General features: G+C 38.4%; 2 protein-coding genes across 2 annotated transcripts; one reads left to right on the top strand and one right to left on the bottom strand.

The window, feature by feature from the left end:
• Positions 1-86,454: 86,454 nt before the first annotated feature.
• METTL15 (methyltransferase 15, mitochondrial 12S rRNA N4-cytidine) lies at positions 86,455-183,999 on the bottom strand. Its single transcript, XM_082485343.1, has 5 exons — positions 183,718-183,999; positions 144,182-144,318; positions 98,372-98,563; positions 96,114-96,292; positions 86,455-87,483 (listed from the first exon to the last, which is right to left on the bottom strand). Exons 1-5 carry the CDS (start codon positions 183,979-183,981, stop codon positions 87,038-87,040), a joined length of 1,218 nt encoding a protein of 405 aa, XP_082341469.1. The 5' UTR covers positions 183,982-183,999; the 3' UTR covers positions 86,455-87,037.
• A 3,042-nt stretch (positions 184,000-187,041) lies between these two features.
• Positions 187,042-229,586, top strand: KIF18A (kinesin family member 18A; the record flags this gene model as incomplete). Its single annotated transcript, XM_082485157.1, has 16 exons — positions 187,042-187,369; positions 187,829-187,986; positions 189,077-189,181; positions 190,201-190,311; positions 195,644-195,841; positions 198,195-198,371; positions 199,294-199,368; positions 199,508-199,617; positions 203,634-203,796; positions 207,935-208,099; positions 209,230-209,351; positions 210,657-210,895; positions 224,110-224,593; positions 225,112-225,216; positions 227,667-227,767; positions 229,438-229,586. The coding sequence occupies 16 exons, from the start codon at positions 187,042-187,044 to the stop codon at positions 229,584-229,586; spliced, it is 2,790 nt and encodes a 929-aa protein (XP_082341283.1).
• Positions 229,587-288,358: the final 58,772 nt, after the last annotated feature.

Here is a 288,358-nt window from a genome sequence, read left to right as displayed (position 1 = left end):
TCAAGTAATATTAATACGAAGGTTATAAATACAACCTTAACTCTACCCTTTGAGATTACATATTCTAGTACAACATTACTACATAATCACAAACTACTTCAAAAATAATAAAAGACAATAATTTAGGTTTTTGTATATAGATTTCTTCAGAAAAAGGAAAGTAGTAATTTTCCACTGGTGTTTTTTTGTTTTTAATATTCAAAATGACTGCGCCCGATTTTTGCTAAGAACTGTTGACAAGACATCTTTAGGATCAAGACCTAGCCTAGAGAATTTCTCCAGCCCTCAGGAACCTCTCCCAGTCACCACAACCTTTCAAAGATAATTAAAGTGTCCTTGCAAGGACATCAGCCTCCCCCCTCAACACTCATGAGTGCACCCATCAGGTCCCATGGACTTGGGTACGTCCATTGTGTTCACGTGTCCCTTGATTTTACCCTTCTCTACCAAGGGTAAGTCCTCCTTGCTCAAGACTTTCCTGCTAGTCTCTGGGGGTCTGGCATTCCTGAGGGTAAAACTCTGGCAGTAAAGACCAAAGAGAGGGCGGCACTGAACACCTCAGCCTGTTCCATGTCTTTTGTCACCAGGTCTCCTACCCCGTTCCGCAGAGAGCCCACATCTTCCCTTGTCTTCCTTTCTCTGATAATACACCTAAAGAAGCCCTTCACACTCCTCACCAGATTAAATTCCGAGTGAGCTTTGGTCTTCCTAACCCTATTCCTGCACACTTAGGGGAATGAGGAAAAGAAAACCAACTCTTCATGTAACTAGATTAAACACTGGGTAATGCATTGGGTTGTTTTCATTTTATTTATTTTATATTTTCTTATAAACTTGTAACTTTGTTTATTCTGAATGTTATGAACAAATGCTTTTATGTGCATTTAATCCAAAACAGGCTCAATCTAATGTGATTTAAGATAACTATGTGACAGCATCCCTCACCTCAGGTCATGACAAAAGTCTATAAAGCAAGACCCTGGGGCACTTTACCAGTAGCCCCAGCTCCCCAGCCTATCCTCCACTGTTTTCAAAAGGTAGGTTCACAGCTGATCTGCTCAGGCCAAGGAGCAAACACTCACTGCAGGAGTCAGGAAAAACAAAAAGTTTCAATACGGTTTAGATTAAAGTCTCTGGCATGCAGGAAGTTGTAGGGACACTGAAGGAGTCGCAGTTATCAGGTGGATATTCCGCACTTGTGAGGTATACTCTTTGGCTTCACTGAAATTTCTGTTTTCTATATTTACACACTGCCTTGGTTCAGCACTTTTGATGCCTATATGCTATTGTTTTCTATTCTATTGATGCTATCTGTAACAGTGGTAGAACCAATACAGAGCCTGGTCCAGAAACAGGGACCAGGATGCTGACAAAATATTTGCTTACCAGAGTGGTGCTAAGTGATACTTCATAACATTGGAAGATGCAGATCAGAGTGTGCAGCTTCATGTCTACTTTTAAATGGTTTCTGTAGCTGAACCTGAGAGTTATAAAGCCATGGACTTCCAAAGACAAATTTCTTCCCAAGAAGCTCGGACAGCTTTTTGACCAAAGCTAAACTATCCTTTTCCCTGTACATATATATCTACTCCATATATATACACACACACATACTCACATCCCATATGCTTCATAGATATATTATTTAAATATGTATATGTATTAAAATATGTATGTGTATATTCAAATATGCTTACATAGACATATTTACATATATATATACACTCATATCCTGGTGCACAGGAGGAATCAAAGATCAGGAAATATATTTAAAATCCAAGAAAATGTCCTTTGCAGACAGTGGGGAAACACCTTTTGCATAAAGGAATAGCATGAAGCAGACCATTTCTCCTCAGCGTAGTATTTCCTGGTAGTTGTAAGTTCTTCTCTGCAGCTTTTCAACTAGACTGTTCCACAAATGAGAGCTTATCTCTAGGTGGTAACCAACAGACCCCAGCATTAGGTGTTAATTACTGGTAGCAGTCAAACTGTTACATGATTTCAGACAGAAAGTAGAATAGTCTCACAAAATATCTTTTATGTCTTTGTTTCTTTTGCTGTCACGTTTCTAGTTGTGTAGAAGCACCAAGCTTTGGGATGCCGTCTTTCACTGGTGTTTAATTAGCAGTTCTATGTACTCCACAAAACCATTCCCCATATGCTTTCACTGCATGCTTCCTTGCATGCTGCATGTATACATTCCCTTCCCTGTATGTATACATTCCCTTCTCTGTATATATACATTCCTTGTATGCTTTCTCTGCATACTTTCACACGCTTACTCCTTACTTACCCTATGTTGAAGTGTTCTTTTACATGTTACTTAAAACTTTTCAGCAAAGAGACTCTGAAGACGTGGCAACAGCATGGCTTTTCATGTGAAGAATGAGTCAGATTTGGTACCTTTGTGTTAGTCATTCAGGCTTAGTTTTTTTAAATGCCCTAATCACCATGACAGATTATTTTTTTAATACTTTCTTGATCTCCACTTACACAACTTCAAAATGAATTTAAGCTTCTGAGAAATGTCAATCTCTTTAACTAATTAAATTAAAGCCTATTTGAAATTGAACATTTTGGGGCCATAATTTTTTAAAAAATAATTATCATTATGAAAAAATAACACATGGCTGAGTTGTCATTGTTCTGTCTCTAATGTGCTGACCTCAAAGATTATGCCTATGCAAGCAAATTATTGTACAGTGAAACATGGCTTTTCACAACTGCATATCCATAGGCCAGTCCAGTTATGAGCAGCTCTGGGACATACATTTATGAGAAATAAAAATGTTAGAGTGTGTATAATTTTTTCCTTCTAATATGATGTTAAAACAAAAGCTGATTCACAGCTAATTAATGTAAAGGAAAAAGCAGATGTTACTTTATTTAATTACCTGGTTTAATCTTTACTGAGAAATACGTTATCTTATTAAAATCTTACTGGTGTACTAGATGATTCCCACCCTGTCTGTACTGATATCCCACAATAGCCTGAAGTTGTTTCAAGGGTTTGTTTTGATTTGATTGTATATTTTAATACTTAAGCAGCAGGTTCATTTATTAGTAGAAAAAAACATGTTTGGCGTTTCAACTTTAAAATTAAAATTCACTCTGATACAACTTGAATGCAGATTTTGCAGCACAAGAAGGCTGAAAATAATTTTTAAATATTCCTATAAAAGATAGAGTATGTGGGGAAGCCAAAACCTTAGTAACTTCAATCATTTGTATGCTAGGCTAACTGGGAACATGTGCAACACAAGGATGAGAGAGACTGTGAGGGAAAGCCAGTCTTTCTGTGCCTCTTTATAAAAATAAGAATCAATACAATCAAAAATGCTCCAAGAAAATTCACCCGTCCACTATATATCATGCCTACCATTAAAGAAAACATTTTGTTCTCTTCCAGAATGGAATACCTATCAGGATAGTTTGCTTCACATTTTGCATATTTACAAGGGCTGAAACTCCGTGTTCAAGAGTGATGAGATCTACTTGAAATAAATAGGTTCTTTACCATCTCTTGCTTTCCACAGTAGGACATACTTGACACATGTCAGAATGACATAATGGAAGCTATATTGTAATAGTGATCAATTAAGAGAGCTTGACTTATATCACAATGCATTGCTAAACTGACACCACAACAAAAGTTGTGATTTTTTGGCAATAAACCACTTTCCTGGTAGAGTTGTTGGACAGCACGGATGTAAGAGCATAAAAATTATCCTTATAAAATAGGTAAGACAGTTATTTGACCTTCTCAGTGCTGCTGGCCAAAGATAAAGTGTTTCAAAGGACTCCTGTGAAGAAGATACATTACAGTTTAGCAGGGCCCATTCATATATATCACACAGATTAACTACTTTCAATCAGGGGCTAAGTTGAACACTAAGTTGCTACAGAAGTTGAAGATGCTAATGAAGTGCCAAGTTATCGCAGTATCAAAACTCAGAGAACTCATTCATGTCTGTGTTGAAAATTATTCTGTTTGGATAACAATACACCATAGATTACATTTTCAAGGGTGTCCTTGTTGAAATCTTCCTTTATTTCAGTGCCCATCAGCTGTGTCTGAAATATCTCACTATACTAGTATTTACTAAGTTCTTGGGATAGATAACTGCTCCCTAAAATGGGGAATTGTGTTGTGGAAACAGAGAATAGCAGTATTTGTTTACACTTGCTACAAACCATTTTGTTAATCTTGAGCAAACATTGTCACTAACGTGATCACAGCCTGCCAAATGAAGCACTGCATCCAGCCTCATTAGGTAAAACCCAGTTTCTTCTTCAGGCAGTACAATGAACAACTTCATTTGTTGCCAGGTTACTCCATCTCTAATTTCTTTTGCCAAAGGAAGTTGGAATTGGCATACATCTGAAGATGCCACAATGAAAATGGGTTGGCACATTTTGTTGAGAAATTGCTCCTCTTTTATGATGATTTACAAGTCAACACAGTGAGTAGTGGCTTGAAATGGATATGTTTCTGCCTATAACTGATATGTGGCTTCTGAGGATACTCCAAAAAACAACCTAGCTCTACTGAAGTGTATGCCTTAAGAATGGAGGGGAATACAGACAATCTTCTGAGATTTCAATTAAATTCCTTCTACTGAATTGATAAGATTAATTAAGACCACTAATTCTGAATGGCCACAGTTCCCATCAGAACAGTATTCTGGTATATTCATAAAAGATCCAGTCCATTCCAGCGGTATCAGAAAAGAACCTTTGAAAACTTACTTTCAAAAAAACTTGTAATTCTAGAAAAGCATGTAAAACTTTGGATTGAGAGGCAATCTTTGGCAAAATGTTACATTTTATTCTGACTCTATTTTTCTACTGACATTATTTTTGGTACAAAGAATTATTTCTATTGCAGAAGATATATCTCAGACCCTTTGTCCTTGGCAGACAGTAGTAGAGAAAACAGCTTCCCCCTCCCCTCCGCCCTTTTTTTTTAAAAAAAAACCTTAACAAACTGGAACATACAGCAGGGATATGAGTAAGCAGGCAACAAAGGTATGTTTTCAACTTCCTAAAGATACAGCAACTAAATCTACTTCATTAAAAGCGAGATGTTCCTTTATATTCTTCCTCCCTATCCTGGCCACTGGCAAAGTTGCATTATTATCCTATGAGTCATTCTTCCTTCAAAATATCTCTCTGGGTAGTACTTGTTAATTAAACTTTCTCATCCTCTCTCTCTCTCTCTCTCTTGCAGTTGTTGGCAACAGTCTTGTATCCTCTCTTTTGAATAGACATCTATATGTAATCTCCCATTATTAGAGTAGTAGGAAGGAACTGACTATCTTTTCCATGTGTGCCTGTTGAGCATACAATTACTAATTATACCAAGTATGCCTTGTGAGTGCTATTGGTGATTTAAATAGTACATTTTCTTCATCTCTTTAGGACAATGTCATCTATTGTACAATGTTTCTGTCTGATTCTTTGGTGGCATTTTAGCTAGTGAACTTGAAAAGTTCTTCAGTTTCATAAAGAAAAATGTGGAACATCTGTCCCTTTTCTGTAGATGTGACTCCGCAGTAGCTAAAACAGCCTGCTGTTCAGAAATGCAGAGTAGGAAATAAACTGTCATTTGAATACGTCTGGTAATAATAGCCTGGTGGCAGTGCCCTAGCCAAAACCAATACTCATCAGAGTTGTATCTAGTAAAATCATATGTACCTATTTATTAATTTCATTTTCTGTGAAATGATAGGAAAACGTTTTTCACGAAAACTAGGATGTTTCACTCCCAACCATACAAACACATATATAGTTCATGATCAGTCTGTCCTGCAAAATACATAGAGAAGGAACAGCATGAATGGATCACCTGAGTACAAATGAAAGGATAATAGAGCTGTTATTTATGCTTAGGGAAACAAATTCACAGGGTGGCTCTGTAGATGTCCAGGAAGTTACAGCTTATGTCTTCATCCATAGTCATTTAGTGCATAGTTATGAACAGAGTAACAGCTCTAACTTTAAGCATACGGCAGGATAGCGACGGTAAAATAGGAGTGAAGACTAGCTGATGTATTGGAAGAGTAAGGTAAGCAGAAAGCCTGAACAGAGTAACACCTAAATATCTTCAAATGAAATCACACCTCCGCTGTGGAGGCTACCACAGAAATGAATAATTAGAGAGAATGAGAAGTCTACAATTAGGACTGAATGGAAAGGTATAAAAATTCAGCAACTGATTTAACCTAGGCCAAGGAAATCCTGAAGCAAAACCAGGAAAATCAATCCAGACCCCATCTAGAAAATGATCCCTTTTGTAAGCAGAGACATAGCAACACAGATTGCTGCACTCTAGGTAGCCATGACTGCCTTAAAGCTGTTCTGGTAAATCCCTCAAAGTCCCTTCGAGACCTATGTTTCTATGGATTCAACAGTAAGTTAAAGATAAGGAGAATGGGCCATTATATGTGTGATGTTTGATCTTTTTACTTCTGTCATGTATGAACATCAAAAGCGTTTGTTGGGACTGCAGTTGTCAAATTGTAAGCCAGCATGTGAAAACAGCTGTCTATCCTCAGCACCAACAAACATGAATAGATCTGTCATCATAATTACAGCTCAGAGCTGGATTGTCTTCAAATACCAACAACAGTCTGCACTGTGAGCGATGTCAAATAAGCCTGACTCAACTGGTTTAGGATCCATTTTGCTAGAGAGCATAATGACAGCCTTTCTCTTCTACGAAAGGTTGCAAAAGTTTCTGCGTAAGGAAGTCTGTTATCTCTCATGTTAAATATTTCATGACTTGCTAAAAGAAGTCATACTAGAAATCAAAAAATGATTTACACATTTAATAAAATAATTACACAGTTTATTTATGTGCATATATTTTAACTCGATTGCACTCTAACAGTCTTGTTTCCATATTACAGCAGTAACTGTCTTTTGATATTGCTTTATGGATCTCACAAATGTTTATTTAGATACACACAGTAGCTCAAAGGGGTTATAATGGTACACTGAGATTTTCATCCCAAAAGAGCTGTACATTGGCAAGAAGTGACAGAGAGATGTTTGAAAGTATTTCCTGATTTGGCAGTGGCCTAGAAAAGAAACTGATTTGGGAATCTTATTAAGAATAAAATTCTATAATGTAAATATCACACTGTCAGCATAGCTGGTCAGCAGATTTAGCAGGAATGTTACACTTCTCCATATCTCATTGACAATATGAAAAGGAAACAGGCTTCTTTGAGGAAAAGAGCTAGAGACAGTCATTTCCCTTGGGACACCGAAGAAGGAGGAACCAAAAATATGACTATTTGAATCAATTCCCAGTCTCTCTTCTGAACCAAACCCGTGCAACTGACCTGTGTACTAACTTTGGTCAGGATAACAGATTACAGTCTTCAGATGTATGGGTTATAACCTGCCATTTTGAAATGACAACTTCTAATATTTCTTCGCTAAGGATATAATTTCTCTTGAGTCTGGATATTGTTGAATAGTCAATGCTCAATAACAGGCAAGCCAAGATACTCTGCTTTCCCATGATGCGTTAATCCTACATTCCTGAGTTATATTAATTATCATAATAGTCTAGCATACAATCAAAGTATAAAAGCATTTCAGTAAAGTAAAACCATTAAGCAACTGGAATTTCAGGTTACCAATACTATTGTCCATATAAATCAAACTGGCTGTATGGAGGCAAAGACTTCTACCTCTCAGAATCTTCTAGCCTAAGAGTTTGCACATATTTGACATGAAGTTTTGTTGAATGTGCACTTTCATGGCAAACGGTGATATTTTTAACACGGAAAGTATACTACTTTTGAATTACTATATGGAGTCATAATCTAAAAGAAGTAGCCATACTTCTCAAATACGCAAGCAGGAGAGAAGGAGAAGAATGTAAGAAAGGGAAAGGGAGGGAGGCTATAGTTGGCTGGTAATTTAGTGAAAGAATAAACTAAAAGAGGAATTTCAAGTCCACCGTCACAGGACCCAGATACTAAACCCCTTGCTAGATTTGAGTTTATACTTGAGGTTAATGATATAAAAAATGTGCAGCCACAGAATCTTAGAATCATTCAGGTCTGCAGCTCTTCTGGCCTATCCTCCTGCTCAAAGTCCAAGGCATATCTCTTAGTTTGACCCTATTTTTATGCATGTGCATGCTCCTGAAAACATGAATTAAATATCTCTGTTGAAATATTTAATTAGAAAATACATTTTCATTATATTCTGAATATTTTTTCACTTAAAATCATTGAAAGAGCTCACTGAAAGAATTTGTAAAGGTCTTAAAAGTCAGACATTATGCAGTAACACAAATTGAAAAGAACTGGTAACAAACTGATAGTTACAAATGGAGTAAATGAGGGACACTGACTGAAATAAAATCTGGTGATGATTCCTCTCTTAGCTGCAGGGTGCAGAGTATGAGTTCGAGCCTAAATTCAATATTATTGTCATTTCCCTTTCTATCCTTCTCTCCCTGGCAAACCCAGCTGTATATGCACCCTTGGTCCTTGGATGTGGGAACCAAAGATAGACAGGAAAGCTGCTGGCCACTTCATTCCACCTGTGTGATACAGGTAGAAGGTTTCTCCCTCTGCTCCATGACTCTCAGATTAAGATGAGCATAGTTTGGTGTTTATAAATACAAATATAGCTGCACACACAGAGACACACATACACGTTATGTTGCATAATGCAACATAGTAAATGTGGCATAAGTCATTAGCTTAAATTCAGTTGAGCGTTAAAGATGCAAGTGAACATAAAGGGAAGATCTGAATCTATATATAGCACATTGGCGGTCTTCAGAAGTAATTTTCACAGATTTCTGTAGTCACAGTGGATATATACCTACCCTGTAGACTGTATCAAAGAATTAACTGGAGCTTCTAACTACTGAGAAAACAATGCAATACCAATATACAAAAAGGAATAGAAGCAGTGTGAGAATGCACACATTAGTTGACAATTTCAATCATGAAAGAATTGTTATTAATTTTTACTAATTCTTGTTTAAGTTGCCATCATTCCACTTCACACTAAAGATCAGTGAGATGACAGGAGTTAACTCACATCTCTAAAGGACATTCATTTTTTGTTCTGGGAAATCTGGGATCTCAGAAATATAAACCAAAATATAATCTCAGCATGGTTTGCAGACTTTCTTTTTCAAGGTTTCTTCATAATTTATAGGTTAGAAACAAAGAATCAACTTGTACCAGTTCAGGATCTACTTCCAACTGATGATGCAAATTGTGGGAAGGAAAGAATGACATTTTCTATGAAATATTAAGTCCCTGTGTACCTTTAGGGTGCCCTAGAGCCATGGTGATGGAGGGAAAGGGATCATTTTTTAGGTTCGTATTCCAAAATAGAGAACTTGCATTTCAAAGAGGCATTCTTGTATAACACAGTATTGTTCCCCATAACTAAGGTTTACAGAATCTCTTTCAAATTTCACACAGGTATATGTGAGGAATGTGCAATGAACAGAGAATAAAATAGGCTATCACAGATCTCCAGTGATGATCTCAAAGTCAAAAAGTATCATGTTATTTGTGGGCATGAAGCTTAGCTAAGGGAGAATCAAAAAAGCTATTATTTGAGATATACTAGGCCACAATCTCCACTCCTGACAATGCAACCCAGCAAGAACAGACAGATATCCTCAAGAAAGAACCTCAAAACCCACTCATCTTTCGTGTCAGCCTGTGGAGAGAAAGGAAGAGAGAGGATATGTTTCAATTCCATCCTGACTAGAGGGAGAATACATCTGTAACAGCTGCTAACACTTCTTAGACATTCTCTTTAATCACATGCACAGTAACGTAATTAAAGGTGCAAAACCACCAAAAAAATAAAGTCTTGTCTAAAGAACTGGTGATTCACAAAGAATTGAATACACAAAACCTGGTTTGAGTCTGAGTCATGTGGAGCTCAGTGTACTACTGATTTTTGCCAAAGGCAATTGTAATAATGTTGAAAAAGATTAAAATTTTAAATATGATTAAACTCATTAAGAACTTGTTTTGAAGCTTAAGTGGATGCGACAGTAGAGAAGAGGCTTGGATGCAACTGTGAATCATGCCAGTTTCACTTGGAAAAACTGCTCTCCAAAAACTTGAGTTGTACTCTGTGGTTAGGAAAATCACCTAAACTGGTTTCCCAATGCAGCATGCCTGTAAAAGTGAGAAAGTTCACTGACCCATAAATGCTATTTGCTATAGCGCCTTTGCAAGACCTACCTCCTGCCAACCCTGTAATAACCTGAGACTATATTTCAAACGGATGGGGAATGAAACCAAGAAGGAGGAATGGTTGGACAAATTAAATATGAAGCTTTTCGGTTTAAAAAGTTGTCAGAAGCTTGTCAATAGGAATTTAAATATGTGGGATGAGCCACATTCTGGAAACGTCATTTTCGCATCACTTTCTATACAGTTTATTTAGATTATACAACAACTTCTAGGTGTTTATATATAGATGTGAGGATTCCCACTTACATAAAATAGAACATAATTAGAAACAGAGAGAAATGGATGACTTCTTATTTGTAAGAAACACCATTGTGACTCCGTATTAGAGTTTCTACTTCCTCTGATAAAGCTCATGAGCCTGGTCTTCAACTAAACAATTCTAATTTTCCTAGGTTTTGATACAAAGCTTGTGAATTATTCAAAATTATTCTTCTCCCCACTGCTGCTGAAGGAGCAGAAGCTACAAGTTGTCCTTAGCTAAAATTGTCTGCACTTGCCTGTAATATTTACAACTGCATTTGAGGTTTCCACCAATAAAGTTGGTCGCTGTAATTTACTTTCAAAATGATTTAAAATAAGAAATATATTTCCTCACATGATTGACAAAGGAAACCTTTTTTTAAAGAAAGGTTAGAAATAATCAGTTACTTTCCTGAGCCAAACACAGTAAAAGAGGTAGTATTGTAAAACAACTCAATCGTTTTTTCCCCCAACATAAAGTCCATGAACACCTCTGTTAACAAGGAATCATTGTTTTTTGTAGGCCTTTGTTTTCTCAGGAAACTGAAATTTCAACAATTTCAAGAGTTTCTCTGGAATGCTCATTATTTTTTCATTACTTAAAAATGAAGGAAGATACACAGATCAGCAAACTTCACCAAACCATCAAAAACATGAGTTTGTTGTTTTGACATTAATATAATTTCCTCTAGAAACAAAATCAGAACATATGCAGTGTTCCTCACATTTATTACCTCGAATTCTCAATACACCTGCAAACTTGTTATTCTGTCCTTTGAAGCCTGACCTTAATAATTATTACTAGGCACTAGTCTTCATTTTCACTAAGTACTAGTGGATCTCTCAGCAGGTGAAGCACCCCTTTTGAGAAGCCCAGCCATAGTTACATGAACCATTTCGATACTACATACATTCACAGGGATGCTGGTTTTTTTAATGAACCCTAAATTAAAAGGGCGACAGTTCACAACACAGAATCATAGAATTGTTTTAGTTGGAAGAGACCTTTAAGATCATCAAGTCCAACTGTTAACCTGGCACTACCCAAGCTACCACTAAACCATGTCTCTCAGCACTACATCTACATATTTTTTAAATACCTCCAGGGATGGCAACTCAACCACTTTGCTCGGCAACCTGTTCCAATGCCTGACAACCCTTTCTGTGAGGAAATTTTTCCTAATATCCAATCTGAACCTCCCCTGGTGCAACTTGAGGCCATTTCCTCTTCTCCTATCGCCTGTTACTTGGGAGAAAAGACTGACCCCACCTCTCGACAACCTCCTTTCAGGTAGTTGTGGAGAACAATAAGGTCTCCCCTCAGCTTCCTTTTCTCCAGGCTAAACAACCCCAGCCAACAAACAACCTCAGCCTCTCCCCATAAGACTTGTGCTCTAGACCCCTTCACCAGCTTGTGCTCACCCCCTCACACATTTATAGAGACAAAACTTTGGGCTAGCATTGAATTGCAAAACACAAAATTCATACCACCCTTTTTTTCAAGGCAAACTTGATTTAAATTTCTAGCCCTGAGACTTCTCAAACTCTAAAGATTTGATACCTGTACATTGTTAGTTTAGGGATCATTATACCACTCCTAAAGAGTTCTGACCTAATGAAGCATGGTGAAAAAAGTGTCGTTAAGAATTAGCTGTTTTGTATAACACTAAGGAAACTTTTTGCATGAAACTGGGTAGGCTTTGATCTTATTAATGACTGTCCTTTCATGGTTTTCATTGGCAATCAAGTAAACACTAAGGCAAAAAAGCATAGCCAGCAATCATATATCCAGATGATTTTAAATGACAAGACCTAATCTATAGTCATTTTTTTCTAGCTCAGTTCAGCTTTAGCAGTAGTTAAAGTCTCCCATGTGTTTCAGTATGTTACATTGGACTTTCAGTGAAGGAATGAAATATGATTAACTTTAAGCATGTATTGCTGAATTGGGGCCTGAAAATACCAAGATAAATCAAAAATTAATAGTTCTGTCCAATTCCCTCTGGGATGGTACTTTCAAGGAAAATGCTCAAACTACTGTACTTTAACTAAATAACTATTTAACCTCTAATAAACTACAATTTATCATACAGAATAGACTTCAAAGCAGAATATCATACAAATGCCAAACAAGTTGTACAAACCTGCAAAGGAAATTTTCTACTTTCTACACAGTTCCATTCAGTGCTAATATCTTAAAATTGACCTGGTGCAAATAAACATCTTTTCCAAAGCTTCACCTAGCTCTGCAATAAGCCCCAGTTTTCCTAAATAACTTAAGGACAAAAAAACCCCACCATCTTGCCAATATATATTAAAAAGATAATGCTTTTTTTTTTTAATGGAAAAAATCAGTGCTAAGACAATTGATTGATTGTTTCTGAATCACAGAATATTATAGTAGCAACATGCTTATGAAGAATACACTATTTATTGTCCCCTCTGGAATTTTCCTCTGGTGACAGTAAACTTTGAAAAGAAAGTATTCTCTTCATCTTCCCAGATGCACTCCTACACTTACCTGCTCCTCTCCAATCAAAATTACTTAAGATAAATGCAATTACTCAATATTCTTCTGCATTTTACTGGTTAAGGGCTGGAAATAGAAGAAACTGCTCATAGTGAAATTATTTCTTAGCATTTCCATATAGTTATATAATAAATCCTGAACTATGCAGTTTGAGGAGTCATATGTGCATTGTCTGCCAAAATCCGATTTGTATGCAGAAACAAGACAATCCTGCACCCCAGACCTCTGAAGAGCGAGGGGCTGCTAGTTGGGGGTGGTTCTTCACTTTTGCTTTGTGTAAAAATATAATCAAAACAGTAATAATTAAAACCTAAAGACTTACGAGACACCATTGTACTAACATATAGTGTGCATACACAGGTTTTCTATTTGTTGCTCCCAGGACTGTTCTTGTATTTTATACAAATTCTCTGATTAATTCCAGTAAATAATTCATCCGGAAAGCAGATATGGCACCCAGTCTCTTTTCTCCAAGTGAATGTTATTAGTGCTGTACTAAGCAGTCTCCTTTTTGAATACTCTCTCATTTTCCCTCACAACAAAAACAGATCTTCAATTGTAAGTCATTACTACAATGTGGGAGAGTGCTATTGTCCAAAAGAAACAACAGCCAAGTTCTGGCTGCCTGCTTTCCAGAAGCTGGACATCTAAATCTGAAGTAAAAATTACACCCATGCAACTTTCTACCTGCATGAGTGTACCAAACAACAGACTTACTTATAGATGAGGATTGACAGTTAGAAAAAAGGAAAAGCTGTGAAAAGAGCTCGGTTCTTTAAAAGAAAAGGGCTAGCATTTTACTGTTTGTACATTTTTACACTGTATAATCCTCCTTGAAGCCCTAAAAGAAATGCCTCTAAGAGGAAGGAGATTTCATAGCCTACTCTGTCCTCCATTTTTCCTTTTCTAGCTGGAGCAGGTACCACACTGGGATTCTGCCTAATCTCCTTCTTGTCCTATGATGCAAAATACAGCATTCTGCATTTCATTTATACCTAAAGGTTAGGGGCTGCAGTCTTTAAATGCTTAAATACTTCTAGATTTTGGTTGCCATTCTGTAAATAATTCTGTCTTTCTTTTACTCTTTATCCTTCCTGATTCCACCCACATAATTTCTTTGGGTCAGGTATTGTCCATTCCTACATGTTCATAGCAATGCATTTATAGGCACTGCTACAACACAGATAATAAAATAACAAATAATAAACCGTTGTCAGTGAATGAATGATGTTCTGCAAGGATGCCAAAGCCTACCTAATCAGCCACAAAGCCTGAATCATCTTCATATTAAATCTGACATTCTCTTGCCCATTGTAGTGAAGGATTCGGGTTTTTTTACCTGCTCTCTGGTTCAACAGAGAGCTTAGGACGGGTATGCAGCACATGATACTGTGATAAAAATAAGAAGGTGGAATACATCAATGGAACCAGAAGCAAAAGTAACTCATGGCGCTGATTCCCATCACAGATGCCAACAACTCAAAAAGTTGCAGTTCATGAGTTTGTAAAAAAAAAGTTGTCTATTCCACAAGCTGTTTTGGCCCCTATCTCATGGCTGCATGACAGTAATTTAGTAATTCTTGATGTGAAAGTTTGTCAGATGCATATTCCAGGCAATACCTCCTCCCCCTCGTTGAATCATACAGGCTGTGTCCTAATCAAATTATATTTTTGAAGTGTTTCCTCACTGAATCCCACAAGATTGTTTCTCATATTTTCCCCCACACCTGCTTTTTAAACTATGCTGAGGCTGCCAGCAGAGCCTTCTTTCTTCTCTCTCTCCCCCCACCCCCTAACTTTCCTTTTTTTGGAGGGGGGGAGGCAGGGAGGAAGGGAGTCATGGAGTTATGTTCGTCATTTTTCAGTCCTTCACAATCTGCCCTGTCAGCTGATAACATCTAAAAATATCAGGAAGGCCAATGTTTTTTTCTGTCATTTCAGGCTTATACCAACATTTTTTTCTTATGGCTGAGAAGGAGGAGGTGTCATCTATTAATGGCAGGAAAACACTTGTGTTCAGATCTGTTGTGTCCTGTTAGTTGGACTGTCACTGACCTTCCCTAATATTTATGAGGAGGCTCATTGATTTCTTCCAGCAAAGACAATTGGGTGCTCCCCCTTACAGGCCAGGGACAGAAGGCTTGCTGGGAACAGCACAGTGGTGACATGGAATCTTTCACCCAAGCTGCTGTCATTTGCTTCCTCATCATTACTCAGTGATTATACACAATAATAAAACATTATGTCCTTGGCTGCCCACTGGTTACCCCTGCTTATCACAAGCCAGTTATATCATACCCTGTTTTTTATTTACAATGGACTTACTGTTGTCTTTTCAATTATTTCCAGTTTTATTCCAAGAGTTCTTCTCTGTGCCTTGTAATAACCATGTACCACCTGTTTCCTCACAAACTGACTTGCAAGGGGACATTTATTTCACTTGTGCTTGATCATTTGCTAAAACAGGTCTCATTGCTGGACTACAGCCTAATGCTTTTCAGAACTTTTTCTGATGTTCCAGCAATACAAAGCAGCTGATAACAGCTGGTTGCCCAGATCTGCATCCTCAGTCCTCCCGTAGTTCCTGGCACAAAAGTACAAGGGGAGACAGGGTCACAGGAAGAGATGATTAGGGAAGGCTGAAATGCAGCTGTAGGGGTAACAGCCTTGTGGGAATCAGTATGCAAACGCTTACTTATGTAATTTGAGTAGGACACTTCCGCCACATTGAACATAGTGGGGAGAAGGTATTGCCTGGCCTCCAGAACTGTGCAGCAGAGGGAACAGGCGACCCAAGTACAAGCTAAGGCAAAGTTAGGATTGCTTTTATTAATACTTGAGCTTGAACTATTTTCCAGCAGGTCTCATGCCCTGGGAAAATCAAAGACAGTCTCCATGGGCTGCCGCCCTACTGTAGCACTGATCACAACCAGTCTCCCAGTAAACGTGCCTAAAACCACGTATTACTACTGAGGGCTGCTTTGCAGGTGCCACTTCAGCTCAAGCTGGTTCTACCTCCTCCTCTTTCTCCTCACAAATTAGTATTGCTTAGTAAAGACATACCATACAAATGGCAGATCATATTGTACCAAGGAAGCATGAAGTCTTAGCTCTTGCACTTACACTTCTAGCAATCACTGTGTCATAGATGAGCTGAAAAACTTTTCTTTCCTAAGCACAAAACCCAACAAGCTATCTGAAAACCCTAGCTGTCATGGATCGCATGAAGATAACCCCGTACTATTGGCAGAAGTCAACTACCTCTCTGTGACAAAGACAATGCAAATAAAGGAAGGAAGACGTGCATTGCACAGAGGACACTGAAGAGAGACTGGCAGCTTCACTGAAAACTTTGCATATTCTTTATCAGTTACTTAAAAACAAGCTGTGCACAAACTGAAGCAGCCTGGGGATGTAATTGCCACATTTATTTTTAAAAGAATCTCCATCTACGATGACATATGAGACACAACACAATATCAATCATTATTTAAGTCAACGGAAGTAGATTTTAATAGGAATTGGTCGGGGGAAGATGGAAAGGGGTTTTGAACAGATTCTGAAGTGTTTCTGCAATATATACATGGCAAAAAGCCTATGATACCACTGAAATAATTAGGTATATTCATTCCTATTTGGCATATTGACTAGGAGTCAAAATCTGCAGTGGCCTTCGTTGGATGCACTCTGTGTCTCCAGTGCACTTCTCTTCCCTCATGTTCTACAGGTGTAGACTGTAGATTCTGGGTTTAGGCCTGAGTGATGCAGTTATACAGAGACTATAAAACCTGCTTCACCATGGGATGGGGAACATTTGGGGTGTAGCCTGATGGTGGACAGCTAGTTGCTTTGACTAAGAAGTCTTTAGTAAGACAGGTCCCTTGTAAGGATGATGCAAGTATCAGGAAGAAACAAAGCGTACATGTTTCATGTAAGTTTTTTTAGCCTTTGCACCCTCAGAGTTAAGCACATTTCTAGAGCTTATTTGGAAGCTGCACTTTTGAGAAAAGGACTTATAGGCTTCCTGAGGTTGAAGTTGAGCTGCTAGAACTTCTAGAGACTCTTTTTTCTGATCCAGCAGTCAGTACAGACCCTAGGTACGCTGTCTTGATTACTGATAAGAAACAAAGTAAACAGCCAATGAAAATTTGTCTAACCAAATGTTTGTCTGGACATGGTGGATGGTACTTGGGAAACCTCAGCTAGATTTGTGGGCTGCCATATAGCCTTGGCAAGAAATTTGGTCTATCCAGGGCACTATCCTGAATCTATCTGTGCAAGAGAATAGCAGCATCTTCCTGCTCAGGAGCTTTTTAGAGATAAAATCCAAGAGTGATACCAAGGTGTTGCTATAAGGCAACAGTTACCAAATACTACGTATATGACAGCAATTGATACATATCAACTGGACTTTTACCCTAGTTCAGCAGCCTAAACTGAGCTTAAATGACTGATTATTTTTCCATTTAATTTACCATATCCTCAGAATCCACCATGTATCTCAATTTGGTAGGCATTAAGAATTACAGTGCACAGCTTCATGGCCTTATCCTTATACCAGTAACAGCTCTTTGTCCTTTGATCTAGGTTCAGTGTTGTGCATCTCTCTCACAGGACATGTCTATATCGTGCCTAAGTCCTACCAGGGGCATCTGTATCACCAGTCAAACCTAGAGCAGGATGAGTCCTTCCAAAAATTCCAGACAGATTCTCAATTACCGTTACTAATACCAGGAAAACTGCAAATACCCATACATTCATCCTGATGCCACATCAAACTGAATGGGAAGAGAAGGGGAAGATACTGAGACTGATCAGTTTGCCAGCAAGATTAAATTAGAACTGCTGAAATAGGGACAGGCAAGAAAGTGGTGTCAGGCATATTAGGTGGATGATAAAAGAACTAGTTAGGCATAACCACCCTAGATATAGAGGGTCTATGAGAGAATCCAATAGCAGGGACAGAAGCAAAGAAGAGGGGAATACATATTAGGGAGGCTAGACAAAGATGGGAAACCGGCTGTTTAAGTTACTGTTCATTGTCAGTAACAGAAAACAAGTCAACCTGGTCTACTGAAACCGCACCACAACTAACAGCCAGTCAGATAATTTGGAGAGATATTGACAATACTTGGGCAGGTCAGCTTGGAGAAAAATCTGTGCATATCTTAAAAAGAAAATTTAAAAATCCTATGATGAAAAGATTCATAGGTCTAGCTTCATTAACAAACAGTGAGAAACAACAGGAGAGAGAATCTCTGAAGAATGTATGAGTATACTCAATAACAGAAATTACTAAGTGGAAAATCAACTTGAATAAGAAAATAGGAAAAAAGCTAAAATAAGGCAAATTGCATAAAAATCTTATACAGAGGTTTTCTTCCTCCACTGCTACTGCTCACCTCCCTATGTCACTAGTAACTACAGATGTCATCATTTTTTTTCTTAACTATGCCACACTAAGCCACAAGTATGCATGAAACATACTACATACCCTTCATCTGAACACGTATGTCCAGCCAAAGCTATTATAACATACATGGGGAAGAGCAAATACTGAGAAGATACTACTGTGTAGAAATCTGGATTAAAAAATGTGTGTTCTTGCCTCACAGTTGCCATGCTCAGTCCACTCTACTACGCTGCCTCACTCTGAGTTATTACATCATTCTATCTACCCTTGAGGCAAGTTATTGAATTAACATTTGCATATTTATCTCATCTAAAAATACCTGTAAACATATGTATATAAATACTGTATCCCACCTGCCCATCAGCCCCAGTCACCTCCCACCTCCTGCTCACTAATAGCATAGTCCTGCATCACCTCCCACTCAGCCAAGCAATCCTGTGCTAGCTGCTTTCGACATACTCACAGCTATATATATTTATGAGCATGATAAAACCCTTCTGCAAAGTAAAGATAACATCTTTTTTGCAAGAGTTACAATGCATTTTAGAGTCACTGTGATGCTCTGGGTTTTTTTTTTTTTACACTGTATTATGTGCTACATTTACATATACATGTATGTCCCTGGAATTCATCTAGTTTGAAAAAGTATATACCACTAAGGCTAAAAGAATACCTACAATCAGCCATGTTTATGTAGACAAAAGTATTTTTTCTAGCACAATAATTAAATCATGATAATTCTGAATTACTAATAGATCTTACAAAAAAAGTGAACACAATTATGTTTTATTACATAGGGGTAGATTTCTCAGAGCAACTATATTGTACTGTGGAAAGACAGTCTTTTGATTACTTGTATTCTAGACATTCTGTATCAGTGGCTAAACGCAACCACGGTTAGGAATTCCTAGTGTTACTATGCCATCTATCCATTCCTAGTACAGTGCAGATACATTCCAAATCTATCATAGAATGATTTTTCACATGATGCAAATTTTCAGTTTTCTCTTGCTTTTCCTGTGAGGCTTTTCAGTTGTGTAGTATTTGATCTCACTGTAAAGAGTATTTCATGATTCAAGCTGATTTTTGTTGCTTAATTTCATCCAACCATTCTGAAATAAAAATTCCCCTATCTTGCTATTTGCCCTTTTTCAAGTGCATGTCAACAAATATCCTAACCTTTTTGCACCGTACTTTTTATTTGGCCAAGTTATACATAGCAATTTCTTTTCAATGGTCAGTCAATTGCCTTAATCTCTAACTTGTCTCTAGTGGGTTGAATTAGGGCTTAATGCATTGAGGTCTAGGGTATTCCTTCAATTCAAAGAGTTATACATTCCTATTCTTGTGGATTTAAAAGATGCTCATGGTTCATGGCGTATAGCTGCAAATATGAAAAAAGTCTATAACTCTCAGTGTGAGTTAGACTTGAGATCCTCTTAGAAAAGTTTGCAAATGGATGTGTAATTTCTGTATTACATGGATTAACTTGGTGCAAAATTGTGCTGTTTATTTATGACTTTAATGAACTCCCTATGACTGATGGAACGGTAATTGCTACTTGCCCGACTGACTGTCACATAAACACTATGATCAAGAGATGGACTCACCCTCACTCAAGTCGTGAATACCTTTTTTTTATCCCACCAGTACACAAGGAGTACCCAGAATTATTCTGGACAGACAAAATTTAAGCTCTAGACTGAAATTTTCAGAGAATTAGGCATTTATACACACGTGCTAAGTGGTACTTTTGTTTTTTGGTGGGGGCAGGGAGGAACTTCTTCCTCCTCTGGCCATTCCTCTGCAGCAGTCTTAATGGCAGCTTATGATGTGACATACAGCATATTCTAGGCAGGAATGACTCCTTACAAGAACAACTTTTCTTGGCAAGCAAAAGAAAAATATACCTAAACTTTTAACACTCTATACCTAATAACTTTAAAATATTTAAATGATTTCTGATAACCAGACTGGGGTTATAGCAGTATCTCTCCACCCATGAAGAGTCAGCAATAGTGTTCAGCTGAACATTAGACAGCTAGATTTTAAAAACACCAATTAGTTGTGTTACCATATTACTCACCAAAAACTTGTTTCCAACCAGTGAGTCTCTAATAAAGGTTTTGTTTCATTGGTATTTTTAGGTGTCAAGCTTCTAGGTATCAGAAATTACCAAGAAAGCAAATAAAAATATAATGTGATTCCAAAAATACCATAACTATCCCCAGCAAAAGAAAAAATATCCATAGAGGTCCTTATTTTAATATTCTTCCCTGCTTCTCCCTAAAGCTCAATTAATATGTACACTTCCATGTGTAGGGGTCCAAGTACAGGCCTACAGGATACCAGACCTGGTAAAACCAATGTATTTTCTGAAGATCTGAGCCTGAACCTTAATACAGATTGTCTTTTGAAGTGGCACGAAAACAAAGTAGACATTCTGACGTAGGAGGCAAAAAAGTCTAGGAAAGCATTTTAATTATGTTTATGCTTTTCAGTGAGCATAATAATAAGTACAGACAAGCAAGTAGGCAGCAACAAAACCCATGGGGATTATTTGTAAACTGCTGTAAAGTTAAACTAATTAATTAAGTGCAATTGATATTCAGTTGCATTATCCTCAATAGGGTAGAAGCAGGATTTAGTTAACACGGGCATTTGCTTGAACTGTATTTCTGCATCAAAGGATCAAGACCTCTCTTAAAAATTGAAAGAAGTAGTTTCTCCAAACAAAGGAATTATTGCAACGGGAATAGTAAATAATGACACTTTGGTAATTTATAGGCAAAAAAATGTTCAGCTCTAGGCCAAGTGTTCACTTTAAACAAGATTCTGTATTTCAATGGCTATAATTGCCAAAGGTGGAAAAGGTTTCACAAATTATATGTGAAGACAAAACCAAGGAAGCCATTCTGTTAAAGGGGAGACTTACTTTTGCCACACTGCAAAACAGGCGATTTTCTGTTTAAAGCATTTTGCACTTTCTCTTGGCCCTACAAAGTTCTCATACGTCCCAGAACATTTCCACTGCTTAGAAAGAATCATAGCAAATGACCAGAAATGCTTATCGCATTGCACAGTGCCCCTTTTCCTAAAGTTATTACAGAATGTTGTAGAATACAGTGTACCAGACTACTATAAGAACATACATAACCCTTGAGTTCTTTCAACAGTTGATGTTAACATTAACTAATTCCCCTAGCTCAGGCAGAGAACCATAATCACCACTTTGCAAGAAACAATGGCGCCATACTCGTACTCAGAAGTTAGTCACTGGCAATTAATGGAAGCTTATGGATACCAACTGGCAAGAAAGTTGCCGTCATTCTCATTTCTTCTTTAAACCTTTTGTTCTGAACTACACACTATGCCCACTTTTGCATTTCTCAGTTGCCATCCTTTAAAAGATGCATTGAATGCCAAGTTTAAGCTTATACATATCAAGAAGTTCTGTCCATAAAGGATAGTGGGAGTTCCATCTGTAAGTCTTCGCAAACTACTGTGGTAATCATTGCTAATCACCCGTGTTTCCAATGTATTCAATATAAATAATTCCACAAACAACATTTGCGAAGTTCTGACATGTGGCAAATGTTCAGTAGCTATGTTTAGCACATGCTGGATAATCCAAGTTCTTCATACACATTAAATTAGCAATTTTGACTCATGATAATGAGAGAAAGAAAAAAGATTTTTAGAATCTATTTCAACTATAAGAGGAAAAATGTGTGTCATGCAAGAGTGATAAAAACTTATAGGAAGAGGTGATTCCTTAATATAACAAGCAAGGTACGTTTTCTAGTTTTGTACTACCAGTGTTATTACTAAAGTTTTTCTGTCGTTCAGCACAGAGGAAGCCTTGGGTAGTGTATAGCTGCTACAGTTGTTCCTACATCATCTTCTCCTCAGCCAATATTCTGAGTACTGAAGCTGTAGAAAGGAAACACAAGTTGATATCCAACTGTCAGAATAGTCCCTTAGGGAAAGAGCAGACCTGCTTAATGTTATTCCTTATGAAGACTTCCATACTTTCTTCAAACTTCTGCAGCTTTTATTAGCAGAAATTCTGGTATTCACTCCCTTTGGGGAGGAAATGCTTAGTTGTTTCTCTTAGAGAAAGTATCACGTTTATATTTATCTTCTTTGGAGAAAGTAGAGTGATTGGGAAATGGAATCTCTTCCTAGTAAAAACTCAGATTTTTCTTGCATAAATTTGAATATTTTATTTGCTAATGCTACTACAGTGGCTTCTATTTCCCAGCTCAGATGTTCTCTCCTCTTATGCAGCACATCCACTCATAAACATTAGAAGACCAGTGTATGAGAAGAATGGTCACCTGCCATGGGTCATAAGAATTGTAGTCCAAGAAAAACTTAGCTAAGGGCAGCAAATTTATCTCCTTGGAGGCAGTACAGCAGAAGACTCACATAAAAATTAGAACTGGCCACAACTAAAGTATTTGGCTGAAATGCTGTGGGTATTAATTTTTTTTTTTTTTTAAGAAAAGTAAAAACAGATGGAAGTCTGAAACTTTCTGTAAAAAACTACGAGGGGAAAAAGCTTTAGTATTTTAAGATCCAGGAGAATACTAGTTACTTTATTTCCATGATTACTAGCATGGCATTTGACAAAAGAAGAAACCAAGTCATTAAGGAGAGTACTTACTCAGGGTCAACCACTGAAGGGGTGACTAAATGGAAAACTGAACCAAGCAGTCAGAAGTATCAGTGAGGGACAGAAGGATGGGGAGAGGAAAGGACTGTACAAGCTGCGATTCTAATCAACCTTAACAGCTATGGAACCACATCATAAACTTTGCTTCTTGACACAGACACCTTCACTTTGCTCACTGTGGCAACTTTTGTTGCTGTGTTGTCACTTCCCCTCCGCCCCACCCCAAAGAATATATTTCTTCTGAATGACAAAGAAGCATTATCCCAAAAGGGTCTCTGCCCTTATTCCTCTGAAAAGCTTTTGGCTTGATCTTTCCTTTGTCCAGTTTCTAGGCAGCTATTTAGATGAACATGAATGCTCAGCAGAGATGCAAAATGCACAAAATTAGCATTCCTCATCAGTATACACATACATATTATCACAAGATTCTTACTGGATGACAACAAGCAAGCAGAAGCATAGCTGGGTAATACTACATCAAGGTAACTTTTTGTTCTCCAGTGTGGCAACTTAAATGTTCTAGAAAAGATTTGCTTTCATTTGTGTGTTTATTTGGACACCCTCTCAGTTCCTCATGTCTAATATAAAATGCAGATGCATTCCAGGGGTATTCAGCCGTGGTAGAAATTCCACAGATTCCCCTCTCTTGCAGGATCTCAGAGTGTTAGTAAACATAACAGACAACCAATCAGTCCAGCTACAGTAACACACAGATCTCCAGAAGGCAGTGAGAAAGCCTTAAATAAAACATAGTACCAGCCTTCAGTAGAGTGCATTGAGACAAACGCCAGGGATGTGAAAGGTGTCGCTGGGATTACCAATGACGTGCTAATGGTTGTTCAAGCAATCTCTGTGCCTCCTTCTCTCTGACTCACTGTCTCCCTTTGGAGGCTCCTCTCACGTCATTAAGGGACTGAGGGTTATTCACAGATCACTGACTAAACGCAAGCTTTAGCTTCCCGCCTGCATTCCCCTGGTCGTATGAACAGGACTGAGGTCACTGCCAAGCAGCCTTTGAGCTTTTTATCAATAGACCCAATGAAAAAACGAACAAAACAAACAACAACAAAACCTTGAGTACCTTCTGCTCTCCTGTTTCTGTCTCCCACCACCCACCCCCTCAAAATCAGGACTTGCCTTTCTGTTTTGTGCTGTTTTCCCCAAAGGGTTAAAAACTCCCCTGATCACAGCAGAAGTTGCTTTATGGTTTCTGACTCTTTCCAGAGGCTTCTGACTAATAATGCAAGATGAAATACATACATATATATAAAGCTTCCAAGTTTTACTTGACAATCCAGCTTCAGGATAATTACTAGAGAAACCTTTTGTTACTACTAGAAACAAATGAGCCACAAGTCAACCTAACCGTTTACTTATACACCTGTTTCTAATTACATTTTACAGTGTGCCGTGATGCTCTCTCACATGCTTTTTATTCCATCCCTTTAGTAGGAAGCGCAGCAGGTGCTGCCAGTGCACCGTCTTTGACTCAAGCCCCTTCCAAGTCTCTATTATCACTCACTCAAGTGCTATACTGTTGTTGATCTTTTAAATTGGATTCCATGAGTTAGTCATCATTTTCAGTGTAACTGTTAGGTTACGGCATTACATCCCCAAATGAAACAGGCACGACACAGTACAGCTCCAGTGCAGATACTGTTGTATTGCTTTAATGGTGCCTTCAACCGACCACAGTGGGATTTTTTCCCCTTTCCATGTGGAAGTAATCTGTACTACAAAAAGTTTATTTATACTAAGATAACTGCAAAAGAACTATGGGAATGTAATGGGTACAATTAGAATCTACACAGCAAAGTAGTATAATATTTGTGTGCAGAACAAAAGCTCGTAAGAGAAGATTATTTTATAAAGGATGACAAAAACAAAGGACTCAAATCCTATGTCTTCAATGAACACAACAAGCTATCAAACTGGCTTCAGTACATACAAGCAAATACATCATGGGTGCATGAGTGTAACCCGCTCATAGGTCTTTTACACATCACCTTCCTGACAACCTCATGCCTAGTTATCCCTATATTGCCTTATCCTAATTTTACTTATTCTCCTTCTGTTTCTTTTGTCCAGGTACCAGTTTTTCATCTGTAATCCTCACCAGATGCTGCAATATTCCAAGAGTCAAGATGGCACCTTTTTCCGCCTACAGTTCTCAAACAGAAGCGAAGCAGCAGATTCACTTCATCACCCTCTGGTATTCCCAGATTGCTCTGCTAATTCATCACAAAAGACTATTCCATCACACTTGATACCACAAAACAAGATTATTATGTTTCTCCAGAGGTAACAATTTCTGTTGCTTGCCAGAAACCTTTGTTTTAGTAGGCTCAAGCCTCTATTGTGCATAAGCACTTCACATGATAACAGTAAAAAGGGTTGGCATGAGGTTATACAGACTCAAAAATCAGGGAGAGCCTGGAAAATAGGAAGGGTAGGGACAGTAACAGACTTAATCTGCTTAAGCCTTTTTGTCTGCTGACACTGAAACAGAGATGGTAACTTAGAGTTGAGATAGTCAGCAGAAAAAACACTCTGGACTTTAACATGTTAAACCACTAGAGCAAAATTTTCCAGATTGTATTTCTTAGCACCCCAGCACAGCCCATTAAATGTAGCTGTGGCAATGAAGCAGACTGGGGAGGATTCTATTTTTTGTCTCCTCCCAAGCACTCCGCAGAAGGAAAATACCACGCCAAGTTCGCAGTTTACATTTTGTGACAGGGTGATGCTCTTAAAAATTAGTTGTACCCTCCACCAAAAGTATAGTTTTCGGCTGTCATGACTAAATCTCCTGAAATAACAAGTCAGTTTATTTTCACACCCTACAGTTCTCTGTGGTAAAGAAATTCCAATTTATTTTTGTCTCTCTTCTTCCTATTTTCAACATTTGTGACACTTCTGCTTTATAAGATAAACATTTGAAAAGGAAGACGTCTCTGCACTACAGAAATGCACTTTTATCATGCTGGCTTTTAAAAGAAAAGTTCAGTTCAGAAAGGGGGGAGAAATCACATCATCAGAAAATGACTTTGGATAGTCCTGTATATGAATTATTCATGTTCTGTTTTATAGTCCCCTTTATTCTCCAAGAAATATCAAATGATTCAGCAAGCCTATGATTTTCTGTGTTAATCAGATGTCTGACACTATACTCAGACCTGATGATGGGCCAAAAGAGAAAGAACTTCTTTATGTGAGCTAACTGCAAAGACTCTTGATGAATCCCACTCAGTTGCATGTCTTCATGTAATACGATGTTCAAATGCAACTTAATTATATTAGTGAGAATGGAAAATTCCATCTAATGATTTATAGCCTGACCGCTAAGACATTGAGAAAGTAGCCTGGCTGATACTTCCGCCAGAACTATTTTGTACAAAATGAACTATAGCTTTCAATTCTTTTGGGGGAAAAAAAAAAAAAAAAAAAGAAGATACTGTTTCCCTATTTTGTTTATTTCTTTCAAATCTATTAATACAGCTATCCTAGCCTATGGTTTCTTTTTCTAATACGTTTTACATATCATCACTATTTGTAGTAAAGGACAAGGGTACACACACATGCCTTATACAGACACGTATTTAAATATACAATGGTTAGGTTATCTGTCTAACCATTCAGAAAAACAATCTAGACAACTTTCTGTTTTGTTAGATTATTATTATCTCACCTGCTGAGGGTCACATTATGTGATGTTTTACAAAGCCAGCAGTAATACAGAAAGACAGAAAAATAGAGGATATTTGTCCAGAACAACACAGAAAATCTGTAGCGTGGCCTATATAGATCTGTATATGGTCTATATAGCCAACACTAAGTCAGGATCTTCCAAACCCCTCATCTTCAGAACATTCTTTCTTTCTCATTTTGGTGGTTACAAGAACCCTTATTACCACATCTGCCAGTACTTGGTACAAATTCTTTAGTTCTGTTAGTTACAAGTTATAAGTAATAGTAGGCCTTAATTATCTGAGGAAGAATTGTTATTCTTACCAACAGAGGCATAAAATCAGCTATAAACTATAATTCTTTCCACGGATTTTTTTTTCCTGTGCCACACAGGAAGGTTTTTGAATAACAAAAGCAAAATGAAAACAGCACCCCCATCTCAGAATAAGAAGAAAGTTCGAAGTTACAGCTCAACCAATCTAAAGCTCACCATGGGCAAGGAAGGATGTTCTACTCCAGCCCAGCTCATACTATATTCTTCTGTTTTCCTTACAGCTGATCAAGCAGCAGCCATCTGAACCCAAGCACCATTTTGATAACAGCATGATTTTGTATTAGCTCAGCTGTTACATGAATCTGTAACCTTAGTAAGCCTACACAGGAAGTTAGACTAGTAAACCTGCATCATCAGCTTAAAATTCATGGTCTAGGCTTTATGAAAATAAAAATACACTCCACTAAGCAGGGTGCTTTACTAATGCTGATGTTTAAATTAACATTTTTATATGGTGTAACTTCTGAGGTAGGTATGACAGATTTTGAAATTCCATTGAAAAAAAAGATATACCTCCCTTTGATCTGATTTTATGCGCCATGTTACAATATTTGTAATTTCCTATATCCTATGTAAGATGTAACAGTAATATAAGGACCAAGCTATATTTGAAAATAGTAAATAACTAACAAGCAATGAAAGGTTACTGCAAGGAAAACTGTCTTGTAAGATTATCAACTAGGGTTTCACTGTTGCTGCACTATTTGTTGCCTACTGAAAATAACTTGTGATTAAATAATTTTTTCACACTAGATTCAGAAGAATTAGGCTATAAAATACAAGATTTAAAAAAGAAATAAAACATTTTTGGCATTATTTTCACTAACACAGGCTAGTCAACTCTTCAAGGCTTCAATGAAGATTCAATTTGATTTCTTCATTATAGCCTTTATGCACCAGCAATGTGCTTAGGAAAATAAAAAGAGTTTACGTCGGTTAAGATTGAATTTCTAACTAACCCTTAAAATGTGACTAACCCATGAAGCAGGCATGATTGTGAGGGCAACATATGACAGATATATGGACTGACCGAACTAAGCAGATTATAAATACATACACCCAGACACAAAGGGTGGAAGAGGAAGACATGAATGCAACGTGGCAAGAGTAAGCCTTGATACGCTAGACTCGACTGTGCATCTCTCAACTGCAGCTTTCTTGTTTTGCATCTGAGGCACTACTCCAGGAATGAGAAGAGCAGGAAAACAAGGTACTCTAAGAATAAAAGCCAACCCATACACAAAATAAATATTGTATGTTCATTTTTGACTCTACACCTTTTTCCCGCTCAGTGGCTGAGCTGCACACAGCAGCTACTCTAGTAGCTACTCTAAATTGTACAAGCCTTTTACTGTAGAGAGAGGAAAGAGCATAAGGAACTGAAATACAGTCAAAAGCAATCACTTCCTTGCTTAACTTGCACAGTTGGTACAACAGTTGTGTTGCATTAGCTACTGATTCATTGTTGGCTGGAGGGCACCATGGTCTTGGATAAAGCTCACTGAACAACAAACAAGTATGCTGTAGAAAAAAAGTTTACATCAGTTAAGTGAGCCTGACAGCACTAATTGCCTTCCAGTAGTTTGTTATAGATTAAGAAGATGCACAGCATAGCATCATTATAGCACTATCGGTTCTGAGCAGAACAAACAAATGATTAAATAAGTTAGTAGTGGCAATTGTGAAGAAGAATGATGAAAACTTAGCAGCGTATGAGAAAGAACACAAAATACACATACAACACATATTTTCTTTAATCTTTTAAAACAATCACTTCAATACTAGCTATATTATGTTAATTAATGATACTAGAGCTCGCAGCTATGGCATTTCTTGGCAAATTGTATGAAACAGATGTCTGAGCCTGAAGACACTGGCTTCTATTTTTCCCCAAAATAGTGAGCTGTTAGCATTCTTTCTGCTGCTAACATATTGAAATCTGCTGCCATTTTCTCTCCTGTTGTCTCAATGTTAAGTCAGAAAATACATCACTGGTTGGGTGAGAGGGGGTAGATGTATTAGTCCAAGCTGAGAAAACAAAAAAAAAATTAACAGAGATGTGAACAGACTCCCTTTCACAGCACTGCCACCCCTCCAGGGTTATTATACTGGGGGAGAGGTTGCCGGAAGTATTTTCAGCAACTGATGAGGAAAAAAGGATAGTGTGTCGAAAACGTATATAACAGGGTTAGGAATACCTCAGAAGGGATGTTCTGTTCCATGTTTTTTTAGTTTCTTTTGTTACTGCTAAAATTACTTGGAAGTTGAAAGCTTGTATTCCAAAAATTTGAAATGGCAAAGATTTCACTTGGGAATATCCTAAAGAAATATTTTGAATTTCATTCCAAATAATTCGTATTTCCTCCTCACATTTTTATCTATGAAAATACTTAAGAAATTTGTATTTTCTAGAAATTGATTCTCTTCATTGAGACTTGGTACATGTGAAAAAGCAAAATAAGACAATTGTAATTTGCATATCAGATCTAATAATGGTAAGTCCTTGATTTTATTTGAAGTTTAGGAACTGTGAAGAAAGGATTGCAAAATGTTGCAAGAAAGGTAAGAGGAAGCATAGATGACGACTTCTGAAATGGTTAATTCTGTGACCGCTACACACAGCCTACTGGCAGTAACACCCTGTCCTGTATGGCTGCTACCACATCACGTCTGTAAATGGCAAGCTATCTGTCCTTGATGAAAAGCATGTTCAACAACTTCACACGCTAGTCAATTGAAGGGATCAATCACAACAGAAAACAACCATGAAATCACTGTAAAAGAACCGAATCTCAATGGACATTCCTCAACTGTTTCCTAGTTCAGATCTGGGAACAGTAAGCATACAAACTGTGCTCTCAGTATATATTCCCAATTCAATTTTTATCCTGCTTTTCCAGAAAGAATAAGGAGCATGAGGTTGGTAAGCCCTTACCTCCCTACCCATTACCACAGAAAGGGCATGCATAACACCGCCTTCTTGGTATTGAAATGATATTCTTAAATGTGTTTAAGGTATTTTCTTAGGTATGACTCAAAATCCACCATCAGACAAGCAATGATACAGATCACTATGTCCCAGAATTATGTCATCATCCCACTAGAAAAGCCTAATAAACAAAACATGTCAGCAAAACAAGACTTATCTGTAGTACTGAGGAAATGTTCTCAACTGTGTTGGCCAAAAAGAAACAAGTTCATGTGCTGCTTTTAGCTGGGATAGAGTTAATTTTCTTCATAGGAGCTAGTATGGTGCTATGTTTTGGATTTGTGCTCAAAACGGTGTTGATAATACAGGGATATTTTCATTATTGCTGAGCAGTGCTTACCCAGAGTCTAAGTCTTTTCTGCTTCTCATCCAACCCCACCAGCGAGTAGGCTGGGAGTACACAAGAGGTTGGGAAGGGACACAACGGGGAAAGCTGACCACAACTGACCAAAAGGAGATTCTGTTACATATGATGTCGTGCTCAGCAATAAAAACTGGGGGAAGAAGGTGACACGTTCAGAGTGATGGCATTTGTCTTCCCAAGTTACGATTGCAAGTGAGGGAGCTTTCCCAGAGATGGCTGAACACCTGCCTGCCAATGGGAAATAGTGAATGAATTCCTTATTTGGCTTTGCTTGTGTGCATGGCTTTTGCTCTACTTATTAAACTGTCTTTATCTCAACCCACAAGTTTTCTTACTTTTACCCTTCTGACTCTCTTCCCCATCCCACTGGGGCAGAGTGAGCAAGCCGCTGTGTGGTGCTTCACATGCCGTCTGGGGTTAAACCACGACAGCTTGTTTTTAAAAGTCTGCAAACTTGACATGCTAGTTTTATAACACTAAGCTGTTTAGAACCATGGTCTATTGTTTAACCTTAGATTTGCCCTACTGATCTTTACAAGGCAGATAAATATTTGCTAGGAGAAATATTTCCAGTTATAGAATATGCCAGGCAGTGATTACTTGGAAAAACTAAAAGCAGCTTCTCTGTTTTGTAGAACTTTGGCAAAACTGTTCAGTGATACTGATTTTGGAAATTCTGAATTTGGAAATTCTGAATTACAAAACTAAAGAAAAATATAATGAACTCAGAGGAGAGTGAGAAAGGAGCTGGCAGCGAAACAGGAAAAAAATAAAAGGAAAATATGCAACAAGCACATTTTGGTGAACAATAGGAGGAGATCTAAAAAAGTGGGTTACCTGGTAAGTTTTTTCAGATGTTTGAGCGGTATTGTTAATGAGCAGGACTATTTAACATTGGAAATTGCATAATACAGAGTAATTTGGTGAACTTTATAAATCCCAAAAGAGGCAAGAGATTAGAGAAGAAAAAAAAATCCAGTAGTCAAATCTTCCAAAGACAGCTGACTTCAATCGCAAAAACCTGTTTCTAGGTAATGCACAAGGCTGGAATGCAGCAGCTCTAGACTCACTTATCAGGTCTGTTATACATATTATCAGCAAGCCCAGAAGCAGCTCATCTCTCATTGCTTTAGTTGTGCTTTACTAAAATGGGGATATTGGTATGGCCACTTTCTCAATCTTTGTTTTATCTATTTAAACTGTAAACCCTTCAGGGGAAAAATTACTTCATGCTATGTGTTCATGAAGTACCTTGCACAGTGGGATCCTAATTTCAGTTGAGCTCTCCAATTGCTGCCACAATACAAATAATAAATGATAATATATTAGACCACCAAAGAACAGCCCTCCAGTTTAATAAATGTAAATCCTCACTTGAGATAGTTAAATCTACTCTGGACTTAGAAATAGAAAATATATTTCAGGGAATAATCCTGTACCAGTAGGGGCATAGCTGACCTATTTTTATCTCTAGCTCCATGAATCACAGAAGTTAAAATGGACGTATTACAGTATCAAATGTCTATTTTGAATGATATAATAGAAGAAGAAATCTTTTGAAGTTCCTTTTCTTTCAGGCACAGCACTCTACATATTAAGCACAATGTAAGGTGCTTATCTTTGAAATATGGAATAAAAGCTATTGACCTTTTAAACATAAAATCTTGGTGAGCTTTGGTATGGCTTGGTCTAATTATATTATAATGGATAGAAGGTAATCTCTTATGTATGCTGTCTAGACACATCATCTCTTATCAGAAATCTCAGGGAAAAAATTGGACCTATAGCAAAGCAGTGATGTAGCAATCTTTGTTGAAAGACCAGGATACCATGGCTTCATAACAGACAACAAGAGATGCATGACATTGCTAAGCAACGCTATGAGCTAGTGAGGTTTTCTCTGGCTTCATATGGTGTTGTAGTTAAGGAAGTAAGAGCAAGAAAAGAAAGACAAAAACAACCAAATGAACTGAGGAGTGTATGAAAGAAAGCAAAAGAACAAATGGAAAAGCAGGAGAAAAAAAGGTGTGAATTAATAAAGTAATTTTAGCGTATCAAAACTGTTATTCCAGAAAAGCTACAATATTATAATTTTCTAATTAAAAAGTCATAAAAATCAATATTTTTACCAATGGATTTCTCCAGCTAAACTTTCATCACCCTATTTTCCTTTAAAGTTTATAATCACATACGGATTGAAAAATGCTTCTTAAAGTAAACTATGCTTTAAAGGAAATCACCGTTTGTTAAAGCTCTTCTCCTGCAGGTAGGCTAGAGAATGTTTGGAAACTAAACAAGTGGGCTCAAAAGTGGTTGACAGAAGGTTTAAGCATTTCAAGGAATAGAACAATCTGATAAATGGTAAAAACGTTCTCTTCGACAGCTTGACAAGTTATTTGCACTCTAGAAAGCAGAGCTGTTCATTTGTCTCCATCGTTTCTCTTTGTAAGGTGAATTCTCAGATGATGATAACAGGTTTGCCTCTAGGATTAGACACTCCTATGTTTTCCTCTTTTTTAATAGAAATATTCACTACTGCTCATTTAATCTCCATGCAGCCAGTGCTGTTAAAAGTCTTCCCACCAAAAAAACCCAGCAGATAACTTTTGAAAGTATGGCTTGAATTGTTCCTGAATATAATCAAATCCATGCTCATGTACAAGAGAATCTAGTTTAGAACAAAGGTATCATACCAGCATGCTTTCAATCTAATTATAAAAGGGCGCAAGATACACTTTCTAAATGAAGTCTTCTGATTCTCTTCCCCTACTCAGATTATTCTTCAGTTCTTTCTAAGGTCTCTAACTCTCTTGTGCAAATTTTGTCTTCTGCCAAAGAAATGACATTTGGTAAAAGATTAATGAACAATCCTGATCCATCTCTCATTCAACAATGAGGAGGTGTATTGCCACCTTGTCTACATACACTTCCTTTCAGGGAAATACTTTCTCACCTTGTTTTTCCTGAATTACTTCCCAGATAAACTAAAGCTATCACATAGACGACAACAGAATTGCTATCTCTTAACTCCTTGAGGACAGTAGGAGGGATCCTTTGCAACTTCTTGATCATATGATGCAAAAGCCGATGTTCAGTATTTCTCATTGTGATCTAAAATAGTTAAAAGGACCATTTAAAATACACAATTTTAGATGTCATTATAACAACCATTAGGTGTCCGTAAGCACTGCACCAGTGAAAACAGAACAACATCCCACTTACCATTCGTCCCCCAGTTGACAAACATCTAAAAATAAACAACTTAGCTATTTAAAAATAAAAATTACAGATTAGAAAACACAGAATATGAGTCTGTAACTTTGCATGCTATTTTAATTCAAGTAAGTCTAAGTTTCTACTTTCCTACTGTTTCATAAACGCAGGGCAAGAACTGCATGACATTAACTCCCTCAAGAAAGAGCAACAGGTACAGATTAAATAAACCACAATTTTGGTGTCATTACACTGTTTTCTATCAGATTCATTAACAGGAGCAAAAGTAATCTTGGTAAACAAGCAACAATTATAAACAGGCTCTGGGCTGCAAACCTGTAAAATAGTACTACTGATGAAGTTGTCACTTCCTGACTATTATTTTTGTGTGGGAAGACTGTTTTTCTCCAGTTTTCTAAGAATTTTCAGTCTTTGAGTGCCTACAATGAGTAGATTATTTCACAGTGTCTGTCAGCCCAGAAGTTGTTTAATTATTCTTTCCATCTTAATGAAAACATGCTTCTTATCTCGATGTTAATGGCTAAAAAATATGTTCTGTTAGACTAAGAACTCTCTACTTGCATATCTGGCATGGTTATTCACGATTTTAAACACAATGTATTTAGAGAAGCTTTTACTTTCTGGGTAGAATGACCCCCAATCCTACCCTTTTTTGTGCCAGGCTTTTAAGTCTCTTCTCTCAATAATACTGAGGGACATCGGGGAACTATCGTTTAATGAAGTCCAGGAATTACATAAGAAACTTTTGAAATATTTTAGCCGCTTTGTTAAAGGTACTTAGATTCAGTTTGGGGAACGAGAAGTGTCTTTCGACCACAAGAGGGAGCTCATATTGTTCTGTTACGTGCAACAGCAATGTGTGGAGGCACACACGGTAATTTGCTTTAAATCCATTTGGCATAGGAATGAAAGGTCATCAGATATATTTTAAAAAGGAAGATAAGTACAGATGCAAGTTTGAATTCAAATCAATCTTAATTCAAGACTTTTTCAATGAAACCAGAATTGTTCCAGATTTTGTTCAACAAAATAAAATGCCACATTTTAAACTGGTTTTGATAGTAAGAAGATTTAAGATTTATGTCTGCTACTCTTCTATGAGTAACTACATAGTTTCAGTTCGACCATTTATCAGATGGCAGATCTCTACCATGATGAATGATGGCTGCAAAATTCATCCTAGCTCTATACATAATAACAATATACAAATGCTAACGTTCCTAGAACAAATCTCAGATTCTCCATCAAGCTCTACCACGTATAAACTGCAGTAGTAGAAACAGAGTCCTTTGAAAGCGTAGAATACTCTTGAGCCTCTTACCATCAAAATGGAATAATTACCAAAAGAGCAACACGGAGAAAGAAAATGAGCTTGGTCTGAAGGCAGCAAGCACCAGTTGCTGTGTCTGCAGACAGTGAAGGCCTACTCCAGCGCAGCCCAAAGAAGGATGCTCTAGAGAGCTGTGAAGGATGCTGGAAACACATGAGAAGTAAGTTACATTACCAACATGCGTCCTCCTCCATGGTTGGACTGTCTTCCTGAAGATTATTTTCTAATCTTAAGGCATGTTGACTTCTAAATGTCTTTAACTATGAGGCTTTCATCAGTTCCCATGTTCTCCAGCTCCATAGTTAAAAAATTTTGAGATATATTCTGGCACTCAGTATTCTCTATATTGTTTCTATTTTCATCTCATTACTTACAGGCCTGCGCATCTTGACAAACAATCCCACTCCCTTCTTATTGCTTACCTCTTTGAAATAGTTGGGTCTTTTTTGTCTACCCATAAACATCCATACAAAAATACACATACACACTTGAAAGGCCCTGGAGTTGAGGGTGATATAAACGGGGTATTATAACCATGAAGCATCAAGAAACTGATTCAAGCACAAAATTAAGTAGGGAGGGTTTGGGATTTTTTTTTTTTTTTTTTTTTTGTGAAAGAAAGTATTTAATGGATGGTTTGAGATAAAAACTTCAAAATTTTATCTGGGATCTCAAACATTGCTTATGCTTCACTAGCAATATTTCCCCATGCAATCTAACCAATTGCATATGTGTTCAGAACAAAAATGCAAATGTCCATCCTTTAGATCGGTGTATTTTAGATATTTGCCTGTAAGTGCTCCTTTTCATGGCCCTTTCAATTGTTATTAGAGTTTTCAACAGGTATTATTTATAAAGAGGAAAAAAATCTGAGAGGTATTGGGGTTTTTTTGCAGATCTGTTTCAATGTTATTTAAACATTTATATATTGGTGTATGCTTTACTTTGAAAAACAGAAAAATAACACAACTGTGGTCTACTGTTCTGACAGACTTAGCCACAAGTTGTTCCAATATCTCACTAAAACATAACAAAGTTGTAATTCCCAAAACATGTATGTAGATCATTAGTGGTTTAAACTAAGTGATGTTTATTGATTTTAAAAGACCACTCCTTTCTGCACATAGCACTTGGCATGTTCACCCACAATCCATTTTACCCCCAATAACTTCCCTGAAGAAAAATGTACCATCTCCAAATTCATACTATTATTATCACTAAATTAAAAAAAATATTAAAGGCTTGCAGATATATAATTCCATGCAGATGGCACTGAATGCATCTTATTTGTGCAGAACATTTAGCTACATTGCAAATTTATACATACTACTTGGTTTTATTGTGATATAAATGCCATTAAACTCCTCAGCAAATTTCTCAGTGTTGTGTGCTAAGTTAAGTTTAAATTCTGTTCACATGCCTTCTCAGTAAATTGCATAAAATAAGATTTGCCTTTGTTTTATTACAATGTAAAATACCATTTGTAGCTTAATAAAAGTGACGCATACATTTAAAAAAAAAAAAAAAGAAGAAAAATCCCAAAGAATAAAATAGCATATAAGTCTCCACTCTCTCCTCACTGCAAATTAAAACAGCAGTTAAGGAGAAAAAAGAAAAGAGAAAAATCTTATTAAGGGTAATGCTATACACATTTAGGTAATAAGAGTATGTCCGACCTTTTTGCAGTCCCCTAAATTACCAGCTACTGTAAGGCTTTCCATAAACTGCCTGCCAAATTGACAGAAAAACTGGCCACTTTCCTACAGTTCACATCTGTGTTCAGTTTGCACGCAGTAAGAAGAACATAAGACATCGAGAATATTTAATTTGCACCAATCTGTGACATTAATTCCAATGAGGAGTTAAAATACTTTATCATGGGAAAGGAATGAAACAGGTGACCAGTACATTTGATAAGGAGTATGTTATTAATAATATATCACTCGAGTACAGAGCTTACTTCTCGATTTTTAAGTCTGTTAAGTCATTTCATGATGTCTGACACAAACTTTTCCACTGCAGCGACATCAGAGAGAAAGTGCCATCTCTGTATTGTCCAGAGGCTTGAATCCCAGTCCAAATGTGGAAAACACTTGCAAGGCTTGGTTTCACTATTAACGAGCATTTAATGACACCAGCAAACCACAATATGAGCTGGCAAAAGAAGCAGCCTTTTCTAAAGAAAGCAACAGTACTACAGTAGTCTATTTTGGAGCCTGAACTTTGCAATTTGTGTATGTGTCAGATCTTCATTACAAGACACGATTTTCCAAAAATCCTAATTGTTTAATGAATGCATTTGTTTTAGCTCAGCAGACCTTTTTCTACAGCTACACAGCAGCAAAGAAGCAGCTCAACTCATCCTCTGAGGCTGCTATGATATTCCTTGTTTTCATTGGGACACAGCTGCTTGAAACAACTACTGCCACAGCCTTTTATGCCCTCTCAGAGTTCCCAATTCAAAACTAACTATTTGAGCAGTCTCATGACTCCCTAATCTTCTGCACATCTAGCATTAAATGTGAGCTTATGATCTTGTGCAATTAAAAATGCTTACTGAATTTAGGTAACTGCTGACTCAGAACTAAGAAGTCATGTCACAGGTGTTACAAAGACTTAAACTGTCTATACATGATTCAAAGACCTTCACATAGCCAAGAGAGACACGCAAAAATGTTTAAAACATTCCTTTAACCTCATGACCTTAACCATTGCTAACCCTACAAACACCACATTTACTCTAAAGCATTTTCCAAATTTAATGCAAAACTAGAATACATGTTGTTCTTGATACACATTCTTAAAAGATGTAACAGCAGCAAATGCAAAAGCAATGAATTACAATAAAAGAATTTCTTGAAAAACGTAGGGTTTGTTATTACATCAAAAATAAATTAAGGGTAGCTCTTTTCTATGGAAAGTAAAAAAGTATTTTTCAGTAATATTCACTGGAAAATAATTCAAATGTCTGTAAACACATCTGTAAATTCAAATGTCTATAAACAAGGGCTTTCATTAAATACTCTTTTAAAAATCCTAGTTCTGTCTTTAATAGTTTTAGTTTGAGTGTTCTCAAATATACTTTGGCAGACAACAAAGGGAATGCTCACATTTACCCTTAATTCAAACAATATCTGTATATTCTTTTTCCCATTATTTTAAGGCTATTCCAGGCTAGTGTTTAATTTAGGAGAGAGTACCTCATACATGAACATGGCCAGGATATCACTAAAAGATATGCAAGTTCTTCTGTGTGTCTTTAAGGGAGAAAATATAAGAAACATAGTTAGGATTTACAGTTTGAGGATTTTATGCTCAACATGAATGCTAGGCCACGAATCTTTTCACAGCAATTTAAATACTCCAAGGTAGGATTAATTTCCATACCTTGCTTATTTTCCATAAGGTTAGCCTCTAGTGTTATTATTTTGATGATGACTTTTTTCCTTCCCCTCCATAAAAGAAAAAAAAACAACCAATGTCTCCGAAAAAGAAGTGGGAATATCCATTTGCCTTTTGGGGACTTGTAATTAGTCAGAGGATAGAATCAAAGCATGTTAGTGACAGCAAACTTAATGCAGCACACCAAGAAGCCAGACATGAAGAGTCTGCCACACATCTAAAGAAAAAGAAGAGAACAACCACAGTTATTTTACCAGTTAAGCAAACACAGATATTTTCCAACTTATATTTCTCCAATAGAATGTGGTCCTGTTCCCATAATAAACCTAATTACCTATCTAGGAAATACAAATCAGCTCACATTTTCTGAGAGTCTCAAATAGATTGCAACACCAAACTGTTTGAATGTCAACTTTTTTCCTGTCGGTGGTGTACATCTCTACATATCCTTGTTCTGTTCCAGTGTTGAAGTGGCGTGGAAACAAACAAAATGAGTTCATTTCTGACTCAGTAGTTTTAGTCTGCATTTGGGAGAGGTTTGAGGCTTTTTGCTTTGTCTGGTTGGGAGAACTTACCCGCTATGAAGAAAAAGCTGCTGTCAATTAATAAGCAGGACAAAACTTCACAAAAGGAGACGGGTCAAAGAAAAACTTTTCATTTCATGGTAATTATTCTCATCTGAGAGCACTCCAGACTCAAATATTTGGCATGCAAAGACAAAGAAAGAATTGAATTTGACCTACCAGAATTTTCCAAACTCACTTCTGTCCTCACTCTTGACTTACTGCTCTCCCTATATTACAGTATTCTCATCTTGACTTACTGCTCTCCCCATATTACAGTATTCTCATCGAGTTTTCACATGAACTACTGCACATGGTTGCACCTGCAAGCTGGACAGTGAGGAATTTGGAAAGCCACAGAAAAGGAGACTACTGCCAACATTTGTGACAGTTTTTAAATACCGTAACGGTAAGAGACAAGAGGGGCAGATTGCCACGTTAGGCAGGAAAGCAAATAAGTCTCAGGGGAGTATTTGGCAAATATTAACCTTAGTGAATTGGACTACCGAAATGTACTTTTTAATGATACTATTGGTTGTTTCACTGGAGATTTGCATTTATAATATGGATACTATATTATACATAACTTAGTCCATATGTAAAACAGCTAAAAAGTAATTAGCAAGACTATAACCAATAAATAAAAATAGAAATTAAAACTAAAGTGACTCCTGGCATGTGAACAAACAATGTAAAAAAGTAGGCTTCTAGGCTGGTATAGCAGAAATATCAGCACTGGCTTCTCAACACAGCCAGCAAAGCCCTCTGGAGTTACTTATTCTTAGTACGGAGCAGGATCTGTCTCTGTGTTTGATCATGCTGTAGTCCTCTCTACTGACATAGCCTGCAAGGTGAATCTAGGGACAGTGTGGCCTCCAGATGTACAGACGCCCTTCATGGACTAAGGATAAAATGTGAATGTAGCAAAGAATAAAGATGTTTTTGAAAAGGTTTCGCTGCATGAATTTGGTTTGGTTGCATTCACTCAGACAGGACTGCTTCACAAAAGGATCATTTGCAAAAAGTGAATCTGAAATTCTATGATGCATGTCTTACATAGGGGGTGGCACATGCCAGCAAGTGACTGCTCACCTTTTTATCACTTTCAGATATATTGTTGATAGACTTGGCACTAAGTCTACGAAAATTCCTTTTGGAAGGCTAATTATCTGACTTTGCTGGACGTGTCTGAGAAAGTTTCCGAGCCTTTGGTAGTTCTAATCTGGGAATTCACTCCTGTCTATGTTCCACAAGCAGGTTCATCAGCAGGAGACCGCACTTGAAACAAGTCATGTTCTTACCATGACAGATCATGATCTTTATACATTTGCACCACATTTATCTTTTTAGCCTTACCCTAACATGCTCATTTTAAATCAGCTGCAATCTTTTCAAACATAATGTTATTTATGTGCATAATTATTTAGAGGATCAGGTCCCTGGAGTCCTCAATGTATTCATAATCTACTTCCACAAGGTTTGGGTTGCTGTTTTGTAAATGATTGTATTTTATATGTACTTAAAGGCATAGAGAACATTTTGGAAGAAATCAAGCTTTTAAAAATGAACATTCACTACTTTTATACTGAAAAGTCTGTCTTACTGGAGAAACTCTCACTTTGCCAAACTCATTGCATGCTAACTCATTATAAGAAAGTGAATTGTTCATTTTCTGTGTGTATTTACATACATATTGGTCAGAAAGCTCACAGAGAAATGAAAAATTGTCTATCTACAGGATGAATACTTAAGATATGATAAAATTGACTTATTTACTATGAATTACCATAGAAATATGCAAACACATTCAGATGGACTGAAATGCGTAGTGTCACCAAAATGGATAAATCAATGCTTAGGTAATTATTTTAACAGTGACACTCTAGTATCAACATTTATCAGAAAAAATGCAACACATCATAATTTCATTTTATGAAAGCTTAGTGTAATAGCTACTTAAAGAAGATAAATGGAAGGTGGCTTAAGGGAAGTCATGTTAGGTCCAAGACTAGACCTTGGACAAATGCCTTTGCAAAAGTTACTCTCTGTGACTAAATGTGAAGCGCTGTGAGGTTTCTAGGAAATTTCAGACTCTTTCAGTTTGTGGGAATCACCAGCAACTTCAAGCCAGCTGAAACTGGATGTTGCACAGATTTGGATTGTAACTATCTGCCTGCTTTACTTTTGCTCCGTGTGAACAGTGCACTGCCTGACTACTGATCCCTTGGGCACCTTGAAGCAATCAATTTCTTTTGTCACTCTTAAGTTTTAGAAACATTTTTGTCATAAATGTTAATGAGAGGTAGGGGAAGTATTTCTTAAGCGTAGTGCATTTCAGCAGGCCTGTTTGTAATTTCAAAAGGTATCTAAATAGTTTGCTATGTTAGGGCCTATATCAGAATCACCTGTCTAATTACTGTTGCTTCACAGACAGTTCTGTCACAAACCCAACAAACTAAGCATTGTCTCCTATTAATCCACCAGTTACCACAACATTTTTGTGCAATACACCGAGGTAGAATTAATATCTAGAGATGGAGCTAGCTCCCTCATAATTTTAAGGTTTAGCTTTTCAGATACCTGTCAGGAGAGACGTTTCATAGCCAGGGAAGTATACTTGTCCTGAAAAACTGAAATGCATTGCCCAGTGGGGTCTTTTCCAAGAGTTCTGTTCTTCTTTTTTCTCTTAATTCAAAGAGTTCTTATCACTAGACATGCAGGATGCACCCAAATGAGTACAAACAGAAGCCAGATATAGAAGATTATTTTCTTGATAAGCCACTGAATGCTTAGTTAGGTCCTTGGCTCTGTCTTACTCTCCTGTGTAACCCTAGATGCAGAGCTTGAGTAACTCGTGTAAAATAGAACAATACATCCCTGTCTCAGCACGTAGCGTATGCACATTCACTTCAAAGAAGAAACTGTCTTCCGCTCAAAGCCCTCTTCTCCCTCTATTCATCCTGAACTAACAGTCTTAAAGAAGGTATGTCAACAACATTCACTAGGCATATTGCATTACACAGCACCAAAGTGTGGTTCAAACGTCAGTCACTAACACATATATGACTTTAATGGGCTTTTCTTCAGGAGGTCAAAATTATTAGTCTCATGTCACAGATGGAAAACCAAGATGAGGAAAGGGAATATCATCTCCTTTAAAAGGTGACTCAATGTGTCACTGGCAAACTGGGTACAAAACTCAGGAGTTTTTTGGATAGCACTCACTACTCTGTAGGCAGCACTGATTCTGATGGCGTGAAGAATAGCCTTAGCCCCAAACTCCCCCAAATCAGGACTGGGTGCTTCCCTAACACAGCATTCTAGCAAGGGGCACTTACGTCACAGGATAAGAGTGACTAATAATGAAAACACTGAAATGACAAAAATAGACTCGTAGTAGTAAAGAAAGTCAATCTATATTTTAACATTTGTGCATTCTACTTGAGACATTTCTAAAAATAACCTCCTTCTTACTGTTGTCATTGCTTTTCTTGACTCATGGGATGCCAAGATGGAAATAAAGATAACTAACAAGCTTCAGCTGTGATGGTGCCCTTAATTATTGACGCATGTGTTCTTACTTCTCAAAGCTCACAGCCAAAATTAACTACGACAGAATGTATTTTTAACAATAGATAAAGTACAGGAATGGCACTAGCACATGAGGATTGATTTATATCCAGAAGAGTCAAACTCAAAATGCTTAAAATTAAGGACTTCACAGTCATAGTATTTGTTTGTTTCCTGGTATTCCTCTTACAAGTACACAAACAAATGAGAAATTTCATGATTTCCCAATTCTACCATCAAATGCTTTGCAGAGACCTTTGACTATAAGCTTGAGTGGGAGTAAACTGAAGAAGTACTTAAATAGCAATCCCAAACTTAACAGCTCAGCAACGTGTGAACATTCTTTACTCTTGATCCAATAGTCAAATCACGGCCAAGATAATAGAACCACAGGTTTATTTTGTATTCATTTAAGGTTTTACACCAGTACTGGAACAAAGCCACCTACAGTACTCTACCATAAACACATTCTTTCTCCCTTAATTTCAATGTTTGCCTCTCCCAGCTCTCTACATTTCCAGATAGAAAGGCAGAATTTTCATTAGATGCCAAAGATAAGGCCTCACGAATCTCCATCTTGTCCACCAGTTTCCTGTGAAAGACACAGGGATGCTGTGGTTGTAAATGAAAGAGCTGAAGCACAGAAAATAATGTATTGAGAAGGAAAGCAAGGAAAAAAGGAAAAAAAAAGGAAAGCAAACCCCTTGTCTTCACTCATGTTCCTGAGTGCCCACTAGCTTGGTATGCCAACAGTAAAGACAGCTTCCCTTTGAAGTCAAGCCTGCTGCTTCATGGTGGCTGTCCATGAATTGCCATTTCACACCAGGATTCCAGGCACATAACCACTAAGCATATGCCATGTGGTAAACTATAAACACATGTTTATATAGGGCACAAATAGGGATTTGGAGAACAGCATGATTAAATGTATTTAGCTGAACATTGATAGTCTACTTAAGAAAAAAAGAAGAGAAAAAGACATTTTTACAGAGGTCCTGAGGAAGATATTTGCCAAAAATCAGCCTTCGTGTGAATCAATTATCTTATGACACTAATATGATAGATAAAGCAAATTAATTTTTCTCATTCCATTACAAATTTGTTATATAGTAACAAGTTAATTACCTTTCTCAGGAGAAAATGGTGAAAACTACAGGCCATAAAAAATTCAAAATTGTGTCACATTTTTTGCATTCGTAACTCAGCACATTCGTGTATTATTCTACTACAATAGCTTCCTTTAATAGTATCAGTGTGTCCAGCCTCGTGAAAAAGAAAATACATTCCTTTATAGCACAATGGAATGCCAATGATTAATTCATACCAAAACCAAAAGACACTCTATTGGAAAAAAGCGTATTTTTGTATTGCATATACACAAGATTACAGTAGATTAAAAAAAAAAGAAAAAAAAGGGTTTCATTTGTTGAAAACGTACTACCCTAGCTCTACTTAATGAATTAGTAATTCAAAATTCATAGCAAAAGTGCAGTGTTATGTTTTACTGTTTCACACAGGATAATCAATATTTCAGAGTATGGACACGAAATGATGTAAGATTACAACACAAACATCTGGAATGTGTGTGAATATTAAATAGAAAATACACATTTATTATTACATTATTCACTTCCATTCCTTCACATGTTTTTCTCCACGTTATTGGAATAGTATCAGATCTATGTTTGAGTTTTTCCTCACACAGAGTATATTCATTTATGGGATCACAATTCTTTCCATGGCAACCAACCTTCATGTAAGAAATTCAGGATATGTGAGCTTAATGACAGGTGAATAGACACAGAAAATGTTATTGGTGTTGAGACGGAGAGGATAGCATAGATCTGTCTAGTCCTCTAACCAAAAAGTGCTGTGAAATTACTTAAAATAGTGGCTTTGGTAAACTGAGAAATAAAAGACACTTCTCTCATGTGCATTATTCGCATAATAATAAGTCAAAGCACGATGCATGAAAACAGAAAACATTGCCCAGTTTGTATAAAGAACATAAAGGAAGTTGACATCTTGTATACTTTCGTGTGGTGGTGTTTTAGTCAGCATTAAAAATCAGGTTGCCTGTAAAACTTCCACTTTACACACATGGAAGTCACAGGAGCGTTTCAGGTGAAGCTACCTTCAGCCAGCTTCGCACTCTCTCAGCGCACAGTGCCCCGGCCAGTGCACGACGACCACCCGCCTCTCACAGGCCACACCAAAAACGGGGAAAATTGGGGTATTCCAGCTACTTCTGAAAGCCACGCTTCTTCTTCGGTCAATTTTATTTACCTGGGGCCTGCCTGGGTGTGTCAGCACTAGAAGCCAAGGGCAAACCCTGGACAGCACTGACAACACTTGGAGCGCAAGGGAGGCCTTTCGGAAAGAGCAGTAATACTACAAACTAAAATAAACCTGGAGGAAAGTCTCTAAATCAGTACCACTGACGAGACAGATGTATAAAATGTTGAAATTAATAGTCAATAACTAGAAAGGAGGGTGCTAAACTGTTAAATATCTAGAGGAATTCATTTACCCTTAACACGCCTGTCACAGTGCGCGAGCACTGCTCCACACAGCAACAAGCCTTTCTGAGGAAAAAAAGACAAAAAAAAAAAAAAAAAAAGGAAGAAATTATAATAAAGTAATTGAAAAAGAGTACCTTAAATTATCCTGACACCGTTACCACTGAAGCACTGTAGCGGTTCCTCAGGGAGGAGCCCTCCCCAGTGGCACTGAACCTGGCTGCGTGCAGCCACTGCCCGGTGGTGGGGGCCCACAAAGATGGCGCCCAACCAGCTGCCCCTCAGCGCCGGGCCCTGCCCAAGCAACGGGCCTGGCGGCACCAGTGCTCCCTCATGGCCTCCCCCAGGCATCACCCACCATCTTGCAGCTCCCAGGTTGCCAGTTGGGTGGTTTTTGTTTTTTTTTGGGGGGAGGGGCTGCCCCTTTGGACCCCCCTGCCTAGCTGGGCCTAGCTCGGAGCAGGAGGGTAACAGGCAGGGCAGTCACGCTCCTTCACCCCTCATCACATCCTCTGCAACCACTGTGCTCGGGACCAGGTATTCCCCAGAATCACAGAAGATGAGCATAAGTAAGCAAATAAGGCGAAACAAATGATTTGTTCAAATCGGAAAGAGAAGGAGGAATAAAAAGGATGATACTTCAAAGGAATATATGCATTAAAAAAGGAGTAAAATATTTTGTGTATTTTAAAAATGTTGTTATAGGTGAAGACAATTGGCCAGCAGGTCGAGGGAGGTGATTCTGCCCCTCTACTCCACTCTCATGAGACCCCACCTGCATCCAGCACTGGGAACCCCAACATGAGAAGGACATGGACCTGTTGGAGCAGGTCCAGAGGAGGCCATGAAGATGATCAGAGGGCTGGAACACCTCTCCTATAAGGACAGGCTGAGAGAATTGGGGTTGTTCAGCCTGGAGAAGAGAAGGCTTTGGGGAGACCTTATAGACCCACCCAGTACCTAAAGGGGGCCTACAGGAAAGCTGGGGAGGGACTCTTTATCAGGGAGTGGAGTGATAGAACGAGGAGTAATGGTTTTAAAGTGAAAGAGGGTAGATTTAGATTAGATATTAGGAAGAAAGTCTTTATTCTGAGGGTGGTGAGACACTGGCACAGGCTGCCCAGAGAAGCTGTGGCTGCCCCATCCCTGGAGGTCTTCAAGGCCAGGTTGGATGGGGCTTTGAGTAACCTGGTCTGGTGGGAGGTGTCCCTGCCTATGGCAGGGGGTTGAAACTCGATGATCTTTAAGGTCCATTCCAACTCTGACCATTCTATGATTCTATGAAGAGCTTATTTACCCATAGGAGCATGCAGCTTTTGGAGAGAAATACTATTTTAATCATTTGGGTTTGTCTTCAGAACCTGAAGACTGGGATAAGCACCACAAAACAGGGAAACTGTTTCAAGAGCTAAATGTTGAACTGAATTATTATACTTTTGCAATTGTTCTTTTTCTTTTTAATGGACTGGAAACCAAATAAGCCCTGACACAAACAGTCCCAGTCTCAGTTCAGTAGCTAACAGTGCCCTGTTACAAGTCTAGGCCCCATATATTGAACCGTCTTACAAGAAGCTGGGAGAAGTTGACGTCAATTTATAGCACCTTGCCTTAATAAAGATTAAGTTTTCAAAAGCCTGGGTTGACCTAACCCTAGTCTCAAACTGGACAGTATCAACTGTTAGGGAGTGTTAAAGTTGTGCCACAAAGCTGTTGCCAAATATTTATGAAGTTTTCCCAAACATACAAACACCATTTTCATTCCGGTGGCACAAACCGAAAGCATTGTTTCCCTAATACATAAAAGGGAAAAAATCCTGATAATAATTCCCTTTAAATAAGCAATTAAACTCTAAAATGAAATCACTATTTTCCTTCAGGATTTTCCATCCAGCCATAGACACAGGTACCAACACATTTCATTAGACAGATGGCAAAGAGTATAAAAAGACAGATAAAATAAAATGAATAATTTTCAGTTTTTTAAAAAACTTTGCCTGTAGAAGGTGAAAATAAAAGATATGTAAAAAGAAAGAAGCTGTTTAGCATCCACCCCAACAATATGGGGAAATTACATGTTTCTTCAGGAAGAGGTATTTTAGCACAGTAGGATGTTCTTATATTGTGACAAGATAATGTGTGTGTAAAGCACTCCTATAATTTAGCTGTCACACAGATGCACCTACTCAAATGCATGTGTGTCAATGGAGAATTAGCTTTGATCTGTAAAATACATCAGATGGTTTCCATTCCTTACGCTGAATCAACTCAGTTTGATAAGAAATTAATCTGACCATCTTTCTTATAGCCATTGTCAGAGTGTTTAATCTCTGGAACTGATACTGTGACTGCATGGAGCTGTTTACAGGGTAAAAAACTAATGTCAACATCAATAAAAATCACATTTTAATGGTTTTTATTTTAGCACTTCCCCTTTAGAGCATCCTAGACATTTAAGGGCCATCAGGGTAACAAACTGTCCAGCAAATTTTTATGGGAAGAAAAAAAACCCCAGGTTTTAATCCTGAATGGACACTAAATTTTGGAACTGAGAAATACGTTCTCTGTAGCTTTTGTAATTTCAGCATTAGAGATCCAGATGTGAAAACAGAATTATTTTTACAGCTATGCTTGCCAACACTATAAAGACTGACTTAAACTTGCAGTAGTTTAAGCTGTTTAAGTTTAACACCATAGCTGTTTCTAAGTTTTTTCATTACAATCATTCTTCCAAATACAACTTAACTTCAGCCTGGACTCTAAGTTCTTCAGTATGTGCTTCTTCAGACAATACACAAACAGAGAGCAAAAGTGACTCCGATTTCCAGGAATCAGATCATGAAGAAAGGAAAATATTATGTGCACACTATAATTTAGGGTGAAAATTTTCATCTATTTTAAGGAGTCAGGATGCTTTGAAGCTGATGTTTGCTTTGAGGGACTGAGATCTGGGAGCTCTCTCCTACTTCCTTCATTTACCTCCTGCATATGCTCACTTGGACGCACAAAAGACTTCTAAGAAATTCCAATGTTCTTTGTACATTGAGCATGCTTCAGTCTCTAAAGTTTAGCTGCTGCTGCAATTCATCTGTAACTTTTCATTTGGCATGTGGGAAAAAAAGTTAAACATCAGATCAGGAAAGAAAAAATCACCTTAAATAAGGCCTTCATCTCAAGTATTCCTCTCTGCCATTGATACTGTAGTGCTCCAAAGCCTTACCTCTAGGCACGGACAAGTCCTTAATTAAGAATCCCGTGGCAGAGATTGCCTACAGTCATTTAATGCAGCACAAAAAAGAGGACCGAGCATGACAAATGAAAATCACGCCCATACTTGCTCATAAGTACATTACATGTTTGGCTCTTCCCATCTCTGACCATTTTACTGTTTCTAAAGATTACTTTTATAGAATGAAAACATCTATTTTGAGGAACCTAAAAGTCTTCACTGCCAGTACTCCACTTCTATAAATAAATATGTCTATACGCTAACATAATAGATACGGTAATACTAGTGAAGGGAAATAAACAAAAGAGAACACCTGCACATAGATACGCTATTTCGGCATCCAGTGAAACTCAAGTGATAGGGCAGAGAAAGATGAAGTGGTGGTAGTAATTTTTAAACCTCTCAACTGATGAAGTAGGAGTATAGAGAAGAACGGGAACTGTGGTGAACAACCAGAAGCAAGTCATTTGGACAGGAGACAGGGAAAAGAACGACCGAGTCTCCTCCATGTCTATCTGTGGCTGTACGTGTATGTGTGAGGCTATTAGTTGTACTACCAAACAACAGTTACATCTCTGAACATCAAAATAACTTTAATTCCCATATTTGCACTACCTTCCAAAAATTATTCTTAGATGTGAAGAGGACACAGTTAGTTACACACATCAGTTAGTTACGTCTGTAGATTCAGCCAGACCAGGGAAGGTAAAGCACTATTTCACAATCTGGCCCATAAGATTTTTTGCAAAGCCGCAGGAATCAACAGCTTTGCCACTAACCCTTCACTCAGAGAATCAGCTCTTCTCTGGTGTTCCCAAGGCAGCTCACCTCTCTTTTCCCACTGATACCAGCTTCTGTTAACTGCTTATCTGCTTTCCCTCAAGAACCTGTGTACTTTCTTCCTCACTTTGCAATAGGAACACCCTCCCTCCTGCAACCTCCTTGGCCTCTTTCAAGTCCCGCTTCACCGATACGTCCCACTTTAAAGCCAGTACTGTCAGCTAATGATGATCAGGCAGGTGGCAAACTGCAGAGGCCATTGGTGGTTGGTTGACCACGGTTCTCCCCCTCCTGGAAGGAAATACCCATTTCAATTTTCCTCTCTTCTCTTTGCCTATAACCTCCATCCCCTTTCCCTGCAAATATGAAGGAGGAAAGAACAAACCAAACCAGAATAAAAATCCTGACCTACTTTGTTCTTCCCCAAGGTCCAAAGAAACTATTTCTCTTTTGCTCAAACATTTGGGTTTTGGGGGTGGTTCTTTGTTGTTGTTTGTTTATTTTTTTAATATCATCATGCTTCAGTGGTCTGTCTTCACTGCCTTCTCAAATGATTCTTCCGAGATCTTGGACTTCAGACACACACTATCATTTTGTTTACGTAAAATACAGTAGATGGGATTTCATCTTCATCTGCATTCTTGGCTGCAATTGTTGGACTGCAAAAGGACTAGTAGTAACAGGTGTACACAGAACTCAACTCGAGTAGGATGAGATTTGTTGTGAGAAAGAAAGCACCAAAGTGGAATGCAAACCTGGTAAAGGCACCATTTTTTTGCTTAACCCTGAACAAAAAAAGAGATGGCCAAAAAAAGTGTCTATGCACTTTTGGGCCCATTGAAAATGTAGCATTTATATCTGCAAAGGTTTATTATAAACAAGATGTAGGTTTGTTTCTGGCTTGACAAATAGAAATTTGCAAAGCCAGAATGTGAGTAGGCAGAAAAACTTAATAGATCTGTCCTCAGAATACATTCAGAAAGAAACTTGTATACCTTGTCGTATAAAGAGTTTAATGGCTTCCAGATACACAGTGTTGTCCAACAATCAAACAGAATTAAAGTGCAATTAATTGCACAGTTTGAAATGAATATATTAGTTACTTGATGGTACCATTTCTATCCCTAATAGACTTCAAGCTTTATAACCAAATTAGAAATTGGAACCACAGCACAGCATGACTTGCTATATGCACAGATAAGAGACAGTGGCCATTAACTGCCTTTAATGGTTCGCACACCAAGAATCCACTGAAGAAACGTCTATAACAAGTATCCAAATAATATACTACAGTGAAGATGAAAACAGGCATTCCCTATTCCCTGATGGAAAGGTAACTGCAGTAGTTGAAGAAATAATAAATCATAGGGCAAGCAAAACTGGGCTAACTAGCGAAGTATAGAAAACATCAAATAAGCAGTGTTTATTTGATGTAGGTTTGAAGTGACCAGGTACAAAAGGAAGCATTATTTTGCTCCAGACTGTAAAATCTGTTGATTAATTTTAGTTGCGTTAAGTAAAATAACACACACACACAGCTGTTTTAGAGTCAGTAGTGAGTAAAGAATTGTGTTGAAATTTCCAAATGTTTCACAGCATCTGAAGTGCAGAGAAATGATATATTGTCTCCTTCCAGCTTCCTTAAAGTAACACATACAGACTACACAGAAAAGCTCTGCAGGACAAGGGAAAGGAATGAACTTCTGGCCACCATTTGAGAGCCTTTCAGCAGGCTGCCACTTCTTTTGTGCAACCAGGAAGCAACGTTCTGTTACTCATCACACGATTTATTTATTACGGTCATAAAACAGGCTTTGAAGGGTTTAGGATTTGATGGAGATACATACCACAAATCTTTTAAAAGCAGCAATGTGGTCTATAAATTTGCTTTACTTATACAGCTTTTCTAAAAATAACACAACACCACCACTTCAGTATAACTTTTTGAGCTTGCCACTTGTCTGCCTTCAAAACAAAAGTTTTGCAGACAGTAAGTGCATTAGAAATACTAATTTACTGTTTTAGAAGAAGGGTGGACCTGTATCAAATGAGCAAAAATGTGAATCAACTACATCAAAGTATATTTCTATATCACAGTACATACATTTCTATGACTACACTGTCATAGTACCACAAACTGTACGTAACTGAATGACAACACAACCATCCATTCCCAAAAGCTGATACAGGGAATTGCAAAAATGATCTTCAGTAATCTTCCAGGCAAATTATCGAGGAACCCGTTAGGCAGTCTGAAGCCAATCTTCATTAAGCATAATTAATTGGTAATTCTATGATACTCATAAGCAACATTAGCTAGTAAAATAAAACTGCTATGAAAGACACTTCTCTTTAGTGTCCAGCATTATGCTAGACATACCTGCAGTGCCGGCTACCTTAATAATCATAATCTGACCTTAATTCATCACACAGTAATAGAATTATAATAATATAATATACACATTAAAATAATATATATACACACATTAAAATAATAATAATATACACATTAAAAGCTGGAGGTTTCCTTCTGAGAATGACCTTAATAAAATTAGCTATGTGTTGGTTTTATCCACTATATACAACATATACAAACATTATATCATACACATGGCTTGTACTCATGGCTTTATGCCCTATCTTTGAGTAAATAAGCTTTACTTAAGTCAGTTATCACTAGATAAATCAGTTCTTAGCTTGAAAAAAAATTTAGAAATAAATCAATCAACAGAGTCAAGCTGATGGAAAAAACAAGATGAAGAAATAAGGACTGCCGCTCTTCCCCTTAAGCCTCTGCTTGGCAGCAGTGCACGTTGTCCTGTGGGAGCTACTGCTTGGATTTGATTATACAACCAAAAAAAATTGCAACCACTTTAGATTTAAAATTTATAGATGTTAAGACAGTGGCCCACCTTGGTAAGATATGCCATCGCTATGCATGCTTCTGTGCGGCAAATGCGTCTGGCTCGCCTCTCCCCCTCAGCAGGAAAATGCAGAATTGACTCATAGCAGTGTCGCTCTGTGAAGCACTGCTGGATGCTTCATTACGAAGGGATTTCCTAAATGACCTCTGTGACTACCTTGGTTTGAAGGCTGACCTGTGAAAAGTAAAATTTTGTAGAGCGCTCGAAGGCCTTCTGGTAATTCAACACAAAATACTCTCTATATGGACACAATGAGCTCTTGATACACAACTTTAGCTCTTCCCTATGAGCCTTATATAAAATTCAGTCATAAATTAAATACTGTAAATATTGTTAGCATTGTTTACACTTAGATTGTGTATTAGCTATAAAGTTAAGAGCTGAAACAACAAGGTATATTCCAATTTCACTGGAAAGCAAAAAAAAATAATCAGAGTGAAATGTAGTTGTACGCTCTGTATATGTGCATCTAGAGGACCGAGAGCTTTCCAGGCAAAAGAAAAACAAAAAAGAAACCCAAAACATTTCACCCACAAACCCGCTTCAAATTAACAGCATACTTTTCTTATACTGTGATAATACATTTAAAAACAGAGGATTGGCAATCCCTCATTCAGTCCCCATATGTACAGATGTACTTCTGTCACTCATTTCTCCAAAAAGTCAGAATAATGTCCACAGGCAATGCGTCTCTGCCACACCAAGGTAACATCAAGGCAGTCAGAATGCTCTTAGAAACACCTGAGAAGAAGAAAAGAGAACTTCAGTCTCACTCGCTGGACCCATGAAGTGGTCATAGTGGCCTCTAAGAAGACCACGTAGCCCAGAATTGATCTGTGGTCCCTTCTGAAGGAGGAAGGACAAATGCAAAGGCAAGTTTCCACTCTCCAAATCTTGCCTTGGACACACTACAAGATTAGAGCCTTTCCTTTCTTTCATCTAGTTCCATTAATCTTGCACCTTAAGTACCAGAGTTCAGGACACTTCTCAAACTGTAGAGCTGGTGTGGTGCAGCACAGGGGGACATGGAGGGGATGGAAAGTTGTTATAATTGTGCATCAAAAATGATTTATTGCTGCTTGTTTTCAGCAAGAATACTAAGAAGTAACAAAAATTTCTTCTCATTTTAAATATGTCTCAGGCTTAACATCCTGTCCAGCCTTTTGTTTCTGCATAAGGAATGTCCCAGTCCTATGGCTTTTGCGCCCAACTGCCTATGAATCTGTGTTCTTCAGTGCCTTGGACAAGTGCGCTATTAGATCTAGCATTTGTGAAGTTAAAACTATCTGTTTTGCAAGGTTTCTTTTGAACAGGGCTTTTGTCATGAAAAAGAAGCGCAACTATACCCTTATAGAGGATTATTAGAAGATCCTCTTATGTCATACCTTAGAACTAAAATTTGTGTACAAAATTATATGTTGCTGTAAAGCCCTAGTGAATCAACTAAGAAATTAATATAACCACTGCAGTTCCAATAGTTTGAATTTACCACAATTATTCTCTCCAAGTTCTAAAATCAGACTGAAAAAAAATGATTCAGTTCAGCCACGTGAAAATAGGACAGACCTGAAGTGATAAATACAGATTTCAAAATATCAGTAAAATATTGTTTTAGTAATTTAGAGCTGAATTACTTTTAAGCAAAACAGAGATGCCAGCAGTCGGTTTCTCTTAGGATTCAGTGTTTACTGAAGTCAGCAACAACTTGTCCTTGGATTTCAGTTGGCATCGATAGGTTCTTCGCAACTTCGTGACTTTGTTCCCAGCTGGCGACTGTATGTTAATTTTTAATAAAACAGTAAGATGTAACAAAATGAATCACACTGACAGTGAGATGCAAGAAATAAGTAGCTTCCCAGTTCAAATGTATGATGAAAGCAATGAAATACAAATTTACAGCAAATTCTATTACCAAACTTTCATTGTTATCTGCAACAGGCTTCAATATTTGGAAATATTTCTTTTACTCATTGTCTCATTTGAAATTGTTTTTACCTTCCCTGGAGTACCTGGACTTCAGAAGGTTCATATTTTATCAACGTCTTTATTGTGAGTCAGTGAATAGCAGGATTCCCAGCTGGACTCTTGCTTCTGCTCTTCAGCTGGATTTGATCTGACTCTCATGAGCTCACTCTTGCGTCATTCAGAAAAATTATTCAAATAACACCAGCCTCAAAGTTGTTCATTGAGAAGTTGGGTTTTTTCCCTCTTTACACAGAGAACGAGCTGTGTTCTTATTAGCACGCTGTTCAGCCAGCTTCCCAGCCTCCCTTTTAAATTCAGGGCCAAGGTCATTTTTACAGTATCTGCTACAGACAGATTTTAAACACACCAGCCAGATGTTACTTCTATTTTAAAAACATAGCTATGGAAAGTGTTTTAAGTCATAACAAAAGAAATCTGAGGATTTTGGAATAGTAACTCAAACTAGGAAGGGAGTCCACATGATGTTGTAAAGCAGCAGTTAACAACACATTCCGTTGAAAGTACAGAACATTAAAGAGAGCAGCAATCCTGAAAATTCTGTCAAAGCATATTAAATTCTTGGGAATAAAAGAAATATGATAAGTCATATATTAGCAATGATATTATTGACATTCTAAAAGGCCTGTCCGAACAACTTCAGAAGCGGCACCCACTCTTACTTGTGAGAAAAATTCTACCACAAGTTTGTAGTAAAATCTGTCTCAGCACAGTTAAAATCTTCTATTGCTCAACAGCGACAGCTTGATGTTCACTTGGGAGATCACTAATGTACACTACGTATTTACAGCTCACTTGAACTATCCTGGGAGATTCCGTGAAGCTAAGCACATATACCATCTCATACTTATTTAACCAACTACTTAAATAAGGAATTGAGTTCCCATTTTAATCTTCTGCCACAGGCAGCCCACGTCAGTGGTGCCCTGGTGAAACCATCCACGCAACAGTCTACCGAGTAGGAATGGTTTTTGCTTTCTTTGCACCATGCAGACGCAACCTCACATAAATCCTTGCTTAATCTCACATCTTTTGACCTTAAAAAGCCCACCCTTAAAGAATCATCAGGCTGTGGCTGCGATCTGGTTATCCAAATTACAAAGGATCAAAGAATTTTCAGTCCTTTTTCCTCTGCTTTTTTCAGAGGCTTTCAGAATGCTCAAACCAATGCCGCATGTTGAAACCTCGGCATCTTGGAAAGCTTTGTTTTTCTCTCCAAGCTAGGAGGACTGATTTTCTCAATTCTTCCTTCATATCACTTATCCTCCCTCCCTATTTTAGTATACTAATTTTTTAAAATCTATTTTAGTATCTTTTCCATGGTACAGACAGAAAAACTTTGCAACTCTGCCCTTCGTAAAAAGTACCAATTCTAGTACACTTGCATTCCCTATTTGACAAACTTGTCCAATCCTAGGAATCGCTGAGAGCGTTTAACTCCACTGAAAAAGGGGACTTACACAAGAGTTTTCCATAACTAAACTAAACATTACCGGGGCTTGTTCTCTGTCCCCATGGCCACTGAAAAAGTCTTTCTGCCTTTCTAAGAATAAATTATCTTTTTCTAAAAAATGGATTGCTTCCAGCTGTCGGTCGGGAGCGATCCCTAGCCTATGCCAGCTACTTTGTGTCCCAGAAACTATTGGGGAAAACACTGTCTGACCGGGCCAAACCAAAGAGTCAAGGAGTATTCTACCAGAAACAGCACAAGCAATCACGTTTCAGTGCTGGGAAATACTCCCTGTTACTGTTGGACAGGAATTACATCTTGGCACTGCCTATAAACCATAAAACCCTACTTTGTGCAATGCTAGCTGCACACTAAATATTTCAGGCCCAGATAAAAGCTCTTGTAAAAAGGCTACATGTAATGCTCTCTCCGTTCATTAACATGGCAATAAACAAACATGCAGGAAAAATATTATTACCTTCTTTTAAAAATGACTTTTCTCTTGAGTCTAGAACTCATGAAAGATCTGAAACAACTTCAGTCGTGCTGTTGGCAGCCTTATGTTATTCTCTAAGATCACACAGCAGGGCAGGTTGTCCCGGCTCATTCTTCAGTTCCAGGTTCTCCAAAAAGACCCACAATGTTGGGTTTCACGGCGGAGCCACTGAATGGCAACTCTACCAGCTCCTTCAGTATAGTAACAGTGTAAGTTCCTTTCACAAAAGAAATAAAAGATAGATATATATACATACATAAAAGACATAAATGTGTCATGCAAAGCTCTATCTTAGCACCAATGAGATTTTTTTAACACATCGAGCGGGCACGCACCTGGTTGTGAGGCCCACATTACACGGTCAACATTTGGGATCTCCATTATTCCAACATATAGCCTAACCACAATTACATTTATGAAAGCCCTAATAAAAAGTGAGGAGCTAGCTCCTCTTAATCAGCTTTTCTACCTTTTATCCTTTCATTTTCCTTTCAGTGTAATCCAAATAAAGAGCCATGATTTCATACGTGCCTGCCCCTGGTGGGTGACCACCTGTTTTGCAGCTGGTGGGTCTCATTCTTTGCATAAAGCAGTTTTCAAACCAGACCTTCATTCTGGCACCATGGGGCAAATTTTAGTCCCACTAAAACTTACTGGTCCAATTGTCTTCACATAATCATAGCCACGAGCCCAAGCACTGCTGTAATGATTCCAAAAAGACAAAAATCTGTACCAGTTTGAAAACATCCTTTATTCATCCAAGATTTAATGGTCTGTTTGCTTCTTCCGGAAGACTACATATTGTGACATTTTGCTCAGTCTAACAGATACTACCAACAACTCTTCTTAAAGCTGTGACCCTGGTTTTTATTTGCTGGTTTTGCATAATGTGAAAAGACTTATTGACAGTCTTTCCAGTAACAGTGAGAATTACTGCAATGGATTTATTCTTTGCCCAAGTATTTTTTCCACATACATCAATTTCCAATGAAACTCAGCTCTTTTGTAATCAAAACTCAGACTTATGCCCTTATATTCTTCCTGATTGGTGTTTGATTTCACTTTTATTTTTATTCCTGTCCTCTAATAGCAAATGTATTTTATTTAAGAACCTGAGAAGGAATTGCAGGTCTTTTGAGGACAAAAGAAAAAAGGCATTTCAGAGGTTATTCTTGTGGAGTAACCATTGTTACCATGGTTTAACTTTCATTTAACAATTAACTGGTATGCCGGCAGGCCAAGTTGATATACGATGACAATATATTGAGCCATTAGATTTCACTGTATTAAGGGAATGTATATAATACAGGTTTGCAGCTTTGTTGTCCAGGTAAGTCTGGAGGTCATTTATTTATGTTTTTAGACATGATTTCTAAAGTTTGCTGTTAAGCTTTTCTTCTTCAAAAAAACCCCACAAAGTTAGCACCTTTTGGATTTCCCCACCAAAGACATTTTTGCCTAGGATGGCAAATATTGATCTTTACACGAATGCAATATATTACGATGTGTGAGTTGTATATGTTAAAAATGCTTTGTAACAATTATATATTCTGCCATGTTGATCATATTTCGTACTTATTGCAACTTAAGTACTTTCACAAACGTCTTCAGAGTTTTGTTGCTACGGCGCACTGACAAATGAAGAGAGATGCTCGCAGAATCCCTGACTGAATGTAGCTGGTCATCTTCCCCTCCACTGCAATCTGCACACGCCATGCAGCAAGCACACTAGCTGCATGCTTTTTGATGTGACAAGAAGCCACAGTCTAGGTGATAGATCCAATGACGTGAAAGAAGCGTTCATTCTGCACTGAGAGAGCAGAGCAAACAGCAAAACCCGACACCAATGCTTTTCTTAAAGATATGTGTTCTCTCTACAGCTATAAATGTATCACTCCCCTTCTTTATCTTTCAGTTTCTTTCTTCTGACGCTGCTGTTTCTGAAACGCATTGTTTTGGAGCGCATTCTCTATGAAAAGTTGCATTGTGCTCAGATGAAAAGTTCACTGACCCACAAAAGCTTTTGTACAGATACCAATCTGCCTTTTGCGCACACGTAGGGATTCTCCAAAGTTATCTAGGCTGAAGAAATCTTATCAAAGTCTTTTGTATTATACCTCCTGCAGAAGCTTCAAGGGGAATTTTATGCTAATGATTCTCTTTAATCTCCATATAATTCAGGCCAACTAAAAATAGATCTTTTACAAACAATGAATCATCATGACTTTAAGTGGATGCAGTTCTGCCACAATAAAGTTGAAATTTCTGCTCCATAGCACCTTTCTTTCCTCTCTTCACGTAACAAGCACCCAAGAAGCCATCTGACAAAAACAAATATGATTGTTTTTTCTTCTCCCCACTTACTTCAGCTATCAGTCGTACGACCACAATCAAATAAAGAAATAATTCCGAGTACCATCTTCATTTGAAGGATAATTCCTGAAGACAGATAGAATTCACCATTTTTTTTTTAAATTAAGAAAATTACACACAAGATTGTAAAATCTCCTGGCAGTAGCAAAAGCCAAGGTAATTTCTTTTCTGAAAGAAAAAAAAAAAAGCACCTAGTCCCAGAGCAGCCTGTAGACCTACTTTTACTGCCGTTCCTCCCTCCTGGAATCTGTGAGAAATCAGAGACACATGCAGCGACTGAACCGATTTGTATGATTAATTAGCATCCATCTTACCTTGCAGATCAGATCTGTCTCACAAGATTTCACACGGTAGGATTCTACATGCAAAGATTTCTCTTGGTATGTCACTACTAGGAGACAAATAGCTTTGCAAATATATCTCTAAGATGAAGCAGGTCTGTGCAGTGAGGAGCTACTTCTGTACCTCTCTTTAGTCCATTTTACTCAAAACTACCATCGCTGAAGGGATGCACAAATAGTTGTGTTTAAATCCTAAACAGTCACTCATTTGGCAATTGAAAAACTACTCACCTCTCAGTGACAATATAATTGGTTTCCTAACACAATCCTTGTGGATTCCTTGAATTTTACCAGCACCCTTCTGAAATTCCCTTAAGACTCGTACAGAAGATAAAGGTTTGTATGCATTTTTCTTAGACAGCAGGTGGAATAAATGAACAACTAGAGAGCAAAGGCCAACTATTAATATCGTAGAGGTTTAGGGCTAAGGGAGATCCAGGTGTTGGCTGATGAAAAACAACCATAAGACAAGCTGAAAGATTGTTTCCTGGACTTTTAAAAGCCTTCATGCTTGAACTTCTCTGACATTTGCTTTTGGATCTCATTACATTTTATTTTATACTTTTTCAGTGGAAGTTAACAGTATGATCCCGGGGTTAAGTTATGTACGTTACTGACTGTGAGACATACCTCTCAGTTTACCCAAATTTCAAGCCGTGGAACTTCAGGGATCCGATGTGGTGGGGTCCTATAAATGCGGACATTAGTATTGGGTCGCATGATGGAAGCAAATCCCCATAAGGAGCAATGCCCCAGCTGCTGCGCAATGCTATGCCACCTCTCTGACTCAGCGCGCAATGAGGAATTACAGACATTTTTAAGACTACGCCAGTTTAAAAAGGGCTGTTTAAAATTACCGCAGTTTGTACATCAATAAAATCGATGGGTATGGATGCAAAACACCCATGTGGAGACAACAAAGAGCAATCGTGATGCCTGTAACTAAGCAGACAACCCAGGCAAAGAAGCAAATCCTGCAGGATACCTGGAAAAGTGCACCCCCCGGACAGTGCGCTTTGCTGAGCTCTCCATAATCCTTTCTGGGCAGCGGAAGAGGCCGTTACTTAAGAATATCCCATTTCCTGGTCTGCCACCTTTCCCAGTCCAGAGCACAAACTGTTCAATTAAAGTGTCTGAACTTTGAATCAGGATGATGATAAGTGTTTTTTTTTTTCTGAGAGCAGTATTTCTCCAGGACTCTGAATTATACCTGAGCAAAGCTTAAATTAAGCATTTTGTTATTTCCTTCCCAATTGAATGTCAAAATCTCCATGTCTTGCTAATTTTATAAAAATATGACTAAGAAAATTGCTTTCTCCTCTAAAAACATAGTTCTCAGTTTGCAGATACTCTGAATGTTTGAGGTGTAAGTTAAACTGGAATTGTACACTTAATAGGATTCAGATTTTTATATTTTTTGCAGGAAAGCGTTGGAAGCTTTTCGTTCTGGGCTAGTAATAGCAGATCCAGATACACTAAAATCAGTACAGTGCTTTTAGATCTGAAGGAATATTTTCTATAACAGCGTATGTATGGAGACACACATTTCCAGGAGAGAGATATTAAAACGTGAATAGTAATACACACAGATACAGTAATTAAATTCTGTGGTCACAGACCACAATGATGAAGGTGGGAGAGAATTCAGCTACTGGGAGACTGTTAAATTTGAAGTTTCCTGCCATCAGTAAAAGCAAAGGAAAAGATAACAAAGAGTTAAGCAAAGTCAGGACCCCGAGAAAGCATTAAACATAAACCAAAATAGTGTTAAGTGGTATTTGACAGATTTAAAAATAAGAGGTTGACAATGAAGCTGAGAGAAAGTATCACCTAAAATTCAAATACAAAAATCTTTTAAGAGGGAATAAGAGTACATGAGCAGAAGTATGTAAAGGCGTAATCCAGACCTAGGGCCATCTTTCCATGTGTTGAGTAGTACCTTATCCCACAAATAAGCATCTTAAGTTTTTCATCATTTTCACTGTACTCAGGGTAGAAGCGAACTCATGAGAAAGTATACTGGAATCTACTAATTCTGTGGGTCAAAAGACTTGTAACAAGATTTCCTTTAAGTATCTATGTTATTTTTCAGCTAGCTGCTGTTGTTTTAATCTCTTCCAGACTATAATCTATGCTTTGACCTGTACTAGGGATACACAGAGAGAAAAGGAGAAAATTTTTGAAAGTACTCGGTGTCGCTCAGTGTTGATATGTGGGTAAATTACTTGCGTAACTACTACATAATAGGCAAAAGAATCCAGATTCCACACAAAATATTTGAAAGCTCTTCTCCTTCTTTCCCCTTCATATTTATTTTGGCTTTTATTCTTGTTTTCTTCCTCTTTAAACTTCTTCTAGCTTCCCCTTTCTGCTTACAGTAGTCACCTTCTTACTGTGAAGCTTGCTCTCTCTCTCTCTCTCGCTGCTAATAACCATCAAATTGCTATATTCATAGAAGAATGAACATTAAAATTTGACTCCACTTTTTGAGTTACACCTAGAAATTACTGTAGAGGACATCCAAGGAAGTACAATTACATAACATACCCTAAAGGCAATTAATAGACACGAAGCAAGCTGGCCAAGACCCACTAAAGAATAGCCACTGGAGCTTACTAAGCCTTGGGACAGCCTGTCTAGAAAGGCTATTCCTGCATGAAGGGGTACGCACATGTACATATTCTTTAAGGTCCAATTGCAACTACAAGCAAAGAGGGGTGATAGCGAGTTCCTTCTGTGTTTCTGAAGGAGCCCTTAATGAGTGCAAACACATCTGGGGTTCACTCTGCTCTGCAGCAATTGAAATATTTTTTTTCACTTTTCATATAACACTTATGGGCCATTGTCCTGGTTTCAGCTGAGATAGAGTTAATTTTCTTTCCAGTTGTTGCTGTGTTTTCAGATTTGGTATGAAAAGAAGGTCAACAATGCATGTTGTTTTAGTTGTTGCTAAGTGATGTTTATACTAGTCAAGGACTTTTTTCAGCTTCCCATAGAAGCTGAGAAGGAGCATAGACAGACCAATGGAATGGCCCATGGAATATTCTGTACCATAGACATCATGCTCGGTATATAACTGGGGATTGGCCAGGAGGGAGGAATCCATGATCTCTGCTCGGACTGGGCTGAGCAACCCATTAACCAGGCAGTAAGTGACTCGTGTCTTGTATATTCTTTTACCATTATTGTTATTTTCCTTTTCCGTTATTGTTCTATTGAACTGCCTTTATCTCAACTCCCTTTCCCCTCCCTCTTCTCCCTACCCTTCTCGGGGGAAGAGGGGGTGAGCGAGAGGCTGTACGGTCCCAGTTGCTGGCTGGAGTTAAACCACGGCAGCCACCTAGCACGTTACGCCTCCCTGCTTACAACCTTCTTTGTCACTTCTGAGGATCAAGAAATCCTCAGAAGGGTGGAAATTTTGACAGCTTGTTGTTGTGTAAGAAATTAGAATAACAATTTACAGAGCGTGGCCGTATCAATTATTCTTTAGACACTCTTGGCTCAGAGTAAGCATGAGCGTTTTGAAACTTTCAGGCCTTATTGCCCAAATGAACCAGAAATACCCTACGTTAGGTGGGTTAAGTTACCTTACATGTGTTGCATATCAGCATGTGGAACTAGAATAGAAAATTCCAGTAAGCTGCCATGTTACTTCATGTTCCTCATGCATATGTATTATTACTCCGTGGAGTTTTCTGTCTCGGCAATAAAACATGCAAATTATCCCCTTAAATTACTTAAACTTCCTTACAAACTTCAACTTACGCCGGCAGAGTCTTTCATTAGAGTTTGCCAAAACTTTCCAGATTTATATATTTCATTATATTCATACCACGATGTCCATTTTGACTGCCCATGGAGCATGTTTGTAAAGACTACGATGGCAACACTTCAAAATTTTGTATTTACTGATCACTTTCTAGGAAAGCGAACACTATCTTCACCACAGCCCTTTAGTAAATGACGTTCCATATTATTTTCACGAGCACACCTACCCCAGCCGAACACTAGAACACAAAAGCTGTGTATTTCTTTCCTTGCTTCCTATGTTTTTCTTTCAGAGCATTTCTTCTGTGCTGTAGAAAATAGGATGTCTTTTCCAGATTTAAACCTGCTTTTCAAGTTCTGTCTTCACAGAATATCCAATTGTGCAATGAGATACGCACAATCTTATTGCTTTCCCAGGAGAGAAAGTGTGTGTGGGGGAAACCCTACAGTACCTTTGTCTCCTAACTAGATTGTTTATAACTGTGAAATCTGTGAATAAACTCCCTTAGGAAATATTAAAAATTGATCCACTTTGGGAAATTACTATTCATGCTTTCAACTAAATTAAAGAAAACAGTCATACTTGTACGTTGCTTGCCTGATGGGCGAGCAATAACAACAACATCCTTACTTTGTTGTCATCTTCATTTTTCAGTTGCTGAAACATCTCCACTCTAAATAGAAAGACATGCTGAAAAATCACAAGGAAAAGAATTAGCCTGCCCTGTAGTTCTTTGATTCTTCTCTGCTTTGTTCTCCATCGTTCCATATACTGGATAAACATTCTTAAACTGAAGGAAGAGCATCTCTCCCCCTTACAGAGGGACAGCACAATAACTGTGCTGAAGAAGTCACCATCTTAGATGTTCCAGCTTTGTCACACAGGTCGTCTGTAACTTTCTTTGAATCACCTGAAGTGCCTGTGGGAGTTTCTTGGGCTTTGTATTTTTAAGTAAAAGGCCCTAGCACTTGATATTTTGGAAATTATTTATCAATACATTTCCCAATTTATACCTTTCTTAGGCTAAAAATGTCACCAAAATGAAACCAGATCTCCCCATAGAGATTTTTGCCAGACATTGTCATTGATTCCATATTTTGTTGTCAAATTAAATCATATTGAATGTGCTAGGAAGGGATTTTCAGTGTGAATACTGTGAATCATGTCAGTCCATGGGTCGTAAAGAATGTACTCTAACACACATTTCCCAGGGCTCACCAGAAATGAGGGACGTAATAACTCTGTTGACAACACACAACACAGTAGACGCCTGAAGTTCCTGCTTCTAGTGATATCACTGGTGTGTGCCTGTATAGCTGCTATCTAATGGGAAGTTATCAAGTTTAGAGTTTTTTTTACTTTTTCCCTCAAAAGCAAATTCCCAATTTTTTTGTTCCTGAGGAATAACACATTTTTAAAAAATCAGACAGCGGTATTTAAAACTGTAGGTTTCGGAAATCTGTAGTAAAAAACCAACTCATAACATTAATGAAGTGTTTAAGCACCTGACCAAAAGTAATAACTCCATTCGCTTTTGCAGGTGTTCTGACTACGTCAACAAGGTGCACAAATTATCATCGCCGTTCTGATTAAAAAATCAGATTTTTTTTTTTTTTTCAGAGCATTTTGATCTTAGCAACCCAGGGTGTGCTGAGCAATATATTCCTTGAGAAGGCGGTCAAAAAGCCACCTTCTAAATACAACTTGTCCATTATGAGTTTATTCTAGTGATACAGTAACAAGTATACTGGAGTGGGGATCAGAGGCACACCAGTTACTGGTATTATTCCATATCAAGATACTACCGCTAGATGTTTCAGATGGTCCTGTAACAAAGAGCTCTATACACCAATGTATCTTTATCTCACTGGCCAGCTAGAACAATGCTTTTTTTGGGGGAAAAAAAAGCAATCTATTTTTCGAGTAACAGATGGATAAACAGATGGGTGGAAAAGTCCACTGAATAGTGTGTTGGCTGCCTGTCACTGCCTGCATGACAGCCAATAAATATCATATGGACTAAACCTGTAAACTAACATGTCCCTATTTAATGAATTCTTTCAGAACGGTAGATGTTTGCTTGCCAATACCCGTATAAATGAAATGCCACTTTGGATAAGGTAAATTTTTGCAAGGAGACCAAACACTTAAGCACAGCTTGTTTGAAGATTAATAAGCAAAAGCAAACAGGGAAAGAAGCCCCACGGTAAAGCGTGCACCTTCTTACACACTGTCTATGAGAAGGTACCTTTTGCACACCTGGAAGGAATCCCTGGAAAGAACTTAATCTTCAGTATGTTTAGACTTAGGATAACATTATCATACTGCTTACATCTCTTTTTGTGAGAATTTCATATTTTTGGTTTTCAGGCTTGTATAAAGCCAAGCGCTTAACTCAGTAGCCAGTCACGAGGTATCTACCCACGTCAGACCAACAGGAGACTACGTATTTTATCCTCTTTTCAGAAATTCTCTCTATTTTGGGCGAACATAAAATTAATGAAAAAAATACTGACATGAAATTCTGTAAATACTGGCACTTGGGTCTTTCCGTGTCACACGCATCTTGCTTTACAAATGACGGCAATTTGCCCGTCTGCCAAAGCCGGCATGGTAGTGAGGGATGGAAGGTTCCTGCTTACTTTAGGGTGTTCATCAGCACAGAGATTATTACGTGTAAAAGGGTAGTTCCTTTACTTTTCTTCCAGTCCGCTGTCTAATATTCACCGAGCAATTCCTAGCTCTCCTACTGAAACAGAGTAGACAATTTTTTCCTTATTCAACAAACCATTACTGGTTTTACAGACAGAAGTAATATTCTTACAGGTTTGGTTCCACAGGCTGCAAAATGAGATGGAGAGAGATTAAACAATTTCCCCCCGCTGCAGTGAAAAATCTGCCTTGAAAAGGAGTTCAGCTCTCCAGAGCAATGCTCCAACGCCTTCACCACCGGGGAACCTTATTCCTGAATTTTTGAAGAAAATACAAAAGCAAATATTCAGGCTGAATAATGACATGTGAATTTAATTATTAAAATTGTTTCACTTTGAATAATTTTTAACAGATAGTAGAAACAGATTTGCTGATTTTCAAAAAGTTCTTTGAACACGGTATTCTTGAAAAGAAAATGCAGCACTTGTTGATGTCAAAAATCCATCAGAAAATAATTAGGCATGCCAAGATGGAACATAATACAAAAAGAAACCATGAAGTAATTTCATTATGAAAATATATTCTATTAGCTCAATAACAATAGATGAGGTAAATTTCAGTAAAAGTTTCTGAAAAAATATAAACATTTACAAAACACTGAGAACAATATTTTGCAACACTATCAGACGTAGAAATATGGATGTGGAACGGTGTGTGACAACATTAAACTGATTATAATTTGAAAAGGAAATAAAAAATGAGTAGAAAAACCCTGAATTGGTTAGAAAAAAGATTTGACCTAAGGAAGACACAGTGAAGATTAACTTCAAAATTTAAAAATAACTGCTGCCGTATGAAGTATTAGTTTGAAGTGATTTTTGCCTTTGCATAACAGGTTTCCTGAGGAGATCCAAATCCTGTAAAGGAGTTAACAGCTTCATGATGTATTAATTACTTGAATATTATTTCATTTCTATGAAATGTGGCTAATGTTACGTAATGGGAAGGAAACCAGCAAACGCTTTAAGACGTTCGTCTTAAAAAAAAAAAAAAAAGAATAACAATAATAAAATAACCTGAATGGTTTAGTCCCCCAAAGCGTCTGGAGAACCGCTAAGTGCTCAGAGAGATGTCCAGGCTGCGGTGTTTGTCCTGTACGCTGCGCTGGAGAGCCTACTAGACAAAGCCAGGCTCTCAGGAGCACGGCAGCAGCCCGATGATACAAAGCACTCGGAGGACAGCACGTTCCTGTTATCTACAGAACAATGTCACAGAAGAAGACACAAAACACTGAAGTCATGTAATGAGCAAAACTCCTGCGAGAGGTTTCTGATTAGCAAGGCTCCCGCTCTGCTACAGGAGTTGGTCCTAAGAGAGATGGGAACGATACAACATCGGGCAATCCATTGGTGCAGGATTACACAAACATATGTGGTACCGAGTCCTTACTGTAATACAATTAGTCGGTGCCTTCTTCAAAAGCATCACAGAAGCCTGTGAATATTGTTTTTATCTTCAGAGTTTTCCTTACGAGGCTCTAGGACAGCCAGCAAGACCGAATGCTGAGCAGCCCTCAATCCATCCTGACACCGCTCCTCATCAGTCTACCCAGCAAGAGGTAACTTTAATTTTTTTAAAAACCAGCTATCATTTTTCCAGCCTCTTTGGGCACATGAGGCATGTGTTTGTGAAGACGTTACCTGGATTGAGTCTCGCCTAGGGCTGAAGAGTTCCTGAACGGTTGGTTCAATTTTCTTCAGCACTCCAGCAGCCTTTTGAGTGACTGCACAGCTCTAGATCCGGCTGAAGGGGTGAATTAAAAGTGGAAAATTCTCTTTTAGTGTAATATTACATGTCTATGCATCTTGCCGTACACTTAGTCATCCCTCCATGTGTGAATAAGCCCTCCTGTGAAAGAGTTTCTCTACTCTGGGCATATTACTATGATTGACAGAATCTGTCAGAAACCTTAGTGGGATTTTTGCCCTCTTTCTCTTAACTTACGTTTAGCTGAGAGTAAAATTTTTAAAGTAGCAGAAAAGTTAATAAAAACACTAGAAATATAATTGACATAAAGAAACCCAGGCATTTTATTTTTACCACTGAAAACTGGAGAGTTCCTAATTTTACCAAATGAATTTTTGTTCAACTCTTTTTTTTTTTTTTTTTTTGTTAAATAAAGAAGTCTTACACTTCAAAAATAACTAAATCATTCCATAGAAGATTAGATTAAAATTAAATGAAGCTTAGATGTGTATCTGAACTAATTTTTACACCTTGGCTGGGTAGTCTCTGGAGTCAGGAATGACTGTGTCCCACTTATTTAAGGCAATTCAAAGTCCCAAAGATCTGACGGGATCCAAGATTTCAAAATACCATCACAGAGTACAACTTTACTCTACTGAATACGAGGAACACAAATCGACCAAGCATTCTCAGCCTTCTGAGTACATACAGATTTAAAGCTACGGCTGGCTTGATGTTTTTGCACCCCAGCAGGGATGGGTTATCCCAGAGAATAAGAGCCAAAGCAATGCGTGAAGCAACTGTTCACGCAGAAGTACAAACAGCGCAGATTATTGCTAGCCTTTCCATACCTTTCTCCTCCTGCTCTCCTTTTTGACGGATTTGTTCTCAATAGCCACGTCATAATCAGCCTTTGTTTTCTCCATCGCCCAGAGGATTTTTGTCACTACATACTTGACTACTTCAGTCTTGCTTTCTCAAGGTAGTCACGTCCATTTCCTTCACCTCTTCAGCTTTCAGCCTTATGCACCTGCCTCCAGCAGATGAGACCGAGATGCCCAGCAGCTCCAGATACACTCCGCTGATAGGTGATATTACATTATTACACAGGTTGATGCCACCTTCAGCTGAGTTGACCTGTGAAGTGATTTAACCAGACACATAGGTAGTCCCTGGGAAACACAGCCATAGAAAAGACAGCTAAACCACAATTCCCCCCGCTAGTGCCAACAGAGGATCATCTCCAGGGGTTCCACGTACATCATTACTCCCCAGGTGGATCCTCTATTTATATACACTTCTCCCCACCAGACTACAGCCGACTGTTTCTGGAAGTAGTCTGGAAGGCACCCAGGATGATTGATGTCTCTATGGCCACACGGCTCTCCCAGACAGCTCCAACTTCAAACTGCCCACAGTGTCTAGGAAGGACTCTGGCTCATCTGGTCTGTGGAGACAAGCAGAGGCAGGTTAGGAGGCAGCAGCTAGATGATGTACAGCCTCATCACAGACACACTCTTGCTTCCAAAATATAACCTGCTCGTGTGTTTGACCCTGAAAGATCAAAGTTGAGTTGCTACACACATGGTCTTGACTGTAAGCAAACTTTGGCTTTTAAAGTCTACTTTAAATACAATATAGCGCTAGCTCTATCAGTTCCTTGCAAAGACGCAAGAGGCTTTTATGATTTGAACGATCATAACAAATCCTTATTACAAGTATGTGTTATCATTTGGAGAAAAAAAAAAGACAGACATGGAAGAATGTGCATTTTATTACTAAATTTGCAATATTTATGTTGGTTGTAGACCCTAAAGCTTTGACTCTCCTGACAGCAAGTCACACTGGACAAAATAAAAAACCTGATCAGTATCGTTCTTTGCAAACCCCTTTGCTAAAGGGTTCAGCATCTAAAGTGAGAGTAACTCCCAATATTGCTGGTTTTCTTTCCTTTACCTTTTTTTGTTTGTTTGTTTGTTTTCCTTGCATTAAGCATTAAAACTACCTTTCTAGGACAAGACAACAAAAACCTGCAGGAAAATAGTTTGTAACATATGAGCAATGTGGGCTGATACAAGTTTCATATCTTTTATCTAAAAGTCTTGGTGATTCACATTAAATTACTTTCTAAATTTATTCGTTGATAGAATAAAAACAAAAGCTAACAAAACTCCATAGAATAATCTGCTATTCAAACCCCTAAAAATGAAAATAAGAACATGTGGGGATTTCAGGGTGCTTAATTCCCACTTTTGTTTTTTTCAATTTCTGTAAATAAAAAAAAAAACAAACCAACAAACAACAAACTACTTCAAAAGACCAGCTCTTCCTTTATTTCACTTAAACTTACTGCTTCTAATTAGAAATGCTGCAAAATCATGAATGAAGACTTAATACATAGCGTTTCTGGACTCGTTGAAATGAAATAAAGAGGAAAAGGTCTCATACAACTGTTAAACTTATTTTGGGGTTCCAAGGGGTTCGACAGAAACTTTGAACTTAGGTGTGTTTGTTAAGCTGAATTCCTAAAACTTTCAAGATTAACCTTTCAACGTATTAATAACAAAGCTGTTGTTTAAACAAAACCGTCATTTTAAGAATGGAGCCTACTATTACGAGTACTGTGCAACTTGGTCTTCCCAAACATCTCCCCTGATAAATCCCTCCCAAGCCTCCAAGCTGTGATTCAGAAAGAGAAGAATAGTTCAGGGGTAAGAGCACGGTGAAGCCTTGAGTCACGCACACTTTGTGGAAAGACTTGGTGTATCATTAAGTAATACGGGAGGAAAGAATAATTGAGACAAGCCCAGCGAGCCAAGAGAGGACAAAGCCCGCATTTGTGATGTGTGACTCAACGCGCTCTCCAGCCGCAGCGTTAACAGACAAACAGCTCTCTGCGGGGCCAAAAGAAGTGGGGTCTTTTGAGAGGACAACGGGGAACTTTTCTTTGGCAATCTGCTACAGCCCAGAATGTCTCTCTGCAGCAGCACTCACATGTCAATGTGAGTTATGCACTATAGGAGAGAGTTCAAAACCAACTAGGGCCTCCTTGTTACTTCTGCTGTGCTATATATACTACAAATATAGAACTATACAAACCAAAACACCCTCACAAAGATAAAAGAAACACATTTCAAGCATCACAGATGAAGAAACTGGAGTTCGGTAACGTCATTTGCCATCTCAATTGTCAGTTTAGTTGCAGAAGTCCACCTGTTCCTCTCCATCCCTGTTCATGCATGACTCTCTCAGACAATGGCCACGTCACACAGCAATAGAAACACTGACATTAACCAATGTCGTTTTCAATCACACATGAACATAGATGGGAAATACTCCCTGGCTTTCTGGAAAGAAAATGAGTCTGGTGGTTATCCTAATTGCCAGGGAAAAACAGAACGGAGGAGGAAAAAAGTAGGTGACTCTACCAACATCTTCCACCTCCAGCTACTCATATATCAAACATAAGTACCACGGCTCCATTAAGTAGCACCCACACAATCGAGTGGCCTAAAATGAGAAATGGGCTTCTTTCAGTTCATTCCCTTGCCAGTACAGAGTAATTCCTTACATGATAGTTGTCATTTCTTCATCAAGTCTGATTTTAAATATTCTGGCAAAGCCACCTCCACATTTTCTTTGGAAAAATCTATGCATTGAGTTTTCCATTAAATTCACCCTTATTTTAAAACCTATTTATTCAATTTTTTCCCCAAATTCTCCTCCCTCTTGCTCTTTCCGTGTTCCAAGTATTTATATTCAAATATCGCAACTCTTTGCAACGGCGACTAGTGAGTCAAACACGTAGTCGTCCGATGCGTACCGATGGAAGGCAGTATTGCAACGAATGGATTAGCCAGTGCGGTCCGTTATCGTTGTTCGTATTTGAGAGGGCACAACCTGGCATCTGGCGACTGAACCTACAGAAGTGGCTCTCACACCAATACACTTCACCTTCGCACTAGCCTTTTCAGGTGCTTTTTGATCATCTTTCGGCTTACGTTTTCACCTGAGAATTTTGTATAATTTAGTAGCCTTAAGGCAGTAGGGTACAAAGATGGGATTTTGGTGAGATACAGAATGAGAAAACGTAACTGGAAAATGTGTGATAAATGTTAGGGATCAGACTGCGTTGTATTTACGTTAGCATCTTGATGACACACGTAGGAAATGTGTGATCTGTTCACCAGCAACGGAAGTTATCTACGTATGAACTTCCCTTCATTAGCCTCCCTTCTTCCTCTTGAAGTAACAGGCCTTATTTTCTCAAATTCCCTAAGGATGGCCATGCTAACTAATGAAGCGTGATTTCTTTACCTGTGTGCATACATATACACACACACACATGTGTCTGCATGTATGCACACCTTGATGTAGATGTAGACCTGCACACGTACAATTCATTTTGTTAAAACAGTGCAGCTATATAAACTTTGTGCTGAGGTAATCCACTAAGTGTAGAACTCATCCAGAATCCTACAGTAGAAGACCTCTGACGCAAACAAATTCCTAGCCTTCAGGAGTCATTTGCCACTGTAGGCACTGACTGTACTGTCATTAATACCTCTGTAAAATAGAAATTTGATCTAAATTCCAGAAGAGCTCATCCAAATTTTAAAGAAAAATAAAACCGAGATGAAAAAATGGCCAAAAACTCCTTCACTTTTTTTTTTCTGTATTTTCATTCTGGGGAAAAGAAAGAAAAGCAGAATTTTCTTTGCTCCTACTTAAAACCTGAAAAAGAGATGGTTGTTTTCAGGCACACAAGCCTTCAGCATTTTGACAGAAAATGCTTTGCATTTTCCAATGGTCGTCACTTTGAAGAGGTGTAATTTTCTCACGAGGAGTAAGGTAGTTTCCAACAGGCTGTACGTTATTTCAGCAACAGGAAGAGAAGAGAGGGATAGGATTTACCTAGGGGAAAGACAGGATTTGAGAAGAAATACTTTGGCTCTCCGTAAGCAGCAACTGAAAGATACAACCACGTGAAAGCTGATCTGTGTAACATGAGGTGTTTATCCCTTCAGTCTACATTTAAAGACTTCAGCATCAATAAAGACCTTACAGTGGTAATTAGCACCATTTCAAACAAATTACACGAGTTCGCCATTCATTGCTTAATTGATACTTCCCTCAACAGAAGGTATTTAATACTCACATAAACCAGAATTTTATTAGAAACGTGGCAAATGTTTTATTTTACAGACGACGTAGCGTGCTAATAAAGACCGAGGTAGCACTATGATCCTATTTCGAGACTCTGCTGGTGCAATGACAATTTTGCAGCAGGAGCTATATTGTAATTATACTAATAAAAGCTTTGTTGTCAGTCAGTTCTCTATACGCATGCCATTCAGATGATGTGAAGTATTTACATATTTATAAATAGCTACATAAATATGTAAATCCATACATGTTGATGATCCACTTTTTCCTGGTCAGAAATTACTAAAAACTACGACTGTCATTTAATTAAGAAGACAAAGTGCAACAGAAGCCTCCTCTTCCCACTAACAAACACTGGAAGGTGAGAGAATTCAAAAATACTACATTTGCTATTTCCGATAACTCGAGGCTTTGGTGTGCAGCATTTCCGCAAAGCCAAGCAACTTACGAAATACGGATTTAGGCATCTAACTTTTAGCATTGATACCAGAACATCCCAGTCTAATTGCCTTGCTGCCAGCCAGCCAGGGAGGCAGGCACCGAGCTGGGACCAGAACCCAGAGCCCTGCCCAGTTGTTGTCCTACCCTCTCTACCACTGCAGTCTGGGTAGCAATTAACTTGCTTTCATATTGTCCTGGTTTGGGCTGGGCTGACCATTAAAACGAACGACAGATGCTCTCTTTTACTTCTCTCCCCTTCAGAGAAGGAAGGGCATCTGCCTTCAGGGAGAAAAGGATGCGAGAGAAAAGAGACTGATGAGTTTAAAAAGAAACTAAACTACTTTAATGAAAATATTAATACTAAAAAGAAAATAATGAAATATATACAATAAATAAAAAACTTATCGAGCTCCCAGGAAGACGATCACGTCACCGGCTGGCACTGGGAAAGTCCCAGAATGGACTCAGTGAGGGACGGGAACTGGATTCCGGATCTGCATTCAGGATGGGGATCACAGGCAGACGAACAGAGTCCTCCTCAGACGTCGGCCACTGAAGGAAGGGGGCTGACCCTTTGATCCCTCAGCTTTGATCCCTCATGCCTCCCTCAGCATGAGGCAGACGGGATGGAATGCCCTGGGGGTCAGTTTTGGGTCACCTGTCCTGTCTGCTTCTCCCTGCAGGAGGGACCCCACTATGCTTTTCCGCTTCCGACCCTCCAATGGGGCACATGCCAAAGTTGGCTGCCCTTGGGGGTTATAGCACTGAGTACAAGCAGGAGCCTCTCTGCATACCGTGCCTGGGCATCAGCTATAGACATAGGGCTTATCACTCTGGGAGCAGACTACTATCTTAAAAATACATCATTAATTTCAGAGAGTTCAGTTAGTTAGAAGAGCCTTGGCTGAAAAGTAAAATCACCGAAAAGAGAGTTGGTTCTGTTTCAGCACAACCCAGGACACGTACTAATCGATACACAAGTTAATAGCAAGTGCATGATACTCTACAATCCCGTATTCCCAGTTTAGGTCTTTTGTAATGTCAAGTAACCCACGAACCGCGTAGCACAGCCATTTACATAACTTTTCGGCTAACTTCAGCTCTATAGAATACACTGTACCACTTTTAGCAACAGCTTGCCTTTCTACGGGGTTTTCCTCAGTTTGAGAACCGTACTTCCCTTTTGATACGAGAAAGAGCCTCACTACAGTGTAGTGGAAAGCTCTACGGCAGATGGATGCTTATTAATGGGAAGACAAGGATATGTTTATATAGGCAGGGGAACCACAACTCCATTTTTAAATACAGACTCATTCATTTAAATAAGAATACCTGGAACTTTGCAGAAAGCAGACTGCTGAAACAGGTGATAACACTGCAATTTTTAAGTCTTGGAAAAGCTTAAATAAAGAAAATAAGAGATAATTAATGAAACATTGTGTTTTGCTCTCTGCCAAGATCATAAAAGAAAGCAATAATATATTTCTGCAAGAACGTATTAAACCCACTCACGGCCTAATCTTCAAGGAAAGAAATCTTTCCCAAAACAGCCACTTGGGTTAAATGGAAGGAAATTATGAGACTGAATCACAAAGCTGTAGGGCTCATATTCATATTAAAAATAAAAATAATATGAACCAATCACCCACTCTTTGTCTTCTGTGGCTGCTAATGCTGCTTTTCTTAAAAAAACCCAACAAACCAAGCAGGCAAAACTCTTTATTGATGAGCATGTGTTGACTCTCAGGAAAACAACAGTGATGAGTTCTTCACAGCTGTTCACATTACTCATTTTTAATTTATTGCATAGGCTTAAACATCCTGCATTACCAACTGAATGTCTAAGAAAAACATTTAATCTGAAAAAATTTTGAGTGAGCTTAAGCTTTGGAGCATTTTTAATTCTTAGGTGAGTGAAGCTCCCTAAGAAATAACCGTTCTTCCCTTTTCTAATTTATCATTCACAAAATGCATTTTTGTGGTTTGCGAGAATGGCCGTAGCCAGCCCCACACCGACAGCAAAGTTTACTTCGTTAAAGCCACCCGCAGCGTTGGGCTGCAGCTGAATATGAGCGCCCACCTATCTACCCCTCCGGCTGTGAACTGCAAGCACCACAACAAAAACACACCAAGAGGTATCAGTGAAGTTAAATCTTCATTTATTAATTTGTGCAGAGACAGAGAAAAACGAGGACTTTGTCACAAGTCCCTTTCAAAGACTTACACTGATCGCAACAAAGTTTTCTGCTTGTTTCCCTGCAGATAACTCAAGAACAAAACGTCCACCAGAGTTTGACTCGCGTTTCACGAGCAAAACGGCAGAATGAGTTACTTCGAGAGGAATGCCGGTTTCTTCTCAAGGAACGCAAAGCTGTCCCTTGACTGAGCGAAGCTCTCCGCCTTCTCTTTCAGGCGAGGACACAGAGGGGGCCGGTGCCCCGCGTCACTCGGGCTGAGCCCTCCGCCGCTGCGGGCTCTGGAGAGCCGCAAGCGCCGGACATTGCTGAGCTTGAAGCCCGACTCAACCTTCTGCATTATTCAGCCCCTGGCGACTTACTCTCCAAACACAGAAGACAATCCGCGTCAACCTCATGGAAGGAGCGCTTAGCACCAAGACGCCTCTTTGCGGAGAAACTCGAACGGGCCCAGGAAGCTCAGCACAGCAGCTCCCCCGCAGCCACGGCAGCGCAGGACGCGGGTGGTGACAGATGAGAAGGAGGAGGGGACGCCTGGGTGAGCAGTGCAGCCGCAGGCAGCCTGCCCCGCAGGAAAGAGAGGTCACAAAAATAAAACCGCACACGGTAAAATGCACCAAATCATGTATTAAAGGATTAAATAATACGCTCATTTCTGCACGTGGACACACACTTACTCACACTTCATAAACTCCCGGTTGAACGTCAGAAAGAATTTGCTACGTGCATTGAATTAGAGTCTGAGTATTTTTTTTTTTAAACACACGTTTGGAACATTTCCAAAATATCAGGATTATGATTAAGCATATATATGAAATTTTGGACATTTCCAGAAACAGGATTTGCATCTTACCTTTCGTGCATAGCGGGCCTTTTCACGGCCCACTGGCCAAACAACTTCTGGCGGGGAGCCGTTGCGTTCGTTTATTACTGCAGCTTGTGCAGCTCATTATAACCATAAAAAACATCGGAGCTCAGGACTTTCATCCATCCGTAACCCTATGTATCTTTTTTTTTTTTAAGCCAGAGGCTAAATCCTTTACTGAGATTCTGATAGATCTTAAGGATCTGTACTTTGTCCCTTAGAAACAGCTTTTTAATTAACTTATTTATTTATTGATGAGTGCAGATGATAGTAAAGGAGAGAAGCCAGGGTAATAAGGAAAGCACATGCTCCCAGCCTATTAACCTCTGCTACTCAAAAATGCACCAGAAACCCCTCAACTTTCTTTTTTCTCTCTCTAGATAGATAAGGCAACATGTTTTACATTCAGCACGGAAAAGAAATAAACATCCTTGCCAGCTACATTTCTGCAGAAAATGAGCCCTAGATCAATAGATTTGTGTATTTACAGACATCTGCCACAGATGATGAATCCTCCAGTAGATTAAACTCAGAAAACATGACAAATAGTTGTTGGCACGCCGCTGGAGACTGGCTCCGCTGCCATTTCCCATGGAAGCGTACAGGCTTCTAACGCTCTTTAACCTCGCTGGACAAAGAAAACCCCACAACCCGAACGACACTATTTGCCAAAACTGTACTCGTCGACCTTTTTCTGAATTAGTTTAATACTGCTTTACTGGTGTGCTCTACTGGTGCTCATCACATACCGCTTTAAAGAATTCTAGAAAGAAGGATAGCGCAAAAAAGATTGCTATAAAAAGATCATTGCAGACATTGCAATGAAAACAGTTAACGATATAACACGAATCGGCATTTAATGACAGTTTAACGTGCTTGCAAGAAAGCTGTCACGCTATTAAGTAGAATATCACGGATAAAACCCCAAGCTGCCGAGGACTCGGGCTAGTACGTTCAAGAGAAGGGTGGCGTGACAGACGGGGTTGCTCTGTCCCAAATGCAACATACCCATTTTAACACACCGTCACGTTAATACCTTTTGCTCAGGAAGGGGTTAATAGCTCTGGCTTAACTAAACTGCTTTCCTTCCCAGCACTAACATGTCATCTGCACAGGTTTAACTTTATCAATTACTGAAATAAATTAATATAAAGTAATTATAGCTTGCGTGCATTTAGGTGGATTCTTTATTTTAAGTGAAATCCCGGCAAAGTCACAATTCCCTTCCCATGCAGATCACGTGCTCTTCACGCAACGTTCAGGCGCCTGACAACTCTCCGTGCCGGCACGCCTTGCCCGAGCATTTCGCTGGGATGCGGAAAAGGACATTTTTATGCCGTCTGTGCTGCAGTCAGCTACAAGTCCCTTCTCCCCGCACTTTGGAAGGGAAGCAGTGGCTGCGGTGAATGCAAACAGAGCTAATCATAATCATTAAAGGCAGCAACTGGCTACTAGTCACACATTCTAACGTTTCTCGACTTTTCTCACAATGACACTTCAAAGCCTTAGAGCACTGCAAGCTGCTGGATTTAACACTGGGTCAGACCCCATGCAATTGCCAACTGCCCACCGGCGTAGCATAATTTGGGGAAAAAATGGAAGCGTGACTCAGGTGATTTGAATTATATCTCGACCTTAATCACTGAAAGCGATATTCCCAAAGAACTATCTTTCAAATTAAACACTCCTCCCCGTCGCAGAAGAAATACCCCTCCAATTTAACCTGCCTAAGAAAAGTCACGTGCGGTATTCTTTTTGGGAAGGACAAAATGATTCTCCTTCTCCCATAACAACCCTCAGTCTTTATCATTACCCAAGGCAACTTTAAATTACACCATCACCCAATTATACTGTGTACCGCTAGAGGTATTCCTCAGTCTCTTAATATCACCGAACACCCCTCGCAGACTTCAGTCCGCAGCCAGACCCAGCCGCACTCGAACATCCCACCGCCTTCTCACACGGGATTGCTCCAGGGACAGGAGGAACAGCTAGTAACCCAGGGACCCCAAATCGCCCGCTCCCCGAAGCGTTGGCAGTCTCCTTCCGGCCAGGCGCCTCTCATCCCTCGGGAAGCTCTTTTGGAAACGTACTGACTCTGGCTACCAAGACTAAAGAAATTGCTCATTGGGAAAGACTGTGTTTACAAAGCTGTATTTATAAATATTTTCATTCATGAATTTAATTCAACAATCTGTCACCTTACTGGGATATAAAGCGTAAGAAATACTATTAAGGATCCGTCTGTAAAGGTTCAAGTTTAAGAGAGGCTTTTATGCTTCAGAGAGTGCAAAAATTTGCGTGTTGGAGATGACCCGATTAGCTGATAAAGCAGAAAGCGGCGAGAAGCCTCCTTTTCTTCCACTTCAAACCAGTGCCTCCGCATGTCCTTAACTGTGTCATGACTGGGATTCATAGATACTGAAGACATACGACAATTAATACAAACGCTTTGGCTCCGATTTCAGTTTGGAAGACGTTTAGGAGAAGCCCCAAATGTTATATTATGTTCTCGAATTCTATGCATTAATTTAAAAACAAAGATATCTGATTCCTGTCTATTGTACTCCTAAGACGGTAACTAGAACTGCAGCTTTTCAGCAGGCAGTGCTCTCAACAAAAGCCAGGTAATTGTGCAAACGAAGGAAAACCCAAGAGCATCTCAAGTGGAGTAGAGGCAGTAATCTACGCAGGGAACACACGTTTGCTCAGCGGCGAGGTGCCTAATGGCATACCCAGACGTGTTCTATGCATTTACTTAATTACATGGTTCCATAACAATTCCTTGTAAACTGATAATTAACGGTGTCCTCCAGTAATCGAACCTGTACGTGCTGGTACCACGGAAGAACGATGGCACGCAAGCAAGGTGACAAGGACAGAGCCAGTCCTGTACGCTCACACCTTCTAGAGTGGCAAACGGAGGGCAGAGGGAGTAGAGAAAGGGCTGAAAATGTTCAAAAATCAGAAGTAGGGCTCCAAAAATGACATGGCTATCAAAACCAAACCAAACCAAACCAAACCAAACCAAACCACACCAAACCAAACCACACCAAACCACACCACACCAAACCACACCACACCAAACCACACCACACCAAACCACACCACACCAAACCAAACCACACCAAACCAAACCACACCAAACCAAACCACACCAAACCAAACCACACCAAACCACACCACACCAAACCACACCAAACCACACCAAACCATTACATTTGGTTATCATACAGAAGAGAGAAGGGGCTCCAAGTCACGTGTTTTTCTCTGCAGCCACGAAGGCTGGAAATCGACTTTAATGTTTCAGGAAAGCTGAGACTCTCACGCCCATGGCAAAACTTGGAACATCCTTAATTACAAAGGTAATGAGTGTTGTCAACGCTCAATCTGATGCAGTGACTTGAACACAGAAACATTTTGCAATTTTTACATGCAAAAATAAGTAAAATTACAAGTGTGGATTTCACTTAGAGAAGAGTAAACCTAACTTAAGCAAAGTCATTACACAGCCTCGATAGTAAATTAAGAGGAAGAAAAGGTGAATGCATGCCTGTTATTCCGCAGGCTACAGGGGGCGACTGGGAGTCAGGGCAGTCCATGGGACACGCTGTGTAAGAGGGAACATGACAGTCAATAGCTCTGTTCAGTAGCCAACATTAATTCTCGACTCCTGATACAAACAACGAATTACTTCAAAGGAGAAATTATGGCAGAAGTGATTAGATCTGTATTTCCTCATCAAAGTTAAAAACTAAAAAAAAAAAAGGCAAAAAAGGCACTGTTTTCTTAGCAAGAAAACTTAGCAAGTCTTCAAGGCTACACTTGAAGAAAGGAATCAATTTCCTTTTCTCAGGGAAACGAAGTACTTTATAACATTTTTTTACAAAGGGCCTGCTCAAATGAAACAGAATCCTGAAAACCCAGCTACGACTTGGATAGGCTGAGTAAACTGTTTGCCAACAGTAACTACGGAAGCGGCTAAACGGCAAAAGAGTATTTTCGATATGCAGCCGAATTACTGAACTATTGGGAAATGTGGTATTTACGGAGGACTGCGTTCGACGTTGGGATATAACTGGATCTAGTGGTCACCGCAATTAAATTAATTCATTAATTATTTTTTGTCTCAAAGGAAAACGTTGACTACTTCTGGTTCCAGGAAAGTTTCGCTTAATTTTAAAAGAACAACAGTTAGATTGCCCCGAGAAAATACGTAAAGTTATCAAATTCAAGCAGCAGCCAGAAAATGCCCCCTACGCTCAGCTTGCAATCCATTGTTTTCCAAATAACGAGAGCTCTATTAATAAAGCATTAGCTAACGCGTCAGTGCTCTAAAAAGTAAGATATTGTAACATTTTCAGGGGAGGCTCAGATGTTAATCTCGGCGTCACTCATCGCACCACGGGCTGCAGCAGCGCTCCTGCCCAGGCGCGCAGGGCGCAGCCCAGCGCCGCTGTGTTTACTTAAGGCATACACAAGAGAAACTGGCAGGGTCCTGGTGGGAAGGCTAGCGCGACACGCCCCTAATTATCCCTTAATTACTTTAGTTGTAAAATACCACTAAGTGCAGTACAACTATACAGCAGGGTCTTTGCCAAGCTCATTTAATTAATCAGCTGGTTTATAATTTCACATCACCTGATAGTTTTTACCAGACCGATTAATAGTGATAACTACAGCACGAGTGCAGTTTATGTCTTGTTCGCATGTTTTTTAAACCAATGGAAGCTTTTTATTACCTTTAATAAGGGCAGCAACAGTAGAGACTAAACGCCCTTTACTCTCAAATACTTCTTCCATCACCCTTTTGCCCTCCCCCAAGAGATGCAGTAAAAAAATTATATACCGGTTCAATTCCAAGGACTTTTTTTTTATTATTATTTTTTTTCCTAACTTTAGGCTTCCGAAACCCACTGCCACCGTTACGAAGCCATTGTGAAATGCAGCGTAGTATACACCAGCGCACCTGCCTCCACACCAAGAACTTTGCTAATTCAGCGTTATGGCATTTTGGTAGCCCTGGTAGCCTTGCCTGCCCCGTAGCCAGCGGACCCGGTTTTGCAGAGCGTCAAGTGCTTTCGGCTCCCGGAGGCACCCACCTACCAGCTCACGGGAGTTACCGCCGCTCTATCAGCTTTCATTGCCTACCAAGATTTCAACCCCCATTTCCATCCCGACTTTGAGAAACGGGACATTTTAGAAATAAAGCGTGTGTCAAGCAAAGTTATACCCGTAAGTAAAGGTTGCAGGATTAGGCTCTCGGATCGCGCAGGTATCGACAGGCATGCATGCCTCGCTACTCTCCAGAATATAAGTTTTGCACCATATTACAAAACTGGGTTTATGATAACTTCTTTTTCAGATGCTTAGCAGCCGGGACTGTCAATACTTCTTATTTCAGTTCTTCGCAAAGTCTATGAGAGACGTTCTTAAGCGTGAAATTACTACTGATTAAAAAGAGAAAAATATACAAGTTACAGGAAAGGTGTGTAGAAATGAGCTTAAAATGCAGTTTGAAATAAAAAAAAAAAAGCTTTTCTAGCCTGAGTTGTTGATGACTAAGTTATTATTAAGCTTCCGCGCATTTTAGTGTACAAGTTTTATCACGATGCCTCAAGACTTTTTTTTTTTAGTTACTAACTTGTGAAATACTCTCGGTAATGTTATGTTACTATGTTAATGTTATTCGTATAATTACAGCTAATATAAAATGCTAACATCACAAGCTTAGCAGAAACTTATTCTGAGCTCTAGTGTATGTTCAGTGCAAATATAAACCACAGACAACCTAAAACTGAAAAGCAGATTACATTCTCTATGTCAGCATCCCATCCGCAGACTCAAACTAATGTGGCATGTGAAAAAAAAACCACAATGGAGTACACTAAACCTGAAGTTTTTACTCAGGTATTCTCTCACGTATGAATTCTAAGATGTGATTTATATAGTATGATTTATTTTCATTCCAGTATCTGTCGTATCCCCTAATGTTTTACTGTTTATGCAGATTTTTCCACCAGCACAGAAAATGTTTTCTTTAATGAATGAACGTGAAGTACGTTTGCCACCGATATGTCTGTAAAAATTGCACGGGCACTAAAGAATAACTAGAATTTTTATATGTATATATTTTATTCTAATAAGAAATTATATGTTTGAGATCCTTACTGTGCAAGTTTTGGGTTGGGGTTTGTGTTTTTTTTTTTTTTTTTCTGTCTTTTGAATTAGGTATCTTGAGTGAAGCCTTTTCAGGTAAGAAAATGACTCATCCTTTGTTCTTTTGAAATTCCAGTTAGCATAATTTAAAACAACTACTGACCTGTAAAAGGAGTTCTCCACCTGTTTTTATCTTGTATCATCATGTCGACAATACAGACGCTGTTACTATAATCATTTGCAGGTGCACTTCAAAAAGAACAAAGCATAGGTATTCCCAGGACAGATAGAGGGAGCTGTATCTTCAGTTTTACTCTTTAAAGAGACAGCTATAAACAAGGTGTCGAGTTTAAATTTGCAAACGTAAAAATAAATTAAAAAAAAAAAACAAACCTCCAGCTTGTTTTTAATTATTACAACCAACCAAATTAGGCTTTAAAAGCAATAGGAAAAATCTGATTTCCCTAAAGATGAAGGTACTCCGAGAAAGTTTTATTTTTTTATAAACACAGCGATGTCAGTACGGTAAGACATTCAGGCAACCGATCACTTGCTCTGTTTTTTTAGCTTAGATTTCCCATGAACAAATATTTGCCCCTTTTCCTGTCTTAGTGATGTAATAGCAAGATTGAAAAACATGGCATGGCATCCGTAAAATATGTCAGAAAGATAAGTATTAAATAGCATTAATTTTAATAAAGTTGGACGGACAGGTATTACAGTTTTCCGAAAAAGAAAAGCCCTTCCCTCCCAGTCACCCTGGGATAAGCTTACAGAGGATTCAGAAAGGTAAACATAATCCGAACTGCAAAGGAGACAGAGGGAAAAACATACAGAGCTGGATTTAGAAGCATATATACCTTCCCGCTATTACCTTTGATTATGCACGAGAAACCATGCTTTGCATCCAGGTACAGAGATTGAGCGCTCTCGCTGCTGCTGCTGCTGCTGCTTATCCCCAACCAGGTAAAATTAGGCAATGAATGGAAAAGTATCAGAATACTGCATATATGTACATGCAATTTTGTTAAAATTGGACGTCAGCTTCACCTCATCATAAATTGCATTTTTTTTCTAAGGTGCTCAACTTTCCTGCTTATTTCTTTTTAATTAAACATCTCTTCCACAGGGGACAGGAGAAGGGGAAGGGAAGAAGTTGTTCCACGTTAATTTAAATTATTTGCAAGATTCACTGTAGCACCGCAGTCTTAATTAATCCACAAAATCCTGCTTTAATTCCAGTATACCTCAGGTGTCAAAAGGCCTCCACAGTTCATTATACTTTTGAAAGACTTATAATTGCATGTTATTCTAAGTTACAGGTTAGTTTTAAGCGACTGCTCTATGAAAAAATAAATGTACGGGTATAAAGACCGGCTCCCGTGCTGCACTGAACCGCGCGTGTAATCCTGCTGCAAACGGTCCTAATCCTACTGAAGGTCCTAACCCTACTCTCCTCCTGGAGAGGTCGTGGGGCACCAGAAAAGCAGGGCTGAACCCCTTCGTTGCTCTCGCTGGAGGTACAGACGTTAAATAAGATGGGCAGCAATAAATTGGCTTACCAGTTCATTACTTCTCTGTTTATTCCAATTCATCTCATTTTTCAGCAGGACTTTTGTACAGTGATACTCCAAACGATGAGTCAAGACTGATATCGGAGTTATTTCAAAATTTAAATTAATCAAATAAAAATCACCAACAATCTGCGTCTAAGACTGCTTATTGCAGTCATCCCACCCCTGCACGTCCCCTTTCCTCAGGCCACGGATCCTCACGCCTCCTCCCTCGCTGTGCTGTTCCACCAGTTAGGAGCATAAACTCTCCAATTAATACCGTGTCTTCTCCAATACAAAGAGTAATATTAGACCAATTACATGAATCGTTAATAATCATGGAAAAGCTACTCTAGAAAGCAGCATTTCAAACTCTGATACTTGTTCCCAGAAGAGCCCCTCGCCAATAGTGTTTACCGACGTCAGTTTTTTCCCTGTCCGTACCCTGTTAGGAATCCTTTCCTTCCAACTTCCACCTATCAAATACCTCAACGGACCCGTCCAAAAGCCGACGTTTCAGACTGACTGGGATTTTTCCAGGTCAAGTGGCAATCTCAGCAGATGGGACTATCAAAGACTACGGAGAAATTACTCATCTGTAACAATTTAAAAAAAAACAACAAACCAACCAAACCTGAAGAAAGAGATATTAATTCCTTATATTACTTGAAAACAGTAGGTTTAAGCCTTTGCATTCTGAAACAATGAAACTGATTTTTCCTTTAGGAAGCAATAGGGAAGTAGTAATTGTTGGTGGGCCCTCATGGGCTATGCAGGCAACTAATTGTGCTTGTACTTTAAAAAGATATTTTTTAAAGTACTTCATTTTTACTATAAAAACCTTATTCACAGGATAAGTGTCTCGTTTTCAAATAATTATTCTATGCAAATCTCTTCAGCAGGTAGGTACTTTGGACAGCATATCAACTCTTTACGGTCACTTGGCTTAACTAAATCACATTTTCTAATAATTTCAATAGAAAATATGCTTATAATGCGTACGAATAGTCCCATAGCTGGTTTTTATCCCTTTTAAAGTTTTTCCACACCCTTCTGAAGTACTAACACGAAAAGATATACACTTTAGCAATATGCTCTGCACGCACATATTGTTTGGCAACACCACTGTCTCTCCACATCTACCACTTGACGTTCTCTACAAATACTCCACGTATTGGATGTTTCTACGCTTCCCATCATGTACAGCACTATGGCAATGCCATATTCCTTGTAAACATGGTCTACAATCTTTTTTCCTTCTTGACAGATAAACTTGCGTTTGACTATATTAAAATGTACATTGCTCAGGTGAAAGGGTACGTTTTTAGAAATGATATACGATTTGTATCTTGACAGCATGACTTGGTTTTCCACCAGATTTTCCACCAGATACTGTCTCCTTCATAAACACCGTTTTTTGATTATGGTAAAAATATGTTTAGTTTTACTAACACGTCACCTATACCCCGTTAGGGAAATTGAAGACATGCTGCGCAGACACGTGTCCTGCTAAGAACATAAAGACCCAATACCCTTCACATAACATAACTTCACCTACTAAATGAAAACTAAATGCTTAAAGATACAAGAATACTTTGACTAAATAGAACCAGAGGTTTTTCTGGGAAAACCAGAAAAATCCCTTTTCAGGCAAGCAGAGGTTAAAATCCCAGGGCTCTCCATACCACAAGTTTAAAGCTGGAAGTGAGAAGACCCTGAGAGGAGAGAAAGGGATCCTCTAAAGAGAAGAGCTCAATGACCGGCGCACTGCCGTGGCTCTGCAACTCCAACCTCAAGGTAAAGAAAAGTCTCTTACTTTCCTGAGCCGAGGGAGTGTATTTACAAAACCTGATATATGGTAGTTCAACTACTGTAAGAAACTGTGCCTTTGGAATTAGAGGTGAGAAATGTGGATTTTAACCATCGTTTTAAGCATAAGGAATTTTCATGCTTTCATATAATTTCTGGGATACTGATATTTAAAACTTCTGCTATAACTGGACGGTCTTTTCCTCAAGCGTGTTCCTGAACAACGCAGAACATGGCACTACAACTCTTCTAAGCCCATGTTGGAGGCACAATTTTTCCCACCTACAATTGGAGTACATTTCAGTATGGAATCTTAGCTAAAAATAACATTAGCTATTTATATTTAATGTTTCTATGAAAAAATGTCTATTTAAGGTACAGGCTGTTGTCTCTAAGATGTCAACAGTAAGTAATATTATTTGAAGTGGAATGTTGTATTTAATATTTAATAGCATGTATAATGAAACTCGTGGAAAATATTGAAATTGCAGAAAAGTATGAAATGTCCATCACCATTCAACTGTTATTTCAGATTAGTGATGGACGTTGAAGTGCATACCTAAGAATACGTTTCATGACTTAGCTTTACCAAGAAATTAACCAATATTCAGATATTTCAATAGACTGTATATTATAGACAGTGAACTTAAATTTCCACTTGTTTGTGTCAATACGACCCAAAAAACTCCCGTGAAGTAATCATTTACATCAACATAGAGCGGATGCTTGATGAAAATCAAGCCTGGAATGATGCAGTCAGTTCTCTTTCCGAAGCTACTGTAGTAATCATTTCGCTTAGAGCCAGAAATGGCATTTTTTATTTTACCAGCCAAGTTTCAGCTTCATCAAAAATGAAATCATGCTACCGATTTGACTATCCAAATAAGGACCTTTTTTTCCCCAAAGAGATGAGTCAGAGGTCAAAAGAAGTTGAAAAACTTACACTACTTTCTGATCATTTTTAATGTACAGTGACCACAAAACAATAGCCTTTTAAGATAAAATATAAACCCAAAGCCAAATCCAATTCGTATTAACTCACTAAAAAATAAATTGTTACGTGTTTTAATACCTAGTATAGCACCCCAATAGGTGGTGGGCCTTTTATAAAAATAATTCAATACCTATCTAAGTAGCACCTGTAAATAACAATAAAGGAGAATACTTCATAAGACCCACAACGCCCCTTTTTTGATTGGTTAATTATAATACCACCAACACATAAAAGTTGTACTGGATCCATGCACAGAAGTTAGGGCCACAAGAAGAAATCCAAACGACCAAGTAAAAATCTTCTGCCTGCTTGCTTGTGGTGTCCAAGGGCACACAGTGGGCTTTTAAGTATCTTTTTTTCCCATGACGCATTTATCATTTTGAATCCATAAACAGTAAATAACCAGGCGCTCACTCAGATGTAAATATTTATTTATTTTCAAAAAAAGGTAAGAGCCTCTTCACAAATTCCTGGATAGAACATTAGATACTGATACCAGTTTTTTAAGAACTAGTTCTTGTCCCACAGACATTCATGCAACAAATCAACTGAGATACAGAGACTTATATATCACGGATTCTTAGGTTAGTTTAAACTTACTCTAGACTAAACCAACTATTTGACTCAAGTGCGTACTGTCCACCCCATAAAAATGTGTCTGTCTCAGTCATCTACTGAACTGATAGTGTTAATGGCAGGGTTTTAAATTCAATCTAAAGGAAATACTGTAAATACCTCATACCTGTAATTTTTACAAACTTTGGGTTTGATGTTCTTTTATAAAAGATATCTTTTTTGTACAATTAGTGGCACCCACATATCTACATTTACTTTACCTTTTGATCTACGCTACATCCTAATAAAAAAGAAGCACAGAAGTAAGAAAGAAATAATTTCTAACAGCCTTCATTTTATTTTTTCAGTTTGATCCTATCTGTCCAATTAGCCTTCTGGAAAACAAAATTTAAGGAAATTATACAATTATATAACCATACGTTTCGTTTCAGCGTTTAATAGCAGCTCTTAGCTTGGCCGACCTTCCCCTTGGGTTTGTTTGAACATCCTTGGCCTGGGGTGTGAGAACTTTTTTCTGTATAAAGATCCACTTTGAGTTGGATTTTCCACGGGGAGATTCTCGTGTATCTTCCTCTTTGGAGCAATTTTTCTGAGCCTGTCTTATCTTCTGCCTTGAGCCAAGATTGTACTTTTCTGTCATGTCTATTCCATGAAGAAAACGTTTGATAATACGATCTTCTAGTGAATGAAAGGAGAGGGCTACCAGGCGACCCCCAGGTTTTAGAAACTTCTCAGCCGTCTTCAGCCCTAGAAGGAGTTCATGGAGCTCGTCATTTACAAATATCCGCAGCCCCTGGAAAGTTTTGGTAGCGACGTGCGTAGGTCTCTGAAGCAAGTCTCTTCGTGCATACAGTGCTGATGCGGGAAAAGCACCTGTCAAATTTTAAGAGGTGCGTGTTAATATCTTATTATTTCTACATCGCTATCCTGACATTAATCCACTCACGCACGGTGACTTTCCAGGAAAGCATACTTACAACTGAACCCCGAACGGTGAGCTTCCTTCTTTATAATATATCTTTATTTTCTGCTTTGACTTCCCATTTCTGAAAGTAAACCCTATGAAACTGACCTGGCTTGCAGTTGGCTGTTGGGTTTTTTTCCTAGAATCTTTCACAGAAATTCCTTCCTCAAATGCTTCGCAAAATTAAAACACAGACTGACGGCTGAAACCAAAATAGGGAAAAAACGCGGATGGGCGAGGTAAGCCCTACACCGTACAGCTCAGCGGAGTCGGTGTCAGTTCAGTATTTGTGGTGAATTGTTTTACGCTTTTAAGGAAAAAAAAAACGTTAATATATGACGGACACACAATTTTAACTGCTTCTAGATAATTAAGCATTTCTTCACAGCTAGAGATAAGAAGATGACAATGTCTACCTGGTGATAAGTATCTTTCAATGAATTATGTAAAGCTTAAAAGAGGCATCCATGTTTGGGGGTAAAAATTGTTTACTGCAACACCTGTATTTCCTCAAATACCTTGAGAAATCTAGAAAATGCAGCTGACACTGTTGCTTTTTCACGTGCCTAAACAGTAGAACGTGTCAGGGTATGAGTTTGCTGCACGAAGACTCACCAGATGAAGTCATTTTTACTAGATGCACAAAACTCCCTCCTCTTTTCTCCAAAATTCTTACGAGTTATACAAGTCTCTGTAGAGACTGAAATTTAAATCGAAACTTCAATATATCTTTATTTAATGTATTTTAGGCTTGAATCTTCATTATCCACGTATAGAGCAAAAAGCCAGAGAAGCCAGATTTGATGGATCAAAGGGACTAAAGTGCAATAGTCTTACAAGTTCTGTGAAACCTGAGTAAACTTATGATCTATTATGTAAGTGGGCGCAGGAGTCTGGCGAAGATAAATGGAATGAATAATGCTAGCGCATAACTGGAAAGAATTATTCTTCCAAACAAGAGGGCCCGTTAGAGATAAGGCAATACAGCTGGGATGTATGTATTAAAATGCCTTGATCCAACGCCAGGGCTAAACTACAACATAATAAAGCAACGGGTTCGAAGTAAATGCAGTTCATAATCAAGTAATTGATATTCTACGTAGTGGAGTAAAAGAAGGGAACATGGTACCTCTGAAAACAAGTTGACGAAATTCACGTTTACACAGGTGATTAAAGAAAATTTAATGGAGATATCATAATCCGGTACGTTGGCACAAAATAATTTACTAGTGGAATTCTTAGGAGTTTTAAAGGTATGGTTTTATTTATGTCAGAAACCGCAAGTGTTCACCATCACAAACACCCAAGTGATCATCAGCGTTCAGCAAAGGGAGAGGCCAATAATGGGATTTAAAAATTCAGTCACTATTAACAGAGTTGTTGTTATGCATGTGATGTGTCTAAGGTGCGTTTCTGCGTACTGAATTTTCCCAGCTACTTTCCCTGCCTCCTCCGACCGTGACGCTAACAGTGCCTGAATCAACTGAAGAAACCCACCGTAGCCATGGCTGCTTCCCGTTCCCGTGGTCCGAATCCTTCAAGACAGAAAGCGGCAACAAGATCAGCTTCTCCCCACACAAACTACTGCACAGGCATTCGTGGCTTTAGACTCTGTTTCACAAAACAGAGTAAATAGATATAACCTGTGGGAGCCAGGCTCTTCCATCACTTAAAAACTACAGAAAAAGTTATACTAGCAAGCTAATACAATTTCTGGCTTTGAAAACACCACGGTTTATACTTTCTATAAATCATAAAAAAAAAAAATATATATATACCCTCATTGTAGGAGTCACAAAGCCTGTTTTGATGAAAGAGCTGAACTAAAAGGAGAACTCAAAAGCTCAGAAGGTAAGATGTCCCGAGAAACCAACTGACACCGAGCTTGTACCGCCTGGCACAGTATCCGTTTCCATATTTCTTTACTGATCTGAAAATAGAATCTTTGAAAATGGACTCCTTAAACCAGCCATTGACTGCCATTTGTGTCAACTAACAGCTACAAACACTAGTAGTATGCTCAGAACCCTTGCATAGTTATTAAATGAAACAGCAGGGTTTAAAATCGGCTTGTAACGTATCCAAAAATATCACAGGGCATGCTCGTTCCCATAGCATGCGCACTAAGTGACTAAACATACATCGCTTTGTATTCTCCTTAAGACCTGACTTTGGTTTCCGTCATAACAGAATTTTTCTTCAATGGAATTTGAAGTTGACGCACCGATACCTGGGTATTTTTGAACTGTATTACAAAACCCACGGTCTCTTGAATAAGAAAATACTGTTTCTGTAAAAGATCTCCCACAACGAACCTATCTCTTTTTCTAAGTCTACATTTAAAACCATTGCAAACATACCTCACTCTTCCCTTTCCCCTTCCAAACCCAAGCCCACTGCTGCCACGTTCACTTTCCTGAAAATAGTTGTAACTGGAATGAAACCCCACTGCTCCCTTACAAACTAGTAGCTGCTAACAAGCTAGTGGGTTAGAAAACAGGGTGCATTTTTTCAGTTCTACCTGTATTGTTGTATTGCACCCTTCCTGCAGTACCTCCTTTCTCCTGCCACTTGCTGAAAAATTCACAGCTCTGACTTCAAGAGAATCAATTTCATACGTTCGGTTTTGGGCTGTTACTACCCAGAGCTGGTGTTCACCTCTCAAAGCAGATCCAGAATTTTTAACTATCATATTTTAGCAGCCCAAGTATTTTCTAAAAATACTGCTGGTTTTCTGGGGATGATCCATTTCTGATATTCTAAGAGTATTCCAGCTTCCAAAAGTATCACAGATAAAAATGAAGCCAATCCACAAGAGTACAGCGTGTAATTTAGGTACAAAACTGAGTCTGCTTCTTGACTGGGACCTAACCATAAAACCAGAAGCCTAGAATGAGATCCTTTGTTTAAATTTCCACAGTCAATCTCATTGGAATTTCGGTAAAATACTGGAAGATTTATCTTCTATGTCACCAAAATATCTTTTATGTTTCTGAACAAATAAGGATGATATAAAAATCTACTTCAAAACTGGTTTTAAAAAATCTAAATACAGTAGAAGAGTATAGTTTAGGTTGGAAGGGACCTTTAAAGGTCATCTAGTCCAAGCCCCCTGCAATCAGCATCAGGTTGCTCAGAGCCCTGGCCAACCTGACCTTGAATGTTTCCAGGGATGGGGCATCCACCACCTCTCTGGGCAACCCGGGCCAGTGCTTCACCACCCTCAGCATAAAAAATTTCTTCCTTATATCTAGTCTAAATCTATCCTCTCTTAGTGCAAAACCATTACCTCTTGTCCTACCACTCCAGGCCTTACTAAAAAGTCTGTCCCCATCTTTCTCATAGGACCCCTTTAAGTACTGAAAGGACACAATAAGGTCTCCCCAGAGCCTTCTCTTCTCCAGGCTGAACAACCCCAACTCTCTCAGCCTGTCCTCATAGGAGAGGGGCTCCAGCCCTCTGACCATTTTTGTGGTCCTCCTCTGGATCCACTCCACCAGGTCCACGTCTTTCCTATGCTGAGGGCTCCAGAGCTGGACGCACTACTCTGGGTGGGGTCTCACCAGAGCCGCATTGAGGGGCAGAATCACCTCCCACGACCTGCTGGCCACGCTTCTCTTGATGCAGCCCAGGATACAGTTGGCTTTGTGAGCTGCGAGCTCACATTGCTGGCTCATGTCCAGTGTTTCATCCACCAGTACCCCCAAGTCCTCCTCGGTAGGGCTGCTCTCAATCCCTTCATCCCCCAACCCTGTATTGATACCAGGGGTTGCCTCAACTCAGGTGCAGGACCTTGCAATCGGCCTCGTTGAACCTTAAGAGGTTCACAGGGGTCCACTTCTTGAGCTTGTCCAGGTCCCTCTGGATGGCATCCCACCCTTCAGGCGTGGCGATCACACCACTCAGCTTGGTGTCACCTGGGGTTCGATAGACATGACATGACATGCTGGTATCTGGTCACATTTTTAGTAGTCTGATCATGAACACTGATATTTTGCAATTGCAATACAGAATAGATAAACAAAAGAAATGAGACACTCAGGCTGCCAGCATGACCAGGACACTAACAGGTCTTTGGAAGGTTCTTCCATTTGTCCTGCCATGGTTGTTACGTGCAGTGTCTTCCTGCAATAATCTCCCATGACAATTAAATGTGACATTAATTTTATTACTGTGAATTAATTTATCACACACTGAATAAAAATAAATTAAAACCCAGATACATTCTGTAAGTATAATACCACCTTGCCTGCCTCAGTTGAACACGCGCAAACAGCGCTGCAGGTCAAATACAACGGTACAGAATACTACTATTCAGGAAACTGGTAAAGAAACGACATCACTTTGCAGCTTTATGCAACCAAACTCCTCCAAACCAAACCCAAAAGCAAACAAACCATTTGCAAGTTCAAGGATTTAACTGGTCTGTCTTCGGAGACTGGGATTGAGTAATTAATAAAACCTGGGGTAGTGATTTGTGCCACACTAACCTTTTTAGTAAAGGCAGTAGATTTTGATCGATGTTCCAGGAGTGAAAAGGTTTCTTACCCAACCCTTAGTCCTCGGGTACAGATAAATAAAAACCTATTTGCGCTTTCTGCTAAGGCACAAAATCTCTCACCCAGCCCCCTCCAACTACCCTGACACTAAAAGAAAATCCTTCCTGGTACCAGGCTGCACAACGTACAAAAACATAAAAAAAATCTGTATGGGAAGCTTGTAAAATGAATTTCATTCATAAAGACACCACACTTCTGGCTAGATGACTGGTTTGAAATCCCAGTGAGAGAAATTATCATTTTTAGTTTTGGGATGCCCTGATGCTACTTAGACTTTAGAAAAATCTAATAGATTCACATGTTGAAATGTATTGAAATTTTAAAGCTTGTGAATGGAATTAGCAACGTGTTGTGCCTGTCAATACGAACTATTAAAGTCCCCAGAGTGTATGAGAGTGGGAGAGTTTAAAAATTAATTCAGATAGTGCACCTGTTTGCAGGAATCCGTCTGTTGAATTAGCATTGCATTTAATAAGTTTCTGTGACGCAACTAATGTCCTTTTGTCTAGGCTCCCTCAGTACAGTTTTAATTCTCACCCATCTGAAATTCAGGCAATATTACAAATTCCAAACTGATAATTAAAGTCTGTAAATGTGAACCAATCTGAATGAGACTGGCTTTACCCAGTAAAGTTTTTTTAAACTTCAAATTTCTTTAATACCTCCTCATCAATTCCTTTCAAGTTAAATGTGAGTGATTACACGATCTCAAAATGATCTGGTAATAGACTATGTCTCTAAATAACACTGAGAAAAATTAAATTTTGAACAAAAACTAGTAGGTAACAAGGTATATTACCCACTGAAAAGAAGAAAATAGATCAGTTGTACAGAAAAGGCATATTAAAATTACATTCTAAAAATGTCACCATTTTTAACCAGCTTTCCTGAACATCGAGTTAAACCTATTGTTTCCAAACAACTCGATGAGATTCAGCAAAAGCCATCAGGAAGTGCTTCTTAAGAGACCTCCACACATCTATTCACAGTCCTTCAGTTCAGAACTACTGATCTTTAGTATTTACAGAGCGTTCATCGTTGCAGACAGCTGTGTGAAAGTGGAGTTTGATTTTGCTGCACAAATAGATGATGTTCACGTGACTCAATAGAAACCTCCTCCTTTTTCCCATGTAAACTGCAGTCTCCACAGCTCTCGGAGATCTCCTTATTTAAATGGATCAGAATCCTTTTACACAACATTTCGAAAAACAAAAAAACCACCCCATTTTTTTTTAGGGTTTTTTGTATGAAATTATTCATTGGCACAGTATGTAGAGAGATAACTTTCAGGCTCTATGCCAAGAAATAGAATTATTTTCTTGAATTGGAACAAAGGCGAGCAAGAAATCACTTGGATACCTGAGTTAGTCCCAAGCTCTTGTGGGCAATCTTGACATATAAATGTATGTATATATTTTTTTTCCAGCTATACCTTAAAATTTTAACTTTTGCTAATATGAATTTTAGAAATGTCTGATTGTTCTTTAACTATTGTGGAGCTGGGTGGGGTTTTTTTGTTTGTTCATTTTTTTTTTTTAAAAAAAAGTCTTCAGTCTTATGTCCCAATCAATTAGCAACAGCAACACATGCTCTAACCTTTTGGGGAGCGGTAGGCAAGACCAGAATTTTAGCATTCTATAAAAAAAAAGAAATTTTCCAATTTCAGGCTAGTTCTAAACTAGATTCACTGGGATTCTGGTTAGCAGCTGGACCTTAAGACAAAACTTTGGAGTTCGAGGAACCCTGAAGCCATAGTAATGTATAACATGTGAAAGAAATATGGCCTATATGTGAATTCTCAGCCACTGACACCAGCAGAGGAAGAGACATAAACACCCAGCCCCGTTGCCTAGATTTTTTGCTTATTTTCTGGCTTCTATACTAGGCAAAAAAATTGATCCTGTTCTGGAGAAATAATCATGCTCATAGAGAGTCTGCAAAATCTAAAATGCAAGAATGTATTATTCTAATTAATATTTATTTTTTAAAGGACTTGACATTTAACTAATAGGTCATAGATTTCACTCCGGTAAAATCCTGAACTAGAGGGGTTTTTGTGCTGTGCCACCAAGAGGATCCTGTAGCTGTGGTCTCTGGCACTTCAGCTCTGGCTTACCTCAATAGCTTCACGGATATCATTTTGCTTAAAAGTATATATTGACGATAGGTGATAAATTAAACAAAATATATTATAGTTACCAGAAATTTTATTAAGGTATAATAAGTTCCAAACCTAGTAGGATCCACCATAGTGCTCCTGTACTGGAGGAGTCAAATTAAAATTGGAAGAAGTTCTGCCCAAACAGGGATCAGTGTAATTGTCCTAAAATTGTTTTAACTTCTTGCATAGTTAAAGAAAAAACCCAACCCAACAACAACAACAAAAAAAAAAGCACACAAAACATACATATTTACTGTCTTGGCAGATATGTGCAGGATTCATCGTCTTTGGCATGTGTACTATCTGACGCATACCTGATTCACGTATCAAGCTGCTCTTCAAATATAGCAAAGAGTTGAAAGTGAGAACAAAAAATCCTTCTCATTGTCACAGAAAGTGACCATTAAGTGATGACTCACATGCAACACGCTAAACACGAAGGGATCTTTGATCACTGTCATCTATGCACTAGTATTTCTGTTTTCTTAGTTCAAGCTAGTGCACAAAATTAGTTCAGAAGCGAGTTGCTTGTTTACAGCCTCTAACAGAGTACATCTTTAGCAGAGCAATACGGTTCCTTCAATCTCAATAACGGCACACTCTTCTAATCAACGGGTTTTCAAAAAGCATGAGATACGTATGACAAAAAGTAAATTATTACTTTATGATATTGACGACAATGACTGTATTAAAAATGTAACTTCAAGTTTTGTAAAAGACTCAGTGTTTATTCTTCTTGGGTTTTTTAAGACTGCTTGCTCCTCACGTTCGCTATATTTACAGCAGGAGCTTACAACAGCCGTGTCTTCAGGTCCTTTAGTCACATCAGTTTTTAAACCTTGGGCTTCGGTTGACTGGACATTTTGCTCTGGTGTGCTGACTTATACAAATCCAAACCATTTAATTTGTTTGTTGGTCATTAAAAGTCAGTCCCTTAAACTTCCAGTCTAAGAAATACAAGTGTTTACGAATGCAGCATTTTTTAAAGAGTCTTCAGGATACAGTTAAAACTTTTAATTCTTTCTTCTTTAGCAAATGTTAAATTTGGATAGCCTTTTTAAAGATCTATATTCAAATGAGTCAGCAGTTTAGACTTATTGTGACCAGACCCAGTAATTTTCATTTCTCGGTTAAAAAAAAATAAATATATCCCAACATTACACGTTATAATGTTAATGAACAGGATTTGCGTCTTACATTTTTCCTTGAAAACTTTCACTTGAGAACACAAACATGAAGGTTCTTGATATGAGCACAGTTCCTGCCTAACTGCATTTTGTTCAAGTTGTTTACAGTGAAGAGCAAATAAGATGAAGTGTTTCAATAGTCGCTTCAGGCTGATCTAGTTGGCATTCACAAGGTGAAGCAAGCTACGTATTGCTTTACTTTTTGCTTCCTGGTTCTTTAAGCAGACAGAAACAACCCGATTTCATTCATAATTGGAAACTGCCATGGTACTTCCCCTCAAAAAATTAAAATGTAGAAATTTAAAACTGAGAGGTATATGACGTATCTGATATTTGAAGGCTTATCAATAGCTGGGATAAAGAATTCCCTAGGCTGCTGTCATTCTGTGTTTCAACTTGGCTGGCAAAATGATAAATCACTTCATGTAAAATCTATTATTAAACTAATCGTCACACTACGATATAAAAAGCGGGAGCTTAAAAAAAAAAAACCAAAAAAAAGCGCGAGCTGACATCAGAGCAGAATAGGCAGGATTAGATCCTGCATGATTTCAAGTACAAATAGATCCCTCTGGGACTTTGGGGATTAATATTTTTTCTCCTCAGCCACTGTGGAGAATTAATGAGGGTACCTGCAACAATGCTTGCAAGCTGCTGAGTTCTGGTGATGGGGTATACGCTGCGTGCCTGAACGATGGCTGAAGCGATTTTCTTGGCGTGCCTCTCCTCCCCGTATGTTCTCAGGATGGACGCAAGCGCCTGTTGATCTAAAGCATTCACAACATCAGCAGCAGTGGGCATGTCAGGGTACCTACGCACAAGAAGAGCCAATTAGTTCACTGACGTCAGTTTTCATTGACAAGAGGTGAAGCTTCATAGCATTGAGACATAAAGTCAAACACACACACTGCATACAAGTGCCTTTGAGGTTTGCAGATGAGAGACAGCAACCCTATGAAAACAGATAGAGCTTGCGCCTTTTAAATCCTTTTCCTTGCTACTTTAAATGGAGTTTGCTCCTTAACATCAATTAGAACGGCCGAAACTTCCAACTATTACCATAAACTACGCTTAATGAGTTGACAAGCATAAATATATTTCAGTATCATGTTAAAATGGAAATGCTGTCTGACTTTTTATTTAGACAGCTTTAGAATATAAACTTGCCCCTTATGGGTTCATTTTAGTCACCTTGCATTATATGTTGTTTTCTGCTCAGAACTGATCCCAAGGATCTTTGCTTTCACATCTCCTGCTATGAAAACAATTGCTCATGAAAATAATTTGACTTTGCTTTTCACTAAAAGGCATAAGAATTTATATCCAAGTCCTGTTTTGAGAGACCAGAAATGACATAATATTGCAAATGGCAGGAATTAGAATATAAACAGTATAAGCCAAACGTTAATTTTTTTTAAAACCTCCGTCACTTCACTATTGAAATAGTTCAAGGTATTTTATGAACATCATACATGGGTTTACTAATCGGAGAAAACATACAACCTACTTAATAAATTCTCTTCTATAAATACATGAATGCGCAGAATATTTTCCAGGCACTTATTACTCTCCTGCAGTATCTTACAAAAGATAACAAAACTTAGAAATCAGAGGCAAGTAGTATCATAGCAACAACTGTAGCGTAAGGCTTTTGTTATGCCACAGGTATCCTTTGTTCTTGTGCTCCTGTTCCATGTATGTATTCTCATGACACAAAAACAAGCCTGGAGTTCAGATTCTTGAAATCTGAGGGCTAAATCCCAGGAGGATCACGTGAGCTTTTTTACACAAAACTGGAAAAAGCAATTATCATGAAATTTCCCGTGTTAAGACTTAACATTAATGCGTTAAGGTAATTCCTTAGAAACTGAGGCTTCCCATTGCCTCTATGCGAGCAATGAAAGAGCAAACGACATTTCTGAAGACTACGGGTTCATCAAAACACACAGCAAAAATTTTCACTCTCCCAGTAATGCATTACACAATCACTGCCATTATCTATAAAGCAGACATCACGTTCATGTAAAAGGCACAACGCTACAGAAATGTATCCGGTTGTCTGAAGATGAAAACTGCTACATAAGTAGAAATTAATCGTCCCACCATTGCTTTTCATGCTCTTGAACGTACTAAACACCAATTCTAATAATTTAAATAGGGGCGATTTATTTAGTAATTGTTAGTTTGACAACGAAGTAAGCTTGATGTGCCTCCTACACAATGTGAAAGGAAGCTTGTAATATTGCTAAGGAAAGCTTAGAATAAATCTACGGGCGCGTAAGACAACATTATACTGGTGTGTTAAAAGCAATGCTGCTATCTGATTTCAATTGGAGCTATCACGGATGGGATTTTATTTCTTTATTTTATAGTACGTTTCTTTTTAGAGAGAAGTAACTGGGTCAGGTGGCCATTGCAGTAAAAGAGGGAGGTTGCTCCTTTCCTGAGGGAGCAACCGAAGGTTCCACACATAGTAAGCGTGGCAGCAAAGGAAAGGGGCTGCAGTAAAGGACTGTGAGGCTGTAGATCAAGTACCCTCTGAGAAACCACGGAAATGAAAGGGAGAAGACAGGCCTCTGAAAGCAAGATGCCCCTGTAACGCTATACTCCAAAACTGTAGAATTTTGGTGGTATAGTTAACAAAAACATTACTGGTTTAATTACTCATCACTGGAACCTTCCTCTTATTTCCAAGAAGGAAAAGACGATAACCAGAGTTCTAAGTTTGAAGATCGAAAAAGGCGTGGTGGCAAAAGAAAGACAGTATACTCGTGCAAACTTAGACGTGGTTTGATGATGAGAATTCTTCAACTTAAGGGAAAATGAAATGCACGGGGGTTGCTGAGCACACAGTCTTTGAGTTTCCAGGAGACATTTTATCAACAGGTACCTGTCACTATCCATCCTCATGTCCAAGGGTCCATCCTTCTGCAGGGAAAAACCTCTTTCGGGTGTATCAAACTGCATAGAAGAACAGCCAGCATCCAAGAGAACTCCATCTAGAGTCCCCGGCTCCACTCCAGACGAGACTAACAAAGCCTCTGACTGGCTGAATGGTCCTAGTAGAGCTTGAACCTGTTTCCTGCAAGAAAACAACAAATAAATGGCCTCGTTTTTAAGTATAACGGTGCAGTGCCTTCCCCTTGTATAGCAAGAATTCCACAGTAGTTCTCATTGTCTCATCAACAGCACTAGGGCTATTCCCAAAGTAATAGTTTAAGTACTTTCCGTATGGCAACATTGAGAACTAGTCCAACCCACCCATCAGCACTGACTTACGCTTCTTCAACTCTTCACTCCCTTCCTACTCGATCTCAAGGAAATGGAAACCTGACTAAAACTTCATTTTTTCAACACGCAGGAACTCAAAGGGACACCTTCCACGTTCAACGGGAACGGCCTGACCAGCAGGGTAGGCACGGCGCTGAGCAGGGCCCTTAGTCAAGGGAGACCAAAGTGCAGGAGAGAATGAACGGTTCTCGGACCCAGAGGAGAAGCAGACGAGATGGAACGCGACTGCACAGCCTCGTGGTTAACACTGACCTGCCAGGAAAAAAAATCCTGGGTTCCTGCCAGGGGACAAACACTTTTTTTCTCAGTGTTTTTTTTGGGGTTTTGGTTTTTGGTTTTTTTTTTTTTTTGGTAGTGGTATTTGTTGTTTCAAAAATAATTGGGTGAAATTAGGTGCGCTGGATCATAAACAGATCAAATACTTCAGTGTAGTTTCGATTTAAGGTGGTTCTTGCTCAATATTCCTGTAGTGGGAAGGGAAAGTGGCGTGGCACGGCAAGGGAGAAGGTGACATCTCTCTGAAGCGCCCAACTCTTTCTTGGGTGTCTAAACCAGGACTTTTGATTCTTGTTTACATATAAGGTGACCTACAATTAAGTATTTTATCTCTCTGTCAAAACGTCAACGAATTTCACAAAGATTTAAAAAGATTAACCAACGTGTTGCTGCATTTTTAAGCAGTACCTGCAAAACGCAATCCATTTCTGCCCCTAACAAGCAGCTACCGCCTCCCCATCTGAGTTTTGATGACGGTTGGGATAACTGCTCCTCAGCACCATGGATTAGCATTCAAATTACCACCAGGTCCACCAGCTTAACTCATGTAATTTTGTCTAAGTTACACGGGCAGCTGGGAATGGAGAGAGACAGTAACTCCTTTAACTGTTCCAGCTACAAAAGGACAGTTGCCCATATATCTTTTGACACTTCAGCGTTATAGTAATTTTGAAAAAACAAAAACAAAAACAAAAACCCCAAAGGCACACAACCTTTTTCAAAATATAATTTTAAGGCTAATCCTTCTTTCAGGTCAGTTTAACATCAAGACAACTGGCACTATGACGTAATTTAGTCAACTACGGTGGCGACAGTTTTAAAAAAAAGTTTTAAAAAAAGGGAATCAGAACCTTCTCTGCACCCGTCCAACTGGAGTGAGGAAATGCTACCGGGGAGGTCGGGGGGGCAAGAAAAAGCTCTGTTAAAAGGAAGAAGTTAAGAATGCAACCAGATGGAAGAACATTTAGTTACACAATGGTATACTCATTAGAGCAGAATGAATCAACCTATTTAACACAGCACAAAACCCGGGAAATACCTTGAACGGACAGATTTCACGTGGGATATCGTGATCACACATATGCATTTCTGAATTGAGTACTGTCCAGCATATAATTAAATTCAACTATGCAGCTTAATAAGAACTGACAGCTCCTGAAAAGCACAACGATCCACTTAACTTATTTAAACCAATTTAAGCTATACGGTTATAGCTTTGAGATTATATTTCCCCTCAATATAATGAGAGGAATTTCCTTAAAAATCTGTACCACTTTGTCCAACTGGGCAGTGTTTCTAACTGTACAACTCGTGCAAACAAATTGACTTTACAATTCTGTAATGCGGGAGACGAAAATAAATGAGATCTGGAAAAAAATTACCAATCGCCATCGCCTCTTTCCCCCAGCAGACCGTAATCCCCGCTATGAACCAGAGCTGTACTGTGCTACCAACCAATCTGAAAAAGTTATTTGGAACCGCATTTATAACTCGCTAGAAATACGATTACCTTTCTTTAAACAAGTCATAAGTATGGGGGATGGCGGAGATGTTTGGGACAGCGGCCCCGGATTTGTGGCCCGCCAACCCTCTGCGATTAGGAAAAGGTAGTTAAAAAAGAAGTATACTTGAAGTCAGTTGAAATTTACTCTTTAGCAGAGAGAGGCTTCAGCTGGAAAACGTATTGGAGCTTGCAAATAAAAAGAGATTGAAAAAGAATTAGATTGACATTTTGATGTCAGCCTTTCAGCTGCGCGAAATTATAGCCTCTGTATAGAACCTGTTTGTTCTACGCTGCGTTTTGGGTATCAACAGTGGATATAGGTGTCTCGGTGAATATAAATCTTGACTAAAAATGGATGCATTTCATGAGTTTATAATGACTATATTAAAATGTTTGGGCCAGTTCTCTGAATTCCTGTTTCTTTGTGGACTAGAAGAAATAATTTTAAGCATCTTGGGCATCTCGTACATTTCAGCTAATCACACCAAGTACACAGCTAGGAAGGATTTATTATCTTAGGAAACGAAATAAAAATATCAATGCTTTCTTTGATAGGATAGTTACAATGATGATAGTGATGACAAGGACTAATCTATTAGATTATAATCATGACACAGCCGTTTAAAGAAAAATATTTTATCAAGCATTCAGAAGCATTTATTAGAACATAATAAAAACCTTCCCTTGTCCATTATTCTTTGCACCTATGTTCAAATAATAACTGCCTATAACACATATGATTTTCACTAAAAATGCTTAATTTAGCCTCGGTTCCTTCTGCCTTCAGACGGTTGTTTATATCATCCGTAAATCTTGGTTCCAGAATAACCTCAAATAAATAACAAAAGCTGCGTACCCTACGCTAAAAATGTTTCTTTCCGACAGACACATGCCTTCTGCTTTCCCCAGGTATGCAGAAACTCTTTTTTGCTTTTTTTGCTTTCTTTTTCAGTGTTCCAATGTTTTCTTTGGGCATTAGAAGTTTTATGTTCATGACCATACTTGTGTAGCGTGAAAATCTGTCTATTACCCTTTCTGTCTTAACACATTGCAAAAACAGCGCTTAGCGGAAAAAGCAGGAAAGCTAAACCAGGGAACATCCCTAAATACCAAATAAAGCAGCCAAGCTTATAGTTCAAAAAAGCCTGAGAAGAGAGAGCATATCAACACATTACAGACCAAGACTGAATGAGGGTTTTAGGTGGGTCTTGGGGAAAACATCAAAAGCTGTTGAGACTACGAAGGGTCGCACAGAGAGCATTTTAATCATCTTAGGTGATCTTTGAAGGTTACAATCTAAGTAGATCCAATTGTCTTGCTTAAGAGAAAATATTTTAGAATATTAATTGAACAGCACTTTACATATTCGGAGTATTTTAGAAACATAAAACGACCATGAAGAGCTGAAATAACTTTATTATTTTTTAAATTGGCTAGATTGTCCGTGTTCCCAGTGCTCTTTTAAAATCTTGAATACTTTTTTCTTGGAGAATGTTGGGGACTTCATAGGTTTTATTGCGCAATAACCTCAAGAGCTTGCAGAATTCTTGTACTGTTTGCTACGGTGGGGAAATAACAGGGAACCTCGGGTTCAGAATCATGCGCTCCGGTCATAACACAGTATTTCATTATATCACGCTATGACACAGCGTAGTAATTCTGATAGACGGCACTGGATCCACATTTCTCAATTATACGAAAGAGCAGAATGAGAGAGAGTTCGAAGTTTCCTAATGTATTTCAGGCTCTTCTGCTTTCAGTTAACCTCTGGTATTCTACAACGCTTTATAAAAATATTTCCTTTTTATTTCACTCAGCTGAGAGGGATGCACACAGGAAAAAAGTAAAGCATGAATACAGCTTCTACAAAACAAACAGAGAAAAATCTTTTCCCTTATTTAGTTTCTCTCCATTGTCACAGAGGTTGCTGTGACATCAGTCATTCAAGTAATTTCACAGAAAAGTACGATTATGCTTTCATGGTGCTTCAGCATTTTTTACATGTCTATAACAATACTTGCTCTTGATCTTTCACCATTGCTCCCCTTACAAATTCTACGTATGAATACATAGAAAGTCAGGAAGCGATGAGCCCTTGTCAACAGCGAAAACTACCTTCTACTTAACCAGAATAAATGGTTTCTTTGAGAGAACTGGAAAACAAAAGTTTTCCAGCTAATTCTTGCCAATGCACATCAACCGAGGAGACCAACTGGAGCTTTGTTTGATTCAGTAACTCCACTGAGACTGCCAACAGGGGTGCCAATTAGCACCAGCTGTAATGAGGATATCGGTACAGACCTGGTTTGATGTCATTGACTCACTTCACCCAGGTCAGTCAGCAGCTGTCAGAGAGCTGCGACTTTCACTCACCGCTTCACCGGGCCACGCACACCTAGAAGCAAACCACAACGTACTCCAGTCATAAATGCCTGGAACTTCCGGCATCCTACCCATAAGCATTACTCTGCCTCAGTGCAACACCCCTCTCCAAAAACCATATCTGAATATGCCGCAAAAGATTTTAAATGACCTTTGACAAACGGGAAATTGGCATGGTTTTCATGTTTGCAAAGAAAAAATAACAAAAATTTTAAAACATAACATCTATCAACTTATAAACAAACCTTGTCATTACACTCCTAGCTTTATAACAAATTAATTGTAGCTCTGGAAAAAGCCCATATATCTATTTGAGAACTGACAGTTCAGTCGAGGCTGGGTTTTGTGCTACAAAATTATGAAACCAAATCTCAGCCACTGATTAACAAAGACCCGAAAACAGGAAGAAGCGTATGTGAAAAGCAATTTCCATAGAACCAAGTAAGTTCATATTTTCAAACTTGAGGGCTATAATAACGATTTTATTCTGAGTGTTAAGATCACAGAAATGTCATTTTAAGTATTTATGAATTGGTAAACATTTACATACTGCGTACTCCTGCTTCGGAGTAGGGAACGCTTGAAAGGTTTGCACACATTCTAAAAAGTTAAATACTTCTTTCCACGTAACTTGAAGACGTCACACCAAAAAAACCCCAACAGAAACCCCTTTTTGTATTAACCTGTAGAACACTGAATTTCTTACACTGTCAAAACTACTACCCCAAAGATGAAAACGCCTGCCTTTCTCTGTCTCCTCTTGTCAATCGCCTGGCTTCTCTCTCTCTCTCATACAAACCCTTATGAAAGTAGTTATTTCCTGCTTTAATTGTTCTCCTGCAATTTCCAGCAAGACTTCCTCTCCTTTTTTATTCCATAAAACGATGTTGTCCTTCGCTCCTCATGCCTTATTGACTCCAAGCACCAAAACCTGTTTCTCGCCACCTCTCAAGCACGCCTGTAAAAAATTTCAGGATGCCTCAAAACAGATTGCTCATTACTCTCATGTTCATTTTTACTTTTATCTCAAGTATGCATTCCGCTATTCTGTCCACTAACACGAACACAATTTTAGTAAAAACTACTGTTCTAAATTGAAGAACCTATTGTCATGGATGGAAATATTTGACATGGTTATGACTTAGCAGTGATTCAAAATTTATTAATGATTATTTGACATGGTTATGATTTAGCAGTGATTCAAAATTTAGTAATGATTTAAGGTAGATCAAGAGGTTGACTTTCAGCAGCACTTAACTGGTTTAGAGGTTTACAAAGTGAGTGAACAAAATAACTCAAGTGCGACTTAATTACAGATTCACAGATGGCAAGATTCACACTAACTTATTATAAGGTGTCCCAACCAAATACCTATACATATGGGAAAAAGCACAGATTTCAAATGAATACATATACACATAAGCAAAGCACATAAGCGCACGTGCGCAGACACAGAGGTCTGTGATTGCTAGAATCGGGAATTTCTTAACAGTCAGTGACTCTAAAGAGCCAAAAGGTACCGCTTTAAAGACCTGCACATGCACGGACAGACGGAAAAACATCCACTCCCATAAGGCCAATGTGTGTATCCCAACCATATAGGTGGAGAGGTGGGTGGAAGAGAGATTGGCCTATAGTCAAAATTTCCCTTTCTCAAATTTAGGGTAAGTACTCACAATGTATCAGCGTTCGTCAACAGGCGGTAGCTGTGGCTCCAGAAAGATTCTCTCGCCCTCTCCTCGAGGTGTCAGCCTGAGCAGCGTCTCAGCTCAGGGGAGATACTGGTCACAGCCCACTGCGATCCAGAAGAGCTCAAAGGATCTTTACTAGACTCGCTACCTATAGAATCTGAGATAATTGACTTTCATCAGGTACTTTTCCACTCCGACCCAGCTCGGACCACGGAATATTCCAGTACTTCCCACCAGTTACGCAAGGCCAGACCTTGCTAGATCTTGGGGTCCTGGTATCCACTCCCTCTGTGGCCATGATCCATACGTTGTCAGGAGTGATCAATTATGGTTATTGTCTTCAAACAGTAGGAGCCATAGGGACCAGGCACACACAAACGGTAGGAGCCACGGGCACCAGGCACACTATTGGGTTCTGCTCCGTTGCTCTCCACCTTTTCTTTATTTCACGTTAGACCATTATGTTACGTTCTGGTCCACTGTACTGTTAACGTCACCCGGGCTGGAAGGAAATCACGCCAAGTACTGAGTGGCCTTGAAGGGGGAAGGGGGAGGTGTTGCACCACCACAACTATCAACGCTGTTTCAATTAAAGAAAAAGATATAATTATTTAATCTAAACCACAAATATTAAAGATCATTTCCACAGACTACCTCAGAAATAGAAATGTTACCATATTAGACACCCTTCATAGCAGGTATGTTCAGTCCCGTCAAAAACAAATATGAAAATTTAAGGTCCTAACAAACAATGTTCCTCTCTGGCTAAATTACAGATTAAGGAAGTCATTTCTTTCTGGCCAAATGGAAGACTAATAGGATAAGACTAGTGATTATTGAGGCAATTTTCAAAATTATACGCCTCACCAAAATTTTAGAAAAATGTATTTTAAAGTTTTCTAAGTAACACAAAGCCTTGCTGAGTAATAAGAGCAAATTATATTATTTTATGCAATTTGCCGCTAGCCAGAGTTAAAATCTTTGTTATAAAATACATAATGTTGTTACGCATCCCACCTTTATGCCATAATATGTGCAAAATATGTAATACGCTGTCATCATTCAGATGTGCCGAAAGAACCAAGCCAGTAGAAATATTTGCTTTTCATTCATGAGACCTGACGGCTCAAAGGATAACACACTATCCATCAGAAGAATCATAAACATTTCTCGGACTTTACATTGCCCCATCTGGGGATTTTAGTTTGCGGTGTATGTTAGGTTAGCATTCCCAGCGATAGGACACCCTAGTTTTATAAAGTTTAATGGACGTAACGCAAGAGCAGTGGAATACCTGCATCATCATCTCAGGTCTACCAAACATTCTTGGTGAGCCTCAGCTCTATTGCCACTGGTTTTAACGTTAAAGCTGATCAGCTTCCTCCACACTTCCGGCTCTTTTTGTACTGGTTTGCCCTCCCTCCCCTGCTGTCCTCACACAGCCTCCAAGGAACGCAGTGCAGCGCAAATGAAGCCGACAGAGCAGAGAACGATTTGCTGGGCAAACCGGCATATCAGGGAGCAAAACCACTGGACGCGCTTTCAAAAATGCTCGTTTTCCAGGATCATAGAAATCAGAGTTGAGAGGAATAATTGAAAAAAAATGGAGATCGCAGAAGGTTTTGTGGTCTCTACGGGTGCAGGCGTGCCCCACTGCAGCATTTCTGGACGGTTTTGGTTTTACGAGCACAGCCATTGTGGTTCTCCATTCAGTCACGAGTGGAAGCAGACAGGCTACCGCATAGCTCTAAAGCAAGAAGAGACTTAAGCGGTAATTCCCACAGCCAATGAAACCACAGCACCCCGTCAGCTCCAGTATGTATATATGAGATACATTAAGGAATCAGCCTGTTATTTAAGTTCTCCTAATAACTACTATTACTTTAACAATTACTGCAAGAAGTTTTGATGGTGCTGTAGCACTTCTGGTGAGAGTTTGCACAATCACTTTTTAAGGGTGAATGTTCATCTCATTATTCAAGTTCTGTTTCTACAATTATTTTTCACTGTAAGAAGAGGTAGTAAAGCAACTTTCCTTAGAGTTGATAAATCTTATGCATTATTTCCTTATTCTTTCTATACTAGCATCTTAAAAGATATCTTTATAAAAATCTGCTCTCCACTCCCCAACAACCCACATATAAATTCATACTTTCATTAAAGACACAATGGTGCTTCATTGAACTTAAAAGAGATGTTGCTACCGGCCTTAGAAGGAAGAAAAGCGCCGCTTAATTCAGTCGCCAAAACCCTGTAGAATACAGAAAAAAATCTGGATATACATCAGCCAGTTGAAAAGTACAAATTGACATCAGAAACATAACAGCTGCGTATAAACATCTTTCAGCCCCTGAACATAAGAATACTCAAATCTGCAGACACGTTTTTTCAACATGCATGGAATGAGCAGATCATACCCTCTTTTTCCCCGGTGTCAACACCCAATCCCAGAGGAATCTGAAATTATATTCAGGGTTACAGACCAGGGGCAAGGCTCACAAACAGATCTATCATTCAATCAGATTTACTGATCAACTACTGATCAAGTGTGATCAGCTTTGCGTAACGACCAAAATACCATACATGAAACCACACAAGAACTTGTCTCTCCTGTCTGTTGAACGAACAAGAAAAGTGTACTTTGTCTGCTAACTGCTCTCCCCCCCTGCAACATTTTGGTTTCTTCTGTCTAGATATATTTTACCTTACCTAAATCAGTAATTAACGATTCTCTGCATATACGGATGTTAACGAAGAAGGAATATCTAACCGTAACAGAATCTCACATCAAGTAAATGATTTTCCTAGCAAAGAAAGTTAAATCATTGCAGTGCCCAGTGCTTTCTCCTCTAAACTCATAATTTCAGAAATACATAGTAACCTGTTCATAAACAAAGGATTATGAAGAAAGTGCAAAATAACCTTGTAGTCAAGTCTATTCCAAGATTAGAATATAGCTATCCAACTTCCAAGGGTATTCATTCATCAGCTGAATAAAAGGTCTATTTTATTGACATATTTATCTGCATATAAAACATGAACTTGAAGTTAACAGAATGTACGCTGATGATTTAAAAAGCAATATGCAATAAACTGTCAAAAGGCTACTCCTACCTACAACCCACACATCCAATTGGTTTAAAACGACTCCTATTACAATTTGATTTGCATTTTGTAAGACTTATAAAAACACAGACGCACAGCATATAAAAAGCATCTCTTTTTCCTCCCTGCAGAACCGAATAATAAATGAAACTATTGTTAAATTTTCTTTAGCTAACAAAGCAAATTTGCACAATGCTTTTCCACATCATAAATTCTGGCACTCTAAAGTGCTCTATTCATGGAGAGAGCTTGCTCAAGACTCCGCATAACTGTTGCTTTGACAGACCTGGTGCTACTGATACTTGGAATATATTTGCATAGCCTTTGCCTTGTTAACAAAATATGAGTCTAGACCTCGAGACTCAGTGGCAATACTATGACATAATAAACAGAAAAACAATCTGACCCACAGATGCTTTTTTTCTTTTCTTAATTATTCAGCAGTTGACAGTATTGGAGCGGCCTGATAAAGCCCTACAGGATTTTTATTTCCTTTGACAAACTATTTCTTTGTTTGACATGGTAGTTAAACCTTAGAACGCTACGGATGAATACATCTGGCATCAAGAATCTAGTATAGTACAAATGAAATAAGTAACTTTTTCTTCCCCCTTGTCGCTCTTATCTAAGCTATCTCATAGAAGAGCATGTCTGCGTTCCTAATTGACTCCACCTTAAGCATTAAACCGTCTGCCCTTCACTTGGACACTGTCACATCTCCCAGCTACATGCTCCTAATTGTGGGAAGAAGAAATATGAGAAGCAGAACGCAAGGGGAATACGAAGAAGGGCAGAAGTCAAGTAGGGGCATCACTCAGCTGGCAATTACAGAAGCCACAAAGCTTTGCTCTTCTGTGTCTTTGCTTGTACCAGGCCTCCTCCTTTTGGACATAAAGGAATGAGAACTGGGCATAAAATTAAAAATACAATCATATCATGGGTTTAAATGACGGGCTAACATTCACTATTCTGTTCTCTATTCCTTTCCTCGTAGTTTTTAGCATGCTCTTCTAACCACCAGTGAACACCAAGCACTAAGTTTTCATAGAACTACGTATTATAAGCCCGGTGTGTCATTGCTGACTGGTCAGCTCATAGCTCATCACTGTGTAAGTGCACCTAACGTGGTTTTTGCCACGTGTCCTGGTTTGAGGTAAAACAGAACCAATCACCTTTATACTTCACTTTATGCCTGTCATGGTTTGGGCAGAACTGGCCACCGGGTGACAGACAGATGCTCTCCCCTACCTCTCTGCAAAGAGAGAAGCAGGAGACAGAGAGACTTAGAAGTTTCGAAGGAACTAAAGTACTTTAATGAAATATTAATATTAAAGTAAAAAGAAAAATAATAAAATATATACAAAACTGTGTCAAGCTCCCCGGATGACAATCACTGATCGTGTCACCGGCGGGCACTGGGGCAGTCCCAGACTGGACTCAGTGACGGATGAGAACTCGATTCCAGAACTGCATTCAGGATTGGGATCTCAGGCAGACGAACAGAGTCCTCCTCAGACGTCGGCCACTGAAGGAAGAGAGCGAGAGCTGAGCCTCCAACGGGGCACATACCGAAGTTGGCTGCCCTTGGGGGTTACAGCAATAAGTACAAGCGAGAGCCTCTCTGCATTCTATATTAAATTCTAAGCCCGTTATCTCATTTAGGAAATATCTTGTAATAAAATCTAGCAAATTTATCTGCATTTCACCAGTGACCATCTTTTCTGGCAGTGTTTCATGCGTTGACATTTTTACTTCATATAAGTCATGAGATGCTGCACTCCAACGGACTTCCTTCCTGCACAATGAACATCCGGAAACTGTGCAAATTATCTTTTCACTTAATATAGCAAATAGGGATAACTGGTTTTGGTGAAATATCCTAATTGCAACGACCTATAATTTTTTGTGTACAGAGACTACACGCACAGTGTATAGCTACTCCCCCCTGCAGAAGGCAACAAAGTCTGAAGTTGTAAGGATTTGGAGAAATAAGAGAATATTCAATTGACTACAGTTTAGTCCTTAAAGTACACACACACAATTTTAAATTACTGCTCTGTTTCTCTCTACTGGGAAACTATATCCAATCGAGATTCTTTTTTAAAAAAAGAAAAAATAAAAATGCCCCGCTTGTGAAACAAGACGACATCCAGAGGTAAAACAAAACAGTGAGTCACCTGCACCAAGTGTAAAAGGTTACATCATCAACACAATCTGATTTTTTCAAGTGGTCAAAATGAACAGCTTAAGTTAAAAAGATACCACGTAGAAGAAAAAGTGGAAATATACAAATGTAACTGCAGGCTATCAGAATGGAAGCTCTTGCATAAGTCCACTATCATGAAACAGGATCCTCCGGAACCCATAAGCACAAAAGTATTGGTAGTCAAATTTCTATTAACCTAGAGGAGGCAATGTCATTCTAGTTCGATTTGTTGCAAGCACCCCAGTAAAGGACAACAAAGTTCATAACGAAACGACCAAAGAGAAATGTGATGAGCTGAACAGCATGACATGTGAAATCATGTACTCAAGTGCCAGAAAAAAAAAACCTCGCACGAGCCGGAAGGTCATCATCATCTGGGCATATCCATGAGGAAAAGGAATGTGAAGTTTTATTTGACCAGAAAATGAACAGTAAACAGTAGTGCGAACACAGCTATAAAAAGGGAAACAAAATCCTAGGATGTACAAGTCAGAAGTCTTTTCATTAAGAATAGAAAAGTATTAATGGTAAGACTTCATCCGGAGTATTGTATGCTATTATGGGAGCCTTACCTAAAAGAGAGCAGCTCCAAGTGGAACTGGCACAGAGAAGCTCTAATAGGATGACTCGAAGAAATGAGAGCTGTTATTATGAGATGAAAGTATAAAAAAAAAAAAAAAAAAGAGGCTTGTTTTGCATGCAAAAAAGAAGGCCAAGAATAGATGTTAATATTCTCCATCGAGTATTTTAAATGCCAGGAAAAGAAAAGAACCAATAGATATTAATCAACTGTTAGTTAATTTTATTCAACTAAAATTAAATTAGGTAACTACTTTAACCGGAAATTTAAAGAAAGTTTCATATAATGAAAAATTGGACTCTGGAATAGCTGGAGCACTGCACATAGAACTCCTAATTACTTTTAGGATAGAGCATAGTGAGGGAGATTAAATTATGCAGTGGCTTGTAATACCAGGCGATTGGACTCAATGATCCAGGAGTCTCTTACAGCATGTTTATATTTGAACAGCTATTGTAATTCTCCATTGTACAGTTCACCCCAAAAAAGTTTATTTAAACTTATCAAGACATATGCATATAACACATTTTTACATGTGTATAAACATACTCCAACCTATGAATAATGTACCCCTTCGGTATAAACGATTCGTTTTATTTTTAGAAAGACCTAATCTGAATGCATAAATGCAACTTTGGCTCTGAAAAAGCTTCTTTTTCTTAATTTTTCCCCCAAAGTGATTACCAAGGATTTTTGAACCAAATGTAAGACTGGTATTGACTGGGAACTGCTGTTTTCTGGCAGCAAACTCAAAAAAGACACTGCTCTCAGATAAAATGATTTTTAGCTTTTTTAAATTCAGAAGAAGAGGAAGCAACTCCCAAACCCTTTTGCTGTGACAAAAGGATGATTAGGATCCCAAGGTCAACATTACTGAAGGAAAAATTCAGTATCTATTTTCCCCATAGAGAACGATAAAATAGTCTACAGGCATTAACTTAATGTGATATAAAAGGAGACTTCTGCAATACTCAAAAACAAAAAACCAAACCCAAAGCACCCAAAACCCTCTTACTCCAGTGGGATTTTGACTACATTTCTTTCCAACCAGAATAAAGGAGAACCGGCTTATCTGAAAAGAACATTTTAACATTCTGCTCCATGGCTTGGTACTTTGGAGGCTGTGTCTCTCTGTGTTTACGAGCAGTTTTCCATCTGTTTCGCACAGTAGCTGATTCCCCAACTGGACCAGTACTTTCTTTTGTATTAATAGCTTTATTAGAGGCTAAGATCTTATAAGTAAAGGAATTACAGGTAATTTCCACATAAAGCTGAATGCCTTTTGAGATGCTAGAAAATATATAGCAACATGATCTTGACAGGCTTCAGAAGACTACAGCCTACTTAGGCATTTATTTAAACTGAAGTTTTCCAAAACTGGAATTATGCAAGAATCCATTTGATCTACAAATGTCCAGACTGTTATGGAGAACTTTTTCCTGGGGTGTCATCTTTTTACCTGGGAATCGCAGATCTGAGAATAATTTGGCAAAAGAGACCTCCGGAGGTCTTCTAGGCCAATGCCCCGCTCAACGCAGGACTAATTAGATGGGGTTGCTCAAGGCCACGTCCAGTTGAGCCTTGGACACCTCCAAAGACAGGGATTACACAAGCTCTTCAGGCAACCTGTTCCAGTACTACCACCCTTATGGTAATTTTTTCCCCCTAGTATCTAATTGGAATTTCCTGCCTTTTAACTCGTGTCCCAGAAACTCCAAAGGACTCCAGCTATATGGCAGCCCTTCCGGCGCTTGAGAGGCTTTAGTGCAAACTGTTCATAAAGTTGGTAAAGGGCTTTAAATTATTTAAGCCTTCAAGAACACTACAGATCACTGATCCTGCTTTTAATTTTTTTCCAGAATTATGAAGATAAACTTGAAATTAAGATAAAACAACCGTGTATTTAGTCCAATTATTAAAAAAAAAAAAAAAAAAGTAGTTTGACACACCTCTGGAACGTTAATCCTCGGTTCTGCTTTGTCCCATAGAAAGCTAAACAATTAGTCCTGAATCATATATCTATTTACTTCAAACAGGTTCATTTTCCATATCAGGGTACTAATATAAGACTCCGCTTTTGATGTTGGATTCTTGGCAGGATATGAATTAATTGCTCATCACTACCTGATGACATGAAAAATTTAAGAATCAAACTGTAAATACAAGCTGGTTTATAGTTCGGTATTTTTGCACATTCTCAAAATAACTGATTTTTCAGTCATGATGTGGTTTCTCTTTGGAAGTGTCAGTAAATGGAGTTTCATTGCTCTCCATTTGCTACAATGCTCTTTTAGCAGAAACAATTCATTACTGAGTAGAATAATCCCCACTGGAAGAAAGTTCCATTTTTATTACTATACAAATACATTTGTGTTCCCGTTCACAAGCTGGACTACTGACATCAATATAAATACAAACACCAGCACTCCCAGTGAAAAAAAATACCCTTTTATTTTGAATAAATTTCTCTTTGCCATGGCAAAACTGTGGGTAATCCGTTAAACTCGTCAAAAGACACTAGATGGCTCCACTGGTGTTCCTACAACCTGCTCTGATAACGTTTCAAATCTCCCATGGGAAATACTAAAGAAATATCCTACTATTTCATTTCAGCAGTATAACGTATTATCTAGAGTATACTCTTCCCTAAGGTGGCATACCATAACACTAAGTATAGCTCCATTGGAAAAACTTCTATAAGAGAAACTTTAAAAGACACAGTATTTCCAATAACGAAATATCAAATAAAATCGAAGAGAATTCAATAGAACCACCCAGCAGAACTCGTTAGCGTTAGGACAAGCATACCTCCGCTTTTACTCTGCAAAATGCTGCCATGAACTTGGCACAGTAAATTCCATCCCCACCACAAACCTCTTGCAATACCAATGACTTTTGTGTTATATTCACAGTATGGCTATTAGATTTGTTACAAAGCGTATAGCTCAATTTGATTTATAAAAGTAATCCTCAAGTGATCCCAGAACTATTGCTCTGTCTTACAAAAGAATCCAGAAACTATTGCCCAAAGAAGTTCCTCTGTGAGGCTGATGGCTCAACATTCATGCATTCGGACTGCCTTCTCCATGTAAAGCAGTTCTGTCGTCATACTGCTTTTGTCCATAAAACCCGTGAGGCATCTGATATACACAGATTCATGAATAAAACATCATGGAAGATGCTATCTGCTGAAATGATGATCAGAGAGTTCCGGTTCTATTAGATGGGGGGATAAAACACACGTTCATTACGTTAGAGTTATTTTGCATCATTCTTCTTACAAAGGAGGAGCTGAGCAAATCCATTCGGGCAAAGGCTTAACTCACGGCAAAAATATTTTGGGGTCTTCTCAAAATACTTGCCTCATCATTTATCTTTATTGCTTCTTTATCTGATACCGCTTATTTGTGGATCACACTGACAAACACGGAGGCCTTGTCTACAGTGAAGAAATGAGAACAGTAGAACGACATTCTGCACAAGAAGGGTCTGGCACTTCTTTTATAGATTGATCGATCGATCTTCTTCACACTGTATTAACTGAAGTGAGAAGATTTCCAGTGACGATCCGGAGGACCTGAATGGGATTTCTCTCATAGCTATGAAGCTGGGACTCCAAGACCCCCTGTCAGAAGCACGTGTGTATGGCAGCGATACACCAGCGTTGTAGACAGGATAGAAATGAGCCATCCGATCACTCTCATTTACTGCACTTTGGTTTGCATCAGAGGGGCTTTAGTGCACATAATCTGAATTCCCATCCAAAGAATCTAAACGTGAAGATGTTTAATGTGCTCTGAGCACTAAGGGGCATTCAGTCCTAGGGATAAGGGTATTCAACAGCAAAGATCACAAAACAAAGTATAGATGTCAGGTCAAAGGCACCACCACTCCTGTTGTATCACGCTACGTGCTAACGCAGGCATGGCTTATAACTGTGGATCTGGGAATTCAAATTCAAATTCCCAGATTCCAATCGTCATGTAGGCTCACGCTTCCAGGCAGTACCTGGCTCACTTTACAAAACACCTTGGAAACAAAAGATTGGAAAACTAGAATAGAATAATTTTCAGTTGGGAGGGACCTACAACAATCTTTTAAATCCAACTGCATGGCCACTTCAGGGCTGACAAAAAGCTAAAGCATGTTATTAAGGGCATTGTCCACATGCCTCTTAAACACTGACAGGCCTGGAGCACCAACTACCTCTCTTTGGAGGCTACTGAAGAACCAATATATAAAGACACCCCGCCCCTCCCCCCCCCCCAAAAAAAATCTACATGGGAATTTCACAAGAAAGTCACGTGAAGCCTGTATTTAGTTAAGAGACAAAATTTCTCCCCCCCTCAGAATTATGGATTGTGGGTAGTGAGTATAGAGCACAGTTAGTGGTAGACCTTGACTCTTCCACATAACGTTACAGCGAACTAGGGATTTCCACTATGGTGGAAACTTGAAACTTCTGTAGTTTAAAAAGCATCAAACCAGTAATTATAAACAGTCTGTAGCCAAACTGGATGGTAACCAAACAAGATTTTTTTTTAGGCACCACTCCTGGGCCTGGTACAAGTAATTCTTTTCTATCATGATGGAACAGTAAAACTTTTTATAAAGTTGAGATGGCTCTGAGCTGAAAAACCACAGATGGCAAAATTAGTATAATTCTGGAAAAAAAAAAAAAAAAACAAAAAAAAAACAAAAAAAAAAAACAAAAAACACCACAAACCCCAAATGATGCTATTAGGAAAAAAGGCAAATATTTTCACAGTATAATTAGCAAAAGTCTGATAAACAAAATTAAGAGTCAATTATTCCGTGCGACACAGAACTAATTAGGTCTCACCTGAAGTACTGGGCCAAGTTTTACAGATGGTGGGTTTTTTTAAAAAAAAAAAAAAAAAAAAAAAAAAAGTAGTCGACAAACTGAAAGAGATCCAGGGACCGACAAAAAGGTGGTTAGAAAACATGACTCATATGGAAACACTGAAACTTGTGCTTTGTTTTGTTTTGCTTTCTGGATAAAAGGAGGCTGAAGGGGATCAGGACGCGTATCTCTGTAAGAAGTTGTTAAGAAGACGTCAGTGTTCAGTCATTGTGCACGCTGAGTGAGAGCAAGTCCAGGAATACTTGGCTAAAGTGGCAGCAAAGCAGCTCTGAACTAGACATTAGGAAAAATTCTTTATGTATAAACCACACAAAATCACCAAGACAGATTATTTATGCAACTCCTGTTACTTAAGAAGACTTCCAAGAACAGGAAAGGAAAACAACGTTTAGGAATTCCAGAAGTATATTTGATTCTGGTTTCGATCAAGAAAAATCAACCAGGTAATTTCTTGACATTGTTTAAAATCCATGTTTCTAACAGCCATGATTTATTTTCTTTGCATTTCTTTTTGGAAATCATTCAGGGTTGAAGTTGTTTCGTTCTTATGTTTCATGAGGAAATCTGCAGTTAGATTTAAAGTTGGTCTTAGGAAAAGTGACATCAAATTTTTGCCTTTATCATTCCATTCTCTCTTCTGTCTTATTTCCTGATACTCTAAGACTGCATCGGGGGGTCCTTTCTTTTATCACAGATTTATTTCTCTGTGTTAGAAATATAGGCAGAATAGACCCCTTCAGGCCCTTATCGCCTCCTGTTCCTGCAGTCAACAGTTTCCCAAGTATGATTCCTGACAGGTAGAGATCAGAGTGCCTGCTCTTTTCCAGCTATTTATTTGTAAGGTGGCAGTCTGAATCGATAAACTAGATTTTGGATATAGAAAAAAGAGTCTGCTTGAGTCTGCAAAAGCCATCTTTGACTCTCCTTCCTTCTGCATCACGAACGTTGAAGTGTACTTGGCATATAAACTGCAGTTTATATAAAACATATATAAAAACCTCCTCAGAAAAATTACAAGAAGCATGTAGATCATTATTATTTGTTTTCTTTTTCAAAACAGTATAACATATACAACCAACGTTTCTTTTTCGTATGTTCATTTCTTTTTTGTGTGTTATAATCCATATTGCAAGACTGCTTCCTGAGAACCAAAAGTCGTTCCCCACAGGACTTCAATCATCCTTGTTTCCTTGTTTCCCCTTCTGTGTGCACAAAAAGAGCATAGGATTTTTTTCAGAAAATCTTGGCTGGCCAAATGTGACAGGAAATGTTACACAGCTTCCTGTAAATTAAAATAATGGTAAGAAAATCTCTAATGTAATCAGCCATAGGTAACTATTGCCCATTTCAAACGAGAAACTGAAAATTTTAGCTCAAAGCTGAACTCAGATGTTACCAAAGAAGAAAAAAAAAAAAAAAAAAAAAAAAAAGGTGGGTAATTTCCAGGAGGCTCTGGACTGCACAGAAGAGCTGAGTCTGAAGGGACCAGCGTATGCTTAGAAGCGTTTTCACTGATTGATTTCATGCTGAAGTGGACAGAGAGGTGTAAAGCCATGGCAACTGAAAGAGATGGCATATATACTTTTGCCGTAGAGCAAAAAATGAAGGAGACAGAAATGTAGAATCATGCCAACAGTTTGGGGTTTTTTGCATCTAAATAAAAAAAAAAAAAACGATAATCTGTCCTTCACTCTGTATTTCCATCTAGAACTAGATACCCTGAGGACATAACCTGAGGACTTCTCTAAAGCTTACTCTTGGCTATCCCCAACTTCCCCCAAAATTTTAACTACTGGTGTTGAATAGTCAATCAATATTTAACTTCTGTTCTTTTCCATTTTGCCTGTCACGTTCCACATTTACATCTTTTTCCATTAATTTCACCTCTGACTCATATTATTCCTCTTAAAAATGTCCTATCCCCTTCAATCATGAATTATTCAAGTCACTTGGCCTTTTGGTATTTTTACAACTCTCCATTTTTCTCAGCAAAACCTGCATATAGTCCCTGTCTTCTAAGACTTGCTTTCCATCCTTCCATTGCTCCATTTTTTCAATTGTCCTCATGTTCCTGGATTTCCTCCTCTCTTCCCTATTCTTCCCCACGAAGTATCAATGCAATCCTACAGGTACTCTCCAGACATTGTAATTCCCATGCTCCCTGAACAATGAATGCATGTTCACCTCAGAAAGTATCACTAAAAAGTGATATTTTCTAGGAGAAGAAGTCTTGCCTTTTCTTAGGACTCTTATTTCTTGCTATTATTTCTCATTTACCAATCTATAACCCAAATAGTTATGAGCCATGCTGCTTTTCCACTACATCAATACAGATAAAGATCAAATTAAATATATTCACGTTCATTACAAACAAATCCCATCTAAGTGATACGAAACCACCGAAATTTCAGAATTCTGCACAAATGAAGATCAATCTCTGAAGCTAAGTACATTTACACCACAGTATTCCCAAACTGCAGTTGAAGTTAGAGGGCTGAAACACTGAGTTGTAAATATGACTCAGTTCTTCACAAATAGCTTTCCACTACAATATCTCACCAATTGGGCTTTAAATAAATAATCACTTGTGTACCTTGCATCTCTGGTTTAATCTAGTTTCCGATGAAATGCTGAATGCTAAGAAAATAAAAGCGCCTGAAATTAATTTGTGGACCATCACTATTCTTCTGTTACACACTTTGTTCGTTCCTGTGATGATGAGAAGAATATACTGTGTCTGAATTACAGATACTCAGTAATAAAGGTTAATGTAGCATACAGAAAGAGACTAATATTCTCAAGCAGATTCATCTAAAAAACTAGCATTTGTGAGAAACTTACCTGATTTTTTGGGGGTAGGGAATGCGGGGAAAAAAAAAAAAAGGATTAAAACTACAGTGAAACTGTGTAGCTATTACCTGCATTATACCAACGTCTGAGCACAGAAATTACTGGTTTAGGCCTTTCACAAATACATACTGTACTTAAGGGCGGTTCCGGCACTGAAAACATCTTCATTCAAGAACCTTATCTCATGATCAACAAAAACCTGTATATTGGGGATATCCATGTTGCAGACAGATTTTGCAGGTCGGAACAGCCTAAATATTAATTCATTTTGGACAGTTACCTCAGAACTTTTCAAAACGTTACGCTCATTTCCTTTTTCACAGGAACTTCTCCAACAGATGATCTTTTCCCCAAATCTTGCATGCATCTTTTCCCTTTCTCTTGCATAGCAAGGGAAAATCTACAATCACCATTTGGATTTACTAAAATGACCGTTCCAAGTATCGTCTAAATATCTGCAAATTATTAGCACTCAGGAAAGGACAGGAAAAATATTTAGTTGTATCTTTAAAGCTGAATACACACTGAAGTGCAATTCTTAAATATGAGATTTAAATTAGTTTTCCATTTTTCAAAAGCAGTCAACCTTGTACTCACATTCAGTACAGAAACAACTGGCTAACAAATAGCTTCATCATGTGCATATTCCAACAAAGAGAAGATTGTTAATGATCTCCCTCATGAAGCACAAAAGCATAAAGAAGTGATCTGCCCTCTACAGGATTTCTTTAAAAAACGATCATACGGGAAACCCACGGGTTTTTTTGCTATTTCAGACTTCAAAGTGTGGGTTCTCTTACGTCATGGCAGCATGTACACAGTTCAGAGTGAACATTCAGACAAATTCAAATAAACCGTGCACACAGGAGTAACCAACAAGGCCACTCCAGCTTACTGGAAGACTTGATGTCTCCTTCATACAGTTGCTTAGGCAATAAAAACCCTTTCTCTCTCTCTAATTGCCTATCTGCTTTTCCCAAAGAAACTGGAACCATCTCACATAGTTTGCCTCCTCTTCCAGAATCAAGTGTAGCTTTTCTCCTTTTTTTTTTTTTTTTTTTTTAATGGCCTCCAAATCCCGTTCACCTCTTAAGCCATCTTTTGCTTCAGTCTCTTGGGCAAACAAACCCTTTCTTTGTCAGTCCTCACAACTGCTTTTTTCTACCCCAGGCGTTTCAACAATTTCCTCAGTCGCTACCCTGCAAGGAGAAAATGTTTGTCTCCGTGTACCTAGTAAGGTCACTAAATCGGAGGTTGGTAAAAGCCAGCAGAGCCTCTGACATGCTGTGTCTGTTGTCAGATTCTGTCGCACCCAGAACAAATGCCCAAATTAAGAGATAACAGTGAGGGCTGTCAAAGGCTCAACACAGGGCAAATATTAGAACTAGAAGCAGGATATCCAAAATTCTTCCCCCCTCATGGATGCTCAAGAGATGGTTGCTCACCTGGAACTACCTGAAAACCATATTATAACTATATTACACATAAATGCATATGCCTGATATGTTAAGATCAAACATCTTCTATTTACTTGGAAAATTAGGATGTAGCTGCCAAAGTTTAGGAACTTTAGTTTGCAAGCATGACCGTTTCTGTAATATATTACAGTTGGCCTATTATCATAAAGAGAAGCATTTCTGCAGGAAACAACCTATGACAAAAGCTGACAATACTTTATGCTACTGATCTAAAGAGCACAAGATCATTAATAAAGTGCAGGAATGGAAAAAAATCTTCTTATATAAAAGACTGTTCCCTTCAAAACAGATCTCCGGTACACTAATAACGCAGGCATGTACAAACAAGTGTTTTGTAACTTTTGGAGACGGGCGACTCCTACTTCATGCGCGAATACACGGCGCGTCCTACCAAGCCCCCAGGAGAAGATCACCAAAAACGACACAGAAGGAAAACAGCGTCTGTTGTAGGTTCTGTTTGTACATGATGGCATTTGTTATTGCCGGAAGTCACAGTGATCCTAAACCAACAACCAGGAATCTGATCCTATAGCACCCTCTCACGTGGCATCACACTCCGTATGTAGTGCAGGCAACATGCAAACGCTCTGAAGTCCGTGTTGCTGAAGTTTAAATTGGGGGGGGAAAAAAAACAACACACAAAACCAGAAACCGAATCCTCTAGTGAAATTTCTCTGCAAGCCATTTGTTTCTGCCAAGCCCACCCCCCCAATTTTCCTCCACGCTCCCTGCATCTCCCCACTTCTCTCTACCTTCAGCCTTCAGTCCCTTCCTCCAGCCTCCTGAAGCCACCAGGCTGACCTGCGAGCATGACTCAGCTGTAATTACATTAAATTCTAATAAAGGCTCATGCATTTGACAAGGCAGCCTAGCTTAACCCCTGCCTCTCAAATACCCGCATACGGCAGGCAGGCAATCTGAAGTGTGGCTCAACGGGATGCTTTGTGAATTCCGAGTGCAATAATTCATACTTCTATGCTGTTGTTTTTGGAAAGCTACATTTAGTAAGTTATAAAAAAGATCTCTCCCCTTATTTCTATCTTGAGAAAGAATCCTAATTGGCCAGAACCAGTCATAAAAATTTAACCGTGTTTCTGAAAACACGAGTGCCAAAGGGTAATGCATCGCTAATGGTCGCCAGTGGAATAAATAGCAGTTCTGACGTCAAAACTTTGTTACACTCCAATAACTGGCTCACTTGGGGTTTCAGGTACAGCAAGTTACATGTCAGTTTTAAATAAAGTTATAAAAATAGAATACATGGTGAACCATATTGTCACTATGCAACCCGAAACTATATGATTTATGTCTAATAAAATGTTAACAAAGGTGATAGATGGTATAAAAATAGTATTTTCTACCTCATAATATCCTCTTACTCGGATTTGAGAGGGCAAAACAAGGCAGATAGTATTTCTCTTTCGTTTTTCAAAATGTATGCCCCAAACCAGAGTAAGCAATTTTGAGTGAAAGCGACACTTTTCAAACATTTATAGTACCTTTCCCCAAAAGACGGGAGTCTGGTAAAATTCAAGTTGTAAAAATCTGCATTGCGATAGATCTTTGATTCCCTCTCTGATAAACACATTAAGTAGCAGGTGGCTTTCCCTTTCCTTTCAGCTCCTTCTAGAGAGCAACTACTTAACAAAATAACTCTTTACATTTAAATTTTGTAAAAGATGCAGATCGAGGGCCGTGCTCGTATAACTAACAGTTGACGGGTTCAGTGATGCAGCCTCCCAGATGATGGACAAAACCACGGTGCATGTGTGGACCTTAACGCTCGAATCCATGGAGCTACACCTATGCACTAACAGAGGTTTAGCTGGGCAAACTACGGCTCCGTCCACGGGGAAGGGAATGGACAACGCTCTTAACACACAAGGCTAGAGACAGAAGGACATCTGAGAGCACGTTCCCCAAACTCTTATCTGGGGTCCCGCGTGGATAAGACTAGATCATCCTGATCAAACACTGGCATAGAGAGTTGCTAATCTTTTCCTTTCTCAATATAACTCTATAATACAATCTTGCCAAAATATAAGCATAAACGATAACATTTTCCATTTCAGGATAGCTGAAGTGTTGAGGGACTCCCACAAAAGAGGTCCTATCATGTCCAAAAATGACGTTAGAAGAAATATGCTTTTTTGCCAAAAATGTATGATCATTTAACTGAGCACATCCAGCAGCTCACAGTCCTGGAGCCGGAACTTGAAGCGCGACAACAGCGTGAGATGCAGCTATGACAAGGATTTGGAAGAAAGCAAAAGCTGTCCAGCAATTAAACCCTCTACCCTGTCACTTGGGTACAAAACGTACGTTATCCTGAAGGAGGAGACAGTAGGCCCCCTAAGCCTCACCCCGAGATTTGCCTCTGGAGATGTGCTTTTCAAAAGCTGCCGCACAGGCTCATCCTCCTTTGGTCAGGTTACAAACTGACCTCTGCAAACTGCTGTCTCCTAATTGCATAGATGGTTCAGTTGCGGCGTATACAGGGCTTAAACTGGGGGAGGAGGTGGGAGGATTGATCTTCCCTGAGCATACTCTGAACTAGCACTGAAAAGGATTTTTCCTGCCATGACTCCTCACAGAGGTTGGGGGTCCGTGGTGCCACCCAAAGGGAGTAAGGAGGAGGCTGACCCTTTTAAGAAGAAATTCCCCCGAGACGGTGCTCCCCCCTCTTCCCTTGGGCAGCTTGGGCAGAGCCCGTCAGCTCTTCATGGAGTCACTCATACATCTCTTTCACTTGAAGAGCAACTCTTGTTCATCTCAAACCGGTTCTCTCTTGAGCACCTTTGTAAGTATTCCTGGGAGAAGAGGCATTATTTCCATTTCGGAGATCAGAATGTGAGCTAAGTAATTTAAATATTTGTACCGCGCTCTGCATGTCTGCAAATATACACAAAAACTTTTGTTCACAATTAAAAAAAAAAACAAATGCTCAAGATGTTCCTCCCAGCAAACATGCAGCCAAAATAAATCCAGTTCTTTTGTAGCCCCTGTAGAGTTTACCAATCTTTTGTTATAAAGTTTAAGAAACCGAGTTTTAAACTCAGCATATGTGATCACACACCACATATGTGATCACCCACTAATTCAGATGATACTAAATAATAATTAAAATTATGACAATATTAGTATTTAACACCTGTTCCTTTCAAAAAGAAAAAGCATTAGGACAGTTAGCATCGATCTGAGGAAAAAAAAAAAAATTAAAAGGGAAAGAAACCTGCCGAAAGAAATTCTTACATATCGATTACCATGAGTACCCAAGGTGTGGCAAAAAATAGCTGACTCCATATACTTCAGTGTTTTCATTGCTGAGTTGTCTACTCCATTTTTGTACTTGATCCTGAGTGGAAGAAAATCGTCTGCCAGTACCTTTTAAATAGTAAATTATACCCTGTTTATATAGTGCAAGCATGTTTTTTTCAGCTGCAAAACAGCCCTAATTTTCCAGTAGGTTTTTTCCTTCCCGTGAGTAGCAGCAAATGCTAAAAAGAAAAAAAAGAGCAAAAAGCAACAAGTAACAACTGCCCTTTCAAAATACAATGGACCATGAACGCTAAGTTTCTTTTATAAAGATAAGGCAGTTTTTAATCCTCTCAATAAAGGTGACTATTGCCGTATTCATTTAATTGCAGCGCACGTAACTTTCTAATGTTGTTTTAACTTTTCTGACACTGCAGAATAACCAGTACATTTTAAACACACCATTGTTCAAAACCACAGACCCGGTTTTGTTTGGTTTGTTTTGGCTTAGCCCCCTCCCCCCCCCCCCCCCCCCCCGATATCAGTCGGTGCCCTTGTCTAGGCTGGCAAAAGGAAATTCATCTCAAGAGGAAACAAGCGTTTGAGCCACAGGTTTTTATGAAGAACAAACAGCCGGAGCGGTGACAGGACCATCTAAGGCTGAGCTTGCCGGGGGCAATGGCGAAGCAGTGCTGCCTTGGCCGCGTCCCCGTTTTTATCGGGATCTCTAATCTTGTGCTTCACCGTGATTTCTACCTTTTGTCTTCCCACCGGGGAAATACAAGTTTAAACCCTTCCTTACATGCCAAAAGCGGCAAAATATCCCGTCACTATGAATTCTTAATTTGTTTACAAAGTCATTAAAACAATTACCATCGGAGAGGGCAGAGGAAGGAGCTCCAGAGCAGTACACGGCAGGAAAGAGGTTGGTCCCCGCAGCCATGGCAGCTCCCCTCCTTGTGAAGGACTGAGTGGGCAGCTCCACGCGGTACACGGCCTTCCTCTGCCCAATTACTTGCATCTTTTATGTCCTTGTGTGATGCCCTCTTGCCACCACCTGATGTAGCCCAGCAAGGAAGCTCTACTTGTACTTCTTGCAAATAACGCGTGACTCAAAAAAGTTGGGCAATTTCAATCGTTTCAGCTCTCCCCGAGTACTTTCCAAGAAAAGCCGCAGAAAGTGCGTAGCAACCTGGGACAACCCTTGATTCGTTAGTGCAAGGCAAACACTCCTCAGCCAAAAAATGCATCTTAAAACTCTAGGTGAGTCAATAAATCAGACTATAAACCAAAATAAACAATATAAAAGCTGACAGAACATCAACGTGCTGAACAAAGACATTCCCTCTCCAAGCTGCTCCACTTCAGTCCAAGTTCAAGCAAAGACCTTATGCAACAAGTCCATCTTCTGGTCAGTACATAAACTTCTCCAAAATAAGGCAGGTTTATTTTGAATTTATTAAATAAAAAAAAACGTTCTCAGTAGTGTCTGCAGGAGGTTACAAAATTCTGTGTACAAGTTGCAGACTTTTCCAACTTTTCCATGTGATACCTGCTTAGCCTTCTACCACAGAGTCCTTTCACTTAGGACAGTGGGTCATCCCACATGTATAACCACTTTTAACTATAATTAGCAACCATAGTGCTGTTTTTATGGATGGGAGGCATTCCTCCTATCATTTTCCTTCTCTTTAATGGAACTCAAAATTTAAGTGAACATCACAGGTGCCATATAATTTTCCAAAAGAAACAAAAAATGCCATTTATCAGTTTTGAGACCTTCACTTTACTTTCAATACTTAGGAAGAATTTTAATTTCTTTTTCTTTTTTCATTTTAAACCTAAGGGAATTCTCCCTAAACAGGGGAAAAAACCTATTAATTTTGTTAATAATAATAAGGCATTGACATTTTGGTATACTATTCTATCATCTTAGCTTTATGACAAAAGTTCTTATATTTTACAAAGTACATCCCACATCATGAATTCCCCTGATGTTTCTAATAATTTTTGACAGGTAAAAGAAAATACCCTTTGAAGAAAACATTCACCAAGTCTTCAATACATCGACATATTCTCTCTACCAATGTAGACATTTAATTACAAATGTATCTTAAAAGTGAAACAGAATGGAGATGTACAAATCTTTGTATGCATTTGAGAATCCCTACTTTTAGGATGAAACAGGAAAAAACACTATTACATACTCACAAATATCAGAGCTCTGACAATATATAAAGCTCTGAAGTATAGCTCACATCTCTATAATACCATGACCATCATGAGCCCACAGGAGTTCATATGCTCAATTCCAACACTTTGCTTAAGTTTTTTTCAAGGTCATAATCCAAAAAATTCTTTACATCTTTTATGTAACAGCTTCTAATGCTATATAAAGAGAGGGAGCAAGATGTCTGATCCAATTATAAGTAGATTATAGCCAAGACAGTACGAAATATAAAGTGTAATTCACCAATCTCTTGCTTCCTCATCACTGAGGAGAAAACAGATTTAAGGAGACAGGGGGCATAAAAAGATAATATGAAAAATATGAAGGATTGCTTCTAAAATTAACAATGAATCCATGTCTGTCCAGGCAATCTATTCCATGTTTCAATGTTTCAATGTTTCAGTTTTTATTTTGGTTGGTCTTTACGCGGTGCTCTGAGCAAAATAACATTACAATTTTAATTAAATGATTATCAGGTGATTCTTTTCCCAAGTACAGAATTTATAAAGTTTAAGCACTGCATCTTCAGAAGACTTTAAAGAGGAAAAAAAAAAAAAAAAAAAAAAGACAGTATCTACACCATGCAAAGTCCTTTTAAAAATCAAGAAACATTAGGAAAAACAGAGAAAGTTACTGTTTTCTGCTTTACCGCTCTGAATGCCAGGCCCCAGACACAAAGAATAATGAGCAATTCCTTACAGTGCAAACAAGAAGCGAGATCAGAATTTAGTGAAGAAATGAAGACTTAGTAGCACCCTCGCTCCTTGCACTGTTTTCATGGCTTATACAGAAAGGACAAAAACTTGGGAGAACAAAATGAAAGATCGAATTTAAAGAAAACTGAGAGAGGTTAACTCCAAATTCAGATGAAGGAATCAAGTTGCCCGATTCAAAAGACAGGTTAAGTACTCAGGCAATGAAGGATCATCTTGATTAATAAGTTTGACATAAAATTCGGTTTTCTGCATTGTGCTTTTCTTCTGTAATTGCTCGCGTTGTTGGAAATCTCTATTATACCCTAATTTTCTAAGATGCAATTTTCTTAGGTAGGTGAGGTCTAGCTGATCCATTTCTAAGCGGAACCCTAAGTCTCTTGCAATTATTTTCAAAGCAACACACTCCCACAGAAGTTCAGGCCCTCAAGGTCTGAAAGTCCGATTTGAGCCTGCACTGTGAGCGCCGGGTTTGTGGAAAGAACACTTGCTGAGCAGGAAGAGAAAAGTAGGGGAAGGTGCTCCTGATTTGTTGAACGTAAGAAGAGTCCTAAAACTCTTGAACAAAAGCCATGATTGGCAATATTGCTCTTCCGCAAATCATCCAATAAAAGTATGGTTTTGTTCGTGCTGAAGATCAGTGCCTGATTCTGGTGTAAATTCATCTAGCAACACGGAAAGCACATGCATACACATTAATAAGCCTATGTTTGATGCTCCTTTCCCAACCACCAATGAATGTAGAATAGAATACTCTACTACGCAAGTTTATCTGTGGGGGATAAAGACAACGCAACAATGAACACCCCCTGAGCAAACTGCTGGAAAGCATTCATTTGATAATTATGAGCCACAGCACAAGCAAAGAACGGACCAAACCCTGTGACCAAAGTTCCCGTTGACCTCTCAGATGGAAACAGGGTGAGCCAATCCAGCTAAGAGAAACCCCTTTGAGTCCCAGTTACATTCAGCATTGTCACATAACACCGGAAGAACATAGGTTTACTTTGCTACACGTTCACTTCATACAAAAATAAACCACTCAACATATTGAAAATATACTATTTGTAATGCACTGTTACTAGAGAATCACACCATGTATTATCATGATACATTCAAAAGATGGTGTGACACGGTCATATAAACTGCATACCCAAACTCTTTCAAGTACCAATTGTAGCACGCAAATTTTAATAGAAATTTTTGATTTATTTCATGTACTGCACAACATGCATCACATTAACAATTTATGTACCTTCTGCTTGAGCCACAAGAAAAATAACGATTGCAATCAGAGGACATTTAACTGCTATAGTTTTGGCTTCTTTCCTTCTTTTACCCAAAAATAAAACCAAAATACCTACTGGTTTAGCATTTAAATCATCCAGTCTTGGCAATAACTCTATAGCCTTCAAAGACCTTTAAAATTAATGCGAATTAGAATGCGTATTTCAAGAAAAAAGTGTGAAGAAATCGCATTAACTTCAGTCTGCTTCAAGAATAACTATAGTTGTCACTTTGACGCGTAGGTTCTCCAATGTTTAGTTCAAGAATATTAAGACGTTCGTACCACCACATGGATCTCCCAAAGCAAAGGAAATTCAAATAGCTTGCAGCACTGCGGATCAAAGCTCACATACATGAAATCCCATCCTTATAAAAGGCTGGTGATAGACTCACAAGTTACCTACACTGAGTTTAAACTTTCAGCAGAAAAGACGCAGGCATTATAAGAGCCTGTAGAAGCAGGGGAGTAAACTCAGCACCAATTGCAAAAATCAGTATTTGTCATCGAATTATGGAAGTACTACTGTTTGAAATCTGTGAGGAACCTTCTGCAGTGAGAAAGGGAAGTTTGTCAAAGTTTTGTTCCGAAAAACGGGAATTGCCTACGTATAAGTGAATGCAATCAAGTAACTTGGAGGGCAGCGTGGTTAAAAAAAATAGAAATAATATATCCCACCATTTCACATTCAACAAAGTTTTGTCTCTGTGGCAGGCACTACCTATCATTAGTTGAATGTTTATAAAAGACAGGACAACGACTTCATCTTATTTGAAAGGATCCAGAGTTTAAAAGGAACTTAAGAACAACACAAAAAACTATACTCTTTAGACAGAAACCTTCAACGTCGACATGGAAATGGCTTGGTTTGTTCCTCTTCTAGTTCTGAAATAGACAAAGATATGCTTTCCTGCTGTAATGCCAACCTCCAAAGAGACTTACGAATAACACAAAAAGAAAAAAAATGAAAAAATGATATATTAAGGCTGATATCCACTGAGTGAATGGCTTTGAGAAAAAGCCATACAGCAACATTGGATAAATTGAATAATCACTGCATTAAACAGAAAGAGGAAAGTTTAGGTTCTAACATAAAATTACAACAGAAAAATCACTATTTGAATTGGTTCTTTGTATTCCTTACAATAAAACAAATTTTTATAGTATCAAGTACAACCAATAAAATAATACTCATTTTGACTTCTATAATTTATTTTCTTTGTTCATCAGCATCAATTGCACCACAGGCTCCTGCTGTTTATTGTCTTGGTCGATTTTAAGCCCTTAGGTGACTTGTTAGCAAATGATTTGGAAATAAAAAGTGACGCAAAGAGCTGCGTAAATCCTTGTTAATCGTTAACTCACTCTACCTCCAAGCCACCTGCAGTACCTCTTAAAGTTGATTATGGGACAGAAAGACGTCAGAAAGCCAAAACACTGAGAACATTCTAGTTCCAGTTAAAGGGTGCACATTTTTTCATATAAAGTTCTATTGAAATTGTCATTCAAGCTTAAAATATTCAGAGTTTAACTAAAGCACTTTAGAGATGAGTTAAACCTATAACAGTTTGTGACTGGATTGAGCATTGCAGCAGACTAGAAATCCCGGGATTCAGGAAGACCTCAGCCTGTTTAGGGAATGGGTAAGGAGGGGGCCTTGGGAGGCTCTCCTGACTTGTGAAGAAACTCAGGACAATGGGTCAATTCCCATGAACAATCTCTGTAAAGCGCAAGGGAATCCATCCCTATCTGGGGGGAAAAAAAAGGGGAAGAAAAAAAAAAAAAAAAAAAGAGGCAGTCAGGGCAAGAGGCCAACTTGGCTAAATAGGGAAATCCTGGCAGTACCAAAAAACCAGAAGAGCCAAGAGAGAGAAGCAGAACAAGCTACCAGGGAGCATAAAAACAGAAATCTTGAGCTGGAGTGCATTGGGCTGGAATTAGGAACACCTAAATCTGTCTTAAGCTAAAACTGGGAAGGGTTATGTCATGAAGACATGGAAGACTGGAGCATGGCACAGGCGACCTAGTAATGAATTTCAGTGAACGGGCTGAGGTAGTTGAAGCCTTTGCCTAAATTTTTACTGACAAAATCTGCTCCAAGTGCCCACTGTCAAAGACTAGGGGGGAAACGTGCTAACACCACAGTACAGGAGGAACGCACAAGATGGTCACATACAGCAGCTGGACGTGAACAAGGCCGAAGGGAACAGATGACACGTCTCTGAAAGCATCAAGAGAGCTGGCTGATGTTATCGTGAAGCCACTCTGTCAGCTTTAAGAAATTGCGGTGATCCCTCACGACTAGAAAAAGGTCAGTGCCATGACAGCTTCAAAAAAAACTGTCAGGAAAGATTGTCCAGAGAACTACAGGCTGGCAGACCTCACCTTCATCACTGTGGAAATTACACAGTAAGTCCCCATGGAAGCTATTCCCCAGCACACGAAGAGCAGGATGAGAACAGCCAACACAGATTTTATTGAAGGCAAAACACTCCCGACAAACCTAATTGCTTTCTAAGACAAAGTAACTGGCTCTGTGGATACCAGGTAATCAGCGGGTTTAATTTGATTTTAATACGGCTTCTGATTTTTTTTTTCCTCTCTTACCTCGGTAGCCACCATGAAAGGCACAAAGTGAATGTATGGGCAAAAAGTGGGATTCAAAGGCGATTGGCACAATGGGTTAATGTGTGACTTGCACCTGAAGTCCAACAGGAGAGAAAAGCTTCCTTCCAGAGGGAAATCCCCATCAGACCTGCCAGGGCAATGTAATTTTGAGTTGAAAACTTAAATAAGGTTCAGTAATTAAAGTGTGTATGCTACATATATGGCTGCAGAATGATGGGATAGATGCATTTTTGTGAACCATAATTTTATTAGATAGTAATCTCTTCCTAATAAACTTGCAACACTGACTCATTGAGAAGCTTCCAGACTGGCAACCAGATACTGACTTTTCTTTATGTAGTTATGGTTAAAGAGAGGAGAGGACAAGACATTTTTAGTTCTGCACACTTCTACTTCTCAATGTTCAATATCTTATTAATTATGAGAATTAAAAATGGAAACACATCCCTTTGAAAACAAGAAATTCCCCTGATTATACAGTGTGATTCAGTTCTCGTTTCTAGCCTTAGTAAGATAAAGGTCTTTGAGCCATGACATCATTGCACATAAAAAGAAGTACAGAATTTTAAAGTTTTTAAAATTCTATAGAATTCTGTTTTATTCGCATTTCTTGCTGCATTATATCTGAATTTATAATAAACTAGTGTCTCAAGCAAACAGCTATGAAAAAGGACATCGAAACAATATCAAAAGCCTACAGCAGCTTCTTTTTCAGTTCATTTGTTTTCTGCAAAATATCCAAAGACACAGAATTCAAGGTTTTCTTCAGACATAGCTTTGATGCCTTGTCCATCAGGTACGGGACCGTGCAAAACAAAGGAACAGACAAGTCCAAGAATGCCAGCATCTCCCATACCCGCTGCTTATTGTGCTAAATTGCCCACAAACCTGCAGTATTCCAAATACCTGGGAACTGCAATATGGAAATTCTCTATCACAAGAATGATGTGAGAGGTCTCATCTACTTTGTACTGTAAAGAAATATTAAAAATAGCAAAAGACCGGTCAACAGTTTCATGATAGGTTATATAATTTCTCCTTATTACCAGACATTTTAGTTAATGCTATTTTTAATCTATCTGAATGTTGCTTTATTTTCAAAAGTCTAAATTTTTTTCCATGGTATAGTGCGCTTTCCAAACATGCAGAAATAAGATCATTCATACTACAGAAATCATAAACCACAATACCAAAATCCTACATTAAACATACTGTAAAAATAATCCTATTTGTGGGGTTCCCCTTATTACCACGATAAAGAATACCACCCTATCATTAACCTTCATCCTCAGTCTTTCCTTAACTTCGGGTTTTGACACATATAATAGATTCATATTGGAAACAATAACTCTCTGCATAAGAAGAAAATTTCATGAAACATACAAAATTTTTTGTTAGCTTTAATGAAGAAGTTGCCCTTTACACTCCTGGAGCCAGTATCCATGATGCTCTCCAAATTCCCTCTGGGCAAAATGAGCTTTCCCACAGCATAAAGTTTCACAAAGTGACAGCGCTGGTTATTCAAAATGGGCACACATTTTTGGTCCTGATAGGTGGAAAAGTAACAACTACACATTCAACTCTGTTGTGATACAGAATTTTGGGGTTTTTTTTTTTTTTTTTTTTTTTTTTTTTTTTTAAGACAAAAAGTTACTAGCCTAATTTCATATATTATTAGTTCTTAGATTAAATATTACTAGGTGCCAGCAGGTTGTATCTTAATATTGGCCTCACCAAGTGCTAGCATCCACTTTTTTTTGACCAAGGCAGACCGTGAGAAGGGTTGAATTCGGGTAAACATACTCTTCCACTCCATACTTGGACGGTCACACGTCACTCCACCTTAACCCAGACTGCATTGCAAGGAATGGAAACTCAGTCTGATGCTCAGTCAGCTGAGACTTTTGCCATGTCTTTTGCGGCAAATCGCTCTGTTCATTAGGAACAGCTAGCAGTCATGAATGAGATGAAGGAGGACGAGCTGCTACCTTAAACTGACGGAAAATATGATAACATGCAGCACGTGTCTTCGGAAAGGATGGGAAGAGACAATGCAAAAGCGGATTAAGCCTTCCCTTGGCTTTTTAACAGCTCTTCTCCCAGTTTCACAGGAATGGGCTCCTAGTTTCTTTCAAGGGGCAAAGGTGCAGGTTTTCAGGTCCCCATGTAATCATTGGAATAAAAAAATAATGGTACTTTGCCAGAGATACAGATGCAATGGCATGGGGGAAGGGAGTGCTTCTCACCCTCCTCTTTCCCTTCCCAGCCTAGCAGGGGGCACAGATCACCTTGAAGATGGACGGCAAGTCTGGGTGTCATTATCAGAAAGAATTTGGGTCTGTTTTCCCGTCTCATAATTAAAAGTTTAAGTTTCAGCAGCCTCTAACTTCTCTTGATCAATGTAAGACTGAACAGGAGATGATACCAACATTACGGATTGTTTCTGTTGTTGAGACATGGCATTTGTATTATTTCTTTGAAATCCGTGCGCTTCAAGAGTTATGGCCACTTACTAGTTAATACTGGTCTCAAACACTTGCACCATTCAGTGGTGACAAGGCCACCGGTAACTTCCATTCCAAGTTACATGTTTTCTCCACGGAGGTTTTGCACAGGAATTCTCTGAAATCTCCCTATTCAAACCTCTGGTGCTTGATCAAGCTAAGTTGCTGTATTTTTAAGGCATCCAAAGACAAAGCCAGCAATTGACTGCCTGATTTTACTTGCAGTCCTTGGAATATTCTGCACAACACTTGGCACAGCTGAGTCACAAAGGCCAAAATCAAATTAAAATGCAAATGATGTTTATTATTATGACAAGAAAAAAACAGAATTACGTAGTCAAACTCAAAGTAATTCATTTTTATGGTCTATGTCACTTACATGCATAATCCTAATGTATCTAAGATCAGAATAATACTATTTGAGGTACAATGACTCAATCAGAAAAACCTGAACTCCAGGTAACTTCTCTATATATCTGTATTTCATAATTAGCTAACTATGAAGCTCAATACTGATCCAAAAACGTGCCAACAAATGTTTTCATTTAGTTACCTGTTCTCCTTTTTATCAAATTGGAAGAAATGGAATTATGAATCAGAGACTATCAGGTTTTCTAGTTACTTAGTAAACAACATGTTTAGCTTAAATACTAATCAGCCTTAATCTTCGCTTAGGAAGTGACAAGCACCTTTTTGTCCATACATTTCTATCATCTCCAGCTTCATACCAAAATGCCAGAATCTTCTGCTCTCAAATATTATAATCTCTGTACTGATGAAATATATTTGTGCCTTTATTGTCACAAATACAGTTTATGTCCTCTTGTTTTGTGCAGAGCGCCTCAATGCTTCCTATTATAAATGTCAATAAAAATAAGCTACATATACAGCTCTTGACAAATAGCAAGCTAAAATACTGTTGCCGAGAAATATGACGATACCATCTTCTCAACAGGACAAAAAGTTCTGTAGACAACTAGCTACCAGGTGCAAAAACTTCAGATTACAACCTACGCTCTCTTCTCTTCCTCCCTCTCATTGAAAAAAGCAGAATCTTGAGTTTTGCTGTTACCAAAAAAAAAAAAAAAATTAAAAATATTGAAAGGAGTACTCTACCAGTATCCTTTACAAAATGCTATTTTTATAAAAACCAAGCTGGTTTGTCACTCTAACGAAAATATACCTGGAACTCAACTGTTCTACAAAACTGTTGCTACAAAAAAAACGCTTTACATGTTTACAAAAGATATTTCTAAATATATGTATTTGGCACGTACATTTTAAAATGGTTTTAATTAGAATTTAAGTTCAACAAACAGGAAATGTTTTACGTGTATTTTAGTAATTAAATGGTTACAAAAGTAATATAAAAGCACCTAAGTCATCTAAGCACCTGTCAGAAACTTTCTCGTCAAAACCAAGAAGACGGAAAACTGGCTGAAAGGAAAAGTCGCTGTCTCCTTTACAGATCATGCAAGTTCAAAGATTATTTCAGCATCATAATTATTTACTTCAAAAAAATAGAGACATCTGTTCCTTTTAGAAAAAAATCCTACAACCCAAATTAAGCTTCACAGAACTGTCCTCAGAAACACTCTGCGCGTAAGAGCTATAACATTAAACTTTCAAGATGTTCCGAGCACTTTTATAGCACACTGATACAGGCGAATTTTAAAAAAAACAATATAACGGACATGTCTGAAACTCCTGCTGGTTAAAGTAACACTGGGCACTGCATTCCATATGAAGTTGAGCTAGCAGCTATATAAAATGTCCTTAAAAAGAAACCAAGGATCTGGACATTTGTACTGAGAAGAACTTCAAATCACCCACATTCAGCTCCACGTCCTCGACCAATATCTACACGGGGTTTTTGTTTGTTTGTTTCAAATTATTTCAGAGGCTTCTCATCAACTTAAGCAATAAAGGTCCTCTCATTCTGTAAGAACAATTAGCGTTGTATCGTATTCCTAGAAAACACTCACAAAAAACTGCGATGGAAGAAAACCACCATTCAACAGAACGTTCCTTGGCTTCTTGCTCACTCTCTGGTCTAAAAGCTCTAGTTTCTCAGGCTGGAAAGTAATTAAGCTGCTTGGCCTATAGTTCTCTTGTCTAAAGACGTCCGAGATGATCGTATTGACTGCCCTGACCCAGCAAAATCTAGAACAGAGAGAATGAAAAGGAATAAAGGGAAGCAGGAATAACTCGCAGAAGCAGAATCGCTTCCTGTACGCTTTGGATGAGGATCCACTCGGCAGGAACTTTCAGGGAGGTGACAATATGATGCATCTCTCTTAATTTTAATTTAAATACTGTAAATAATATAAACCAATACAAAACACCGACACATGGGCCACCTTAGGATACTCACTACTGCTTGTTAGAGAATGGTGCTGCACACATTTACCATTTAATGCTATAGCGCAATAAGATCAGAAAGTGAATGCATTTTAGAATCCTACCGTGCCTTCAAAAAATTCAAGACCACCCGCTCACATCAGGTTACAATCTACAGTCTAAAGTTGTTCCTATTGAGCCTGCCTGAAGCATGAGGCTGGACTAGATGACATCCTAAGATCTCTTCCAACGGGAATGATTTTGATATTATGAGAGAAATTGCCTAAACCAAAAGTACCGTCCAAATTGATAAACATCAATTATTCACAAAACTCTGATTTTCACTTAATACTGAAATGTAAAATGACTTGTTAACGCTAACAGAAAAAAAACATGGAAATAAAACAGATCATCATTTTAAACCTAATGCTTGCAAACCTTCCTTCACAGCTTCAAACTGGCCAACATCTCTTCTAAGATTTTCCTACTAAACTAATATAACAATGCAGCTTCTTTCAAGACTACTCAGATCAAAATGGCAGCGTTTTTTTTCCTAAAATAGTAACACGTAAAAGGGCTGTCCTGACCCATTTGACTGGAACTTACATTAAATCTAGCACCGGCACAGGAGTTGTTACGTATGAAAACAAAGACAAACCCCCAAATTTACGCTACGACATTGAAAATAATTTTATTCGTTACTAGAAATATAATACAATTTTGCCAAAATAAAAGAAATAAATACATATAACATTAAAAGATTAATAGAGTCTTGTAAATAGAATGAGTCTTGATAGACTGATTAGTATTTAATCCTTCTCCAAATGTTCCTATTGCTAAATAAAAGCTTTAGTGAGAACGTCAACATAATCGCATGCCTTGAAACTAGTGCCGTAGTATATATAAATGCAGTATTTGGGCATAGCTATGTTCTTAAAAGAAATCTTACTCCTTTAAGATGTCAACAGTGCAAATAAGGACTTGTCTTTTATGTAACCGGTATATGAAATTTAAACTCGGCTGCTAATGTTGGAAATGGCCTGTAGCCATCCCACCTCAATGCGTGAGCCAGACAGATCTCGCAAGTTAAGTAAGAGTCAGGTCAGGACAGTATTTGGTTGCAACCGAGGCACAAAAAATTAGAGCTCTGAAGTGTTTTTGATAAATTTATAGTGTTTAAATGCGGCAGAGAGTGAGCTTTTTCTTGTCATTCAGTATTAAAATTCTGATATGATACAGTGCTAAAAGAATTATGTGATGGAGAGATATGAGATGTTGATACCACCTTCATCGATTCACCAATCCTTAACAGCCTATATACCTTGAGCATAAAAAGCTCTGCTCCAGCCTTCCAAACATACATATTAGCCTGCGTCACTCAATATAAAGTGCAATCTTTCCTGCCCTTACTGACTGTAATGTAAGTAAGAGCTGTTTTCCAGCTTCCCACACATACAATCGTTAACAATTCCCACCGTTGGCACTGAATACCAGTTTTAAGACCCACTGCATGGGCAATATTGGCATTGAGAAAAATTCTCAGTTTAGGACCCCACTCAGCCTTTCCCATATATTTGCATGCGGTGGCAACCCACGCTTTCACACACGTGCCCACTCTGCAAGGGGCAGCGTATGAGCTTCTTCACATCTACCTCTGTGGTAAAAAAAAGCATGCTGGAAGCTGAATCTGGCCAAAGAGCCACAGTAAAACACCCTCGTGTCAAAGGTATGCTTCGTACAGCCTGCTGGACAACTTACTTATTCTAGAAACAATTTTCCCATACTTCAGATAACTCACCAACTTGCTTTCCCCTAGGCTTGACAACTGAAGACTGGTTGACTGCTCAACCAGTATACTCAGATTTGTTAACTTTTTGTTACCATCTTCATGGCTTTCTGCTAGCTACATCTTCCCAAACTTACTTCTAATACTGAGCAACATATTGTATTGAAGAAACACTTGGATATGTGTCTCATTTCTCTTCCATCTCCTTTTCTAAGGAGGTTTTGTTTGCTTACCTGGTCTTAAATTATGCTACATTTTGCGGATGCTTAGGAGATGTCCGTATATCTATGACTATTTCCACATGTTCTGTTTAAGCTCTGTTTTTTGTGCTCTGTTTAAGCCAAACAAATGCATTCTGCTTATATGAACAGACAGATTGAATAGATGTAAGGTATTCTCCAGATTGTGCCCTGTGTTATTTTCCATGGGTGACAATCTCATTAATACTTACTTTTCAAATATCTTTTATAGAAAAACATCAATAAAACATATTATGCACACTGTCAAGGACAGTAGCTTTCCCTGTCCATAGAAAGCATCAAGAACACTTTTGATGCTCGCAGGATACCAGGAATTATGGGAAACCTTCCTGTTTTAAACCATGGCGCGTTACTGATCTCGATGATTAATTGTAAGAAGAGCTTATTAATTATAAAAACAATTTTTGTTTCTATCTTAGTTACAGCAGTTTCTCAAATGAACTTTCTTTGGAGCCAGTCAACAATGTGTAAATAGCCTACTGCGGCTGAGGATTACCCACCCAAGCCCACCTCTTCGCTCAACTCTCCGTGCTGCACAGTGCGATGAAGTCCATATATACTCCACATTGCACTTGCTCTTTACAAAATCATATTTAACAGATTTTTTCAAAAGTAAATATACTAAATCATATTTTTATATTGCAAAATCCTTGGTTTCTACTACGGATTTTCACACTATAATTTGGTTTTCCCATTTTTTTGCTTGTCTCCCAATTAAAATACATAGCGAGAGTTGATGGTAACTCTGGGGACGGTGGTGTGGGCACGCAGGCACCCGCAGTTGCTCAGCGCATATATACATGCATAGAAATTGGTTTTAGTATACAAATACATATATGAATTGTTAGAAGTTTTACAAACTATTCATATTCAAGGCAAATAAGAAAATATTCTGCTAAAAGACTAATTAAGAATACGGTCTTGATGAAGAGGCATCAGCATTTGTTCCCATTATCTCTTGACTTAGCCAGGAAATACCCAACAAAATATCAACAAACTGGTCTTAGCATAGCACTGCATGTTAGTCACTGCATTTCAGCTCCCTGATCTAAAATCCCTAATGAAAACAATAAACTTGTCTTTCAGATTCCTTGCCAGAGATGTATTATTGGTAACTATGGGTATATGACTGCAATAACAATACAGAGTATTACTACAGGAATGTTAAGTCAATAAAGAAAAGAATCCAGTAACGTTTTGTTTACCTAGTTAACATTGTCAGTCATGTAAGAACTTGATGCCGAGTGTAAAATACAGAAACACACATGTACATTGTGAAGAACGTTTAAAGAAAGACTGAATATTGTACTATGTGATTTTTACGGAAATGGTTGTAAAGATTTTTTTTCATGAGTTGATTTTTTCCTGGCAAAACTGCCAGGAAAAGAAGAGAGATCCCCAATTTTCTCTCTCAGTATCCTTTACTACTTTGTATTGTGTATCTCAAAATGAAGAGACATTGCCTTTTTAAAGCTTACAAGGTACAGGACTAAGGACACATTAACTAATGAGTTGCTTCAACCACAGAAAAAGAAAGACTTCCTTTCTCCGCCAAGAAATGTTCCTTTCAATCAGGCAAGCTGTTTCCTCCTTCACTTGAATTTAGGGAAGATTTACAGGAAGAGGGAAAACTTGCACTTCTCTTTAAGAAGTGGGATTACGCGATTCTGGCTGCTTCTACCAGTCTAGTTTCATTTTTGCCAAGGTACATCCCGATGTCACTGGCTAGTTTTGGACACAGGGTTGGTGATAATTAACTTCATATTGAGTTCTTGGAGGACCACTGAGAAGGAGTTTATCTGTCCCGGCAGATGTTTATGTAATAGAGACGCTTTCGGAACTTGAAGTTATTAGACTGCAGTCTGTGCGTGGTAATGACTTTGCAGCCCATAGAATGAACTAAAACACAATCATTATGTCCACAAAGAAAGGAAAATTAAAAAGTACACACCCGAAAGATTTAATTGCAGCTTCCAGTGATGCGATGTTGGTAGTGCAACATCTATATGCTATGTAAAAGACGACCGACACTCAAACTGACAAGGTTTTAAGGAAGCACTAAAGGACCAAGTTATAAAAGAATGGAAGAAGGGAAGAAAAACAACTGTTAAAAGTAGGCTGCCGCGTGTGCTGCCTACAGCAGGGTAACTTTGAATTGGGCCCAAATTTGAACCAGAAACTAAATGTACTGAAGGATCAGACTGTATGTTTGAGAGCAAGCAAAAGCTTTGCATCATTCTGAAACCTGCACAGCTGGAAATTCAGCAACGAGAGAAAGAATTTTTGTTCTCTTAAGTTTTTATAAGGAAACGCATTTGGGTTTGTTATCCAAATAAACCTTTTGGGGAACAAAATAAATGACAGAAGAGCACTATTTTAATATAATGGCATTTAAAGGTCTTTTTAGTGCTTTTAATTGCATTTTTCCATCTCATATTTAAGGCAACTCATTTATCTATGTTGCCTGCATTTGAGAGGCAACCAGATGTTGACATACATGGAGAATTCTTTAGAAAGAAAGAAAACTACAGGTAACTAATTAACTTATAATATATAGTCAAGGCGTCATTATAACAAATATGCCTTGATTGCACACTGTTAACGGTACCCCTTGCGCACTACAGTCAAAAGTTAAATAGTAGCCTATATAAATAACATATAGCAACAAAAGCATCAACATATTACGCACTCAGCTACAATTCACAAGCACTTAAAATAAGCTTATTGCAACTGAAAAAGAAGTTCTGTTTTCCCTAGAACTAAACCAAATACACTCTATTTTGCCCAAAACATACAAGGCACAGCTGATGGTTCTATCCCGCTTTTTCTCTAAACTTCATGTAACCCTGGCAGCAAAACCCACAAGCACCATCGCCTCAAAATTACTTTAGAACTACCATAAAATGGAAGTTCGATTGTATGAGGAATTTTATACTATTTATCCCTACTTTGGGGGCACAGTTTCTTATTCTGCTCAGAGAATTACAAAGAACATATTGTCTCCTCTGTGTAGGCTTTGCGTAGGTTTCTCATACTTAAAAGCTTGCCGTGATATTGGTTAATTGCCAGATTTCAGCCACCTCTCTCACCTCTCCCTTTCAGTGGGCGTGAAAGGGTTTACTTGCAATATATATTGCTACTGACTGAATTTTGTCTTGTTCTCCCGGATTCTCAGCAGCAATTCCCAAGTCAGAGGCTTCCCCAGAAAGCACGTCAAAGGATTCCCACCCACACACTGAATATCTAACAGGCCCTGACCCATTTTCTCCTTATTAAAGCAGCACTACATATTTTAAAAAATAAAAAATAATCAACAGAGAGGCTAAATGAATGCATGAATTGCAGTTGGAACTTTATCCTCTTCAGATTTTAGTTCTGACAAAATCACTATCAAGAAGCAAAGAGACGCATTTAAAATACAAACATCAGATGTATTTTTCCTCAGTGTTCTCATTCAGTGACTTATTACTCCAGCTGTCTTTCGGCTAAGTACAAGGAGGACTTCACTTATTAGTTCTGAATATAGAAAAATCCCCTAATTTAGCCATACTTATCTCCTCATCCAACCATATCTTTGGGCATATTTCTGCCACTTGAGCTTTAATAATCTTGTAACTCAGTGATTTAAGATATAGGATGCTTAAAAAATGAAGCCTCATAGCGAGTAACAGTTGGAATTACATGATTTTACTAAGATTATTAATGTTACCTAACCAGAATAAGCTATAGCGATTAACACTGAATATTTAGAACTGAATTTTTTTATGGTAGAATGGACTACTGCAAATACTACTGCAAGACCCAAGATCCGTCATAGAATCATAGAATGGTTTAGGTTGGAAGGGACCTTGAAGATCATCGAGTTCCAACCCCCCTGCCATAGGCAGGGACACCTCCCACTAGACCAGGTTGCCCAAGGCCGCGTCCAGCCTGGCCTTGAACACCTCCAGGGATGGGGCCTCAACAACCTCTCTGGGCAACCTGGGCCAGTGCCGCACCACCCTCACAGTGAAAAACTTCTTCCTAATGTTCAATCTGAACCTGCCCTCTTCCAGTTTAAAGCCATTCCCCCTCATCCTATCGCTACATGCCCGAGTAAAAAGTCTCCTGTAGGCCCCCTTTAGGTACTGGAAGGCCGCAATAAGACCTCCCTGGAGCCTTCTCATCTCCAGGCTGAACAGCCCCAACTCTTTCAGCCTCTCCTCATAGGGGAGGTGCTCCAGCCCTCAGATCATCCTTGTGGCCCTCCTCTGGACAAACTCCAGCAGGTCCATGTCCTTCTTATGTTGGGGACTCCAGAGCTGGATGCAGTACTCCAGGTGGGGTCTCACGAGTGTGGAGTACAGGGGCAGAATCACCTCCTTTGACCTGCTGGCCACACTTCTTCTAATGCAGCCCAGGATACGGTTGGCCATCTGGGCTGCGATCGCACATTGCCAGCTCATGTTGAGCTTCTCGTCGATAAGGACCTCCAGGTCTTTCTCCTCAGGGCTGCTCTCCAGCCATTCCCGTCCGAGCCTGTATTTGTGCTTGGGATTGCCCCGACCCAGATGTAGGACCTTGCACTTGGCCTTGTTGAACTGCATGAGGTTGGCTTGGGCCCACCTCTGCAGCCTGTCCAGGTCCCTCTGGATGGCATCCCTCCCCTCCAGCCTGTCTACCTCGCCTCGTCTTGTAGTTGATATGCTGCAATTTATTAACATCCCCAATTAAACAGGTACAATATTCTGGTTTAAGTAGAAACAAAATGGCAACAGAGAATTCAATTGATGTATGACTTCCAATGTGCCCACTGCATTCACAGTTTCAGACATAACGGGAATCTGATTTTACTGGTTACAGCCGCATAACAGCCTTTTCCCCTCCGTGTGCCGTCACCTCCAAAGGGAGCGAAGCGCTTCAGCAAGCCAAATGCCCTCTCCCAAAAGAACAACGTTGAACAGAAGCGGTGAAAAAAACCCTAGAACAGAAAAAGGCTGGAGAAGCATATTTGCGTGCTGCAGTTCTTCAGTCAGTTGTGTCTATGGTTGTGCTGCTTACAGAAGGGACAGCCCTACGTTCCTCTCAGCTTGCAACTGCGCGCTGCCATTGCCGTTTTTAAGCTAGCACAACTATTTCTGTGGCTGCTTGGTGAACTAGATGGGGGAATTGTTTCACTTGAGGTTAGACCTGACCAGATAAAGATGCCCGCCGGATGAATTTCCCGAGCTTTTGATGCCAACGCAGATTTGAATTAAACTGATAAAATTGTGCTAAAAGATTTATTTCTAAAACAGGGCAGAAAATAGACAATAAAACCCCATAATATTAGATCAACCACTTTTTAATGAATACTGAAAGAAAAAAATCCATTTAGGAAAGCTCCATATCTCATAATGTAAGTAAATCCTTTATACCTACAACTGATTCGTAAGCAAACACTAGCTTTACCTGTTATTTATAAATTATATACCTCCTCCTTCCCACTTTTAATTTAACAATGCTTTATGCAACTGACTTCTCAGGGAAAGCAGGTTAATAATGAGCATATATACCACATATGAACATTCTTTTACCTTCATTTTCAACATAAAATATTATGAAAAAAGATATATTTACCTTCTGAAAAAGGACCCACCTGTTCTTTCCAATAGGAAAGCCCGGAGATGAGGGAAAACACCAAAACAAATAAGAATACTGCTCTGTATCTTACAATGTACATTCAAGTGGCATGCAGTCATCTTTCAGTAATTAAGACTTTTCACTGACAACACTATGTTATTTAAGAATCCACTTCATTCTAATGATAACTTGTGTCTGTAAAGGTGTCTGGAGTGCAAGTTACCAAGTTTATATTATTTTATGAACAAAAATAGGAACTAGGAGACCTCTTTTGTTTATAAGGCCATCGTAAGTTACATCAACTTTAATACAATATTGATTAAAGCTTTATGGATAAACATATATTGAGTCAGAGGACTGTTCATCATTGTCTTATGTTGTGTGAATGTTTATGAAAATTTTTATTTGCTATAAGATTAGCTTAATTTGGACTACACTTATTTTTTTTCTATGGCACAAAGAACAGAAGACTTAAGAACTCCCGTGACATCTGGTGGAAGGTGTTTGCAGGTGAGGTTTGAAAGAAAATGGATTTTCCTTGCCAATATCCTCCACACCATTCTGTCAAAAAAAGCATTCTCTGGAGAAATAACAGTTGAGAGATGAATTCCACAAATTTATAAGCATACTCTGCATGTCACTTCAGCCCACAAAGAACTGAAAATTTAGAGGAATACATTTAAGTGGTCTCCTAGACTAGGATGACTAGAAACTGAGCTATGCTTTCTCGTCACGTGCTTGCATTTTTCCCACTGGGCCTCTGACAACGGCACTTGATGAAAGGAATGCACAGTTTAGCCTTTTCTTTTAAAAAAGGTGAGCGATACCTTCTGCATTGCTTGAATAGTACTGCTGTCTTAGAACTCCTTTTTACGTGGGGAAATACGACTGAACAACCAGGTGTTTCTTCATCCGCCTCTTCCAGTCTTCTTCTTATTGGAAAGATTTGCTTTTCCTCACGTAAAATCTCTTTTGAAATAAGTAACGTTTTCAACCTGACAGTAATTGTCCGCTCCTTCCTACTTACCATAAATTTCTTAAGTATTAATTATTTCATACTATTAAAATTTGTATCTACATATTTTTACTTCTTGGTCAAATTTAAACAGCAGCACTTTCTGAAAAGCTGATATTCACTCTACATATTGCACACTTTTGCAGGAATTGAGTCATGCTCGGACAGCGCAGTTACTTGAATAAAGGAACAAGAACTTTGTATAAACAAAAAAATACAGAAATTTGCATTTAGCAATTGTTCATTTAGCAAATTCAGCACTCTATTTAAAAAGAAAATTGAAACATGAGCTTTACACAGAAATAGTAGCTTATTAAATTGTTTAGTAGTTTTTGAAGCCAGTGGCAAAATATTTAGCAAACCTAATACTGAATTGCAATTATTTTTTTTTTTAAAAATTAATATATTCACAAATTACCTCATTATTTAATTTAAAAGTCTATTATTCCATCCTTTTTTGTGAAATATTTAGCACAATGTGTGTGTTTTGGTACAACTCTGCCATCAGAATTATCTCAAAGCAAGCTGTGCGCATGAATCTTTTTTAAATCAATTTTTAAATATAAAATTTGATACTTGATGCATACTCAAAATTAACGGAGTACAGAACATGCATTTAATTCCAAAACTCTCAGAAGAACTTGCATGCAAATACTCATAAATAAATTGAATTGCATCTCCTATTTAACGGGGTACATGCAGCCCATAACGCTATCCTACAATAAGCCATTAAAAACTATGTATTAAAACTATAACAAATATATTAAATTGGGTATATAGTACAACAGTATCAACCTTATCTCGACCGTATTTAGGACAGGAGAAGACAACTTACGGGTAGGATTCTGCAAGCTGCTGAGCTATTTTATAAGCCGTGGGGTCCCTGTCTAGCGCATATACCGTAATGTCGCTGGCTTTCTCTAGAAGAGCTGTAGTGTGACCACCGGCTCCAAACGTCATATCGAGGAAACGCTGTTGAGTAAGAAAGACAACACCGTTACCTTAGAGTAGACAAGTGATAAACCAGTTGTTGATTTCAAGCTTCTTTTGTTAATCTGTCTTACATGCTGGAGGAAAACGAACCGTTCAATATAGTCACGATGCCTTTTTGGAAATATTTTCCGATTTTGTGCAGAATTGCAATCACGTCAGAGTAATCTTTATAGGGGTTGTGACCTCCCCCTCCCAAAATCCTTCCAGAAGAAAAGGACAATGATTTGGTGCAACCAACTGCAGCTTCATACTCTTCCCATTTGTTGGCATTCTGAGATTAGAGGAAAGCCGCGTGTTTGACTGCTTTGTTTGGACTTGCTCAATTTAATGGATACAAAGATATATGGGACATGAGACTACAGCAAGTAATCAGCACCATCTGCTTTGTAAGAGTGTCTCTAAAAGGAAAGCTGACGTACTGTATATCAGTTAAAGAAATCACACTATCATACTTTCATACCGCAGATCAAAGTGTGATGGCAGCACAGGCACATATATATCCTGACTGGAACCAACCTCACGAGCACAGAAAACAGAAGTTTTCAAGACGCAGTACCATTGATTTCGGGTTCACTGTGCAAGGACAAAGCTACATATTTAGGTTACTACGATACGCTGAAGCCCAGTCCTGCTGTCTCTTCTCTACCGTCATTACATGTGTTAATTAGATGCAGAATAGCATAGGAACACCCACCTCAATAGCAACGCCATTTCAGTTGCTGGCGTGACATTCTCTATGGGCTTGAGTTACACCTTTTGATAAACAACATCTATTTCCTTGCTTCTGAGAAATTCTTACTGCCCACGAACATATACCAGGTCTAGTTTTTTGGATACACAGTAAGACTGGAAGACTTTTAGTAATATCGGGCAGACACAGCCATCCTCTCCAGTCTTCTGGACTAAAAATGATGACGTATTCATAGAGTCATAGAATTGCCTCGGTTGGAAGAGACCTTTAAGACCATCGAGTCTAACCATCAACGTAACACTGCCAAAGCCACCACTAAACCATGTCCCTAGGCACGATGTCTACCCATCTTTTAAATACCTCCAGGGATGGCAATTCCACCACTTCCCTGGGCAGCCTGTTCCAATGTTTGATAACCCTTTTGGTGAAGAAACTTTGAATGAAGTCTGACTAAAACATACATAGGTACAGATTCAGCACAAGTTGAGTAAAATTGGGTATTGAAATTCCTATAAGCAAGTCTCTGGGAACTCAGAGTTCCTGAAAATAAATGGAAATTTCACATTCCTGCCATAAAAAACTTCATAAAAAAAATCCAAAATATGCTTCCTTTCCCATACTTGAGAAAGGTGACAGGGTCATCAAACCGCACACAGGGAGAAGGAGACTTCGAAAGGCTGGTTAACTCCCAGCCACCTCATGGAGGAGAACGCCTGGAGCAAATGGTCCGCCCGCAAAGGGAGACTGAGCAACTGGTGTGCAGCAGGTCCCAACAGGAGCAAGGAAGGAAAGAGGAGAAGAGGAAAGAGATAGATTTTTATTGTTCTATGACAGTGTATTTAAATCCAAGTAGAAATGCAACCGAACAGCATCTTCTCTGCTTTCTGCATCTCTGAATTCCCATAACTCTCTGCTCTCAGTTGATATAACTGACCTCTATTGACTGGTGGGGGGGCAGAAATCAGACTCCATGCAAGCTACACTAGAAGAACAAATTCTCCATATCCTTCAATATGAATACCTGGGTAGGTTTTTTTCACTTCTCTAATTATTTTGTGTGTGTGAAACAGTTTTTGAAGACCACTTATCAAGCACAAATATATTAAAAAGAGATTCACGTGAACTAAACTTATTTACAAAACTATACATGCCAAAGGTAGGCAACCTTTTACGGGAAATTTTGTAACTTAATTCTTGAAAGAATTAAAATTCAATCACAAAATCCCTCTGGATAAAAAAAGAAATTCAAAGGCAATGAAGAAAGAGTCAAACAGTTTTCCAGAAACAGTTTTTAGAAACCATAAATAAAAACTTTTTAATGGAAATCCCATAAAACTGAGTATTTATGAGACTAATAATACAACTCTACTGTGGCTAAAAGTAAATGAAAATTACAATCCTTTAAGATCTTTAGGTTGTCATGTTTTAATTTTTGTGTTATACCATTATGCTTCCTAAGCCTAAGCTCTAGAAGCAGAACTCTCCTATAATATTTCACAAAGTTCACGCAGGAAAAAAAAAAATTAGTCGGCTCATTATCCAATATTAAATTGCACCATTCATACGAAGAAATAAAGAACTGACACTGAATTATATTTTTTTGTAAGCAATATGTATAAGACAAAGATATGTTACTGAGGATATAATATCCATACAATATAAATGCTCCCACAATCTATTTAAGCATTCTTATTTATCTTCCACCATAACAAAAACAAAAGCATATTCAATGACACCAATTTATAAGCACAAAAGTGAAACAGTCAGAAAAGGGTGGGTATTCTTTAAAACACAACTGACCACAAGAATTTAGCTAGGTTTTGACAATACATGAATGAATTAAATTAAATTGAATTAAAAATTCCAAGCTACTGAAAACATTTATTTTCTCTACAAGCTCTCACATTATCACTGTTGATCAGATTCAGAGAACCTCTCTTATGATACCAGGTCCATTCAGTATGGGGTTTTTTTTTTTTGCACTGTACTGTTACTTATACTATCCTTGTAAAAATCAAATACTGGCTATTAAGTGGGATATTAAACCAATCAGAAAAAAACTGTATTCTCTCTCTCAATAATGGAAATTATTAAGATAAATGCAGAGTTAACAATTATACTTTTATATTAGAAAACTGCAAACAATCCCAGGAATTCTAGAAAACATACAAATCCTCTTAAATTACTCTTAAAATTCCCAAGTATCTGATATTCTTGATTTCCACGCAAGTTATTTCCATTTAATCCTTACCAGAAGTAATGCACATAAGCAATAAACAGACCTTTCACTTTTATCTTCTATTTCTGTACAAAAATCCCTTTAGAAAAATGTGAAGGAAATGTGGGTTTGGTTGTTTTATTTTGTTTAAAAAAAACAAACAAACAAAAAAAAAAACCACCAAAGAAATGCTCTTATTTGATATCATAGGTAGAAATCAAGCACTAAAATTGCTGAAAACCTCAAAATTGCCTTTCCTGAAACCGGCCTACAATGTTGGCGGGAAGAGTCAAGGCAAGCATCAGATACTTATATCTTCTTTAAAATAAAAAAAGTTTGGAATAATAATTTTATTCCACTTAAACTCACTAGTAATGTGAAGTTCCAGAAAATAGTTTTTCTTCACCGATACATTCATCAATTTGCTTCTTTCTTGCACACCAGTTCGTTTTCTAAACATCCACTTCTTCTTTGGTGGCCTCTACAAAGTATTACAGAGATCTGATCCTTTGTGCCTTTCTCTTGCCAACACTTCTGTACTAGGGAGAAGGCCCTTTGTTTCAGCAAGTTTGAATAGCAGAAAACAAAAAGATGAGTTCACGACCTTTTGACCAAGCGCGTATCCAGAAATTTTGTTATTGAAGCAATATTTAATACTGGGAATTTTTTTTTCCCAAATGAATTTTTGATGATCTCAGGGCTACTTCAAGAATACTTTGTTATGTTGCTCACCAGTCTCACCTTTCCTCACACACATATGCCTCTGCTTTCAATAATTTTAAATTTGATAAACTTTAGGCTTGATAAACCCCTTATACGTGCCGAACGTTAATGAACCATACAGAATATCTTATAAATAAACCGAAAATTAATACTAGAGAAGAAAAGAAGGGATGAGGATCACTGTACCATGACATAGTGAGAAGCTCTCGATATTGTGACAGCATCTAAAAGCTTCAGTTAAGAATTCCTGCAAGCATTCACTGCGAATAAACACAAGCTCGCCAAACTATATTACCTTTTCTGAAAGGACCAACACAAACCAACCAAAGCTTTAAGCTGCAGCAGACAACTGTAACACGATCTTTAAACTGGGAGCGCTACATCAAAGAGGACACAGGTCTGCTTCAAGCAGAAGTGACTGCAGGATGGAATACACAGTGCTGGACACCAGCGTTAATGGAATAGGCTAAAGCTTTTTTCACACCCTAGCAAACCTAATTAAGGCTACATTAAGTACATTGTGGCATAACTTTTTAAGGTAAACAAAGACCTTCCACAGATCATCTTTGAACTGCACAGATCCATATGCCTAAACAAGCAAGTAAGAACTCATACAGGTGCCTCATCATCCAGCTGTTCCACTCAAAAGCAACATTTTGTATCTAGAACTTAAAAAAAAAAATCATCTTAAGTTATCAAATAAAATAATTTTATTATTAACACAACTATTTTGGAGCACTGATCAGATTTGACATTAATCACTATACTATATTGCTTCATAATATGTTTTTTATATAGTCCATTCATCTTTCATGCCTGAAATAAAGGAAAGATGCTTCATTTTTTCTTCTTTCTCTCCTGCCTAGTAGTTTTTAATCAAATAAAATTAAATGACATTTTATCCTCCTGGTCCTATAAATACCGGAAAAGATTATTACATGAATTCCTCCTGCAGTGACTCACCGTTCGCTTGTTAAGTTATGATAGCCCCATCAGAGTTCCCCTCGGGAATTTTATAATCAGTTTGTGACTGTACGTTTTAGAAACCATTTGGCTCTTTCATGACATACAGATAGCAACAAACAAACACTTTATAGCCTTCATTTTACAACTAGCTTTAAGGTAGTTATAGAGATACAGAGAGTTCATCTCCCTCATTTTTGTATACAAGACTTTGCACTGACAAGCCATCTCTTAACGGATACCTTTTAAGCACTTCGTTTTACTATGACTGAAGTCGCCTGTAATTCCGCTTATGATTATGTTCTGCATCTAATAACATTTATTCCACGATACCTTTGCAATTATTTTTTATTTACTGTGTAACAAAACGATATTGCAGAACTGATTCAAAACTGAAATTCAAATACGGCATACATAAATTGAAACTACCTGAGACTTATTTTTAAAATATGTAAAATACAAATTTTCCCACTAGTTCCAGTAATTTCTAGTCTTTGCTTGCTTTCTTTTTTAAAGGTAAGAACTTTGTCATGTTCTGAAAGTCCTCCTTTAGATGTACAACTTTATTTTCCACTACTAACCTGAATTCTTTCAATCACTCCATGGTGATGAGCCGATCTTTCACAAAACGCTTTTTCTTTCTCTTGCAACCCTGACATACTCTCAAAAAGGACTTTGACAAACTGTACTAAATATCCAAGGGTTGGAATATAGTACATGAAGTGCAATGCCAGTCTTCTATCCCAGATATCAGTACTTCATGAGCAAACTCTCTCTTTTCCATCGTTGACCACATGACAGACTTCTGCTGTTTACCATTTGGTCCAGACAAACTTGAGTCTCACCTTGTTCACGCTTAAACAATACCAAAAGCTCGTTATTATTCTATGATTAACTAGTACAGATAAGGCATTCTCCACTGCTCTTTCCAACAGATAACAGGAATTTCTTCTAAGAAACAGAGAGTCTTTTGCTCCCAAAAAACTGACCTTGCAATGCATAACTATTTTTTTCTTTGACCCCCAGTCCTGTTTATCTACTTTTTTCTATTAAAAAAAAAAAAACCACAACTATATTGCTAGCAACCACCCTCTCTGCCTTCAGCAAGCACTATCACCTGAACCATCTTAACACCAAGTTCACTGATTAAAAAAATAAACTAAATAATAACTAAAAAAAAAAATAATCAATCTCAAATCAACTTTCCTGGGAAAATACAGTTCCTTCCTCCAGCCCTCTGAAGGAGGGTAATTCCAAAGACTTACACCCACTCACAGAAGGGACAACCGTACAATTATACCCCTCTGATGCTCTTGCATCATATTTTTGGCATTTTTCCCTTCTTGTCTAAAGAATTTTTTCTTTAAGTGGCATTCATTCAAGTATAGCAGTATAATGTACTGAGCAGAACATTTTACAGTACCCTTCGGAGTACACTTGTTGGAGTATCCTCCTCAGAAATAAAATGCTTATAAGGTCCCTCAAACAGCAGGAGCAAATTACTTGGAAGATAATGAAGACCGCCATCACGTCGGTCAAGCAGAATGGTAGGCCAGCCACGGAAAGACAAACTGATATTACCTATATTACGATGCAGAAGTAATTCAACTGTGCCATTCGCAATATACTTATCAAAAACTGTTCAGATGTAGTTTTAAGAGGAAAACATTACTCACTAGGAACCCAAAAGAAGGGAAAAGAATCCTACTTAATTAGACACCTCTTCCAGCTAAGAGGAAGGACATACCTCCCGATGTGCAAACCGGCAAGCCAAGAGCAGTGCTGTTTGCAGAATAGAAAACAATATGAATGCAAAGTGTAAAATATGCGCAGGAGAAAAATTAACTTGGAAAAAACATGCACTTCGCCAGTAATATATCAATATTATATATGAATATAATATTTTAACAGTGATACATGCCCGCTGGAGGTCCTTCCACCCAAAACCAGCCGTCACAATCAATAAACTAGAATCACAGAACTTTCCTGCGGGAGGTAGAGAAAGGAAATATATCCACAAACCCCACTGCCACAGCCGAGAACACAGCCCCAGTCCCAACAGTCCCTCATCCTCTGTGTTCCATCTTCCAGAAGAATTATCAGGAATTAGAAAGAAAAACAATTATCTTTTCAGTGCTTGCATAACATTTTTTTGGAAAGTAAATGGCACTCCTACTTTTTACAGGCTTCAAACAAACAAACCCCACAGAATATTGATTTATTTGAAACAAACTTTGCAAAGAGAAAGGGAAGAACAACCACCCAGCACCCAAGCCATGCTACCTAACTTTTCAGCTCATTAAAAGGAAAAAAAAAAAAAAAAAAAAGCCTGGTATCTACTGCTGGAAGAAAAATAAAATGGAGAAAGACTCTTTCATGCAATTGAGAAATCAAATGTCAAAATAACAGTAGTTTTTCTTGACATATTGTTATGCTGGATATTCTAAGAAAAATAAGTTCACAAAAACAAATGGTTATGTGATAAGAGCAATGACATATTTGTACGATACTAAAGCCACCATCCACTGGTGCATTCCAAGCCAATCACGACTAGGTCACAGCACTTAGCTTGGCTTTCGCCAACCTTTCGTAGTGGGCTGACAAGCCAACGTTTGCCACAATAATACAGTTTCCATATTTGAGATGAGTGCTAGTGTTTTCTTGTAAATGCAAAGAAGGTAACCTACTAGCACGCTTGTATTTTGAACTGAGATGCTTGTTAAGGCTAACAATAAATATTTAATTTATTACTGCATTGGCAGGCACTGTTGGTAGGTATTTAAGTGCTCACTCTTATTTTATTTGGATCTATTCGATCGTTTTGTGGGAAAAAAAATCCTAGGAACAGAAAAGTAATATCATAAACAAAATAATCACCACATTGCAAGATGTTTTTGCCTCTTCATTCTCCTGGTGTTTCTCTGATGAGTCATGTTCTCTAAACTTGTTGTCTGAATTTCCTTGTAATTCACAACAGAAATTGTTCATTGTCACAACACAACTTGCTTTCTACTCTCCTTTATTTTTCAAATATCAACTCTAAGTGTATTAAAGTATAAATACAGCTGACCTCTTGTTCAAACATCTTGCATTGGCCACAGCTTACCATTTTAATACACTGAACTATTTCATATACACGTAAGGAGGATAACAAACTGAGTTGAAGTGGGGAGCAGTGACAGGGAATTCTGCAGGAATTGTTTTCTAGCAGTGCTTTTTCTTTTTCAAGGAATAGCTGATCTGCTGTATGCTTTTATTACTGCTTTTTTCGTAAATAATCACTGCAAAGGTATGAATTAATATAGATATTTTTAAAATAATTACTGGAGTAAATGCTTCTTGAATAAAGCATATAGATTACTGTTTGGGCACATATTTTAAGGTCCACAGTGGGAAATGGCAGAGTCTCTTTGCAGTTCTTTAGTCTTTTCCTTCCCTTCTGCAAAGTTCAAAATCCACCGGTTCAAAATTGAAAATTAATGCTCAGTGCCGGCCTTTGTTAACATCAACCTCACTGAACCTATAGTTTCAATTAAATAGACAGAAAATTCATCAGAATTAAAAATCTAAGAAGTGATGATGAGATGAGATGAGAAAGGAAAAACACACCGAAACTTTAACATATTTCCTTCCAAGCTTCTAAAAGTAGGGATTCTGTTAAACCTTTGTGACGGTGTGCTACCCCCCACCCCAGGCGTCAACCTGACCTTTATCTCCCCTAACCCTGCCCAAGCCATAACCACCCATGGTGGTCATAATGGATGCATCTAGTCACGATGGCTCCATCCATCTCAACGTGGTTTTGGGGAGAGAGATAACAACACAACAGCCAAGGGCTAACTTGAGCAATTCTGGTACTGTAGTTAATAAGCCAATATGACTACAGGTCAACCGTCTTACCCCCATAAATACTGAACAGCCCAAGAGCCCTTTGAGCTCTCCGGCACAGCAGCGGGCTGCACGCCAGGATCTCTCCTTGAGTGGGGACACCTCTCGAGGTTACTTTTCAAGATTCAGAGATTCCTTCCCGCAACAGATCCTCAGTAAGTGACTAATAGCATGCTAAACTTTGAAATCTTAGCTAAGTGATATAAAGGATTGATTTCACATATATAATCCTTTAGACATAAATCATTGACCAACTCTGGGACTAGGACTGGATCCAGCTGTACCTAGACTCCTCTCTGAGAAGTTTAGAAAGCAAGGGGGTCCTTTCTGAACCTCAACTCAACAGGAGGGTCTCCCTGACACTTCTGTCTGACCCTGTCCTCTATGCAGTAAATAACTAAGCGTACCTTACCATCGAATCTTGTTAAAACACTGTCGCATTTACAATCAAACTTTGTTAAATCCCTGTTTTAGAGCAATAAATGTATCGCTGCTTCTCTCTATGAGTGAAGTATATCGCTCCATCTGCGACAACCACAACGCAAAACAGAACTTATAGTATGGAAGAGGATGGCGATCCACCAAAGAGACTTCAAATCCTATTCCAGCCAAGAGGTTGGACTGAGAATGCCCAAGATCCTAAAGGGGCTTCTGTTAGGAGCTAGTGGCAAACGCTGTTTTAAGAAGGCAACCCTCCCAAAACCACAGCTCACTCCCCATCCACCCTCTACACAGAATTATAACAAACATTAAGATTGCTGTGCACGGAGGATGAGTGGGAACCTCTGGGTGTGAACATAGTGGTTCTGAGCCCCAGAGACTATCAATAAGAATACAGCTAGCACATGCATAAATATGCAGACATATACAAACTTCCAGTCGCAAGAAGAACTACCATTTGGAAAATTACAGTGTTTAAAAATATTAATCTTAGAACTGTTCTGATTTGCAGTCTCCGTCTTCACAGCTAGTAGTAGTAATTGATGAGAACAAATAAATATGGCTCATCCTATTCCAACTCATTTTCTCAATTTCAATAGAAGACCAATTACAACTTCAGTGTATGAGCAAGTATTTTTCATCCCAAAATACATCTGATCAATACAACAGAAGTTAGGAGAAAATGCTCTGTTGCTTTGAAATCTAGAATACTTTCATTCAGGCCTCTTAAACAGCTATCCTGATATCCTTTGGGCTACAATAAAAAAAGTCTGTTGAGGTTTTTCTTCGATTCCTCTTAATTTTTACTTCACCAAAATGATTTACAACGTGAGATTACCGCACACCTTAAAAAAAACAGGAATCTATGGGCATATTCAAGTGCCTTACTTTTAAGATAACTGTCCAAGTGGACTGAGAAACAAAAATGTCTTCAGAAAATACAAATAAATCTATCCTAATTGAAATAAACTTCCCATGTTGCAACATGGAGCAATATACTTACTACATGATAATTTTAGGAACAGAAAAATCTTACGATTTCCTTTTCTAATACTTTTTAATGTACAGGAGATAGATAGATAGATAGATATAAAGTTCCGAAGGCCTCTACAGATTACCTTTCTTTGAAACAGGCAGATGCATACCAATGAACAGTAAAAAAATGCCATTTGAAAATTTTATATAATACATAGTAATGATAAAACTAGCTTTCTAAGCAAAAAAAGAATAACTATACTAATCCATTTCGTCCAAATTAATTTAGTCATCTCCAAAACCTGATTTTTTTGGACAAACACTTTTGTTTCATAAACATTAAACTGTGTGTGTACACACATTCTGCACATTCTGTACAACCAAAATTAATTCAAGTAGCAGAAGCTGGAAAACCACGTACCATGGAGCTCTAAAAATTAAGTTTGCCTGAGTGCCTTAACATGGCAAAAAGTTAGTTCCGTATAAACCAGTCAAGCTCCTTCTGGGACCAATGTGATTTTAAGTATCCCCGCACTACCAAAACCACATACTTGTTATAGAACGTGACTTTTAATCCGCAGAAAAGATAATTCTTCTGAGATGACATTATGCTCTAATTGAGGTGTTTTCATAAGAAACTGAATGAATGGAAAAAGCACCTGGTTTGTGCAGCAAAGCATTTTAGAGGAACGCCAAAAAGCTTTGGGGTTTTTTCACTACTGAAATTGTTCACCAACAGGACATTAACAGTACATTTCTCCTCCCCTCTTTCTCCACGTCACTTCCTAAGCATACACAACCATAGACATCTACAAACTGTTGGTTTTGAATCACATTTTGGCAGTACAGATTATCACATACAGCTCTCAAAAGATGATCACATTAAAACCATTGTTTTGACATGTTGAATACAGTAATTGAAAAGGCAAGCTAACCATATTTTTCTATTCTTCTGTAATTTTTATTTTATGTTACAGAAAAAAAAAAAATCTCCCTAAAATTTGTCACATATTCAACATTCACACTTCTTACAGTGCGTGCCTTTAATCCACTTCATCTTCTTTCCCATGTGGACCGTGACCTTTCTCAAAGAAATTTTAAGATTAGTTTTTTGCAAAGTTCAGCAAAACTTCTAATATGAGCCTCAAAGATGTTATTTGAGGTACACGCATAAAATCTTTGTTCTGCAGCTCATCACTTTTGAAGCCACATGTCAACATCTGTTGGAATACTTTTGACGGATCATGTTTACGACTACATCTAAAGGAAAAGAAAAATGAAATTTAGGGCGGTCTTTTCTTAACACATATTCCGAACAACACAGTCCAGAAAGTGATAATAACCAGCAGGAAGCTAAACTTTAATTCTGCAATAATTTAAAAGGCACTGTTAAGGTATACCTTTGTCAGAGATGAAAAGGAAGTCATTTCAGGGATTATTTTGCATTTTAAGTTATTTGACAATTATTTCTGACAAATTATGATGGTCACTGTGTGCAGCAAATAAAAGAATATAGTTCAAAAGGAACTTTGAACTATTTCCCTTAGGTAACTGTGAGCATATTTATGTAAGAACAAAAATGAAAAGCATTACTTTAAAAACTTATTTAAATTGACATTTACAAACAAAAACCCCAAACCTATTAATTGCAGTGCCACTGCAAAGTCACACATGGGTAAAGTCACTTACACCAGCTCAGTTACACAGAACAATCCAAAATGTCGGTGTTGACTTTGGAACATCTTATTATGGTAACAAACAATCTATTTAAAAGAGACTAATGGAAGTAGGATCACTTTTCGTCTGAAAGACATATGGAGTCTTTTTCCTGTCAACTGAAGTTCATGGCTGGACTCAATTTACAACTCTGATCGGACTAACATGCTTAAAAATCTACAGCGTGTACAAATCTCACAAATGTTCTCCTATCATTAGATAATTACCTAATTTCGTAACATTATAAACAATGATTATTGGTAACGGTCTTTCTGCTAATTGCACCATTATATGAGAATAAGTTAATGCAAATATATGCTCAATTTGCTTTTGAGTATATACCACAGTAAAAAACAAAAAACAACATCAGAAAACCCCAACCAACCAAAAAAACCTAACCAAAACCCCTGGCAAAAAAAATCTCCTTGAAAAAGAATGTATTTTTATTGTTCACCTTTGGCTGAAGCATAAATACATGATCATATATTGTACGCAGCTACCAATTAAACCACATTACAAAAGTTCTTGTTAAGAGGAGTAACTTACCTTCAACACCAAAAAAAAATCTAATCGCCCGAACTCTTTTAATAGTTTTCTCTTAGTAGCATTATTTCATATAATATTCCCTACTGATTAAATAATGGGTATTTCAAAAAATTTACACATTTTCAAATACTTCTCAAATATATTATTCTTCTATAAGAGGAAGTCAAAAGGCAGTGATCTAAGAATAATCACCCATTTGTTTTTAACATTATTTATGCAATAAGTTCATAACATTTTTTCCAATAACCGATTCAGCAAGTTTTCGTCTCTGAGCTACTCCTTGATTTCAGTCCTCGTAACTCATATCTGAACATATTAAAAATAGGTTTCTGAAACTCACTATCTCAAGGTGAAATTTTTCATTATACTTGCAGAAACCCAAAAGAACATGGCATTTGGGCTCTTAGGAAAGGTGAGCCCCGAAACATCATGGAGCACTATGTTTTCTACTAAGTATATAGCAGAAGTTCCATTTTGTAAGAAAGGCTTAAGAAAAAAAAAAAAAAAAAAAAAAAAAACACGCCAACCATAACATTCCATATACTCCTTCCCCAGACAAATCTACACCACTGTGGTGTTGGATAAAACTGCAAACACATGACGCACATTTAAACACTCTGAACAATGTCACCGCGTAATTGAAGCCCTTGTATGCATTCAGAAAAAGAGCACAGCGTTTGTCCTACCACCTTCATCCTTTCATTTGTCATTTCCCATTATTTCAATTTTGCAAAGTTGAAGTGCTTTGGGGTGTTTTTATTTTTTAACACACACACACACTCACTCTCCACGGAGTTGGGCAGAAGGAAATCACTGTGATTAACAGAATTATTGCTGTTCTTTAGAATACTGGAACTCAACTGACTTGCAAATGAAACCTATTACATACACTCTATAGCTAGTTCTCGTCACTTTTTTAAAAACAAAAAATGTTTGTAAAGCAAAATCAGGCTATTCACATTTCTTACTGAACAGGCTTAATGCACAACATTGTCCTCCAGCTCCGCTATGTCACCTGTCTTTTGTCTCAAACGCAGCAGTGCTTAAGAACTGTGGGCTTGGGGCATGTCGGGGGAAACATGACATACTACCCGCTTTCCTTTCGATATTAGTGAACTCGGGCTACTTCACCTCAGCTCTAGGATCAGCATTTCTTTGAAAAGGTCACACCTGCCAACTATTTGCTTCCTGCTCAGGGTACGAACAGCTCACAGCAACGCTGTAACGGGAGGCGGTGCAGAGAGCTGCCGAGGGTAGCCGGTAATTTAGATGTTTTTCTCTTTGCAAAATGGTTGGGCTGACGAGTAGAATAGATCATTAGAAGCAGAGTTGGAGCAACTGTGCAACATTTATACCCTTATCACGCCAGTTAATGTTAACCTATCAAGTAGCATTTGCTTCCCTACCACAGACGTGTCAGACACCATGCTGATAATGCCTCCTTTAGATACTGGAAGAAGGTGGACTAAATGGTATAAAAAAGGGATGTTCTACTTAGAAGCACGGACCACTGCAGAGGATGTGCTGTTGAGGGACTGTCTGCAGCAACAAAAAATTGCGCTGTAGAATAGCATACCCTAAAAGCCAAATGAATTCTGGTATCTCCAGACCTTGGCTGATGCCCCGTATCTTCCACTGGATGCTAATTATGTCTACTAACACTGTGACTTATCAAAAGATTTGGCATGCCATGATATTACACTATTTTTGCATGTCATATTTTTGTACTGTGTTGATCAACCAGACCTTGTTCCAGTCATTTAAAGATTTACAAATACCCCCTCTCCACCACCGTGTCCCCCCCCCAAAAAAAAAAAAAAAAAAAAAAAAAAAAAAAATCACATAAATGGATACATGAATAGAGAACTAAGCTAAAATATCACCAGAAATCATGTTCCAGGATTAGACCATCAGCCTTGTTTACAATGCTTTTTAGAAAGCATCATGGTTTCACCTGGGATGGAGTTGACTTTCTTGCTAGCAGCTAGTGTAGTGCTATGTTTTGTATTTGGGATGAGAGAGTCTTGATAGCACACTAATGGTTTTGGTTGTTGCCAGGGGGTCAAGGGCTCTTCTTCTCCCCATACCGCCCTGCCAACGAGCAGGTTGGGAGGGCACAAGAAGTTGGGAGGGGACACAGCGACAGCTGACCCCAACTGACCAAAGGGACATTTCATGCCACGTCACATCATGCTCAGTATACAAAGCTGGGGGAAGAAGGGGGGCACCTTTGGAGTTATGGTGTTTGTCTTCCCAAGTTACCATTACGCGTGATGGAGCCCTCCTTTCCTGGAGAAGGCTGAACATCTGCCTGCCGACTGGAAGCAGTGAATGAATTCCTTCTTTTACTTTGCTTGTGCACATGGCTTTTGCTCTACCTATTAAACTGTCTTTATTTCAACCCATAAGTTTTTTCTTACTTCCACTTTTCCAATTCTCTTCCCCATCTCAACTGTGGGGGGTTGAGCGAGCGGCTGCATGGTCCTATCCGGCAGCTGGGGTTAAACCACGACAGAAAGAGAGGCAACCGTGCTGGCTCAAATTCCTATTTTATATCACAGCAATGTTTTCAGTAGAGCAATAACAGTAAAGCATATCCTTACAATTCATGAATGCAGTTATTGCTAAACAGCAGTAAGTTTTTGTACACCTAAGTCTTATAACCGACAACCTAAATCCAATAAAAATATTTTCTGCAAATCGCTTAGTCCCAACATATTTCAGCATTCTTTCTAGAAATTTTACATTACTTTTAGCAGAAATAATCGCTGCCTGAAGAGGGAAAAGGTCAAGTGTAATGTGGCAAGGGAAGAAGAGACACTGCTATTGAGAATGCAGATTACATTCCTCATCTTTTCATGAAATCAATACATTTTTGGACCACGGTAGAATTCGGCCATGTATTGATGAAATACTAAAAAATACTCTCAAATAATTGATAGAATTTTATTTTATATTAAAAAAATCTCAGAATTATAAATAATGGCAGATTTTTTTAAAAAATACTTTTGTCATTTTATAGTATGTTTTACAGCAATTGTTTTCCGTGTTGTCAAAAATCCCTATGGAGTTACGAAGTAAGCGATTGTCTTACTGTAGCTAAACACAGCCACTCGAAAACAAGCAAACACATAGTACATTTTTCAGTAATTAGAAATGCAGTGCTACTAAACTTCATGGAGCAGAGAAGATTTAATGACCTCCAATACACCGTAACTGGAGATGCTCATATTCTCATCTAGTATGCAGGTACAATACACTAATACATAATTAAAGAACAGGCAGTTACTGATTTATATTTATGTGAGATCAGCTTTACAAAAAGGAACATACTTCAGACTCACAGGCAATTAAAACCAGATTAATTTCCTACCACAAATATGAGTTCAAACTCCTAGTGAGAACAGTATGACTTACCATTTACTTTAATACTCTTTATTACATTAATATAGCAATCAAAACATGATACAGACTCTGAGAAAAATCCTGCCATTCACCACTGGCAAAAATAATGAGCATAAAAACCCTACTATCCTCTTTCCATGTAAGCCATTTATAACAGAAGGCACCTACTCTGCCCTTCAGAGTATATAATCGAACATCAGGAACTTCAAATCTCTTGTGGAAACTCTGCAGCTGGTTCGATAGCAGTATAAGAAGTCCTAATCAGCAACATGTAATTATAGTAATAAAGCATGGTTAAAGTGTCTACAGCGTTGACATAAGTCACTGAAAAAGAACATGTATCCACAGTCTGTAGTCTGAACAAATGCCCCTTCACTTCCTCTTTAAGGCAAAAAACATTTTCAATTGTATTACTTGTGTATTTTAATACAACATGCAGTGCTGGAAATCACAGAATACAATGGCATGACTAAGTTAAGCAAAATTCAAGGGGGGGGTATTATTTTTTTAAAAAAGATGTTAAGCTGTTAATTACAAAAAGAATAAACAAGTGCATTAAGAACATAATAAACTATAGTTTACACTGAAGTTGTTAAACTAATTGCTTCTATTTCAACATGACAGTATAGATACTATCATAAGCTGGAAAGAGGCAGCATACCAAACTCTTCACTTTCTGACAACACTCTTTGTTTACAAAGTAAGTACTACCTGTGGCAGCACGTTACAAAATGAGGAGCTGATTTGGCTCCCCTCTCTTAGTTCTTATTGGCCGAAACAAGAAGCATAGGGCAAATACATCTAACTTAATTACACAGATTAGATATACACAGTAGTTTGATTCAACCAGTTGTAACACAGCATTAGTTTAAAACACAACAACAGGAGCAACGCTACTTAACATGCTACTGTCTGTGTAAAAACTGTTTCTAAAATCATTACAAATTACAAATACACAGGAAATAAGACAGCTTTTATCAGGAGAATAAAGAGTGTAAATACAGAAAACTGCCTTCCTCCCCTTCGTCTGTTATTTAGCGCCTGCAAACAAATTGTTTTACTCAGTTTTGCTATGAAGATGCTTGTATGCCATGATCACTAGAGGCCAAAGGAATTACCATTAGCAAAACTAATTTGCTTTACAAACTGTACGAACATACAATACAGTTCTTTTCAAACGAACTTATTATCTAACTTAAGACAAAGATCAAAAAAAATGAGTGAGACCGAGCAGCAGCGACCATACAGATAACAGTAACAATTCCATGTAATTACACAGATTAGTAGTCATCTTCCTTGGAGCAAAGCAATTAAACACATGTTTATCTTCAGACATAGTTTCATTTACCTCCAAAAGACTATTCATGGGTTTAATGTTCTGAACACGCCTAGAGTGCTTAGCTGTCACAGAATCAGCACGCACAACAGATGGGTCTGTTAGTTTCATAGTTGTTAGCGTTATCCTGTATTTCCATCCAAAAGTTAGTTTGCGCAAGAGGAAAAATTAAAAACCAGTTATAATTTCAAATCCTCTCTTCCACAAGCAGAATCTGAGCCACCAAAACATCTTTTTGGATCTAGCTCTTGACACGTTCAGTACTGCTGATCTCCTCCAGACATGAACACGCAATTACCCTTTCGCACCGCCTGCTGTTGCACCCCCAAACTGGCACTGTCCTGTATGCAACCAACCTGACGTGCGCTTTGCTGCTACTGCGACACTCCACGCACGTGCTTGGATGTACAATTACCTGAACAGCGTTTCCCCAAACTGCATCTATCTGCAGGTATTTCATCACACCCTTCTTCCTTTCACTCCTCTGAGAAAAACTGGTTTGATGTTTTAAATTGATTGCATCAGATTTATCATCAGAAAACTAGTTCACACTTAACAGCTCCAGTTTGGAACTATTTAAAAGTAGTTGATTTTCTTTGTTCCCCTTATATCCTAAAGTACAGATTCATAAGGCTAAATAAATAAAATCATCACCAAGTACATGTTACTGACCCCTAAACCAGCTACATGTGTTCAGAGGGAATGGAAGGGTCAAATCCCTCTACTGCTTAAAGAAAACCACCTTTTACCACTAATGTATCATCAGAGAATATTTGTGTACGTTTCCCAAAACCCCACCTTAGCAGCAATTACACTTATTCCCTCATTATAGCACATATCAAGATAATACCACTTTGGAGAAGCCTAAATAAACGCAAGGAGAGCATGCCAAAGGAAGGGACTTATTCTTTAATAGCAAATATCCTGCTCAGCCTCACTTATTTGTTCTTCACCCAGAAAAGTCCCAAGCTTGTGTACATTCCTGATGTGAACACAACACCCTAGAAGGATGGAGCTCGTTCCAACACCATGGACCACACAGGTCACGGCAATGCAGATGGGACTGGACAGAAGCAGAAACCTCTAGAAATCTTAGCTGTTAAGTGAGAGAGGTTTTTCCAAGAGCAATGAAACACACGGCTCAGCATTCTGGCAGTGAATACAGCAACAATCAGTGAAGATACACCACCAGTTATTGAAACAATCGGATGATTTTCATAACTATTTTCCCCTTTGTATATCAACATTCCAATTTTCTTTATGTGACACTTGCACCGATTTGCTCAGTGTGATCTCATCCATGTCAGACATTCAACTGCTCAAACAGAACACAGAAGTAAAAACACAAGTTTATCTTACTGGTATAATATATTTTTTTCCAATTGTTGACTTAATGAAATCTTACATAAATTCTTGTGCTATTAAGCTTATTTTAAGCTGGAAGGATTCTTCTCTTTTGAATATATTTAGCCACACACCATTCTCATCCAGGCTGACATCCCCAGTTACTCTGCCTATACAAACGAGAGCACAGTAAGAAGTGTTGCCGGCTGATCCGAACTGTCTTCCCTTTTCTTCCAAAGAGTGGAATCATTCAAGAATAGTAATATCTACTCTAAATACCATAGGTGCGTCATCGCCCTAAAAATCACTATACGAAAGAGTTAAATACCTTAATGCAAACCATAGCCCCACTATTCCCTTTCTGTCCAAGTCCATGACAAATCATTCACTATCTTGCACGTGTTATTCAGCAGCAAGTAATAAGATGACAACACACCAGAGTTACAGGGGAGGGTGACAGCACAACTTGGAATTACCAACATCTCATAAATTGTACCAAAATTCATGCAAAAAATTACAAAGCCAAGCAGTACTGGTAAAATAGAGGAGGGGCGAGGAGATCACAAAAATCATGGAAGTGCAGTTGAAGAAGCGTAAAAGCAAATTAGAACTTTCATAAAGCTTCATTGACTAAAAAGCATCACACTCCTAATACCTCAGCTGTGTGAGCTTTTCTAAAAGCAATGCGAGACATTTGTCACTACCGTAGTCGTGACTGTCAATTTATACATGAAACCTATTTTCCATAAAAATAATGTATATGCCCACTTTTCCTAGCAGTATAACATTTCATACACTTTAGGTGTAGAAAGCTGGAAAATAATCAAGTTCTAAAACACTGAAGAGTGGTATTCTGTCCACAAGAATCTCACCTATATGCTTCATTGAGTCCATTTTGACAAACTCTTACATTTCTGAAACTTCAGATGACACTTATAATCAGCATTTTCTGTTATTTGGCAAAGCATTTGGCAAAAATGATTGTGCAAGATTTTAAAATTCCACTACAAATAACCTACTTCCAAAAAAGCAAGTTCTTTCTATTCTCCAATCCCATTCTGCTTCCTAAACAAGACTGAAGTATAAATTTAGCAACAGAAAATAGTTTGAAGTTTAATTTTAATACGATGCCTTCGCTATTGACATTTTTCTCCAGAAAGCAGTACATAACATTAAATTTAAAAGCTGTCATAAAGATTGGAGGACGTGTTTCCTGTTGCTATGTTAAACGGTCCTCAGGTTTAAAATTAAATGAACTAGAGAATATCAGGTAAGAAAACTGGATCAAGTCTCGCTATCAGCGTTCTTTACAGGACACAACATAGAAGGGAAGTAGCTTGTCAGTGCCTCATGTATGTCTACACTACAAAGAATTATAATTATATTGCTGGTAATTCTTCTTAAGAACTCATGTCACACTACCAAAAAGAAAAATCCATATCCCACATCACCCCAAATACTTTTGACAGCATTAGTAATCAGCAATTTTATTCTTAAGTACCTCCATGAAAGCAGCTCAGTGAGAACAGAACAGAGAGAAGATTTCACCCTACTCTATCCCCCGATATCGTACTTCTGCTAAAAAAGTAGCGTGTCACAATGCAGGATATGAAACTACAAAAATCTTCTAGGAAATCCAAGCAATTGGATACAGCTTCTGTTGAAGAAACCAGGGAAAATAACTAATTTTAAAACTTATGAAAGAACGAAGACTGCATATCTCCACACTACAGTAATACAGAAAGTGTGCCCCGCTTTGATGAAGAGACAGCACTTACAGACACTGCAAATTTAAGTATCCTGTGTGGGACAGACTAGTAAAGTCCCTTAACCAACAGGTAAGCACAATTACATTCTCAGAGTCTTCTGGTCAAGGTGTACAAGCATTTTACATTCTTTAAACTAAGAATATAAATAGTCAAAAAGGGACACCTCTAAACATAACAACAATGCAAGCCCATTGAATATCTAAAGCATCACAGCATACAGAATCCTTTCACAAAAAGGTTAACATACAAAAAGCCCCCCACGCCACACAACTGGCAACTACCAAAACGAAACAGGAATAAAATTCAAATATTGAAAGCACTGATCGCAATGGCTATTCACACCAAAACTTGTCAGAGGAATTTGTTGGATGTCATCAATAAAATTAAGAAACAAAAGACAGTAAAGACATTTACCAAGTAAATTTCTTTGAAAAGGAACACTATTTTTAGCCTTTCTGCTCTTTCACCACTAATTTAACCACAGCCACGAAAATCTAGTAGGTTCCAGAACTGATATTTAATGGTTGCTTCCAAAAGGAATCAAAAAGGACAACATGTTCCATGAATGCCACATAAGCCATCAGTATTGCAAAGGAGTCACGGAGACTCCTAAACTTGCGAAAGAAAAAAACTACTCCATTTTCATGTTCATTGATGTAAATAGAAGAATATGAACCCATGATTGGAGGTGACCAGCAATTTCCCGGAACACACACGACAAGAATCTAGTTTGCATTCAAGAACAAGGGTTACATTTGTCCCCAGCTGCTCCGATCGAAGTAAACGGATGAAAATGTATTTAGTAGGAAAGTCAATGCGCAGATGTAATCCAACTTGTCAAATCAACTGAGTGTATTCACTACTGTTATCTTTCACCCTACAACCTCCTCAACCAGGATACGACTGTATATGCAACCATCTCAAGAAGAAATAATTTTTGACGCACGATAGGTAGACACACATTCAGGGATGGCATGTTCTCATGGGTGTCTGCCGATAGGCATGGCTGGCCAGGATGTTCAAGTCTAAGATGCTTCACAGAACAGTAGTAATGGCATTACAATCATTTATAATTATTTACATCCTTTTACTCAAAATGTATTTCATCAAAATAATTTCGTCAAAATTATCATATAAACATTTTTAAACTTAGTTTGATATGGTAACTAGCAACGGTGAGCTCTGTCTCCTAAAATAATAGTATGGATATACACTTCTTGTGATAAGAATCACTGTTATGTTGACCGTTAATACTTGCTTAAAATAATTGCATGGTTGCTTTTGATAACTTGCCCCTCGTATTCCACTCCTTTGCTTTTAATATATATGTATTTTAATATTATACTCATACAGGAAAATCCTAATGCAAGCAATCTGACTTGCTGAGGAAAAAATAAAGTTCTGAATCACTTCAGGAAATTCTTTACAAAATCATAAAACACATGGGGCTAAGAATATGTTTTCAAGTGTACTTACTGGACTGTTTGTTACATTATTTTAACTATTATAGCCTCTGAAATTATTCTAAAATTGGTGCCTTAATTGTTTCATGCCTCAGCAGGTGTTAAAATTGATCTTCTGGATTTTCTAAATGCCAGCTCCATCAGGTTCTGAGCACTTATTCTTGCCCACTCAGAGTCAGGTCAACAAGACAGAATTTTTGCATAACATTTGCTGAAATGAAGTCTTAATTCTCTAATTATTCTCTCTACCAGCAGCCAAGAGACTAACAAATACTTCCAAGACTGGTGTTTCTGACACCATTTAATGATTTTTTTATTTCCCCCCTACCTACCTGGAAGAACGAACTAATCTGATAGAAATTTTGTGCAACATTTGTAAAAGTAATCCATCTACCACAAAGCCATTGACTGTAACATGCAATACGTCACTGAACACAGAAGACAGCCTCTGAATATTTCACTTAAATGTTCTTTTAAATTATAGAGGAAAAATAATAGATATTATCACCATTAGTTATTTGCCTGTTTTATGAAGAAAGCATCATCCCACACAATTAAAAAGGCATGACTTTATTAATTAATATATGTAAACTTTCCTGACCATTTCCTCTACCTGAAGCAAATGAAAATCCCACTAGTGGTGAGATGTTCCAGATTTATGTACTGAGATGCAGAAATCACATTAAGAGGTCAGAAAACTCGTTTCATTATCTTCAGTGCTCCAGAACAGAACTGATTCTGTCCAGCAATAACCTAACCCAAACAAGTCTGAAGTGCTAAAAAAAAAAAAAAAAATAAAAAAAAAAAAATAAAAACAGCGTATGTACAGGTTGGAAGGCAGAGCCACCCTGCAGGAAGACCTGGATAGACTGGAAGAGTGGGCTAACAAGATCCTTATGAAGTTCAACAAGGACAAGTGTAAGGTCTTGCACCTGGGAAACCATAATCCAGGAGCGCAGCACAGACTGGGACCTACCCGGCTGGGGAGCAGCTCTGTGGAAAGGGACCTGGGGGTCTTGGACAACAAGCTCAATATGAGTGAATTTGCTGCTGTGGCAAAGAAAGCCAACAGGATGCTGCGTTGCATCAACAAGGGCATCACCAGCAGAGATAAAGAAGTCATTCTCCCACTCTACTCAGTGCTCAGGCCACACCTGGAATACTCCGTTCAGTTTTGGTTCCCGCTATGCAAAAAAGCTGTGGACAGGCTGGAGAGGGTCCAGAGAGTGGCCACCAAGATGATCAACGGACTTGGAAGCCTGTAATATGAGAAAAGGCTGAAAGAATTGGGTTTGTTCAGCCTTGAGAAAAGAAGGCTTAGGGGAGACCTCATCACTGTGTTCCAGTATGTAAAGGGTGGCTACAAAGAAGATGGAGACTCCCTTTTTACAAGGAGTCACACGGAAAAGACGAGGGGTAATGGGTATAAGTTACTCCTGGGGAGATTCCGATTGGAAACAGGAAAATTTTTCACAATGAGAACAATCAGCCATTGGAATAATCTGCACAGGGAAGTGCTGGATTCCCCAGCACTGGACACTTTTAAGGTTCAGCTGGACAAGGTGCTGGATCGTCTTGTCTAGCCTGTGGTTTTGCCAAGAAAGGTCAGACCAGATGATCCCTGAGGTCCCTTCCAACCTGGTATTCTATGATTTGTATGTATAAACTGTGCGGGAAACAGGATGGGAATAAGTAGGAAACTATCACCACTTTTAACCAAGGTTATACGAGCAACAATGCACTTGTCCAAGAGCTATTAATACTTTACAAAGGAACCGCATCACACAACTTTATCATTGAAGATATTACTACTGCTGTTACTGTACAAACCAGACTGACAGTTCCCAAATTACTGACTTCAAAATCCAAGCTACAAGTGTCCACCACAGAAATCTTTTCCTAAATCTTCTGTATAGAGCAAAAAAAAGGTTAGCTGAAACGGAACATTTTTATCTGATTTTATTCTATCTAGAAATTGGATACCTCCAAGAGGAGGTTTATTCCCCTCAATGACTGTAAGGCGGGTAGAAGCTTTGCTTTAAATCTTTACTGCTTGTTTCAAATTGAAAAAGATGCTTTGAAATACGCTGCATTTTTCTCTTAAAGAATTAATTCTATTGCTAGTTTCTAGGATAAATATTATTTTGATGACCATATTCAAAACATCTAAACATCTTCACAAACTGATGAAATAGAACAAATACCTACATGAAAGAGTTACAGCCATAAACTTATTTAAAAATGTAGGTTTTTAAAATACTTTAAATTATACGCAAAACCAAATGAATAGATATTTTGATGGAGAATAAGAGTGCGCTTAGGGAAACAGGAAGTACTGCTAGAAAAGGAGAGGAACTGGATAGAATTAAGATAAAGACAAAGGAAAAACGCGTGAAGGAGGAAATCCTACAGAAAGGAAGAAGGCTGAGAATGAACTGCACCACTAAGCCTTGCATTCCTAGGAGAAAGTTGATGTGAGGGAAATCTACAATCCAGAAAAACAAGACAATCACATTCAAAGAACAAATTTCAGAGCTAACTGAACGATCATTTCAGTAGAGAACAGAACACCTTCCGTCACTGCTGCTTTATATGAAACTGGGCTTAGATGAGGACAAGATGTTAGGAAATGTGGAAAAGGAGTCCCTTAGGACACATCTCTCTGGTCCAATACAACATCCGAAGGCTCCAGCAATTTTCTGTGGAGGACTATTAATGTTGCTTTTATACAGCTGTAGCAGATGGTATGATTCACTTATCTCAAAATACAAGAGCTCAGGGAACCTGATGATATTATCAGGCATCAAGTTAGAACAAATAAAAAAGTGCCTTTCATGCAAATATTGAAACTATGGATATCATGTTGCGGGGAGAGGGCTAATATTTAACACATTTTTTTTTAGAGATATCAAACTTGAAAAGAAAAAGACTATGCTGGTGATATTACACAAATACAACCCTCAACTGTTGTTTTTCCTTCCCCCCTCAAGGATGTCCCTAAACTCCTGTTGGAGCGTTAAAGGTAACGCAAGGTAGGAAAATAACCTATTTCCCCCTTCTGTTAGGCTTCCGTCAGCACCTGCTGTTGGGCACCGCCAGAGATGGGATACCTGGTCAGGCATACTTCTATTGTGAATCACTACTGTACTACTGATGGCCTTGTGATTTAGCAAGCTCTTTAGATCTAAATTGCTTAGGAGAGAGGAAAAACTCTTCAAGAGAAAAAGAATATGTAATCGAAATGCCTTCTACCTCCTCAAGTGTCCAGAAAGACATTTCTTCACCATCCCAGCTTCTGTAGTTACCACATAAGGAAGTAGCATAAACAATTTCTGAAAGTTCAGAAGTATTGCCTCAAAGGTTTTAAAAATAAGAAACTCTGTTGCAAAGAGAGCCACCATCCATTCAAGTTTTCACTCCTCAATTCTCAGCTGGAGCAAGCAGGAGTCCTACACAAAGCCAGCAAGGGTTTTTTTAATCATGCAAATGATTAAAAAAAATAAAATCAAATCATGCTTTTCTGCCAAGACCCTGAGGTTGTTTTCTTTCCCCTTAATGAAAGACAGAGCTTCAAGACATGTCCTGTTCCCCTCTGCCCCCCATATAGCTCTTTGCCTCCCCGAGCTGCATCATGGAAAGAGACACACACCAAGGAACTAACGAACAGGAGCAAGAAAGGCTCCAACAATATTGGAAATCTCTGCCATCATCTGGGGATGATGGGCAGACACTGGGATAAAAAAAGCCATTTGTTATTATAAAACAGGGTACAACACAAGATGAAGATAGGAAAACTAGCAAAATTGAAAACGTAATCTGCAAGTCAACACAAAAAATGTATTTTTTTTTTAAGTTTAATTCTTTAGAAGTTTTGCATAATGCTTACAAAAGATTAGTAAAAGTGAAAAAATATTCATCAGTGCTAATAGGACAGTTCTTAATGAAGAAACTTTAAAAAAATCCTCAAAGGACTCCAAACATCTGTAAATCCACAGGCATGGTAAAGAGCATAATTACTGAATATGTGAACTAACAGGGGGGGAATCAAAGTGAGTACTATAAAAATCATAAAGAGGATAGTAAAAGATAATGGCAATGGCAGGTCTATTCAACAGAAACAAGATCTTAAAACACACGCATTTTAACAGCAAAGAACAATTAATGTAAGTAGCTAAAAACAAAATACTTCAGTGGGATGTCAATCAGTAACACAGAGCTGACAACTGTGCTTTAATTAAATTTGAGACTGTTACCAATTAGTTAGTCTAGAGCACTACAGGCTTCATGCTGCCTATGACTCAGTGCACTGACTCATCCAGTCAAACTTTTCTTACAGAACTATCCAGGCACCCACAAGGATGCAAGATCAAAAGGAAAGTAGTTTCATTGACCTTCTTAGCAAAAGTCTTGTTTTAAATTTAGATGACCGAAAGTATATACTGACATAACTGTTCAAATAGGTTTATGAGGAGAGAATTTCAGGAGCATTGTTTTAACTCCATTTCAGATAAACATCTCAAAAAAATCAAAAATACAAGTAATGTTTTGTACGGTTTGAAGCTGAAGCAGCAGATTTTAAATCTGCTTTTTTATAAGCTGCTTGAGTAGCATTATTTAATATTAATAAAATATCTATCCTTTTTCATTGAAAGATCCTGTTCTCTGCCACTTAGAGTCCTGACTGATTTTAACAATGGGAAGCTGAAATTTTTCTATGTCAGAAGTACGGTCTCCAGCTGATGGGGGGTGGGGGTGGGAAAGAGTGACAGAAAGTCTTCAGCCATTTCCCTGTTCAGGGAAAAAAACATTTGCTTAGATTTTTAAAATTACAACAATTCTACCATTGCGCTAATCAGTAATGGCATTTTCAAGTTCTGAAATAAAAATAACAGGAGGATAATCCTGGGTGAAAAAATCTTCTATTTATATTCTCATGGACCTCCAAAACCATGTTAGATTTAAAAGCAAGATTCTCTCCCAGTTGTTCTTGGTGATTGCTCAGCCTATGATGTCTTAAGCTGCCAAGCGCAGGATCTCAGAAAGGCAAGTTGTCTCTCTTGCTCTCTCAGATTCCACTCTAATAGTGCCAATACAGAGAGAGCAATCAAAGAAGAGTGGATGAGAGGTGTCCAAAACCAAGACAGGCAACCTCTTGAGAAGCCCGACCATACACATGTACAAACTGATGCAAACACCTCATTGTTTCTCAGAACCATCTGCTCACCATCACCCTCAGCCCGAGCTGCATGCTGGCCTTGCAGTCACAGGCTGGATCAGCTTCCTAATTCACCTGACATTGCTAGTTTTGGTGTGAGCTCATTCCATGGCTGCACAACCAGCAGAGCAGAAGAGGCAGCAAGAATGTTTATCCAGATAGCAGCTTGTGCAGCACAGTTTGAGATCTGTTAGGCCATCTGATACACAGGACCAGAGCAAATCTGAAAAAAAAGTTGAACTTTAGGCCTGGAGCAAAGAGTGGAACAGGTAAGGCTCCTGAGAGTTAAAGTCACAGAATGGTTAGAGTTGGAAGGGACCTTAAGGATCATCTAGTTCCAATCCCCCTGCCATGGGCAGGGACACCTCCCACTAGACCAGGTTGCTCAAAGCCCCATCCAGCCTGGCCTTCATGATAAAATAAGCATGAATGTTGCAATTAAGACAGAACCTTAAAGCATGTTTTTCCACAGAACCTACACTAGAATCTACAAATCTCACAAATCTCAGTATTTAACATCACATTTTACCGATTGAAAAAGCTGTAACTTCACCGGGAACAGGCACACTTCATCACCTTCTCACAGCAGAGAATGACAACTTACTGAATATCAGTACTAAGGTAGGTACAGTTACAAGATGGTAAGTATTTGGGGGGGGGGGGGGAGGTGCAATTCTGCACTATTTTCTCATGGGCAAGTCTTCCTTCTAGTTCATCTCTCAGCACTGGTACTTACTAGGTACTTCCATAAGCCAATTTAACTTACCAGCATGGCATAAAAAACTGACACAGAAGAAAAAGCAGTATTGTTTTCTGCCACATTAGTGTGTTTAACTGATTTGCAGAACAGTCAGGGAGGGACAGGAGCATACGGAGATGGAGATGCATGGGGACCAGGGAAGCTGGACTTGCCCCCTTCAGTGGCAGCAAGACATTCCATTGGCTTACCTGTGCAGCCTGACTCTTCCAGCAAACTCCGTAGGAATGAATCAACTCCTTCAATTTGAGTTTTCTTTTCAAAAGCAAAGTAACATTGGAAATTGCAATATCTAACACAGTAATTAAGAAATGCACTCAGCTGACAGATGAACACTGGAGCGTCCGTCACACAGCTCTTATCTGATTCTCCAGAAGTCACCATATCAAGCAGGTAGGTCACTTTATTGGTTCTCATTCTTCTGGCTATAAAACTCAGGAAGTCCAGATCTGCTTCCCAGAGGCACTGTGACCTGCAAGTGGACGTTCACTCCAACGTGTTTCAAAGCTCCAAACCAAATATTTAACTCAAAATGTTAACCTCTTCAAAAAAGCAGGAAAAGGGGCATTTCTGCTTGGGCACCCAAAGCATAATTTTGGTATTGATGCCTCTAAGTTCTGCAAAGTAGAGGTACTATTACTGTGTTATCTTATAGGACAGCTGTAAAGATAAATTCTGCGTAATGACTTTGAACGAATGACTTTATCTACGAAGATAATATGTGAAGAACTCAAGTGTTTTAGAGATACAATTCAAGAGACAAAAATCTGAATTCAGACTTTGAATAGTGAACAGCGTACACGACGTGCCCACGTACAAGAACAAAACCAAATGAGTAGCTTATTCACCCAGCACTCTCTGGCTACGCCTACCTTAGCAGGCCAGCGGAAGAAGATTCTCAAAGGGCAGAAACAGTTTTGTCTGAGACATGCACTCCAGCGGGATTTACTTCGGACCATTTCTACTGTGGTTCTTCAGGTCGAATATTTATTAACAGTTGGAGCACAAGGTGCACTCTCAGAATGCATCTCCTGGCTCAGCCTGAAGAAATCCAGTTTGTGCACCACGGTGTGAACCATCTGCTTCAAGCAGGGACAATCCATACATTCTCTCAAAAGCAGATTCTTTACTCAAGAACTGAAATGCTAACGCAGATGAACCCTATGTTGTGCTAAAAAAAATGTGGGTTTTTAAAAATGTAATATTTTAAAATATAATTTTTAAGTGTAATTATGTTTCCAGATGTATTTTTTAAAGGTAATCTAAAAACATTTTCCAAGGGGAGCTCACAAAATACAGAAGCAGTTGATGCAATCTGGGAAACCTTTCAACGCCACAATTGTAAGTGACAATTAAACAATTCAGTTATCCTCTACTGTATTATTAAAACCCTACAAATTGGAAAACAGATGACGTAAATGGTATTTATCATGCCAACATGAATTTTTCATATAGTTGAGTATTTTGTAATACTTCTTTGATGCTCCAGTCAACTTCCTTTCTCTTGGTACAGTTAAGACTGGATATAAAATACAGACCACTGTGTAATGCAACTTTTTAATGTCTGTACAAACAATACCTGTTCAACCATAAACCAATGGTTAGACCAGTAGTTGTACGTAGTCTTGAGTTTAAAAGAGTATTTTTTATACATTTGCTATAAAAAAGATCATACTTATTAATGCTTCCAGTATACCAACTACAGAAATCCAAAAATACTGCAGAAAGTCATCTTAAGCACTACTTTTCTTTCTATAGTCCAAGAAAGCTGTTAAATATTTTTGCTATAGAAATCTAATGTATTTAGTGTTTCTTCATGTTTTTATTATATCAGATCAAAACTGCCTGTAGTCAATAACCATTTAACTTATTCTGAGCCATCTCAAAACATCTGAAGAAATTCACAAACCAAATTCTTTACAAAAATTAAGGTAAACTTTTTAACATCTCACCAAGAAGCAATTAAAGAAGTAATGCAGATCGTAATTACCTGACAGTGTCTGCAAAATTCTTCAAAAAAGGAAACCAAACCAGATCACCTCACCATGATAAAATAATTCAGATGAGTCCGCAAATATTTTATAACTCCTTAAAACATTACAATGAATCACATCTTGGACATTACCCCAAATGATCTATGCAATACAAAGGAATCCTGTCAGTGTTATAAAATATGTGTATACTAGAAAAGCTTTCTAAAGAGGATAAAAGTACTATAATATTGAGGAAAAAAACCCACACAACTAATTAAGTGCTAGTTGTGGCCAAGTAAGAGTTTACTGCTTCAGAAATAAGTGGTTTACATTCTACTAAGAAGGGCTTTTCAATAGGATACCATTTCCCAAGGTCACTTTGTCATTGTTATTTTTTCCCTAGATAATTATTTGCTTATAAATTCAAGGCCAGCAAAGAGGTCTGCATTCAGTCCTGCCGAACAATTACCCACCTACAAAATTCTTCATTAAAAAAAGATAAATCCCTTCTACTCAAGAAAACATACACTACGTACACTCACTTCAGACTTCGCAATAGTAATATTGCTGGGTTTAGAGAATAGCATCTGGCAAACCTTACAAAATGTTTAATCACATCATATTTCTAGAACTATTAGGAATCTAGAACTCTTTTTGCCAGAGCAAAAATATTCACAAAAAGTTTTATCAGTTTGAGGTCATCTTTTTTTCTCCATGATGTTAGTCATCAAAATACTAGTAGATTAAACGAATTATCCATGAGAAAACAAAGTTTCTATGAATCTTTCTCTTCTGCTCTGTCAGGGGGTGCACTGCCTGCTCTGTTGGAAGTGACATCTGTTGAAAGAACATACCTCACGTAAGCTGAAAGATGTGCAGCTTCTCAAAGCCATTTAACAAGGATTTTAGACTAATAGTGAAAAGCAAAATCTAACTACCTACCTTTGATTAATCCCAAAGCATATATAAATTTTAATTATTATATTTCTCAGTTCTAAGCGCTGTTTCTTCAGTTGACTCAAGATGTGGTTTATGATGGATAAGGCTCCTGCACCTTCCCCATTTATCCCAAATCTGTTTATTGCACCTATCATCGTCGTCCTATCTAATGCATGCATAGATCAACCACGTAGAGAAAGTATTCTTTTTATTTTTGCACAATTCCCTAAGGATTTGTCTTTGATTCCCGTTAAATATACAAAAATTAAAAACATGCACTTGTTTTATATGCCTGCCAAAAGGCAGGGCTTTTAAAATTATTTTAAATAAAACAGATTGTTAAAAAATTTTGGCACAGTGAGACATGCTATAAAAATTGGTTACTCGTGGGATCGCAAAGATTTGTTAGTAGAGAAATCTACTCTTAAGAGAAATGCTGGAAGGGTTTTAATATTTCTCTAAATAAATTAAGAAACTGTACACACTCAAAGTCACAGCTGAAAAAAATTAAAACATACACTTTGCTGTTATTCACATGCAAATAAGAAAAATCATCCTAGAACTAAGAAAATGAGAGGTCAAAGATAGTCCAAGATATTTTTGCAGTTTTATCAGGATATTTTTATACCGTTGCAATTTAGTAAGAAGCGTTATTTAGTCTTAGCACACTAATAACCTTTCCTCCCTCTTATGAGAATTTAAAATATTTTGCAAAGATGTTCAGTTTCATAAGGTAGATCAGACATACCTGCTTTTAAACTAGAGAGTATCTATTTTGATTTTTAGTAATTGTTTCAAAACTGTTGCCTCACACAAGGGAAATTATTACAAATCTAGAGAACCACATACTGTACACAGACACCTAGATACTCTGAGGCCCCTACATTCCATTCTGAAGAAGCTGCAATTTGCATTTGCATTCTGTTTCTTCTATAAGGAACTCCAAAAATGAAAGATGATTTACTATTCAAGTATATGTTCTTAGGTCATCTCAACTTCAATCAGTAACAAAATACTGCCATGTTATATTACAAAATTATTTAACAATGAAAAAGGAATAAAAAAAGGGAACTTCTAGAAAATAAAAACATCTATGACAAAAAGTGGTTGAGGTTACCCTGTAGAGCAAAGGAGCCATTTCAAGTTTCCCTGCAGCAAACTTCAAAATGTTGAAAAGCAAACAAGCTTTCCAAAATCCGTACTTACTACTAAAAAGGTGATGTTGATGACACTGTTACAACATGTATGAGCAGCCACATTGTACAGATTAAGTCACAGATCTATAGAAGCGCAATCCCCATCTAAACCTTGCTCAAGTACACAAAAGCTCAAATTGTCAGTGAAAATATTTTAAAGGGATTAAAAGGTCTTATGCCTTATGACATCACCTGCTAAAAAAAATAAAGATGATGAATAAAAAACCTTACACTACTATATTTTTGTTAATGGTAATATAATACACCATACAAACCATTTTTTCTGGTATCTACTAGAGAGAAGAGAAAGAAGCAAATAAAGTAGGCAGCAAAAAAGAATTTTAGTTGCAAGCAAAAAATATCTCCTATCAGTTCTACACAGTACCTGTCTTTCATCTATGTAAAAAGTTACCACATGTAACTTAAAAAACATAAGGACTGATAGGTGGAACATAGCCAGACCGTAATTTTTTCCAAAAGCATCTTTGAGAGAATATGAAATGATAAAAAAAGTTGTTTACACTCCAAGTCTAACAATCTACAATATGAAAAGAAATCTAAATAAATAGTTGGCATTTTATAGGAAAACAGCCTTCTCACATAATGTATTAAGTACAATATAAAATGATTTTCCAGTACTGGTCCACTCAGCAATTCAATATAATGCAACCATTCTTACCCATTTTTCACATTCATCTCATCGGTACACTAACAGAGGATGCTACTAAATTATACCAGTATACAGCTGAAATATCTGTAAGATCACTGACTAGGTCTGCATATTCAAGCATTTCAGTAACTTGTATTCTCTACCAACCATCTCTACGTCACTCCATACAGGGGAAAAAAAGACTGTTATGAATATGATATTTTGAAGCACCCATCAATCAAAATCACTCAATAGCCTCAAAATTAATTTCAAATACATTTACTTCACAAGGGTTCAATTTTTGTCATTACAGCTACATTATGAAACAGCAATTTTGTAGGCAAGATACTCTCTTCTTTACTTACAGACACTTTTTGTATTAAAACATGAAAAAAGGCATTTTACCTCTTCTTTGTTATTGTTTTGCCTTCTTCATTTATTTTCTAAAATTACATTTGTGATCTTGAAACTACAGAACATACCAGAATACTCCACCTGTAAACATCTGTGATTTATCTTAAAATACATGACGGCTTCCTCAGTCATCAGCTGTAGGTCCTTCACAGAAGCCTGGCAAAAGTCCCTTGGCTGGTAAACCACTCTCATCCTTGCACGTCCAGAAGCGAAGGGAGCTGTGACCCAGACCCTCTAGGACATGCCAAGTGCCACCCCTTGCATAGTGTGAAACCTGCATTTCGTGTAACGGAGTGAAACATCCAGAAAGATTACTGGGAGCAAATTTTTTCAAAATCTTTTTGCAAAAGAACACAGATGAGTCCTTTCTCCCTTCCCTCTCCGATCAGAGGAAAGAGATGCAAACGAAAACCACCACCACCTGCCTTTGTCACCTGCTTTTAGGCAGCTCCAGCAGGCCTCACTTCAGTACGCATTATTTACTTTACTCATTTTCATAAGAGTAATGTTGTCTGGAATAAGATTTAATGACATTATGACTCAAGCACGCCATTATTAACATTTCCATAGGAAATTAAAATTTCAATGTCTGAATGACTTCAGCTAATCACTAGACATAGCAAGACAGAGCTGACTTCCTCAGCTACCTCAGAAGAAACTTCTTTTCTCAATTATAACTGAGGAGATATTTAAGATGCAATAAAAATTTTACAAAGGCTCAACTGAAAATCTAATCCATTCTTTAATATTTATGGTTAGCCAACCCAAAAAAGCCATGTACATGTTTTTGATCAGTCCTGGCTGCAAAGTGCCTATAGCAATTTGACATTAGATAATACAACTTTTTATAAAGAGGGCGCCTGAAACAATATTAGTTGATTTCAGTGTTTAAAACAGTTATTAAAAGAGTATTTTCCCAAGCTGCTGAGCACCGGCAAACACCATTGGAATTAAGATGATGTGCTCAGAAACTCTGAGGAATAAAATTTAACCCCAGAAGAGATATTTGGATGACTTTAGATACCCATTAATTTTAAACATGAGATCTGAAAGTTTTAACCTTCTAATTATCTCTTTATGCAGAACAAACCTGTGCAGAGCTACTCAAAACAGGATTACCTTAAACAGAAAGCCAAGAAAGCGAGGAAAAAACCTGCAGATATTCCCCATACTCCAGTTGTGATCTTAAACCCCTAGTAATACTTTGTGTGGTAGAAAAAGCCTGTATTCCTGTTTGCAAACTCAAATTCAAATATTTAATAAGAAAGCTTAGCCAAAAGGCTGACTAAATAAGACACACAGTACTAGACGGGGAGGAAATGAGTAGCTACATATATTAATTATCACCCTTTCTGGGATCGCAGGCTCACTCAAGTTAAAATTTAAAGGGCTTAGATTACTTTCTGGTGAATTTTATTAGTTTTCCCCAAGAGGTGCAAAGACTAATGCTGTCACAACAGAAAAGGAGAGCATATACAGCGTCATTACAAGCTGAGTCACCCGAAAGCACTGAATCTTGCTTTATTATAACACAGCATCTTAAATAGTCTCCTGAAGCACTATCATTTGTTATGCGATAGAGTGGTAACAGCAAGCTAACCCGGTATTACAACAAAATGAAATCTGGCGCATCTGCAGAGTTGTTCTCACTAGGCAGACCGAGTTCCCTTGCTGGTCTCTTTGGAGATAGCAGCTGCAGGCTTCCCTTCCTCTACTGCAATAGAGAAAGATGCAGAACAAAGTTGGTGAGAGCTGTCTTGTTGCTATTGCTGATGATAACATTTAGATATGCCTGCTGAGAGCCGTGCTGCAGGTGGGGCGAAGAGGTGGTCGGGCAGACGGCCAAGAATTACAACCAAAAGATCCTTCCCTGTGCAGTTGTAGCCATCAAATTATTCTTCCCTCCCGCACAAGCTTTTTAGTTACTTTCTCTCTGAAGAACAAAATCTTGAAGTATAAAAAAAGTAAAATCTGAAGCGACTTCTTCACCATGCCTCACCTGTATCTTGCCACCATTCAGATCCAATACATGAATATTTTTCATTTTCTGGTACCACAGTCTACTCACACGGCAGCGCCAACTTCAAAACGGAAAACAGTTGTGCAGTGCTCTCAAACAAATTGTATGTGTTTTAACTCGTCTGTCATTAGAGAATTTATGATCCCTGTATTTTTTGGGGACCCACTACAGAAGACAGCAAAGCAAGAAGCTTCAGACAATTAAGGAGCATGACTGGACTTTCTCCTCCCCCTCAACTGACAGGCTGTTCACAAACACCATCTCCTGTCTTGTTTTCTGTCCTGTCCCCTTCTCTCCTCTCTCATCTTGTGATGGAACTCACCCAGATGCAGATACTGTAGAACTTGCATGACATTTGCTGGTATCACAGTGTTAAACAATACTCATTCTACCTTGTTACTTTTTTCGTTTAGACTGCTTGTCAAGCAGAGAGCGATCAGTTATAAGTTAAGGAATTTAAGCAAATAGGGTCTGGTTCTCCAAATCCCCATGAAGACACTACCACCATAAAAACAGGTAATATCATTACTTTAAATAACAATAGATACTTGAGGGACTATCTTGTGCACATCTTAATTGAAACTTTTTTGAAACTATTTTGAAAGTGTCTTCCATTTTCATGAACTACCTTCAAATGCTAATTTCACCAAAAAAAAAAAAACAACTCCCTTTTAGATTTTAGCCAAATATTTTAAACAGTGCTTTCTATCTGATGAGATTCCATTTAACAAGTTTCCTATTACACACCACAGAAAATTAATACACTTTGCATACATATGCACTCTACATGCATTTTGTTACACATCTGCCTACACAGCTGTGATCTAAACCCCGGCTAGTCTCTTTCGTAAATTCACAATATATACAACCAGGAAATCAGGGAAGACAAGAGTGACTGAAAGGGTACAGAGGAACTACGTAATCAGCTGAAATAACTCTCAATACCCCCCAGTAACACTGGGGTATCAAGGAAAGAAGTGTGTTCTGTAATTCCAAGAATATTTTCATAATTTCTCTATATTAATTTATTGCCTTTTGCAAATTCCAGTATTTATCTTCCTGTTCTACAACAGCCTACTTTTATCAATCACCATATAAACCCCTGTGCTGCTGCCACAGAAAAATTAACCATACAATTTGCATATTGAGATATATTTTCAGCACGCTTCCCACAACAACAAAAAAAATAATCATTGTTTCTACAATAAAGAACACTACATAAATCACTTGCTTTATGTCACCTACTTTCATTTTACAAATCCAGTGGAAAATAAGCTAAAGTGATAAAAACAGTTACTATGTCCATGGGGTGTTGTGCTTTTCCAAAACAAGTATTTCAGCATTTATCTCACCATGTAATTAATATTCCATGCCAAATTTGGTAGTCTGGTTGCATCCTACAAAATACCTCATAAAACTTGAGAAATCAGAATTAATTTTTCCAGGTTCCTTTTCAATTCCTGTTTATCTTGGGCACCCTGCAGAAAACTTCCATTTTGAGAGCCTTTAGTGTAAATGGGTTGGTTCCAGTTATAAATTATTTGCAGATGGCTTTGGAAGTACTATGGTAAGTACACTGGTCACCAGCATAGCCACATAACTATTTATATACCATGATACTTGGAAACCCTTCTCCCAAAACAGAAGTCTACTCTGCAGGGTGCTGTACAGAGAAAGGTTATTTTTGTCCTTAAGAGCTTACAACCAGTATAAGGCAGAAAAAGAAAAGGAATACTGACACATGGACAAGGATATAGAGAAACTAAGACATTTTCAGAACAATAGACTCCACTTTTGCCCACCAGCAGAGTACCTCAGCTTCCTTTGAGTGCCATCTATTACTTGACTAACTAGCTCTGTGGAACAGGATGGAAACAACTACGCTCCAGATCAACAACATCGACCAGTGGCAACAGAACTTCAGGAGGTGGGAGGCTACTGCCTTCAAACTAATTGAAGAGCTCAAGCAGCACTTCAGTGACAAAAGACCAATGTTTGACTGTCATCAATGCCTTATGCTTCCTTTTGTTATTTTGGAAGGCTCATGCCCTGTCTCAGCTGAAAAGGAATAATTTGACATTTGGATGCATGAAAACCTTAGCTATCCTGAGAACAACACAATATATACCTGAAAGACTCATGGCAAAGCTGCATGTTTTTAAGAAATACCTGTCTCTTTCTAGGAGCTAGGTATCACACATTATTTCCAAGACAAAAGGGATACCCCCTTCAATGAAAGCTGGGTAGTAAAAATAATTTGAATAATTTTATTATATTATTATTTTATCTAGTTAAAAGGCAAGTGAATATTGCAAAGTAAACAATAGGAAGTAATAGGGTAAAAATTGGGAAAACATGCTTCTGCATGTCCAAAGGCATTCATTCTGAAAATTCACTTGGTTCTTCGCTTCCCTTAAAGTTTAAGAGAACAGAGAAAACTCAAGCTGCCCAGACAACTGCAGAAACACTGGCCGAGTACGCATAAAGAACACTAGTGGACTGAGAAGACTAAAATGTAGTTTAGTCAATACAGTGAACTTAAAGAGGAAATTACTTGTGTGTGGATTTACTGCAACAGACTTTTCATTGAGAACTGAGGTAGATCGGTAAAAACTAATTTGTACAATGTACTTCAAAGACAGGACTACTACAGGGACTTTGTAGGAACAAGTTCTAAGACAATAAAAGAAGATTCAAAGATAAGTGGAAATACTATTGTTTAAACCCCTGAAAAACAGATTCCACAAAGGAGAAAGTCAACAAGAATATTCAATAGGAGGGTACTAACATCTTCATCTCAGCTGTGACTCATTTAAGTAACATTTATTTTCTTAGGAACCCCTATAAGTGAAATGAAAACCCCATTCACTGACCAAAACCACAGGGAAAACGTTGTCTTTCTAACTGGATTTTCTTTATATTGGCAACTCCTTGTCTTAGGACATAACAAGAAATAGAGGCCCAAATCAGCTTTTTTATAACAAAGAATATAACTGTGTCAAAACCAAGTAAAGGAAACCTTTGTGTGCGTAGGACAGAAGAAAGCAGAAAAACAAAACCCAAGATCAGAACATTACCATCCCTGCTCACAAAATAAAGTGTTCATGGACTTCCCAGACATGACTATAACCTTAAAAATGTAAACTGATACAACAGTCCCAGTTCTATATCCATCTTAACAGAAACTGCACCACCATTGATGTCAGTGAAAACCAGTGTCAGTCTTGGTTTAAAATTTCACTGATGCTTACTCTAGCAAAACTCAGTTGTCACATTGCATCCTTTTGCACACTACTTATTTTCAAAACCTCAGGCGTCAAGCAGTGCTGCGAATATATGATTTACTCTGTCTTTAAAAAAAAAAAAAAAAAAAAAAAAAAAATGGAAGTGCTCATTTCATTTTCAGTTAGCTAACAGGTTAACCGTATTATCAATGCTTCTGTTCAAGATAACACACTTGTGTTCTCTTACATCTGTCATTAGTGGTTCATCACTCGCTTAGGAATCTGCAAAACCATGTATACACAAATCTGAAAAAATCCTACCCCTATGACAAGGTATTTTACGTTCATAAATATTTAAATTACCAAAAAGCCCTCAGGGGCAACAATAGTTACTCTCCACAGTTTACAACCACAAATAGAGCTTCTTTTGCAAGTTCTGTTGCCACATAAGGGTTTTTTATATCAACAAACAGTTTAATAAACAATCACTTCACCAGCCTCTTCTTAAGTCCTATTTAAGTAGAAAATTACACAATTGGAAAATATACTTCACACACAGTGTCACAATTTACATGTTCATTTCAATTATCGTTACAGTTCTGACATCTGAATGAAATCTGAACTCAAAGTTCCTTATGTATTTCACTGGTTTAGATATCTTCAACAGTAAGATTGCAAAAGCAATGCGTATGGTAAAATAATTACATTGTTCAGATTCTTTCTGATTTTCAAGCCACTTAATACATTACCTTCCAAACTAAAGAAGTTCTCACAGGGCGACGCAACAAGATTTGACCAGAATTTTTGGTTTCTGAATCTACCTCAAACTTGCTATATTCCCATGCCACTGTTGGACAATGCTGTTTTCACATAAAAATAAACAAACACACACTTTGAACTTTCCACTTCTTTATCATTTCAGTCTTTGTAGTAAAACTACACATTGATAAGCCCAAATAAATAAGACTCTATGAAGGTAACATAAAAAGCACCAAAATGACAGATGAAATCATCTGAAATGTGGAAATCTTGTAAGCATTTAAGTTGCATAAGAAATCCTTTCAACTTCAATATTGTACTTAAGATTCCTCAGGTGAAAACTATTACACTGTACATCATTTTTGTAAAGGGAGTGTGTAACAGTATACTTACGCTGCATACACCAGTACAATGTAGATATATCAACACTTCAGTGTAGAGAGACCTGAGCTAACCCAGATACCAAAAGGAGTCTACTCACAGTACCACAGCCAAATAAGATTACTTGTAATATTTCCACAGTTTTAACAAATACCGATTATTTGGGGATTCAGGCAGACAGATACTAGAATTTTATTATTTTGAATACAGAGCCTTAATTTGAATTGCAAAACAATTCAGAACCTTTAAAAGGTGCAACTGATTCTTAAAGCGCATCCCTTTATTCCTCTAAACAAAAGTTATCACTACACTGCACAATTTTTTCTGCCAGACTGCTGCTGAATCACAAATGTTAATTAATCATTTAACTCACCTGGCCTGGTTGGGGGGATAAACAATTAACAACCTCCTCCAGCATCACTGGTATGTGCAATCTCCCAAAATTATTGTTTTCCATACTTTGAGCAAACTCTTCAGTTTCACATTTCTGGACAGTTTGTTCCTTTAACTCACAGTCAGAAAGCTTTTTTGCTGAAGAGTGGATCCTTCTGGCCAAAGTAGCCACATTTACTGCATTCAGTTTTAAGTTGCCCAGAAACAAACATTTGTAAGCTTGGCACAGACACTGAGATAACATTTTGGAGTTGGTCAACCTAGAAAAACAGTAGATGCAGGGAATTACTTCAAAACAAACATTTAAAACAGCAGGTTTGTTTAAAAAACAAAGTGGAAGCGCTGTAAGTAAAGCATTACACAGTCCAAGATGGGCAGTTTTATAGACGTCAAGTCAGCAAAAAGTGAAAATCTCTTGTTTTCAGAATTTTTAACGTCATCTACCAATTGCATTCAAGCAACAATGGTTTTCTCTTCGTAAGGACCACCAGTTTTTCCTTTTCATTGCCAGGACTTGTAACAGTGTTACGACATCCCAGAGATGCTAACACTAAACAACTAACCAAATCTGAGCAGAACCAGAACAGTGACTTTACTTTCAAATTGTTCCCCTCTGTTTTGCCAAACATGAGACAATTGCTCTGAATAGTAGCACTTTAGTTGCCAATTTTTCCATATTTCTAGTTAAAACAGGAGTAGACAAGTCAAATACTGCAACCATATTTAAAATGGTGCTATAATTGTGACATATTTAGTACATACATGGTTTTCATCATGTATTACATCTTGTAATACCAAATATTTCAAGCACAGCTCCACTACATGGAGAACTGATGATTTTTTCCCTCTGTCCAAAACATTCCGAAACAAAGTCAGTAACCTACTAGTAGAAGACTACATGAGCTAATTTTTGCCTTCCATAAAAAAAAAAAAAAGAAAGTTTAACATAGGCGCTAATAAAACTTTATTTATAAGATACCTGCATCTCTTTATGGAGCTGAGACCTTCTACAATACTGTATGCATGCTTTCTCCTGCCAGGCAGGAAAATTGCAAACTTTTTGACACAAAACCGTTTGAAAAAGCACTATCCTACATTTATCCCATTAACAGGACAACCTTATTTTAACTATCCGATATTTACTACATGCTTTGCTTGGATTTACTTAGCCAGAGGGTTCACATATTTTGTCTGCATAGGTATGAACACAGTGAGTCATCACCTCTGGAAAGTTACTCTCCTGGTAATTTAAGCCTCGGCTGGGCAGTATTTCCCCTTACCTTAAATTTGGAAGCTTGTATCACTCTATAGCCTTGCACTGATATACCACAGCCCTGAGGTTTTGCAACAAACCACAATGGCTCTATAAGAAACACTATATGAGCAGGGTGAAGACCAACAATCATCATCAAACTCGCACTGCCCTACATTGGTTCGAGCCTGAGAGGTACTCTTAACACCAGGGACACGCTTTGCTCACAACTAACCTCATTCTACACAACTGAGGATTTTTTTCTTAGAAGTGAGCAGAAAGAGTACTTTCTTGTAACACACATCTTCAGTGGCATTCAGGCACAGTTTGAGTCCCACCTGCAGAGTGAGACTTGCACTGAAGCGGATGGTAAAGACAAAAAGGGAATAAGGAACTCAACTCCACAACGCTTTTTCCCCAGAGGCGCCTGGAGAAGCGGCACGCAGCCCGCACCTCAGGCCAGGCCCCAACGGGGGTGCAGGATAGGAGGCGGCTGAGGGCTGCTCCCCGCCTGGGCCAGGCGGGGACACGAAGGGCCGCCTGCCCGCCCCGCCAGGCCCGGGGGGAAGCCCACCTCACCGCAGGCTCTACCACTGCCCCTCAGTCCCCCGCTCCCGACAGGGTCGTTCCCACACACACACCCCTCATCCTCCGCCCAGGCCTCCCACTCTCCCCCTGACAAGCCGGGAAAGGCGGGAAGCGCCGCGCCCCCCCTCCACGGCGCAGCTGTGAGGAAGTCCCCACCTCAGCCTCACACCGGCGGGGGGACCACCCCGGGACTCCCCCCCACCCTCAGCAGTAGCAAGCGCCTACAGCCTCCGTGGGGCGGGTGGAGCCGAACCCCAGAGGCGACACCGAACACGCTGTACGGGCCCAGCCCCGGGCGCGCCGACAGAGCCATCCAGGCCCCAGCACGGGCCAGAGCCGCGCGACCGCTCGTCCCCACGCGCTTACCCTCGGCGCCGTCGCGCTGCTGGCGTCACAGGGGCGGCGGCCAATGAGGAGGCGGGGGGAGGCGGGCCGCTTGTGTTTGAATTCGGCGGCCGGGGCTGGCGGCCGTTTGCTCGGCCGGGGCGCTGAGGTGAGTGGCGGGCGAGCGGCGGGCGGCCAGGGGGCGGTTGGGTCTTTCTGCCGAAGCCTCGGCCGTACCGTAGGGCTGAGCCTGATGGTGGGCCTTGAGGGGGGGAGCTACCCACGGCGGGTCGAGGAGCGAGCCGAGAGGGCCGGGGTGGGGCTGGGCCCGGGCCGCGGCCCCCTGCTCACTTGCCTCCTGCCTCTGGGGGCCTCTTCCGCGTTACGGCTGTGCTCTGTGGCCGTGTCCGAGTCACGCCAGCGGCCGTAGAGCGACTGGGCTGAGAGAAGCCAAGCTTGCCCCGAAGCTGAAAAAGTGTCACCGAGAGCCTTTACTGCGAAGGTCTCACTCCGCTCTTGGGAGCGAATGAGCCGCAGTTCTCAGCAAGGGTGGCCCGTTAAAAGGGAATTCTGGTTTGACATCTGTGGAATGCATTTCTGTATCCCATACAAATCACGTTCACGTGAACCCCACTTTAACTGTCTCTTTAAACCTCCGTGCAATGTGACTAAACCAATAACCCAAAGAAAGCAGATGGGCGGCTACTCTGCGTTTTCTGAACGACAAGAAAGCCACTCGCTTTGGTCTGTGGAAACTCGTCTGCAAGCTTGCTCTGAAAAAAGAAAGCCAGTAAATGAATGAGTAGATTAAATTGTTGAAATAAGCCTACACATTTCCTAGGGAAAGGCTACTTCGTTTTCTTAAAGCGGTGGTGAATTGGGTCACCTTTTCAGGCCAGTTACAGCGCTTTCCAAACTTGTGTGATCATTGTATCAGTCCAGAGCGCTGACTAACAAGGGATGGGCAGATCCAGCACAGGTGCAAGATGTTAGTCCTGATTAAAAGTGTGAACTGTTTGAAAAGCTGTATTTGAAAGATAAGGCCCTTCACCTTTTTTTTTTGTCAATTGCAGAAAAGATTCAGCTGCTTGATCTGGAAGAGTCTGGGAAGCGAAGAAGAGGGACAAAAGGGACGTTGTTATGTCTGCTGTTAAGGAAGAAGATGTCTGTAATCACGTGAAAGTGGTGGTCCGTGTCCGTCCAGAGTCTCAAAAGGAAAAAGATGGCAACTTTAGCAAAGTTGTTCATGTTGTTGACCAGCATATATTGGTCTTTGATCCAAAGGAGGAAGAGGTTAGCTTCTTTCAAGGGAAGAGACTGACCCGTAGGGATATTAATAAAAGGATAAACAAAGATCTTAAATTTGTGTTTGATGCTGTTTTTGCTGAAAGTTCCACCCAGTTGGAAGTTTTTGAGCATACTACCAAAAGTGTAATTGATGGCTTCTTAAATGGATATAACTGCACAGGTAGGTAACTCTGCTATTTATCTTCTTAAATTCAAAAACTTTACTAAATTCCTTGAAGTTTCTACTATTTTATCCAACTGCTGTGGAGGCCTTAAAAAAGGCTGAGAAACGAATAAAACATTTTGTTTTAATTTATAGATATGAGAGGTTGACTTTTTAACCTATGGAAGTTAGAATAGCTCTACTGTATTTTGAAAATGAGTTTGTGGTAGGATTATAATAGGCTTTAGAATTTATCTGAATTTTGAACTGAAAATTCAAAAATAAAAGTGATTTTGAAATAACTTTTTGATTTTAGCTGTTAAAGGTAAAGCCTAAGTAAGAAACTTGATCAGTTTATGAAAACAGCTGTGTGGAATGACAGAGGTGTGTGAGCATCTATTTGACTTGCATTCCTGACTAGCTTACTGGTATAAAGTGCATCTTTTTGATTTCTTGTGTTTTTTTGTGAAAATTCAGTGCTTGCATATGGTGCAACAGGAGCTGGAAAGACTTATACAATGTTAGGTTCCCCTGAAGATCCTGGAGTGATGTATTTAACCATGATGGCACTTTATAATTGCATGGATCAAATAAAAGAAGATAAAATATGCAATGTTGCTGTGTCTTATTTAGAGGTAAGGCAGTTCCTGTATTTGGTATATTGCTTTTAATAAGGCATATTTTAATAAATAAAGGCAAGCTGGTTTTGCCTTCCCCCAGCCCTTTCTGAGACTTTACAAAATGTGTTCCTGATAGGAATGGAACTGAACTGTGCTCCGCAAATTTGGTATTATTCTTAGGCACCTGTTACTATTCTACAGAAGGCTGCCCAAAAAGACAATCTCTTCTAATCTATTCACTAAACGCTCTAATGATTTCTGTCTTGCTGATCAGTTGCATCCTTCTGTACATCTGTTGATGTGTATAAGAAAATATCTTTTCAGGGATATATTTCAGGACTTCACAATAAAATCCTATAAGCACTGTGAAATCACACACTAAAATAATCTCTAATCCCTTTTTGATGATATTTTTAAAAGTTTTCAGTTTATATTATTTATCTAAGATACAATAAAACTACTTGAATTAGCTGCTATGCCAATGGTTAGCTCTTTGCAAATATTCCTTTTGTTCTATGTCGTCACCTTTTCTCTTTAACTCTTTTGCATCACAGTTCTGGTTTTGCAAGTAGCTGTCTTGGCACTGATGTCAAACAGTAAAATTGTTACTTTTAGCCCCCTCAAAGTCTTAATGGAAGAGTAGTTAGTATTTGGAGGGGAGAAGGAGGAGGGAAAAGCTTTCTTTGCTGTGTGCTATTTTAAGTGCTTCCACAGACCAGGAAGTAAGGTGTTCAAGAATTTTAACAGAACTACATTTGGATTAAGAAATCTCTCTGAGGTGTAATAGAGGACAATAAATGCTTTGGATTCATGCTTGCTGCAAAAGCTTTTTGTACAGAGAGTAAATTTTTGGTTTTTTCGTAAAGAATCAAGATTATTTACTAAGAAAGAGTGACTCCTGCTTCAATGTCTAAAAAAACTAATGCAAATTGAGTATTTCAAGCTCAGTATAGGAAAGCTGTTCGGCAAAAATTCTACAGAGTTAACTTATTACTTTTTCTTAAAGAAATATTTAAAAAGTCTGATGATTTCTGGTTAGTTAAGTTTAATCCTGTGAAGTATGGTAGGATAGTTTTATTAAAAGATTTTAAATTCCCTTTCAAAGATCTACAATGAACAGATCCGTGATTTGCTGGTAAACTCGGGACCTCTGGCTGTTCGGGAAGATACCCAGAAAGGGGTGGTAGTTCAAGGGCTAACATTACATCAGGTATGTAAATAAGATATTGAAATTCAGGAAGCCTCACAATGTGTTTGAGAACATGATGAAGTTCCCATTGATCTGTGAAAGGTATACACAACTTGGTAATTTCCTAGTGGGCTTTTTTCTGGTAGTAATCACCAATACCTTAGAAACTTGTGAACCTAATTAATTAATTATTCAAAAGGATGTTGTGGAAAAAAATGCTTGCTTTCTTAAGCACAAATGGATTAAAGCATCCAGTCCTTATTATTGAAAGGGTACCATTGGTTTAACCCCTTTCAGGTTTTGGAAGACTTATTTACTGGCTAATACATCATAGCATTTCGTAAAGAAATTCACTGCCTTCAGTGCCATCTCAGAGTGTTCTATACCTTTGCAAGTCTTGTGTCTCAGGGTTGTGTTTGTTATTAAATAATCACATTTGAAAAGTTTCCTTTTAAATGACTTTTTCAGGCCAGCATAGCAATTCTTTGGCAGTCAGTGACAGAACTTAGTTTTCCAATCTGAAAATCAACTCTTGTAGACCTATTTTCTTGCAGCCTTTTAGTGTATGTAGCTTCCAGCTTTTGTGTATGTGACATAATGATTCAACAGGTAACAGTGTCATTAATTTAGTTCACACTGAACACTATCCTTCCCAAAGCTTGTGTCTTGCGGGGAAAAAAAAAAAATTAGTATATCACTGGTTAATACATTAGTACAAGAAAAATTAAGTCAGTCATTCTTAAATAAGACTTTTTGTGACTATGGAGAACCTTTGGAGAGTTGTTTAAATTCTTTACTAAAAAAATTCTCTGATCTAAACTTAAACCAAAAATGTTTTTATGCTTTTTAACTGAAAATGTTTGAAGTGCCTTAATCCCAAAACAGGGGATTTATCTTATTTCTATTTAACTAAAATTTTAAGTTTATTTTGTTGAAGGTGAATGTTAATGTATTTTAGAATCAGTGTAGAATCTCCTTATAGTTGTTGAAAAAGAAAAAAAAAAAAACCTGTGCATTTATCGTTTGCTCTACCCTTAAAGCCTAAATCGGCAGAAGAAATCCTTCAAATGTTGGATTATGGAAATAAAAATAGAACACAGCATCCCACGGATGTAAATGCCTCCTCTTCCCGGTCCCATGCTGTCTTTCAGGTAAGATGATATAGCAGATACGCAGTGGTTATTACTGTGAGGTGTAGTCATTATTTGAATTTGAATACAATGGAAGATGATCTTTTTTTTTTTTTCAACTGTGTTGAATGTTAGTTTGGGTGAGAGGAGACTAAAGTTTTCTGGTTTACTGTTCTTGTTGATTTCTCATTCCTTCGAAATATGTAAACGTTCATAGTGATTATATTTGAAAAAACTAATTCAGTGAAAAGCTCTCTAGTTCTGTTACTTTGAAACTAGTACTCCATAGAAGAAATATTTTTTCTGTAAAACTATAATTTTGAGCTTTAAATGTACTTCGATATTGTAATTTTATAAACTGAAAGTTGTTTGGAGGGAGAATGTTAAAGCTTTCTGGTTTCATTATGTTCCTCAGCATTTTTCTAGGAAAAATATTTTAGAGAATGCAGTTATACCTCTGACTATGAACTGAAATTCTCAAGTAGTGCTTTCTCATCCTGCTTATTTAGGTTAATGTTGATTTTTACTCTAAAGTGATTTCTTAATATTCTGGTATGTACCAAGTTTTAGAACAACTAAAGCAATGTATATTCTCTGAAAATATCTCCATACACTTACTTGTATCATCAAAATGAAATGCTGATTTTTAGTTCGTGTAGATGAGTTTTGCGTATGTTGTACAAATCTACTAGAACTCGGGACTTCTCCAAAGATTATTGCTGTTTGGTGACCACCACTTTATACTTCTGACTCCTCTTAAACACAACCTGTGATAATTAAAAAAAAATAATATTTAAAAATGGGTCTTGTGAGCTAAAATTTCTTTTTCTGTTTGTTAGTGCATGCTGCAAAACATGTTATCTTCTAGTATTTATATGTTGCCATCCTAGGTTGCAAAATATTAAACCAAATTTGAATTCTGGTCTTTGCACTACAGCTAAACTATTTAACTGTTGGGCAGTTCTTAAATATATCCACAGACTTAGGCAATGGTTAATACTGTAGCCGAAAGTTTGTATTTTGACATGGGTGATGGCAATGCAAATAGCTGTAGAGTTAGCTCTCCAGAGCTCTACTGTAACTTCCAATGAGAAAAGAGGTTAATAACAGACAGTAAATGTGTTAAACACTTGTAAAATATGTAACGGAGCAAAAGTCATTACCATTCTTAGAGCTTCTATGTTTTCTTATATACCTTAGATTTCTCTTTTAAATTGCCCTTCCGGATTCTAATTTCCCCTGAAGTCTTGCCCATGGTTGTACATTTAAGGCAAAGACTTCTTAGAAAGTTGTTCAGTTTGAGAGCTGCTTTGTTGCATGTGTGTGCTGCCTTTAATAAGGCACAAAGTGCCATGCCACAGACTGAGATCAGAGAGCGAACTGCTGATCTCTGTTTCTTTACTTGCTGGGCTGGAGCGTCTTACCTCCCTCACCTTTACTCAATAGGAAAAAGCTCTTGATTGCCATGTCTGGCAGACTTTGAATTATTATCCATTTGTTTCTAAAAGCGGCAAGCAATTAATTAAATTAGGTAAATGTTGCAAACTCATAGTATCTTCAAGAAAAAGACAAGCAATTCTGTGAACAAGGATGCTAGAAAATTTTTCTTCAGCCTACATTCTATATTTAGTCTTTCAAATTGATCTCACTGTAGATAAATCTGTTTGTTAGCAGTTACATATTCACCAAATAAACTATACTGACAAAAGTAGTATACCTGTATCTTACCGCAATTTTGTTTGAATGTATGACAAAAGATGGATCCGTATACTTAATCAGACTTACACTTTTTTAAAATTCATCATTTCAAACTATTTCCAGCTTACAGACAGCAAAAGTGAAGCAAATATGAATGCTTGCAGGTGAAAGGATTGTTTATTTTCTGGCAACATAAGTAAAACAAAGATCATCTCGTGTCTAAATATTGCAAGAACTGCAAATATATAATTTCTGTGTGTGTATATATATACAAAATGTATATATTTAGGATGCATCTTGTTTGCAATGCATTGAATGAAAACTGTCATGCTCAGTGGTTTTGTAAATGCATCTCATATGATGTTCTAAAATGAACAAGCTTTTTTTTTTTGTTGTGTATGTATTATATACACATTGTAAACTGGTATGATGCAATCCTCAGAATGTTTACAAAATATCGTTACAGTAAACATCTGACTTTAAAAAGCAAAAAGTATATGCTTTTGCAGCTTGTGTAAACTAAGCCCAGAATTCTTTTTCTCTTAGATTGTTATTGTTGATAATAGAATTCTTAATATTGCTCAAACTAGTGTGAACATTGTCGTTGTTGAGCTTGAGGTAACTGACAAAGTAATTTCTGGACTAATTTCTCTGTGCTCTTTCTTTGTTTTTCTGTGTCCCAGTAGCAGTAAATGCACTGGCAGTGTAAAATGCACTGGCTGTCTCTTAGCCAGTCTCCATATGCAGTTTAATGGCATGCTTGATTGAACTTGATATTCATGGATAAACATCTGGGTGTTAGAAACTTTTCGTAAAGGAAAAGTCTTTTCAAAGTAAAGAGTAGGCATTGCCATGCCATGGAGCAAAGTATGTTCTGCTATGTACTCAGTATTCAGTCCCAGTGCACAGTTCATTCAGAAAAACTGTCAGACTGATTCTGTTCAACGATACTGTAGCTACAAAAAACTTTCACTGGTGTTCTTTGCAATATTGCTAATCCAGTTAACTCTTGTAATGAGATAATCCTGAATGTTTGGTGTGATTGTCTTTTGAGTTGGTCTAGCTGTCAATCAAGATATTTAGTTGCTTTTGCTTAAGTGTTATTTTCATGTGAAGTGCACAAATTATTGGTAAAAATCATGATTTGTTTTGTTAGACAATTACATCTTGAATGTGTGCTTTATATAAACATCTAATAATGTCATATGTTCTCAAATACAAACTAGCGCAGCCTTTGAATAATAGCACATTAAGGGTAAATGGGTTTTAAGCCTTTTTCACAGAAGTGACTTTATGCTTGAGGGGAGGGGGGATTATGTCACTTATTTATAAGAATGTGTGTGTAAATAAATGCTTAATATAAATACTGCATGTGGAATTTTAAAGGAATATTACTGTTGCTAAATAGATTGGTCCACTGAAAGCAACTGGAAGTTTAACAGATTTTAATTTACGTGCACTGGTTTAAGCTAAGCAGGTTCACAACCGTACACTTTTTTTTAAAGTAGATTCTTAAGTACTCACTCTACTTGAGGCACTTAGTAGTAGCGTTGGCATCTGTAAGAAATAATTACAAACTAGTCAATTAGTACTACAAGTAATTGTTTATGTCAGTTTCTCATCTATTTCTACAAACCTGTGACATTCTGCAAAATGTGTCTTGACTGCTTATCTTTTATTGCCTCTTGGGTTAACTTTTCTGTTATTTTAAGAGTTGCTCTTGTTTGTAGTGAGTGGTTATCTTTTATGCTGGCATTGGTTTTGTTGTTAACTTTATTGGAGCAGGACGTTTCCTGGAACTGACTCAGAAAGTAGTAAAAGTCTTGGCCTAGGACATTCTGAGATGATTTTAGAGATGCAAGTTTTGCCTTACTGTACTGTCTGTCTTAGGTTTGAAATCTCTATCTAGGTCAGGCAATTACTGCATCTGAAAGTAAAATCCCAATTGCCACACTGTTCTATTGAAAGTGTTCTGCTGACAGACAAAGAAATAGAAAAGATTCTGCTTTGGGGCATTTCCTGTATCTTTTGAATTTTTATAAAAGCTTGAGTCATGCAACATAGTTTGGCTGTCACTCCACCTTTCCCCACTTCACTAATGATAGTTACTGGGTTCTGGTAGAGTGCTACCAGTCTGACATAGCTACTTTACCAAGGTAAGTGGAGGGAAGTGGCTTTTTTTTTTTTTTTTTTTTTAATATTGTGCTAGAAATGGTACAACAGAACTTACTTGTATTGTTTGATATACAAACATGTCTATTTGGTATAGACATACCTTCTGTAGGGAGTCATAAGAATTTTATTCACTCCCAATACTTGTCAATTTTTTTCTGTTACAAATTGCTGTGAAGACTTTTCATTTCTCATGTGCAAAGCTTAAAGCTTCAGAACTGTTGAGATGTTGTCTTCATTAGTCAATCACCTTATATTCCCAATTCATTGGTTAAAAGTGTGTTCTTGAAAGCGTCAGTAACCATTAGCCTTACAAATGGCAAGGCACTCAACACAAAAGAAGGGAAAAATTATAGAGAATCCTGAAAAAGTAAAAGCTATCTAAGGATAACTGTAACTCTTATTGACTGTATAATCATGCTGTGCCTACTTCCTCGTAAACCTGAGGAAAGAATACCTATGCTAGCAGAAGGAAGCAAAAGCATTCAGTTCATTTTATATCTCCTGTACCATGAAAATTTCAGAAAAGAAGGGATGAGGGGGAATAAGTGGCCTCAAGGGTCACAGCTTTCCCAAAGACCCTGGAGTTGTATGAGTTTTCGCAGCAGTAAATGAGCATTGGTCACCTATTAATGATACTTACAGTTAAGTCTAAATCACTGAGTCTAACTTTTTTTCCTGGTTTATCCCTATATACATCTCTCTATATGGCATACTCTTAAAGGTGCCTCTAAAAAGTGAACACCTTTTTCAGTTCAAAGTGCAATAGCATGGTATACATCTTGAGCGTGAAAGAACCAAGAGCTATTTTGGCTATGAAATTCATTTGAAGCTCACCAGCCTGCCACTGTGCTAAGCCCCAGTTCAGTTGCTCCCTTAATCCTCTGCAGCAGGTTGTGCAAGAAACTCAAAAGGGCAAAAGCAAGAGGGAGAGGGAAATACCTTGTGGTTCACTTGAAAGTGAAGGGGGTGGAGGGGAAGCAACCACTTGCCACCAGCAGTCTGATGCCTAGCCAGTCCTCAAGCAATGGCTACTTTGGAGAAACTCTCGGTCAGTTAGGGTCGCGTGTCCCCTTGCGATGTCTTGCCCGCCACCTTGACACTGTACAAGCACTGTTCAGCAAAAGCTAAACACTGGTGTGTTATCAGCACTGTTTGGGTCAAATCTGAAAACACTTTATGGGCTGCTATGCAGGAAATTAACTCCATACCAGCCAAACCCAGTGCAACCACACTGCTTCTTTTTCACTGCTAATATGTGAAGCAGGTAAGTTTAAGCGGTAAGTGTCAGAAATGGATTCACTGTTTTCTGTTAGGCCAAACTGCCTGTTGGTGCTAGGTAAGTACTAAAAGGTCTAGCATGGATTCCAAGAAGGAATTCTGAAAACAGTTGTTACACTGTAAAATTAACTTACTGATTAAAGTAACAACAGACTGGTTAGTGGTTATATTTTAATTATTTTCTTTTTTTTTTTTTTTTTAGATTTATCTAAGGCAGCAAGATAAACCAGCTAGTATTAATCAAAATGTTCGCATTGCCAAAATGTCTCTCATTGACCTGGCAGGATCTGAACGTGCCAGCGCAACAAATGCGAAGGGGGCTCGTTTTAGAGAAGGAACAAATATTAACCGCTCCCTGCTAGCTCTTGGAAATGTCATTAATGCCTTGGCAAATCCAAAGGTATGTGCTGCTTTCCCATGTAGTCTTCACCTTCTAGTGTTGTGGAAACATTTTTAAAAATGGTAAGTATTAAATGTGGCACTACCTCTTTATATCGTATTTGGTTTGACTCTTACTGTACCTTTGGAATTTATTCCTGGGATATCCTAATGGAATATATTAAAAAACATATACTTAAAGTTAATGTAGAATCATTCTAATTTAAAAAAAAAAAAAGTCTCTGTGAACTTTGGGGAGAGGAAAAAAAAAAATTGCTTTATCTTTTCTGTTGCTGAATCATCTGATGCAGCTTCACTTTTGCCACTTTAGCACCAGTGCTGAAATTAACTTCTACTTGAAAGGGAAACAATTTTTTTTTTTAAGTATGTATTATGTATTTCATTTCTGCTGATACTGATGTTGGGACCAGCATCCCTTTGCCTTAAGTCAAAGGCATATTTAAATGAACTGCAGGGAATTTTTTGTCTGTGTAAGAATATTGGAGGAAAACATTTTGGGTTTTGTTGCTTACACTCGGAATAGAAATGCTAAGGCTTTAAACAGTTTTAACTGCATTTGATTTTGCCTTATTATAGGTTAGTCATAGAGGTGAATAAGTTTTGTTTCTGTCCTACAATCAGGAAGCCTAGGATTTGTATAGTTTTAATTAGAAAGGTTCTTGCCCTCCAGTAATATGTACGCTGCTCCTGCATATTAACAAAAAAAAAAAAAAAAAAACAACAAAATTTTTTTTCAGCATTAATGAAGTATTTTTTTTATGGTTCTGTCATTTAATAAAACATAGATGCTTTTTAATTTCCTGGAACAACTAAAATTATAATACTGGAGCTCATGTACAGCATTGAAAAAAAAAAACTGGTCTTCCTATGGTATTCCTTGTAAACTCTTCCTGCTGCCTGCAGAGTGAGAAAGGGCATTCTGGCTCTGGATGATGCGGAGACGATATCCTACCACAGATTCTGTCTGTAGTGCTGTAGATAGGTGTCTTATTATCTGACCTAGCAAAATTCTCCTGTTTACCAATTTGTTTAAAGAACATTTAATATCTTTTAAAGTAACTCCAGAGTATATATTGTTCATTTCTGTACTATAACCGTGCTAAAGCCTGAAGTCCAGGAAAGCTCTCATTGAGTAATGGGATTACATTGTTGATCATTTTCCTTTAATCTTATTCTTTAATCTTATGATTTCCACCATCATCTCTGATAGCTGAATGAAAACAGTCCTGCCAAGAAAGAGTTTTAAAAAATGGTTTGCAGATCCCTAAGGATGGTGTCAAAGATGAATGTACCTGCTTTGCTTACCCACCTTTCTCAAAATCAAGCCTGTGTAGAAAAGCTTGCATGAGTAAATAAATAGCCTGACAAGGGCAAAGATTTTTCCAGAGGTTTATCCCCTTTAATCTTAGCGAGTAGGCTTTTATAGGAGAAAACAACACCCATCCAAAGCTGTTCTTTTGTGCTGTTCCACACACACACACACACACGCCCCCTGCTCTCAGTAGTGAAATAGTCTCCTAATTTGGTGCACCAGCTCAACGGAAGGAGTGAGGACAGTTATGTGGGAGAATGAGAAAACCTCCTGAACTTTTGCCAAAGTCAAGTCTATTGCCTGCACCTACACCCTTTTTGTCCTTCTGGCCAGCTAGCAATTTCCCCCCTACAAATATGCCAGGGGAAAATGATCAGAGCTTTTAATTCCCTTCCTGGTGCCACATATTCTTATCACCATCTTGTTGGAGTGGGAGGCAGAATTTAGAATCTGTACCGTTGACATAAGTAAGATTCTTCATGTTGACTTATTTGGTGTGGAGTTGGGGTCTAGTGATCTAACTTTGTGCTGAGATGAAGATTCTGTAGATGTGATTGAAAAATAGCTTCACAAAGCAGACTTTGGGTTGCCTGGAAAGGTTGTGGAGTCTGCATCCTAGGTGATACTGAAAACCCAACCGGGCATAGTCCTTGGCAGCTTGCTGTAGCCGACCCTGCTTTGAGCAAAGGGATTGGACTAGATGGATCTTGAGAGGTCCTTCCCAACCTTGATTATTGTGTGAACTGAAAGTAGTTTAAGGTAGTTTACCTTTTCTGTTAATTACCCACATCACAAAAATAGTTGAACATCAGAAAATAACCTGGCTAATGCACGTTATAAAGGTATTAAACAGTTCCAAGAGATTTAAAACCGTTTAAGATGTATATGTAATTTTAAGGAAAACTACATATGGCAAAGAAAAGTTCCAAGGCTGTTTGTTGTGTTTTGTGGCATTGTTGACATTCTAAGCAGACTTTTAGGCAGGTGAATATTTAAAGACCCAGTGACCAATCTATAAACATGCATATAAATCTCTTTCTAGAGCAAGAAACAGCACATTCCTTATCGAAACAGCAAGCTGACTCGTTTATTGAAAGATTCTCTTGGAGGAAACTGCCGAACGATAATGATAGCTGCTGTTAGTCCATCTTCTATGTTCTATGATGATACATATAATACGCTTAAGTATGCAAACCGAGCAAAGGATATTAAGTCTTCTGTGAGTATGTTGGTATTTATTGGTCTTTTCTCAAAGTATAATAGTACAGTATTAAGAGAAGGAGAGTTATATCTTCTAACAATTATAATTTCCTTCATTTTTGTCTCAAAATTTTGTTCAGGTACCTCTTCTTTCTTACAGTCAACTCTTCATCATACATGTACTAGATACAGAGACAGTACAGCTGACTAGTTCTGGCCTAAAAGTGACATAGCTTCTTTAATAGGATTATGCTGCCAGTTTGAAAGAGTTTGTTTTGTGAGTCTCAAATTTTGAAATAATCTTCAGCTGGTAGAATTCACAGCCAGTTTCAGTATCTTACTATTATGCTCTCAGAGAACTGTAAAATATATTAAAGAAATATCTGAGCAGTTGTACAAGAGCTAGTCCAGGTTTGTTGCAGGTAGAATTCAGCTGGAGCCAAGAAGCTCAATGAGATTATATAGATGAATGAAAAGTCACTGGGGTGTCCTGTCTTCCGCTCTCTATTATCCAGATTATTCTGATTCTTTTTTTTCATAATCCTTTGTATCACAGCTCCTAACTTCTTCTGTATAACATGGGGTTGACTGTACTTTCCATTTGTTGCATACTTAAAGATAGTTTTTATAAAAAAAAAAAAAGCACAAGGTATACAATAAATAGTAAAACTAGTCTGAATAAATGCAAAATGTGCTTGCACGTGTAAATGTAATAATTTTTTATTGTTCTGCTGGGGGAAATGACATGGCCATAGGTATGCAACATATTATTGCAAAAGCTGAGGGTCATTTTTTTGTTGTGCAAGTCAGGATTGTGCTCTATACGATGAGGAAAGGCATGAATAAATGTAATTATCTAGTACTTAGACTCGGTGTTTTTATTATGCAGGAAGACATGAAGAAGCCTTCTTCAATTCTAACTTGTTTCTTTTCTTTAACAGTTGAAGAGCAATGTTGTTAGTTTGGACAGTCACATCAGCCAGTATGTTAAAATTTGCAATGAACAAAAGAAAGAGGTATGTCAACATCTGTTGTTAAGTTTGAAAGATTAATTGTTACAACTTTAAATTGAAAAACAAACCAAAACAAATGTTTATGGGATTGACCCTATAAACCAAAAAAATATATTTCGAATAATACCTTTTTTTGTTTTAGATCTTAATGTTGAAAGAGAAACTGAGAGAATATGAAGAAAAGCAAGCAAGCATTCCTGATAATCATAATGCAGCAGTACTTTCAAACAACCAGCAAGTGGAAATACAAAGGTAGATTAAGCACATTAAAATCTTGCTTCAAAACTGGAGCTTGTATAACTTGTAAAAGCATTTGTGAAACAAACTTAGGCTTTTCGATATCGGTTTCCTCATTTTTAATATTGCTTTACTTAGAGTAGGTGTGTTTACTTAGAGTAGTTTGCATAACTGAGCACTTCTTTTCAGAACTTGGTGGTGGATTTAAAACAAAACAAATATTGTGTACTTGAGGAAGTATCCTGACATGAATCTCCTAGGGAAATTATTCAGTAAAACACTGCAAGATAAACAGAAGCTGACATAACGCACTCTCGCATCACTATTTAGATCATTGGTAAAGGTCTTGCATCTATAGTTATTTTCTTATGAAGTAGTCGCTAAATTGACAGGAGTGCAGCAGTGTCAGTATTCTGTGGATTGTATTTATTCCCATTGAGTTTTATGTAATAAAGAAATACAATGCATCTAAGAAAGGGGGCAAAAAAGTTGAACATAATAGCAACAAAAGCTTCCTGATAGATCTGTCTGTGGAACAGTCTTACCTGGCCTATTATAGAAGTCCATCTCACAGGGCTTTTAAAATTAGGCATAGTCCTTTAATAACAGAAGAAAATTCTTTTTCTGGTAAGAAGCTTATCTTCATAAACTAAAAAATGTGAAATTGTCCTACAAGTAAGAGAAAGTTACTATACTATTAAAGTTACATTCTCAATAAACTGGTCAAGATCTAGACTTTTAAAATCAAGATGGTATGTCTTGGGGAGAGATGCAGTAGAATATTTACAAGCCTCTATTTTGATAACTCTAGGGACGTGTTACCAAATAGAACTTGAATGTCTCTTGCATTATGCAAAAGTTCCAAAACTATACGTTCACATGTTGGTGTTTCTTCTCACAGTCCCTTTGAGTTGTTTTAGTAATCTCGGAGGGGGCAGGGAATGACACACATATGCAGCAGGATGGAGCATATGAATGCTGGCTTTCAGCAAAGCTACTTAGCAGGTCGTTTTTGTGGGTAGACAGTGTAGTTTGCATAAATGACAGCAGCTGCTGCTGGCGGGTACTAATGACGTAGTACCTTTCCTGCAAGGTTTAAGAGATGTGAGAACCTGGAGTTCTTTTTCCACAGAGAGTCTAATTTATGTTTGTAGGTTCCTTACTTTCTATTGCTTTCATATTTCCTCATCTCTTTTTCTTCTTGGTGATGCTCCTGTCTGCCTTTTCTGATGTGACAGTCTCTCGTGAGAACACATAAAAAGTAACAAATAAAGACATGTGAATATGAATTTGTTGTAGAAGTCAATCTATTCCATAAGAAGGTTAGGTTTTGGTGCGAAAGTCTTTCTCGATCTCTCTCTGCATATCTCATCACATATTTCTGAGAATTTTTCACCTAGGTTTATTAGTTGGTTTTTTTTATTGGCCCTTTGAACGTGCTATTTTTTAACCTGGAAAACCTTCTGAGGCGAAAGTAAAAACTTATTCAAAGCAAAATGCTCTCTCACTAAGCTTCGTTTTACTGGCATTCCAGAGGTTTCAATAGATGTCTCATTCAGGTTATTTAAATTTAATTTTCAAAAGAAGTGTAGGTTTCTAAGTCATGTTGATAGTTCTGACAGTTTTCCTGCATATTTTTGCACTGTAAGTCTTTAAGGTTAATTTAATTTCCTGTGGTTCGCCCTTTATTTCATTCTATGTGTATGGGAAGAATCAGTCAAGGGCAAGGTATCTAAAATGTCTTTTCAAAATGCTGAACACATTCTATGCTAAGATCTGTGGTCAGAGTATATTTGGGTTTTAATGTTCTGGAATATCCAGAGACACGTGTAAGTCTATTCCATTCCCTCTAGATATCAACAATAAAGTGGATGCTTCATTCCCTTCTTCCTCATGAGGATCCTGTCAGGTTCATTGTACTGATGGTGTGGGCGATGAGTTCATTCTCCCCACATCCACTTACAGGTTTTGAAGGTATTCTGCTCTCTTCTCCCTTCTGTTTGAGACAGGGTAGAGAGCCTTATCCACAATCTTGTGTTTCAGTCCAACTACCTAGTGCTTTTGCTGCACTGTTATCTGGAAGAGACTCGCTGATTACACCACTTCTTCAAACCCAAAGGTCATTCCTGCTCCCTCTGTTGTCTAAAGCTTTCAGATGCATTGTCTGCCAACCTTTCAAGTCTCGAGCCTGTTGAGGTTAACAGTGGACATTGGCTGTGGAACCGCTACCAACAGGTCCATGAGCTCTTTGAGAGTAGATAGTCCAGAGAGTTCATACCCTGGATATGCCTAAAGGATCACTTTGTCATTTTTAAGTGAAAAGGAGAGAGTAAAGATAACCCCATAGGAATAGAAAGGTGCTTGCTGAAAGAGTGAATGCAGCTCAAGGCAGGAGCTTTGCGAAGGCTTCTATGCTTGGTGCTATGTTTGGGACACTGGTGATTGTAAGTACACAAAAGGTTGATTTACTGGTAATAGTTCCTCACAGTGACTGTACATAGAATCAGAATCTGCAGCCTCTCTTAAATGAGGCCTGGGGTTTTACTCTAAGGGAAACTGACAGAGAGGATTCATCTTTATTTCTTATTGCTGTGTTTCCCAGGCAGCTGGGAAGAACCATGTTTCTATGGATACTATGGAGGAAAAAAATTCTCCAACCAGTTGTGCAATAGGTAGTATAGTAGTGCAGGTTGTACAGATAGTAACAGTGTAGGGTAAGAACTCTGATACTCTGCAGCTGGCTATTTCATTTCTCAAAGAAATATTATTTCTAAATTCTGTGTGGTTTAGTGCACGTTTTACCTAGATACAGTAGCATTCTTTGGACACTTTTAGGTAAACCTATTGAATTTCTATAACTGTAGAGAAGAATTCTTTTGTTAATTCTCTTTGTTTTTAAAATGAGAGTAATAAAACACTGGAATAAAAGACTTGGAGTTATTCAGACTTCGGACTATGAAATGGAATTGTTACTTCTGAAACACACTGGCAAGAAGTCAACTACATGGCAAGAATGTCTCTTCAACTTATTCTGTAGTTCAACCTATGCGTTATTTTATAGTATTTTTAAGATATTTAGTTTTATGATGTTTTTTAAACACTGTATAAAGACCTCAAATGTTACATGTCTTTAGAACATTTGCATGTTAAACTGTGCCATTATTCTTATGTAAAATCTAACAAGTCAATAGGATGTGATGTTATGCAACGGGTTGTATACAAGGTTGGTCATTATCAAGATATACAGTATATTTTGGGCTATTCTGTACTGCATTTTCAGTATTCATGAGTGAAAAAGTACTACCACTGAAACTTATATTGCAACATAGTAATGCTTCCAGGCTTTCTGCTTGTTATTCTGGTTTGCATTGCAGACTAGGGCTAAGCAGATTTTGAGGCCATTTAAACATTGGTCTCATTTAAATAACTCTGAAGTACCTTCTACCACTAGTTTGTTTTTTTTCCCCCCATATTAGCCTAATATGTGTTAAAACATGATGCATGTTCTGATTTTCGTCATCCGTTAAGGATTAAAATTGTACAACAGAACTTCAGAGAAAGTGAGCAACAGAAGACTCTCTTGTGGCTTTCCTTTTTTGAGAGATTAGTAGCAGGTTTTTGGAAGGAGACCTTGTGTGTCTATAGCAACAATAGTCTGACCTATTTAATAAATTGGTATAAGAATTAGAGAACACAAGTAGTATCTTTTGGAGGTAGAGATAAGACTTATGTGAAGAAGTTCTAGATGTCTGTCTTTTGAATCCCAGTGTTGTCTTCATAAATACAACAAGGTATTTTTTTAGTGACCCCTTCAAAATTTTACATCCCATTTCCAGTTTGACTACATAAAATCTTTACTGATGCGCTGACACTTTTAGTGCTCATCTGTAGCAGGCTTTACATTTTTCCTTTTTTTTATATTTATTTTATTAACTTGGAATTGGAAGTTCCCATTGTAAAGGAGACGGTCATAAAACAAAAAGTCTTCAGTAAGTAATCTGTTATTTATTCTTATCCTTTGGTTCTAATAGATACAAAGAAATCCTTAAAAATGTGTTTGCAAACCGTGAGAAAATCAGAAAAGAGTACCTCAAGTTGGAAATGCAACTGAAAGAAAACGCACTGAAGACATATTACCAGAAACAATGTCATGAACAAATTCAACTGATGTGCTCTGAAGAAAGAGTAGAAAAGGTGAGTTTTCTATAATGTAATACGAGGTATCATCTCTCTTCATTTTGCTATACTAATGTGTGAATTTTGCTTAAGTAATTATATAATTAGTTAATGCTTAAATATTTAATTAAAATGGGACACACTGATTATCACTCAGATAACATTTTCTGACAGAAATACAGAAAATGTAGTAGTAATGCCAGGTGTGCTATTTTTTTCCCCACACTGCACAGGAAACTGTCAATGTGCTTATTGCTGCTAACTGGGAAAACTTCAGGTTGTCCTTATATAGAGTGGATTGGCATAGGTACTTAAGACCTGATTAGAGTTAGGGAGACTCATGGTGGTCTTGTCCAAAACCAAAGCTTGTTAATGTATGGTACAGCCATTGAAGCTGTTATCAAGCTAAGTAATCCCCTTATGTTTCATAAGGAAAGCATGCACCTTGTGCTAAACAGGGCGGATTCTTATCATTGGTGTTTTCAGTTGTCAGCAAGATGATGTTTGGAAAGCTGCCTAAGGACAGTCATGTGAACAGAAATAATTACATTTAGTTGCCTTGAATTTTAAGAGACGAATTTGGGGGCTAAGTATGAACAATTGCTGTTGTGCAGCACTGAATACCCATGTCTTCCTAGAAGAATCAAAGTATAAATAAGTAAGCATGGTTAGATAGTATCTTAATTTTTCTGTTAAAAGTCAGTTTAAAGGAATATAACTTTTATGTAGACAGGAAGTTGAGGGTGGGGCTGATTTTGCTTAGTCACAGTAACAATCTGTATTTGGCCAAAAATGAGAGTTTACCATATGACTATTTTTCTCCCAGTGATTCACATGAAATTTGGTCCTTAGATAAATGTCAAAGTGAAAATATATCACACATTTTTGCTTGTCATTAATGAAGATATTTCAAGTGACTAATGTGTTCTAGAATTCTCTTTTACGCCACAGAAACTCTGAAGTAATACTTTAATACTTCCTATCTGTGCTGTACTTCTAAATGCTGCTTACAATGGACCATAGTTGTATATCTATTTATAATGAGAGGTTAGACCTTCATACACTCTATTTCATATGAGTGTTTTTTGTGTTGATTTAACTTTTATTTTGAATGTTAGCAGTGCTGCACTCAAATGTTGGTTTTGCCATTATTTAAGTTATAGATGTGATTTACTAAGGGTCACGAGTCACTGTCCTATAAGTACCATGCCTTATTTATTAACAAGAGTAAGTCACTGTAATGGTAAAATTAAAGGTCCTTTTATGACTACTTTGGAACAAACGGGATTTTAATTTGGAATCCAGTCATTTGATTACCAAAGTGACTGCTCACATTTCCCTTGTGTACTATGATGCGTCTGTTCTTCCATGTATTTTTACATGTTTCCTATTTTCCTAAATGCCTCTGGGTTTTCTCTCTGTAAAATACACTGTTAGGCCACAGGGGTATTTCTGAAATAGTAATTTTTAAGGGAAGCGTTTTACTTATAAAGTATTCTCATTTTATACTCAATTGTCTGTGCTCAGTAACTATATATAATAATGATTTTAGATAAGTTAACACGAAGCAAATGATATCTTGTCTATCTATTTGAACAACCCCAGTTTGAACTCTTTAGTTCAAAATAATAATTTCGGAAAGAAGGAAAAAAGGGGGGGGAAAAAAACCCCCCACAACTTCCGTATGAATTTAGATTACCTTAATATCTGTTCTTCCAAATGCTTTCTTGTTGCAAAAATTTTGTCACGGTTACTCGTGTGAAATTCAGTCCATCCTGGACAATTAATAAATCATTGCCATTTTCCACATAATTGCCCCTGTTTCCAGTTTTTTTACAACGTGGATGCTGCCTATTTAAAGGGCTTGTTTACATTCTCCTGCCTAATGCCTGTTCCTACACTCCTGTTACCTGTGGTTCTGTGTTGTTTTCCTGTTGCACTCTAGGTATCAGCTACAGCAGTGTTAGCCAGAAAAGCTTTGGGTCAATAGGAGAGCATGTGTAGAGCATTCCTCTTTGTATGGAAATACAGAAAGTTAGTATGTGCCCCTGTGTTATAGTTACTTTTAACTATCTTGCTGAGTTTGACTAAGTCTACTCAGTTTTGACCTATTTTATCTTGAAGGTTTCTGTTTCAGTCATGGAATCAGTTTTACAACTTTTTAATTTTTTAATTTTTTTTTTTATGTTTAAAGACATGACAAAAAGCTGCTGCTTTGATAGCCTTAAAAAAAAAAAGTATATTAGATTTAAAATCCCTTCTACGTATCTGATTGCCACTTTAACATTATTTTTACTGTCTGGAAAAGGAGCACATTCCTGGAAAGCAGTCAGTCTATCTTGGTTTCAGTTTTTCTGCTTACTGCAATTTCCCATGCTGGATTCAAAAAATACTTGTGGGATATGTCCCAGTTCTCCATCTTCAGATGATTTCTTCTGTACCTCTTGTGATTTTCTTTTTTTTTTTTTTTTTTTTTTTTCTCAAAAAAAAAAAAAAAAACCAGTAGCAACCAAGTGTCTTGCTTAGGACTACATGTGTTCCAGAGGTTGTGTTACAGCTCGCACGCATAACCATGTCTTTTCTGTTGTAGCACATCAATGTAACATGCCCTTTCTTCCTGGGAACCTGTGGGATTGGTTCATCAAATGGTGGGATGTTGTCAATACCACCTTCAATCCTAAGAACTCTCCTGCACTGTGTAAAAGCTGAAGTATGCAAAACAATGCATTTGAACTTTTTTACTTCAGCAGTCCTGAAAGCTCTCCCCTCATGTCACTGGTCAGAGGGAACCAATGCTCATTATGAGCTTTAGCCTGACAATTAACTCTTCCTCCTGGTACTTTCCTTAAGGAGCTGGTCATTTATAGAGCAACTTTGTCTTCTCTGGATCCTCTGTCATCTTAGCAGATAAGACAGTCGCAAGAGAAAGCAAAGTGAAATTCTGGCCAGAATCTAGTCTTTGACCTGGTAAGTTGCCTGGAGCACACATGTAGTTCAGGTGTCTTTACCGTGCTGGTTCTGTGTTCTGCATGCCACGTGTTGAAATAAGCATTTTGAAAAGCCATCTTGAGAAATGCAAACTGCATCTCTCCACGTACTGTTCCTGTTTTCTACAGTATGTTCAGAAGGGCACCAGGTCTAGTAATTTCTGCTTTGTGCAACATTAGGGAGGTACATTCAGAGTTTCTTATGACATGTTATAATAGAATTAATTTGGCCTGCTAATCTAAATATGTAGGTTCATTCTAATTGATGTTTTCATTTAGTGTTAATTTTGGAATGTATGGGCATAGACATTTAGGTTACATAGTTTTTAAAAACTAACTGGGTTAGTTTAAAAACTGACTGGGTTCTATATGTTTGTTTTTGTTGATTGTAGCAATATCATTCAAATGTTTGTGGGGTTTTGTTTTGTTTTTGACTAAAAGTTTAGGCAGAACTAAACTCTGAACTCTCTAAAGTTAATGTTCTCTAGGACTAGTTGAGTTAGTGACCTAATTTTTAAAGTATGCTGCAAACTATAGTTGTCTTCTGAATAGAAGGAGACTCCTTTGCCTTCTTAGGACGCTACCTCATTCGTGTCCAGCTTGCTGTTGCTGGGTTTGTGCCTTTTGTTGTCAGATTTCAGACAGCCATCAGAAGAATTCTGATGCTTGAAGATATAGGGTTTTGCTTTTGTGAAATACTTTGTCCTTTAATGGGCTTTTTCTAGGACATACTGCATTAGGAAAACAAAGCAGATAAAATTCCATCTTTGTATTCATACTTGAGTTACTAGAAATTGTTATGTTATGTTTTATCTAGAAGTGTGTTTGTCTCTATGTGCAGGTGTAGTTTTTCCAGTCTTTCTAACTGAAGATAATTATGGCCTAAAACAGAAACTGATCAAATGCAACGTATTATTCTTTAGAGGAATAATCAAATGACTATATTCTCTGTTATAAGGGCTTCCAGGAAAAAAAAAATTGAAAATGTTTAAGTATAATTCAGTTATGCTTGTAAGGGGAATGTGCTACTTCACATTTGTTAAACTGGTCCAAAATGCAAAATATTTGTTGTGCCCAGTTGAGTATAAAAGTATGGAAAAAATCTTTTTTTGTATAGTCATGTTTGTGAACGTAATTTGAAGGTTTTCCCCTTAAATGCTAATTTTTAGGCCACTTGCAAGCGGGATCAAAGGCTCGCAATGCTTAGAACCCACCGTCTACACATGCAGAAGAAGAAAGAAGAGGAGGTTGAACATTTTGAGGAAAACACCAATTGGCTGCATCGTGTTGAAAATGAAATGCGCCTCCTGGGTCAAGATGGGTGTATTCCAAAGGTAAAATGCCTTTCACTTCAAGGGCAGATTTCCTGCGTTGTAGGCAACATCTGACTATAGTTAAGAAGAGAAGGATTTTTTTTCCCCTTTGTCTTGCTTCTACTCGTGGCTTCTGCTTTAATTCTTTCAGGGTGGTTTTAAATTGTAGCATTAGCTGTTACCATTCTCCTGCCTTAAAAGTACTTCATTATTTGTGCAAGTATTCCTTGGTCATTAAAGTATACGATTACACGCAAAAAATGCACGCTAAAGGGGACCAAGTATGATATGGCTGAGCAGTTCAGGTACCTGCCAGAGAGCTGATCCTGCTCCTGACCATACACTTCTATTCTTGCCTTTACAGTAGCTCCTCATGCTCATCTAACCGTGTGACAACCTAATTCTTAGCTTGGCCAAAAACCCCTTCTTTTTTGGAGAGTGCTAGGGGAGGAGTGGGAAGGGAGAAAGAAGTGGGAAGTTGTGTTCTCTGCCAAGTTTTAGCAAGTAGAGTCAGTTCAGTGCAGCCTCAGAGAAGCACCAGAGCTGGCAGAAGGGAAGGGATGAAGGTCTGTGCAGGAAGAAGGAGAAGAGGAAAAGAAAGGTGGGGGGTTGTTCCTCCTTGCCTTTTAGTTTTAGCCAGCAATTGGAGTAGCTTAAATGATAGCGTAGTGAGCACTTACATGACTCATAGTAGAATATATTTCAATACCTGTGTTTTTATTGAGATTAATAAAACTTGTTGATACCTTAAAAGAAATTAACTTTAAGATATTTCAAACAAGGTATTGTCATCTCAGGAATGCAGTGAAGACTTGTCCTAGACAATGTCACTGAAATTCAGATATGGAGCAAGTACATGGAAAAAAAGGCAAGCGTGGTTTTGGGCATGCATAGATAAGCATATGTGTGTGCCTGTTGGGTTCTTAATGCTAATTACAGCACACCCACTATTGGTCAAAGGAAATCTCCAAAGCAATACTTATGAATATAAATAAGAACCAAACAAGTTTTTCTACCATAAAACTTCATTATAATAATATAGATCCACTTCATCTTTACTTTTCAATATAGAATGAATTAATATTATTTTAGTTTATCACTTTCAGTTTGATGTCCAGTTGTTTGGTTTTTTGTCTTGCTAATTTCTCAAGGAACTTGGTAAAGATCTGCAGTGTTGCCATTTAAACCTAGAAGTTAAGGACCTGAAAGCCCAGATTGAGCACATGTTATCTCTGGTGTCCCTTCAAGATCAGCACTATAAGCAGACAGAAAAGTAAGTATGGTTTCATAGCAGGCTTGATAAGACTTCTGTTCTGACGTTTGTAACTTAAGAAGACATATCTATAGAATTTAGTTTTAGCTGAAACAGAAGCAAGATTTTTCTCAAACTTTTTTTCTAGGTTAGAATTGTGTTTTCTTAAGCAAAAAGATATGTAAAATAATAATCATTTCATCAGTATTGGTACATATCTACTATTGTTTAACAGAAACTGCAAGGATACTCTAGTCCTTCTTATTTCTATTTAATTTTCTTCTTTGTGTCTTTTTCACAAACTGTTCAATAGATCGTGGTGTCTTATTTTCCTCTTCTGTGTTGAATAGCGCAGTATTGATTTTTGTAAGTGTTTGTGTTCTCTAATTCCCTGCACTGTAGACATTAATTTACCTGTATTAAAAATTGTTACCATTAAACTTATATAGCTACTCAGACAAAAAAGCTGAATCTGCAGGTAAGCATTAGCTCTTCTATTATCAGTCTCTGAAATGTTGGAGACTAGCTTTCAGAGTGTGACATAAGGAACAGGAAGTAATCGCAAATCTGCAGTAAGTAAGTATATTAAATTTATAATTAAATCATTCCAAAAAGAAATAACCAGCTTTTCTTCATCCTTTGGAGAAAAGGCTGTTACCATAAACATTACAAAACCTAATAAACCTGCAAAACTAAACCCAAAATTTTTAAGGTATGTTGTTCTTAATTACAAAGATGCTTCTTGAGGTTTTTATATACATATCCCTTTCCTTGTTGCTAGAACCTACTGTTTAGTCCTGCAACTGACTCCATAGTTAATTAATTCTTGTTTTCAGATGGGATTCCTAAACTTTTGTCACTTTAATTTGGTTTGCAGTTCTGTGTGGATCTTAATATATTCCATTCTTTAATTAAAGATCCTAGTATCTAAATTTATTTAGACTAGGCTTCTAATAAGGTTTTGTACACATCTAATAAAGATGTGCTTGGGTATAAACCACACTATTCGGTTTATGCTTTTCTTTTTTCTGATACTTAATTTTAGGAAGTCAGATCTTGGGCACTGAGGAAAAACTATACTTAGTAAATGCTTAGAGTGAAATACAAGATTTTGCAAATGAGAAAAATCACTCGACTTAGTAGTGAAAGTTTCCTCTCTGTTTTAAGGTATTCCCTGAAAATAAATTAAAATAAGTTACACAACAGAACTTGGTGGGGGTGGAAGAACAGAAAAAAATCCCTCCTATTCCTAATAGTGGCAGTGCTAGTAAGGCTCAGATTAGTTACGATTTAGTCATATTTGTCTCACCTCTTGTTGTTTTACAGAGTACTGAATACTTTGCTTCCATTTCTTCGCAAGCAATACCTGACTTTGAAAGAAGCTGGGTTGACAAATAATTTAACTGAGACTGAATTTGGGGAGGTTGAGCAGCTGATTCAACGACAAAAATCAGTAGTTTGGGCTGACCAGACTGAAGAAAATGAACAAAATCAAAACCACGAACTAAAGTTGTCAGCTATCTTTGCATTCCCACAACTTCTGAACAGACCAAACACCCCATGCCGTAAGTATATAAGTAATGTGTTCTCTGTTTGAAATACTTTTCAGTGTCTCCTGCAAAAGCTGTATGTCATCCATAAACACCGTGGATGCACACTTCTGCAAATATTGCAGCCAAATGTAAAGCCAAGCCTCAGACCCGCTTTCTGTAAATTATATACCGTTCTTACTTGGATATAAGAAATAAGTTGACTTTTTCAATGGCTATACACGCTCTGCCAACAGATAACTCCCTTATTCTTTTGTTGGAACATAACCCATATATCACTGTTGCTAGATCCTATGAGTGTTATTAATAATTCCATTTGAGTCTTTCGCATGACTGATGGAAAAGGCGTCATAGTGTCAATAAGTATTATAATTCTGTTAGTGATTTGAAAAGTTAAGCAGCTACTGCAGTTTTGCACAGTTTGAATGAATAGCCTTGAGGGAGATGAGATTTCCCATTAATTACAGGCTAACCCAGAATCAATTTAGTACAACATTTTATAAGTTTATTTTTCCAGGAAGCAAAAGATCCATCTTTTCTACTATGGAATTGACTGCTTTGTTGTATCCTGCTGGCCCCGTTTCTGCCCTATAACTCTTATGTTCCAGTCAAACACTGGAACAGGCTGCTTAGAGAAGTGGTTGATGCCCCAGGCCTGTCAGTGTTTGAGGCGTTTGGACAATGCCCTCCATAACATGCTTTAACTTGGTCAGGCAGTTGGACTAGATGATCTCTGTAGGTCCTTTCCAACTGAAACAGTCTATTCTATGTAGCTGTCTTTTCTTTAGCTGTAAAGTGACTTGCCCTGGAGTGTAGCCTGGATAAAAACGGCTGAAGAATTCTTACAGGAAGTGCATTCTGATGGATGACAGGCAAAATCTCAGCCTGATAGTGCAGCTGCTGTGGGCCAGTGCTCGTATCTTGTGCTCTGGATAGGCAGCACTTAACACACTGGGGCCTTCTGATTCTAGCTAGTAATCCATAACATTGAATGACATCCATAGGTAACAAGGGAAAAGCGGATAAATAATACTTCAGCTTCTCAAAAGCTGATAGTCATGCAAGAGCACTGACCCCTGGAGCACTGTGAAATTAGTTCCCTGCTTTCTTTAGCTTTCTTCCTCTACACATCTCGCTCCAGGGTTGAGAATTATTCTGCCAAAACCATTTATTGCCTCTGTTCTCATTAAGTGTGTATGTGATTTTTGGCATGTGTTTGTATTGCTATTGATCATACCAGATAGTTGACTCCCAGGATTTCATTGTCCGCAATGTAAAGGTCAGACGGTGTTGAGGGTGGGCTGGGTTTTTCTGGGGGGGTTGGTGTTAGGTTGGTTTTTGTTTGGAGGGGTTTTTTGGTGTGGGTTTGCTTCTGGGTTCTCTGAGAGAAGGAAAAGGAAGTTTACAGATTTGCATGATTATGCTTCCTATTCTGCCTGTGCTAGTCAAGGATTCAGCAAGGTCGGAAGCAGTTGTTGGCTTGCCTGTTTTTCCTTCCTGCTTGGAATAGGGCAGTGGACCTCAGCCGGTGGCAGCGTTCTTCCACTCTGGTCCATTCTCATTTCCCATGCAGAAAGAAACTGGATATGATCTTGGATTGCTGGCAACCTTTTGGAAAATCATGGTAGTCCTAAGTATCTGCATTTTGTGGGATTGTGTTCATTAGGAACCATGATGCTACTGTCGTATCAGAATGGAAATATATTCTGCAAAGCTTTATGAAAGGCATTAAAATAAAAAGTAGTGGTTTTCTTTCTTGTTTTATCTCTCTTTTTAAGTAAAAAAGAATACAGTTTTTAAAACTGTTTTTCTAGTCTGTTTATTATATCATGGCAAAGCAGATTGAAGAATTTTGGAGGTGGCGGTTGTTTCCTGTCGTAACTCATCTGAGAATTCAAATACTGTAATATTTTCTTTTCAGTGCTAGAACACTGGAATCTTAAGTGCTAGCAGTTCTGATTTACAAAAATCACCTCATTTCTAATCATGTTTTGTGTGTGTATATATGTGTATATAAATGTCAGTTTTCATTTATAATTTACTGTGATTATCTCTCTGAAAATTTTAATTTTACTGTTTTAAAAAAATGCCTAACCCCTAAAAAATGGCGTTTATGATGTGTTAAGATTGGATTTTTGGAATTATGTCTGTGACTGAAGAAGGAAAGAAATGCAAACTTCTCTAAACCACTTGTGAAATAAGAATTCAAGATTCATGCAATGGGGTTTTCACTTGGAGATCAGTATTGTGTATGTGCAAGACAAACATGAAGCCGTGTTCCTAGCTGGTATTTATTTTATATCATAGGCATATTTTTTATATACTCTTTTTTCCTTTTAGAGGGACTAGAATAGGTAGGGAGATGTACCCAAATACAGATCCACTAAACTGTATAATACTTTCTAACTAAATGTTGATCATAGAGATTCTGTCTTGTCATATGTGGGTTATCGTTGTGAATTTTAATTCCTGATCCTAGTAAGCTTCATTACAGTTCTTGATTAATTTACTGCTTTTCCACCTTTCTTGAAGTCCTGTGTTGTAGAAGGCCAGATGTGTTCTTACTGAAGTTAACACTAAAATAACTGTTAATTAAATTGCACGTGAACTTTTAAGGCATAAACATTTCACTCCATTAAAGTCATTAGACATAATTTGAAGGGTTGTCTTGAAAGTCTTACGTAGAGGTTTTCCAATTATTCTCTTGTTCTAAAAGTTGTTGAACTGTATGTTCACTTAGGTAAACGGACACCATATTTTTTGGTTAAGGTGGACTTTTTTCAGCTCTAAATGGTGTCTTTGCCTGAACATGTCCATAGAAATCTTTTGTGGTATTTTTATTTTTGTTTACTTGTTCTTTGGAAAAAGAAATAGGATACATTACTTTCATTCCTTGTGCCCTCTTATTAGATGCAGGAGAAAACGTGGTAGAAAGCACTATTCTCCAAATTTTGTAACCTTTACAGGAAAGGTTATGATAACTTCTAACGAGACAATTTCTAACAAGACACTTATCCATTGGGGGTTTTTTAAGCTCTTCATCTGATTGTGTGCTCTTTCCGTTTGCTTTTGACTAGTTGTATAAATGTGTTGATACTTTTAAGGGATGCAGCCAGGATTTTTGTTTTATTTTCTAAATTACTGAAGGTTTTTAATCTTCATAAAGAATATACGTCTCATTGGAAGCTTAAGTTGTTGAGCTAACGTAAAATAAGTTTTCTTCAACAGCTTTTTTCCTCTCAATACTGCTTGTTAGTATGAGACTTACTGTTCAGCAGGTAGCGATTGTACAAAAATTTCTAAACATAAGTCATTGTACAGAATAAAACATATTGCTGTTAGCTACTAAAGTACTGAGGACTTTACATTAGACATTTGAATTTGAAATTGAGTTGGAATTGAATTGAGAATTGGCTTTGCATACTGGAGAAAGTTAGAATAAAGTCCTAAAAATTATAAATTGGACATTCAATTATTTAATCTTAAAACATCTAGATAACAAATAAATGTGAACAGTAGCAGCTCTGCTCAGAAAAAATACTCTTTTCAAACAATATTTTTACAGTATCATTTTAATATTAATCTGTCCTTACCTAAAATGGTCAACTGGTGTTGATGCAATCATTTCCATACGTCTTGGCAGGTGTGGTAGAAAAAAGTAATCCACTTACCAGTGCTTTAAAAATTTTTCTGTTGAACACAAAATAAATGCAGTGAAATAGCTCTTCTTCAATTGTTTGTTTAAATTCACATTTAAAATGTTTTGAACTATTAGCTGATATTATGTTATGGGAATACATTTCTCCTCTGCAGAATGTGTATTAAGGAAAAAAAGCATAAATCAGAAAAAAATACATTAGCATGGGAAACTGAGAAGTAGTACAAGGGCAACATCCCAATCAGAAATAGGAGGGATGTAGTAATTTCTTTTTTTTCTTTAAAGATGAAATAAATTATTCAAGAATCCAATTCCTTCTCCCTAAAGTCGTCTCAGAAGTATGCTTGGCAAATGTTAGCAAGAGCTGACCTAAGAACTTAGTGAACAAATAAAAAGAAAGATTTATACAGATCCCCTCACACCTTTGGCGCATTGATATTTTATTATTTATAATTTGTTCAAGATGTTGGGAAGGAAATAATGTTTTGCACGAAGATGGAAAAATATTACCCATGTACTACACAGTGGTCATTATTCCTTATATAAAAATCCATATTTCACATATAACAATTGCATGGACTTCAGCTTGTCAGCAGGAAAGAGCAATGCAGTTCATTTCTTGTGATTTGGTTCTTATTTTTCATGTTACAAGCTGAGAGCAGTATTTTTTTAAAAATCTCCCATGTAATATAAATATATGTTGCCTTGTGATAGTGCCTCAGAAGTTTCTTTTTAAATAATTTGCAGGAGAGGGTGGAAAAGTTAATTGGTGGCAATGTAATGTTTCTTTCACATGAAATGTAAGCCTAGAGCATCTAAGAGAAGAGTGTACTAAATCTGCTGGTAACAAATGGAATGTGTTGCTTTTGAACCTATGTTAACCCATATTTGAAAGAAAAATTTTCTGAGATAAAATCTCTCTGCAAAAATGAGATGTTACTCATGTAGAAAACAGTAAGATTTATGGGGGGAAAATATGAATTCCTCGTAGTGTAAGCTTATGAAGTTAGTAATTACATATCTTTTGTTGAACTCAAAAGTGTGTAAGGATGTATGCGGTATCCATGCGGTATCCATGTTCAGAAATTTCAAATTCCTTACCAAACTGCAGGTTACTGTTTAGTCACTATGCGTTTAAAATGGAAGTGGCAGAGAAAAACCCCTGTGCTTAAAGGAAACTGCTGAGTTCTGCATGTCGTAAAACATGAGGCACTAATCATTGCAGAAAAATTTTTAATGACACTATAACTTTTTGCTGGCCCTCCTTTTAGAGGGAGCCATGACATTGTTCAAATGCAAATGAATTGTTATTGAGTGTTTTTGCATAAAAACTAAAATGCTTTAGGTTATATAAATAACTCTTCTGATAATAAGCACTGTCCCCAAACAGCTGAAGCAACTGAATCATTTCTGTAGAATAGGAAAAGTTGTGAAAGCAGGGCCTTAACTTCTTGTGGTTTTCTTTGGCAGTAACTGCATTCAACTATCTGATCCTGAAGAAGGAAGTCAAACTAGTAATTGAAGTGGAAAAATCATCTAAAAAGAGTAAAGGGAATGACAGCAAGGGTTGAAAGGGTAGGGAATTTTATTTGAGGTTTTGTTGAAAGTCTCTTACAGAAGTAAGTTTTGAAAAATATATTCAAAATGTGCTTAGTTTATTGTATGACGTGGTTTTGATATTACCTTATTATAAGATCCTTCTTTCTTTCAGGATTTTGAAAATATCAAAAAATTTCAGCTGAATTGCTCTCTTTGTTTCTAATGAAGATTTCTTCCTTGGAAAGGGTCTCCTATGTATTAAATAATATGAAGTCATAGTGGGAGAGGAAAAGATCAAGATACTTCCTGGCCATTCATTCAATGTCTGTTGCTATGGTCAAGCTATCAAGATAATTCTTGTGCTTACATGCTCTGATCTTTTGGAGAAAGCTAATTAAAGCTCAAGCTTTGCCAAAGCACGTGTAGCCTTCACTACAGGAATAGACGTCTTTCTGTCTTGTTTTTCCTTCCTTTAACCTTTGACACCTTTAAGCACTTTCTGTAACACGTCTTGCTCTGAGAGTCGGAGATGTACATTCCTAGCTGACTGTTAATCAGCAACCTCATCCAACCAAGGAGTATTGCTTAGGCAACTGTATGTACAGTAGCACTACTGTGGGTACCAGAAATAGATCTCAGAAAATTCACAATTTGTCCTAAGCTAATGTTCCTTGCCCTTCTGGTTTGTATAGATGGTGCCATATTAACACAGCCATGCACAACAAGTAATTTGATCTAACAAACAATTGTTTTATGATGCACGCTAACACACCTTATGTAAAGATTCAAGGAGTGGTTTGTGAAGAACTTAAGAGAGTATCTGAATCTTAAATTTCTGATTGTGCTTATTTGATGTGTTTTTTTTTTTTTCTTCATCCACCACTTCTGGATTTTAAAAATAAAATTAAATACCCTCAAATTTCATCTAAAATGAAACATTTGAATTATCTTTTAATTTCAAATTGTTCGAGTAAAAATAATTTTAAAATATTAACACAACATTAATGTATCCCAGTGAATGTATTCACATTATACTTTTTAAATATTTTTTCCTTGGTAATTTAATTTTTGCTTCTTAAAATATGACTGAAAACATTATTTTCAGAACCTCTACTCTTGCTCACTTTCATTATGAAGCCTTAACATGGGGTTTCCATAACATGTCCTAGCCATACTTTCTACTCGGTATTACTAGGGAAGATTTGGGTTTTTTTTAAACACTTGTTTCATCAATGTATACTACTATTTGTAAGTATCCACCCATACTAATTATTTATTCTGACCTTAATTATAAATTAGAATTGTTGTTTGTAGAGGAAATGCTGATTTTCCACTATCATTTTTTCTTTACAAATATGTAAAAAAAGATATTAAGCTTGTGTATGCTTCACGATACCATAAATATGCAACCTCATGAACAGCTCAACTGTTTGTATTAAGTAAAGCACAAGCTCTGAAAACAATGTAAGTTCATTTAAAAATGGATTCAGGCCCCCATTCTTGGGTGTTGGTTAGTGGGGAGCCATACAGTATTCATAGAGTATGGACAGATGGGTGGAGAGCTCTGACTGGTATTTACAAGTATTTCTGTGAATGGGAAAGTTCTTGGCATTGTTTCAGGCATCCCATTTCCGGAAGCCTTACTGTACATTACCATTGAGAGAATGGAATTGATTTACAGGAAAAACAAACAAACAAACAAAAAAACCCAACAACATAACAAAACAAAAACAAACAAACAAACAAAGGCTTCCATTACCTCCCGTGGTCACAAGCATCCAAAAGTAAAGTCAATTTATTATTTTTGCATGGCAGGAAAAATTAGGGTGTAATTGTATGTAGTAAAAGATTTGATTGAATGTAGGAAAAGCATGCGTCTTGTATATAGGAAAGATTTGTCTTATACTGAGCAGCTTTTTAGCACTGTCCTATATGACTTTTAAGTATTTTTTTCCTCATGTTGCGTAACATCGTGCACCTGACCACTGGGACTCACAAGACTGCAGCCTGGGTTTTGGCCTTTTTCAGTCCACAGCTGCTGTTTGCGAAGCTGTTGTGAAACTGGCCATCACAGTGATGCCTTTGGGTCACATGAATATTAAATAATTGAAATGCGTTCACTAGACCTCATTTGCAATTTGGAATTCCATGAGTCAGTTGTTAAAAGAATGAAAATGTATGATTAGTATTGTAATTGGATCAATCATTGGTAGCCCAGAAATGTTTATTGAAACGAATGCATTAATATTTGATTTCACTTAGCAGAACAACCTGGTAGACTTAATTTAGCACAGTTTCCAGAAATAATCCCCTTATGCATGTATTAACATGAGTTCCAGAAGAAGAGAAGTCTTGGCCATGTTTTTGTCCCAAGTGTCAATTAGAACTAACCCAATTTATCAGAGTCATTTTGTCATGAACTCTACTCACTTTTGCTGTGACTCATGTTTCACAAATATTGCGTTCTGCTTCTCATATTAACTCACAGGGCTGTAAATATCTAATATTGCTATGGTTCTCTCCTGATAAATCAGTTCTTCTGAGTAGTCTTTTGGGACAGATAATACAACAAACTAGTGACCAAAACCACCTCATACTGTTTGATGGGGAGTGGTTGGTCAGCAGAGGATGACTGTTATTTTTAATTTCCGAGTGAATCTCTTAAGAAAAATAATATAAAAAAAAAAAATCTGACAATTATGTTTTATAATCAGCAGCCTAAAATTAAAGATCAGCAAATGTGATCTATTCTCTAAAATATATTTGGAATAATGCTTATTTTTAAAGAGAAGCATTGTAGCTGAAAGCACTAGCTAAGGAAATACAACTTCTAATTTTTTCTTTTAAACTACTCCATCACGTTAACTGTGGATGTTTCCGTAAAGTATACAGTGATTCATTTTTGTGTATGAAATAAAAAGTAAGCTTAATATGGCTGAATCATGATGATCAGTCTGATGCAAAAGATTGAACTGGCTGTAAAACGTGAAGCAAATACAAACCATAAACATTATCATTTCCCTGCCTTATTATGGAACAGGTCTGGAGATTTTCTTTAGAGCTGGAATGTGTTGTTTGTCTTTCAGTAGAAAAGTAATAACAACACTTAACGATTAGCAGTAGACATCCATTCGGGAACTGTTTAGATTTGTTCGTTAAGAAAACAAGAAAAGCCGTACTTGGTCCGTCGCTAGCCAGTAAAACACTCCTAAGATAGACAGTGATAACAGGGCAAATCTAGAGTCAGCTGACTTGCAGTTTCCAGTTCCAATGCAATGGGAAATCCCATTGAACCAATCACATGTAATAATTGCCAGTATCTTCCAAGTTAGTCAAATCTGTATTTTGTAACCCGTTTATACTTACGGGATTTGCCACAGCAGTGAGTTCAATAATGTAATTGTTCTGCGGGAGGTACGTATTGCTCTTAGTGTTAAAAGTAGTTTGTGATATGAGTGGGGCATCTACTGTTCGTTACTGCAAGAAACAAAATAGTTCCTTATTGACCTCATCTCTAATATTTTATTAACGTATTATATATTATTTCGGACCCTAACTAGGAATGTACTGTTGGCTGAATTTTCTATGTTTACTCATTAGAATATTTCGGCAATAAGATAAAGCATGTGCTAAACCATGTAACATATACACACATGCCACCTACTAGCACTTAACATCATGTTAAAATTTAGTATCCTGGGAGAAAGCATTGCCTAAAACTGTCACACAAATACTCTGGTTTTAATAGGCATGAGCTGCTATGAAATTAGTGTCTCCTCTGTGTTGCTTTAATACTGGAAGTTCATATTTGCCACTTAAAACATTGAAGTCCTTTGTTCTGGAGCTTTGTCTTTTTCCTTTCTTGAATAGGATTTCAGGGAACTATTTCCCCCTAGTTTTAGCTGTCCCCTTGCAATATAAGCCATGTAATGGTAGATGACAACATTTTCTAAAATTGCTTGATGAAATATTCAGTGCTTGTTTAGGCAAAATTATGCTAAAATTGTATGAATTTAGTATTTAGGAAAGACAAGGTATGGTGTTTAGGTTTGAGGCATATTACTTTTGTGTCAGCTTGTGGTACTAAATTTTCTCTTTCCTTAAGAATTTATATATATATATATATATATATAAATCTTAAAGTATACCTCTAAATATCAATGCTATTTAATACTGAGTAGCCTTTGAAGTATTTGAAAATAAATTCTCGCAAAAAATGAAATAACAATTTTTTTTTTATTAAGGAGAAACACTTTTGATATGACCATTTGAAGTCATCTGAAATCTGTGGGAGTAGTGCTTTTGTAGCAGCTCTAGTTGTCTGAGTCCATTTTATTTAAACTTCTCAAAGACAGCTATTAAAAGCACCTGCAAAAAATTAGCAACTGGCTTCAGTATCTTGCTTCCTTATCGAGACAAATAAAAACACTGGCATTCCTTTATTTTGTGGATTTAAATTCTTTTCTTGTTCTATTTATGTTTACTTTAGATTTTAACTGTTTGGAGCTATATTCTGTATAACAGCAAGCTAGCGTGGAGTTGCGATGATGGGGCTGGTTGTTTTGTTTGGTCTTTTTTTGTCACATCATATTTGGTATATGTCATTTAGCAAAACCAAGTTGCTGGTGATGCTTTTCTTTACTTTCTTGTTTATTGTGTTTGGAGCAACTTAATACTTTCACAAAAAGCTTTGAGAAGGGACACTTCTTGAATATTTTATATGCTTTCCAATACTTAACTGGCAAGAAAAGCTAGTTTTGTTTTAACTTCATTTTACAATGAGTTTCATTCCAGAAATAAATAGATTTTAAAAATAGGTCTGGGTTTTTATGAAGGGATTATATTTGTCTTATGTAAAATCGCTGCAACTGTCTTTTCATTAATATACTTGTATTACAGTATGAAATACTGTTCATTATGATGAAATTCAACAAATTATTGATGTTGCCAATACTTTTGTGTTCTTTACCTATTTAGTTCATGGTTTAAATGCTTGCATTTACAGTTAATTTAAAAATGCTTCCAGTATTTAGTCCTGAAGAAGCTTCTAAAACTTGGCACTCTCACCAAAACGTTTCTCCATCAGACTTCCTGCCTCGTAACTTTAGGACATTAGCAAAACCTCAGTGTCTTACAGTAAGCAAACTTTCGGAAACTGGAACCTCCCTGTCCTGATGACAGACAAATAGAATCCTAACCATTATTTTTCCCGAAACATATAAGTAGGAGGAAAACCTAAAAAATTAATACTTTAAAATGTGTCCTGAAATGTTTAATGGATAGTTATTTCAAACACTACATTGGAATCTTTAGATAAAGCTTATTCTTGTATTTAAGAATATAAGCTGTCAAAAAATCTTTAAAAAAAAAAAAAAGTTTTGGCCTCAATTTTTGGTTGTGATGACTAGAAAATGGGGTTCTTTGAAAGAAATAAACGTTAGTCTTTAACATAGAAAAATATTGTACCCATGAAACCGAAATTAAGAGCAAGCACATTAATGAAGCATGGCATTGTTGATAGCATCGCAGAGTACATATTGAAAGCGGTTTGTGAATAAGTTTCTTGCTTGTTATCAAGGAAATCCTACCAAGTCTTGGAGAAAAATGTCTTCCTTGAAAGTAGGCTTATATTATTTCTGGTGGAGGTAAAAATTATTTGGGGAACACACCAGCCCTGGTGTACTACCCTTTCCATTTCACTGCTTGTGGAGAATTTACTGATTTAGCTTAATGTTTAGATTAAAATTAAGCTACTGTGTCTCAAAAACCTGCTGCGCTTCACCTGGTGAATGCTGACCACAAATTAGACTAAGATTAGTTATGAGAGAATAATGTATTTTGCATTTCAACAAAAAAAAATTCCTTTACATATATATGTATGTAGCGAAGTGAACCATACATATGCATACGCACATGCAGAAATTCAGAATTCAGTTATTTCATGTCAAGTAGGCCTCTCGGGCCTGAGTTTTCTGTGTTTGTGTTTCTTCAAAGCTGAAAACAGCATAATAGAATTGTAATTGTTCATGTAATTATCCAGGCATCTTTTCCCGTGAGCGGTTATCTTAAATTAACCTGCTTTTATTGTTTATGCATTGTTGGATGTTGCAAGTTTGTTGAACCATAGTAGTTTAAACATCGTTCTTTCTCAAACTGAGCCCTTGAGTGAGGAGTAAATGCTTGCTTTGTTTTTTCAACTGTTTCATTATTGAATTAACTTCTGGCAACATAGAATAGATTTGTGGTCTATATATTAGCATCTAATTTACTTGTGACTTGTACACGCTTTGATACTACCCATTCCATCCGCCCAGAACAGGTCTAGGTCTCGTGGTAGTCTCTAAATCCTTTCCTGTCCCCTCACTGCTCTAAATTATATCTTGTAATTGGGCATCGTCTTGTGTAGCTGGGCATGAGGAATGCATCAGATGGTATGTCTAGTTCCAAAGTGTGCACAAAAAGCTGATGCTGAGATCATCCTTCACCCTTTGACAGCTTTCCTTCAACGAGGCTCTTATTTGGGCCTTTTCCCCAAGACATCTGATTTCTCAGGGTACTTTGGGAATTGGCATTCTTAAAGCTTCTGGCCTATGGCAAATTGGGTTGCAACTGGGCGATGAGGTCAAAATTAAATGGGGGCTGAGAAGTGGTAAACAGCTGGAGAAAAGACTACAATCATTTAAGCCTTGCTTTTTGTGAGAAATCAAACGGGGGGGGGGGGGGGGAATAATGCAATATATGGTTTTAATCAATTTTCTTCCTCTTCAAAGAATTTTTATGGAACACCTAAAGTGCCGTAAGTGTTAACACATGAGAGCGAGCTAAAGAAGCATTCAGACTGAGGAGTTCAAACTAACTGTCTTATTCTGAGGCAAAAATAGAATGGAATTTTAGAAGAAATAAATATTTGTTAGCACTGTCGTATGAATGCCATAGATAATTCCCGAGTAACTTGCAGCAATTTGAAAAGCAGGAGCTCCTTTTACAGTTCAGTTGCTCATAGGAGTGGAGTAGGCAATGCGGAAAGGGGAGGTACGATGCTGTGGCTACCAGCTGAAGTGAGGACGATCCATAGGCATCTTAAGAATAGTATTCTTGATTGCTTAAACTTGCACGGAAAGTTAAATATAGAAGTACTTGGGGTTTTGACAGTCCTCTCCTACTCTTGATTTGTTTAAAAAAAAATAATCCTTTTTGTTATTAACTACTGAAGTCACCTCTAGCCTAGCCATTTTCTGTCTTAAAATTATTCAAGTTTACGGAAAACTTTAATAAAAGAAAGGCCTTTCTCTCTTATTTCGGAGATTGCCTTTATTACCATCTGCTTGAAAATAAAAATATTATGACTCTTCAAGAAAAACAGTATAAATCAGGATGAATGGGAATTGCCAATTACTGCTGCATTGCTTGCTTTGTTATTTTTAGGGGTGGGGGTTTTAGTAAAGAGCTTTTTTGCAGAGTTCATATATTGAGATGAGAGGATCCAAGTGACTTTTCTTTCCTCTTTTCCAAAACACTACGCTCATTTGCAATGTCAAAGAATTTTATTCCTCCAAGTGATTCTATGTTCTTCTTTCTACAACAGTTTCTCATTCTACTGCATGGTACTTGCTAGGGAAAAATGGCCGTCATCCGGAGGCAGCTGTAGATTACTGTGGTAGTACTGTCTTAAATTAAATTAAGAGTTATGTCATGATAATGCAATCATTTTCAATGCTCTTACTCTTCCATTCCCTGTTGTCATGTGTCATATCTTACTTGTGATTACTTGTAATATCTCTGGGATTAACTGTATCAGTCTATGCATATTTATAATACTTTGAGTGCCATAGAACAAATGCTACCATCTGGACAATGCTGCAATAGCAATAACTTGAGTTATATGATCAAATGAATATGTAAATGAAATAAATAGTATTTGGAATAATTTCTGCTAATAAACATATTTCAGCAGGGAAGAGGAAGGGAAAAAGCAAGATTTAAGTAGTAAATATAGGTAAATGTGCTAACCATCGTTGCCTGTGTTGCCCAGGTACAACTTTTGGTACACCGTCACAAGGAATGAATAACAATACACAAGAAATAGTAGAATGTGCAGTACCACCACAGAAAAGAACTAGGCGGAAGCTAATGGACTCTCCGATCACAGCTCAAAGTCCTGCTGCATCCAAGCAATACAGTCTCCGTCATCTGGAGGATTCTCTAACCAAGGAGGTCCGCCCTATTGTGTATACGCCAGAATTGTGCAGAAAGCCAGCACAAAGCTGCTGTACACAAATTGTGGTACAGAAACCTTTACGCCTTGCAGGCCTTCAGGAAGCCAGTGTACGTAATATAGACATACCGATGAAAAAGGCACGTATTATGGACTCTACCTGTGACATAATCCCAGAGTGCGATGAAGATGACATGAACTCAACAGTAATTCTTTATGAAGAGACAGGTGAAACAACTGCAACATCCACTGACTCATCCATGAAGGAGTCACAGCCACAGGGCGCTAGCGTTCTGCAAAGGTATTTTCCATTTATATGGGAAGGACTATTACCCAAACTTAATCCTGTTTTTCTTCCTAACTAGGTTTTGCCATTGATGTAAATTTTTATTTGTCAAACCAACGTTTTGAAAATCAAACCCTCAATTTTAATCAACATCAGATTCAATTCTGCCATTGTTTGAAATCAATGGTATGTTAGTGACAACAGATGAAGTTGAAAGCTTATCCTGTTTACAAGTTATGGACCAAAAATACAGGACTTCTGAAATTGTTTGTGATGCCTTACGCTGGTTACTTCCTGTAAGCCTTACTTTTCCTATCTGTGAAATGGATACCTTAACCTCTTTGATATTGAGATGCCATTGTTAAAGCTGCCCTATATGTGTGAAGTCCTGCGAAGCTACCTCAAGTAATACTATTGAAACAAGTTTCCAGTATTGTTTTTCAACTTAACATATATTATTTACAGTTAAGAACAATTTCACTTGACCCTTACCCAGAATAGATTTTTACAAAAATATAATTCTTTAGTTTCAGACTTGGTCTCTCTTCCTTAAATACCGAAAATCCTACTTCAGTACTTCAGAAGCCCTCGTACATGGCAATGACCTCTGCTGCTGCAAGAAAAAGAAAGGTATTAAGGTAAGATTAAGCTAACTCTTCCATACAAGTGAGTTTGAATTCATTTAAGTTCTTTCTTCAGTTTCGGTATTCTATTTCAAATCTGAAAACATCTTATCAAGTCATCTGGACCTACATATGAGATGTTCTGACTCAAATATGTTTGACAATTCTTTTTTTTTTTTTTTTTTTTTTTTTCCCCTGGCATTTTGAGTAGAATCTTTTTTACTTTTTGTTTAGAAACTTCTGTTGTTTTAGCAAGTACAAACTAATATCGTGTATTCCGTATCTGTTGTCTACTCAAAATAGAACAATGACGCATAATTCTGAAAAGAGAAATTCCATTGTCAATTAAAAATCTAATTTGTTTGAAAATGTTATGCCTTTGCTGAAACACATTAGAAACTACCAAAATAGAAAGTGCAGAAAATGCTTAACAATAGTTATGTGGTCAGTGCCTTGGTTTTTCTGATAATTCATTTCCAGTCTCAGTTATTATGACTTCATTCTTGTGAGAATAAAGGGGAAGAACTCCCATTGGGTCACTTCTGAAAAAGGCTTGTTACCAGGAGCAGCAGAAAGGCTGAAACTGAATAGACACTAAGTGCAAATGCACTTTTTTGTTAATAAATTTAAGGACTAGCTGTCAGGTCAGTACTCATAAAACATCACTGTTTTCTTTTTCTTTCTTTTTTTCTTTTTCCAAAAGCAAAAATTGATACAATGTTTTTTAAATCATATTTAAATCACCTGCTGCTGGACAGTGAGTGGAGCTGCTGCAGGGCATGGGACAAACTTAAGCACTCTTGTTTATTAGCATCTTTCAGATAGAAAAATCTTGCTAGGAAATCACAAATTTATCTGATTCACTTTCATGTTCTTGATCTAATTGTTACTAATTATTGTTCTAAACTGTTTTGCTAGGACTGCTCTAGGATGAGGAAGAAACTGTATTGTTCTGGGATGAGAAAAGAGGCACATCACGTGTTTTCAGTTTTTTCAAATAGTTGATTATGAATTTAGCAAAATAAGTCACCTGCTTTCTGAATCTGAGCTAGTTTTCTAGATTCCCTTTAAGGAGAGGTATAGGAACTTCCAGAGTCTGTTCTAAGACAGACTTCGAGTACTTTTTTTCTAATACTTGTGTAATGATTTCCCAACTTAAATGCGCTCACCTCTTCCCAAAGGACTAGCTCTTTCTGCTGTTTTATCTCATTCCTTCTGTGTCTCAAGCATGTATTTCCCAGTTTCCAAGTTAGAATAACGCTACAGAAAAATCCCACAACTTTTATTCCTTTTTCAGGGATTATTTATTCTGCCTGAGACTTTAAACCAAAAATCTTTATGGCTTTGTCTAGCAGTTGGTGATGAAGAGAAGGAATGAAAGCTTCGTGTGCTCTTACTTTTCAGATAGTGCCTCCTTTCCTTTCTCTTCTTTACTTCTCTCCCATGGTTTCTCTGTTTGAAGTAGTTCAGTCATTCATCTCTTACTAACATTAGAATAAAAATATAAATTTCAGACATATGCTGTACATTAGAAATATAATTTGAAACAGTCATGTTGCTAGAACAAGGGATAAGAGATGAGTCAGTCATAATAGAGGCTGCTTTTACTAAATAGCATTGCATTCTAACTGGCATAACTTCTCTTCCAAGAAGCATGTATGAATAGATCTTAGGATTTTAGTCTTTACTTAGTCTTTACTGCTTGCTATATATTTTCGTTTAGGCAGAAAATTATTATTAAGAAACTAGTGTAAGTTAGGGAACTATAAAGTGGGAATAATACAATATCATTAGAGGAATGGGAAAAGCATAGAAACTGGGGACATAAATAGAATTAGCTTCTTTATGAGGCTGTCTTACAGAGTGGAACTGGGGACGTTAGCAAGGCAAGTGTAAAAGGGTGAGATCAGATAGGTTCATAATTTTCACTGTAGATCTTAGGTCCATGACATAAAAGGCTTTAAAATATAGCGGTTTTGTCTTAATGAATTTGAAGCTATAACAGCTTTCTTGCAGCTTAGCTAAAAAGTCTGCTATGAAGCCACCCCCTCCAACTGTGTTGGAGGCTGTAGAAAAATTATTGTAGCAATAAAAAATGTGATTTGTTCAATAAACACAGCTTGGTCATTTCGAGGATTTTGTACATGTGTTAAGATTATTTCTTAGTGTAATTTGTGTGCAATGACCATCAAACTAGCTTCTGTTGTTCCCCCCCAAAAATGGTCTTAATTTTAAAATAAATGGCAGCATTACTTCTTATTTTAACAGTTGAAACATTCCTGTAAAGTTTTAAAAAGGAAAAAGGGGATAATAGCCATATATACACATGATAAATTAGTTTATTCTTTGCATTCTGTTATGAACTACCAAAAACTTAATATATTTCTACATTGCAAGGCCCAAACTACTGTAATGTACCTTAATCGCTTTACTGAAAGCAAACTCTTTTCTGGCTGTTTTTCCAGTTCTACATCAAACACTGGGTTAGGCAGCCTGCAAGACCCTGTTTCTGCAAAACGCATTCGACAAGAGAGCCATAGAGCTTTGCGAGTACCCAAAATAGCAGGTAAGTGTCAAAACCTGAATGTATGACACTGCATTGGTAACTGTGTTTGTACAGGAGGTCCAAAATCAAGGGTTTTGTCAATTTAACAACACGCGTTGCTGTGATCAGTACACTAAGCCATCATTTTGAATGTCTTAACCAGTTATCTAGATGGCATCTAATCAAAACTCAGTTAAGGTCTTCCACCAAAAATTGTTTGTGCACTTACTGAGGAATTTGGGGAACTTTATTACCAATTTTATCTTTGCCAAGTGTGGTTAATCAAGAAATATAATCCTCTAACCATTTCCATACCTATTTTTAACTGCTTGCTTTGTTTTATAACACCACACTGATTTATTTTTACAGATGCATTTTTTTCAAAGATTTATTACTTAAACTTTGGCACTATTTTGGGCGAACATAATAGCTGAGGAAAAAATTATTTTAAGGCAATATTTAGGAATTATTTTGCTTCTAACAGATGGCTGATAATAATACTATCAGGTGATATTCCATGAAAGTGCTACAATTACATAGCTCCTCTCTAAGTTATATAAATCTTAACTGTACCAAAATCAGTTATAAATAATTTTTTCAGTAAATGTGCACAAAGGTCTTTTGTTTGCAACTTTCCAGAAACATCTGCCTTTCCTAGCGCATGGCATTAAGTTGCTTGCCAGTTGCAGTAGATTTCAATGCACTAAATTCTTAAAATTTTCCTTTTATCTCTAGCCACTGGTCTCCTTTTCCTCTCTGTCTTCAGAAATGCACGTAATGATGTTTCTTAGTGCAACTTTTTGGGCAGTTAGAGGAGATCAAAGACTGTTTAAAGTTTTAGTCTGCTGTTCTTATGAAATAGTCCAATCTTGTAGCTTTTCCCGGTGCCATAGGCAATATGCCAGTTTTACAGCACATATCTCTTTTTATGTAAGAACTCATGTGAGGGAGCAAGTACATAAGAATATGTATTATTCTCCATTCATGAGAAATGTTGAGGTTCTATTACAGTAAAGTTTGTAAAAAGTGTAAATCTGAGGCTAAATATTGCCTAACCAAGAGTTACTTATTTGGCAAAGTGCATACACAGTTACATTGGTGTCAATTTCTACTGCCAAAGACCAGGTTATGAAGTTACCAAAATCAATCACTACTCTGGTATTATTAAGAAGCTATGTAATGAAGCACCATCTTCTGAAAGAGAGAATAGATTTTTGATTCTTCAAAGTTTAACTGAATGTAAAATACATTTTATTTTCAAAAGCATGCATTACAGGAGAGGAATGAAATGTCACCAAATACCTTAGAGGAAGAGCTGCTTTCAGATTAAGTAGACAAAACTTTCTTTAATGACATAGTCTTCATTTTTCAATACTCTTCTATAATAATAAGGATTAATAAAATTTTCACATATTTCTACATTTTTATGTAGACCACTGTGCCTTTTTAATAGCATCTCATGTCAATTGAGGGTCTAATTGTTGCACTTTCTAGGCAATTAGCACACTGGATTACTGACCTGAGAGTGACTACGTTTTTGCATAGCAAAATTAGGCTTTCAATAAGGACAAGATATATGTGTAAAAATTCTTAGACATGCTTTGAAAAGGAGATCCAGGTAGGCCAAATTCTCCTTATGTTTATTGAATGAGTGTCTCCTGTTTGTAATAACATTTCTCTTTTTTTGCTAGGAATTAAAACGAGGAGCTGGAAGCAAGAACAGGATGTGCCAAGGAACCTGGTTAGAAGCCTTTCTGAAGGAAATGTAGCTTTGGGTGTTAAATCAAGGACATCAAAAAATCTTTTACTTCGTGTTTGTAAGAAAAAAAATAGGATTTAATTCTGAGTTCATCCATATTTCAAGCAGGATTGATGGATAGCAAATGAGAATAGGATGACTTTCGTTTTCCTCTTGTGAATTGTTTTGTGTTAAAGTTGTGTCTATCAGTAATGCACTATTTCAGAAAGAACCACTTTTTGGAAATTCAGTGATTAAGTTCTTTTTTAGTCTCCTGTTAAAGCTTACAAACATCTTTTGTGTATTAACAAATGAATAAGAAACTTCATTTAGGCTTGGGAATGGAGAAGTGCACGGTAAACCTTTTGCCATAATCTTTGTGAGCATTTCCCTGTGTTTACAACTAACAGATTAATACTTCAGACAATGCAAGTCTTTAAGGGGATCAGTGGTGCTGTAATTTTTAGATGCTAGTTTAAATTGCTTACCTACAGTCAGGCTTAATTTTCTAATGACAATTTTGTGATACAAAAGTTAGAAAAATTGTTTTGACCTGCTAAATTATATTCACTGAAACTTCCTAATGTTAAAATTGTTTTTCTTTTGGAAGCAAGTTACACAGATGTTAATATTAAAATGTGTTCGTGCTTAGCATTAGGATGCCAGTTTATTCTTAGGTATGTTACCGTGGACAGATACTAGCAATGTAGTACCAGGAGACAAAAATATTTACGAAAAGTGTTTGTAATGAAGTATTATATCTAAATTTTTTAGCCTTTCTATTTTTAGTCTGTGACTTGGTTGTAAATGTTTCTGGTTTATTTTTCAGTTTTTAATTCAGTTGTAAATAGGATAATTATGTTAATTACTCTAAATAAATTTTTAGTTTTATTAAGAGCAATATAATGTGAATCGAACTTCTAGGGGAAAAAAAGTACCTTTTTGCCTCTTTTATTTATTTTGAAAAATGTCTGATATAAGTACACATAGTTTATATTGTATCTTCTGGTAAATGATTAATATTCAGAGACAAAGTGGTTATATATAGTTGTATTTTAGCCTTGACATCCTGCCCACCCTTACGAACATCATTCTAGTGTGTTTGGTCTGTACAAATTAAGTGTATACATTAATTTCCCCAAACTAAGGAGAACTAGAGGAAGAAGTCCAGTAACTAGTTCCAGTGGTGTCAAACGACTGTCTAAAACAAGGAGCTTGCAACCCAGCCAGTTAAGCAACATGAAGTGTGCTGCAGAGGAATGTCCTGCCTTTCAGCAATAGTAACGGGCTCAAAAGAGCTTCACAGTTTATTACTATTATTATTCTATCACAAGCTTTCCTGTAATAGAGAACTGGATTCCATGATCTCATAGACTTTATCAAATCTGTTCCTAAAGCTGTTTGTGTTCCAAATGTTGATAGTTTTATATATTTATTTTTGTTCTCTATACTCTTTGATATATAGACAAACAGTTATATCTCCCCCTAGCTAGCGAATGTCAGCACGTTTGTTCTTAACACTGGAGGGGCATTTCTCAGAAGGCTTCTGAAGAAGGGAATGGTAGCTGCATGTATAAACTTTCAGGACCACTCGTGGGAGGAGCAAATAACATTGCAGAGGCTGACTTCATCAGAGAAGTTCAAAGAGGAAGCAATGATTCCTTGAGATATAGGCATTGCTAGTTAAAAATAATGAGATGAGAAAAATCAAATCTTCCTATTTGCATTCTAAAGGGAGTATAGGCGATACAGTTGTAGTGAGCATGGGGTCATGCTGATAGCATAATGACGACTTGAAAATATTGGCTGTGGAAAAGGCTTTTATGAACACAGTTCTAAACATCTGACAACCCTAAAAACTAGAATTTGGGACTTAACAGCATCTCAGCAAGGTGATATAAGTAATTTCAGTAGAATGAAGGGGGGCAGAAATCATTTTAATATTTCTCTATTGTGAAGAACAACAAGATTTTGGAATTAATTTTAACTTCTTATGATTTTCGCGCCTCGTGCAGCCAAAATTGTAAAGACCATACACTTTTGATTTATGGGATTTCTTTCAAATTCTCACTGTTTAATATAAAATGTGCACATGTAGCTTCTTTTGTTCATACTGCTTCACATCTGCAAGAGGCATGTTGGGCTTTGCTTATTAATATAGTTGTAATGTGCATTGCTCTTGTGGCACATAAGACTTAAACATAAATGTTCCTAGCAATTTTAAAAGGTTTTTAGATGAGCTTGTGCATGCAACATTTTGATACTCGGTCAAAGCAGAGAACTGACGAGATCTCATCTTTTCTTAATGTGTTTTGCATACTCCTGAGTTGAATTGATTTGATTGGCTTGCAACACTTCCAGGGACTGGAAAAAAAAAAAAAGTATGTTGAGAAAATTAGCACACTGAGATGAGAAGTGACTCCCATTCCTATCTGCTAACCAGATGTTGATTGCAAGTTTGTTAGCTAGGTACATATTTACCATTTATAACTAGCATAAATGAAATGTTTCCAGAAATTCTAACAGATTGAAGTAGGATTTTTGTATTTCAGATTGCTGTTGATTTAATATACTGCTTATTAATTGTACAATTATTTTGTTACATACTATGAACACATAAACCTCATAAGCAGAAGGGGCTTCAGAGCACATTTCACGCACAGTACTGGTACAGAACTTTTCAGTGCCTAATAAGTTTTTTGTCAGATTGCCAGTTTCCTCTTAGGTAGAAAGCGAAGAGTATTTGGGAAGCAGAGGAGGTATGATATAACTCATCTCATTTTCTTGCCAATCTACATTGCCTGTTACCTGTTGGCCTGCCTTTGCAAACTAATTTAAGTAATAGCATTTATCTGAAGTATACATTTAATTGATTTCACTCTGTTGTACCATGCAGTGTTAAGTCTTGCCAGATGGGATGGAACGGAATATTGCACAACATAACATGACTCAGGCTGAATCAAGAATTCAAATTATTTGGGTCAATTTAATCTTATTTAGTTGGAAGGAAAAAAAAAAGGCAATAGTTTTAAAATAAAATCACTTGAAGAAAATGTTGTGCTCCGTAACTATTCTAGAGTCTGTCATCTTGGGTACCTAAAACTTCATAGGCACTGAGTGAATTATACTTGCTATGTGAGATGCGTGACAACTTTTGTATGTTTGGACATATACATGGCAATAAGAGTACTGATCTTGGCTCATCTTGCTTTCTTATTTAATACAGATAACTAGTTTGTTTAAAGCAAATATTAGCCTGAGTCAAAAATTTTGGTCTAGTATTCATGGCTCTGTCTTAATTAATAGAACATTCATGAGTTCAGCGCTGCATATTAGCATTGTGGAAAGCAGTCCCTCATATACAAATGTCTTATTTTAGTGTTTCGAAAAGTTCATATGCTAAATTATTAGAGTATAAAACTCTCAGAAAATCTGTAGATAGATAAATTGCAACGATGTGGTATGTAGTATATTTTGGAGAAGGGTGAGAAGAAACATATTTAGTAACATTAACTCTTTGTAAAAGTTTTTCTCTTCAGATTATTTCTGAGTATATGTTGCAACACAAATCTGGAGCCTCTCTTTAAAATAAGAGGAGGTACATACGTTGTTGCCATAATACCCTCTGTGTGTGTAATTGGATATGAATAGTATTGGCTTTAATATGATAGTCTTCACGTTGGTGTTACAAATGCCCTTGCATAGCTCAAAGGGCAGTATTGGAACACTCTGCCTGTAAAATACTCAGTATTGAAATTCTCATTGCTCTTTCCATCAAACCAAAGCAGTCAGGAAACCCTCAATATCTAAAAATATTGGTGTACAAGCAGAGGTATGTTGACCAGGCTCTCTTTAGCCAAATAAAGGATCTGTTTCCTATAGTCTACATTAGGAATATGTCATACTCCAATATGTCTTATTTTTTCTCCTGAAAGGGATTGCAGTCGACAGGGACCCCGATGTTTTAGTCTAGCTGCTGTGTTTATTTGGTTGAACCCCTGTTAGTACAAGCTTGGGAGCCCTGGTAACCTCTTTCTGGTCCCCGGCCGGGCTTTCAGGACAGCTTGCTATTATCACCTTTTCAAAAGAGCTCATTGCAGACTGTTTTACCAAGAGGTCGACATTTCCCATGACCAAATGGGCAGAAATTTTTCTGAAAAGCAATTTGTTGCAAGTGTGAAAGGGATGTTAAAGATCTTGTCCCACCGGATAATTCTTAGGAAAACATACAAAGGCTGTAGGGTATAGTTTGTACTGTGACTCATTTACTTGCTTATTGTCATTGCAGGAAAGTGAATTTATAGGAGCTATCTGAAGCGTAGGCTTGGGAGCCTGTGAATACTTGTTACTGGGGATGGAGTTGGATACAGAAGAAAGAAAGACAGAAAAACGAGAACAGTATTGTTGTCAGTGGGGCAATAGAGACTGAGCCATTTATAATGGACTCGTTACATCTTCATACCCATTTTGCAAAACACAGTTTTCATGACTAATTCCACACAAGTAGCAAATATTTCAGTCATTCCTTTTGAGTAACTACCTTTAGTCATGGGTATGGGCCCACAACCGCTATGCTTCAGCATATTTGTGCCAAGTGCCTAGGCATGTTGAAAGCCAAGCATATCCGTTGATTTTTATAGAATTGTACCAATCTTTGTTAACCTGATAGTAAACAAAGACTTATGCAGACTTAGATCCAGAAAGACCCTGTAGATTTCTGCAGGTTATCTGGAATGTTAAGGTTATACACCAAGAGGGAAAAAAAAAAAAAAAAACAAAAAAAACAACAACATATGTGCTGTCATGTCAAACTGGCAAAGCACAAGAGCTTGATTGGGTTATTAGGAAAAGTCATTTGTGGTGGTGAGAGAAGTTCCGATAGCAGCCTGAAGATGATGAGGCATCTGCTTATTGAGACAAATATTTTGGGGATCTCCTCTGCTGAGGCAGACGAGTCTCTTGCACCTGCAAGTTTCGGTACTCTAGCTGCAGAAGATAGCAGGTACTGTTTGGAGGCCTGAAAACATAATGTGAAAATAAAGATTTAAGTCAGCAAAGTGGTCCACCTTGAAAATCACTTGGACTTCTAAGCAGTTGTATTTCACTTTGATTGGCTTTTTAAAAATGCGTGTCTGTAAACAGGCATGAGGAAATTGGTTTTAACAACCAGAGAAAGTAAACATTCTTAGAAAATTCATCCACTGGAAGTGTAAAATATGTAGTCTTCCCTGCAGGAAATTCCAAGAGCTGCCTTTAATAGAGAGTAGATGTGTAATGGTAAATGGCCCGTTTTATTTCTCTGCGATGTAGTGCTCTTGGGAAAATTATTCCTCGTTTCCCCATTGCTTTAAGTTCAATTGTGCTATACATATTAGGTCTTAAGGTTTTATGTAGCATGACTATTGTGCATCTAAGTTCTACAATGGAGTGATTGAGTCTAACATGTATTAGAAGCTACAGTAGAGTAAATCAAGGTTTAACAGTGTTTAACTGAAACAATTTTCATTTTGTGGTTTGAATTTTAGCCTACCATCATTGCTGGTGTTGTTTTTAACTGAATACCTGTAGTTATAGTTCACGAAGTACTACAGTAAGATGATGAAAAGAGTTTTACAGCTAGTGAGCAAATGCACTTAGAGGCTACTGTACTTTGCATTGCATTGAAGCGGTTGGTTCACTTACTTAGATATCTTCAAAAAGAAAAGATATCCAGAAAAACTAACTTTGGATATTATAGCAGCTCTGTATTCTAAAGGAGACTGGAAAACCAGTGGATGAGTTAACCATATGATTAACATGAAACGTACTTGCATTGAAATTCAATAGATAAATTCCTATTGTTCATCCCAGCCTGCATCAGGACAATGGCATAAAGGAAAACAGTCTTTCAAAAGCAGAAAACAGCATAGTAATTAAAGATTTAACTGTGTGCAGGTAAAATAGTGTCAGAAGGGACTATGATGCACTATGATTACACTTCTAGACACCAAAACCAATGCTTGACTACCGAGGCCTGAGCAGCATATAGGTGATGCCTCAAAGGTTATCCATCACTTTCTAATACGCTCACATTCACCAACCTTTGCAGGAGACAAAAAGTCCAAAATAGTCACTAAACTATTTAACTGGGGAAAGGGAAGCTAAAACTGAAGTAAATGTTTAAAAATAAACTGGAAGGGGGCAGATAAATGCTGAAGCCGTTCACCTGAGGTATCTATCAAATCAGCCTTTGTGGGGAAGAGGGGGAAAACGCATACTTAAAAAGCCAAATACAGGAGACTGTTAGAAGTCAAAATGTGTACCTTTCAATACTGAAAGTAAAAATGTGGAAGATATAAAAGGAAAAACAAAGAGAATTTTAAATAGAAAAGTTGTTAAATCATTTGCTAAATATGAAAGTTAATAGTTAAATACTTTTCCACCTGTGTAAGGGCTGACTCATAGTGGTTCAGTAAAAAAGTAGTCAAAGAGGAAAGGCCATGGTAGAGATCTTAAAGGAGGTAAAAATCTTAAAGGAATTCCTAAGATATGTTAAATGAGACTTGCTTGTCGGAGCTTTTCTTGACAAGAACTAGGTAAATTGTAATTTAAGGTTGAAAGAGATGAAAACCACCCTTATCAAGTTTGCAGGGGCCACCGAGCTGTGGGAGTGCAGCTGGCACGCTTGAGGGCAGGACTGCCATTCGGAGCTAAAGGAGATGACCAACGGGAACCTTTGCAACCAACGTGGTGTGGGGCTGGAGCACAAGGCAAAGGCTGAGGGAGTAGGGTTTGCTTTTAGCTTGGCAAGGAGAAGGTTTAATAGCAGCTGTTCATAAACCAGAGGAGGTCTGCTGAGGTGCGTGGTGGAAGAGTGGTCCTAAATTGAACTGGAGGGGTTTCTAATGGTGGGGATAACTAAGGGCTGGAACAAGCTGCCCAAGTGAGTGTGGAATCTCTGTCCTTGGGCGCTTAAAGAACTGGACAAAGCCCTGAGTGACTTGGTCTGAAATCAGTGTTGACCCTGCTTCAAGCAGGAGGCTGGACTAGGTCACCTTCCAAGCTCTCTTTCAGCCTGAATGATCCTGTGATTCAAAGGAATGGGGTGAATTGTCTCGAACTGAAGAGTCAATAGAAGGTATTTTATAAAAGAGTATTTAAAGATGATATAATTGATCTCTCTCGCTAGCCAAAACCCTTAAAGGTCAAATACAGAACAGCTGAATAACTGTGACGTGAGATCTATTGCTTTAGTTGTCCTTAGTATCAATGACTTGTAGACTGGCAAAATTGGTTCTTTGGTTTTGTTGGGTTGGTTTTTTTGTTGGGGTTTTGGTGGGTTTTGGGTTGGTTTTTGGGTTTTTTTTGGAAGCTCTAGAGTTCTACACAAAAATTTAAAGAATGTAATAAGCGATCTGTTAGGAAACACGATCCAGATGCGGGATAGTTAAACCTATGGGCAGGATATAATCTTTCTGTAGAGGGAAGTCATGTATCACAAATCTATTTGATTACTTTACAGACTCTGAGCTTATAATTAAGATAGAAATGCTTAGTGTAGTCCACTTAAATTTCAAAAAAGCTGTCAGAAGGTACCTCATGGTACCTATTAAAGAAAGTTGCTTTTGGGCAAAGGGTGGGGGTAGCGGGGGGTGGAATCTGTGTAAGAGTTAAGTGCTTTAAAGGTCAAAATCAAAGGATGGGAATAAATGATCAGTTTTCAGAAGAGAGGGAAGATTACTGATGCACTCCTGGTAAGTGTGCTCGATCCATAGGGTTTCATATATTCACAAATTATTTCAAGAAGGGGTTCTAAAGTAAATTTTTGCTACAAAATTATTGATACTGAGTTATTCAGGTAGTTGAAACCAAAGCTAACTATGAAGAGTTGTAGGAGCATCGCGGCTACTCAGTGACTGGGCAATAAAATAACAGATGAAACTGAATGTCAATGAATGCAAAATAATGCACAAGAAGGAAAACAACCCAAACTGTACATACATGACGGTGGGTTCTCAAATAGATATTATGACTCAGGAAAGAGACCTTGGAGTTATTGTTAAAAATACCACGAAAACATCAGCTCTGTGATCAAAATAGCACGAAAATGAATAGAGAACAAATCATTGTGTAAATCCTTGGCGTGCCTGCGTCTTAACAGTGTTGGCCCACACATTTCAAATAAATGTAGTAGAACTACAAAAGGTATAAAGAAGGATGAGAGGAGTGATTAAAGTACTGAACAGCCTGAATACAAGGAATGATTAAATAGATTGGGACACTTCAGCCTGGAAAGTAGGTGATTGAGGAGTTCTGATAAAGGCGTATGAAATAATGAGTCATGGAAAAAGGGACTAGGCAACAATTATTCACTGTTTCTTACTGTACGAGAACTAAAGGGCAGGTTCAAAACATATGAAAGTTCTTCACTGCGTAGCATATTTTATGTCAGTGAGCTCTGTAATTTAAAATGTGATGAGTGCCGAAAGCTTTCAGTTCAAAAGTGTTTAAAGAAATCTGTGGAAGAAAGGGTTGTGGGGAGGTATCGGACACAGAGAGCGGTTCAGCGGGTGCTCAGAGCAGATGGGGAGGCAGGAGGGCGAGTTCGGTGTCATTAGTGCGTTTGGTTCTGGTCTTTCCGTTAGTATCTGATAAGGGGCTCTACTAGAAAGAGGAGACCGGGCTCGCTGTACTTTTAATTCTAGTAAGGCTGAGGCACTTAGGTCTTTTCAGTCTAGAAAAGAAGACGACTGAGCGGGGAATCTTATCAATGCTTATAAATACTTAAGGGGAGGGTGCCGGGGGATGGGAACAGTCTTTTTTCAGTGGTGCCCAGTGATAGGACAAGAGGTAACGGGCACAAACTGGAACATAGGAAGTTCCATCTCAACATGAGGAGGAACTTCTTTCCTGTGAGGGTGGCAGAGCACTGGCACAGGCTGCCCGGAGAGGTTGTGGAGTCTCCCACTCTGGAGCCATTCCAAACCCGCCTGGACGCCGTCCTGTGCCGCTGCTGTAGGTGACTCTGCTCTGGCGGGGGGGTTGGACTGGATGATCTCCAGAGGTGCCTCCCAACCCTGACCATTCTGTGATTCTGTATGGCTATTGTGAGTTTTTCCTTAATATCTTAGGTGCTTAATGGTAAGAAGCTAGTCTTCCTTGGCACCCTCTGTAGTCAACAGAGACAGGAAGAGGCTGGAAGAGACTCTTTACCAGAAGGCAGTTCAGAACGGCAGCCTGACTTGAATTTCCTTGGCAGGTTGAATTCCTCACCTGGCAGGTAAGTCTTGTTCCTTGAAGACATTCAAGTTTGGCGCTCTGGGTATCTCCTCCCAATTGAAGTTTATATTTACTCTCCAGATACTCCGTAGATTTAAAAGATTGCACTCTAATAAAGAACAGATTAAAGTTTTTGAACTTTTACCCTGGTTTTTGGCATCTCTCCCAGGTGAGAGTCTATCCTAGTGGAGATGTAGAGGTCCAGGGACCATAGTGGGCACAATTGAGCTAGCTTCTGATCTCAGCACTGTAATGACTTCATGTAAATTACAATTTCCCATTTTGGAGAGAGATAAGAAAAACAAATAAACAAAACCCAAAACAAAACAAAACCCCTGAATCCACAAATATCCCAATATTGCTATAGAACTTGGAAATAGTGATTTTCATATAATCTTATTGCATAGTCTGGCTTTGCTTTTTCATCTGGTTCACAGAGTTCTTCCCTCCTGTTGACCCTTAAATCATGCATTTCTTAGCCTTCCTGTTGTGGTTTAGGCCAAAATCCCCTATTGGGGACCTGGGGGACCCCAGATGGGACCGACAGATGCTCCCCTCTACCCCTCTTCAAAGAGAGAGGCAGAGGAGGAAAAAGAGGCTTACGAGTTTAGAAGGAACTAAACAACTTTAATGCAATATTAATAATAAAATAAAAAGAAATAATGAAATATATTCAAAACCGTATCAAGCTCCCGAGATGACAATCACGACACCGGCTGGCACTGGGGCAGTCCCAGGTTGGACTCAGTGACGGACGGGAACTGGATTCCGGACCTGCATTCAGGATGGGGATCACAGGCAGACGAACAGAGTCCTCCTCAGACGTCGGCCACTGAAGGAAGAGCGCTGACCCTTTGATCCCTCAGCTTTTATACTGAGCATGAGGCAGATGGGGTGGAATACCCCGTTGGTCAGTTTTGGGTCACCTGTCCTGTCCGCTCCTCCCTGCAGGTGGGACCCCACTATGCTTTTCCGCTTCCGACCCTCCAACGGGACACATGCCAAAGTTGGCTGCCCTTGGGGGTTATAGCACTGAGTATAAGCAGGAGCCTCTCTGCATACCGTGCCTGGGCATCAGCTATGGACATAGGGCTTATCACTCTGGGAGTGAACACTTTCTGTACAACATGCAGTTAATTTCAGTAGTTAGAGAGGCCCAGCTAAGAAGCGAAGTTACTGAACAAAATTGGTTCCATTTTACCTCAAAACAGGACACTTCCTAACGTTCTCTGACACTCTTTTGCTCTTGTTCACATGACAGAGAAAAGGAGAAGTAAATTTGTATGTTGGACATTCTGAAAGATACAGGGAGATTAATTTTGTGATTTGGTCTAGGATATTTAATCGGAGACCCAGAGACATTAAAGATTAAGAAATTAAGAATTAATTACACAGTAAATATTTTTAAGCACTGAAGATTCCACTGGAAAGCTGAGAGTGGTATTGTCTTCACGCAGTTCTTGCATCCATAAATCGCAGGTGCTACGGAAACTCACTGAAATATATACTGAATATGACAAAATATCCTGAAATGATAAAGAATTTTCTTAATAAACCAACTCCCACATGCAGGGGAACTGGCCCATAGGTGGGGAAAGTTTTGTCTTTGAAATTAGTCTGTAATATGTTAAGGAATATTTTATCCGAGTACTCTCCCGCAACCTCATATGCTTTATGCTTTTTCTCCCTTCTCAAAAAGGATCGTTTCTACCAGCTCTTATATTGGCCTGCAAATCCATTTAAAGACACTTCAGTCATCCTGGTGAAGTTTAAGCTTATGAACTCTTTTTTCTTCTGCTAGTTCTTGCTATAATTTTGTTTCTCTTCACCCTCCCATCTTTCTGCTAATAACAGCCCCACACCACCATGCCTGTTCAGTTCTTCATTAGGAATTGCGGAAGCTTGAGAAATCAGCACAGGAGGCAAGATTTTTTTCTTTGAAAATCAATACAGTATTGCTGCTAAATTTTACAATGAGCAAAATGCTTTGTCAGAATCGATAGAAGTTTGACAAGCCGAGTTTGTCAGAATAACATAGTGTTGTCGCTTCTTAAAAGCTTTTTAATGGTCTCCTACCAGATTTTAAGCCAGTCTCTTACAAGAACTTAAAGTATTAAAATCTTACCTGTCAGCTCTACCCCAAATAGTCATGACAGGGAAGTGATCATGGTATAAAGATTTTTCCAGTAGGGTTCAATTTCTCTGTTGTCTGGAGAGAAACATAAATCTCCTGACGAACTTTGCGAAAGCTGCGGAGGGGGACAAAATGGGCAGTTAAGGAGAGGAACTTCGCACTGGTTCAGGACAGAGCTGGACAACTTGGTAACCTGCACCCACTCACTAAAAACGTAACAAAATTTTCCATCGGGAGAGGAGGAAGCAGACCGTTCCTACAGGGGAAGACGAGTTGCAGCTCCGGAAAAGCTCACGGAGCAGGCGAGACGAGAGGAGTTCCCAATGCAATGCTGCTGTTAATAAATTTGTTGCAGCTTTATTGACGAACGCTAGATGAAAAGTAGCACTTTTACATCTCCTCATGGCCGTGGTGAGCCCAAAACAAGAATGTGGTGTCTGTTTGTAATACCCGAGGATGTAACTGTTAACAAAAGGATACGATATTGAAAAAGCAAAACCCCATCATCCTAGGACAGGGAAAGCCTCTGGCAGTAAGACATATAAAAGGACTTCTCTGCATTAGATAACAAAACCCAAATTTTATGAGGAACAGTTGTTTTCTTGTTACAGGTACCGACAGGACGGATGTCAAAGAGGTTATTTCAGTCTAGAAACCAACCATTCACGATGCCACAAAAAAACCTATCGCACTGATGTAATTACAGCAGTCAGCTTTTTTTTTTTAACATGTTTTCTCTCATTGTTACTGTATAGGTAATACTGATTTAAGTGGAAGTCTAAGTCCCACTGAAGTCAATGGAAAAACTGTCATGTATTTCTCGGGGACTACGGTTTTTCACTCCCTGATTTTAGACGAATGCCCTTTCCTTTGACCGAGTCATCTAATTTCCATGACTTAATGAATATGTCTATTACCTGTTGCTGATTGCTGTGATTAGCCATAGGGAGCTATGCCAAAAAAGTGTTTTCGCTTGCGCCTGGCAGAGGCGGTTTGCTCGGTTTGTATGTTGCATACGCATGTAGCGTGAGCCCCGTGAGCGTGGTATCATTTTTTTTTTTACTTTCTTTTTTCTTCCCTCTTAACATTATAGCCTGGTTGCCTCCAGTGAGATCTCTAAAGGCATTGTTGGCAGAACACTGAAATGACAACTGAAACCAGACCTAAAAAGTTCGTTTGTATAAAGATAAATGAACTTTGCTTTAAATATTTTGAAATACACATTGTTTAGCAATTGAATTGCAATAGACTATCTGAAAATGTAGCCTGATTTTCCGAGGTTTCCCTTAATTCCTTTCCTCTGCATCTGAGGTTGTATGAGATGTCATCATATAGTTCTCATACTCTACGTAAAAAGACAACCACAAAAACATTGGTGTTTATCTTAGTGAATACACCTGTGTGGGTGTATTCATGTAGGTAACAGCACTTGCATGTCTGAATGGCCATTGTTCCTTTGTAACTTTTCCCGTGCGTAAGACCTTGCCACCAGACAGTGGAACTGCTAAGCTTGAAATTTAGGCATTGGGGAATTCTTTTGCGGAGTGGAATAGTTTTCCAAATTTGTTTAGAATGAAAGAATTTGTAAATCGGTTAAAAAAAAAAAAAAAAAAAAATCAGTTGTTTGCAATTAAATGTAATTCTGCCTCAGAGCATCTCTCTGCCACTGACGTGTCTGTATCTTTTCCTCAGTCGCCAATCTAAGACGGTGATGATCAAAACACTTGTGCATGGTAATCTGTGTCCCTGTGACTCTTGCCCTTTGCGCACAGGCATCTTAGGTAGTCTTTGGTTTAAACAAATGATATGTATCTTTTCTTCTTCGATATCTAGCCCTTTTGGTGCACGGGCTGGAGTTGCTTTCGTCGTGACCTGGAGTCATTCAGTGAAGAAGATAGAGCTCTACAGGAATCTGATTTCTTGTGTAAGGTGGAAGTGATCTTGTGAATGACGCAAAGGAAGAGAAAGAATACTTTTTTGATTTTCGGCCCGAGTGAAGTAAAAATTATATCTAAGCCTCATGGTTCCTTTAAGGCAATGGGCAGGTGATTCAAAACAAACTTTTTCAAGTCTCTTCATTTTCTGAGTCCTCAGCTTGGGACGACTAAGGCTTGATCTCGAAAAACGTTGAACATGTGCAACACTTTGCATTCACAGCAGGAACTAATGTAATCAGGCTCTTTGCTCTGAACATATAAAAAGGTTTTAAAAAAAAACCTTGGTTTTTGGAAAACTCAGGTCCTTAGACTTTCAAAATTGGCAAACAAAATTAGCTGACACTTCTGAACATTTTGGCTTTTATCTTAAATATTCCATTCCCCTTGTGTAAAATAGTGATAAAAATATCCTCTTACTTCAAAAGGGTGTTGAGAGGATCAGTTCATTAATGTTTTCAAAGAATTCAGATGCCGTAGAGAAAGCACCATACAAAATCCCATAAGGAAATTAATAATTCTGTATTCATTGTAGGCTTTGGGTGATGGTAAGTCAATAAGACATAAGATTACATACTGCACGAGAAGGGTATTGAAAGATTTTTCAGTAGCCTTCCTTTCGATGAAGGCTGTCCACCCAAGGCACTCAGTGTGCCAGGAGTGGTGCAGAAAACCGCAGAAAACCGAAAGCCACCTGTATCGTAGGGAAGGGGCACTCAGAGACAAATTCATGTTGCGCAGGCAGCCTTAAAAATGTAATTTTGAGTTGACCTTCAACCATTCTCTTAGTATAAAATTTAGTCAATGCTCTTAATGCATATTGCCAAGCAATTGAAAGAGAGATGTATCTGTTTAATGACCCACTGAGAGAATCCTGTTGACATGGTATTAAGAGCAGCCCTACACTTTTTGAAGCTAACACATTGTATTTCAAGTATGTGGCAGAGAGCTTTACGCAGCGCACAGCACTTGCGACGAAAAAGGAAGTCAGAAAACAACACGCCAAATGTGTTATAATTACTATCATGAACTTGAGGATCCTACTAAATCAGCTAATCTGGGGATTTAGTGATTTGGAAAAAACAAACTTCTTTTTTTTTCATGGAGGGGGAAAAAAAAAAAGGTCAGAATTGTTCAAACAATTCAAAGCCTTAAGAACTGTAAACTTTTAAGCAGGAACTCCAGTTAACAGCTGTACTAAAATCAGAAAGTTGTTATAATGGCAGATGAAATCAGAAGGCTAATAGAAATCTAGAGGTGGATGCAATACAGCTACGTGGTTTCTGCAGCCTTATTCAACATCTCCTCTAAAGGTGTAAATTTAAGCAGTGAAGAACAGAAGAAGATATTAAAATGAACGGAAAACAGCAGGTGTCACTGCTCCGTGTGGCCAGTTCATCCCCTGGGTGAAGGAGCAGAGCTGCAGAAGCTGATGCTGTGGGAGCTCAGTTCGGGCCCGACGTAGAGCCAGGATGAGCAGGCGGGTGAGCACAACCCTCTGTGGGAAACGCGGCACGTTCGAGTCAATGGCGACAACCGTGCAGCAAGCCGAGACTTGTTAAGAAAGTGTTTACTAGTGGAAAAGTCGGATGATGAAATGTACGCCACAGTAACTGGAGCTTCAGGGGACCTCCTGGAATGTAGATAGGTAAAGACAGAATTAGGCAGTCCAGGGATTTATAATCAACCTCAAAAACCCAAACAAAACAAGAAAAAAAAAAACAAAGAACCCCAAAACACCAACTCATGTGGCAGTGAAATGAAGATAATGAAACAGTCATTCATACAGAAATTTAAGGTTAATTTAATGAATTATTACATTTAGGTGATCTAGCCAGTTAGATGCTCAAAACTGACTTGAGAATTTAGGAAACAGGTGTTTGCTGGGCACATTCTGAGAGGTTCAAGTACTGCTGTGTGTTTGTGAACGCTGGGAGCCATCAGAAGAAAGAAGAGATGATCTTGGGTGGACAATGCTACGTTGTGGGCAGAACAAATGGATTTTTCATCTGTAAGGCGGGCGCTGAGGATTGTGAAGAATGGTATTTGTATCTGCCAATTTCCAGTAATAGAGATATCAAATTGGGGGGGGAGGGGGAGGAGAGAAACTTGAAATCAAGAGAAGTTTTTTGGTGTCGCAATATTTAGTTTTCATAGATTCAGGTATTTTCTTGTAAAGACAAAGTATGTGTTCTTTTAAATTGTACACTCAACAAGTATAACAGCTGCAGGATGCATCCCTGCTAAAAATCGCCACTGAGTTCGGGACTGAACAAGTAAAACTGAAAGTGAAAGTAAGTCATTAATTTAAATTCCTTATTGGGGCCTTAAATTTTTATACAAGTTATTTTTTACTAAACTATCCTACAAACAGTCTAGCCAAATAAAAGCTCTTAACTTTTTTTAGTTACTAAGGGGAACCCGGAGCAGAAAAGGGATGTTGCGTTCTAGGTGCTGTTCACTTTTACAAAGAGAATTAGATCACGTAAGACTCTGCCCCTGCAGACTCACGCACAAGTAGTCTTTTTGCTCTCATCATCATCGTTACTTCTAAAAGTGTTTTAGTGTTTGGTTTTGTTTTTTTTTCCACACTGGACAATTTCTTTGTTACCCAGAGACTATTTTTAAGATAGCCTTTACGTAATTCACGCGAAGTCACATGAAGTAACAAATAAACACCAAAATATAACACCTAATCAAGTCACTTAAAAAATTAATGAAATTGGTAGTAAAAGATAACAATCAGAGAACGAAATTGTGTTGTTTCAAACTACATGTAATAAATCAGTGGCTATCCATAGCTAGGCACTACTGAAAATGTTTAAGTATAACTTTAAGAGTAGACTTGGAACAATGACAGTCTGCCTCTGAAATTCATAGAGGGGAAAAGTAAATACATCGTTACTTAATTCAATTATATCCAGAAGGTAATAAAGCAAGAGATTAAAGATGACTGCCAGACTATCACTGATTTTTTTTTTTTTTTTTTTTTTTCCAACACATACTTTTTAAAAAGCATGGGTGGTAAAACAAAGAAATAACGCAAACAGTTGGATGGGGCTTCTGGGAAGAATGGAGGTGATAAACTGCACAACTGTTCCTACAGCCGCGGAGTGTACGCTGACACTAACAATGTTACTGCTGTTGACAGATACTACTCCGAGAAGGTGTTAATGCTTTCAGGCATATGCTAAGCTATTAACCCCTGCTTCTTCCTTTTTATCCTTTAGAAATTCGCAGGAAACTCTGACATATTACGGCAGCAGAATCTGCTTTCTTCTCTAATCAGACTTTATTTATTTTTTTTGTTTGTTTGAAAACGTATTAATTGTTACTGGGAGAAAAACCTCTTAAAGTCCTGTTCTTGCTTAATAAATCAAAGGCATACTGTCAACTCTTCGTTTCGGTCTCTAGGAGGAAGCTGCTTCGTGCGAGCAATTAGGAGTCCTCAGCTGCTCTGCTGCTCACTTGGTTTCCCCTGTAGACGCGAGCTGACAAAGGTTAGTTAAGGCCACCGTGCGGCTTTTTGCTCGCTGCCGTCGCAGTGTGTGTCGGGCCATGAGCAATGCTGTATTCCGATCTCTCTTACGTCTAGACAGATATTCATAATGAAATAGATGTCTGGATAATGAAGTAGACTTTCACAGTCCTAATGGGATTGAAGCCTACAGAGGCTGGAAAAAGAGCAACTTGCGTTGCACCCTCCGGGGCTGCTGAATGTCACGGGTAAGATGAGCACGGGCAGTCGGGCGGGTTGTGCCTCACAACCTCACCTTCTCCCCACACGCTCAGCCCCGCTTGACCTGACTTGGACTCTCGAGACTCAGCTTTGCGGAGGGCTGCGCGAGCATGTTGACCGTGACAATCGAGAGAAGCTCGTACAATACCTAATCTCATCCGAAATTCTCCAAAACATAGGCTGTTTATTGTTTTGTGTTTGTTTTTTTTTTTTTCTACAGAATCAAATTTCAGTTGTTAAATATCACGCACAGCCATGATCTTCTAACGAACGATGGAACGTGTTTTTACTTGCATATTTTTATGCTTCTTGGCATGTGGAAATGCTTCCCAACTAGAATAAGAGTAAGCGTAGCTCCCAAAGGCTGTCCTCTTGTGTTTCAAGAGTTTCTTGAAACAGTAAATCAGATTGGAAGATGCTCGCGTGAGTGCCAGCAGTGGCAAGAAGCAGGGGGCAGAACACAGGCATAGGCAATTGCCTTTCGTTCTTAATGAAGTTGGACAGCTAAAGAGAGTACATCACTAATGTCAGAAAGAGGCTACAAGGCGTCCGCTGTCTTTGAGCTTCTCTTAGCCGGGGTATAACAAAATCGCTGCAGAACAGAATTGCAGTGAGACAGCAGAAGTCGTGGGCTTTCATCCTCATTCTCATTTATACGTAACACAGTTATTTTGTGCTTTGTTTTTAGGAAGACCTGAAAGCTTTAGGAGTTGGGAAATTTTTAAAAATAACTATGGAAAACTTTGAGCGTTTCCCTCGTGGTGTTTTTAGGATGTAGCGTCAGCGCACCTGGGATTTATTCTCATTGGTGGCTCTTGAGCAGAGCCCAGAGGTGTGCTGCGCCTTAGCCGGCCTGTGCTGAATGCGACCTCCAAGTCAACGGACCTCCAAGTAGCTCCGCAAAGTTAAATAATGTTCGTAGGTCGCTCATGTTCAAAGTTTCACTGCTCGGTGTTGCCCAAGTAACTGCTCTGTATGAGCGTAGAAAACTTGCAGTTGTATTCAGCGAGCATACATTATGCATTTTCCCTTGTAACTGATGACCTTTCATAACATACCCGTGTGTTGGGCATTCATCAGTTGTAATGTGATCTATAACTCATGTAAATGTATCTCTACAAAACCCATTAAATAATATATGGACCTATTCAAAAAAGTACAACAAAAGGAGGGGGTACAGATTAATGGCCGCCCTTTCCTTCCTTTTTTATGAAAGTGAAATTCTAATTTGTCAATATTTAAAATATTTATCTCTAAAACTCTTTTTCAAATGGAAATAATTTTTGAATGAATTTGCCAAAAAGTACGTTTTCATTATCTCAAAGTTTACAAAAATATTTTATAATAGTCACGAATATAGGTATAGCTTTAAAAAAATGTAAAATTAGGGCACCAACTGAATAGAACGCAAAAAGTTCTGATGCTTTGAATTTAAGTATTTTTTCAAAATTTACTTTTTGCGTTTTAATCAGCCTATAATGTGTGCATATACAAGAATATGCATTGCGCGTTGCCCGCAGAGTTTACCATAACCACGTGCACGAAGACAGGAACCTCTTTGAAGTCTTCAGCTTTACTAATAGCACTTCAGTCAATAGAACTGTTTACACTGCCTGAAATATTCCCTGTGACTAATAGGGCATACGGTGACATGAACTTTCTGATAAGATGTATCACTAAAAACATATGAAAAAATATTTACATTTTGGGGCTACTTTTAGAGGCAAGAAAATATTTCATCTTGGACAGGTAGGCATGAAAAGCATGCATTCCGCTTCAGGAAGGAATGTAGCAGTGAAACTCAGGTATTTGTATGAAGAGTGGTTTAATCCTTCGCTCTGAATCGTCCTGCTCTTTGGCATGCGTCTAGAATACCTGATCTGGGCTTTTATAGTCTGCTTTTTTCTGAAATTGAACATACATTGTTACAGTATACTTGTGTAATATACTGAATTATACGTATTTAAGCTTTAGAAATGTGTAACTAGTTCGAAGATATCACGTCTGTAAAATTATATACTAACATTCTTCGCAGAACGTTGATTAATTAGCACTTACTAAAAGCAGGAATGCACTTAGGTCGTTTCGTGGAGAATAAAAGAACCTTGAGGGAAGTCGATAAGTTAAAACTTGTAACTCTTTAATTCTTTTTAGGTTCAGAACTGCGCTTTGTGACACGCAACAGAAGGACAAGGATAAGCTAAGCGGGAGGAATAACCTGTGGAAGAGCAACAACTGTCAACTGCTGCATAGTGGTACAGATGGAAACTGTGGCAAAACGACCCGAGGTAAGCTCAGCTCTGGCTGGACTGATGTTCCCAGCTGCCGTAATGGTAAAAGTGGTTGTCTCTGCATTAACAATATTTCTACGTCTACAACGGGGTGTGCAGGCTCATCTTCTTGTCAACTAGTGGTGTTTAATAGCATTAACTTAATTGTGACTCATTGGTTCATCCTAATCCACAGAAACTTCTATGGCCTTTTTTTGTCTCCCTAGTTTAACTAGAGAAAAAAATATCCAGTTTAACTGGGGTGGATATTTCAATAGCGTGGAATAGCTGCAGTGAGTGGAGTTAAAGGGAACGTGGAAAAACTTTCAGAAGTGCAACGTGTGAATGGTGCCCTCTTGGTTTGGTTTTCCTCCTGGATTTCTTTGAACGAAAGTATTTCTCGTTGTCATTAAGCAAGGCCACTGTAAAACAGAGACCAAAAAATAGGTGTCTCTTTCAAAACAGTCTTCTTAAATGACAAAGTCTAATTTTTCATTAGTATTGCAATCGCTTTATTTCACCATAACGAAAAAATATTTTAAAAAACAACTAAATTTTTATTAACTTTGACGAAGTTAAATCTTCTCAATGAGGACTGATTAACCTCTGCTTTGTCTTCTTGTCTGGTACTGGGAGGCATTTCAGAGGGTACCCCAGTTTTCTCATCTTCAGTCCATATGCGAACACGGTTTATTAGGAATTTTAACATCTCAGTATACTGGATTTTTTGTTTCCTCTTAGGAGAGAATAAAGGGCTAATTTCTTGACTTGCTGCTGATCTGGGAACCTTACATCATCTTAGTATGCATAGAAATGGCTGATACTCTGAGTATGCTGCTTCTGTCTGGTCTAATTCCATTCTTTGCCTATTCTAATCAGAATATTTGATAATCATCGATAAATACTTGATAGTGTGTCAATAAAATTGATACCTCCCTGCTTCTCTACTCTAATAAATATTCTTATAGTTAAACGCTAACTTTTAACAGAGTATTGGGTCAGCCTTGGTTATTTTTAACTTGGGGGTGGGACTCCAGACTCAAATTAGGAATAAATAGGGATTTTATAAAAGCTGCCGGTTACGGCTGGGAGATGGGCGGCTGATGCAGTTGCACGTAGGATAATACCCTTTCTGCCTGTCTAAGGGCACAGCCTGTGCGCGTCTTCCTCAGTAATTTCACTTTGTGGAAATTAGCATCAGCGGCTCTAATGTGCAAACTGCAGTGGTTATGCAAACGTTTCTTTTTTTGATCTTGCTAAGAAACATGCTTTTAAGTTTCAAATTCTTAAATGATTGAACGATTCAGTGTCTTTGGTCAGTGGGTAGGACAGCAGCTGGGAGGTCGCCTGACGGGGTTTCTTTTCCTGGCTCTTTTATTGGGCTGTGTGATTTTGGGACAAACAACATCACTTGGTTTCACCATACCTTCCTTAGTCACCCTCTGCCTATGGGTTGGGTTTTTTTTTTTTTTTTTTTTTTTTTTTTTTTTTTTTAAAAAGGAGGAGGAGAGCATTGTCTGCCTGTTTCTGAGGCTGATATGTTCTAACTAAGCCCCAAAGTATATTATGTTCCATAAACTTCTTACTAAAATGAAATATTAAGAACTTTTTGCCCCTCTCATGTGGAGCCCTTATTAATGTAAGTAAGATTATGTTTACATACATGTTTCTTCTGGAGGTTAAATGTGGCCTGGTTAAGCTGACAAAGGTCCATAGAAGACTGGAACTTTAATATATTAGTGGGGGAAAAAGAAAAAAAAAAAAAAAAAAAGAGTGGAACTATTCTTGATGCTTTTATTTCTATGTAGAGATCTCTTGTCCATTTGACAGAAGTTGCACGGCTGCAAGGTGCTGTTATCCCCTCCCTGACGTCCCCTCGCAGTTGCGTGATGGCCCGTGCAAGACACCCGCACGAGTGCCTACCCATCACCCGTGTCCCAGCAGCAGGAAAAGCTCTGCGGGGAGGAACTCTTTACAAAAAGCCAAATATACATAAGGTTTTCTGTTACCTTTTATAAGGCCAGGGTAGGAATATGGGATGTATTAGGGGTGAGCAGATACTTGATAGACAAAATCTGGAATGTGCAGCACGGATTCCTGCTATTTCAAAAGGTGTGAAGAATCCCAGTAGGAGGAAAAGGCTTTCTAGATGATGTATTTATTGTGCTTTTTAGCACTGTAATCTTTTTACTTGTACTCAACTCTATGATACATTCCAGAATAGCGAATGTATAAATTTGGTGTTTTAAACAATCTCTTATCTGTAAATAGTGCCAACTGCAGTGGACAGATACCTAGAACTCGCTTTAAATAAACTATACTGGCCATCTTTGCAATTTGATGCTCATCAGAATTCAATTTACTCTGCTTAACTGTTGTAGGCATATTTTTCTTTTTTTTTTTTTTCTTATTTAGGCCACTATTCTACATATGTGTTAATTGCCCATATTGCTTTTCAGAGTAAAAGTTAAAATTAATGCATCTTTAAATTGACAATTAGGAGACAAAAGTGAGAAACATCTGAGCTGAGGAAAACTTGCTCTTTTCTCGTTAAGATGAGTTCTTAATGTTGGCGGAGGTATAGTTAGCTTTGGTTTGGGGCATGAGATATAAATTCAGTCTTTCTAATCTGTGTAAGACAGGTAAGATGCACCTGTTTACCCTCAAATTTATCATGCATCTTAGAGATGTGTGAAACCCAACTCTTTGTCTCAAGCAGTATGTGGAAAAGCATAATGCAGGTGAACCTCCATTTCCAGTATCCCAATTAATAATTAAATAACTTGCTGAAGTGCTAATCCAGTATATTACGTCTGCGCTGTTAACTTAGATTCATAGCCAAATAAAGACTCCTCCTTCACTTGAAGGAAGATGTCTCAGCTCCCTCGTTTGGAGGCTGAGTTTCCCAAATGCTGGGACGTTCATTTTATCTGTTGTTAAATGGCCAAAGGAAGGACATTTGCAGTGTTTGAAGTTCTTTGTTTGCCAGCAGAATGGCCGACAGAAATAAAAAAAAACCCTAACACGTGCCAATTGAAACCGTGCGCAAGGCATCAACAAAGTCTATCAAACAGAGAAAAACAAATGCATAATGATTAGAAAAAGTAATCCTTCTGTGGCTTTCAATTACTGTATACGTTCCTACGAAAAATTAATCAATGCAAACCATCCTAGTTAGCATTCCTGTCAATAAGTGACATCTTTTGTTGAGCCGTTTTGTTAAGCCATGATGTTATTCTGTAATAAATAGCCACAACTGAAGATATTATTTATTTATTTATTTATTTGTTTATGTATTTTGAAGTTGAAATTCTTAGACTGGTCAAGCGCTGTTGTGGAAATAACAGCTGCTTCTTTTCTAGAATGTGACTTTTCATCCGGTCTGAGGGCACACATTTCTTCTGGCTTTGGCAGGGGTGCAAGTGGTCACTGCTTCTCTGGGTGATGTCTGCCACATTTCATTTTTCAAGCTTTGTCACAAGTTCTGATTTTTAACCTTACATGAAAGATGTATCAGGTCACTATTTACACCGGAATGCCTGGCCATAATTTTTTCAATAGGCAGTAGCAACTTCAGCGGCATTTCAGTACAATTATGTCTTAAGATAGGAACCTGATCTTTCCACAAGTCACTACTTGGCGTTGTTAGGTGACATAATATTATGACTAAATGATGGCAATGACACGGCATATGCAAAAAGACTTTCTGGTCTTTATTTTGCATCCTTCAGTGACTCGGTGACCACCAGACTTGCCCCTTCCTCCCCTGCCAGGATAGTTATTGCTGACTGATTCTGTGCCTTATGCAGAGGAGAAGGAAGAGGGCAAAGAAAAAAACCTTCGGGTTGCTGAGTTGGCTGACGCCTGCATAGTTATGAATCTGAACTTACACCTGAGCTAAAATCCACCCGCTTTATGGTGATTGCAAGTGAATTTGCTAACACTTCTCTGTGAACAGGAATTCTGGCTTGTAGGGCCATTTGCAAAGCCATGAAGATGGGAAAGAGGCAAATGGTTTCCACCAAGGACATAATAGCTAGGCTTCTGGGGATGGCTTTAGGACATCTCACACAGTAAGATTTAATGGGTTTTATTCTGCACAGAAAGCCTCCCTCTCGCCCTGTTCGTTTGGGGTTGGTTCGTTCGTTTGGGGTTGGTTCGTTCGTTTGGGGTTGGTTCGTTCGTTTGGGGTTGGTTCGTTCATTTGGGGTTGGTTCGTTCGTTTGGGGTTTTTTGGAGGGGAAAAACAGTGTCTCTGTATATTTAGATTTTATTTTTTTTTCACTTTCATTGAAAATATTATTGTCTCTCTCAATTTGAACCTGCTTTGAACCTCAAAGCTTTCCCCCAAAGAATGAACAAGAACACCTTATAAAGTAGGGAGGTATTATTTCTTTTTTAAAGATGGGAAAACTGATGCACAGTGAGAAGGTGAAGAATTAGATGCCTTGGATAAAATCTCAAAGTGCGTCTGGCAACACCCAAAATACTTCATGTTGGATACACAAACCCCCGTTTCTGACAGTACGTCGTCTTTCTCACTCTTTTCTAGTCGTCTGGCATGGATAAGGAAAGCATGCTCCTTGAAGATGGGGGCTATTTGTGCAGGCTTGCTAGAACTTACATAAGTGTGTATATATATCTGTGGGAGTTTATATCTCTCAGAAATCATCCGAGCATTTGCCTTACTTTGCAAATATATGTATTTTACAAAGCCATTATTCGGAGAGGAGTTACTGATGTCTAGCTGCTGTTCCGACCTTTTAAAGTTTGCTTTTTGTTAATTCATATTGAAAAATAATTGACCAGATTCAGGTTAGTGGATTCAGTTTCACTCTCATCAAATGACAGGTATTGGTTGCTGGTTACACCACCTTAGCATCTGATACTCTCAAGGTGGCTAAAGAGGCACTATCTCATTTCTTTTAGGATTAGCATTCAACAGCAAATTTACTTTCTGTTTTAATGCAAACAAGGTGAAGGTGTGCTAACTAGCAACGTTTAATGAGATACTAGAGCCAAGATTGAATCTTGAGAAGAGGATGGGCAAAATAATACTTTAATGATGTTAATGTAAAGGTTTCGTGCATTGAATCTCTCGGATAAACCCTGGGTGACTACCCGTCCCCAGTGCAGACACGCTAGCCTGTGAGGACCAGTTTTGCAGCGCCGACAGACTGTCTCTCTGCTGGTGTCGGACCAGTGTCTGATGGTACATACCACATGCTTGGTTGCCCTCAGGAAAATGGTCTTCCTGGTGGCCTAAGGGAAGGTCTCTATTCCCAATTTTCATGAAGTGCAAGTGCTTCTGTCCAAGTTATCCTTATTCTCAAGAAGGCAAACCATGAAAAGCAGCACTGGTGTACCCTCGATTTGGTGTGTGGGGGGCGGGGGGAAGCGTGGACTTCCGTGCAGCTTGGAAACACGGATGGGGTCCTGCCCCTGCAGACTGGCAGAGCCCCCCACAGATGAGAGAAATATCAGGGAATTTCAGCCACTGTCACTAAATAACTCCTCTGTAATGATGTGTTTTGAAGACGTTTTTGGTTTTCATGGTGACATACCTGACTTTATGGCAAGGGTTTTGCTTTCCACTCTGATCTGTAAGAGCAGAGCATCACTGTGTAGGAGTCTGACGGTAGAGCAATTCCTTACGAAAGCAGAGGACAGAAATATTTCTCAACATGACTCTTGTTTATATGAGACACTCAGTTCATGAAATACTTTCAGGTGACCTATAACCTGTCCATCTGCCTCACACTCTGAATCTCCCTTTCCTTCCCCCTGCCTCCTGTTTCTGAGCTCAGATGTGTCTGTAACTGGAGCCTGGAGTCACCAGGACACAAGTGTTTCCAGGCTGTGTTGACCTTGGCGGTGGGTGGAAACTGCACGTTTGGTTGTGCGATAGCTTTGCTTACCAGCTTTCAGATGTCACCCTCATCCAGCATGGGGAAAGTGAGCCAAGATCCCCGTTACTGGGAAGAGGCTCTGGTTATCCATACAACGGCAGGCCCGCCTACTCCTTGGTGTACCGTTTCAAAGCAGCAAATGCCTTTTTGCCGCTCTCGGGCACAGTGCAGCTCGGTGACAGCAGTGCTCCGCGTGCTGCTCCCGTGATGTTTTTTTCTTTGTGCCATCTCCCGAGACAATAAATCTGTCAGGCAGGAGGTATGTGTTCATGCGGCACCTGCTGCTATCCTTGCCGGACTGATGCTGTCACGGCATACCACTGTACTAACGTAGCTGTATGATGTTACCCTTTCCTCTGCTGCCGAGAAAAGTCCTGCCTAGAGTCCAATGGGCTGCAGTTCTGCTGCTCTTGGACCATTTGCCACGGTTCACTTAATTACAGAACATCAAAGGAATACCGAAATGTTATCTATTCTCTGCTAGCATCTCCCTGGCTGTCTCCTAGAGTAGTTAGTATGGAGGTGGGTCTGAAGGGACACCAAGATGAGGTAGGCCCCAGATTAGGTGCTACTAATGCCCTGTTTCGGTTTCAGGCCTTGGATTCTTCAAAAAAAAAAATAAAATTTTTTTTTTTTCCCCTTTAGGTTGAACTTCTGTAGATAATGAAAGTGAGAGAAACCCAATCTGGTAAACTAATATTTTAGTAAATTAGATAATATACCATGAAAGAAGCAGTACGAGACAAAAGATTCCTTGTGCTGCTCAATTATTAGGTGATCCTCTGGGGCAAATTGTGCATAGGCAAATTTGTTTCAAAGTAGGTTTGCACTGTCACAAGTGCCGGAACAGGCACCAGGATGGTCTGGGCCATGATTTGACACGTGCCCGGTGCCCTGAGGCGCTGAATAACTTGTTTGCAAAGTTCTTCATCCTCTAATGAAGCCCTAAACCCATGGTATGGGAAACGAGGGAATATGGCTGCACTAACGCTTTTTCTAGGAATGTATAGAATGTCTCTGTAAGTCGTGTGTGTGTGTAGGAAACGGTCTCTGTGCAGCAGAACTAAGGCTGTTGGGAGGGAAGAGTATATGACAAAGAAGAAAAGAAACAGTTGTGGTTGAATGCCTTCAACAGTGCCAATAAAATCTCTCTGGAAATTGAGATAAAAGACACGGCTTGGTTAAAATAGCTTACTCTCGCCATTTAGAGCTGTGATGCTATAGACTAGATGGGGGCGGGTATATAATTGCATATAGATGTAGGGGCTGAGTATCTGCATATGTCTGCACGTAGGGAAAGAGAGGAATATAAATAAAAGACGTGAGGAACTAAAATGATTACTGGGCTTTATTTCCATTTCTGATAAGTTATTTAATGCCATGTTTTACATAAGTGTTTCTTAAAAAGAATACTCTGCCGTTAGTGACAGCGGTAGACACGGGAGATGTAGACATGCACTGCTGTCTGTCTGTTATTCTATGTTTGGTGTTCTCTTAGCGAGAAACTTCTGTAGCTCATTTCCTGGCATGGGATTAATTTTTGTTCCTCAGCTGTAGGGGAGCGTGACTACACGTTGGCTGCCTTTGTCTGAAACATGACTGACTCCTGTTTATCGGGAGCTGTGGTCTTACTCTGGGTTTTTGCCTAATGTGCGCCGGGTGGAGCTTGAAGCCGCCGGTCAGGATTGTGTTTTGTCTGCTGCGTAACAGGCAGGCGCTGGAACACTCCGCAACTCGTCTGCAGGGCGTCCCCACTCAGCATGTGTGCCGTGTTTGCATCCTCTCCGTCTCAAGCAGCCGTGATTTCCCCCAGCCCACGTAATTCAGGTGTCTGTCCCCTTGCACAGCAGGTACGGGCTCCAAGCGCTCCCATCTTATATCCACAAAGAGAATTCCCAAAATCTGCTCTGACAAGGGCACTAATGAGTAGGAGGAAGTGGTTTAATACAGACAAGTACGTGCAGTGACAATTCTGCTCCATGAAATGAGTAAAGGCTTTAGTTTTCTTACCTTACCCCCAACACAGCGTGCTGCTTTACCTGTGCGTGTGGAGGACGTAATGGCACATCCATGAAGACCAATCAAAGGTTTAGCACGCACCCGTTTTTCACAGGTGCTTCATTTACCTGCTGAGTGCCCTGAGCAAATTACTTGGCTCCGCGTCCTACAGCTCTCTTCTTTCAAGTTTAATTTACCCTAACTGGATTTAGGTAAAACATCATCTCAATATCGTCATCACAGCATTGCTTGAGTTCCAATTTGGCAATGCTGAAGAAGGCAGCTCAACAAAAAGTCCCATCCTAGGAGAAATTACACACCAAGGTAAATGTGTCTCAAAGGGAAATAATTCTCAGCTTTAGACTCTGCAGAAACTTAACTCACGTTGTAACCCCAGAATTCAAATATCTCAGAAATATGGTGAATGTTTGAAACCTAAATGTAAGCTAAAAAGCTCAAGGAGAGTGCTCAGAATCTTAAGAACTTTGTAACTTTAGACTCTGCTTTTTCTACCTTTGTGGTGTGTTTTTTTATCTCTTTTTCTTATTTTTTTTTTTTATACAAATGAACACTCTAAGTAGTGGAGTCAATTTCATAAGCATCAGAGTATCAAAAAAGGGTAAAGTGTTAAACAACGTAAGATTATTTTCATCCCCTAGAAGCATAAGCAAATTTAAGACCAAAGGACTTTGCTGCAATTAAAACATTTAAAGATTTGGTGTCTGTTAGCTTTGTTCTAGTCACAAAAACATGCATGTGAAAGATTTTTTTCTTTTTTTTCTTTTTTCCTAATAACGTTTATGAAAAATCCCGTGAGGAAAAAGTATCAGCCACAACAGGCATGCTTTAAATGTTAGAGAATAAGCACTAAATATACATTTAGAAAATAATCCAGCGTCAAAACCTCGTTAGGGATTTGTAGGCACCGTTATGATTTTTCAAGTACTACGTTTATTCATTTTGGCGAATTAGTATGCACCGGGCAGCCGCTGCAGCTGTGCAGAGTTTGGCCGTGTTTCAGGCGCATGTGTTTCTCGGGGAGAAGGCAGCCCAGCATATCCCGGTCTGTCCTTTGGCATGGGTGGGTATTTCTAGACATAAGGCTAATAATTTCCAACTGCGACCTGTTCTTAATAAGCACTGAGCATTTTGTGCTCTTACAGAACCCTCTGCAAGGATTTTAGAAGATTTACAAGCATCACTGCATAAAGCTGCTCGTACTCGCTCTGGGTTAGAGTGGTGGTATCAGAGTTGCATTCTGCGTTAGTCTCCAGTAAACGATAGAGCGTTACCTATTATCACATTACTGCATCAGTTTGTATTCTGGAAGTCTCCGGTTACTTAACAGTAGACTCCCTTAAATTATTTATTGTTATTACATGTATTTTCTATGATCATAGTGCCCGGGAGCTTTAAACATGGAACGGGACCCAAAACCGGTATAAACACACAACGCAGAGGAAGCCCCTGGCCCCAAACCCTTGCAAGGTGGGACAGCGCGATACATATACCAAGAAACAAGAGAGTACTGGCCAGCAGAGCAGGCAGGGGTTAAGCGCGTCAGCAGCCCGCCTTCTGGTTTTGTAGGCATCATGAAAAAGAATATACCCAGTGGTAAATGGCAGCAGATACATCTTCAGTGAATGAAAGCTGATAGGCAAATAGAGGGTCCTTAGAAGCGGAGGCGAGTAGTTTAGGTTTGATGCAACGGCTGGAGGTAAGAGGAGTAGCCAGCCCAACCAGTGCAAAGGTGAAGCGACATGGGCAGACGGGTCAGAAAAATTATCTTGGTAGAGCATTCAGGGTGGAGATCAGTAGGGCAAGGCTGCCTTCGTCCAGGGAGGATGTTGCAATATTTAAGATGGCAAGAGTTTGGGTAAAAGCTCTGGTTGTGCGAATAAAGCTCCAATTTCAGGGGTCTTAGACAAAAAGAAATGAGAGATATCAGGACATAATCTGGACATCAGAAGTCAGAACGAGGCTGCCTTTGCCTTTCCCTTTCCAGGGGGGAACCATTACCATTTTTTTGGTTGTTTTCTGAGTTAGGAATTTTGTTTTCCAGCCTCAGGGTGGAGAAGCGTGACTCCACAGTGTGAACATATGCCAGTTGGGTTGACAAGAGTCAGTTTTATGGCAAATCTCAGAATACTTTGTCTAAAGGATGTGCCAGAATCAAGGAACTCTGTAAGAATATCAGTTATAAACTTCTTAAAGTTCTGTCACTCTGGGTTTCAGTAAGAGTTGAAAAACATTACTAAAATGTGCGGCGAATTAGAAGTGAATTAGATGGAACTGGGCATTTACTACTTGATAAAACTCTTGAATTTTTAAGTGACTTCTGTCACTTCTTTTGTCATCTGATCAGAGATTTCCAAATACTCGAGACTGGCATTGTATCACACTGCACATATTTGTTTATATAGCCCTGTTAGTTGCATTTCTGTTGCTAATACACCTTGTCGCGATGCCACAGTTTTTAGTTTTATGCAGCTCAGCCTACTCATCAGTGCTTTCTAGCCGAGCATTCCACCGTAGCTCTATACTACTGGTAGATACGAACTCCCAAAAGAATGTTTGGCATCTTCATGGCTGTGCTAGGTGGCCACAGATGCCAGTAGGAACATCTTCCGTCTCTATACTTACCAAACTCAGGCTGTTTACCAATAGATAGAGTTGTTGCTACTTTACAGCTAAAGAAATGGCTTTGCCAGAAGTTAGGGCACCTTAATCCCTAATGAAAAATCAAGCTGTAAATGACTTGACGATCTCACACTGAACTGACAACGCAACCGAAAATAAAGCCTAGGTTTTTCCAGAGTTAGCCTTATGCAAAACTCATGTACTTGTGTGGGCACTTGCGTCTGATTGAGAATATCTGTTTCATTCTCCGGAATTTAAAAATGAGAACGATTAATACTCATACAGATCCCTGCAGAAGCCACTTCCTTGTCTTCCACGTGGAGTGTTGCCTTCACTTTGAGAAAAGCTGTGGTTTTTAACTTCAGGTAGACAATGTACTGACGATGAAGCTTGATGTAATTTTTGTGTGATTTACCAGGTAGAGTCAAAACCTCGCAGCATAGGAAACTTCACTTCAGCTCCGTGATTCACAGGGAAACTATGGGCTGCCTATTCTTTGCCGGGATATTTACTCAACTTAACTAACTCCAGTTAAGAGTTCACCTTTATTGGACAATGTAGACGTGACTTGAGCTCTGTAAACTAACTTCCTGACCTCTTGAAGCTGCTTGTGATTGTTTCATGCCTTCAAAGGTTATGAGTTTACTATATTAAACACTAACCGCTTTTGTACGCTTCACATCTCTTGCTCTTACCTCCTTCTAAATAATTTAATCCAACCTTAATCCAGTACCGTTTCCATCTTCAATACCGTGCCTCCATCCAACTCTGGCTTCAGCTGGTGCTCCCTAACCTCTCATGCCGTAAGCCAAAAGTGCAGCCTATTGGTATAACTTTTAAATTGCATTCTTGGACAACTTCACCGTTATGCTCACGGTGTTTGACGCTCCAGAGTGCCGGTAATCGTACAGCTCCTCCTGCTGCGCTGTCCTACTTCTGCTATCTGTCAAAAGCTGAGTGAACTCAACCTCCCGCTCATCGGCAAACCTACCTTTAGCCTTGAGAAAGACCCCCTAGAGACCATTTTACTTGGCGTGGTTAGCAAACGAAGGGGTAGCAGAGGTGCAGGAATTTTCTCACTTTCCAACAGGACCGAATAGCAACAGTGTAGGTTTTCCTCTCTCTTTCATTGGGCTTGCTTCAGTTTTCATCGCCCTTGCTTGTATTTAATTATTTGTGCTCTCATAATTCAAAATCAAATAAGCGACTATGTATAAGCTCAAGTGTATGGAAGAGACATTGGGTTAGTTGTTCAGGCAGTTCTCACAGGTAAAGAATGGTGATTTACCTCTTGAAATAATGGAAACTGATTTAGCATTTCACCCTAACACCAACGGAGAGTGCCTGTGTCTCATTCAGCATGTAAGCACGAAAGCTGTTGTGCTGGGCCAGCACTGCTTGGCAGTAGAGATGCCAAATTTTACAACCATTAAAATGAGGGGTTATTCAGTTCCTCATTCATAAAACAGAAATAAACTTGATCGCCCTCACCCTGCTTCAGGTGGCTGCCAGAGAGGTGACACACAGGTATGTAATGGGACAAATTCTGACGCTCAAGGACTAGAAGTGAACTTCAGTGCCCTACCAACATTGGGAGTGGGGCGAACTCTGCCTGGGAAAGAAATAATAAGTCTGTCACCAAGGAGAAACTGGACCAGTAATTCTCACTACAGTTTTTTCTGGAAGATGCTTTAGCACAGTCCTGAACGATATGACTCGGCTACCGGTGCTTGCCAATAAATGGCAGAGTGCTATTTCTCCATACTCCGAAGCCACCTGTACAGGACCTTGCAAGAGGATGAAGTTCGACAATCTGTGCTGAAGTGTCTGGGAAGGTTTTCTTATGAAGACTGTGCCTCTGTTGGTGCTGAGGATGAGCATATGGGTTTGTAGTCCGATTTGTTGGTTAGATACGAGGGCTCTTATACAAATACAAGCCTTGCTGGGTGATTACGCTTAGCCTGGCTCCTTCTTCATGTAGATGAGCAAGACAGGAGGAATTGCAGGAGCAAAATGACCAAACATGGAGTTTGTTCTTCTGTCTTATCTTCACGGGTCAATAACAGTTACACTGTTCTCCACATGAGTTTGAGCCTCTTGCTGTAAAAGCCTACTGTTTTCTTTTGAGCATGTAGGCAGTGAAAGAGAGCTGCCTACATGGAAAAGTAAAAAGTAGATGTCGTTTTTATCCCTTTGTGTTGAGTGTCATTGAGCGGCAGCCTGTCGGTAAAATTGGGAGAATGGACTCCCAAACTGTGCGTGCACTAACGACTGTCAGGAGAAGTCCCTGTTCTGTCCTGACCCCTGCCTGGGCATTGCCTGGAAGAGTGCCACCTTCTCTTGGGTCAAAACCCTGCCAACCACTATGGTTTGGAAACAATTTGGCAATATCAAACCCAAGACTATCCTGTGTTTACCAGTATATAGCCTAAAATAACACTAATATTAATAATTCACACTTCAAAGCTCATCTGAACTGGGAAGCTCTTTCTGATTATGGAATAATTAGGTAATTAGTCTCCTAGTGGTAATCTGTTGCAGTGTGTCAATTTGATGCTAAAGTCCATTACTACTGGATATTTATTTTTTTTTAACAATCCCTCTAGGTAAACCTTTTCCTGACAAGTCTCTGTCAGTGCAAAAGGGGTAATAGGAGCCCTCGGTAATATTCCATACCCAGTCAGGGAGGGGAGGCATCTCTTCTGTAAGTGCTACTGCATCCAAAATAATTAATGTGTTAGAAATGGCAAACAGAGATGGAAGAAGCTGAATATTTTTTGTGTAGTTTCCTCAGGTTCCGAAACCTAATTGTTTATACTACTGCCCTACCCCACGTAACGTATAGCTGTCAGGAAATCTCTCTTGTGCAGAGTTGGCGAATGTTAGTATGTTATTTGGAAGATGGAGTTACAGATGCAGTTAGGTTAACCAAATACACGGTATCTGCAGAAAAAATGTTATAGTTTGGGTTAGTTTTGCATTGAGACAAATGTAATCTTCCAATGTGAACACCCGTTCTCTCTTTAACAAGGAAGATCCTGCTGTCTATAAAATCAGGGGCTCCTCCTAGGAGGTTTTTAAAAGACGTTTTGTTGTTATGAAAAATTTCAGTCTTGCTCTGTGGTTCAGCCCTGCATTGGGAGTGAGCAAAATGCAAACAGTGGGGAAAGTGGACACGAGGATCTGATAGCCAAAGGAAACTGATCATTTAATATATTATCTTTATGTTTCCAATTGTTGCCTTTGAATTTCCTGAATCTTAAATTAAGGAGTCTCCGTATTATTTTGGCTGTAAATTATTTATATGTTTCCCCATCTTTTATGGTACTCTGGTTCTGGGCTTCCTGCGAGACCTCATCAGCTTCTAGCAACATGCTGAGGCACTGCTGTAATCCGTCAAAAAGGAGGGGAGATGGGGCTAACAAAGTGATGCTGCGGGATTTGTACTGGCATTAATTGTCAAAGATGAATAACTAATGGTGTGTTTTCTCATTTCTGAAAAGCTGTGGAAAATCCCTGGTAATTTTGTTAGAATAATTTATTAGCCAGCATTTTTACCCTTCATTCTTAAATCTTATGTATCTCTCTTTTTTTCATCGATCTTAGTGAAGAACTCTAGCATTGGTACAGCTTCCTGCTTGAAGAAGGCTATTTTCCAGAGCATCTTTGCTGGTATTTTGTTCCATTCAATTTAAAATATCTCAAGGAAGAGAGATGCTTCTGTATCCTTGAGAGATGAGGATATAGTCCAGGACATCTCACTGTCAGGTATTTTTTCCCTGTGAAATTAGCCAAAATAGTCCTTTCTTCTTTGCATCCGATTACTGCTAGGGCTTTATATATCTCAGTTCTTCTCCCTGCACTGTATTTCTCCTTTCAGACACAGAGCCTGTAATTTGGCACCTGTAATTTTGCCAAACTGCAGCTAAGATCAGATAGTGCGGCATCCTCATCAGCAAGCACAGCCTGAGGGAACCTTCATGGGAACTGTCGTGTGCCCAAATGCTGCATGGTGCCCGTGGTCCCCTGCGGTATGCCTTGGTGGTGGTGAGTACAGGCACGGTTTCTCCATTCCCCTAAGCTACATATCGTCGTAAACTCCCATTTTGTTAGCTCTCTGTGTTTCTCTTAGGTTTGTTTCGGTATTACTGTTTTCCAGTTTTCCCCCATAATACTGAGAAGAATGTCAGCACTTTACTGTGTTGGACCCATTCATAGTCATAAGATCTACTTAGGTTCTCCTTCAGTTTCTGGAGATCTTCCTTTTTAAATTGAGATAACCAAGGCAGAAGAAGACTTTGTCTTTTCTGACCAAGAGGGTATCAAATGTCATGGAAATGTCATGGAAATGGAAAGCCTTTTGCAGTTCTTAGGACAGGTGGGATTTTGTTCCTCCTGTGCAAGACTTATATCTAGAGCCACACAGATGTGAGCAACCATATGGAAGTGCTTTGGCGTAGCTCCCTATTAAATGGAAATTGTTGTTCTCATGGACTTCTTCAGGCCCACAGCTGCATGCTTCACTGCTGTGGGAGATCCCAAGCTGAGTCCCAAATTTTCTGTGGCCGACTTGCAATCAGATTTATCGACTAGGGTAGGCTGACTTTCAGAAAGTGTAAAAGACAAAACGGTGACTGTGGGAATAAAAAGAACATTTTTTTCGTTACTGGCAACTTCCTTGCTCTGACTTTTTGACCTCATCCCAAGGCCAATTAAATGCCCCAGAGGAACTGAAGTGATTACAAATCAACTTTGTCATCGTACATTAGGTGGTTGGAGAACGTTTCATAAAAATAAAAAAGGTTTCCAGGGAGACCTTCTCAGTAAGTGACCCATCCATGAATTGAAGATCAGACCCTTTCACAGGGCAATTTACTGGTTTCCTCAAGTGTTTTCACACAGATTTGGTGCCCCCAGATGTTGTTCTTGTGGCACAGTGGTGTCAAGTCAACCATCAACACGCTCAGCTGGAGTCCTTCTCCTTCCTTGGTTTCCCATCCTCTGGTCCAGTACATTATCTGTTAAGTACTTTGCTCGCTCCAGAGTGGAGAGAGATGTCATTATCGGGGAATAATACTTTTTGACTGTGGTTGATAGGGAAAGGAAAAAGCAGCAAAAAATGAGCACTAAATGAAGATGATCCTGTTGACTGCAAGAACTATCTTTGAAGACTTCTAAACAATCAGAAACTTCAGTTTGTTTTCAGCATATGCTCCCAGGGGAAGGTCATCTGATTCATATCCGTCAAATGTTGAAGGGATGAGTCACAGTCAAACAAATCACACTTTTCTAACTTGTCTTTACACATACGGGAAGGAATAATCTCTCTTCATTTAAAAGGACTTTTTCTTTTTTTTAGTAGACAACACTCAATAACTTAGCCCCATGTTATATGTTTTCCTTGAATTATGAATATTTATTCCTCTCCATAACCATAAATAATACATAATCTACAGTTGCCTCATTTTTCTCTTATGACCTTTATACACATCCTGTACTTTAAATCAAACTCTCTCATAGTTACAAAAAGCTCTAATTTCCAGTTGAAATTTAATTCAACACCCACAAAAAAAAAAATTTTGTCTTCAAATAATAGCTAGTATCAGATCTCATATTCTTTACTGCCAGTCAGCCAACATTGGACATGAGCAGAAATACACTACGTCAGAAGTCATTGGTTTATGCCACAGCATTTAAGACGTGATAAAATGTGTACGTTCCCGTGCCCTGTGATACTAAACCCATAGCTGCGATATTAGTGTGGAGCTGTGAAAAGTGGCCGTCGCATGCGGTACTCCCATGAAGCTGACAGGACGCCGTGCAGGTGCAGCACCTGCTTTTTTGGTCCAGAAAAATCTCAGAAGGAGTTGTGATTGCCCTTTTTGCTCTTCCACTGGGGGCCTTCTCCTTGCATGCAACCCACCCCAGGCTGCATAGCCCCCTGGGTGAGGTTTTACTTTGACATTTACATTTGCTTTGCTTTGTTAAGTTCAAGTGGTTGAATGTGTTTCAAGAATGGCATTTTTTATGGGTTTTGTGGCGGTATTGTGTATTTCAGCGTCCGAAGGTGCCCATTCCTGCTCCGTGCTACCTTCCAAAGTACGTTGGCAAAAGAGTTGGAATGGTTTCCTGTTGGATGAGGGAAACCAGCATAGCTCCTACTCTTCAGCCAAACCCACTTTTGGCTAGGGGTTTAGTTTGTAGCCACCTGCATGCCTGCATCCCCCCACGGGGACGGGGCGGCTCACCCCAGGGTACCTGTGCGATGGTGGATGTCCGGGGGTGGCTGTTAGGCGGTGAGCTAGATGAAAAGCTATTAAAGAAAAGCTTTCAGAAAGGTGTGCTCTGAACTGCGACCTGAATGCAAAATAGATGTGTTTGCAAGGCATCTGCAGGAAATTAAATTAACATCTCTGTTTGCGGGGAACTGAAGCTCTTCTTTCGCCTCCCTTCTCCTAATGTATGCTAAAATTCCTAAAGAGTAAATCTGAATGAGATGACTGTTTTAATAACAGTCATCTCACGCTATTTAAAAAATGCCTTAATTTTGATTTATCACTGTGCACCCCAAACAATGCTCAGTGAACGTGTATTGTCTCAGCTACTACACAGTAAGAATCTGAACTGCTGTCCAAAAGCTTAACTTGTCAGAGTTAGGCAAATATTCCCGTTTTAGAGAAAAAGAACCTTGATACACAGAGAATGCATCCAGGGCAATTAATCACAGGACATATCTGGGGCCAGAGCCAGATCTTCTGACTCATGGCCCTTCCTTTTGTTGAGAAAAAAAACATATTTTTCATAATTATGGCATAGAATTAGTGTTAAAAAAAATCTTAAAGTTTAAAAAATTTATACAAAAGTTAAGGTAATCCTGTTTATTAATTTCATTATGAAAAGCATGATTTTAAAAATATTTTTAATGGCACATATTTGTGTATTAAACAATGTGGATCTCAAATCTTTTAGTTTGGACATCTATATGAGATATTCCTAAATTATCTAAAGAATATTTTTAAAACTTATCCTATAGGAAACACTGACTTTTATATTTTATTCTGAATTCTAAACTTTTATATTTCTAGAAGACTGGACCCGCTTGTGAAGGGATGCCAGTCTCTTTCCAGCTCCTCTGATTTCCAATGGCCATTTGCCAAGACAAAAGTAGTTGAAAAGAGATCCATTGAACACTGAAACGTAACTTGGAGTAATATAAAATATAAAGGGAAAAAGGGAACTCCCTCAAAGCTGCATTTGACCATGAGGCTAATTTATCAGATATGCAAAAAGATTTTGGCCTTTTAATGCAAATAAGTAGCCTCTATATTTGCAAGGTAATTACAGAGCAGTTTTCCTTGCTATTCTTGTTTAGATCATTTGGTCACTTCATATGAAATTAATGATGTCATTTAGACATATAACTGTCTTTGAAATGTCCTTTTTCTAGGGGGAAAAAAAAAAAAAAAAAGTGTTTGTGTATCTAGAACCCGTTCGGTCTTATCTCTTATGTTTCTTCACTCTCCAAACAGCTATAATTTTGTATTTTCTCTGCCGCAAAAATCCCTGTGCTTGTAGGTCTGACTTCATTTTGTCTCTTGCACCATTTTTACGTGTTCAGTCTCAGTCTTAAAATGTGCATTATTTCCTACTTATAAAGCTAAACACAGCTTTATTAACTCTGCTATTGCCCTAACTTTATCTTCTTCACAGTACTCATGTCCAAAAGTATTTTTTACTGGACATTATGCTCTTGAGTATTCAGTATCCCAAATATATACCAAAAACCTAAGGGACAGGATTTTAAAACCTGTCTGAAAAAGGAGGGAGGGTAAAAAAGAAAGTGTAATCTATGCACCCAAAGGAAGAAACGAGTTATTTTGAGAACTTAGCCCCAACCGTAGATAGTGTGCTGTTGTCTGTTACGTGGTATATCATAGTATCATAAAACCTTACTCTTTGGTTGCGGTATACCATGTGAATGCAAACTTCTCTGAAACAGTTCTATTTACATTTTAGAAAGTCTTAAACAAAGGATACTTCACCCCAAAAGGTAATAGAACCCATCCCAGTATCACTGTAAAACGTACCAGAGTATAATATGAGAATGTGCGGAGAATGTTGGAGATGTAATACCTCCAATCCCAATTGCTGGAATGGTGTCTATTCAAAGAAAAGGATCTTGTCCCAAGTTTTCCATCTGACTGCATAAGCGATCTTGATGGAGTGAATCGATATCTCGTTATGTGAGAAAGGTCTCCAAGAAAAATTCTGAAGTACAGAGAAATTAGCGTTAAATGTAACATTTATTCCTTTTCTTTTTTTTTTTAAGTTTCATTTAGAGTTTTATGTTGAAACAACACAAAGTGATGTAATAAGCAGACTGAATAGGATGTCACATTGCTTTAAAACAATGGATGACTTGCCTTAATGTCTTAATACCGCTGTATCTGTAACGAACGCTTCTGGAGCCCCACTTGAGAGCTACTTGAATATCAAGTTAATTCATGTTGATGGCTACTGCCTATTAGTCACCACTTCCAAAAGGAATGACAGCGACTGGATGCTTGAAAAGAAATACTGCGGTTGATGATTTGCATTATGAAAAATGCCAGCATCAGATCTATTTTGGTGTCCTTGAGAATCTGAGCTTTGAGAATATGACACGTAGAGTTCAGCGCTGTGGCTGCATGCCTGGGCACAGGGAGACCAGCGTCTACCTGAAGGTTCCAGCAGCCCCCCTCTATTTCTTAGTAGACAACCCTTGACTGACAAAAGCCATGTTTGGAAAGAAAGCTGTGAACTCCTCCTTCTGCCGTGGCTGGAGTTATAACACCACATAGGTTTTTGCTCTGTGCTGTTCTTGCACCCCTCGTTTCCCAGGTAATCTTCATTATTTAAGAGAAACCTTCAATGAAAGGGCTGGAGGGTGGACGCCTCTTTCAGGAGAAGGCTGTAGGCTAATGCGTGGTGCCTAGAGGGTGGAATTCATAGGCTGAAATCTCCCACACACATCCTCACCCCCTTCAGTGATTGCTCTGGGCATCGGGATTTGTAGGGAAGGGTGGCAGGTCCCGAACCGACCCCTCCTGGGCTGGTGCTGCTCAGCTCTAGACAGAAGAGGGTCTGGGGAAAGGCAGAAACGGAGCTGTGTGTCACAAATTAGTTGAAAGGACAAAAGCTTAAAGGTCAAGGAATGGCTGGCTAAAATGAGACTGTTGAGAATTGTCATCTTAGGTTTAGCAACTGCAACAATACTTAAGTAGGACTAAGATGCCCAAGGCGAGATCTTTTCCTATTTTATTCTAATTATCGCCCCTTGGCATTATGACTGAATTCTGGATCTTTGTGTATGGGTTAGACATAGGATATGAATTATCCTAGGCAACTATTTTTCCTTGGGTACTAAAGATTACTAAAGAGCATAGATTACCAGTTCTTCTAATGTATATATATATGTAAAATATTTCAAAATAACAAATATCTAGCAATGCCTCATTATTAATGTTAAAATATTAATTTCTTTCATCTTCTGGTCTTCAGATAAGGTTTCTGCTTGAATATATTGAAACCTTTTCATACGACTTATTAGAAGCAGTGTATTGAATTAATCCGTTTAAGAATTCTTATATAGTGGTTGGATAAATTTTTTAGTGGAATGAGGTGTGAAGGTGATTTACTGCCCGTGCATGTGAGTGCCATTTGATCAGGAGGTGACACTTCACCAGAGAAGTTGAATGGAGAGATGTCAACCAACAGGTAGGGGTCAATTTAGGAAGGTCTCCTGGAACTGGATTGAAAAAAAAAGAAAAGTTTTGGGTATGGAGCTTAAGTAGCTAAAAATTTAGAACACTGTAAACTCAACAATTTGCTAAATTTAAATAGAGTTTAAACTCATATTCATGCTACGATTCCTGAGAAGACCAATAAGGAAGGAAAATATCTTTCAGGAGATTGGTGCTTTTTCATGGAATATTGGGCATTAAAAGGCTCTGTAGGTTTCAAAGATATCCCTTAAAATATGTTACAGAAGGAAATGAGTCATCCTTCTGTCTCAGGGGAATGGTTGATTAGACTGATAACGCGGGAGGGTTAAGCGAAGGAATAAGGTCTGCAGAGGAAGAAGTTTGTAATAACCCTGGAAAATAGTAAACGAGAATTGATCCCTTTTCCCCGTCATCCTTTCCTCCTCCTCTCTCACCCACCCCCTTTTACCACCGTGACACCTGTAGAAATGTGACTTCAATATGCGAGCGTCGTTTTGATTAGAGAGATGAAAGTATTTTAGAACCTGATTTTGGTGTTGGCGCTTAGACACGCGGAGAGCATCGCGCTATTTTAAAGCACAGCACTCAGGTAAATAACTTGAGCCGATCTCACAAGGTGCTGAGTGCTGCTGAGGAGGTGCTGAGCAAACCCTCTTCCTCCTTCCCTGCCTGCGGCCGTGCAGAACGTCGTGTCTGTGCAGTGGGTGCGCGTTGTGGATGTGCAGCGGTAAGGGGGCCTATAAGCCGCTGTAACAGAACCAACAACGAGAGCAGAATCTAATTAATTCTCTTCTGGCTTTCACACTGATAATGAGATGTAGTTACTTCTTTGTGTCGCTATTGTACTTTTTGTAACGCTTTCTTAGAGAACTCCCTTAGAGAATTTCCCCCGGGAAAAGAAATAGTGTTTTGCTTCTGCCCTCTGTGCATCAGTTGTCACATTCGAGGATGCCTGCCAACGCGGCTCAGCCTTTTGTAGTCAGAAACTCATTTTCAAACAATGCTTTCCAATTCCTGGCTAATCTGTCGTATGTTATCCAAACCTCCGATGTATGTAATTTCGCAAGGATCGACGTAGCCAAGTGCACAGAAGCCTTGAGCTGGCATGTCAAGCAAAATGTTCTCTGTTGGAAGCGAACATGATTTCATAGTGATTGAATAATTAGTGTTTTGAGTGTTCGCGTCTGAGGTTTCGCAGTGTATTCCAAAGCCTAATTTTATAAGTGTGTCCTAACGCTTCCTGATTATGACTATAGAACAGCTGTTTTGCGTAAATTAAGAGCAAGTGTAAAAGTCTAGCCCTGGTTTAACTCAGCTGCGTGAATCTCTTGAGTTTCTTTGCTTTGGGAATTTCTCGCCTCTCCTTCAGGATGCAGCGTGACTTTCATTCCCATCGATCCCAATAGCAAATTAGGTTTCAAACTTGCGGTGAGGTCGGTGGCTATGCAGGGCCTCTTGACATTTTCTTCTTTGCTAAGCCTGGGCCGAGGTCACACAGACATTACGCGGTCTGCCAATTTCTTGTAACATCAGTGAAACCCAGCAGTCTTTCAAGAAAATCTCCTAAAAAAAAAAAAAAAAAAAAAAAAGCTCCTGACGGAGTCGGCTGGGCAGCTGGTAGCCTTCCTCTTTTACGGTAGCTGGTGAGTCAAAATAAGATCAGAGAAGTTACAGCGTTATTCGTTACCTGGTCTTGGAGCTTAAATTCCCAATTGCCTACTTGTCACCCAGGCGTTTTGTTTCAGGAGGCTTAGCTGCTCTGGGTACCAGGCTAACACGACTAAATCCTTTACGTGCTAGACAGCAAAAAGCCTCACAGTCAAAGAAATTATAAAACTGAGTAAGAGCAGGCATCCCAAACTCTGCTTCCTTTGCTCTGTACAGCGTTACTACGCTATATGCTATAAGACCCGGTCCCTGAGCAAACCTTTCTCAGGCCAACCACCCAACCCTCCCTTTGGCGAAAGAGCAAACGGAGGCTACGGCTCTCCCTTTCTGCTTTGGGGAAGGGCAGGACTCCCTTAACGAGCTTTAATATCGGTATTTTATCCTCGCTGCATTTCAGCCGCTAACCTGCAAAAGCGTCATTCCCTCATCGAGCTAAGCTGGTACGTGTGGCGCCAAAGTTCGTCTCGTTTCAGACGACGGGGCCTCTCAGATGATGCCGGGAAGCAGGATTTGGCGTTGAGTTTATGATCATTATAAATGGATTATGCACCTTAGGCTAGTCTGATGAAAATTCATAAAAAGGATTTAGAAGCTCCTATTATATACCAAGCACTTCTTTTCCTTTACCTCTTTAAAGAAATGAATATTTTGTTAATACATATAGTGAGAAATAGGATAGCGTCAAAAGTAAGTTTTTCTCTAAGAAAAACTATAAGACGAATTTTTAGGAAAACAAGTGAAATGGCGTGTGCAGTGAAAAGGCTGGTCCTAGACCACCTGAAAGAAACTTTCCAGCCCTTTCTTCGGCTGTGTGACATTTTAATAAAAACTTGTTAAATACCGCAGTTCATGCAATCAAGTTTCATGGCCTTGAAACTTGCGCTGTACGCTGAAGTCGATAATGTTGGGCATTTTGTCACATCAGGAGAAAAACCTGTGCATTAAACTCAGCCGGCCTTACACCCCAGCACGGACCTTCCTCACTGGGGGGGCACTGAGGTTTGGTCCCTGGTGCTCCTCAACCAACCTGCCTCGCTGTGGTGGGGGCAGCGTGGAGCCCCGTCCATGCCCAGACGCGTCCCTCCAAGGGCTGCTGCCAGACGAGGGTCCCCGCTTCTCTCTGCATGCATCCTCAGGGTGATGGCACACGGGGCATCACTCAATTCCTCTTGCTGTTACAACGGTCCTCTCCTTTGATTATCTGTGCTACAGTAGCACCGAGAGGAATCGGGCATCGAGGGGCCCCATTAGCCAACCTCGCGCTTCCTATGGCTGAGCTATAATGCAACGCAATCTCTTGGGCATGAGAACCATTTTTTAATTAAGCAGTTAGAATACTGCATTATTTGAGGATCGTTCAGCTTCTTCTAATCCTTATTTGATTTAGCTTTATTTCGCTAATGTACATTTTGCTGCTTGTTGTTATCTTTCTCTTTGAATCTGCTTAGAAATCCATTTAGTCTGGGTAATTGCTCCTTCACAAGGCACTTCTCAGTAATGTTCAGCACAATGATCTCATGTCAAAAGATGATGTTAAAATAAAGCCACTGTCATGATAAAGCCTTTTTTTTAACAAACAAACAAAAAGAACAACAACTAAAATCTACTATTTGTTCCTGTTTCTGGTTATCCTCCATTACAGGTAATGAAATAATGTGAATAAAAGTTATAAGTATCATACTAAAGGGAACTCAGACACTCATCAATAATATCAGAAACGACAAACATAATCTTATTTAGTTGCACATATTGCTGCAGTCGGAACTCAGTTGTCTGATTACAAGAAAGAAAAGGAATCATCAATATTGCTACTGAAGTCTGAAAGTCATTTTATACCCAAATTAACAACATTGCTTCTGTACCTGCATATATTGAGTTTACACTTCCTTTGTAAAATAATTCCTCTGCAGCAAACAGAAGGAATTTGAAGGTACTGCCTAAAACTTTTTGTATCTGAATGCCTTTTATATTGCTAAAAAAATATAAATAATAATAATAAAAAATACCCTTATTAGACTAATGGTTTCACCGCTTCCCACTTGGGTCCAAAAACTGAGCCTCGCTTTGCGGATGTCCATGCCTATGGCCGGTAAAAGCGGTGCCATGCACTGCAGGATGGTTTCCACTCACGGTAAATGAACGGGCAGCTCCTGACTCAGCTGAACTCTCGCATCCAGGCTGGAGAACACCAGCCTGCATCGTGTTTTCGTCAGCACCTTAACCTCTGATTTTAGAGGGGAGACACTGGTCTTGAACAAAGGTGTGTGGAAAAGGGGGCACAATCTGTTTTACGTTGTTTGTTTTGAATGGCATTTACTTCACCCTGTGTTTCTGCGCAGATACATGGAAGTTTATGTTGGGGAAAAAAAAAAAATTAAAGCCATCAACAGTATGGTTTGCTTTGCAAGATTTTGTTAACTAGTAGCTTAAACTTTATTTGAACAAAACATCGTAGTCCTGATTTAGAAAATAATTTCTTTAAGCTCATCCATGTTTCTGTGACCGAGATAGGAAGGTCTTAGTCTGAACTAAAGTATTATTTTAAAAGAATCTGGGCATATTGAGACTAGCAGACTAATATATTATGTCATTTGCTGAATGTCCCTAGTTTGAAGATGTTTGCGATTTCTTTACAGTAAACATGACAATGCCGTATGTCATAGGAAACCGTCCAGGAGTGACAGCGGGGATGAAGAACGGAGATGGGTGCCTGTTATCGAAGGTGGGGGCTCGCTGAGTTCAAGTCCTATCAGTTACCTCTGTGATACCTAAGTATTTGTTGCTTTTAAGAATCTGTTAGCTGCTCCTGTGGCTCCATAAAAATTCACGGTATTTCAGGTTGGCCACAGAGACCGGACAGATTGACTTTATAGGGAGAGCTCAGGAGGGGAATGATGGCACATCCCACAACTGACCACCTGGAAAACTCCTTTTCTTGTTGCTGCCCTCGAGGTGCCCTCGCCTCTGCTCTCGTACACAAAGGGTGAATAAAACCAAAATTAATGGCCCCCCAAAATTTAATATTAAACAGTACTGGCGCAACTTTTGTCTTACGCTTGTGACAGAGTAACGTGGGGTGGCGAGGATTGTTTTTTCTCCGTTTCCCCCTTTTTGTTTGTTTTTGCTTGTTTGTTTGCTTTTTGCTAAGGTATTACTCATGCCTCATTCTGGGAGGAGAAGCAGCCAGCTACCCTTAAATAAGAGAGATTAGTTAATATAGCCATCACCTGATGCTAACAAGCCTGTCAGGGCCCTGTTTTTTATAAGTGTTCCTAGCCAGGAAAAATGATGGCGAAGGGAAGGTGTGGTGATTCAGACCTCGGCTGAATTTCTTAGGTCGTTATCAGCTTAGTTTCGGGCCATTTTACAATACAGAGCAAGGTAGATATTAATGCCTGTGGTCAATGATCTGCTTGTAATAGACAAAGTGCTACATGATAGTTTCATGGGAAGATTGATGCTGCCGTCTCGGAGATGTTGCTGACTCATCCATGGCATCTAATGGATGCACTTCCCTGAATTAATTCCTGCTTCCAGTTCCATAAATACGGCTAAGCTAAAAGATACCTCTTAGGAAACATCCTGTCTTCATCTTAATGTCACTTACTCAAATGGTTAATTACTCTTACTGTTAAACATTTGCATCTTATTTCTAGCTCAAAAGTGTCTAGCGTCAGATTCCAGTTATAGCTTATCACCCGGGTCTTGTTTTTTCAAAAAGCTGTTTTTACTTTAGAGGTTCTGAAATTAAACAAGCTTTCATTTGTTTCAGCAAGATTCTCATGATAACATCGCCAATCTTTTCCCCAGAACATTATTTTTTTTTCCCCATTCAGCGCGTTTCTTTTTACAATAAGGAAGCATTTTGGAAATGTTAAAACATTTTTAAATTGTGTTATTTTAAATAGTGGTAATCCTTTAACTTTGGTGATCCAAATGTACAAGGGAGACAAGGATTGCAGGGTACGGTCATGAGTTTTATTAGACCAACTGATACAGACTGGGGGGAAAAAAATTAAAAATTGGACACTGAGATGCCAAGAGGACCAACAACATACCTGTTTATCAGACAGTTTAATAAGAGATATTACTCCTTACAAGTCTTCCTTTTTTTTTTTGCAATATTTTGCAATATTTTGCAAAAAAAAGTCAGAAAACGTTACGTAATGAACATTTAAGTATCTTGTAGCAAAAAGAAAGTTTATTGAAGAAAAAAAAAATTCTGCACAAAAGTTATGAACAGTGTTGATCAGCCGAAAAATAAATAAATCAAAAAGGTGATATATTTTCTGTCAGGCTAAAAATGTTGAGGTAGAGAAACTTGTGTTATAGTTGTCTCTCTTGACTTTCACCACCTGAAGGTTTATTAAAGGAAATAAATACCAGTAAATGTATTCAGCAATAAAGTATTATATAAAGGCATATAAAAATTCAGTGATGGGAGGGGGGGAAATTAATAGCCAATCACTATAGTGTTCTCTAACCATTTTGAAAAGTACTTTGGCCCCCTCCCCTGTCACCACCTCTGTCAATGTTGCAGGAGGCAGGAAATTGCACTGGGTGATCAAATAACGTAATTACTCTAAAAAAAATACTAACTGTTTTTGTTTAAAATAGGGCAAGGAGGTGTTGATTCTTTCTCATTCACAACATTTACTACATATTTGACATTTGAGCTGCTATAACGGAGAAGAGACGACTCCATCCTGAGGGGAAGGATGTTATTTCTACAGCTAATTGGCTGGCTGATTCCTTAATTCGTAAATCCCCGCGCCTGTTCTCATTTACCACGGCAAAAGATCCCAGCCATATACAGCCAGCAGCGAGGACAAGAATACTTATTTTTCCTGCTTTCTTTGAAGTTCATTCTTAAAAATCACTGAGATGTAAAATTCCTTTTCAATAGATTTTTTTTTTAAAACCCGTGCACCATTAAAAATACATATAATATGAAACCCTCCCTAAGAAATCTGTCACACAGTGACTGCGAACAACTTCAATTAAATCTTCTTATTAAGTGAAGAAGTAATTTACACTCAGATTTCACCAGATGAGGTTAATGTAATTATACAAGGGATGTTCCAACAATTGACAGCTCCCCGTAGCCTTATAATCACCTGCAAATTAGAAGAGGAAGAGCTCCGAGTTCCCATTTCTCCCGTGCCTGATGCATACGGAAAGCTAAATAGGGACATTTCCAGAGGAGGCCACACCTTCTTTCTCGATGGTTTTTTCCTTGAAATTTCTTTCATGGTAATAGCTGTCCTCACTTTATTGTTTTTTTTTTTACCTTCTATATAATTAACGTTTAATGTTAAGGCTTAAAAGGGGATTTACATTTAAAAAAAAAATATCAAATGACAGGCACTGAACTATAAATTACAAAACAATGGTTGATTACATTACCTATGCACTGTAAGATTTAACTCGGAGCGCATATTTCTTCTAGATAAAAGAACCTTTAATTTCTTTTAATTAGAAGATCCTTTCAGCACTGTTCCCTCCACATCTGATATAGTAATTTTATGTCTGAAACTTATACAAAGATATTCTGAGATCTACGTGTAAGAAGCCAAAGGAAACGTCAAAAAATTATTGGCTTATGATTATAGAAAAAGCCTCTCTCTAGTAGGAAATAAAAGTTTGATATGAGCTATTCACAGCTTAGATATTTAAAATGAGGAAATTGTTGTACCCTTTAGTAGTTAGAGCAAAGCCGCTGTATCCAAGACTGTCTCAAAGAGTAAACTATATGGAAAATTTAAGTCTGGTCCATTCAAGAAATTCCCTTTAAAGTTCTGCACACTGCATTGTAAAATGCTCTGGGACATTTATGCACCAATAATGCTCATACAGACAACATAATTGTGTGTTAAAACAGGCAGGCAAGTGTACAACTGGTCGAATATTCTTTTCAGTCAATCTGCTGGAAATGGTGCATAAACATTTTTTGTATTACCTATTGCATTCGTGAAGGTGAAAGAGACAAAACGTAAGAAAAAAAGTCTTTTTTTATTTTTTGAGTCTTCAGGTATGAATCTTAGGGTAAATAAATATTATTTTTATATTTACGTTTTATACTAAAAGTCATTTACTTCTAATCCACGGGTTACTGGGTATATATTTGCTGCATAAGGAAAAATCTAGGCTGAAAAAGAGGTCTTTGAGGTACTGATTTTCTCCTTGATTTCCCTGATGCGCCACAGCAGGACTTTTCTTAGTGATATTTTATTCATTTTTCTCCTTCTAATTATCTTTGATTTTTCTTTTCCCGTCCTTCCTTCCATGCTATGCCATGGAAAGTGCCGTCGTGGCGAGCAGAGGGGAATTCCTTCAACGTATTTCGGGGAGCATGAAATTCAACCTGGGATTTTGCTGCGAAGGCTAGAGATGAAAAGTGCTAACTAACAAAATCTGCTCGAGGGGAAAGCGTTTTCTCACTTTCATAATGAAATATTCATAGCGTAACACTTTTCCTCCCTGTGACAATCACAGGTGAATCCCAGGCTGAACTTTTGCCATCTCTGGAAACGGGACCTGGGCAGTACCCCTTCTGTCAGGCTGCTTCATCTCAGCGCTGGACGCAAAACGTACTCAACCGGTTGCGCGGCTACCAGCTCCTACGTGTACGCTCTCCGTATTCCGTGACTCGGAGCGACACGCTACGATGCCTCTGCCACAGGCCTAATTGCCTGGGAACCTCCCCTGGAAGAGATCCGACCCTCAGCTCTTCAGCCCGTGGGTGCCATCCTACCGCTGGGAAGGTGGGCTGAGCTTCTCCGAGCATCACCGAGCAGCGCCCACCGCCGCGCGCTCGGCGCCGCTCTCGCTGTGTTTCTACGGTCACCCAGCGAGGCCTGATTTAAAAGGCAATCTCCCTGAAAATGTAGATGACTGGAAGGTCTAAGTGGCTTTTTTTTTTTGTTTATTTTACATCTGCTTGCTTGTTTTGGCTTTGCTTTGTAAAGGCAGCTGGGGGAGGAAAACAACTTTTCTTTTGAACCGGTGCCAGCACAAAACAAAGCCTTCAAAAACGGGTCTCACCTTTTCGTCCCGTTATGCCACGCCAGCAAAGCTTTAAAGAACATTTTCAGTTACGGTTTGGGGGGCTTTTCGTAAAGCCTGTGTTTTCCTGTCACGTGCATTAATCTTTTTATCAACTTCAGACAGTCCGTATGTGGGCTGTACGGAGGTCCCATACAGCACACCTCCCAGGCGCTGCAGCCCAGCGCAGCGGAAGGTGAGCCCACAGCACTGTAACACCTGCCCGAATCCAATTTTCTCCAATTGAGAGATACTGAAATAAAGCTACAGGGTCGGCAAACAGACACGTTACCAAAAAGAGACAAATGATATTTCGAACGTTAAAAAAAATCATTTATTGGTCTCGTGTCATATTAGACTATGTGGTTTATTGGACTGCTCTGCAGCGTGTAACGTGTGACACGCTTATATTTCATGCAATTAACACATGGTCGGAATTTCAAAGCTATCCCAAAGGGGCAACATTAATATATTCATTAGCAACCACCAAATACATAATAAATATATTCATCATCAAAAAAAAATTTGTTTCATTTATAAAGTACATTTTGTATATATTTGCTTATATGTGTGGAATAAGGGTGAACACACAAAATGTTTTCAATTTCTTAGGTGATATAAAACAGTCCTGTACTTCTGAGTGGAAAACTATCCTACATGGATAATCTCGGGCTTTGAACAAGAAACAGGAATATATAAAACTAAATGCTTAGTCTCATCCACGGTTCATTGAATCCCACTTAAGCAGTGAAAATTAAATGCTCCACGCTGCACTTGGGAAGACTCTTCCTATCTGACCTCAAGGAAACAAGTCAACTAATTTTTTTGTGGCTTAATTTACGCGAGTGAAATTCCACCTCTATTGAAATCAGTGACGAAGCCCCTGTGCTTTCGGTGGGGCTGTAATTCCCCATCCGTGTGTGCACTGTGACTGATGGTCTCTGCCACATGTAGCTCCAGGAAATGTCATTTATGTATATTTGTGCAGTGCCCTGCGCAGTAAAGGTTGGGCTTGGCTGAAGTGAGCCAATGAGCTGGTAACGTAATATAAATAATAAATGATACCTGCTAAACAACTTTGTACAGGGGCTTGCATTTATGTGGAAAGGAGATTTATACAGTATGGAAAAAAAATATTATTTAATGACTTTCCTGCTCATTTTTTTTTAGCCTGCTTGCAGATTAAATTGGCAGTTCAACATACAACATGATTAATTTTGTTGATTGCTCGAGGAACTTACAAGAGCTAAGCATAAATTATTTTGGTTTGGATGTTATCAATTTAGCTGACCAGCCAAATGGACTTAAATATTGCAAATTGTTGTTTTCCTGAAAATGCTGCTCTGGTCTTGGTTTGGGTTTGCTTCCTGCTTCTGTAGATGTGTTGCTATTCATCTTCCTTAGAAGTGGCAGGTAAAATAAACCATCTTTAGAAAACATAATGACCTGGCCGAAGGCGGGGGTGAAATGTCTTAGTCTTCTCTCTCAACCTTCTGATCTGTCAGCGGAAAAGAAACCCAAACACAGCTGGTGCACGACGGCCAAAGGAAACAGTTCAATACCCTGGAAGTATTTGAAAGATGTATAGATGCGGCACTTAGGAACATGGTTTAGTGGTGGACTCGGCAGTGTTAGGCACGTAGTTGGACTCGGTGAACTTAAAGGTCTTTCCCAACCGAAGTGATTCTATGTTTCTCCAGGTGACTGTCACGCCAGCACAGCCCAGGGAGAAAGAGACCCCTCTCCTCAGCTTTGCTCTTTGAATCAAGCTGCCAAAGTTGAAAGCAAATTGTAGAAATAAGAAAAACAATGTGTAAGTATGAAAACCAAAACCCAACCAAAGGAACAAACCAAACCAAAAAGCCTGTAGCTATTTCTCTGTCCAATCCAGACAGGCTATATTCAAGGGCAAAGGTCCAGCCTGTTCAGCTCTAGACCATTTCGTGGTTTTTGGTTTTCTTTTCTCCCCGCTAATATTTAAATACTAAACAGTAAGTCAGACGGAAATGGAGGGTGACAAGAAAAGAGCCCCGCATTGTATCATAGTAAAATCATTATTTGGAATTCCAGTAGCCAAACCAGAAGGAGGCATTGCAGAGAGCGTCTTCTTGTTGGTCAATTGTAAAGTGAGATAACGTTTGGGTATACTTTCTTTGGTTTATGAGGGAATTAATTTACCTGCAGAAATTTATCCCTAAAATGTTTATTTTTATTATCCATCTGGGATGCTGCTGTGTAAGCTTGCAGAAATAGCCACAGAGGCTGACTCTGAGAGCTCCCTATGCCTTGTAAAGAAATAAAATGCTTGTTACCATTCATTGTTTTTGTCTAATGTAGGGAAAAGTATTCTCTGAGCAGTCTTGGGTGCTTAATGTTGTGATTAGATAGAGAAGGGGATACACGTTGTTGATTTTCTGCAGTAACTAGCTACGTGCCACGAGTGTCTTATCCTACGTAGCAGCTACATGTCAGATAGAAACTCCTCTTGGCACAGTATTCTGTCAGGGGATAAGAATCTTGGAATGTTTTTGTACAGACAAGAAGCTGCATATGCCAAACCCACATAATAATGGTGATTATAAGGAATACGATAAAAAATCCAGTTTTGAGACCTCTTGCCTTCTTGCCTTGTTTTGCCTTTGAGAAAATGAAAAACCTCTCTGGTACTGTAAGCTGTATGTACTCTTAGATATTTGGTGCTGTAGGTTCCATAAATTAACGTTTCCTACAATAGGTAAAGTCCATACTTCAGTGGTACCAACAAAATGCGTCGCATTACCTGCAAATTCCCGAGTCGAAATAGGAAGCTATATGTGTGTAGGTAAAAGGAGTTCCAGTGCCTTTCTCGTCTGCAGACAGAAGATGTGACATTGGCATTTGCAGAAGGACGTTAAGGCCTCAGGAGCGTGACTTGGAAATTAGATGAGAACAACAGAAGCTGGGGGGGAGAACTTCAGACACTTGAAAAAAAGTTGCTAGCAGTATATTAATGTCCTTCCCCAAGGTACGCTGATGTTTTATCAAGCACACCTATTAGCTGTTTCCAGCCTCTCATTGTCACCTGTGGCAGCTTTAACCTTAATTCTCTAAAATGATAATGCGCTGAAATCAAACCGCCTATTAATGGGGCTAAAAACCTACACCGCGTTGTTTCTATCCAATTTGGTTACGTTTAAAGATTTGTCAGTTAAAACGGCATCTCAAAAAGATAGTATTTGGTTCTTGAAATTTAATATTGTAAGTGTGTGGAGAGCCATTAGTGGCTGACTTGTGGCACCCTTCATCGCTCATTCCCGTCAGAACTGTGTTTTCCATCTGCGCTTTCCCTCGGTGTCTGCCTGGGAATATTACTATTACTAGAGCAGCAGATCGCAGCTGCTGTCTCCCCCCGGTCGAGAGCATCCTCCAGACCGCTTTAACCAGACAATAATGAAGAATAAATGCCTAATGCCCCAATCTAGCAAATTAGATTAAACAACTAAGCATATCCAAAGAAATTAAACGTAGCCCAATAACTCTGAATGGCTTGGAAAAATGTAGGGAGGGGGGGGGGGCACTATAGGTCCTAGGGTAAAATTTTGATATATTCTTTCAGAAAAGATCACCACCTTAACCTGCTGACCTTAAGAGAAATTTTTAAAAATAAGAAAGTCGGAATCTGGCTAACAGAGTATCGGCTACCCCTGCATTTGTGTGAGTGTGGTCTGTGTTGACATCAGTCACCTCCGACTGTCCTCAAGGTGGGTATCTCCACCCCACGCTGTCTGTGAAAGCCTGCTTGGTGTTCATAGCAGACAGAACCAGCTCAGAGGAAAAAGAGGACCTGGGTACGGGGCACCGACAAAGGGTCACCAGCAGTTTTTTGGCTCAGCTTTGTACCCAACCCTCATAAATGCAACTCTGAGCCCCAACACGCCGTCGCGGGCCCAGGTCACCCCTGTGGCACCCCACGGCTTTGGTGGGAAAGGGAAGGAGAAGGGGTGGTCACTGGCGGGGTGTACGTGCATGTGTGTTGGGTGGGGGGGTGACTATGCTGTGCTTTGAAACCACTAAGCCTCTCCGTGCTTGGGCTTACGAGAAGATATTTGGAGCTGAAAAGTGCTGCTCTTCTTAACTTCCTTCTTTCCATGCTTACTGGAGGGTTTTGGATGGCGTTTGCGTATCTTTCATCCCCTCTGCTCCTGAGGGGTTATTTAGTTCTAACTGCCTGACATTTACTTGGCTTCGGGTCTCTGAACGAACGCGAAGCCAGGCAGGGAAAAATCTTCTGGCATGGTTTCATCATAGACGTGGTGATGTTATAGATTATCCTATTTATTTTCTTTTTCATGTGAGTAATAGAGCAGCAAGGGTTTAGAAAAACAGTCCTGGCAGGACAACTCTCTTCATGTTAAATAATTTCTTTTAATTAAAAAAACAAAACCAAAAAAACCTACCAAAGAACCCTAACAACTTTAGAAGCAGGGCTGAAAATGTTGTTCATTTACCAGTTGTCATGTCTCCTATGTCAGCTGCTGAGCAATTAGGTAGTACGCAGAAATAGCCAGCTCCTCCGGAATGGAAGCACCTAGCAAAACCACATGGGTCTTTTGCCATTTTGAGAACGAGAAGAAATAGCATTTGAAATTCTGTGACATTACAGTTTTTCTTTTACTTCCCCTCAGCCGGCTGGGTGCATCACATTTTTCTGTTCGCAGCTAATCCACAAGGATTATAAGAATTTACTGCAACCATGGAACGCAAAGCTATTCCTCAACCTGCGATGTTACGGGGGGTCTGTAATGAAGACAGGGGGTTTTGAGCTGTGTCAATGGTAAGTTTTCCATGGACGTTACTGGATACGCACATTACAAATGCTTGAAATACTTGAGTCTGGGCTCTCCTGGGGAACATCTATTTGGCCCAATATGGCTCAATATGGAAGTTCCCCAAATTAGCTCCAAGTGCATATAAAGTCTCATTCATATCCTGGACACTAAGTGCACAGGGTTTTTAAGTACTTTGTCCAGACCAATTCTCATTCCGTTGTTAGTTTATGGGTCTGTATTCTGATTTCCATTGGCTGACGCAGATACATAGTTGATTGCTGCCCAGAAATAGAAGGTACTGGAAAATTCAGAATAGTCTTGTTTTCTCTGGGAAAAAAAAAAAAAGTAGCTGACATTTCTGGGCGTAAATATTTTCATTTACTTTTCTAGATGCTGCTAATCTCACTGGCAACTTGCATGTTTAACTCTATTAGCCCAATCTATTTGTTTTTTAAAGCTTGCCCGTCTGACTTGGATGGGAACAGATAAATACGCAAAGAACTTTTATAAATACATTTTCCTGCTAAAAATGTTGCTTTAGCTATTTTACCTGCAACCAGATATCCCAGACCTGTCTCACCAGCACATCTGGCTCTGTTTCTTTTGTGCAAATCTAATAGCGACATATGAGCTTCGGTAAGTTTCTTTGACATACCACTAATGAAATGAAGAATGTGGTGATTATAATTACTTTTTTGGAAACAAATAAATCATAAATACTGGTGGAACTAAGTTTTATTAACCACAGATCCTTCTCTTTTAAATAAATTCTTGATCTCTTGGCTAACCTAAGAAGGTAGAAGTCTGTACAGTCACTGTACTGATATGCTGTCTACATCGGGTATGCCCTGGTAAGATGTACTAATCGATGGTAGAGTCAGCATTTTGAAGTTCATAGGAGGCTACCATGACTGAAACTTCCTTCTTTTGTGCGTGCTTCCAATGTATTATTTAAGGTATAAAGCTAAAATCTTGCCAATTTTAAAATTCTGAAAGGTTTCCTTCTGCAGAAACATTAGGAATCTCTTTCTTCAAGAACTCAGCTGGTCAACTGATGGTCCTCTTTTGGAGTAATTCTCTTTAGTTAACAGCTCACCGTTTACAGGCTTTGTTCACCTCTGGAAATACGAAAGAGTGTTGTTTGGGAGCACATGGTAAAAGAACAGAGTCCTCAGAGCCCGGAGTGAACTAAATCCTCAAATAGGTCAGAGGCATTTATGGCTTATTATATAAACAGTGACAAGGATCAAATAATTTGCACTGTGGGCTTTCACACGCTCTAGGGAAATTGCCAAAATTATTAAAAAATATAGGAAATCCTAGCAAGTAATCCGTCACCTTCACAAATATTTTTCTCTTTGTATCTAATTCCATGCAGATGTGGGAGAGATATGGCAACGATGCTTACATTTGAAGCTCTGCTAAAAGGTGAGTTCTTTTTTTTTTTTTTCTTTTTTAATATTCTGCCACCTATTGGTAGCTGTAGGTGCTTTAGGTGCTGTACACGGCACGATGATATACACAACAGCCAATGTAATTCATGTCCCTGTCTCTCTTAATTAAGACAATCATTTACTCTCTTTCCCATGCAATTTACTCTGTGAAAGTTCCTATGGATCAAATTATGTCAGGGGAAACCACCAAAACATTAAAGCTATTCCACTGGTTTTTGGTTGGCCTGAGGACAAAACAAACTTTCACGTTTTGGACTGTCTTTCCCCCTAGCGATACATCTTAAATTCTGGGGCCTCTCTTACTGGGTCTAATATGAGCACTTTCTGCAAACCCTGTATGGTAAAAACATTTAGGAAACAAACAGCATTTCTGTCTATATGTAACTGAAGGCATTAATTTATTTCGTTTATGATGTACATTGAATAGAATTGGATATCCGTTATGCCTGGAACGTATTTTGAGAACTCCCTAATTCTTCGGAAACCATATCAATCTTGACTAGCTCTCTATGTTCAGAATCAGAGAAAGTTTGACTTCACCTTGAGGGAACTCTGAATGAGCTTAGTATTTGCTTGTGTTTTTTGAAGATGAATGGGAAAACCTCAGTGATTTTGATTTTTGTGTAATATAGCCCATATGTCTACTCTTTGTTCAGAAATCCACTCAACCAAGCCATGCACAACATTATCTTTCTCTCATTTTTAACTCCTAATGTGTAAGGTTAGCATCACTTTAAAGATTTCATTCCTATGGAGGGGGAAGGGATCAAAGACTGGGACTGGTCTGTTCCTCAGACTTTGTTATTTGGGGTTAATCTCCCTTTCAAGATTTTTATCTGTGGATGTGAAACTTGAATCTCTAAGACAGCAGATGTGGAAGTGTTTGAACTACCTGGTATATGTTGGATGTTGAGTATCTTTGGAAAATGAGAAGAGAAGAATCAATGTGAGGAGAAAGAGAGTATTGGGGCAGGTAAAAACAGGTCAAATTTTCCATTTTGGGGTGTGAAGCAGGAATTCCAGTCTAGGAATAAGCTGAAGATGTCAGAAATAGAGTCACAAAGAATGGGAAAGACGAAAAACAATCAGAAAAGGTGGGAGAGTAAAGCAGAACGGCCAACACCAAGTTTTACCCTCTAATTGACCCTCAAATGTATTTGGGCATGTAAAAAAGAAAGGGAGAAAAGCTTCCCGGTGGTTAAATCACAAAGGTACTTCAGCTGGACTGTGGAGTCAAAAAAAAAAAAGAGAAAAAGAGTCCAAACTCTGACTGATAAGGGCAAATGTGGAAAGTAGGAGGCCAAAGTGTGAAAACAAACAAGAAAGTCTTTAAGCATCTCGGAGGAGAAAAATAAAGGTTATTGTGTGACAAGTGGGTTACCAGAAAACAAAGGTGAGTGGTAATTAAGGAATACTGCTGAGGAGCTCACGGATGTACTTCCGTCAGTCTTCTCTGGGGAGGCTGCTGGGAAGCACCAATTTTCCTTGGGCAGCAAAGATGGCACGGTCTGGGGCTGAGGTGCCGCTTTAATACCGTTTGCAAGAAATAGATCAGCTGAGGGACAACAGGACACCAAAGCTAGACGATGAAAAAGCTGAGGGATTGGGTTTTGACTCTAGAGGAGCTTAGGTATAAAGCTTTAAAACATTCCCGTGTAAGTAGCCAATAGGTACTAGATCCAGTGTCTACAGTAGGTACGTTTATAATGGAAATTAAAGTGGTGTTTTTCAATATCCTCTAAAAGGAATGATGATCCCAATGAAGGACAAGTTAGTGTTGATTACTTCTAGGAAAACCTGTAAAAACAATTATAAGTGGATGTTCAAAACTCTTGGCAGCAGACATGAACTGAAAGAGGAAAACCAGCCTCTCTCTCTGAAGGAAAGATGTACCTCTTTAATCTCTTGGTTTTTTGTATTCGCAAATGACTGTCAAGGAAGTAGAGAAAGCATGAAATGAGAGGTAAAGCGCTATTAAGTTTAAAGAGGTTAGTGGCCAGAAAATAGAAGCTGCTCTAAATCTAAACCTGGCAAGGCGTCAGCAGTGGAATGACCCCTGAAGTGATCAACGGGGAGATTTGGGGAGCTCCTGGCCGCATCCAGCCTTTCTGAGCAAGCCAGAGAGCCAGCACAGGCACAGCTTCCCTGGGAGGGAAAGCTCCATGGTGTCTTCAGCTCCCGGACTACATTCCCCATTGACCCTTCCAGCTTAGCTACACTCACAACGAGAACTTCTTTTCCATGGAAAGGCTTTATTTCTGTATCATGCGATGGCCTTTGGCTCACATGGCCAAGCCAGGCTTTCCACAGAAACAACAAATTCCCAAATATTGGGTAGAAAAGAGCAGCGGGAAGGTGCTGTTGGTAAATGCACATTGCTGTGCACAGGAGGTGGCTTCTTAATTAATGAGTCGCCACTACTCCAAAGGAACACTCGTGTGTCAGTGTAGTATCAATTCACGGATCAGCGTAGTCTCAGCCCAGTGAAATTCTGTCTGGTATTGAATAGCAACCAAAAGGGATGAGAAAAACGGGGGATATAAATCATGTGGGGGAAAAGTATAAATATACGTTTCGATTTTAGAAATTAGTCATTCCCATTTTTTGAAAGCGCCATTTTCATTCCTTGTCACCAAATGTGAAAGGAGACGTCTGAGGTAGAAGTGATTTAGGGATGAAGGGGGAAAATGATGGACTTTCACGCAGAAACAAATTCATCCAGAACTGACAGAGCAACAGCTTTGGGTACTTTGTAATGCATTTTGAAAGGCAATTGGTGCAGCACTGGGCTATCTTGGTGGTACGCAATTCTTAAGTTGGAAGAGAAGAAGGGGTCACTAACAAAAAAAGGTGTATCAAGCTTCTTAACAACTTTCCATTAATAAGAAGCTGAAAAACTAGAGGAAAAAAAAAAAATGACATGAGGGAAATGTGCTCTTCCAGAGCATACACGCTGACAGATAAACAGAGCACAGACAAACAAATTGGCGCCATCTGCACTATCTGTGAAAAAGTGGTGTATGGGTTTCTAGATTTTAATCCTAGTCAGCCCATACAGGTTTATATATTTGTAATAAAGTGGAGAACAACGTTATCAGCTGGCACTTTTTCGATCAGCTGCCATTGTGCTCTTCAGTTGCTTCATTCCCTCCTTTAAGCAGCTACTGGGCAAATCCAAGTTAAACACGCCAGCCCGCGAGCAAGCTATCTGTGATACTTTGGAAATCACTGAAGAACAGGTCTTGGCTTTGTACATGACCGACACTTACAGGATTTACAAAACTGTCGATTTGCTGGCTATTGGCAACTGAAAATATAACCGCAGTGATGGTTTTGACACTGGTATCCAGTCTGCTCTGACAGGAGTTTACTTATTGCTGCTGGTTTGAGTACTGTAAGTGCACTACTTTGTGGATCCACTTAAAACATGTAGATTCGCATCCACATGCCGTAAATGTAAACTCATTTTATGCATAAAACTCATTTTATGCAAAACATCCACGGCAGAAAGTGCCTCTGCTGACCCATCTGCTGAACAGACCACACAGCAACTCATTTATTTCGCTAGGGAGGGAGAGAGGGATCATGGAAACTAAAGACTGCAGCGCATGTTTTCCTTTTCTCTGCTTTGCTTTTATCTGTTTTCTCCTGCGATTCGAAAGAGTTTGTCATGGGAGTAATTGACGTCGCCTCCGACACAGATTAACGGGGCCAGTACAGCTTTTATTTAGTGATGGTGGAGGGGCTGATGCTAAACTTCTGTATTATGATTTTGGTGGAGAGACTGCAAGTAACACTGAGAAAAACATCTTTTCCTTATAGAAGATGTTTCATGGGAATCGATGCATTTAATGGCGAGTGAGGTTCTTGGGTCAGACCCTTGACGAGCAGTGCAACAGGGCCGGGCTGCGGCTAGAACTCACCAGCCGAGACCTTCTCGGGGAAGAGCTGCCAAAAAAGCCCAGGTCGGCTGCCGTGCCAGTCACTCCTAGCCACGGGTATAGGTGGAGAACTGGGAGAATAAAGGTGTGTGTGGGAGCAAACACCCTCAGGGATGGCGCTCAGGAGATATAAAGCAGACTCCAAACATCTCCGATTGCAGGAGGGGCCAAGGAAACTGAGGAAAAGGATTGGGCAAATCTCTCCTCGTAGGCTTTCTAATCCTTCCATGAAAGGAGGCATAAAGAGAGAAGAAAATCAAATAGTCTCTCTATTGAATTTCAAAGCCAGCCTATGCAATCAGGTTGCGCAGAG

The sequence above is a fragment of the Vanellus vanellus genome, assembly GCF_965231255.1.
Source record: "Vanellus vanellus genome assembly, chromosome: 6".
NCBI lineage: Eukaryota > Metazoa > Chordata > Aves > Charadriiformes > Charadriidae > Vanellus > Vanellus vanellus.
This window is presented reverse-complemented; position numbering and strand designations above follow the sequence as displayed.

Bases quoted from the DNA above. Each gene is read 5' to 3' on its own strand.
- METTL15 (XM_082485343.1), bottom strand. From the start codon at position 183,981: ATGTTATCTCAGTGTCTGTGCCAAGCTTACAAATGTTTGTTTCTGGGC. The intron at 96,293-98,371 runs GTACCTGTTGAT...TCTTGTGCGTAG, and splicing joins ATGAGGATGGATAGTGACAG to GTACCCTGACATGCCCACTG. The intron at 87,484-96,113 runs GTACCCTCATTA...AAAATTTGACAG, and splicing joins GCTTGCAAGCATTGTTGCAG to GTGCTTTTCCCGCATCAGCA.